General features: G+C 41.5%; 6 protein-coding genes across 10 annotated transcripts in view; 3 read left to right on the forward strand and 3 right to left on the reverse strand.

Moving 5' to 3' along the window:
* The window catches only part of plekhg7 (pleckstrin homology domain containing, family G (with RhoGef domain) member 7), a 20,010-nt gene extending 3,938 nt beyond the window's left edge, over positions 1 to 16,072 (reverse strand). The window contains exons 1-11 of the mRNA XM_036151109.1: positions 15,756 to 16,072; positions 14,187 to 14,960; positions 13,499 to 13,521; positions 7,422 to 7,540; positions 5,120 to 5,160; positions 4,710 to 4,811; positions 4,161 to 4,310; positions 3,828 to 3,923; positions 3,389 to 3,487; positions 1,769 to 1,882; positions 1,266 to 1,440 (exon numbers count right to left, since the gene is read on the reverse strand). Of these exons, the coding sequence (XP_036007002.1) occupies positions 1,266 to 1,440; positions 1,769 to 1,882; positions 3,389 to 3,487; positions 3,828 to 3,923; positions 4,161 to 4,310; positions 4,710 to 4,811; positions 5,120 to 5,160; positions 7,422 to 7,540; positions 13,499 to 13,521; positions 14,187 to 14,819 (1,552 nt within the window). The 5' untranslated portion in view covers positions 14,820 to 14,960; positions 15,756 to 16,072. The remainder of the gene's footprint in view (positions 1 to 1,265; positions 1,441 to 1,768; positions 1,883 to 3,388; positions 3,488 to 3,827; positions 3,924 to 4,160; positions 4,311 to 4,709; positions 4,812 to 5,119; positions 5,161 to 7,421; positions 7,541 to 13,498; positions 13,522 to 14,186; positions 14,961 to 15,755) is intronic.
* Positions 16,073 to 22,880: 6,808 nt separating this feature from the next.
* itpr2 (inositol 1,4,5-trisphosphate receptor, type 2) lies at positions 22,881 to 119,097 on the forward strand. Of its 3 annotated transcripts, XM_012876033.3 has the most exons (57): positions 22,882 to 23,329; positions 31,719 to 31,789; positions 31,977 to 32,095; positions 32,516 to 32,602; positions 35,207 to 35,365; positions 36,065 to 36,163; positions 36,249 to 36,332; positions 36,441 to 36,587; positions 39,774 to 39,869; positions 41,724 to 41,768; positions 45,105 to 45,256; positions 46,246 to 46,345; positions 46,824 to 46,984; positions 47,070 to 47,211; positions 47,359 to 47,517; positions 48,752 to 48,924; positions 49,087 to 49,206; positions 49,452 to 49,634; positions 52,263 to 52,514; positions 52,587 to 52,734; positions 54,260 to 54,407; positions 54,895 to 55,082; positions 55,179 to 55,302; positions 55,396 to 55,453; positions 55,541 to 55,706; positions 55,905 to 56,039; positions 58,697 to 58,783; positions 58,866 to 58,991; positions 59,080 to 59,202; positions 59,297 to 59,497; positions 60,716 to 60,967; positions 61,054 to 61,179; positions 62,690 to 62,812; positions 63,074 to 63,194; positions 64,167 to 64,348; positions 65,251 to 65,393; positions 67,303 to 67,411; positions 81,787 to 81,907; positions 84,507 to 84,691; positions 84,776 to 84,956; positions 86,141 to 86,394; positions 86,488 to 86,688; positions 89,240 to 89,350; positions 89,580 to 89,675; positions 89,761 to 89,880; positions 91,031 to 91,147; positions 91,225 to 91,417; positions 91,501 to 91,626; positions 93,943 to 94,118; positions 94,211 to 94,375; positions 94,447 to 94,624; positions 96,577 to 96,666; positions 100,034 to 100,155; positions 100,273 to 100,438; positions 100,520 to 100,680; positions 114,307 to 114,468; positions 117,837 to 119,097. In XM_012876033.3, exons 1-57 carry the CDS (start codon positions 23,238 to 23,240, stop codon positions 117,915 to 117,917), a joined length of 8,007 nt encoding a protein of 2,668 aa, XP_012731487.2. In that variant the 5' UTR covers positions 22,882 to 23,237; the 3' UTR covers positions 117,918 to 119,097. The 3 variants fall into 3 exon arrangements, with proteins under 3 accessions (XP_021179022.2, XP_012731487.2, XP_036007024.1); XM_021323347.2 differs by lacking the exon at positions 96,577 to 96,666 and having other exon boundaries at positions 22,881 to 23,329; XM_036151131.1 differs by lacking the exons at positions 22,882 to 23,329; positions 31,719 to 31,789; positions 31,977 to 32,095; positions 32,516 to 32,602; positions 35,207 to 35,365 and adding an exon at positions 35,539 to 35,554.
* A 7,467-nt stretch (positions 119,098 to 126,564) lies between these two features.
* On the reverse strand, positions 126,565 to 134,935 carry sspn (sarcospan (Kras oncogene-associated gene)). Its single transcript, XM_012876036.3, has 3 exons — positions 134,601 to 134,935; positions 132,045 to 132,131; positions 126,565 to 128,240 (listed from the first exon to the last, which is right to left on the reverse strand). Exons 1-3 carry the CDS (start codon positions 134,826 to 134,828, stop codon positions 127,881 to 127,883), a joined length of 675 nt encoding a protein of 224 aa, XP_012731490.2. The 5' UTR covers positions 134,829 to 134,935; the 3' UTR covers positions 126,565 to 127,880.
* A 3,436-nt stretch (positions 134,936 to 138,371) lies between these two features.
* On the forward strand, positions 138,372 to 143,402 carry bhlhe41 (basic helix-loop-helix family, member e41). The gene is made up of 5 exons (XM_012876085.3): positions 138,372 to 138,630; positions 138,717 to 138,783; positions 138,912 to 139,019; positions 139,105 to 139,216; positions 139,377 to 143,402. Exons 1-5 carry the CDS (start codon positions 138,569 to 138,571, stop codon positions 140,297 to 140,299), a joined length of 1,272 nt encoding a protein of 423 aa, XP_012731539.2. The 5' UTR covers positions 138,372 to 138,568; the 3' UTR covers positions 140,300 to 143,402.
* Positions 143,403 to 146,926: 3,524 nt separating this feature from the next.
* LOC105935581 (ras association domain-containing protein 8) lies at positions 146,927 to 170,558 on the reverse strand. Its single transcript, XM_012876078.3, has 6 exons — positions 170,150 to 170,558; positions 159,050 to 159,253; positions 154,407 to 155,206; positions 154,077 to 154,274; positions 151,209 to 151,353; positions 146,927 to 148,686 (listed from the first exon to the last, which is right to left on the reverse strand). Exons 2-6 carry the CDS (start codon positions 159,150 to 159,152, stop codon positions 148,565 to 148,567), a joined length of 1,368 nt encoding a protein of 455 aa, XP_012731532.2. The 5' UTR covers positions 159,153 to 159,253; positions 170,150 to 170,558; the 3' UTR covers positions 146,927 to 148,564.
* Positions 170,559 to 178,821: 8,263 nt separating this feature from the next.
* Positions 178,822 to 199,926, forward strand: kras (v-Ki-ras2 Kirsten rat sarcoma viral oncogene homolog). 3 transcript variants are annotated; one of them, XM_021323349.2, is made up of 6 exons: positions 178,822 to 178,910; positions 186,340 to 186,457; positions 187,183 to 187,361; positions 190,572 to 190,731; positions 194,275 to 194,399; positions 197,838 to 197,923. In XM_021323349.2, the coding sequence occupies exons 2-5, from the start codon at positions 186,347 to 186,349 to the stop codon at positions 194,392 to 194,394; spliced, it is 570 nt and encodes a 189-aa protein (XP_021179024.1). In that variant the 5' UTR covers positions 178,822 to 178,910; positions 186,340 to 186,346; the 3' UTR covers positions 194,395 to 194,399; positions 197,838 to 197,923. The 3 variants fall into 3 exon arrangements, with proteins under 3 accessions (XP_021179024.1, XP_012731523.1, XP_012731524.1); XM_012876069.3 differs by lacking the exon at positions 178,822 to 178,910 and adding an exon at positions 179,007 to 179,523; XM_012876070.3 differs by lacking the exons at positions 178,822 to 178,910; positions 194,275 to 194,399 and adding an exon at positions 179,017 to 179,523 and having other exon boundaries at positions 197,838 to 199,926.
* Positions 199,927 to 236,452: the final 36,526 nt, after the last annotated feature.

The following is a 236,452-nucleotide window of genomic DNA, read 5'->3' on the forward strand; positions in this document are numbered from 1 at the left end:
TCATGGGCCGGTCTCCTGCAGGTCTCAGACGTGTTCTTGTTCCAACACAGCTGATTCAAATGGCCCAACTACTTCCTCAACACGTCACTTAGCTCTGCAGCGGCCGGCTATTGCACCATTAATTTCATTACGGTGCGTTGAGTCAGAGCAACACATAAAACATGCAGGACAGCGGCCCTCCAGAGCCGACTTTGGACACCGTTGGTTGACGGTACAAAAGGCTTCGTTCGTTCACTCGACATCAAACGCGTTCACCCAGAGTGACTTTGGACCGCCAGCCAGCAGGAACCCATGAACACGGTTCTATCAGGGCTACAATAATCGGTCTAAATGTTTACGAGGTGTTATTAAAACATGGGCTGTTGCAAGAACTGTTATAAGCACACATTTTCAATTACAATATTTCATTAAAACAAAATCAACAGTCTAGATTAAAATAAAGGATTTTGGTTATTTGCAGAAAATAGATATTTATGTTCTCCTAAGACGGCATCAACACTTTTACCGATTTAAATACTAGCGTCTTATTATCGTCTTTTCTGTCTCGTAGAGTGACAGCACGGTTATTAAAGCTTATCGTATTGTGTTCATGAGCTGCGTGGCGATGCCAAACATGGGTGTGACCAGATTTCGTGAGAGATTACGGCTCTCTTGGCCTTAATGGTAAATATTCCCCACGCCCAGACAGGACATTGGCCTACACGTTTCCTCCCATGACTGCAAAACTCCAATCAACCGCTCTTTTATTTTAGAACCGCAGCCATTAAAAAGGTGTGCTGCTGGAGCAAACATCACGCCGCAGTAAAAAAAAAAAAAAAAAGTGAATATTTAGTCCGTTCACTTTTTCAGTCCAAAAGGACAAAATGACACCAAAGAGCGAGGCTGCGGCACATTTTCCACAGCCCGTCCTTCTAGTTACAGAGAGAACTGCCACAACAGGTCGGCTGGCTGCCGTCCAACACCGCTGAGCCACCTGCTCTTAAAGACGCAGACTGGTCCGTTTCTGCTCAGACATAACCAAACTCACATTTGCTTCACCTGCAACGTGGGTCCTAACGTGACTCCAAACACACGCAGAGGTGTGCTGATGAAATACCCGCGTAAACGACAACACTGGGACCTCTAAAGCTAAATATCTGATAAGCTCTATCTGTAAGATCTGTAATACAAATCCTCCAAACCATGCAAAACTATTCAGCCAGTGAGAAGTGTTGATGCACATCAAAGATGAAAGCATTCAAGGAGAAAGTGTGCATGCTGCTCACATATAGACGTCTCCACTTTCTCAGCTATATCCTGCAGCCCCGCGCTTTCCTCCGGCTCCTGACATCGCTTTGCGATGTTCCTCAGCAAGAGCGGGTATCGGGTCAGCCGCTGCAGCGGCGCCACCAGCAGGTCGCGTAGCTGCAGCCTCCGGCACTGCTCGTTCCTCTCACACCACTGGGGAGAAGGCAGGGGACAAAAGAGAGGATTCATAAGAGGAAGGCGGCGGTGGCGTGGATAAATGCTTTTCTCGTCGTATCCGAACCCGCGGTGGGAACGAGCGTGCGCAGGAATATAATCTTAAGGAAGAAGCACGTGTCAAAAACACAGTAGAGGGCTGACATTCCTGGTTGGCAGGACGGTGTGACACTGAACTAATTGTTAGAAGAGGAACGTTGCTGGGTGTCCTCGCTCATGCCTGCGCCAAATGTACACTGCGTTCTGGCATTTGCTGACTAATGCATAAACAAATCAGCTGCTGCCTGAACTCTGCTGTCTCCCGTACCTTAACGTATGATCCAAAGTCCTCCCTGAGCATCAGCTTGTGCAAATAAAGCAGCGCGGTGGAGTAGTTGAGGCAATACTTCTCCAGGCAGTGGCATATGCTCTCCTGGAAAACCTGTAAGCAGATAGAGAAGTTATAAGGACGGATGGGTGATTAGACTGCAGGTAAATGATAACAGCGGCCGAATATGCCATCCTGGCAAGCAGATAAATAGGATATCTGCTTCTTTCTGTGATGCACTATGTAGCAGCCAGTCCCTTGTGTTGACTTAAAAGAAAGGTAATTGCTAAAAAAAAAGATGGTTGTTCATAGAGTGCTGTATCAAACCATATTAATGGAAAGTTGAGTGGAAGGAAAAAGGTGCACAAGCAACAGGGATAACTGTAGCCTTGAAAAGATGGGGAAGCAAAGCCCATCCAGGGAGTTGGAATACACTGCAAAAAGGCAATTAAAAGGAAGTCACATTTTCTTGAAATTAGTGTATTTGTCCTTGATTTGATCAGGTAAATCAGATTATCTGCCAATGGAATGAGTATTTTTCTCCCTAAAATAAGATCATTAGATATATTCACTTGAAATAAGGTGATGGAGTTGAGTGGCTCCTATTTTAAGAGCAAAAATCTGATTCCATTGGCAGATCATCTTATTAACAGGCTTAAATCAAGGGCAAATACACTACTTTGGAGAAGAATTCACTTCCTTTTAGTTCCCTTTTTGCAGTGTAGGCTTTGTAGCTAGGGTCAGCGCTTGAAGAGCCGCAACACAGAGGTGTTTCCAGGCCACAGTCTAAAAGCGTCACGGTCCTGATGTTAAGCCTGTCCAGAACAAGACACGCTGGACACATCTTACCTGAGGTGGTTTTTCCTTTGACAGCTATCCAGAGATTCTCTCAGTCTCAGATTGAGCAAGTTTGCTCGCCAACCGAGCTTTGGGAGACCATGGTCACTAAACTGGTTAGTAACACTTCCAGCAGTGTGGGCAGGTGCTGAGTCCTGCTGAAAAAATGCAATCAGCTTCTCCGTAACGGCTGTTAGTAGCGAGATGCGTGAAGTCCTTTCTGGTAGTCAGCTGCACCAACTTTGCATCCATTTTGCACGTTTTCCTTCCACATAACTTTCCATTGATGATTGCATACAGCACTGTGACGAGCTAACTTATTTGGCAAGGGCTTTTCTGCGGATTGCCCTTCTTGTGGAGTCAGTATTCGTCCCAGTTACTGTGTATGTAATACTAGAACATTTATGTATTAAAACTCATTCTCCTGTGTGGTTTTATGTTGTATTCTTTTTTCATGATCATCACAATTAACACAAACACTTGGAATATATCAAACTGTGTGTAATGAATCCATATAATGCACAAGTTTCTCTTTGTAATTGGACATACTGAAATATATTAAACTTTTGACAATATCCAGATGCTCCTGTAGTTCATATCCTTCAATAAACAATAAAAACAGTAAAAACAGGTATTGGTTTTAGTACTGCATGTAGGAGTTCTGCAAAGTAGCTTCACCAAAAAAAGCAGTGAGACATGCAGAGCCATCGGTTACTTTAAGAGAAACAGTTTGTGTGTAAAGACGGCTGTCACAGTGTACCTTCACACACGAGTCACACTTGCCTTGCTCAGCAGCTCCAGCAGGGTGGGCCCGCCCCCCTGGGTAATACTCAACGTGTTCTTGATGACACACAAGAAGTGGTTCAGGAAACTAAAGCTGACCTGCATTGGGGGGGCGGGAAAGTGAGTCAGGTGTCAGCAAAGGGCCAAGAGGTTCCTATTAAACTTTCGGTTTAATATCACGCATCCACTTAAGAGTTCAAACTGGTATTTCTTGTAACACTTTTCAATATAACAATCGACCATATTTCCTCATTTAAAGCAATTCAAGTACAGGACTGAACAGATTAAATATTACATGACATTAGCATATTTTCTAACATGAAAACATGCATTTTAATATTAGAGAACACACCAAAGACTTTCCTTCTTTAAAAAATAACAGTATAAGTAATTTATAGTGATTATAGCCCAACCACCATCACACAGCTTAGCGTCTCACCAGGCAGAGCTCGTTCAGGTTTGCAAACAGGCTCCATGAGTCAACATCGCTCAGGCAGTTGTTCTGCTGCAGGTTCGTGAGTGTGGCTGAAAACACCTGAAAGGGACAAAGCGGTCACACACAGAAAGAGCTAATTGTCGAAAATCTGGCATTAGATTTCAAATCCACCGCTCCTTGGGAAGGAGAACCCAAAGACAATAATTAAGGGGGGGGATGATGGAAAAAGACAAAACCAGCAGGAGTCGGGTTTCCTTTGGGTTTGGTCCGTTTGTTTGTGGCCCTGTTGTGTATTTTTGCGTGGGGCATTGTGAGCCTTTGAATGGGCGAAGTCACCTCTTTGAGAACAATGAGCCGATCCAGGAAGTAAACGCACTCGCTGGTGAAGAGTTCCCAGATGGCCTCGTGTCTCTTTCGACCCTGAGGGTCACAGGTGACGTCCACCTGCGAGGGCTGATCCTGGAGGAACTCGTCCAGCGAAAAGTCCTGGACGGACAAAACAAACACAGCTGTTGCTAACGGAGAAGCTGTATCCTCTACAGAGTCTGTTTGGAGATGGAAATGCTTCATTTTCTATGACTAACTTTCCCACCACCATGGTGAATCAGTGTTTGTTTATAAACGTGTGCAGGTAAGATCTGTCAGGTTGACACCTAGAAATTCTGGTTCTTGCGCAACCCGTGTTATTTAGGCTCTGGAGGACATTCCCGCTAACTGTGTTTTTTCAATTCTTAGTCATTTAGCAAACATGAAGTGGTATTTAAATTAGAAATCCCAATGTCTTTGTAGTTCAAATCTTTCCTGGATTAGTGCACAGACTAAACCAACATGACGATTTATTTAGAAGGAAAGGCGACTCTGCTGCTGACGCTGTTCACCGCTCACCTTATATTTCTGAAACTCTGCGTTTCTCCAGTCTTGAATCTGCACGGCCGAAAGGTGTTTTTCAATATCCGACGCCGTGCCTGCCTGTGACTTCCCTTTAGTCTGGAAAAAAGGAAGGCAAAACTCAGAGATATGAGGCAGATTTTATTGGAACACAAGAGATTAGTTGCTTATTTTCTGTTTAGCTCGGCCTTCATAAGTGAATTAAAAAATCTGGCTCGAGTTGCGCATTTCAACCACCTACAAAAACTGTGGCCCAGAGGGGATAAGAGGAAACACACTAATCTGCTTTGAGAAGTGGGTCAGAGAACAATGTCCAAATCAACTGACCAGTTCTGTAACAAAGTACATCAAAACAAACCACAGACCACATCACTGGCACCAGACAGGGCAACCAGCAGCACACCTACCGTACTCCGCCTCGAAAACGGCCACTTGGATTTCTTTGTATCTACAGAGATCGAACAGAGGAACAAAGAGCGATTGGGTTGTGTGGTAACAGCCTGGGCATAAAACACTTTTTTTTTTGTAACAAAGGTTGCTTTGATTTGAAGACAAAGGTTTAAACAAAATTAAAAAAAATGTCATGTTGTATCTGAACCATGCAGAATGAGTAATTTTTTTGATTGTAGTTACGTATATCAAAAAGTATAAAGATTTATGGTCATAAACATGATCACAGATGTAAATTAAACCATTTGTCAATAAAAAACTGTAACATACTATATTTATATTTTGTTTGGTTCTGATCCCCATTTGGGCCAGTTAACCATTATAAAATATGAGTTAACTTACCTTTTTATTAACTTATACTTTGGTTACAAGGTTTGTTAAATAAGACCCTGAACACACCTTGTATAATGTAATTATAGCCTAAGGTTGCTGTCCCATCTGGCCACACGTGGAAAATGGATTCTACTTGAGTTTGAATGTGAAGATATCAGATGTATTTTACGAAACACAAACTACTGACACATATGCCTATAAGGTGAGGCAAGTTTATTATATAACCTGTGTGTGTGTGTGTGTGTGTATATATATATATATATATATATATATATATATATATATATATATATATATATATATATATATATATAATATATATATATATATATATATATATATATACATATACATACATATATATATATATATATATATATATATATATATATATATATATACATATACATACATATATATATACATACATACATACATAAGTATATACTTTTCAAATGCATCAGGATAAAATAAGTTGCATTAAACCATTACATTACTGTTATTCATTTTTTATCCTCCCCAAAATAACTTAGCATCAGGCATTGAACCTTTATCCTTAGATGGCTAAGTACACAGTCTTAGTGCCTGCAAGAGCTCAAATTATGGGCTGAATCAAATCAGAAAATATGCCAGACTGCATTATTTGATTAGCACTTGCATACATCATATGTGTGTGTGGTATATATGGATTCACCAGCATGTAATGCTTATTATTTGACAGGAGGTTTTGTGATATGTAAAAAAAAAAAAAAAAAAAAAAAAAAAAAAAAAAAAAAAAAGCAAAGCTGCCTTAGCTGAAGGATCAAACTGGGTAAGCATACAGTATGCATAGAAAATTAATTTATGTGGACCAACTATGAGCAGAAGGTCGCTCATTGTTCTTTTAGTTTGACTGGAGTTGACTGGCCCAAATAGGAAATAGACTCAATAGAACAGGAATAATCCCAACATCAGTGAAAATTCTACAATATAATCAGTCATATATATACACACACACACAAATTTTTTTTTATAAACATTTGTTTCCACACTTTATCCAAATAAATATAGAATGGTTAGTTGACTTACAGCAAATATATAAGGTGGCACCAAAACGGAAAGGTCCTTTTGCTCCTTAACCTCAACATTATTTTTAATAGTTTCAGCTAAAGCAGAAAATCAACAAACTGTTAATTTAAGTTTAGTTTATACAGTAATAATTAAAGTTTTCCTCTTAGTAAAAATTGCTACTGAAAGTAGTGTCACTCATGTTTTCTCAGCTAATCTAAGTTACTCATCTGACTGTTAGAGTGTACATAATATTCAACCTTTATAAATACTTATCCACTAACTTGGTGTTTGTATGTATATAAACAGAAATGTCAGGCTTTTATTAATTTTATGGAATATTCTAACTTTCTGTGACATTGAATTGTGTATTTTCGCTATCCATAATCATCAAAATTGCATTAAATAAAGGCTTGAAATATTTCACTATGTTTAATTAATCTATACAAGAGTTTCACTTTCTGAAATGGGTTGAACGTTTTCACTATATTCACATTTTTTGACATGTACTTGAATAGAAACTCTTGCATCGGTTCATGGTGGCCTGGTGATCTGCTTCAAAGTTCATCATACAGTAAAGGTATGTAGCAAAGTTAGCTTTTTTAGGAGCTCTTTATAACCGTATTTCCCCATCAAGGAAACTAAAATGCCAGCCAAACCCAAACTTTAGTGCTGCCTGGCTCAACACTGGCGGTAAACATGGGTGGGTTATGGTCAAACCTTTTGGCATCAAGAGGCAAACTGTTAAAACACTGACTCACAACAAGACAAATTTAGTCAGAGGGCAGATCTTCTGGGTTTCATGAGCTGGGATCATAATGTGATCAATCAGAAAAACATGCAAGCCTGACTCATTAATGAGAGAACGTGGAATTTTACCCGTGAGGTTTGACCCGTTGATCATGTCCGCCGCGCCGTTGGACACAAACAGGTCTCCAGGTGAGACATCGAGTCCAGGTAAGCTGACCACCACTGAGCTCCGCCTCCTCTCATGAACCCTGAAGCAGAAACAAGAAGCTCTTTAGCTGTTGAACAGTTTTATCCAACACCTTAGGGTTAAAATGAACATTCTCGGTTCATGCCAAACAGCTCAGTCCAAAGCTGAGGGGGGAATACAATTCCTTTTCTCATTTTGTGAGGCAAAAATGCCACTGAAATACCATTTGCTTTGTGCAGCGAACCAGCGATTAATGTGAGTAGCAGATATTATGACGGATAAGCGTTATGTGTCAGGCTCATGCATGGACAGCTGCCGATTAATGGATCACCCTGTTTGCGTGGAAGGAGACAAGCTGTCAATGTGTGCCAGTTCTAATCCTCTCGGTCTTCTTTTCATAGTCAGTAACCGAGGCATGGCTTTGGTTGGAAAAACACAGGCCTGCCTTTTAGCCTGGGGGGGGCAAAGCTCACACAGCCGCTGTTCTCAAACGTTGTGACTTATCCTCTGTCGGCGTACATTTGGGATTACTGTTCCGGGCGAAAATGAACCCTTGCGAGCTAAAATTAGCAGCTGACAAATGTGATCGTGTGACGCGTTCGCAACATTAAATGTGCCAAAGGAAATAACTGTGGAGGGCAAGGCGGTAGAGAGTTTCATTTGTTAGAAAAGCTTAAATGAGTCCACACCTTGAAAAACTTGATCGCTGACAAACGGCAACCAACAATCGCAATCATGTTAACAAGAGATAAGCGGCTGTTAAATATGACTGATCTCAGTGAATGGGCTGTTTTTCCTCCTTAAAGTAAGACTAAATTTCTCTTGGGAATGCGCTCCTTATAGATATCTAGATATACCAAGATATCCCACGACGTTACCGTTTCAAAAGTGATAACCTTTCCAGATACTTTTAGTTCCTTCTAATGAGATGCCAGAACTTCTAGTTTTCTCTGCCTGAATAGAGCACAGACTGATGTAGCAGTACCATGCCCCACCTGTCAGCTGGTTAAAAATCAAAACATACTACATAATTTTCTAACAAACGCTAAAGACAAATTTGGCTATACTACCAGCCAAAAAAACAACTAAGTGAAGGTTAGATACTATTAGCTTGACCGGTTAAAGAGGACATATCATGCTTTTAAGTTCCTCCTTTTCAGATTTCACTCACTCAGTTGTGGTCTATATAAAGTGGAACTGCAATGCCTTGGTCTGAATTCCTCGTCATCGTAGCCCCACCTTTTGCTTCTGTTCTGACGTTTGTCTGAGAGCAACTCGTTTTGGTGTGGTTATCTTTAAATATAAAGTTGTTTTTCTTTTCTTTTCATAGAATCACCGACTGCCACGTTGCAAATGCGTATTCACACGCTCTCTGTGTACCAGTGGTACCAAAGTACACAACATAAATGTTGACTTTAGTGCAAAAACCAAGGTTATCCAAACAGAACACTCGGGGGTGATCCAAAAATGACATAATATTCACTACATAACTACATTAGGCCTGTGGTGTGTCACATATAGAACCCATTTTTTCCCCAGTGTGAATCAAACAAATCCAATTTGTAGTTTACGATAGCTGAAATCCTCTCCATTCTGGAAATGTTCATTGTCACCTCTGTCCAAGCAGTCATGGCTGGCTTCTCTTGTGTTATTCCATTTCTTAGTCTTTTTGCTCCATACTAAAACAATATTCACCAAATGTTTGTCTTTTTTTCCTCCAGTCCTGTGGTATATATCCAAAGAAAGTAAAAAACAAAGCGACTGGACTTATATTCCGTAGCTGAAGTTGAAGTTCCAGTTGCTTTGTTTTTTACTTTTTTGGAATGACCATGACCTGGATGACTGAGAATCTTCACCAGCATATATATCCAAAGTATACAGACTTTATTGGAAATGGGAAGGAAACTTTAGAGATGTCCTGTAGAGCAGCATGCATTTCTTGCCAGTAATGCTTTATACGCATCAGTCCCACAGAATATAAAAGTGATTTGCACGTTGGTTTCCACGTTTTCTCCAACAGGTAGGAGGGGCCTGATCATAGTGTGATATTTGGCAGGGGGGTAATGAAGTATCTAATTACCGTTTTCCAAGTAACTTAATATATACTTTAGTTTTGATAATTACATGACTACAAAAGCCTGATGCGTCCATAATGATACAAAGTACAAACTGAGAAAACTAGTCAATGTTTTGAGAGAAACAGCATTCTCTATTTCATTTTAGTGTCTTCTTCCTATTATTTCTGGGGGAGTGGCGGCATAGTGGTTAGAGCAGCACGCTTGAATTCTGAGAAGGCTGCAAGTACTTGGTTCAATCCCCACAGACTGCTACCATGGGTCCCTGAGCAAGACCCTTAGCCCCAGATTGCTCCCAGGCGCTACTCAGTGTAGACAGCGAACTGCTCCCTAAGGGATGGGTTAAACACAGAGACATAATTTCCCGTCTGCGAGACTGTAAAGGGAAATCTTTCTTTCTCGTAAAAGACTTTAGGGTCAAATATCCATAGATGTTAACAGAATAGCTCAGAAGTAGAACAAAAGTCTCATTCAAATGGAAAAAAATGTCAGAGCAGGAGTTGACAGGGCATCGTTCACTGAAAGCACATCCTCAGTTATGATTGTGTTTACAATCCGTACACCTTTGTTCTCAGTCCACCAGGCTTTGTTCCACTTTTTGGCTAACAAAGTGAGGGAAGTGGCTTCTGCAGATCTGCCTCCCTCTGTTTCACCGAAAGTCTGGCTCAGTGAGAACATCCCATACACCAGGCTTCTAGCTGTTTCCAGTGGACTGCAGCACGGATCTCTCGTGGAAAAACAGAGGATGTGTAATCTGCTCTTATATAAGGGGAGGTTGGAGTAACATATCACGGTATTACAAAAGACATGTAGTCCTCAACTAGATAGATTTTTTTTTATTTTTTTTTACCGTAACTCTTCTAGTTTGTTTTGGCCAATGTTTACATCCCACCACAAGCATGCACATCAGAAGGTGAAAATCTGCTCCCTCGGAAAAACGAATGTGGAGAAAAACATCTAGACTTGTTCTTGGGGATTTTAACAGCGCAAACCTCTCCAATGAACTCCTAAGATACAGACTGCATATTAAGTGCCCCATTAGGGATAACAACACACTCCATAACTGTTACGCAGCTTAAAAAGATGCAAACGATGCTGTCACCAGGTTCATTTAGGGACATGGTCTGCTTCATGTCATTGCAACCTATAGACAGAAATGAAAAACTTTGAAGCCTGCGGTTTGGACCGTTAGGAAGTGGACAGAGCAGTCAAAGCACGTTACAGCCCCGCTTTGACTGCACAAAACTGCAGTATTTTTGAAACTTCAGCCACTGACCTGAACACCCCTGCTCAAACTGTCACTTCCTACATCTGTTTTTGTGAAGACATGTGTAGACCCAGACCTTTTACTCAAGTAACAGCAGTAAACCATGGTTCACTTCACATCCGGGTAAGCTGCGTAGGAACACATAAGCGACTTACAGCAGTGAGGATCGGGCCCTGTATAAGCAGGCCAGGAAAACTGATGAGAAGATCAGGGCAGCAGAGAGAATCTACAGCGAGAAGCTAAAAACAGCCTATAAGCTAACCACCGAGCTGGAATGGTTTGAAAAGCATCTCTACCTACAGGAGACACTTCCCTACACCTGGAGCAGAATCTTCATCTGGCAGACAACCTTAGCAGCGTCTGCTGCATGTTTGAAAAGCAAACATTCAACAAACATTCAACCAACCCATCTACATCTCACTCTGACACAAGTTACCCATTCACCCCCCCCCCATACCCCCTACCTTGATTTAACGTCTCAGATGAAGATGTAAATAGGCCATTTCAGTCTCAGAAAACCAGAAAAGTCCCAAGACCTGACAATGTCTCCCCCTTATGCCTGACAACATGGTCTCTGGAGCTGTGTGAGGTTCTCTCCTGCTTCAAACGCTCCACCACAATCCCGGCCCCCACAAAATGCATCATCACAGGCTTATGAATGACTGCGGGCCTGTAGCCCTGACATCTGTGATCACGAACTCCTTTGAGCAACTGGTGTTAAAGCATCTGAACGAGATTACAGGCCTCCTGCCGGACCCCCTGCAGTTTGCTTACCGGGCAAACAGGTTGACGGATGATGGTTTCAATCAGGGACTAGACTTCCTGCACCACAATGACCACCCAGTGACATACACCCGGATCCTTTGTGGACTTCAGCTTGGCCTTTCAAACAGACACCCAGCTCACACTGCTGACCTCCACCTGACAGCAACTTCCTGATCAACCAGCAGCAGCAGGTGAGACTAGGGAGCATCCTTTGACCTCTGACCTTCATTCCATCCAGGACTTTTACAAGGGTAGGGTCAGAAAAAGAGCAGCTAACATCTATGCAGACCTCACACATCCTGTGCACAAACTTTAGACTTTTACCTTCAGGTCGGTGCTACAAAGCGCTATCTGCTGAATCCAGCTGCCACAGGGAGGGTTTTCTTCCTCCAGACTGTCACTTCACAGCCATAGTCATCTTTGCACTAATTCTATCATGTTTTCAAATATATCAGTGTATATTTACAACAAAAAAAAACATTACTTTTTTTAATTTCCCTTCTTATGCAGTATATTTATATTTAAAACTGAGAGCAAAGTGGAACCAAAGTCAAATTCCCTGTTTTTTGTGTGCAAGAACTTAACTGAATAAAACTGAGTCTGACTAATCGCATTTACAGACTAAAACCGTCCTCAAACAATAGGTTGGAGCAGAAGTAGAAGCACTAACGACAGATTTAGTTCAGCTTAGTAAATGTCAGCGATTGTATGCAAAAAAAAGCGAAGCGCTGACTTCTTTCCTCTTACGGTCCACAGCCCCAGCATTCAGTTGGCCACACTTTTGTAACTGCTCCTGTATAGTTGCACAAGTGGCACATGACGCTGTTTGAGAGCAGCTGTAATCTGCGTGGCCAACACGTACACTTTGGAGGACAAATTAGTGTGCGGCTCTACTGAAAACAGAAGTAACCTGGTAGGTTATCCCCTCGGCGTGCTTTAGTTAAAGGGTGAAAGCTCCAACCGTTATTTCTCCTCACTTCTCCTCCTGCTCGACTGATAAACACCCCCCCCATCTACCCATAACTCCAACTCAATGCATGTACATCAGAGCAGATGGTAGCTGACATCAGCACCGGAGCACTGCATGGGCCGACGGGGCGCTAGGAACTGCTCCTCTAAACCAGGTCAGTGCTTCCTCGTGGCTCGTTCGACGGCATCCTCACAAAGAGGTCCTGTTACCTTGTGTTCATGCAGAAAGCGTCCCCCCCTGTACCCAGCCTCTCCTGCCAACAGAGACCACTTGCCTGTTTTGTCTCCGAACATTAACGAGAGAAAATAATGATGTTCCAAAACAAAACTGCCCCAACCGACGGCTCGCAGGGCCCGGACATTGTCCCAGGCACCGTGCCAGGGCGCAATTAATGGGACAAAAGCTACCTAATTATCCAGTGCGGGGAAGAGCCTCGCCGGCCATTAGGAGGGGCGTGGGTGTCGTTGAGGGAAAACAGCTTTAATGAGGGTTTGTCTAGCACGAATATAACCATGGGACTCTCAAAACTTCACCCACCGTGCTTATGAAGCATTAACAAAGACGCGAAGGACAATGAATGCACAAAGGGGCTCCTGAACCTGAAGGTCCAATCAGCATCCAGGGATCAGGTCAAAAGCACTTTGATGTGATGGAGCTCCGCTTTCTTTTTTGCAGTTCAGTTGTTTTTTTTTTTTGGTTTTGTTTTTTTTGCCAGCGCCGCTTCGTCATGGAATCAGGCAAAGGCTGATAGGGACAACTAAAAAAAAAAAAAAAGTGTGTGCTTTGTGCCGGCATCAGGACATTTTACTACACCGCTGATAAGCAAATACATTCCCACACATTCATTAGAGGTTGAAGTTCTCGGCTGATGCGCCGACAGGCCAAACAGACGACATGCAAAGGAGGATATTCACAACGTCAAAACCTGGGGAGCCACCTTACCTTCGCTGGCTTCGTTCCCTCTCCTGTGGGGAAAAAAGAGAGAAACTTCATTTTAGAGCTTTTAAAAAACAGCAAAAGCACAATTTCCCGTGCCGCACGGACACCGACCGGCCCTCGCTGTAAAAACCGAGCGTGCAAAGGACCTCCTACTGCTATCAGCGCAAACAGATCGCTTTCAAAGACGCTGGAATCTGAATCTGTGTTTTAAGTGGTCGCTTGGATTCAAAAGCCCTCCATATTGTGGGAGAATGTCGACACTCCATTGAGAACGCGCCCGCCTGGAAACCGCGAGCTGATGAATAGATCGGCCCATTATCTTTTGCCAATCGCTCACTGACCCCTCCATTATTGGGTGACTGCTGACTGTGGTGAGTGGGGGCCCCGAGGAGAGCACTTCCCAGGGCTCTCCAGGCAGTGGGTTTGGTCCGAGCTGTCAGTGCATGTAACTGCTGATTCATTTGCTGTCAAAAGCTTGCATTGTGCGTGACCGCTGCAGGAGGCAAGGCAGAATGAGGCAGAGAGGGCTTCTTGCAAGTGAGGAATGTCTACCTATTTAATTTATTAAAGGCCGTGCATGAAAATCCACAGGGGTGGGTGGGGGGAAGGCTTTGGCTTCCAGATAAGTGCAAGAAATATATATTTTTTTATGATTTAATTAAGATTTAATGGGAATCAACAAAACACTCACCTGCAATTCTATGTCGGAAAGCCCAGGCGCTTTCATTAGAGCGGGATGAGCACTGAGGCAATCCTGTTTTGTGGAAGCAATACCATTTTCAAAAGTCTTTGATCTACAAGATATGGTTCTCTGTCGGCCAGAGGACGAAACTGACTGAGGTTCTGGGCAGTTCTCGCCGTCAGCTGTGGGGTTCGTCGCTAAAGGAGATTTGACTCTCTGCACCGGGGACAGGGGGCTCAGAGGGGACGGCTCCTCCTGGGTGCTCTCCATCCTGCCTGGCTCTAGAGGATCGAGCATGGGACGCCGGGTGCTCCTCATCCTCCTCAAGGTGGGAGATGTCGAGATGCGCCCAGGAGCCTGCCGGTCAAACTGGAACAAGGGAGCCACCAGGCCCTCGGCGTCCATCAGAGACAGGTGTCTCAGCTTGGAGTGCGTCCGGGACAGATCTATGTGCATTATGACGGGGCTGCTGGTCTGACACTCCTTGTGCTCGAAAGGCGGCGAGTCCGTCTGGGTCTCCGCGTCCACGGCCCCCGCCGGGACGGCTTCGTCGTCAGCCCATTCGCTGATGTAACTCCAGTCCAGCTTCTTCTCGTTGTCCTGGTCCTTGTCCTGCAGAATAACGTGCTTCAGCGTAGACATCGTACCCTAAAAGGCATTATAACAGTGCCGCGGGCATCGGAGAACGTGTCACCCTATACAGCCGGGTCGCTTTGGGTTCCTTTAAAGGTGACGTCAGATGATAATCCCGTTGCGCTTTCACTCTGTTCACTTCTCAGCTTTCTGGAGGAAAAGCAGAAGATTTCTGATTACTTTCCGAACAGCCAAGAGGTTTGTTGCAGACGGGAAATGAGATGTAAAAAGAGGTATTGAATTTTTTTTTTTTGTTGTTGCGCAGCTTTTTGCATGTTTCCACTGTTATTTGCGGCAGTTTATCGGTGTCGTTGGAAGGCCTCCTTCGCCATCACCCTAATGTTTAGCTCTCTCCCGCAGATTCCCCATCAGATTCAAGTCGGAGCCCTGGCTGGACCACTTCAAAACCTGAATAATACTCCAAGTCTCAGGAAACATGCTGGTGAAAGATTACCTTACATCTAAAAATCTGCCAGAAGACATTTTGGGTTTAACTTTCCATCCAATTAAAAATTAAGTTTGTAGAGAATTGGTTGGAAGAAGGCCCTACATTGTTAATATCTTCATACATTAGAAACAATAAACGTGGTATCTGCGTAAGAAAAACAGATTTAGAGATGCCACAGCAGTACACCTGTTAAATTAATAGTATTGTTTACATTCAGTACTTTAAAAAAGAGACCATAGTGTCTAGTTGATCACATACATATAGCCTTTTCTTTTTAAGACTAAAGCGTTGGTGCTGCAGGTCAGGTGCATTTCACTGACAAGTCTAACTCATTAGGAAACAAAGGACAATGTGTGGCGAGCAGGGACAATAAGGCAATAAGGCTTTATCAAAATGCAGACGGCCGCTCTTTCTCAATATTAACTTCTGTGAAAGCCAAACCCGTCGCCGCTTCGGAAAGACGGTGAAAAATTAATCAACAAGCGCAGTTTACTTACATCCACCACCGCGGTTCCCGGGGCGGCGGTGAAGTGCGGCCCCTAGAGAGAGCGGCGAATAATAATAATAATTAAAAAAAGCGTCAGCTGGAGCGGAGCGAAAGTCTGGAGAGAAGTCTCCAAAGTTGTCTCGTTTTCCAGGGAGAGAGATCCGACGGAGGATGGAGCGCGGCTCTCCTTAATTCGCCTCCGAACAGGTGGGAGAGGTGCGACCGCTGCGCGCTGCTGCCTGCCTGGGAACGTCCAACTCCCTGCAAGCCCGGCGTCCCTCCCTCCCTGCGTCCGCCTGACACGAAGCGACGTCACCGGCTGCCTGGAACAATGAGGCTGGCCTGAATTACACGCAGCAGTCAGCCACTGCCACGCCGGTGTCATGTGAGAGGGACATTAAACACCACATGCCTCCGCGTCCCGGATAATAACGCGCTGCACACAGACATCACTGGCATTTTCAGACGCCTTCCTGTAATATGAGGGCAACAAAAACAGTGATTCCTTCACAAGCACGTCTCACTGCTTTTTTTTAATTTATTTTTTTTATTTTTTAGATTCACATTTCGATTGTCAGAGGGACTGGAATGGACTCGTCAACAGAACGTTCCCAATTTTCTTTACGTTTTTTGTTTACATTAAAGTTTATTAAAACTTACATTTTTGTTTTTACAAAGAGTAAAAAAAAACCGTCACAGTTCAGTGTTTATTGGCATTTTAATTATATCCCATTTTTATGTTTGTTTTTCTTATTATAGTATATTTTTTTAACGTTTTTATGTTATTTTGTACGGCACTTTGGTCCGTTTGGTAAAGTGCTTTATAAATAATGTCGGATTGGATTAAAGTAGGTCTGCCCATGTGTGTCAGTTTGTTGTATTCTGTTGTAAAACCTAACAAAAATTATTAAAACTTTTGTGAGCTTATAGGCAAATTTGCTATGTTTTGCGGCTTCAAGAATTTTTTTCTTTGGTGGAAGAGAGGGAAAATGCTCTTCTTTATCTATCCATCCATCCCTCCATCCCTGGATACAAGAGGCCACACACCCCAGTTACAACACCAAATTTTTACAATGGAAAGAAAAACTGGGAACAAGATAAATAACTTCAAAATCATTTCTACATTTAAAGTAGTTTCTTGTACCTGTCAACAGTTTATTTTTATTTACTTATTTATTTATTATTATTTTGAAAGGGATGAAAAAATAACCCTGCAATAATCTGGTTGTATATATGTGCACACCATCAAACTAATACTAGTTTGATGGTGTGCACATCAAATCGTCTTGTTACTGAAAAGTGCTTAAATAAATAAACTCGCCTTGCCTTGCCTAGGTTAAAGCACTTTCAGATTCATGTCCAGCATTCAGTCTTCTTGGTTTCAAACCTGCCATCACAACGAAATTTCGTTCTGTATGCACTCTATACAAAATGACAATAAAGAAAGTCTAAGTCTAAGTCTAAGTCTAACTTATGGAGAACCTGCTTATTGATACATTCAGGATTTTCTTGACATGTGAAGGGAGGTTGCAAAGGATCAAAAGGCTGTCATTCTCCAAAGTTCAGAACAAGAATAAAAAGCATTAAACACACCATTAAGTACAAACAGTGACGTAGTGAAGGCTGTCATCGATCATTTGGGAAACTGTGGAACAATACCGACATGACTAAACCTGAACGTTCCTCTGTAATTGATTAAAAAGACAGGATGGAAACTGGTCAGGGAGGCTGCCGAGAGATTGAGTAATGCTGAAGGAGAACGTGACAGAACCAAACTGGAAGTTTTGGGCCTCAACTCAAAAATATAGATTTGGCACAAAAACAACCCAGCACATCACTAAAAGAACACTGCGCTGACAGTGGAATGTGGTGGTAGCCTCATCATCCCACTGGGATAACTGGAGCAAGATCTTTTCTCAAGATGAATAAGCATGAAAGCAGTTTTTCCGACGTCTGCAGAAAATCTGAAGATGAAGAGAGATTTTCTTTTTCAGCGTTTCAGTGAGTCCAAGCATCTGCCATAATCAACAAAAGACTGGCTGTATGAGGACAAAATTAGGGGTTTGGAGTGCAGTTCTAATCTGACAGAAAAAAACTATAGGGTCACCTGAAGTCCTCAGAGTCTAATTGATTTGGAGACATTTTTCCTAGCTGAAGTTGGCTAATGTTACCAACCCAAGATGTGGGACATTGACTCCAACCAAATAAGACTGAATGCAGAAATTGAATAAACGTTAAATTGAGGGAGTTCACACTGATGCAACTATTATTTTCAGCTTTATTTATTTTTTACATTTCCCTCTATGATTTTCAGTTGAATTGGATGGGACCACATAATTGTCCCATTATTTATGAAAGAGGTTTTAAAACGATCAAGGCATATCTTAAATAAATATATCTTGGAATCATAACAGGGGTGTGTTCACTTTGGCAGTCTCTCTATCTGTTCATCCACCCATCCCTTTGGATAAGTGGCTATCTATTTTGCAAGCTATAGATGTTGCATCACAATTACATAAATGAATCTTATTAAGCTTTTATGTGTTTCAGATTTTTTGAAATTATGCCAGAACAAGCTTGTGGGTGCATTTGAACAGGTGAGTGTTCACATTTGCTCCGGTTTTTACTCAATGTCTAACTTAATTACTTTAGTGTTGAATGGATGTAATGATAGATATCCAATTTGATTTGAGAAATGGAGCAGTTAAACGCCAATAAAGTGAAAGAGCGATAGTGAAGCACTGTACTTTGTACTTTAACTTCATATTGAACATGAGGATGTGTAAAGATGGCTCTTGCAGGAAGATAGAATCTGATCTGTGTGCCAACGATAAATCAGCTTATCTCAGATGTATGTTGTAAAAATTGCTCCACCAGGGCAAAATAACAGTGAGTTGTGTTTGTATTCAACACAGAGAAGCTGAATCACCTGTTGGTGCATCAATGACCACTAAGGGGCGACACAGATCAGACAAAAACAATTGCACGTCTATTTAAAATTATTCTAGAGCGCCCCCTGCTGGTTTTAAACACGTGTTACATTGGGAATAACAGCGACGTGATCCATCTCTTCGTGTATAGCTTGTTATTCTAAAGCAGCAGGTCTCCATTATAATAAACTAGGTCTATGAGGTTAATGTTTATTTATTTATGTTTTTTTTTTACTTCTACCAGGATATTGGCTCCTTAGGTTTGTATCAAATGCAAATCTAATAACTTCCAGTTTTCAAATTTGCATCAGGATCTGCTCTCAAACACTGAAATCTTCATCAGTGCAACATCCTAGCAGCAGCTTAGCATTTTACCTGCTTGTGAGAGAAAGATGTGTAGTAGCCAGGTTTTTCTACTTGTCATGCTTCAGTATGGTTTTCCAAAAGCACCACTTGTAAAATGTATAAATAAGCTGTGAGAAGTTTCACTTCAGTTTATTTATTTCAGTTTATTTACTTAGTGCCAATTCACAACACATGTCATCTCTTTACACTTTACAAAGTCAGTTCCATCAAATCATACAGCCAGATTGGTTAAAAAGTTTTCTGTCTTAGGAAACCCAGCTGGTTGCATTGTGTTGTTGACTTTTCAGTGTTCACTCTTCCTGGGTGAGCATGTAGCGACAGTGGACAGTCGGTTGCATTGTATCGTTTCACTTTGCAGCAACCGTATGGAGCGTGCATGTAGCGACAGTGGAGAGGAAAACTCCGGCAGAACCAGGCTCTGTGTGAACGACCATCTGGCACAACTGCCTAGGGGTTTGAGAAGACAGAGCATACACACAAAAAGAGCACAGAAATGCTGATCTATGAGTACTTTCTATATGATAAAAAAATATAAGACGTTACAGTTTTTAAAAATCATAGAAGCTAAATTATGCAGGGCCTAAAAAAAAAGATTTGTTTATTTATTTAAGTCATTTTTTTAACAGTGTGCATGCATACTGAGAATTTGCCTCTGGACAAAACAACATTAAAAATAAAACTCCAAAAACGTTGTCATGGCTTTTGGTTTCGATTTGCCAATTTAAGATTATGTGGATGTCACACTGGTGGCACCCTTGCAATTTTTCCTGGAGGCGGGTTTAGTTCTAACATATCGAATCAGCTAACTTTGGATGTAGAGTAACTTGAGAACAAGAAAGATCATAAGGTTATTTAAAAATATAATAAAGTTTGAAAATCTCAATTCAAAAATCCTATAATGTTCGTGGCCATATTGTGATTATTTTAATTTTTACTTTCTTAGAAAATTTTAATAATGCATAGAACAAATTAGACTACTGAAAGGTATGTCCCTGAAGTCTACTGTATAAGCTCCTAATTCTCTGTTTCAGTTCAATTAAATTTTATTTATATAGCGCCAATTCACAACATATGTCCTCTCAAGTCACTTTACAGAGTCAAATTCAATCAAATCTTACAGATGGGTCAAAAGGTTTCTAAGGAAACGCAGAAGATTGCATCAAGTCTTGACAAGCAGCATTCACTCCTCATAAAAGAGTGTAACCCCACAGGGACAGTCGTCTGCATTGTCCACGGCTTTGCAGCAATCCCTCATGGGCTCCTTTTGCACAAATTTGTCCATCAATGCACTTTGGCATGGAGGTGATCATTATGTGGCTCTGCCATTAAAGTAGAACCTTTCCTGATAGATGTGCAAAGTGACTCTGGACTTGAGAAAACAGTGAGCAACACCAGCAGATGGCGTGGCTCCCCAAATCATCACCGACTGTGCAAATGCCATCAAGCTACACTTGGATTCTGCGCCTCTCCATTTGTCCCCCAGACATTTCCTCCTTAGCTCAGGATAGACAAGAGTGGATTTATTAAATGACTGTAACAGGCGTAGCCCAGTTCCTGTATAACATCTGTGTGAAGTGAATTTCCCCAAAAATCTTGAATTAGCTTTGCTTCACGATCCTCTCAAAGGCTTGAGTTGTCCCCATTGTGTGTGTATCTTTTTCTGACACACTTTTTCTTTCCACTTAACTTTCCTTTATTTTACTAACAGCAGCCTGTTCTTTAGCTTCTTTAGCAATGATCTTTTATGATTTAAACTTCTTGTGGAGGGTATCAATGATATTCAAGTACTGTGAAGTAAGTCTGCAATTACCAAGGTTTGCTGAAGTCAAACCTGGGTAGAAGTATTTTAAAGTCTATTCTCTGCGATACAGGGAGCCAGTGTAAGGACTTTAGAACTGGGGTGATGTGCTCTACTTTCTTAGTCTTAGTGAGGACGCGGGGAGCAGCGTTCTGGATCAGTTGCAGCTGTCTGACCCACTTTTTAGGCAGACCTGTGAAGACACCGTTACAGTAATTAATTTTACTGAAAATAAACGCATGGATTAGTTTTTTCCAGATCCTGCTGAGACATTAGTCCTTTAATCCTAGAAATGTTCTTCAGGTGATAGAAAGCCAACCTTGTAATTGTCTTTAGATGCCCAGATTTCGGGCCTGATCAGTGGTTTCTAGCTGAAGCAGCTGAAGCTGTGTGCTAACTTTTGATCTCTCCTCTATTGGTCCAACAAACATTACTTCAGTTTTGTTTTTATTCAATTAAAGAAAATGTTTACACATCCATGCATTGATTTCTTCTAGGCATTTACTCCAGTGCTTGAACTGATTCATAGTCACTTGGTGACATGGTGATGTAGAGCTGTGTGTCGTCTGCATAGTTATGGTAGCTGATGTTGTTGTTTTTTATTATCTGAGCAAGATGGAGCATGTAGATGTTGAAAAGGAGGGGACCTAGAATGGACCCTTGGGGAACCCCACATGTGATTTTTGTCATCTGGGATGTAAAGTTACCTACTGACACAAAATAGTCCCTGTCCTTTAAGTAGGATTTAAACCAACAGAATGGAGTGATCAACAGGTTGTTGACTCCCACAGAAAGAGGTTGTATCAAGTTGTATCTTAGTGCAGCGTTTGACAGTATCAAATGCTGCACTAAGGTCCAATAGAACCAGCACGGTGGTTCTTCCACAGTCTGTATTTATATGGATGTCATTAAAAACCTTAATAAGGGCGGTCTCTGTACTGTGGTGAGCACGGAAACCTGACTGGAAAACGTCAAAGCGGCTGGTCGTTGTTAAGAAGGTGTTTAATTGTTGAAACACAGCTTTTTCAATAATCTTACTGATAAAGGGGAGGTTTGAGATGAGTCAAATCAGACGCTATGACAGGCAAAACTTTCTTAAAGAAAGCTGTGGGTAGAACATCAAGGCAGCAGGAGGAGGAACTTAGCTGCTGAATGATCTCCTCTAAGTAGTTTATTTGGCTGAATTGGGACATTTTGTCAAGATAAGTTTCATTTGGATACAGCTTTGGTTCTGGAGTAGATGTGGATGTACAAACTGATCCTCTAATCTTTAGGATTTTCTCAGTAAAGAAGTTAGCAAATTCATTGCAGGCCCTGGTGGAGTGGAGTTCAGAAGCCACGGACACAGGAGGATTTGTTAACCTGTTGACTGTGGCAAATAAGGCGCGAGCATTATTAATGTTTTTGTTGATGATCTCAGGAAAAAAAAGATTCCCATGCATTTTTCAGTTGTAAGTTATATCTGTAATGTCTCTCTTTATAGTAGCGAACCTGGAGTCTAGTCTTTGTCCACTTGTGATCAGCTTTTCGACACTCCCTTTTTTCACTTCTAACTGCTGGAGCATTTCTCCACAGAGATTTTTTTTTCCTACCGGAAAAAAACTTTCATAAATAAACCTGCCCTGCCTTAGGTAACTGCTGCACACTCTCAAAGCAGATTAATTGCATGACATCATTCATGTCATGCAATTAATTATCCAGTCAAAGGTAATGGTAAAAAATTAGTCTAGGGCTTAACCTGATTTACCTGCTCTGTCCATTTGTTCTGCATGTGGTCACATGTTTACAACCCCCCCCAACACACACACAATTAGGATAAAACTAATCCTTTAGCCTACATTTTTACTCAAGAATCTTGCAGTAGCCCTACTCGCATTTTGTGTTCTCTAAAATGAAAAGCTGTTGCATCTGTGGGCCTGCCGTACAACTGCACATTCATCCGGCTTCCTGCTCTGACTGAAAGCCAAACGAAAAGGAGGTGAAAGCGAAGGGAATGGGCCCCACCACCGCCACAGCTCTGACAGCAGCAGTCTCCTCCCACCCTGAAGTAGATGTGAAGAAGAGCGTCCTGCTGCGTTGTGAAATATACAGGAAGAAGTGGAGCAAGTCTTCTTTTTTTTTTGTTTGTTTGTTACATTTACGCAAGAACCGCAAACCTTTTCACTCTGCGGACGTTAATTATTTATTAATTTTTTTTTGTGGGGAGGGGGACACTTTTCGCACTTTCTAAATCTTCGCAGAGGAAACAACTGGAGTTATGATGTTGAAAGTGGATGAAGGGGAGCGCTGTTAAACTGACGGCGGTGTAGCGTTGCGCGTTTCCTCCGCCGAGGAGCGCGGAGGAGTGCCGTCCGTCCGCTCGGGTCATACATGGAAGAGCAGTAACAGAGCAGCCAGCATGTCGGAGCAAAGGTCCAGCTTTCTTCACATCGGAGACATTGTGTCTCTTTACGCGGAAGGCTCAGTGAATGGCTTCATCAGCACTCTGGGGTAAGCATGCCTCCCTCACACACCCGTCTCTCCCCCCCGTCTCTCTGCCTCTGACGCGGTCTTCGTCCGCGTTTTTGTCCCCCTTCTTCACCTCTGACACGAGCTGCCTATTTCCTCACCTCCCTCCGCCAAAAGTTTCGTGCGCGACTTGCGGCGGCGGCTCGGGCCTGGCAACGCGCAGACTGCTGAATACTTCACGCAAAAATGCAGGAGGATTGCAAAACGGCAGGATCCCCAGGTGCACCGCATACGCGTGGAGGGGAGTGGGGGGAGTGGGCCAGAGAGCTGCTGGGAAACACAGGTTGTCCGCCTGGCCTTCTCCGAAGGGAGGCAGCAGCGTGAACCACTTGTTTTCGTCGATGACAGAAGAGTCGACTACCTTGATGACCTGTCTTTACGGATCTCCATGCAGTCACGTCTCACACATACTGGAGATTCAACTCAACTCCATTTTATTTATGTAGCTCCAGTTCACAACGCGTGTCATCTCAAGGCACTTTACAAAGTCAAATTCAATCAAGTCCCAACTCCTGAAAGAGAGTAGAGCTACAGGGGACAGTCGTCTGCGTTGTCTGTTTGCAGCAATCCCTCATACTGAGCATGCATGAGGCGACAGTGGAGAGGAAAACCCCTCTTTAACAGGAAGAAACCTCCAACAGAACTAGACTCAATCTGAATGGTCATCTGTCACAACTGACTGGGGGTTAGAGACAGAGCAGGGGCACTAAAAAAAGCACAGGAGCACACATTGATCCAGGAATGTTTTCTATGTTAGAAGGTATTGGCAGATGATCATGGTGTAATTTAGGCATGATTTGGACAACTTTCAGGGCTGTAATGCTGAAATTCGCTGGATAAAACCTTGCCGGTTGGAGTTGCTAATTTACCCCTGTGATGGCGTCATAGCTAACGGCACACCAGGCCAGATGTACTGCTATGAAAAAAAGACAGAGAACATAAGGTTGAAAAAAGACCCAAACAAACCAATAATGCATAATTGGAGAACAGTAGGAAAACTACTGTTCTCCAGCAGCCTATACCTATTTACCTGACTCCGCCAGATAGATTTGCTCCGCATATCCATCTGGAAACCTTCCGTTGAAGTAATTTTGGGAAGGGGCGAAAATACTGGTTAGCTGATTGGCCTATGTTGGTGATAGACGGGCCAAATAAACCAATCAGATTCGTTGTCGCTCGTAACAGAGCGACGACGAAAACACAACCACAAGCCAAGCTACTCTTGCTGCTGCAGGTAAAGGCTCGTTAGCTCAGCAAAGAAATATTCTGTAATTCCGATAAAACTTGCTCGATAGCCACGCTAATGCTAGTTTCATCGGCTGAAGCCGCCATGTTCTTTAGACTGAACTGTCGCACTTCCCGTTGCGTCACACCTCAACCCGCCTCAAAGCCAACGCTGATTGGACGTTCGTTTGGTGAACAGCTCCAAATTTTCTTCAACGGAGGGTAGCCAGACTGATCTGCGAGTGAAACCTTGAAAGCTCGCGAGATCAGGATGGTCTCACGAGGCTATAAACCTATAGCAGCATAACTAGAGATAGCTCAGGATAACTTCGGCCACTCTAATAAGCTTTGGCTAAAAGGAAAGTTTTAAGATTAGTCTTAAAAGTAGACAGGGTGTCTGCCTCACAAACTAAAACTGGGAGTTGCTTCCACAGGAGAGGAGCCTGATAGCTAAAGGATCTGCCTCCCATTCTACTTTCAGAGACTCTGGGAACCACCAGCAGACCTGCAGTCTGAGAGCGAAGTGCTCTGTTAGGAACTTATGGAGCACTCAAGTCTGTGATGTATGATGGAGCTTGATTATTGAGGGCTCTATATGCGAGAAGGAGAATTTTAAATTCTAAACTTGATTTAACAGAATGCCAATGCAGGCAAGCTAAAGCAGGAGAAACACTTATGCCTCACTTTAGTTTAATAGCAAACTGATAGCAACAGAAGGCTAGCAACAGATGCTGGACAAATAATGTAGTTTCTTAATTTTCTGTGGGAGTCAACAACCTCTAACAAGTCCCATTTTTTGCCACAGACTTTTTTTTTTGTCTGTTTTTTGTAAAAGACTAATGATTATCTACAGTTTCGCCCACCTGACAAGTTGAAATCAATTAAATTAAAGTCGACATTTGGTTAGTTCCTCTTTTTTTAATATTTAAAGTATAACTGGTAACTTATTGAACATCTTAGGTTTTAGAAACTGACATTATTTGTCTAAATGTTCCTTTGGTTTGTCAGACCTCCCTATGAGCCGAATGGCTTAGTGTAAGGTAAAAAAAAAAAAAAAAGCTGCAGTGGTTTTGGGTGAATTCGGATTCCCTCCACCCATGTCCCCTGTTGGTAAATCTTTCTTTTTGAGTTTCTTTCTAAGAATCTACCAAGCCGTAATATAACCCCTGAGCCCGTTTTTTTTTTCCATGTTTTTGCTCATATGACAAACGGATAAGCTGAGCGTGGTCACAGGAAAACCTATTGCTGAAAAGCTCCCTCATTTGCAAAAGGCCTGTGATAATGCAAATTTAAGCCAGTGCAGCGTTCACTGGTACTGTAAAACTCCACAGCTGTGATTTTTCACGTCTTGTTGTTGTGGTAAGGGGGAGAAGGTTGGGGATTTCTCATCAGAATTCCAGTAATTCTGCAGAGTTTGGCAGTAGTCCTGGGTACTTCATTAAGAATGGAAGTGTGTCATGCATGGAGCCTGCAGGAACCTGACTGAACTGCAGCCCTCAAGAACATAACACAACCTTCATCTGCACAAGGCTACCCATGCCCTTGTTTGCTCAGGATCCCATTAAACCTCTGGGCTCCTCACACGTATGTACAACTTTCATGACAAAACCATTAAAAAAAAAATTGGACTAAACCTTGAGTCCGTAAGTGCTCTAACATGCACAGCTCTTCCATTTAGTTTTACTAGTCATTGGAAGTAAAAGTGAAATAGTCCTAAAACTGTTTGATGTGTAGTTAGCTGAGTGTGACTTGATTACATTGCTGGCTTTATCAGCATGTTCAAACATGATGTGCCAGTTACTGAAAACTGTCTCACGTTTCTCCCAGTTCAGTCGTTTCTCAGTCGCTTCTGCAGAAAAACACCTTGGGTGAGAAACATCCTCAAACCTGCTCAGTTGGTGGATCCTGCTGGATGTTCTTTTCTCTTCTTCTTTTTGCTGTGTCAGTTTTTCTGAAATTAGCTATTATTAGCTTGTGTGTATCCAGCCTGGCACACTTATCAGTAGTTCATGTTTAACTTGATTACAGAGTGTTGCAGCCTGTCGAACCCCTTTCTGCAGACTTGCAGTCGCTTGTTTATGAACTCATTAGTCTTTTCCTGAACCCTTTCCTTTTTAGCCACTTAGCACTTGATAATGCGTCCCCTTAGTCCCTATTGTCTCTCATATAGATGTAATGTTGATACGTAGTGGAAGGAAATACATTAAAGTCTGAGGACTGACGCTGATCGAGTACTCTGGCACAGAAACGGAAATGGCTGAGCTCATTTAGAGAGGGCTGTCCACTTTGAATTAGAGGAATTGTGGACTGCATTGTGTTTCTCCTCTGTAGGCTGAATGCTGTGAATGAATTGTTGTGCTTGTTCAACTCAAGCTGCTTTGCAAAGACATGGAGATGAAGTCCGAGGATATGGAGACTTTTGTGTGGAAAATAATGTCGGAAATAAGTATTTTTAGAACATTTATATTTGGGCATGTTGTTGAAATTAGAATTATTTCCCTCCTGTTTTTTGCAGCTCCTCCATACTAAAATATATATCGTATTTTTTTTGGACTATAAATCGCTCCAGAATATTATAAATAGTCGCATCATAAATAGTCGAACTGGACTAGACGCATTTATTTAGACATTCATTTCACACAATCTAAGACTAAAAACTGACATTTTATCTGATAACCCAATTTATTAAATTACACAGCTGCATCCACAACCGGCTGAATAACATGGAACATAGCTGTGAGGATGAATGGGCTAAATTAGCAACTCAACCAGCAAGGTTTTATTCAGCGCATTTCAGCGCAACGGCCCTGAAAGTTGTCAAAATGATGCCTAAATTAGACGGTGAGCGTAACGGTGCTACGTGCTAAGCTAACAGTACGACATGGCAGTAAGACAACATAAAGCTCACGTACATCAGTGTAGTTGTAACCCGCCTGGACAACAGACCTGTAAGCTAGCGCTAGCTGTTATTAGCTTCATAAAAAGCTCAATAACAGGGTTCTGTCGCTGTCTGGCCTCTTTCGAGCTGCACCACGCAACGCTCCCCTGCGTGAATCCATACTGAAACACAGAAACAACACATAAACATGTGTTACTTAACTCATTTTTAAGTGGTACAGGAGAAGGGTAGTTTTCACAGGCCTAGTGAGCTCTCTTGCGGCTTGAGACGGTAATGTTTACTCCTTGGTTCATACCGGTCAATATGAATTACCGTTAAAATTTGCTATATAAGTCGCACATAAATATAAGCCGCAGGATGGGTCAAACTATGAAAAAAAAAAGTGTGACTTATAGTCCGGAAAATACGGTAGGTCTTCTGAAAAGCTGTCAAAACATTTGGGATGTTCAACTTTTATGTTTATCTATATTATTCCTTAAAGAAACATGCGGTGCCTCTACCCTGTGTATGGCCTTGTAACGTTTATCCATGATGTCTGTGTCAGTGGATGCTTATCAGAACAGGAGGATCCTATAAATTCAACTTGGTGTATCTCGTGATAAACGGTAAAAGATAACAGAAAATGTGGGCAAAAACAGTTATAAAGGATCTGAAACAATAATCAGTGTAAACATATGAGGACCAGACTACAATGTGAAGGACTTGTTTTAAGTTAGCGGTTGAAAGAAATGCTGGTTAGCGAGCACGACCCATGTACGGAGGCCTTAGTCCTCGACCTAGCCGACCCAGGTTTGACTCCGTCCTGTGGTCCTTTGCCGCATGTCTCTCCCCCTCTCTTCTATCCCCTTTCCTGTCAGCCCACTGTAATAAAAAAACGAGCCATTAGTGCCGTTAAAAACCTAAAAAAAAAGTCTTACTTAATTACTAAAGTAGGGGAGACTTGGGACGGTTGCAACACTTTTTTTCTTGTCTTTCAACTTCTCCGAGCTGATTGGGGCTAGACCAACCATTCATTTCTATATTAAACTTACATGCTTTGGCTAATTGCCCATGCAATTTAAATATGATAATATGGGACAGAACTTTTACAATATTCATTAAAAACAAAACAAAAAAGTCCACCGTTGAAACCGACCCCGGCCCTGGGACAGTTGCAACAAGTCATAAATCCATAAAATTTCACAAATCAGCTTTTGGTTTTTGTCTCAATGAGCATATCACTATGATAATTTGTATTGTTTATGAAACCCGACTAAACTTGTGAGAGCAGTGATGAGACAATGCCTTGGCTGCAGCAGAGATTATGCCAGGTGTGAAGCATGGTTGTTAAATATAAGAACAACTTTGGAATTCAAGGAGCTCTTTGTGTGAAATGCTTAAAAAAACAAATAAATAAAGCAACCCAGAAAATCAGCTTCTTTGATGAAATGTGATTTAGAGTCCACTCGTGGGGAGAACAAACATTGGTTAGCTGGTGCATAAAGTGCATTGCTGCGACGGTTGCAACAAATGTTGCAAAGATGGAGGCCATTTTAAATGCTGAAGCGGCGGCAGTAGAGCCGGTCGAGAAGAGGGGCAGCTGTTAAGTACGTTGCACGATGGACCCGTGCGGTAGTCTGACTGTACACAACATTAATGACAAAATGACAAACCGCGCACCAGAGTGCTCGAGATGGCATATTTTCCAGCCGATACTGGGAACATGGTCAGACAAGGTTTAAGTGGGACACTTTTTACATGGGACATATTTTATTGTTTTATTTTTTATCTATATGCACTGTTACAGAAATTTGTGCAGTTGGGAGGTTCATCTATTGAGATAAATTAGCTGTGAAACCTGCCGTCAAGGGTGGGTGTTAGTTTTATCGTTATCAAGGTGAACTGCTCAATATTATTGTGATATTGATTTTAAGCCACATCGCCCAGCCTTAGCTGATATGACATCATCTCCTGAGTTATTTAGCTAATAATTACTTGACTACTTGAGATCCCACATTGACTGTATAGAGCATTGAAACTTTAGCCTGAAAGTATCAGCCAAAGGAAAAAAAAAAGACAAATTTTAAAAGGTAACTTAGTCAGTCCTTAGCGAGAAGCACAAGAAACATATAAAATGGAGACACATCATGAATGACTTGCACTTTAGATCTGGGTGTTTCACAAAATGCATTTTCTTTACATTTTAACCCTTGTAAAAAGCGTTTGTAGATAGATGCTAACATGTGCCGAAAGTTAAATGTTAAACTAGATTAAAGTGCTTTAAATTCACAATGGGAACACTTCTTTCAGGCATGTTTTCAAAATACTAAAACCGACTGAATGACTTACAATGATAGTGAGCCAGCTTTAAGGATGAATAAAAGAACATAATGCAAGTTTAGCAAGAAAAAAAACTGCTTGTATCGTCTGCAAGTTTAAATTTCTCTGCTGCAGTGTATCCATCTTCTACGGAGCCCTAGAGGGTCATTGCAAAATGTTTTGCATTTTGAGAGAATGTGCGCTCGTTTTACTACATTGTGCGCTCGTTTTACTAAATCGTGTGCACAATTTACTATATTGTGCTCTCGTTTTACTATAGTGTGAGCTTATTTTACTAAATTGAGCTCTCATTTTAAGTATAGTAAAAGGAGGGCACAATTTATTAAACGAGTGCACTATTTAGTGAACATGGTTATAGAACGTTGTGTGCACGATCTACTTAAACGTGGCCACAATATGTAAAACGTGCACTCAATATTGTCTTGACACATGTAAACATGAGCACGTTATAGTATATTCGAGATCTCGATCTACCAAAACGCACCCAAGAATAATTAAAACGTGTGCTCGAATAAGTTTTATTAATTCGAGGGCTCAATTAAATGAAACGTGCTCACAAATGATCACGACCTGAAAAAAAATATCACTTAAAGTGAGCTCTCCCGGGCTCCGTAATCTTCCTTCTTGATAATTTTTTTTTTTTTTAAAAAGGGCAAAAAACAAATATTTTTTAAACTGTTCTCTAGCTGCGTTTTAACTTGGAGTTTTGAGTTCTTTAACACTTTAAGACAAAACCAAAAAATAAAACACACCTGGAAGAGAGTTTTGGTGGAAGAGTGTGGTCCAGTTTTTTTATTTTTTTTATTTTATATAATCAGCATTTTCCTTAGAAATATTAAACAGAATTCCCTGCAGGAGCCCATGTAGAACTTTGTGAAAGCCTTCAGCTTTAGCTCTCAGTTGCCTAAGAACGAGTAAAAGGAGTGAATAGGAGGGAGTAGTGGCTAGCCACCACCGCTGACCGGCCATCAGGACAGCGTTATGGTCAAGGGTCGAAACCGTCGATGATGGTTGGTAACCAACCATCTGATGACACGCCTCCTGGCTGATGGCTCCAGTCATGGGAGATGACCAAAGGAGAGGCATCATTTTGATGTAAATACTTACACTGCAGAGCGTTGCAGTTTTAACATTAAAATCATGAAAGCAGTACTCCGTATGTACAAGCGCAATTTGCTTTGCTCTTCGTCTGATAAAGGCACACCTTAGAGCAGTAAAATGGTCATTATTAAACAAATAAGAGGCCATCGCATGAGGAAACGAGGGAAAGAGCTACTGGATCACATGTTTGGAGGGCTCTTTTTTTTTTTTTTAGCCAACTTCCTAGATGGTCTTTTTTTTTTTTTTTAACCTGGTGGCATTTTTAAATCAGTTTAAATCTGCTGCCGTCGAGGTTCAGCGACTGCTCAGTCACCTGTGACTCTTTAAGCTTATATTACATACAGCATGCCGACATCTGACTTTTGTCATGCACTGGTTTATTGTTTTGTTTGGCTCCTGCCTACAGTATTTCAAAGTCGAAAGCCCTTCTCCTTTCAATCATGGGTCCTAAAACAAACGTGCTGTGAGAGCGTACAGTTTGCCGACTCAGGCTACAGAGCACACATCAAAGATAAAACGCTTTGAGCTCCACCCCAGAGATGTTCGAAATCACTTCAGGTATTGGGAAAGCGGCGAACAGAGCCATTCAGGCTCTTGTGCGGTTCCTGCGTTGCTTTTCAGCCTGCAGGTGGCCGGTTTAGACGCCGGTGAACGTCCTATTCAAACGAGCAGTGTTCAGGTAGCTACTACAGGCATTTGCATTTAACTGTGACGCCTCGCTGCAGTTTGTAGAGTGCAAATTTTGTGAACAGTCTACTGCTGGCAAGCGGGACGACGTAGAAGTGGTCACGTTTAGGAATAATCGTTGTGTTTTGCTGTAATCCGCAGGCTTGTCGATGACAGGTGCGTGGTGCAGCCCGAGGCTGGAAACCTCAGAAATCCACCTAAGAAATTCAGAGGTAAGTTTATCCACTGCACGCAGGTGAAGCTTCATGTTATGTCAGTATAAGATGCAAGCATGTAAAGGATCTTTTCAGGCAACTGTTGTGCCAGCATGCAGTTTGACCGCATTACTATCTTCGTGTGGAACTTAACTCGAATCTAACCAAGCAAGTGTGACGACTGAATTCATCTCCTCCTCTGCAGATTGCCTCTTTAAGGTGTGTCCCATGAACAGATACTCGGCCCAGAAGCAGTTCTGGAAGGCAAAACAAGGAAAACAAGGGAACAGCAACCCTCAAGGGGAGCTTTTTAAAAAGTTAAAGGTATGAACTTCTTTTGTTTTAAGACACAAGGCCCTTTACAGATCGTACTTTCAAGGCACGCGCTGCTACCACGGTAATGTTAGTAAGGGCAGAGGGGAGTAGAGTTGCTGTTACTTCAAAATATTTCTAAAATAGGAGTAAAATGTAGTCATCAAAAAAACTGACCCAAATAAGAGTAACGTGTTTGGTGGGAGTAACTCTGTCCTGATTTGCATAAATACAGTACACTTTACATTTTAAAGCATTCCTCTTAGTACAGGTGAACCATACCAAGCATGAACTCATCAGTTCATAGACATGGCAAAACCTAGACGTTTCACAAAATGCGGCTCCTCTCTACACGTTTAGAAATGCGGCGGAATATGAGAAATTGGGGCAGCGGCCTTCTGTAGCTTTAAACGTTTGATTTTTATCTTTCAGCATGCTGCAGAACTGGAGCAGAAGCAGAACGAGACGGAGAGCAAGAAGGTGCTCGGAGTCGTCGTCGAGTACAGTAGTGTCATCCAGGTAGAGCCCATCTCTTCAGCCAACACCTGTGGTTTCTAATTTTCTGCTTCACATAGCAAGAAGTCCTCGGCAAATAAAAGATGACAAACAAAGCTGACATTCAGCCGCTGAAACCTCAGACACGTTGTGAATACAAGTGCCATTGTTTTCTTTGACCGATGGTTAAACTCTTTAACTGTTGAAGTGTAAATCCCCAAAAGGTTCAGGAAATATTCAAACAGATTTTTTAAATATTTAAAAACCATTTTTCCATTAATCAAAATACTACAGTGAAACGTCACTGTCAGCGGACACACTCTCCGTTGTCCAAAATAAGGAACAAACCCTATTTTCTGTTCGGTTCCGGTCCATCTGACTCCAGCCGGGTCATGCTCCACAATCGGAATCGTAGCAAACAGGAAAAAGATCGTCAACAACCTCCGGTTTGTCAAATTTAATAGAGATCGTTAACCACAAAATATATTTTTTAAAATATTCACAATAAAATTAACAATTTTATTTAAATATCATATCCAAACCACACTTTTTGTACCATATAAGGAAGCAGATTTGCCATTTCATGAGAAAGATGATAATCCTAGCCAAACAGATTTGCATTCTGCTTGTAATGACGATGATCGCACGTGTTCTCCTCGGGCTCCAATAAACTTTGGAGCGGAGCTAGACAGAGTAACCACGGCTGTAGTAGGTTTTGCTTTTCACGGACTTTATATCAGTCAGGCTTCAGGCAGGTATAGATGCAAAAAGAATCTGCAATGTAGTTTATGAAATCTACAGAAAAAAAAAACTTTAATTTTTGCACTGGAAAAATATCCATATATTAATGTTTCTGTGATAAATTATGTTAAACTGTATTAATAGGCTATATAAAAGTAAATTAGTCCTACATTGTTAAGAATCACTGTGAAGAATGAAATTTTTCCTTCTCGATAATTAATTTCTTATTTAACGTTCAAGAATTAAGAGGTTTTTGCGTCATTCCCAGGATTAGGATTAATTTAGGATCAACAAGAGATACCATAGACTTCTATTATTATTGGAAAATTGCACATTTACGTGTCCTGTGTGGCAGTGTAGCATTAAGAACTGCTGTCTTAATGCCAAAGAAAGTCCAATAGATTTACTTTCACAAGTCGAGCGTTTCTGCTTTTGCCATAGTGATCCACTTGATATATGTGCAAAAACCTTTATTAGATTATTTCAAGTTCAATGGACTCATAAAAGAAAAGGTAAAAAGCGAAAAAGAAGAAAAAAGATGAGACAAAATGTTGAAGGGAAGAAAAGGTGACACAAATAGAGCAGAGGAAAAAGAGTACAAGATAACATCCTTGGAGTCTGCTTCTATACCTGCAGAGAGATATAAAAAGAACAGCAAAACCAACCAATAAAGTGTCACAGATACAAACAACCAATGCCTTGATACCATAACTAAAAGATGCATAGTATTATTTAATACAAGATGTAAACAATGACAGCCATAGCAAAATAATTTTGCATGAAAACTGCTAGGCGTGAGTAAGGCAAGGCAAGTTTATTTGTATAGCACATTTCAGTAACAAGACAATGTACATGATCCGAACATAAAAGAAAACATTGCAGTTGAATAGTAGTATTAAGCAGGGGTGCTGCCAGGATTTTTGGGCCCTACGACAAAAAAACAACAAAAAAATCCTCTCAAAAGCTTATTTATATAGGCTATATATAATTTTCATTTAAGGGGCCACTGTCAGTCAGAATTGTTTTTAAATGAAATAGGCTAGCTGTTTGTCATGTTGAATAAATATATATAAGATCATTGACATTTTCTACTCTAATGGATCTAGTTAAAAAAAAGTGACAAAATTAATTTTCACTTGACTGTATATTGATACATAGTCCACACTTTATACAAAGTCTGCTTGTCATTGGCTGGCTAGGCACTCTTAACGTCTCCTCTCCATAAAGCACAGGCTCTGGAGTGGGCGGTTGAATCAGGGGAGGTTTAGTAATGCAGATCAAGTTAACCCATCAAGAAGTTAGGCCAAACTTGGTTGCAGACATGTTAGGAAAATTAGGTAACCCCCTGCGGCCCCCTACCAGTAAGGGGTCCTGCTGGTTGCCCACCCCCTAACAGTGTCCCTACGTTATTTATGTATGTTTGAAATAAAATGATTAATACGCGTCAATCAAAACGTAGCAGAATAAAACAAACAAAAACAATATATGTACTTAAATTGTCTGCAGCCTCACGTGTTTTCTGAGCAGTCCCGGAAAGACGACATTGAGTTGTCAGTTAATAGATGCATCGAGCATCAAAATGACATTAGATTTAGCTTGCATTGGACCGCATACACAACGCCGCTCAGCTGCGGTGTTGGTGTTCTGTCTTTGGGACAGAACTACCGGTTGCTCAAGTGCAAACCACGAGAATTGACAAAGACTCCTGGGTAGGTGTCAGAACCTTTTTTCAGAAAAATGGAGCCAAAGTCCGGTTGCCTCTGATTTAAGCCTGTTTGCTGTCGCCATGACCTGGATAAATTTGTTATAATTTGCTAAAGTTTACCTTAAATAGCTCTTGCAAAGCTTTCCTGGAAGTCTCTAACCCGTCTAATTGTTTTGTTTTAGCTCCTCCACATTAAGAGTAATAAGTACCTGACGGTGAACAAACGTCTGCCTGCACTGCTTGAGAAAAATGCCATGAGGGTTTCTTTGGACCCCGCTGGAAACGAGGGATCCTGGTTCTGCATCCAGCCCTTCTGGAAGCTCCGGAGCGAAGGAGACAATGTAGGTTTTTTTTCTGATTTTGTTCGTCTCAGGGAGGCTATGTAACCAAAGTAAAAAAAAACAACAAAAAAAAACAACTTGGCATTTCTTTCTGTCTTCAGTTGACCGTCGGTTCGTTGTGCTCCTCCAGTAACATTTCTGATTTTTTTTTGTCCTTCCCTTCTGGCCTTTAGCATCCTATGATTGAAGGTATTGCCCCTGCTTTTGCATGGTGTTTGTGCGTTAGGTCAGTCACAGAATACGAGTGGAAAGCATGGACTGTAACACCTATTCTCAAAAGCACGGAAACCGTCTCCCGCGTGGCACAGAGAAAAAAACCTCCGGCTCCTCCTGCTGCAGCCGCAGTGTGCCTGCGTGTGGCTGCAGAAACGACGGACCTTAGGGATGCAACTGTTATCGGGCTGAGTCAGAGAGCATGTTATCTGTAAACAGTAAAACAGTTACATACAGGTTTCCTCTTTAGTCACCTCTGGGTTAGATAGATGCATATCTTGACCATTGTGTGAGAGCGGTTTTTACGATGAGCATTTCATCCACTCGTCTGTGTGAAGCCCAGCATGTTGTGTTAGCATTCCTGCAGAAAACAACAAATGTTTGCATGGGGTGCACTCTTGCTTTCCGTTTTATTTTAGCAAAAGCTCAGTGCAGACCTGTGTCTCTCGCCTGTTTTTTTTTGACTGTCCCCAATTTGCATCGAAGGTGGTTGTTGGCGACAAGGTGGTGCTGATGCCAGTGAGCGCCGGGCAGCCCCTTCATGCCAGCAACATCGAGCTTTTAGACAATCTCGGCTGCAAAGAGGTGGGACCGCTTCATCTGCTTTAATTCAGCCAGCGCGTAGCAGCATTTTTAATGTTTCGTTTTTCACGCTTTTTCGCCTCCGCAGGTGAACGCCCTCAACTGTAACACCAGCTGGAAAGTGAACTTGTTCATGAAGTTCAGCGAGTACAAGGAAGACATTTTAAAGGGGGTGCGTTGTCTCGTTGGCCGTTTGAATTTCGCCCGCGACTTGACCAAAACGCGACGCAGCTTTATTTTTTGTGCGCAGCGATCCTAGCTTTTCCTCTCGTGCAAACAGGGCGATGTGGTGAGGCTGTTCCATGCCGAACAGGAGAAGTTTCTGACGGGTGACGAGTACAACAAGCGGCAGCACGTCTTTCTCAGGACCACCCTGCGGCAGTCGGCCACCTCGGCCACCAGCTCCAAGGCCCTCTGGGAGATCGAGGTAACGCACACGATGGCGCAGACGCTCTCTGTTTTTTAGTTCCTGGGTCATGAGAATTGTGATGTTTGCCAAAAATATCGAAATCAAATAATTTTCATTGAGAGACAAATGAGTACAGTTGCATTTCTCCAACCTTGAGGTTGGTGACTCAAAAGCATCTTTGGTGGTTTATGGGTTACTCAAACATTTTCTTAAGACAAAGTGACTAAGTCCAATCATTTATTTTTGTTCTTTTTTTTTTTTGTTCCTTTATTTAACCAGGGGGAAAAAAAACACCCTCAAAGATTAAAAAACTCCTTTTTCCTGGCCACAAGGCAGGACTCCTTTGATACATTAGAGATACATTAGATTAAATAGAATAGAATGGAATTCAACTTTATTGTCATTGCACTGTCACAAATACAAAGCAACGAAATGTGGTTTGCATCTTTCCAGAAGTGCTATACAGGATATAAATATTATTTATAAGTATATGTATAAGTAAAAAGTAGAAGTAGGTGACTGTAAAAAGTTGTGTATAAATATAAATATGGGAGCTATATGCACAGATTATACAGAATATAATAAATATGGGAGCTATATGCACAGATTATACAGAATATAATAAATATGGGAGCTATATGCACAGATTATACAGAATATAATAAATATGGGAGCTATATGCACAGATTATACAGAATATACAGGAATGTTAGAAAAAGGATTATATATGTATTAGTGGGTTTATAATACAAGATAGATAATGGCAGATAAGATTTACAGAATCTATACAGATTGTATACAAATTGTGTGTGTGTGTGTGAGGACAGTCCATATGTTATTATTGTAAATGACAGGTACATAATAAAAATATATAAAGTAAAACAATTACACATGACTGAGGCCGTCTCAAATTCACTAATTTTCAACTTAAAAGCATTTAAGGATAAAAACTCAGTCAACTTCCCGTGTCTTTGTAGAAATTTCCACGCACAGGGAGCTGCGTAAATAAAGGCTTTCTTCCGTAGCTCTCTGCGGGGAAAAGGAACAGGGAATAAAGGTTAGAAGCAAAATGTTCAGGATGAGCTGTGGCAGTCAAGATTGTGCAGATGGAGGTCGACGGATTGTGTGATTGTTATTTATGTGGGCAGTGAAGGAGAGATTGTTATCAAGGACGATGCCCAGCTCTTAAGTTGGCTGGAGGGATGGACAGCAGAGTTGATGACGGCTAAAAAAAAAACAAACATCCATTTTGGGAGAGTGTAGATTTTAGGCAAACAAGAACAGCTTGCATTACATTTTCATTGTGTTTGAGAAAACTGCGAAAGCAAAGTTTAATGTCCTGTAAATGTTTTAAGGAAGGAAGGAAGGAGGGAGGAACTGTCATGGTGGCCTTGGAGCAGTTTTATGCTCCTTGGGCCAAAATTAACAAGATAAAAGCACTCTCATCAAAAATATAGATAAAATCAAAATGAAAGCCAAAAATAAAAAATATTTTTTACTGCTGCATACAAACAAAAGTTTGTATGCAGCTATTAAAAAAAAAACGTTGCATCTGTAAAAATCTTGCACATTTTTTTTAATTGACTATGCTGTTGAGTCACCTTTGTACTTGATGTCATGCATCATTCTTTATTTCTATCTTTCACATTTATGTTTTAGAGTTTAAAAGCAATTTTTCAGCTGCATTTACCCACCGTAGTTGTATTCAGCTCAACCAGAGTCTGCCTGGCCTCATCATGTTTTGAAAAACGGTGACTAAAGACTTTAGTTGACTTTATTTTGCATTAAATATTAAACAGATAGTAAATATAGCATCCACATCATGGCATGACTTTGTCAGGGACTTTCACTGATGTGTATATAGGCATTTTTGAGTAACAATGATGCAAAAATTACTGATATTGAAATTTGTATTGAAGCTGTTAAACTTGGGTATTTGATGTTTATAAAGAACCTGAAATGCTGTTTCACTTAATTAGAGCGATGTTTTTTATTTTGATGCCTGTTACTTTTTGCATTATATATTATTATTGCTTTTTTTATTGTTCTTTCATTTCTTTTTTAGATGCAAAATACCCTCCCCATGTGTACAGCCTTCAAATAAAATGCTCTTTTACTTTAGTAGCTTTATCTCACACTCCAACCTTTTTGTTGAACATTTATTCAGTATCAAAAATAGATCAACCTTAACAAATAATTTTCAACAAATTCACCAGTGTTACACTTAGAACACATAATGAGTCTAACTGAGGTCTATTGGTAATTTATACTTTGTCTTTAAGTTGGTCAGGAATATTTTTTCCCATTTTCATAGAATATTAACATGAAATGATGCCAAGATCACTCGTTAAAACGGAAAAGACCAGAGAACATGCCACTCATGTCGGGGAAGAGTGTGCAAGTGTGATCTTACTAAATTAGGAAATAGCTCCTGTACTAATTCTGTCCAGGTCTACAGTCAGAGCAGTAATTAAAAAGTGGAACAAAACTAGAACTATGACAAACAAGACGAGAAGAGGACCCAAATTATACTATTAGTTTAGTCAAACTAACACTGACCTTTTTTTTTGTCTGAGATTATTCTACATCAACAAGGATGCATCACATGCATTTTTCACATCCAGTGGCAATTATTATGTTAATGTTGCTGCCTGTATGTTTTTTATTACTGTAGGACAGGATCTCAGTAGCTTTCAGAGAAACTGAAAATATATGTTTTGTTACTGTGCACCAGCTGAATGACCGTGCTTAGGGAAGTTTGAATTTGAGCTGTAATTGGTGTCCCTCTCATGCTTTGACTCTGGAGCTGTGGGGCTCGATGTTTCACCTTATCAGCAGGCACATATTTGAAGTTCCTGTTATTGCACCACTGTTTGTGCCAGGATGCACTAAAAGTTACCATATCAGTGGCCTAAATGCCATTATGCAGAACAATGACAAAGCCACTTTTCCGCCCCACAGTGAAATTATGTTTACCGAGGGCTTAAGCATTAAAACGGGCACGTCTGGCTTTTCTCTTTTTTATGGTTTATTGTAGTTAACATGAAACATTTTATCCAACATAGTTCATTCTCGTAAAACGTACTGTTTTTGCTGAAGGAGACGGGCACCTTCTTGCAGGAGACGTGTGCACAACCCTGAAGAGTTTATGAGAAGTCATCATTCCACACATGTAATTCTCCCCGTTTGGTGTTTTTGTGGCAGGTTGTGCACCACGACCCCTGCAGGAGTGGAGCAGGTCAGTGGAACAGTCTCTTCCGCTTCAAACACCTGGCCACTGGGAATTACCTGGCTGCGGAGGTGAGTCTGTCTGCTTAACTTTCTCCTTTTTTTTCTTTTCCCTGTGGCTTTTTATCTGATCACATCAGCTCCCTTAAACACTGCAAAAACGGATCTAAAAATAAGTAAAATGTTCTTCAAATGTGTGTTTTTTATCAATGGAATGAGTATGTTGACCCCTAAAATAGGATAATTAGATATACTGCACTTAAAATAGGAACAATTCATCTCCTTCATCTTATTTCAAGTGCAAAAATCTTATTCTATTGGCAGATCATCTTATTTACCTGCTCAAATCAAGGATAAAAACACAAATTTAAATAACAATTAACTTTTTTAGTTCCGTTTTTGCAGTGAACCAGTGTGTTTGTGCAGGCGGGATATTGAATCTATAAGAATATCGAAGAAATGCTAATTTTCTTCATGGATTGAGTTTAAAATTGTGAATCTTGTCGTATTTATTTATTTATTCTTGTCTTATTGATTTATTTCACTGGGTTATTTTTTCCAAGTTCTTATTTTTTGTTAGTTTTGATGGTTATGGCTTAAAGCTGATGAAAATAATATATATTCATATCTCACAAAATCATCACATGACAGAAATAACCTGATTTTGCATTACATTCTGAACCACAGGGTCAAAACTTCTGACTTGACAGTTATCCAGCAAACCTTTCGGCGCCCTCCAAAAATAAAAAAAAGGAAGAACAAGCCATAAAAGGGCCTTGTTAAAAAAGCTGGCTGGCCAGAGTGCTGTATTCAAGCATATTAATGAAAAGTTGAGTGAAAGGAAAAAATGTGTTTAAACACAAAGGTTCACAAGCAACAGGAATAACCTCAGTCTTGAAAGAATTGTGAAGCAAAGCCCAATCTGTATTGTCAACGCCTTGTGTCAAGCCTCTGCTGAACCAGAGATACTGTCGCCTCATCTCATCTGGGCTAAAGAGGAAAAAGGACTGGGCTGTTGCTCTGTGGTCCAGTGTTTACAAATGTATTCAGATTCTTCATATTATTTAGAAACCCAGCATACTTGCTTGATCTAAACGCTGTAAAGGCCCTATATTCCCTCACCAAGATGAAAAGGAGATGGACACCAGGCCTGAGGGTGTAGATGGGCTGAAGGCCACAATTAAAGCGACCCAGGCTTCCTTAGCACCTCAACAGACCCCACACTGCAAAAACAGAACTGAAAATAAGTAAAATTTTCTTGAAATGAGCGCATTTGTCCTTGGTTTGAGCAGCTAAATAAGATTATCTGCGAATGGAAAGAGTATTTTTCCCCCTAAAATAAGATAATTAGATATAATGCACTGGAAATAAGTTGATGGAGACGAGTTCTTCCTATTTTAAGTGCAAATTTCTTATTCCATTGGCAGATAATCTTATTTAGCTGCTCTAATAAAGTACAAATACACTAATTTCAAGAAAATTTTACTTATTTTTAGTTTAGTCTGTTTTTGCATTGCAGGCGGATTGCCTACTTGCCACGCTGCATTGTTGCAGTACTTCATGCAAATGGTCTTAGGTGATGCGCTCAATTTTCTGAGAAACTAAAGGTAGGCTTTTCTTTAGCTGTAAGCCATAATCATAAAACTTATTGTTAAATAAATCTATATAATATGGATTTCACTTTTTGCTTTGAATAACTGCAATACAAGAGCTTCTTATGTTATTCTAAATGACTGAGATTCACCTTTTATTGCTAGGATTTTACACTTCACTTTTGTAGCGGCTGAAAAGGATTTTGGATAACATGCTGTAGGTGGCAGCATTCCCATTGTTTTCCCTGGCATCTCTTATTCCTTGGTGTTGCATTGTATGATAGAATGGCTGTTGTCAGATCTCTGTGATTCTGATTGCTTAATTTCTCTATAGAAAAACCATGAATACACAAACGGTTCTGGGGTGCCCAAAGGAGAGGTGAGTCAGAAACGAAACACGTTTTTCAAAGCATCTGATCTTACAGGCATCACACTGCCAATTACTGGCAGATTATCCAAACTTGTGTGTGTATTTCTATGGTTGTTATTGACATTAATGGTCCCTTATTTTCCCGTCTGATGTAGAGGAAAATGGGCCGAGCGCAGATGCAATTATCAAGAGTTTTAGCGGCGTTAACAATTACTGCAGTGGTTTCAGAATTCAAGGCAGCTCTCTGTCTCCTGTGATTATGCAATATCACTTGTTAAGTTCTCACTCAGCTCCCTCTGCAGACTTCTCAACACCCCCCCACACACACACACACACACACACACACACACACACACACACACACACACACACACACACACACACACACACACACACGCACATACACACAGGCACAAACTCTGCCAAACTCCGCATCCAGACGTTTCTCTCAGCTCCTAGCTAGCTGCCTGCCACATTTGTATTCTGCTGATGTATAATAGACACACACACATACACAAACCCACAGCCCTCGCACACTTTCTTATGCACATGCTGAATTTCAGACTCACTGGGGGCTCCTTACATAACGTCTGGGTGTGGGGGTGCCCAGCGAGAGCGAGAGAAAGAGGATGGAGGGGGAAGGCAGACGTGCTGTCTGCTCCGCTTCACTCGCCTGTGCTAAACTGGCTGGGTGAGTCACCAGCAGAGGGAGGGAGGAGGGAGGAGGGGGGGTGGAAGGACAGAGAAGCGGAGGCGCTGGAGCCAGCTCTGGGGAGCTTCCCATTGACATGCAGAGAACAGCCGGGGAAGTTAACCCTTACCGGCACACTGAGGCGGCCCCGGACGACCGTGGCCGTCTTGTCTGTGTGATTTGATGCCACATTAGTGGGAGATTCAGTCAGCTGCACTTTGGCTCATAGCCATCTGTTTTCAGTCAGTCGGCAGTGATTATCAGCATTTATCAGCACTTGAGCCCGTTTGTCAAAAATTGAAGTATGGAGAGGTAAGGCACGTAAATCTGTGCTTTGCATGTGGTTTAAACAAATTTATGCAGAACATTTGTGATGAGTAACATCGATTAAAAACTGTTCCTTGAACGTTTTTTTTAAATGCACACACAGAGAGTAGAATCTACTTTCAGCTTTCATCTCCATCCATCCATCCATCCATCCATCCATCCATCCATCCATACATCCATCCATCCATCCATCCATCCATTTTTTTGTTCAGTTTTCCCTTCACTATGAACACTCCTGAACCCCCTGAACCTCTGATGGGGCCCCAGGCAGTGTATCCTCCTCCTGGTCCATCCTACTATCACATCTAGAGGTTTGAACTTCTCTAGAACTCCGTCAGGCAGAGACTGACACCGGACCAGCAGAATCCATCTTCCTTCTACCGTCTGCTAAAAGGAAACCCAAATGAGCTCAGGAATCCGTATATTGATCTATGATTTATTTTTTTTTTAGCTTGAAAGAAATGACTCATTTTATGTTTGTGTTTATTAAACTAACATAATATATTAATTCCTTTTTAAAAACAAAATGATATTTAGTGCATTTGTCTCAAACTCCGGGTCCTCAGGGGCCGGTGCCCTGCAACTTTAGACGTGTCTCTGCTTCAACACACCTGATTGCAATGCGAGCTCATTAGCAGAGCTCTGCAGAGCCTGACTGCATGCTGGAGAGGTAGTTTAGCCATTTAGTCTTGGAGGAGTAGAGTTGGAGACCACAGCTTTAGAGTCTGACAGGAGCTCAGTGAATTACACGGTGGTGCTGGGATAGGGTGCCTCGTGAGCAATAAGTCCGGTCGTTAAATTACTTCAGTACTCAATGCTTTAACAGTAACTATTGGTGTTCTTATAACATTGTGGAAGGTATTGGTAACAGCTAGTCAGTCACAAAGTGGTTGCATTTATAAAATCACAGAGCGATGGCAACGTTAGCTGCTGTCCTCCAAGCTTTATGTGACCTTCAGATTGACTCAAGGGCAATGTGTTGAAAGCTTTATAGAATGGCGTTCCATGGTTTAGCAGCTGCATGCAAGCCTTACATCACCAGGTCTACTGCGAAGCACTGGACGCCCTGGTATGAAATGGCAACATGGCGACTTCACTGTGGAGATGTGTTCCCTGGAGTGACGCCTCTGTATGTTGTAATCCTGCGGATGAGTCTGGGCAGAGGGGGATCATTGGGTGGGCCTGGTACACTGCAAAAACGGAACTATAAGTAAAATTTTCTTGAAATTAGTATCTTTTTCCTTGATTTGAGTAGGTAAATAGGGCTATTTTTGAGCATTTTTGTTTTTTTCTCTCGATCCACTGTATATATGTGGACGCACTGTATATACCTCATGCACCTTTTCCTCCTTTTGGCACCTTCTTTTGATTATTGAGCCGATGTGACACGTGAATTTCTCCACTGTGAGATCCATAAAATCTATCTTATCTTATCTTATTTTACCCCTAAAATAAGATAATTAGATATCCTGCTCTTGAAATAAGATGGAGATTAACTGTTCTTATTTTTAAGTGCAAAAATCTTATTTCATTGGCAATTAGTCTTATTTACCTCCTCAAATCAAGGAAAAATACACTCATGCCATGAAAATGTTACACACCTTTAGTTCCCTTTTTGCAGTTTATTCAGGAGCTGGACACGTGTCCTTAGATCCAGCGAGTAGACCTCTTAATGCTTCAGCGCACCAAGAAATATTGGAGAACTCCACGCTCCCCACATTTTAGGAACAAATTGCGGACTGCCCCTTCCTGCTCCAGCATGACTGCACTCCAGTGCACAAAGCATCGTCCTGTATAGAGTTCTGACCTCTGCCTCACAGAGCACTGCTGGGAAATAAAGTCCGGCCATGTCGTCTGACATCAGCATCTGACCTCCCAAACGCCCCTTTCACAAAATGCCTGAAACATTTCATAAACGCACTCGTAAAGCTTGCAGAAACTTTAGAATTGGATCTGTTATAGCGGCGAAGGGCGTGAAGACACCATATTAAAGCCTATGGGTTATGAACGGGATGTCACTCAAGTTCCCGTGTGTGAAGACACGAGCAAAGACTTTTTGTATTGCAGCTTAAATTTGCATGTATTTTATTTCAAGCTTTGTTTTTCCTGTAAGGCAAGGCAAATTTATCCGTATTGCACATTTCAGTACAAGGACAACGCAAAGTGCTTTAAGATAGTTCAGTTGTATTTCAGAATATTTTTTTTTATCAATGACTGTAGGTAGGGACCCGAAACACCAGTAGTTTAATTTAATGTGTTTTGAGTTCAGGATAAACAGGGGTAGCAGTGATCACTCGCATCATTTGAACTTTTTGTGTTTAATGCAGAATGAGACGGATGATACGTACGACAAGAGGAAAAACCAAGCTGCAGAGAAGATTGCCTACACTCTGGTCTCTATTCCCGATGGGGACGACATCTCCTCTCTGTTTGAGCTGGACGCCACCACCCTGCAGCGGGCCGACTGCCTTGTGCCCAGGTCAGTCTCTCACCTGGTGGCTTACCGCTTATACTCCTTTCCCTTTGTAACGTTAAATATTAATTTATACTCGATGTCTGAACGCTGTGAGCATTTGAAACCAAACTTAGATTCCTTGTTTGTGCTTACTGTCTTCACCAATAAAGCTGATTCTTTATCATTTCCCAAACAAGGTAGTTTAAGGGTTATCCACCATTAATGTGGCTTGATTCAGCAACACCAGTTGAGTTTACCCTGAAAAGACAGAAATATAATCTATTGGACCTTGCAGTTGTTTATTTCATTTTGTCATTATTAATTAAAATGTTCCCGTTTTTATTTGTAACTATTTTAATAAGGAATTTCAACCCAAAGGACTTGAAAAGTCAGGAAATTAATTTGATAATGTTCCAGGTCTGGATAAATTCAGAGAAAAATAAAATGGATTATCAACTTTTCAGAAATTCTTCCTCATTCTGTCATCTAAAAGGCAGAATTTTAATTTATTTTATAGGTTTTACCCACTGATAGACCCTTTTATTGAAAATGTTTTAAAAATACAATTTTGCTGCTTTTAGGCATCTAGAAATAAGTTTTAGAATGGAGCTGTCATTTTAAACGGTCTTGTTCAGTATTTAGACGAATCACTTAAAGGCCAGATTTTTTCCTTTTCAGTTTTATAAACAGTTCTTTAAAGAGTGTTACAGGTTTTAATGTAGAAGATGATTTAACATAATAGTAATAATAATAGTAATAATAATAATAATAATAATAATAATAATAATAATAATAATAATGCTCAAGGAATGTATTTCACTACTCATGTTTTATCATTTATAAAACCTGAAGATGATTAAAAACCCAACTGGGTAATTTTTCTTTGTATTGAGCTGTCCAGAAACATTATTGAAGTTTGAGTCTTGAATAGTTTAGGAACCATGTAACTTGTTTGGATGGGCAGTTTTGGATGTAGTAACAGTGACGTCAGATTTATGTCAACCATTCCTCAGAAACTCCTATGTGAGACTTCGCAACGTGTGCACAAACACCTGGGTGACGAGCACCAACATCGCTATCGATACTGAAGAGGAGCGTCCAGTTATGCTTAAGGTGCACGTGGACTGCCACACACACACACACACACACACACACACACACACACACACACACACACACACACACACACACACACACACACACACACACACACACACACACACACACACACACACACACTCATCCTTGTTTAAAGGGCCTTGATTTCCATAGACTTCCATTCATTTTCAAGGCTTTGCACATTCTCAATTTGCTATATGTAGTGAGGACCATTGTTGACTCTGTCAACAGTCATTTTCAACCCTTTCTATGGCCTAAACCTGACAATAATCATAAATCTAACCTAGCTAGTGTATAACCCTTACCTCAATCTAAATGCAATTCACACCCAAGTCCTAAAAAACAAAGTGAAGACTAGCAAAATGTTGTTACTTTGATGATGTCAGAAAAATGGTCTTCATGTCTAAACAGGAGCACACACACAGGTTAAATACACACAATGCTTTATCCCCACCCCCTTTTTTTGTTTTAGATTGGCACCTGTGCCACAAAGGAGGACAAAGAGGCGTTTGCCATTGTGTCCGTTCCTCTATCGGAGGTCAGAGATTTGGACTTTGCCAATGATGCCAACCAGGTCTTGGAGTCCACTGTGAAGAAACTTAAGCATGCCAACATTACTCAGAATGAGAGGAGGTAGGGACAGCTAAAAGAAATAAGGTGGGTAACAGCTGAAGGTGTCTGTACGTTTAGTTTTTCTGAAGCTTCATTTGGCCTCCAGGTTTGTGACGTCGCTGCTGGAGGACCTGATCTTCTTTGTGTGCATGGTGCCAAACAACGGACAGGACGTTCTCTCTGTGGTCATCAACACGCCCAACCGTGAGAGGCAGAAACTCATGAGGGAGCAGAAAATCCTCTACCAGGTTAGCAAAAACCTGCTCGTTCTTAAATGTTGGCTATATATGCATCAGTAAATTATTAGCCCCAAGAAATCTTATTATTTTAGTGTTCTCCAGCTGTAGCTGTTAAAATGAGACTTTATTTTATCCTTCACATTTTTATTCCTACAGATATTTGGCATTCTGAAGGAACCGTTTGAAGGTGGCAAGGATGGTCCAATGCTAAGATTGGAGGAACTGGGAGATCAGCGCTACTGTCACTTTAAATACATGTTTAAACTCTGTTACAGAGTGCTGCGCCACTCCCAACAGGACTATCGCAAGAACCAGGTATAAATGAGCCTCTAGACATATAGTTATAGTAAGAGCTCGTCTAGGTATTGACTAAATATGAGGTATAGGTCTGTACAGAACCAGTAGTGCATGTGCAGAGACTGCCCCATAAACACTGTGCTGTGGTTGCTTTTCAGAAATTGAATCTGTGTTTTGGTGGCTGTTGTTTTTTTTTTTTTACATAAGCTTTTAATGGATGGATAAACTGTGGATGGATAAACTTGTTTCAACTTCGTTGAAACAAGTTGCAAGTTCTTTTTGGATTATAATTTGACCAGCTTTGCCCACCTAGACGTGTAATCCTTTACCCACACATCTTTGCAAAATACCCCAAGCTTAGTTAGATTGGATGGAGAGCATCTGCAAAAAAATTCAAGTCATTTCTGATTCTGAATTTGATTTGAGTCTAGATTGGGCTGTTCTTGCACATAAATATAATTTTAACTGAACTCTTTGTAGCTCTTGCTGTATGTTTGATGCAGCATTTAATTTAGTTTCCTTTTTAGAACTGCATTATATTTAAAATCATCCAATCTCTCCCATCAAATTGGATCAGATTCCCTGTCTGAGCTGGAGAATGCCCACAGCATGATTATGCCACCACCGTGTATGACCGTTTCATGATGCTGCTTGTTCTCTAATTTCCTGTAGATTTCCAAGGCCTTTACAGATCAGCTAATGTTATGCTTTCAACCACACACAAGTTAACTATTTAGGTGACTTCCAAAGAGAATTGGTTGCATTGGATTTTATCTCCATGTCGTAGAAATTGGGCTCAACACCACACTTTTCAGATTTGTATTTATTTACTAAACAAAATGGAAAACCATGTATGCTTTTCCTTCCCCTTCATACTTTTTGCTGATTTGGGTTGGTTTAAAACATGAAGTCAAAATTAAACCCTTTAAATTTTGTGGACACAATGCGACTAAATGTGATCGGTGTTCTCATTTGCCGTACCTATGAATCATTTCAGTGGTGCTTGTCGTAATTTTTGACATTTTACAAGGTACATTATTAATCAGTTGTTCTCAGAAATGTCCCTTTAATTGACTTTTAATCTTGATAAAATTAACCTCCAGCTGTGACTTTCATATTTGTCCAAAGGGCTTTTAGATTCCGGTGGCTAAAGCTATTTTTAGTAATGCTGTATTGCTTATTTGCTCCTTTTTAAAGCTATATTCTACACATTATAAGTGATTTTTTTCCCCCCCCCCCCACTGCTTCACAGGAATATATAGCCAAAAAGTTCCCCATCATGCAGTCTCAGATGGGCTATGAGATTCTGGCTGAGGACACAATCACTGCCCTGCTGCACAACAACCGCAAGCTGTTGGAAAAACACATCACATCCAGAGAGATTGAGACCTTTGTCAACCTGCTCAGGCGTAATCGAGAGCCCAGGTGAGACACAAAAATCTCTTACAAAGCAAGTTGTCCATTTTCAATACAAATAAGATAAATAGTTTAAAAATGTGTAGGTTTAGTCAACTTTTTATCATTTAGTCAGTCTGTATCTGTGTTTGTGTTTAACATTATCCATTCACGTCTTGTCCTCTCTGTCAGATTCCTGGATTACCTGTCTGATCTCTGTGCATCCAATAAGACTGCTATACCCGTCACACAGGAGCTTATCATAAAATTTGTTCTGAATGCCGCCAATGCAGACATCCTTATTAAGACCAAGTGAGTTGTGCCCTGAGATCTCTATATTTCAACCATGTTGACATGTTTCACATATTCAATGTTCAAAACATGTTTAAACATGCGCACAGTCTCCTCAGTGTGTGACTGCCTTCTCCTCCAGTGCTATGCCTGTTTTGAAATGGATATTTTCTGCTGCAGAAACTCTAAATCATTTATGTGTATCCTGTTTTGTTTAGTGCTTTATTATATATGTGATCTCTCCTTGTATCCCCATTCTCCACTAGGCTAGTCTCAAACTCAGACCACTCCCTGGATTCCTCTTTGTCCCCAGATGACGGGGATGAAGAGGAGGTTTGGCTCTACTGGATTGACAGCCACAAGGAGCCTCACGGCAAATCCATCCGCCACCTGGCCCAGGATGCTAAGAACAACCATAAAAACGATTTAGAGCTCCTTACTTACTACAGGTAACAATGCCTCATATGTATTTAGCCTGTCCAATGAGGGCAATCCAGTTATTCTCAAAAAGTTGGCCACCTCCAAACATGGAGGGGGCACATTTGCGGGCACAACAATTGCATGACATCACAAATAGCGAATCAGACAATCACCAGGTGACAAAATACATCTATTTAGGCTTCTAGACATGGTGATAAAAACTTGCTGAGCTTCAAACAGAGCACCAGAGTGTGGAAAAAAGGGGATATAAGTGAGTTTGAGCTTGTCATGGTTGTTTATGACAGACAGGTTTGTATAAATGCTCCAGAAACTGCTGCACCACTACATATTTTCTGTAAACCCAAAATATGATTATGCATGAAAACTCCAGAGAACCCTGTTTATGTAAGAGGAAATTGTTTAGAGATGATAAAATACAGTATTAGTCAGGTTGTAACCACTTTTCACTACCAAGGTACGCAGAATCCCACCTCTAAATGAATAACACGTTGGATGTTGAAACGGATGGGCTGTAGCAGAAGAGGACCACACCAACTGCCCTTCCTGTCAGCTGAGAATCGGAAATGATGTACAACCTTATGGATTGTAATAGATCAGAAATACTTTGCCTGGTCTGATTAGTTTCAGCTGCAGCATATGGTCAGACTTTGGCATAAACAACATGAAAGCTGTCACCCATCCTGCCTTTTATCAAGGGTTCTGGCTGCTGCTGGTGTTAGAACACTGAAGGACACTGTACGGAACAAGCAGAACAATTGAGATAAAACAATAAGCAGTTAAAGTTACAGTGAACCGGCAATCGAAGAGAGTATGCACGTTTGAAAAGGCTGGTTTTGAGTCTAGACTTGAACTGGTAGAGTGTGTCGGGGTAGCAGATGTCTGAAGGGAGATAATTCGAAGGGAGAAGGGTGGGAGCAGAGTGGGAGAGAGCTCTGCTCCCCATGATGTTGAGGTGAGAAGGAGGAACAATGAAGTGAACAGAAGAGGAGGAGTTAATGGTGCAGGAATGAGTAGCGATGGGAAGAATATCTGAAAAGGCGATGGGCTCGAATGTGCACAGAAGGATTTTGAATATTGAATTATATTCTGGATCTAACCGTGAGCCATTGGAGCTGCTGTAGGACTGAAGTGATGTGATGAAATGACGTGGTTTTGGTCATAATGCGAACAACTGAGTTCTGAACCACTTGTAGGAATTTTTGATGAAGGCTGTAGAGAAGAGAGGTATGGCCTTCTTATAAGACAATTTCTTGACACACTGTGTGACGCTGATTTAATCACCTTTGGTACAACGTAAAGCCTGATGTGAGCACATTGTGCGATCACCGTTTGCTACTAAACTGCTTATAACGTACGACAAAAGGCAACTTCATCAGTGTCTGACATCCATTTACAGCACCGACTGGATTTAACTTTTTTTTTTTTTAAGTCAGCTGTTTGGCTGCATGCTTTATTCTTCAGTCCCAAATCCACCTGAAATAAAACCACAATCAAATACATTTACCAAAAAAATAGTCCACTAATATATTAAAGAGTTCTCTTTCGATGAATCAGTTTAATACAATGTCAATTTTATAATAAGTTTTTATAATAATATAATACGTTTGGCAAAATGTTCTAGTTGAGTGCATTAAAGTCCGCTGCAGGTGCAAGAAGGTAACAACCCAACAAGAAGAAAATGTGCTCGGGTCACAATTATCTTTCAGTCTTGGTCTAGGCTACCACAAGAGAACAATAATGAAGGTCGTCAGCAGTTTGTGACTGGCATCCAATCCGACCTGCACATAGCTGATGAAGACGCACCTGTTCACAACCCGCGATGCTTCTCGTGTCTGATTGGAGCAAACAGGACAGGTTATCCCTGACCGAAATTGATGCAGAAATCCAAAACTTATTCAGTTTTTTTTCATATTGTCTTACAGTGTCTGATTAGATGCTTGTCATAGCAGCTGTCACACCTTAAGATATTCTTTCTAAATATGTGACACGGCCAGATAGTGATCGCAGGTTATCCTTGGTTACAAGATGCTAAAAATTGTGATCCTCGAACCTGTCTCACTGTGGGTCATAGGACCGCAGGTTTAAAGCCATTACAAGAGATTTCTCCACGTTTTTTTCCACATTCCTCGTCTTTTATCTGCAAAAGCAGAAAATCGTAGTATAGTGGGCATCGCAATAATCTGTGCGGTAGGTGACAAGGCTGTGGACAAGAATTGATGCACAGTGAAGGGAAAGGGAGGGACGAAGACGATTAATGTTGTGTGAATGAAAGTAGGCAGAAAGGGTGATGTTAATAATGCGAGAGGTAAAGGATAGAGTGCTATAAAGGAAGACACCCATACTCTTAACCTGAGGTAAGGGGGAAACTATACGACAATCTAGTGAAAGGGAGAAACTGTCAGCTTTGGATAATTTAGATTTGGTTTCTACTAGGAAGCTCTTTTCAGTTTACTAGGATTTTATTTCAGATAGGCAGGTGGTAAGGGAAGAGGGTTGGAGTGTAGAATGTGGATTACATGAAAGATATAGCTGGGTGTCATCTGCATAACAGGGAACAAACGCATGTCGACAAACGCATGCTAAAATGCTTCCTGTGTCTTCTTTCCTCTTGCCCCCCCCCCCCAACTCCTCTGCAGGTGTCAGCTGAACCTGTTTGCCAAAATGTGTCTGGATCGTCAGTATTTAGCCATCAACCAGATCTCCACCCAGCTGCCCGTGGATCTGATCCTGCGCTGCATGTTTGACGACTGCCTGCCCTACAACCTCAGAGCGTCCTTCTGTCGCCTCATGCTTCACATGCATGTGGACTGCGAACCGCAGGAGGCCGTGGTCCCGGTGCGCTACGCACGTCTCTGGACCGAAATCCCTTCCAAGATCTCCATCAGAGAGTGAGCATCTGCATGTGAAATGACTGGTCTTGTTTTTAACTGCATTCTCACTTATTCTGGTTTGTTGCGCAGGTTCGAGTATGATTCAAAGGAAAACTCAAGAGAGGACATGAAGAGGACATTCAAAAGCACCATGGAATTTGTAGATGACTATCTGAAAGATGTGGTCAGCCAGCTTTATCCGTTTGGGGACGAAGAAAAGAATGAACTCACGCTAGAGGTAAATGTATTTTTTGTAGGCCCTTTAGCCTGTCTTGTTTGACTTTATAATTTGCACTGGCTAAATAGCTTACAGATTTTAAACTTAATCATTAGAAGTGTTTATCACTCTGTCAGAATACAGCCGGATGAAAATAAATTCCTGGCATTGATGAGTTTTCTTGTTTTTCTCCGTTTGAGTTGATTCTTGAAAGAAGAGCTGTAATTAATTAACTCTTGAATTCAACCCCCTGCATTTTAATCAGCACTGCTAAGTACAGTTTATGTAATTGCAGGTATTTTCGTTCACCCCCGTACAGATAGAATTTCAAAAAGGCATCTCAACAGGACCTTTGCATAATGATATATAAAAAAAAAAGCTTAAAAGTATGTCATTTTTATCTGCTGGCACAGCATCTTTTTAGTTATTCCGGTTCGACAAAATCAGCAGAAAGATTCCCAAAAATTCCAGGTCGGAAAGTACATAACCTCAACATCTGATAGGACCACCACATGTTGAAAACATAGTGAAACCTGCAGTAATACACATTTAATTTTCCTGATTGGATATACTTTATTAAATATTTCACCAAAATACATCTACACCTTTTTTTACTGAGAAATTCATAGATTATTTTTCTTCCCCAAATCCAATATGGTGACCATATGTTTAGCCCATAGTTAGAGCTATTAATAAAGTATTTATTTGCATTCTATTATATTAAATCCCTTGAAACGTTTACTGTATTTTAAGGAAAATGTTGGTCTAGTGCTTGAATACACTATATAGCTCTGGCTTATCAAAACACAACTGTAAGGGTTTTTATATATATATATATATATATATATATATATATATATATATATATATATATATATATATATATATATATATATATATATATATATATATATATATATATATATATATATTACAAAAAATGAATACAACTAAAAGCTCAGTGCATTAAGAAAGTTAGTTGCACCGCCATTTAAAGTATTTATCTATGTAATTTGCACTTTTGTTATTTGAATTTGGTACTGATTGTTGTGCATTCTCACGCTGTGAACACATAGGATAAGACAAAAATGTGATTTCATTCTATGCTCCCACTGTCTGTTAAAATAGTTGCACATTAGGGCATGTAAACTTTCAATTAATTCTGATATGCTGCCTACTTGGTCAGTGGAAGCTGGTATGCTAGCTGATACAAGACAAGCTGACATGTAATCCAAGTATAAATCAACTTAAAAGGAAAATTACAAGCATAATATTAAACAGAATAATAGATAATTGCAACTCCTTCTGCAGCCTTTTAGCTTAGCACGCTTTAAGATTTGTGTGATTTAAAAAAAGATAACTCCACTAGAGGACATTTTGCTTTATTTGTTGCTTTCAATCCATTAATGAGAAGGGATGTTGATACTTGTAGTATCCTTTCCATCACCAAAAAAGGGCAGGTTATGTAATTGTAATATTTGTGTAATTTCTTTGGCTTTCTTCAACATCTTGAATCGTACGATATTTATTTTTCACCCCCTGTCAGGTGGTGAATCTGGCCCGACACCTGGTTTACTTTGGTTTCTACAACTTCAGTGAGCTGCTGCGCCTCACACGCACCCTGCTGGCCATCCTCGACATTGTCCAGCAACCTTCTGGCTTACAGAGCAAGCTCAACAAGAGCCCCGAGGCCGGTCAGTGCGCGCAGTGAAACTCTTCTTATCAAGCCATTCTGTGTGTTTAATAGGTGTACATGTGTGCTTTGAAGCCAAGGGTACTTAAAAACCGACGCCGGTATGAATGATGTAATAACATAATGGCAGGTGAGGGCTAATTGTCTGTTTTTTATCTGAGAAATTTAGGGAGAACAGCAGTTTTTAAAAGCATCAGGGCTGAAATCATCTCTACATTTTATATTTATTAGTGTTCTTTTAACTTGCATACACATTGAGGCCTAATGAGGATGTCTAGGACAAATTTGAGTGGGAAATTATATTTTTCTTCTTTATGTATTATATGTGGATCCTTAAAAGATAATGTTGTTGTTGTTGCTCATTCATGAAAAGTGTAAAGCATAATATATTTATATTTTCTTTGCTATACCTTGAATGTTTCAAACTGTTTTTTTTAATGTTTCACCAGCTGTAAGCTATTAAAAATGATGAAAGCTGTCCTGTTTAGGAAACAACGTTATGCGCACAATCCACGGCGTCGGCGAAATGATGACTCAGATGGTGATGAGCCGGGGCGTGATGCACGGCTTGTCGGAGACGTCCCCCTCCCCGCTTAACGGGAAGGGGGCCATCGCCCCGGACAACGAGGACGTGGTGGTGATGGACACCAAGCTGAAGATCATTGAGATCCTGCAAGTACGAACTGCTGGCGAAAGTTTTATTAGCCGTCTCTGTTTGTTTTCCGCCTGTTTGATTTGAGCTCTTCTCTAATCTTTGTTTACTTTTTTTCAGTTCATCCTAAGTGTGAGGCTGGACTACAGGATCACTTATTTGTTGTCCATCTACAAGAAAGAGTTTGGAGAAAATGCATTTCCTGACAGCTCCTGCTCGTTCGCTGACTTCCTTCCAATAGCATGTGAGATTTGTCCCTGATTGCTCACATCCTGCAGGTTTATATCAATGTTACTAGATGTTAACGCCTGCCGTATTTTAATCATCGGTTCTTTAGCTTCTGAGCCGGACATGGATGAGATCGCAGCGAAAGCAGAGAGCATGTTTATAGGAAGGTTGGTGAAAATGTGCTTGGCCGTTGTTTTCCCCACACACTCTCTCAAACATTCATGAAAAGTCTACTTTTGTGTTTTTTTTTTTAGCTCCGAATTAAGTGTTTTGGAGCTTGACGATGAAGGTGGACGCACGTTTCTGAGGGTTCTTATTCATCTCATCATGCAAGATTATCCGCCTCTGGTGTCTGGGTCGCTGCAGCTCATCTTCAAACACTTCAGTCAAAGGGCTGAGATGTTGCAGGCCTTTAAGCAGGTACACAATAGATGCATCATTTCAAATAGTGCGACATTACCAATTATATTTTCTGTGAAAGAGTTATTGTTGGATTAGGGAAGGGACCTCTCGACTCAAATAAAAAACTGGTATTGCTTGAATGGATGCAGTTAAACGTTTTGCCATGCAGTCGTTCCCTGAAGCTTTATTTTTTACATCCTTTTTTCTGTATTTTAGGTCCAGCTCCTTGTGTCAGAGCAGGATGTACACAACTATACTCAGATCAAGGAAGACCTTGACAAGCTGCGTCTGATTGTGGAGAAGTCGGAGCTGTGGGTGGAGAAAAGTGGGATTTACAATGACGAGCTGGCGGTAATGCAGGGCGAAGAGCCCAACATACAGATGTTTTCCTGATGTTTAACCATGCATGTACCGTGCTATGAAGGAGTATATGCCACCGTAGATTTCTTTTTGCTTTTTTTTTCCTCCACGGCAAATTTAACATCAAGCATCACAGTATCATAGAGAACTAGAATAAATACAAAAGGCATTTCTAAAATGTTTGTTTTTAAAAAGATAAACAAGTGTTATGGATGTGTATACATCCATAACTCTTGTTTTTGCTAAATTAGATAGAAAGTCACATGTTAGAAAAGAAATATAATCATTTTAGTATTTATTTTATGGCTCCATTGTTGCGGTGCAGCATAAAATAACTAACTTTTTGAAACATTCACTGTAGCTCAGATAAATAGAAATGATCAGGGACCACTAAACTTTAGACAATGATAATTGCACCATTACAAAATATATATTCGTACTGACATTCTGCAGCATACTTTTAAATTAACTTGTCTATAGACATTTGAAAAATTCACAAGGTTCCTGGTTTATTTGAAAAGTCATTTTATTACTACTTTGTTTTAATACTGGCACCTTTGGTCCCCCATACAATGTGACAACTTGGGCTGCACGATATTAGAAAAACATTTAGGAAATCGTTGTTGAATATTGGGATGGGAATGTTTGTTACGGTTATCCCACACATTAAATTTGCAAGGAAGTCCAACTGCTCTAACGTGTTGTTGGCATCCAGAGTGTATTCTACAAAAGATTAGAGCCTACCAGACATTGCATCCCAACAGTACTTTGGGTAGCGTAGCACAAATTACTGCTGCAGTGACAATTGCTTGCTCTTGCATGCATTGTCCAGTCATTTAAGTCTAAAGATGTCAGGTTTTGCTTTTTTTTCTGCAAAATAAGAAGATCATAAGAAACACAGACGCAGAGGGAACTGGTGGGAGGGACTAATGTTCTGCTCTCACATCACACGTTTGCCTCGCTTACTTTCATTAACACAGTTGCCAACTATTTAGCAACTTTTCAGACCGCTCTTGTGACTTTTTTCATTCAAAAGCGACAAGCAATCAATCTAGTGATATTTTTTTAATGTTGTATTTATTTATTTATTTTTGCTTGAGACTTTTGCAACTAATAAAAGCACTGATCGTTCTGAGTTTGTCTGCAGCGACTGCAGCTGTGAGCCCCACCCACTTCGAAAGCTCTGACAGGCAGTCAGTCAGACGAGACCGACTCGTCTGTTTCCCACTGAAAATGAGTCACGCATGAGTAAAACTTCCTCTAGATTACAAAGCGGGATATAAATATACTATAAACATAACATTTAATGGGCAATGATTTTTTTTTTTTTCTCTTGAGACTGCTACAGTTAAATCCTGCCCTGTAACTGATTCACACGCAGCCTCTTTCATTTATTCACCTGTGGGTGTCTCTGCTATCTCTTGGTTAAAATTGATAATATAGAAACATGTATAAATGTACATGTCTGGATTCAGGTAAAATACTATTTAAGACTTGAAATTATTTTATAGACTTCTTTTTTTTTAGCATATTTAGTGTTTTTAATCATTTTCTGTCTTGTCAGTGTTGATATTCCTCTCTCCTACAGCATACGTTTTACTCAAGATGGTGCTTTAGCCTTTTGTTTATACATAGTTACTTATATGTTTTTATTGCGCTATTTCTATAAAAAAATAATTGTACTTTTATTTTGTTTACTTTTGTTCCAAATGTTTTAAAAAAATAAACCAGTCAGTGATCATTGTTTTTGTGTGATTAAAAAAATAAGTACTGATAATGTTACTGATAAAATAGCGATCGATAAGGAGTATCGCTAAGAGTAGTAGCCTAGTATTGATAAATCCTTAATGATACCCATCCCTAGTATCAACCCTCCAGACCACTAAGGTCTTCTGGGTCAAATCTTCTCTGCATACCCAGAAGAAGAACCAAAAACGGAGAAGCAGCATTTAGTTCCTATGCTCCACTTATCTGGAACAAACTTCCAGAAAACTATAAAAGTGCTGAAACCCTGAGTTCTTTTAAATCAAGATTAAAACATGTTTAACTAGAACAGCCAAAAGCAATCCTAAACAAACTGTTTTACTGAAACATCATTAGGTTAAGTTTGTAGTTTTAGTTTCCATTTTCCCATGTTTTATTTTGTTTGAATCTTTCTACATTTTATTCCAGCTTGCTTTCCTTCTGTTTTTATTTTCCTACATTTTAATCGTGTAGAGCACTTTGCCTTTGTCTTTGTACTGAAATGTGCTGTACAAACAAATGTGCCTTTCCTTGCCTAAAAATACCTTGATCAGGACCCAATGCTGGTCCTTTGGATTGGACTGTCCCTAATACTAAGCAAAATATGACAAAATGAAAGCAAAATGTACAGAAATAATAGCAGACTCAATATTTTAGTTGCACCGTACTGCATATGTTCTTGATGAATTCATATTGATTCAATGCTTCAGGATAATGAATGTCTAAACGGGAATCTGCTGTGTGCTGTTTTTCTCATTTAGAAAGCACACCTACTAGGTTTTTATATCAACCTTTTTTGTGACCTTTCTCCACATGTTTTTACTGGTAATTACAGACAGCATGCTGTTGTAATATCTGTATTGATCTTTGGAAAGCTGTCAAACTTTCCTACCTTTCTCTGTCAGGACGCTGTCCTGAGTCCGGTGCAAGATTTGGAAAACAAACTTCAGATGGACAGTACCCAGGAAAACAACTATGACCTACTGACAAAGGTGAGCTTCACATCTTCATTTCGTTGTTCAGACTCCGTGTTTCAGTACTTTTCTGGAAAAGACTCCCGTGTCTTTGTCTTAGATCCTGGAGCGCTTCAGTAAGATGTGTGCTGTGAATAAGAAGAACCGCTTGCAGCTGCAGAGGCTGCTAAAGAACATGGGAGCCCACACCGTGGTGCTGGACCTCCTGCAGATCCCCTATGAAAAGGTGAGGACCATCATTTAAATCTTCATCATCACCGAAATTGTTGGTCCTTCTGCATCAAAGCGTCTCTGCTTTTATTTGCTTCTTTCAGAGCGACGAGAAGATGATTGGGATTATGAAGATGGCTCATACGTTTTTGCAAAACTTCTGCAAAGGAAACCCTGAAAATCAAGTTCTGCTCCACAAACACCTGAACCTCTTTCTCACTCCTGGGGTTTGTTAACGTCAACGTCCTGAGTTAATACTTGGTATAAACTGTTTGAAACGCGCTCTTTTTTTAAACCCCTTTTGTCCGTTTTTTCAACCAGTTACTGGAAGCCGAGACGATGCGTCACATCTTCATGAACAACAACCAGCTGTGCAATGAGGTCAGCGACCGCGTGGTCCAGCATTTCGTCCACTGCATTGAGACGCACGGGCGGCGCGTTCAGTACCTCAGGTTCTTGCAAACCATCGTGAAGTGTGACCGGATGTACATGAAGAAATGTCAGGACAAAGTCATGACTGAGGTGAGAAGTTAGACCTTGTGTATATATGTGCTTTTTGTAGTGCGAGGTCCTTCACATCGCCGAAGAATTTGTAAATGGATTGCGTTTAACTAAGATCTTATCAGGATTAAAAATGAGCATAGTTTGTATTTTCAGACTTTTATTCCTCGTTGCAAAGCATATATGAGACATATGTGAAGATGCGAATATATGACTTTTGAAGTCGGAGATATCCATTAATCCAGTGGTTCTCAAATGTTTTTCCGTTGCGCCCACCCCCCCATTGAAGAAGGAAACATTCCCCCCCCCTTCCTGACATATCTATCTATCTATCTATCTATCTATCTATCTATCTATCTATCTATCTATCTATCTATCTATCTATCTATCTATCTATCTATCTATCTATCTATCTATCTATCTATCTATCTATCTATCTATCTATCTATCTATCTATCTATCTATAACACTGGTTTCTATCAATGACAATGTTTCAACATTTCCACACTTTGCTTATATTGGTAATATATAGTTAGTTTTTAGCCTGACTTATAACTGCATGTAACTTTTAACTAGCTATTAACCTCTTGTGGGAAAAAATAATGTCAAGACGTTTATATGAAAGACAACTTCAAGTAGCATAAAATGTTTTAATTTTTTGGGAGTTTATTAGGATTCAACATACTAGTGCGGTCACTAGTATGTTGACGGGATGCTGTTGTCACATTTAGAATGATTTAGAAGGCCTGTATTATGGACAAGGCAAGGCTGTTATTACTCTGCCCCTGATTACTTGTCTGTTTGTCTATTGATCCATCTGTTCATTAATTTGTCAGTCCATTTATCAATAATTATCCCTCTGTCAGATCATCCATCCATCTGTCCTTTAATCTCTCTGATAATTTGTCTATTTATCTGGTCATCCACTCATCACTCCATCATCTATCCATTAATTTTGTAATTTTATTCATATGTCTAATTATCCCTCTGATCATCCATCCATCCATCCATCCATCCATCCATCCATCCATCCATCCATCCATCCATCCATCCATCTCAAAGCCTTTATTTTCCATCGCTTAACTAATGATAGCCTGACCACTGAACAATTCACAAAAAAAAATGACAACTTCTCGAACAGATTGAAGTTGTTTTAAGTGGACCTTGACTCTGGAAAGTGTAGAAATATGAAATGAAAAACTCCTTTTTTTTATTTTCGCCGTCTGTCTCTTCATCCAGCTGGTGAACGCTGGCGAGGACGTGCTGGTCTTCTACAACGACCGGTCGTCGTTCTTGGTGCTGCTGCAGATGATGGCCTCTGAGGAGGAGCGGGCAGACGAGAACGGATCCCTGGCGTACCACAACACGCTGGTGGATCTGCTGGCTGCCTGCACCGAGGGCAAGAACGTCTACACTGAGCTGAAGTGCAACTCTCTGCTGCCGCTTGATGACATTGTTAAAGTGGTTACTGATGTGAACTGTATACCAGAGGTAATGGTTCAATATTAGGATTTTTTTTTTTTTTTTGTATGTTAGGTTTTCCCCGGAAACATTTCTTAAGTCTTTGTCCTCCGCAGGTTAAAACATCTTATGTGAATTTTGTGAATCACTGCTATGTGGACACTGAAGTGGAGATGAAGGAGATCTACACGTCCTCTCATATCTGGAGGCTATTTGAAAACTTCCTGGTCGACATGGACACTGTAAGCAATGTTATACTGAAAGGTCACACTTTTCTTTTTTCTCTAATGGTGGTTACATTTTTAGCATCCAGCAACATTTAACCTGCTGACCTACATAGCCTATTCTTTGAATGTGTTCACATTTTCTTTTACATTACATCCCCAAACTTCATTGTTGGTTTAATTGGGACTTGAAATAGACAAACACAAAGTCGTGCACAATCTCTTAAAAGTGTGGTTGGAATTAAGACTGTACAATATTAGGAAAATATATGATTATATTGAAAAATGTTGGGATAATAATATGACTTAAGTATTGACAAATTAAGGTATTAGTAAACAGTGTTAATGTGTTTCTTTTGAATTTATTACAAATGCAGACCCCAGATAATGAGTAGTCTATCCAGCTGCTGGGAGAGAAAAAAAACAGTAATTCAACATTTCCTTTTCAGCTGCAACTTTTTATGGATGGTACTTAAAGAAATAGCAGCTGGCAGTTCTTTCCAAAATGTATGTTGCTTACAGTGATATTGCAATAATGATACATTTGTTCCATAACTGTTTAGCCCTAGTGGGCCTTGGTATTTACCTCCCTTTACTCTGACATCCCATGATAACATTTGGATCAACCAGTGGCCTTCACAGGTCGCCTAATAAGTAACGTAGTCTCAGCCTAAATGCAGCTGTTCTCTGAAGGCCACGTTAGAACTTTACTTATGCAGAAGCAGTGATTGAGATGGAGAACACACTAAACTGGTCAGGGATAAAGTTTTTTGAGAAGTTTAAAGCAGATTCAGTTTATACACTGCAAAAACGGATCTAAAAATAAGTTAAATGTTCGTAAAATTAGTGTATTTGTCCTTGATTTGAGCAGGTAAATAAGATTATCTGCCAATGGAATGAGTCTTTTGACCCCTAAAATAAGATAATTAGACATCCTGCACTTGGAATAAGATGATTGAGATGAATTGTTCCTATTTTAAGTGGAAAATTCTTATTCCATTGGCAAATCATCTTATTTACCTGCTCAAATCAAGGACAAATACACCGATTTTAAGAACATTTTGCCTATTTCTAGTTCTGTTTTTGTAGTGTAAAACAATTTCCCAAGGTCGGAACATCTCACATCTGAAAATGGGAAGAATATGGCACAGCTACAAACGGAGATAGACATGGCTACCTAAGCAGCAGGGCTGGGCAAAGAGCATAGGTCAGAGAAGCAGTCAGGGAGGAGTTGCAAAGATCCTTAGCTCATGTGAAAGACATTTTTGACAGGACAGGTATTATTGTGCATCCAACAACCCTGGTCTTCATGGCAAAAGAAATTCTCCTAAAACTTTTCAGATTTTTACTTGTAAAAGTATTTTTTTTTTGTTTTGACATAATATTTGCTACCAATTCAAAATTATGCACAACGGGTAAGATGATGATGATTAGAAAGCTCTTGCAATGCACCGTTCAAGAAGTGAACCTCAGCAAAGTGAAGAGGGGACTGACTAAGTTCGTTTTTTTTTTTTTTTTTATATTACAGATGTGTAAGACTGGGGAACGCAGCCGCCTAGATCCTCTAGCCAAGTACGTGACAGAAACAGTGATGGCCATCATCAAGAGTTTCTTCGAATCCCCTTTCTCTCTGAACCACTCCATGCTGCAGGTACTTTTTTCTTGTCCAACTAGGGGCAGCTTCTCGCTTCTCCATGGCAGCGGTATTTCACCACAGGCTGCTTTTCTCTTTGGGATTTTCCCAACAGATATTTTACACCCAGAGCGGTTGCTGCAGGTGTTCTTGTATAGTCTGCACAGATTGGTACAATCAGTGCCGCTGTTTGTGTGTTCTCCAGACTTTTTTTTTATATTTTACTGTTTTATAAAAAAAGAACATCTTGTGGGTTTTTTCCCCCCCATCTTTTTACAGAATAACCAGTCTACTTTCATCAAGCTGCTGCAGTCAGCTTTCAGAATCTACAGCCTTAAGGGTATCAATACGTCTCAGAAGAACAACATTGAGACTTGTATCAAGGCGCTGGCTGATGTGGGTGAGTCCTGTTACGCTTGATGGGAGAAAAAGTTTAATACGCTTTAATATATTTAGAGTTTTTTTGTAATAGCCATGGCAAGGTTATTTATATAGCATTATTCATACACAAGAAAAAGCAAAGTGCTTTACAGGACATCAAAGGAAAGATAAAAAAAGATAACAGACTTTTATAAAGTTTTGCTTTAAAAGAGACTATAATACGTCAAAAAAGCATTAGATAATGGTAAATGGTAAGATTCTATCCAAATCCAATTTTCACTCACTCACCAGAGAACAGACAGCAGCTTATTTGTCAGATCGATCAAAAGGCGTTGACAAAAGTGGTTTCAGTTCTGATTTAAAGGTACCAGCTGGTTCTGCACACGTGTCCTAAGTTTTCAGTGAGCTGCTGTGGAGCACTGAAACTTAACCCTGCATCACATTGCTTAGTTTTTGCCCGGGAAACACTTAATAAGCCGTCTCTGATGACCTGACGGTGGCCCACATGGTTCATACATATGTCAGGTCAGGGTTTGTCTTGTTAAAGGACATTTATCCTTTAACAAGACCCACCTGTTGAAGCCATAGCGATCATTTGTTTTACAAGCATTATGCTCATCATTAAAAGGCCTAAATTAATATGACAGGCTTGCCCATGGTCTCTGTGTATAAACGTCTGAAGGTAAATGCATACATCATAATAATACATTTTATTTGTATAATGCTTTTCTAAAAACTCAAGAATCAAGTTAAATTACAAAAAGGCCAGTTAAGTACATCAAACAATATAAAGTAGGAAGACAAAAAAAAAAAACTAAAATATACTTCACATACACAGAACTGGACAGCATAAAAACAGGACATTAATCATACATTAAAAGCTGTTCTAAAAAGGTCAGTTGTGAGATATGCAGATATGTGCATGACCATCTACGTCGTTTTTGCTGTTCACTACTTGAAGCCTTTATCTCCGTTTGGTTTCTTTTCTCAGCTAAGGCCCGTTCCATACCCATCCCGGTCGATCTGGACAGTCAGGTCAACACTCTGTCTCTTAACGTCCACACCAACGCGGTACAGCGAGCAGCGAAAGACTGGAGGACCTCTGCCCGTTCACGGCCTCGCAGAGAGCCTCTGGGAAGCCCGGACTACAAGAACATCATTGAGAAACTGCAGGTGCGATTAGTTCATTATTCGGAGTACAAGTCTTAATGCTGCAGAGTATGAACCCGCTTAGTGTGGCGTTGGTATGCTTTTGGCCTCCATTTGAAATAAACATTCTTACATGTACATAACATTTAAAACATATTTTCTAGTTGTTTACATGTTTGTCAGGACCACAGTGGCAGGTTCTAAAAAAAGGACTTTAGCATCTTTTTAAATTGTATGAAATACAGGTTGGATGATAGTAGGCCTGGACGATAGGGCTGGGCGATAAATCGATATAATCGAATAATTCGAATTTCGAATTCTTTAAGATTTCATTATTGGAAAATCTGGATTTTATTTTGCCAATACACTCATTGGGTTTCCATGAAGAGAACAGCATGTGGTGCTGAATATATGTTTAGGCAAATGTATTGTCAAAATATTGTTAAGTGGAAACTTTTTTTAAAATAATTTCTTTCCTTTTTTTTATGAAACAAAAAGGAGGAAAAAAATCAATTAATCAGATTTGGTAGATTAATATTAGTCATTTCATCCTCCCGACCAATCACAAACGCAGACCCAGGAACCAAGCTCCACCACCTTCATAGAGAGCACACATTCTTTTTTATTTTTTAAACTTGCACTTTTGGTAAAAAGTTGGTTGAATAAAGGGTTTAGTTTGATTTCAGTGTTTGTGTGTTCTGTATTTAAAAATGGGTTGCTAAGTATAAGCATAAAATGGCCACGGCTGCACTTAAAATATGTTATGAATTTGTCGATAATTATCGATATCGATCAATATGATTTCTATTTTATCATTCAGCTTTTTTCTACATTGTCCAGAGCCAGATGATAGATTACAACTTTATAAGGACTTTATACCTTCTCATCAGCACTGTTGACTTTTCTATGTCTTCCTCTGATCTTAGGGGGTCGTGTCGGGTTTGGAGGAGCACTTCTGTCCGAAGGTCCAGGCAGAATTTTCTGTTCTGGTGGATGTTCTGCGTAGCCCTGAGCTGCTGTTTCCAGAGGGTACGCAGATACGCTGCAAGAGTGGAGCCTTCATGTCCAAGTACGTAGCTGTGCCTTGAAATCCAGTCTCTCTTAGGAGTTGGCTAATTATTAAATAGACTCAACCTGTCCGTAATTTAATCTCAAAAGGGCAGCTGTTCTGTGAGGCCCTCAGAGGTTTAATAGAGAACATTAGTGAGGAAACAGCATGTTGAAGACCAATGAACCTAGCCGACTGGTCAGTGGGAAGTTTGTGGGGAAAGTTAAAGCAGGTTTAGGCTATAAAACAATATTTCAAGCTTTGAGCATCTCTCAAATCACAGTTTAAATATTATTCTAAAATGGTGAGACTATGGCACAGCTGCCAACCTACCAAGAAATGGCCACCTACCTAAACTGTCAGGTAACCAGAGAAGCAGCCAAGAGGTCCATGGGAACTCTGGAGGTGCTGCAGAGAGCCTCAGCCCAGGTGGGCGATTGTGTTGACAGGGCCACTATTGGTTGTGCATCCATAAACCCGGCCTTCATAAAAGAGAGACAGGAAGCAAACAACTAAAATTCCTGTTTTCAGTTTTCCAAAAACCACGTAGGGGTGACGGCAAACATTTACAGTAGGCACTCATGTTAGAAAAGATGTGCCTGTGCAAATTCTCAGTTATCCTGGTAAACAGGTTTAAATCGGAGGCAACTGATCTTTTGCTCAGTTTTACTGAAAACTTGAGCACAAGTGTGAGCCGCCAGAATTGACAAAGTTTCCTGGATAGGTGTCTTCCACATGAGCGAACGTCCGGTTGCCTCTGATTTAAGCCTGTTGGCTGTAAAGTAGGATGTAAACCTCACTGTGTGGCCCACTTGGAAAGATTGTGTGGTGAAAGCTTGAATATACCTAACCTGGCCAGCCAGATCGATAATGTGTAGCACTCTAGTGCTGCATATTATCAATTTGGGACTGCTCTATTTGAATCCGTTTTTGAAAAGGAGGGAATTTCAGCACAACTCTCTGAGCTGATTGGGTGAAGCGACACCTAGTGCCCGCCGACCAAAGGTTCGCTTTAGCCAATCACGGTATCAAATTAAAATGTAAGCAGCAGGTGCCATGAAAAACCACAACAAGGTAAACTAGTCAAGGCACTTCTTGCTGTTGTACTGTCAAAGAAGAAATCGTGGATTCTTACAAAATAGAATCCAAGATTGGGCTCAACCGCTCTTGCTTTCGCCACTGCTGGTATGTCCCGCCTCAAAGTACAATATTGCAACGTGATTGGCCCGAACCATTTTTGGTTTGGACACAAACAGCTGAAGCCGGAGCGGAGCAAGATGGATTCTCGTGTGTTTGTGAACGCACAAATACAGAGAAGCTTATCAAAGCTTATATGAACACGGATGGAGCGAAATAAAGGGCAACCTTTGGTTCCAGTTAGAGGAGGGAAAAGGCTCTGCTACTGGCAGGGAAACGACCAGAAACAGTCACAGTGGAGCAGGTTAGAGCAACGGATACACATGGCCTCGTCTGCAAAAAGTCTTAAGATGTCCAATGTTTATAGAGGCATTTTCCAAATCTGCAGTTGTAGCAAAACTGGGTTCTTCAAAGTATTGACATGTAAGGTCTGAATCGTATTGGAGCCCACATTATACAAATTTTTATTTGTAAAAAACATTCAAAACCTTGTATGTGTTTTACCTTTCTACCTTACCATAAACACTACTTTTTCTGGTCTGTTAAACTAAATCTCAGTTTAATAAATAAGAGATACATTTCTTTTTTAAAGTGAAAATATGTTTTTTGGCTTTGTTTCATCATTATTCTTTTATCATGCTATCAAACGGTTTAAAACCCTTTTTTTTTTTTTTTAAAACATACTAACTTTGGCGGACGGGGATGCATTGGTTTGTTTTGTGAGATTTTTGCTGCTCTCGTTGGAAACGATTATTAAAAGAAACCGCACTTCCCTGATCTCTCTCTCTGCCAGACTAATCACACACACCAAGAAGCTTATGGACCAAGAGGAAAAACTGTGCATAAAGATCTTGGAGACCATCAGAGAGATGATGGAGAAGAAGGAAAGTTTCCAGGAATCTGTAAGTCCTTCACCCCAGTTGTTCGTTTTACACAACCTAAATTAGCTTTTTGCATCCTTTTCAAAACGCATTAATTTAGATGAAAGCGTTTTAAAGGTTTGCAGTAGGTGGGACTTCATGTGCCGGCATTACTTTCAGTGGAGTGCAGTGGAGTCCTTGTCTTCTCCCCTGTTGTTTCCGCCCGGAGCCCAGATTCCCCTCATCAGTATGCGGCGGGTTCGCCGGCGTTACGTAAGCCAGAGAGGCACTTGAGGACACACTCACACTGAGAAGGAGAAAAAGGAAAGGAGGGAAGTGAGGGGAGGTGGACAAGGTGGTAGGGGGGTGGGGGGGCAAGCACTGAACAAACGAATCAATACTGCAGCGAGAGGGGGGAGGACAGGACCCTGTGTCCTGCTGAACCTCCTGTCAGCCAGAGGCTTGAGGAGTGAATAGCAGGAGTTGGTAAACAGAGCTTAAAGCAGTGGCTGTGGATGTTTCTGTGCACTAAGGTTATCTGGGAAAGATTTTGTAGTAATCTGGGTTTCTGCAGAGTCTGGAAAAAGTATGGGGGTCAAGTATTTCTCACATTTGCATAAGAATAAAGAAATACAGCGTGAAAATCTCTTTCCTTTCCTTGAAGGTTTTGTATTTAAAGTCTAACCCCAGTAGGGATGTCTGGACTAAATGTTTATATTTATACTTTTAAATTTGAGTCAGAATTGGACTTGAATACTGCTCATTTAGGCTGGGAAATCCATGGGAAGGCAATGAAAGCTGGCACTCTTGGAAGACTCTTGAGTTTGTAGTTTGCAAGTCAGATTATTGTCTCAAAAACTTGGGTTATTAAATCATCTGTCATACGAATGCATTGCTGCAAGTATTGCCTTTCCTTTCCCCGTTGGTGTTTTTCTTTTTTTTTTTTATTATCATTCAGTGAAGTTTTTCCTCCAGACTAAACAGTTGTGCAAAAGATAAGATGAGATGAGACGGAAAAAAAAAAGAGTCTCTTTTTTTTTTTAAAAGCAGCCCAGCTTATCCTAGACGCCAGACGGTGCAGTAACAATATGTGAAATGTCACTTTGTGTAGGTGTTCACGAGTGCGTTTGTAGCCTCTCTTTGCCGTTTCCACTCAGCCCTGAGTGTGGAGCTGCTGCTTCGTAGCACGGGAGGCTGAGAGGGAGGGAGGGAGAGGACAGACACTGGGAGGGGAGAGAGAGGCAGACAGACAAAAAAAAACAGAAGGAGAGAGACAGAGTGACAGCTTAGGCAGCTGAGGCTGGTGGCTCCCCTGGGGTACAATGAGTGGGTGGAGAAAAGAGAGAGAGAGAGAAAGAGAGAGAAAGGAAAGCAGCCATGTGAGGAGGCATGTGAGAGGAAGGTGGGGGGGGAGAAAGCGGGCAATGTCTGCTGAGTGAGGGATTGGAGAGAGTCTGCTCAGTCCATGAGGAGACAGGGCAGGGGGTGCGGTTACGTAACAGCCTGCAGTGGCTGAGCCAGAATCACGTGGAGCCTCACGTTCTCCCTCTCTCTACTCTCTCCTGTTTTTGTGCCATCTCTCTCTCTTTCTCTCTCTCTCTTTCTCTCTCCCCCCCTCCCTGCTCGTTTGATGCTTAGTCTCAGTCAGTCGCATTCTGTCCTTGCGCCCAGTTTCCCCTTTCTATCTCGCTGCCGTCTCGTCCCACCCAGACCCTGACCTGCGTTTGCCCAGACCGCGGCAGGCTGGGCAACGTGTGCCGTCGCCCTGCGCCGCGCTTGTTTGCGTTGTCAGATAAGGGCTGCTGTGTAAATGTTTTTTTTTTTTTTTTTTGCTCCGACGTGCCCCGAAGATATCCAAGGTGTGAGGAGGTTTTATTTTGAAGAAAATTGTTTTGGACGAATGTTTGACGTATGCGGCGACACGCTGCCCCCAAAAATGCAACACGGATAAGGTTGCGTTAAAATAGCCCTTGTTTAGATTTCTTGCAACTCGAAGCACTTGATGCAGATATTGGAAACAAATGCAGATATTGGAAAACAAAAAAAAACAATTTTTCCCTGAATGGCTGTGGTTGGTAATCAGCAGTTCCAATGCAGAAAAATAGGAAAAGTTTTGTGTTTATTAAATGCACCATAGGCTCTCTTACCATTTTTGGTCTATGAACACAATAAGCATCAGTGTGTGCATTATTTGAATGTACCTTTTTTTTTTTTTAGAGTTTATTAAATGACCAGGTAATGGTTAGTGGCCTATGCTTTGTAGCATAAATGGGGCAAATCCAGCAGTTTCTTAATTTTCCGTTGGATTTAAGCCACTTCTCCTACCCAAGAGTGCATTGTGTGTGTGTGTATGAACATGAATGAGTTATGCGTTACTGTTCTCAAACAAAACCAGAAATCGGTATCAAGCAGGGAAAGCCTAATATGTTCATCTTTACTGTCATCAATTAATACAGCTAAGGCCCTGTTTACATGACAGCGGTCCACTGAAAACAACTTTTTCCCGTTTCTGTTAACGTGTTTACGCAACAACGTTCTTATTGCAATCTCCGTTTACACGGCGGCAGTAGAAACCTGAGAACGGTGTAATTCGCATGCCGTGCCACTACTGTTGCTATGCTCTTTGAAACTCAGCATACGCAGAACTCTGAAGTGGTGTGATGAGCTCAGAGTGAGATGGTTAAGGTTCCCACAGCAGCTGGAGTGGGGATGGGATGGTTGTGATTGGCTTTTCTACTACTCTGCTGACGCTAACAGCGGCGAGAACTACAGATGCCCACCAGGCTGTGAAAAAGGCCGAAACCGGGACGTTTTCTAACCATTACACACTGGAACCTGTTTTCAAACTGTGCCGTCGTAAGAAGAAACATTCAGCGTTGCCGTGTAAATGAAGAGTACAAAGAAACGCAACCAAACTGTTCAGCTTTCACCAGAAATCATTGTCTTGTAAACAGGGGCTAAAATTCTACATAGAGATGGACCGATTAAAACTTTGTTAGTGACTTCTGATCCTCACTTTCTGAGAGGTTTTGGCCAGAAGGTTCCAACTGCACCAAATTCCGATTTCTCTGCAGGAGCTTTATATTATTTATAAATTAAACAATTTGAAAAATTGTAGCCTTCCAGCGGTGAGCAGTCAATCATTTCAATTGGCGGCAGAGGGACACCACACAGTGGCATGAGCGAGTAGTGACTGTAAAACAGGATTTTAGCTATAACTTAAAACAATTACAAAATGATTAGTTTACTTGATAAAACTAGCATTATCATCGTACATTAGCGATAAGTATGATTAGCTTGTTTAACGTTACAAAAACAGCAGTTTCTATATAGATTCCCTACACAGTAGACCCTTACCTTAACTATTTAATTCCAGCCTGTTATGTTAGAGACAGAGATCGAAAGATCAAAAGAATGAAAGTGAGCAACTTTGCTGCACTCCATTCAGCCTTCCTGTTATCCGCTGAAAGTCTTGCTCTCTTGCCATCTGAACCGTAGAAACGTCCCGACATCTTCCAGAGAGTCCTGTTTCCTGTTAAAAAGCTTCTGCTCTGTACTTTTTCCGCCTTCATTTTAAACAGCTTACTGATAGTGAAAATAACTAAGTTTAACTCATCTTCTCTCACGAACAACCATCAAAACGTGTTGACTTTGTAGCGATTAGAACGCTGTTTTTTCAAAAATATAGGGTTGGAGTTAGATTTACCCAGACAGTCACCGGTCTGGGTAGATAAAACTGAGACAATTTCTTGGTGCATCTCCAAAACAAACCCAAAAAATGAAGTTGTTGTTACTACTGATGACATAAATCAGACAAGAAAAAGTTAGTTTGCTTGTACAGTAAGATGTTTTCTTCACAGGTAAAATTAGTAAGAGCGGGAGGCTTTAGCTTTGCTACAACCTTTTAGCAAACCAGCTTCACAACAGCAGAATGCATTAGGGACTGACATAATAATAAAAAAAAAACTTGGACTGTGTTTACTGTTTTAAAAAGGAGAGAAAATAATTCTCATTTTGAATTAGCTCCACTCATCTTTTTGCAGAAAGACCATTATGTACCAGTAGGCTTGGGCTGGTAAAGGTTTATCAAGCTACAATATCTCTGAGTTTAATGCTATCTAAAACAACATCAACACTATATCTTTGTTTTATTTTCATGGTAAATACTACTATTATAATAATACTATATTATTATAATTTGCTATAAAAGCAGCTATATTTGAAGGAACTTGTTTCAGTGAGTAGAAACAGATTTTAAAAATTTTAACTTCTGTTTCACATGTAATAAGACTTTGTTAAATATTAAGTCAATAAACTACAAGAGAATTTAAAACGTGTCACGTTTGTTATTCCTGTGTTGTATGTTAGTGCCGTCTTAAGCTACTGTCCTTTGTAAATGAGATTTTAACGTTTAAAGGGTGTTTCCTGTTTAAAGAAGTGATTGTTAAAATAAATGATAATGATAACTTCGATACATAACGAAAGAAATACTAACCGCACCAAATTTAGTAATCACTTTCAAGTGCGCATTGTGCTGTATATTATCCCTGTTTGACGTTCTGTTCTTTTTAGAGTAATATTTGTTAGTCGGCCCCCCTGCTCTGGTTGCTAGCCTGCAGAGGGCTGTTTAACATGCATGCTGCTCATGGTTTGCTATCTGGGATTTTAAACAGCTTTACCCTGATAAGAATTATTTCTTTAGAGATTAATATTTCATCCCAACAACCACATGCTTTGGTTCCTGCACTTCTAAAATGCTTTATTTCTGCTCAAGGGAACTTTGCAAAGTTTCAGCGTAGCAGTTGGCCCAAGCTTTCAGTAGTGGTCGGTTATATGTAAAAATAATGTTTTAAATTAAAATGTGTATTTTAGATGTTCAGCTTCACATACTGCCTTGCCATGTGCTGCTTTATGTACAGTGCACACCTTCTTGTTTACAGTAGACTGAGAGAGCTGCTTATGTAACACCGATCACTCTCAGAGGATTTCTTGTCCCTCCCTCCAATTTCTCACTCGCCTCTGTTATTCACACACCGTCCATCTCTTTGTCTGTGCTTCTGTCCCACCGCTGCGCTTGCCAGGTTTCACACCACCTTACCCAAAGGCAAAGCAGATTTACAGATTACCACCGTCTTGATGCTAAATGCATCTCCTGCATGCACGTCGAGGTAAAGCCTCGCTCAGGCACATGCGATCCCTGCCAGGCAGGCAAGGCGATGCTGGCTGTCTCTGTGGGAAATCATCCTGTGGGGTTTCCCCCTTTTTGCCCGTTTAATAACAAGAAGGGATGGGAGCCTCTGTGGACTATAGCTTATTTTTCTAGATGTAGCAGGCCAGACGGGTGTAGTAACCGTCTGTGACTGTTATATAGTTTGACCTTTATTGGTATTTAGGCTGCCACAGCATGCTGATTTTACCTAAAGTTGAAAGTGGGACATGGCCGGGCTAAATCTGGAGCTGTAATATTGTTGAAGCCTCTGAACCAGAAAGCTCTCATACGTTGTTTGAAAATCTATTTGGTGCTTGATGGTGAGATTTACCGTCTCAGTTTAATCTGAAGAGATGGTCTCTCCTTTCTGTCTTTTATATCCCTCGATTTATCAGTCAGGTGTCTGTGAGGGGAGGTGTGTGTGCATTGGTCTCCATGGCGATAAGGGATTAGCACATGTCGCTTGTCTGGTAGGGACGCGACTTTACAAAAGAGGTCTACATACTGAATGTGGAAATGCTCGCTGAGCATGGGTCTGCTTTAAGGTCCACCCAGAACATCTTCACAAAAATGTGTTATCTGTTTAAATGAGCTGATAATGAGTGCAAAATGTGTCCACTATGAAGAGCTCATAACTTTGAAAACAATTAAATCTGAAACTTCTTTCAAATACAAAATGTGCAACATCCACCCTTGTTGTTTCAATGTATCTTTTTTCTTCCTAATTGATGGCTAAACAATTGTGATACCTCTGGTAGACTAATTTATCAGAGCTATACTGAAACAAGCTCACCAGCTGACGTGTGTTTACACTTTGTCCAGACAGCTTTGGCATCTTTTCTAGATTTAACTAGATCTTTGGAAGAAAAGATGATTGAAAACCATTTTATTAGTTTGTTAAGATCTCTGGCTTTCGTGTGAGAACATCATGCATCTTAGGGCACCTGGCTATGAACGAGATTAGTTGTGACTGTGAGCAGTGTTTGGGACACAGGTCATAGTGTGTTATTTGAATCTGATTGCATGTGAGTTAGGCCCCTTGTGCTTAAGGAGACACGTGACCAGAAGGGGATGGATGATATGCGGTTTCGGTTCATGTTTTGACCGATTGCTTCTGTCTTTTCATGTCTACCAGCTGTGTTTTTTAGACACCCAGAACTCTGTAGGTGCTCTTCTGGAAGATCTTCCTTTCTTATGTATTAGAGAGGAAGATATTCGTAAAATTTAGTAAAAACAAAAAAAGACCAACACTCCCATTGTGCAAGTCTTTCTGAAGTCACTGCTAATGCTATAAGTACGCCTTTGGACTTTGTCTGCTTTTTTCCCCAGACCAGTCTTTGGCAAGGCAAGTTTATTTAAATAGCACTTTTTTAACAAGATGATTCAAGGTGCTGTACAAAAAACCCCAGAAAAAACATTAGACATAGGAAGATAACATTAACAAACTTCAACACTAGACTTCTTTAGTTTCATTATAAGTAATGACTCTAAAGAAATATATTATGCCGTGTGCACTTACAAAAAAAAAAGAAGAAAGTGAAAATATATTAAGAAGAAAGTGGACAAGTGGAAGAAAGGACTACTTTTTAAACAAATAAAATCCATCCATTCATGAACCCACCAATCCACCCAACCATTAACCAACCCAATCCAACCATTTACCCATTCATCCACCCGTATACCTGCTAATGAAACGCTCCATCGCTCCCACCCATTCAATCACCCACTCATCCATTTATCCCCCCCGCTGACCTGCCCATTCAAAATACCCAGTAATTTACCCTTCTGTTTGCACGTCCATTTGCCCATTAAGCCACCAATTAAAACAACCTACCAACCTATCCCTCTGCTCATTGACCCACTAATCCATCTGTCATTGACCCTCTGATTCAATTACCCACCCATCCATTTTTTGCCCGTTCAATTCAAAAGACCATTCAAAGACCCACCCATTAACGTGTCCTTCCATTAGTGCATCCGTTTGCCAATCAACCCACCATCCTATATGTCCGTTCAAAGCCCCTCTCACCCATTCATCCGCCCAAATGCCCATCCATATACCAAAGCACCTAAGTTAAAATCATACCAGTTCTTTTAAATCAAAACTAATAGCCCATTTGTTTAGGATTGCCTTTAACTGTTCTAGTTAAACTGTTTTACTGAAACATCCTTAGTTCAAGTTTGTAGTCCAACTGTGTTTAACATTTGCTTTTAGTTTCCATTTTCCCGTGTTTTATTTTTTTCTACATTTTATTCCAACTTGCTTTTATCCTGTTTTTATTTTCCTATATTTTAATCATGTATAGCACTTTGTGTTGTCCTTGTGCTGAAATGTGCTATACAAATACATTTGCCTTGCCTTGCCAATGTCATAAGTAAAAATGGAGCTTTACTTTACTGTCTAAATGCTTAACTTCAACCAAAGGACAAAAAGTCCAACCCTGCCTTTTAAAACAAATTATCTTCAACATTTTTATCTACCAAATAAACACAATCAGAACCTAACTTTATTAGGGAATTTGTTAACCAGCAGTTAACCTTGTACTAAATGTTCGTGCTGCTGGCCCTGTATTTCTTTGAATCACCAATTGCTTTCACATGTGGGCCTAATTTGTTTTGCTGATGTGCTTGTTTGTTGGGTGAAATCATTTCATGCGCTGCGGGGACTGCAGCTTTTAAAATGTTGTGAAACTGCAGCTCGTGATGTTTGTTTCTGTTGCAGGGTTTTATCAGATACACATACTATTTGTCCTTTTTGGCCTTAGGCACAGGCCAGCGAGAGCATTATGACGTGTCTGCAAAAATAAAAAAAGGAAAAGGAGATCTTAATGAATATATAAGACGCAGTTCAAATTGCGTCAGGAAAATCCACCCTGTAATTAGCAGATTAGCGTATCAAGCAGACAAAATTTTAATTGTTGTTCCTCCACACAGGGTAATCAGTACTTTTAGAAGGTCATAGAGCAGCCAATTGGAAAGATTACTATTGCTTTACTGATCTTTTAAGATCTTAGTCCCATCAGTTGTAAGCCTCTTTCTTAAAGGTTTCACGCTATAATTCTCCTCTTGTTATGCTTAATCTGCTCATTACCGCTGAACTAAACATGACTGACTTTGCTCTCTACAGTGTGAAGCTTCATAAAGCATGCCTGTACTGCTGAATCAGAGGCTTGACATATTTATAGCCAAATCATATTACACAATTTTAGCTTTAACATCAAACATTGAGGTGAAGTAAAGTTGCAACAGTCCCTCCTGGAACAAGAGAGACTATGAAGTTACTTTCTTCTTAGGAGTTTGCCTGTAGTTGCCAGATGTTTGACAGAAAAAAAAACACACCAAGAGACAAGAGATGACATGCGATAAAATCTAACTTTTAAGTTGGTATTTTGTTGTCCTTAATGTCTCACTTGAGGTACAGAAAGGAACCTTGCAGAGGTATTCCCTTTTTTACAAAAGTTTTTCTTTGTTTCTGATAGACCAACAAAAAGCAGCACATAGTTGTGGGGTGATTAGAAAACGGACACATCTTTAGTATTTGAAAACCCTCAGTAAACACAAATCCAAACCACAAATTTAGACCTCCACAGTAAATCGTATGAACACGTAACCAAAGTTGTACTGGATTTAGGTCAAATTTTAACCGCAAATGGTTTATTTCTTGGATACTAGACCCTTAGCAAAAAGTAGTTTATTTAACTGTACTAGAAGTATACTTATTTCATACTTAGTGAGTGAAGTATACTTGACGTTTACTGAAAAGTATAAGCAGAAGTCTAAAACTAAGTGCATTAATACAAAGACTCAACCTTATATGTAAGTATACTTAATAAAATTAACTTCAAGCATACTACTTTTTGCAAAGTGTAGCATATAACACGTCCATTTCAAACCATACTACTAACTAGGTTCTAATGTACAGAATAACCATGAAACCACAGAATGTTATGCAAAAGCAACATGTTTCCAAGCTGTTTACAATGTTCAAAATCAACTCACCATGTTGGGCAGTGTGTCGAAATGTAAGTGAAAAGTAATCTGATGGATTTAGTTAGATTTTAGTGGCTTTTAATAGCGGAAAGGTCATGCCCGGTGTCGGCCGAACCACTTCTGGTTTCCGCCGAGACGCCTGAATAAATATAATTTAACGAATCATAAAGCTCCCTAGTGAAGTGAAAGGAGAGCATCCTACACGTTGCTCTGAGGATTACTGAGAATCCCTTGTTATTCATACCGAACAGTCTGTAAAAAAAAAAAAAAAAGGAAAATGGCAAGGCTATACCTGGGGCCCCTGTCATGACTTTGCACCTCACTCTTTGAGAACTACTGCATACCAGTAGTTCAGAGTTGTTGTGGCGTTTGAAACTTCATCTTGCAAAAAAAAGTATGGGATGTTGTTTACTGATGCTGAAGTTGTTGGACTCTTGTGATTTGTTGGAAAAAATATGCTGTTAAAATCAACTTTATTCCCAAGACAAGCACAGAGATCTGTCTCAGACTGAAAGTATCACAGAAAAAAAAAGCAATCTCTCTTGCCCTTCTCAAAAACCCCTGACTCGCTCTGCATTTTTTCCTGTCTACCTTAACTCTGTAGCCTCATTTGAACTGCACAACTCTGGTGTGCTGCCCTCTGCTACCTGCGTGAGTTTCAGACCACCGAAAGAAGCACTTTTTAAATCCAATCTTCTCTCCAGTGTAGAGAAGATTCTCAGACAGCAGAGCTCTGCAAGAGGTTTGGAAGAAGGAGGGAGGGGGGGAGGGAGGGAGGGGGGGAAACGGGCTGCTGAGACGCCGACTGAAGGGAATCGGCAACTCATCCCCAGCCTGGACAGCAGAGCCGCAGTGTGGCGTGCCAGTGCACATTTTAAAACATCACAACAGTATGCTTCCTTGCTCTGCTGTTCGCCCTCCCTCCCGTCTCTCTAACTTCTGTCGGCACTTTTACCTCCAACTCCCGTCTTTCGTTTCTCGTGGCTCTTACATCATCTTTCTGGAGTTTTTCCTCGTCAATGCAGCAGCAAGCAGATGAGTCAGGCTGGACTGACTCTCCTCTGTTCTCTCTATATCCTGCCTTCCCTCTTCTCCTCTTCTCCTCTTTCCTCTCTCCTCCTGCGATTGTAGCCAGCACACTGCATCGCCCTTTCAGCTATCTCCTGTTGGACCTTCACTGCTGAGTGCCAACATGCACTCAGCTAGAACGGGGAGGGAAATCAAGTCCAAACGTTGCTTAATTTGAAATCGATCATGTGCTATATTATGATGCTTTAAATAGTGTTTGTAGTGCAGTGTGGAAATGAGAGAGGCTCCCTCCATGGATCATCCTCAGCTGTGCTTTGCGGATGTGTGCGCGGTTGTGAAGCTGCTCAGCCAGACAGTGCAGGCAGACAAGTGTCTGTGCTGACTGCAGATGAGATTGAGTGTTTACTGACACGGAGCATCCGCCACACATGCTCTTCCTTATGCCTGTTCTCAGTTAGTGGAGTTTTAGCTGATCTGCCTTTTTTGGTGCGACTTGATTTGTGCCTGAAACTGTCAAAAATGCCGATGCAGAATCTGTCTTGTTTTGGCTTTTTTTTTGTCGCACTCAACACAGGAGTTCTTGAAAAATTTCCGCTGAGGCTTGACACTTTAGATGAGGTACTCGCAAGTTTCTGTACAATGAGCAGTTGTCGGTATGTGAAATAAAATGACCCCTCAAAAGAGTCATCCATCTACCCATTCATTATCTACATCCGTCAGGGTGGCTGGTTCTATCTCTCACGGTTATCGGACGAGAAGCAGGAAGGGACAGTCCACCAGTTCATCACATGGCAACGCAGAGACACACAGGATGAACAGCCATGTACACACACAGTCACACGTAGGGGCACTCAGCCCAATTAACCTTAATTAGCCTTAATTGGTCATTGTTTTTGGACTGTGGTAGGAAGCCGGAGTACTTGGAGAGAACCCATGCATTCACAGGGAGAACATGTAAAGCTGAATATCAATTAGCGTTATATGTTGGCCTTAATTAGGTTAAGAAAAATCAACAAGAAATTGATGTGCAATGAGAGACTCAGACTTAGTTTTTTAGTGTTAGTTCTTAAGTTTGGTTATTCAGACGTGCAATTCACTGGTCTAACAGTTCAGGTCATTCAGTTATCCCATCATTGTCTTGTGCTTTTATAGAATTAGGAGGGCAACCCCAAACCCCTCTCGTCAAAAGCACTATCCTTCTCATTCTGGGGTCCACAAAGGGTTTTTAGGGTGGAACGTATATTAACTGTGTCTTGCAAAATAATTCATCTTAATATTCACTTTTTTCACATTACAGCAACAAACCTCAGAGCATTTTGTTTGTATGATTTTATTTCATCAAAGAGGCCCATGAAGGGGCAAAGCAAGCATGCAGAACAAGGGCTAGTCAGACGAGACCATCGTTTAACCTACATGCATTTTGCTCCATGTGGTGCAAAAATAACATTGCACATAAAACACACCATCTTCAAAGGTGAAACACTGAGGCAGCATCATGCTGTAGGATTTTTTTTTAGGCGAGACAGGGAAGATGGAGCTACACTTCAAAAAGGAAACTAAAACTAAGTGAAGTTTTCTTGAAATCAGTGTATTTTTCCTTGATTAGAGCAGGTAAATAAGACTATTTGCCAGTGGAATAAGATTTAAAACAGGAACAATTCATCTCCATCTTATTTCAAGTGCAGGATATCTAATTATCGTATTTTAGGGGTAAAAATACTCATTCCATTGGCGAATGATCTTATTTAGCTCCTCAAACCAAGGAAAAATACACAAATTTCAATAAATTCTTACTTACTTTTAGTTCCCTTTTTGCAGTGTAGAGAGCAATCTGCAAGAACACCTAAAAGACTTTCAATGGGAGTGGAGGTCCACCCTGCAGCAGGAAAATAACAGCACTAGCATGAGTGGTTTAGATCAAAGCATATTTATGCATCTGAATGGCCTAGTCAAAGTCCAGAACTAAATCTAATTCAGAATCTGAATCCACTATTGACATAAACATCATGACTTTGTGTTGTTTCATACAATAAAAGTGCTATATAATACATTGATGTTTGTGTTTGCAATATGACAGAGGAGTAGACGATACTGGAGCTCCTCTAGTGAGGCCTGGGTCTGCCCAGAAGTCTCCTCCAAAAAAGGACATCCGTGTAAAAGCTTTGATAGGAAGGGAATCTCAGTCAGATGCCTGATTTACCTCAATTGACTCCTTTCAATGCACCGGAGCAGTGACTTTACTCCAAGTTCCCGCAGGTGGTGGGGGTCAGTCTCTGCCTCAAATAAGAGCTTTGCCTGTTTTCTCAACATCTCCCAACCACCATCTCCTTCTAATATGTTTGGGTAGAAACCATGAGAGGCTGTATCTTGCTGTTCCACTCCTTCTCCCTCTCTTTTATACATCCATCATCTGTGCTGATCGGCCTGTGTCAATTCCCGTTTCCACAGAATCCAATATTAATCCCCCTCCTATAGTTTATCCTGGACAATAATGATAGATGATTCCTAATTGTTTTCACATGAGTCAGTCACTCACCCTCCTATCACACACCTGCCACTGAAAGATTACTTTAATGCGAAGTTTCCATCATTTTTCTGCTCATCAGCCCTAAATGTCACACGAGACAGACCGAAGATTATTATAGATAGTAGGAAAATAAATGCCATTTGAAATACAAACCTGCTGCTACTGTAGACACACAGCTAATAATGAGCAGAGGAATGTTTCCTGCACAGCAAATTATTCAGACAGATCCCATCCAGACCCCAAATGGGTGGATTTAGTGTAGTTGGGTTTTTCCAAATGTTAAAAATGAGGTCAAAATTTCATCTTTTAACACCAAGTCTAAACAAATAATCAGGAAACAAATATGGCAGAAAATATCCCAGTTGTTGTTGTGATTCTGTTTTTCTAAGGTATTTGTCCCTTACAGATTTCTTATGTTTTTGCTTTTTGTGTCAAACACTAGTGTTTTCAGATCATAAAATACATTTCAATATCAGACAGACAACCCAACAAAGTACAAAAAGAAGTTTTCAAACAATGAATCAAGAGAAATATTTTTTTTCAAAACCACCTGGTTCTATGTGAAAAAAGTAACATCTCTTAAATATAATTAACCAAATTCTTAAATATTTTTTTCCACCCATAACTAAGCCAGATTACTGTCTAACTAGTAGAATCCAGTAACTATTTAAACAGAGTCCATCTGACCACACAAAGGCAGGATCTCAAAAAGCATCACATTATGCCCCAATATAAAGAAATGTTAGAAAAAATGAGGGACAAAGTCATTGCAGCCATCAGTCTGGAAAGCCTTTCTGCTGGACTGTAGAGAACTACAGTTACTTTAATTGATGTAAGTTACTACAGTAACTTACATCAATTAAAGTAACTCAATTAAAAAGAAAAATCTCGTTTCATCACCAGTCAGACATGGCGGTGGCATTGTGATGGTCTGGGCCTATTTTCCTGCTTCAGGGTCTATTAATTAACTCTTAATTGATGGAAGCATGCGTTCTGCTCAGGGCCAGAAACGCCAGAGGGAGAATGTCCGGCCACCAGTTGCACACTTGGGTTCATGCAGAGCGACGACGATCCAAAACCCTTTTTAACAAGTCCACCTCTGAAAACAAAAGAGAGGTTTCTCAGTGATCCACTCAGAGACTGGCCTTATATCCAAAAATTCAACATTTGTTTATTCTCAAACATTTGTGTTTGGGGTGGGGCAGCAACAGAAGAAATCTGGAAGTGGGCTAGCATCTTTTTTTCTACAGCACCGTATCTATTACTGTGCCAGCATTTCAGATTGTTTTATAAATGTGCCGGCATTAATGCGTACACTTACTGCTGCGCTCTCTCAATCTTTAGATTTATTTGTTGATAACGGCGTTGCCACGCAGCGAGACGGCATTCGCATCACAAGAGAAATGTATCGTGGAATAATTGTGATGATTCCCATTAGGTGGATCGGGATAAAATGTGCTCAGCAGTCTCAGAAGATGATTGACCAGATTTCCACAATCGCTCTTGCTTGTTACTTTAAGATTTGTCATCCTTTTATCTTTGATGTGTTATTGTGTAATATCTAGGGGGGAGGAAAAAAAAAAACCTGCTTCACCATTTAGAGATGTGTGAAAATTCCAGTTTGAACATACAAATTTAATCTGATTGTTTCTGTCTCCGCAGGGAAACGAGCTAAGGAAGATTCTTCTCGCTCGCTACATTGGAAATCAAAAGCTTCCCTCCAAGTCGGAGGGTGGGAGTGGAAGCGGTTCTTCAGGAGGCTTTGTCAAGCAGTCGTCAGGAGGTACTAAGAGACCCCAAATAAACTCTGCCGACACTGAAATAACTGCTTCTCTGCAGGGGGAGCAGAAGCAGCTTACATGACAGTCTGCTTCCAGGGAGATGTGCTGTTTAGGAAATGTTGGCAGGTTTTTTTTTTTTTGAAGCACTTTGTGAATTACTACAGACAGTAAATTAGCATACTATGTGTAAATGTTGGAGGAATGCTATTCTTACCCTGTGAATCGCTGAACAAGCCAGTAAAATCTAACTTCATCTCTAAAAGAGGTGAGGTTCAACAGGCACAATCGGTTTAATTTTCCAAAAAGGATCATTACTTTATTATGTACGTTTTTGTGTCAAAAGAGAAGGACTTAGTTGAAGTGAGGTCAGTACTTTATATAACCATCTGAAAAAGAGTCAGAGCTTGTAAATGGAAGTCAAATCAAAGTTTTTGCCAATGTGAATGCATTTTTTTTTCTTCGACCGTGTAAAAGGCTTCAGCTATGACGCCGTCTGATTTAATTTTGCGATGATGAAACTTCAGGTTATCCGTGGCAAAGTGTTTATAAAGAAATGTTTTACAGATGGTGTTATTTATGCTGCAGAGTCTGCAAAATGTCCCTTCCTCCCAGTTTTTGTTGATTTTTGCATTAAGGATTTTGGGTTTTCATTCTTCTGTCATTGCTGGAAATCCAGTGCAGAATGAAAACTTTGGCATTAGTTGATGTTGCATTGTGCTGTTGGTGTTGTCCCTGTCAAGGACCCTTGAATTGGACTAGTAAAACGTTTAGCCACAGTCCATTTAGTATGATTGACGTACCGCTATGTTTACAAGTTGTTGTTCTTCACCTGACGGATCTGCACTTTTAGTCTAAGTTCCTACAGCAGCCCTGCTTGTTTTTATTTTGACTTCATCAATCCACAAATTTGTCTTGCAGTTGTCTTTGTTAGTTTGCAGAACTTTCAAGCCTGCGTTAGGCAGCAGGAAGGGTTTCCTCTGAAATGCATCTATGCAGCCCTGAGAACGGTCTTGTTTAAAATCCTAGCCAAAGTCTTGATTTTAAATGTTGGGTTTATTTGATTCTATTACAGTCTCGTTTGCAAAGCTTTTATTTATACACACTGTATATTACCATGACTTTCCTATTTTTGATGATAGGTTAGTAAATGGGTGGTATAAAAAGTAGATTAAAAGGCAGATCAACAACCAAGGGTGGGTGGACGGATGTATGCGTAGGCTAAGCTAAAGAAGTACAAACCTAATGGACAAATGACAAAATAAATAAATTGATGAATAAGTGAATAAATAGACAGATGAATACAAATATAGATTAATAAATATGGAAGGACAAAGTTGATAAAGTGGACTAATGCTTGGATATATTAGAAAATAAATAGATAATTAGGAACTATAAAGCTATTGACAAAAAGGTAAATAAATGTTGATATATTGATTATTAGGTAGTTGGATAAATGGAAAAATAAATGGATACATTAAATGGTAAAAATGGTAAATGGCTTGTACTTGTATAGCGCTTTAACTAGTCTGACGACCCCAAAGCGCTTTATACTGCTGTCATTTAGCCAATCACACGCTAACGGTGGTGAGCTATGCTAGTAGCCACAGCTGCCCTGGGTCAGACTAACAGAGGCCAGGCTGCCATACATCCACCAGGCCCTCTTGTTCATGGACACCATGACTGAGATGGTTAGAATGGGGATCAGACCGGCAACCCGCCAATTGGAGGACAAACTCCCTCGCTCCTGCGCCGCCGATGCCCCATAAGTGATAGAATTGCCTATAAATTAACCAAAAAATAGATTTATAAAAGATTTTCCCAAATCAATAATAATAGATAAACAATGAGATAAACTGCTCCAGTACAGCTACTTCAGAACTGAGAAAACTGTTGACCAGGACCAGAAAGGCAGCTCACGTCTCACCGAGTGTCCAGCTGTCCATCTTAAAGTGGATTTTAAGGTTGTCTTAGTGGCATTTAATACTCTTAACGATGTTAGACCACCCTGTTTGTCAGACTTGCTTCAGCCCTACAGCCCCTCCAGGACCCTCAGGTCTGCTACCTAGACTGAACTATAACATATAATAATAATAATAATAATAATAATAATAATAATAATAATAATAATAATAATAATAATAATAATAATAATAATAATAATAATAGATTTTTAGTATTGCACCTTACATTTCCAACAAACATCAAAGTGCTGCAGTCAATAGAAAACAGGTATCTATATCTTACTATTCTATTGCTATTTAAGTTGTTAATAGTCATGGCAAGTACTGACGTGTTTTAAGAACATTGTTCCTCACTATTCTATTATTTGCTTTCTATGTATGATCTTAACCTAAGTCAGTACAGGCGAAAGCAGCTACTTAAGTCAGTCCATGTATTCTTCTGTAGCCATTTTCTGTTGGTTGCAGAAACTTTTGAGTAAAGGGTCTCATTCATCCAGATAAGTCAGACCTAGTTTCGCTTTATTAACTAATCAAAGGTTGTTTCTCTAAAATTAAATTTAACATAATTTTGGAAGGTTTTAAACGTGTATCTGTTCAATTCCCTAAATGTTTTAAATAGTTTAATTATTCTCTTTTGCAGGTTCTTCCTCGCTGGACTCTGACAAGCCGGGCAGCAGCATGGTGGAGATTCAGTGCCTCCTGGATAAGGTCGGGGCAACGGAGCTGGTGATCGACCTCATAGTCAACACCAAGAACGACCGAGTGTTTGAGGAGAGCATTTTACTGGGCATCGCTCTTTTGAAGGGCGGAAACACGCAGATACAGGTGGGCTCCGCTGATACCCGTGCCCAGAGTTCTCCGTTTCGGTGTGGGACACGTGTCTTTATCATCACTCTGTCTCCCGTCCAGAACTCCTTCTACAACCAGCTGTACAAACAGAAGAACTCTGAGAAGTTCTTCAAGGTCTTGTACGATCGCATGAACACGGCCCAGCAGGACATCCGCTCCACCGTGTCGGTGAACATGTTTGATTTCAGCTGCAGGAAAAGGGAAGATGACAGCAGCCTCTGCAGCAACAGGTTTAGGAAAGGTAAAAAGCGAGTAACGATGCACTGAACTGGTGGTGGCAGCGTCGTGCTGTGGGAATGCTGTTCTCCAAAGAGGGACGGCGAAGCTGCTTTAGAGCTGCGGGGAAGATGAGTGGAGCTGAATACAAGACAGAACTGACAGAAAACCCTGAAGTTCTAGCCAGAGCTAAAGCAAAGCTGGATCAAAACATGATTCTTTGTTAGAGTGGTGTAGTCAAAAGCACAAATGCATGTCGAAATAAGAATCTGTGACAACATTTGTGTTCACAGACAGCATCCCTCCAGTGTGATCTATTTAGCAAAGAAACATGGGCACATTTTTAGTCTTTAGATGTCCAAAGCCTGTGGAGACACAGTTTTAACGGCAGCAGAGAGACGGTTGCTAGTATTGACTCAGGAGGCAGGCAACACTTTTCAGATTTTCTTTGTTTAAAAGAATCACCACGCACAATCATGCGCTATTGCACTGCGTTGCTGTATAACGTTTGAGGTTGCAGCTGTGCAAAATATGAAAAAGTACGAGGGGTGTGAATACTTTTGCTGGACACTATACGTAATCTCATGTCCCTGTCAAGATGGGACAAAAAGAGCTGCAACTTTCCAACCGGCTTATTCACTTTGGCCCAAAGAATTGCTAAAAAACCACTTGCTGTCTTGAATAAAACAATTTCGGCAGCAACAATTGTACCCAAATGATTAAAAGGACTGTTAAACATGCATGTTTAAGTGAAAAAAAGTGAGTCATTTAAGGTTGTGTCCTGAAATCAGACAGGCATTGCCATAGAAACAATCGTCCTTTTACACTGTGTGAGGTCTTGAGGGTTCAGCTAAGCCTTGGTTGTGTGTGTGTGTGTGTAATTTTTTTTTTTTTTTTTTTAATAAAGCAGTGGTGGATAAATCCAGAATGATTTTGGTCGCTCTGGTGACTGTTATTCCCAGTTCATGCAGTCACATGTCAAAAGGCCGTGTGACACCACCCCATGCCACAAGATTTTACAAAAGCTCATTGTGTCTAGATTTGGTGGTTTCATGCCACCGAACCCCACTTAATTATGCCTCACTTGTCAAAAGGCTGCTTCTATACTTCTTTTATTATTGCCGTTTTGTCGTTGTTCACCTAAATCACGCCACATAAAGTCTTCTGCTGCCAAAAGTGCTTCTCTGCAATCTTGTCATTGCTTTGCAGAGAAAGACTCGACCCTTTACATTAAGGATGACATGCGAGGGCAGCTGAAGGAGGCCTCGTCAGCCACGTCAAAGGCCATCTCCTCCTACAGGAACGAACTGGATCCTGACCCTGAGTATTTTGGCCAGACCAGTGAGGCAGCCAGCGCTGAAGAGCCTGAGGAGGAACCTGCGATGAGCTGGTCGATCACCATCATGAATCCCGTCCTGCGATACCTCCAGCTGCTCTGTGAAAACCACAATTCAGACCTGCAGGTGCCGAACGCAGTCGGGGAACAAACCGTCCGTACCTTTTTTTAAGAAAACAGCTGAGGTTCTAAACTTAGAGCTTTGTGTCTCCGTCTCCAGAACTTCCTCCGCCATCAGCACAATAAGACCAACTACAATCTGGTGTGCGAGACCCTTCAGTTTTTGGACTGCATTTGTGGGAGCACCACCGGAGGTCTGGGGCTGCTGGGACTTTACATCAACGAGAACAACGTGGACCTGGTGCGCCAAACCCTAGAGACCATCACGGAGTACTGCCAAGGGCCCTGCCATGAAAATCAGGTGCGACCTCAGCGCGTTGGTGACCGAAAAAGCAAAACCTCTATGTTATGTAGTTGTGTAGCACAGAAGGATATTTTCAGGCATTTATTTATTTATTTAATTTCTGCAGAAAATTAGGAGTTAGTTAAAAAAATTTATGTCGGCCTACTAAAAAGTATGCCTATGTCTTCTGCAGTATGTGCACTCTATAGTTGGTTGGGGCTCTTTTTGCACAAGTTGCTGCGTCAAAGTGGAGGCGATCAGCGTGCGCCGCTGCCTAAGTGTTAAGAGAGGCCGGGTTACTTTGACAGCAGCCTTCGGCTCATCTGCCTCGTTGGCTCTGGTGCCTCTGACAATCCTCTCGACAATCCTCCATTGATACTCTTCAGGGTTTAGTTTGGGCCAGTCTGCTGTCCGATCAAGCGTGGCCATTAAAGGTATACTATGCAACCGGGGTTGATTTTCCAGCGAGGCTCCCCCCAGAGGGCGAAAGTAAAAGTGCACTGTCGTAAAGATGCTCAGCTGTTCTGGTTTCTCCGTCAAGACAGGCGAACGCAATGAAAAGTCGAAAGAACGGCAGTACAAACTGACTAACATGAACATCAGGGTTTCCTGCTATCTTGGCGGCCGCTGCGGCCGCCTCGCCAAACTCACGCTACCGCCTCGACAACATTAAAAAAAATAAAATAAAAATAATAATAATAAAAAAACTTGCATATTTATTTGACGTTAACACGCGGTTCTTTGTTGTTGCTTTTGCGCGTGCATATAGTGAATGGCAGGGCAAAAACACATGGAGTTCTCGCCGTAAAGCAAGACGGACTCTCGTGGTCTTACACGAGACTTCTGAGCCTGTGGGTGCGGGCCGAGGGCTCCTGCAATTGCAAGTGAGTTATTTCCCCCACAGACCACCAGGGCGGCCGAGAAAACCTTTGTTCGACCTGAAATGACTCATTTAATCATCCAAAACGGTATGGAGCACATTAATTAACTGAAAAATGTTGCATAGTATGCCTTTAAAGCTTGTATTGGTACCTTTAGCTGTGTGGGCAGAATCCTGCCGGAAAATTAAATCGGCACTTCCATAAAGCTTGTCAGCAGAGAGAATCATGAAGTGCTCGAAGATTTCCTGCTAGACAGGCGTGCTGACTTTGGACTTAACAAAACACACTAGACTGACACCAGCAGATCACACGGCTCAAACTATGGAGACTTCACACAGGACCTCAAGCAGTACCTCTCCAGTTTTGCCCTAGACAGACGGGCCATTTCCACAATTGAACTCAGCCTGTGAGATATTTTCACCTATTTCTTATTTGTTTCCCGTCAGTAATTGCGCTCTGCAGCGATTGCTCAGGACAGAGGTGCACAAGTTATGCTCGCCCCTCGTGGACGATTCAGATCCAGCAAGGAAACTTTCTACGTTGCCGAGTAGTGACAACAAAGACCACGCAGCCCGTCGCTCACTTTGATGTGTAAAAAATAAGAATCTGGAACTATTTTAAAAGCCGTTTGGTTTTGATGAGAGCAGAGCGAACGTCGCTCATAGCACTGCGGTGTTTACAGCACGCTGAAGGCAAAGAATGACTGTGGGTCCTGCGTAGTTTTTCCCTCTTCGCCCCCTAAATAATGCCTAACTGTGCCTCCGAGCTCAGATGCTCTGCGTTTGGTGGCGCATACTTGTGTGAAAATGAAAACGAGCAAGACGGTGCGCATACGCTTTCTTAATGAGCCGCATCTCCAAAGTGTTCCGACAGTTTCCACAGCTTGTAATCTCTGCCGAACAGCAATGAATTTGCTGCAAAGACACGAGGCAAAGCATGCTCTTCTGACAAAAGGAGCTGAAGAGCGCAGAAAAGCTCCTTTGAAGGGGTTTTATTCATGCGTATGAACATTTATACCATTTGAACATAGTCCATGTTGGGGTTTTGGCCCCTTCTGTGATTGAACTCAACACCTCCAGACTCGGGGACCTAGGCTTCAAAAGACACCTGAAGAGAAAACTTTGGAGCTCTGAACAGCAGTCCTGTCCTTTTTCTCCCCAGTCCAGGCGACGCATTTCAGACGTTGCTCCTGAATGAGCAAAGGCGTAACTGAAGGAATACGGCGGCTGGAGCTCACGTCCTGGGATAATCCTCAGTGTTGTGGCTCTTGAACCGCCGACGCCAGCTGCAGTTCACACTTTGTGATTCTGCTGCAAACCCTTTGCTGCACTTTGCACGACAGCGGCTCTGAGCATTTTTTTCCTACCTCATGTTTTCCTTACACTTAACTTTCTATTAATACGCTTGGGAACGGCACTCTGTGAGGAGCCAGCTTCTTGAACAATGATCTTCTGCGGCTTCCCCATCTGAGTGGAGGTCGTCGATGACTTTTTTTGCTGGACACCTGTCAACTCATCCATCTTCCCCATTAATGTGTAGGCTATGAAATGAAATACTTTTTCAAGGATAAGCCAAAATGTATTGAGATTCATCTTTATACTCCTTGTAAGTGCTAAGTGCAATTGCCTTTTCAATAGTAAATTCAGGTTTTAGGCTCATCTTTAACTGCTCGTGTTCCTCTCCTGCAGACGTGCATAGCAAAGCACGAGTCCAATGGCATCGACATTATCATAGCGCTGATTGTGAACTCCATCAACCCCCTGGGGGAGAATCACCTGGACCTGGTGCTGGACCTCAAGGTGAGAAGCTGGTCTCAGCCCCTGAGGATGACTCTTATATTATGAGCCGCAGTTGTTGGTGTTTAAATGGGTTTGTTCTGTTCCTTAGCAGAGCTATTATTAATGAGATGGAAATGGTTTTGACTTGGGTGAAAGTAGGACAAAGATTGAGCCGTTTGTGCCTGCTTCTCAAATGAAAAAATTAAAAGCTGTGCTTCTGGGACACTTTTTTTTTTTTTTTTTTACGCAGAACGCCGCTTCCAAGCTCCTGCTGGCCATCATGGAGAGCCGCCATGACAGCGAGAACGCAGAGAAGATTCTCTACAAGATGAGGCCCACTGAGCTGGTGGGTGTTTGTGTTCGTCAACACAGATTAAAGATCGTCTCTCCCGCATGACGACCAACAAACTCTTCCAAACTTTGCTTTCTAGGTGGACGTGATGAAGGAAGCCTACGCTCAGGGCTTGGGGGCTGAGGAGGGCATGGAAAGCGCCGGGGATCGGATCAAAGCCAGAGACGTCGGGCACAACATTTACATCCTGGCCCTTCAGGTTATCAATAAAGCCAGAGATTGTTTGTCTGTGACTTTTCCTGTCTCTGTCTGACCCTCCGCTGACCTGGGGGCCGTTTGCTCCAGTGCAATATTAACGATGGAGGACCTTTCCACTAAACCCCTTTGACTCTAAAAATAGGCCTCATGATGTGACGGTGCTGCACGTTAGTGAGAAGCAGTAGGCCAAGTCTAGCAGGTCCTCTATTCTGCCGCGGTTCATCCGAGCTCCAGACAGAGGATTTAATTTTATTAAAGAAACAGGAAGCCATTTACTTTAAATATTCACGCAACTTTTACTTCTGAGGGTTTTTATTCTATTGAAGAAGTGGCACACAGGGTCATTCTACAGAGAATTCATCTTTGCTACACTAATCTGCCAAAAGTTGTTTCCCTAAAAACACCAAGGGTTAAATTATTTAAATTATGTTAGCTTATTGTTATTGTTACCTTTTGTTAAATCCACACAACGTTTGAATATGTTTTATTGTATAATTTACAAACTATCTATTTGTTGTCAATGTTACTATGGGTCTAATCAACTGTATGTAATAATTATGGGAACATATTTATTCTTCTCATTAAGTTAGAATGTGAAAATCAGTAAAAGTATTAGTTGCCACTTTCTCTGTCAAAGTCTCGATTTTTATTTACCGTAATGTAAAGGACGATTTAAACCCAAGTAGCCAAATTATTTCAATAAACGGCACTGCTATTTATTAGGTTTAGTGGAGAAATTAGCCTTTTTTTTAATAGGGTGGGGTTGGTTTGGATAGTTTTTTTTTTTTCTCATACAGAAACCATCTTTTTAAAATGCTAATGTATTAATGTTTTAATCACTCACTTTGCAAAACAGTTTTTTTGTTAAGTGGTTGACCTCTGAATCTAAGGTAAAATAACCCAGTTATGCGTCTGTACCAAGTCTAGTTATGCTTTTAAAAAAAAATCTGTTTTAAAATAATTGAAAACGATTTTTTGCAATAATTAAAAATGTCCAGTTTTTGTGTCTTTATGAAATTCTATTGCAGAGTTTTTTTCAATGCTTCACATATCACCCCAATCTTTTTAGAAAAGAGAATTAAAATATTCCATACGTTATACATGCGTTTCCTTGTATAATGCTGTTTTTTTTTTATTATTATTATTCTTAGCTGGCCAGACACAACAAGATCTTGCAGCAGTGCCTCCGACCGAGTTTGGCACCCGCCCTGGATGAGGTGAAGGACGCCGCGCTGTCGTACTACGCCAAGCACACGGCGCAGATAGAGGTAGACCCCGACTTCATCCCGATCCGACCACAAAGCACTTGAACTCTTTTGAAGCAAATCAGCCTCTCTCTCCTCAGATTGTACGCCATGATCGCAGCATGGAGAAGATCGTGTTTCCGGTGCCGAACATCTGCGAGTACCTCACCGAGGAGGCAAAGACCTGCGTGTTCACCACCACCGAGAGGGACGACCAGGGCAGCAAGGTGAACGACTTCTTCCAGCAGTTCGACAACCTCTACAACGGCATGAGGTGGCAGAAGAAGATCCGCGGTAAGAGCTTTTAAATAGTGACCGTCGCATCCATCATGTCTGAAGGAGCAACCTAAGCTTTGTTTCTGTTCTGCTTTGCACAGAGAATAAGCCTCTCTTCTGGTTCTCGCGACACATGTCTCTTTGGGGGAGCATCTCCTTCTACCTGGCCTGTGTGCTCAACCTCACTGTGGCTACTTTTTACCCATTCGGAGACGATGGAGATGAGGGTAAAACGTTGTTTATTCTTGAGTTGTCACCATAAATCAGTCTGTGATAAAGCCCAGCACACGGAGGTGCCGGTCAGTAGTTTTCCATCCATTAACGGTCGCCAGGAATGTCATAAAATATGTGCTTTTAATGAATCCGTTGACGTTTTAGTGTTTCCAGGGTGGAGTGGTCAGGCGACAAACATCTTCAGTGTTTTTTTTTTTTTTGAAAGGAAGAATTTGGTGCATCAGTTAGATTTATTTCAGATTTTCTGTAATGGAAAGGTCAAGGTTAATATTGTACATGCAGATTCAAACATATACATGCAAACCCCCCTGATATTTGATTAAATGTCAGCATGTTGCAGAGAAAAACCAGATAAAAAGCTCCTGACCTGGATATTTCACTTTTTTTTTTTTTTTAATCAGAAATGTTGAAGCTTGTTTAATTGTTTTGGTTTCATGACACAAAGCTGACTTTTGGGTATAGTGCGTACATTTTCAATCGATGGAGGTGGGTTTCCTCCCAATAGCTTTGGGTTTTCCTGCTTTATTTTTTTTTTTTTTTTTTTTTTTTTTTTTTTTTTTTTTTTTTGAGTGTTTGGGATCATTGCTCATTTAATTTCCCCCTTGGATAAATACAGTATTTTTGAACTTGAATTCTGCTTTCACATCCTATTTAACCAAATTTTAATTATCTGACCCAAACTATAGGGAATATACACCTATTTGAGCACTTATGTATAAACCTGAGATTTAGAGAAAATCCACAAAAACAGCACATTCTGCTTATAAAAGTCATTGAAGTTTTAATTTGTATTAGCACACCACCCTGAAGAAATGAAAAAATAATCAAAACCTTAGATGTGTTATGAGTCATGTTAATGATGAATGATGTGTGCTAACTTTTAGCCAAAACTACAAAGAGAATACCATCTTGTGCTGGCATAAGACATTTGAAATGTCACAGAAACAGCAGTTAGCATATTTAAAGTCAACATTTATTTCTTTTTATTCTTTTTTTTTTTTTGTTTTTCACGGCTGTTCAACAAACTTTATCTGAAGATTTTTTTGTATTCCGTGGAAAAACACCGTTCACACTTTTTACTGAGCAAATTTCTTATGTTAACACAATTTAACTTGGAGACGGTGGCTCAGCCCAGTGTATGGAGTAAAAACCCGCCAGAAATGAGACAATAAATAGCTCTGCATACTTTATGTGAATTACAGCACCAACTCCTTTAACTTCCTGCATTTAAATGCTTTGAGTCCAGTCATGCATCGTTATAAGCCAAAAGAGTTGGTTTCATTCAGCTCTGCATTGTTGGTGGAGAAAAAAAAAGTATTCCCTACTTTTGAGTTTTAACACCGAAATAAATAATAACCAGTAGTGGTTCTGGTGCTACCTTCTGATGCAGAACAATTTGGACTTTATTGGCCGAGGGCTTGGTGTTGCATTGTCTCTGCTCATCTTCATCCTGAAATGTAATTAATATTAAAATAATTCATTATGAATCATTGTTAATGAATTCATATTAGAGAAAACGGCCGTATGAAAGGCCATTGTTTGTAAATTTACAATAAATGTCTTTGCAGGATATAACCAGTTCACACCCAGTGTCTCTAAGCTTTGCTTCCAATGAGTCGCTTCCTTGTAATCTGGTCCTGATCAAAAACTTTCAAGATTTGCTTGAGATTTGCTTTTCTTTTAGTTATAGTTTGTGGTGCCGACGGTCCTTTTATTCTCATTGTTTAGACAACAAACCTGGAAGCAGGTCATGTCCATGGCTCTTGAAAATGAAGTGATCTCTTTTTACTAAGAGCTTTAGAAAGCCTAGAGAACGACGGATCTAGACTCCCTTAAAGGATTAGATTAAGGCCTGGCTCTTTGAACTATAATAAACCATGAGATGACTCAACACTTACACCTGATTACCTTTTCAAACAGCGGCCCCTGCCCCATTTCTGCAAACGTTCTCAGTGCATCGACAAAATATCCACATTTGCCTTAAACGGGTACTGTGTAGTTGATCAAACAAGGTTATTTCTTTAGAGTCGTTGTTCTCAGTTCCGCTTTGACGCTTTGCAGTTTCCTAGAGAACCCTGAGCCTCATTGGTTTGTTTACCCTGTAATCTGCTGAAGAGACGGTTGTTTTGAGCAGTAATTTCCCCCTGGACTGTTGTTTGACACGTTTAAGTGTTGCCTTCACCGCGGTGTGCCAAGTTAAGCTCTGAGCTCGGCTGAATAATTTATCTGCGAGCCGCCACGCCTCGGAGCACGTTGATCCTTTTGTTTTATTTATTTATTCATCAAATATTTTTTTTCTTTTTATCCAGGCACCTTGTCCCCGTTCTGGAATATCTTACTCTGGGTGGCACTGGGGGTCTCCACCTTCCTTCTTCCTGTCCTGCCCAAGCAGTGGGGCATCGTGTCCTTCCTCGTCTCTCTGATTCTCCGAGCCATTTACACTATGGGCCTCAAGCCAGCTCTGTTTTTGCTGGGCTCTTTCAATGTAAGTAGAGGATGCTATGACCCGGGCTTTGTTGGGGTGGGGATCCGCCATGTGCCCTCTTACGTTACATTTTTATTTTATTTTTTTTACAGCTTTTCAACAAGTTAGTGTTCCTTGTAAGTTTTGTGGGCAACCAGGGAACATTTGTTCGAGGCTACAAAGCAGTTGTGATGGACTTGGTCTTTGTCTGCCATTTGAGTTACGCCTTCATCTGTGTCCTGGGCCTCTTCGTTCACGAGTTCTTCTACAGCATTTTGGTAAGAACTTCACATTTGTCTAGATTTCAATGACCGTTAGGGTTCCTACTGATGTGGATTTTCTTTTTCAGCTGATCGACCTGGTGTTCAGAGAGGAGACGCTGCTGAACGTCATAAAAAGCGTGACGAGGAATGGCCGCTCCATTATCTTGACGGCGATTCTTGCCCTATTCCTCGTCTACTTTTTCTCCATCATCGGCTTCATGTTCTTCAAGAACGACTTCCGGATGGAGGTGGACCCCTTGCTCGGTGAGACTTTTTAGGGGCACGCCCTAATAGTTTAAAAGCTGAAAATAGATGAAATGGCCCTTCTTTATCTTATGTCTGCCATTAATTAAAGTGAATCTGCTAGACCTAAAATAAAGCTTATCTGTCTTAGTTAAATTTTGCTGACATTGGCATCATTTGTATATTTTTCTAAAAAAACATTTGCAAACAGGTTGCATAAGAAGAATACTATTGTGCAAAGATTTATTTTTTATTTTTTTATTTACTCTGAGTATTTCTATGGAGTAGGACTGCAAAACATTTTCCTCCAATAAAAAAACACCAGAGCCTGGCCAAAATTCTTCTAAAACCTTGTTCTTGGATGAGTTATGGTCTAATAAAACCAAACCCAAATATGTTGACCAAGAGACTAAAAGGTGTTTTTATTTTTTGTGTGCACATAATCCCCTCTCTATTCTGAAACATGGTGGCAGCAGATTGATGCTGCAGGGTTACTACCAGTGTTTTATAAAAGGGGATGACATTGGGGATCGTTTGAAATTTGGCCCCAAATCTTTAAATGTCAGCTTGGAAGTTTTAAATAAAGGATTTTATATTTCAGTTTGATAATGACCCAATGCATACATCCAAATTAGCTAACAAGTGGCTTCGCCAGCACGAGAACTAAAGCTTTAGGGTGGCGTGGCGAGAGTCCAGAATTAAACCAATCAGAAATACTTTGCTCTCGCCTAACGAGGGCTCGGTAAAAGAGAAATTCTCCGAATCTCGTAGGTTTGGAGAATCTTTGCCAGCTGGAGTTGGTAAATTACCCAAGTCAAGATATAACATGCTAATGGATTCTACCAAATAAGACTTGATGCCTTATCTAAATCAAAACTGGTTTTGACAAGGTGTTAATTTAATGATATACACACTTATGCAACCAGGTTATTGGTTCTACAACTTATTTTATGTTTTTTTTTTTCATATGATGGTTGAGAAATTAACAAAATCCCAACACCTTGTACCGTAATATTAATTTAGTTTTAATGTACTTTTAGCCTCAAACTGAATTATTTCCCCATGCATTTTTTTTCTAATTCCAGTGGTAATTTTTCTACGCGTGGTTCTGTTTAGAGCCATCATCTTTTCTCATGTACAATTCCTCAAACCAGCGCTGCACGTTTGTGCTTTCATAAACACATAAACTGCACAGAATGCGTACAGTAGGCTGTATATAGATCCAGCGCCGCATGTTGTGATAAAAGCGGGGAGATTGTGTGGGTGTGTTAACGAGCTGACGAACGAACAGGAAGACAGCCTGCGCGCACATGTGCACCTGTTGCATAACCTGGTGGCCGTGCCATCCTGTGTTTAGCTGAACAGAGGAGAGCAGACACAGCAGAGCGGGGCTGGCTTATGTAACTCGCTGGGCTCACGTCTGTCTGTCTGTCTGTCTGTCTGTCTGTCTGTCTGTCTGTTAGTTAGCTGAGGGCTGAGTTGAGGAACAGCCAGAGCTTCAGGAAAGCTGAGGAGCACTCCATCCACACTGCAGCTGTGAAGCTCTGCCTCTTAAACTTACTGTCCAACTTTCTCTTCTTCCTCCCCTGACTCTTATCTCTTGTTTTTTCTGTCGAGGAAAAATAGCGAAAGGTTCACAGAGCAGACGCCCTGGCTGGGGTCGATGGTTCTCTGTCAGTCAGTCCGCCTGACCTGACTGCCTCTCAGCGGCACTCCTCTCTGGATTCCTGATCAGGGCTTTGCGCACGTAAAAAAAAAAAAAAAAAAAAGATTTGTTCAGGTTTTGTTTTTGTAGCAGCTCTTCGCTCGCCCACCTAACAGCTGCTGCCTCAGTTTACATAATGTCTCGCTACATCTCTTCTTCCTGCTTTTAATGACTAGAATAAACTGTGCGGTGTTTTGAGGAAACTTCTCCAGACAGTTTTTTTTAATTGAACAGCAGAGTGTAACACTAGTTCACGTTTTGTTTTCAGGGAGACCAGAACTGCTGTGCGACGACGAGTCCGCAGGTTCGTCTGCGAAAGACAGCTGCCCTGCGTCGTCGGCTTCCAAATCCCTTCCCGGTAAAGATTTACTGTCAGATCACTGCTTTTTACTTTTTTTAGTATGTTTTTCATCGCGCCCATTAGGAGAGTCACAGTCGAGCCGTTTTAGTGGCTCGTAGGTTGACATTTCCAGCCGTAGAAAGGTTATTCGCACAAGCGCGCAGTGGCACGCTCACAGACCCCGCACCAAAGCGTGCACACAGAGAAACCTGATGAGGCAGCGGGGGTGACTCACACTTCTTGGATCCGCGGATCACCTGCGCTGCGGGGGCACGCACGTGATCGCATCCACATCCTTCCCCATGCTGTGCGCGGCTTCACCCATTTCCAGCGTCTTTGTGCGTTTCACACCTCGTAAAAATAGCTCGCTTCGTTTCCTCGTCACTCATTAGTGACAGCTGGGCGGAAGGGGTTTTAGATAAGGTCATGGTGAGTGAATAGTGGCCTTGTTTTAAACTCTAGCAGTTAATAAAGTAAGGTATAGAATTTTTTTTATCGATAATTTGCAGAATTAATTATGAGGAGAAGTGGCTACAGGGCTGTGCTAAAATATTTATACCTCCTTTAACCTTCTCAAATTTTTTCACTTTACGGCCATGAAATGTCAGCGTGTTTCACTGGGATTTAACGTAACAGACCAGAGCAATGTTGTGCGTAGTTGTGAGATGGCAGAAAGTAATTCACAGTTTAAAAGATAATTTACCAAAAACGTATCTAAACCATTCCATTGTAGCTCTGTGCAGACCTTTAGAGTTGTTGGCCGGCTGGAAGTGGCTTTTTGGCAGCTTTTAACTGTTTTCTTTCTGGATCGCCCTGTGTTCCATCCATCCATCCATCCATCCATCCATCCATCCATCCATCCATCCATCCATCCATCCATCCATCCATCCATCCATCCAACCATCCAACCATCCAACCAACCAACCAACCAACCAACCAACCAAAGATTTTGTGCCACTGTTGGCTCCACTTCAGAAAGGAGGGAGTCATACAGCAGCAAAGGACTCAACATCAGGACTCAAACTCCAGACGGCTCCATTCAGCACCAGTGTTGTCTGCATGTAGAGCTCCTGCTCCAGTCCAAACGGCATGTGTCGTCCCAGCTCCATCCTTCTTTTAATCAACTCTTACTAACTTTTCTGTCCCTTAAGGAAAAAGTATCCCTGGGGTTCCCCCAGAAAATGTTGTTGTCCTGGCGTCGAGCTAATAACAGCTAGCGCATTAGCTAGCTGTTATTAGCTCCCAGGCGGGAACTTTAACGTCGCTCTTAGACATCGAGGCATTTCAAATAGACAAACGACGCTTGGCCTGGCAGCCCGCCAGGCTTATAATACGCTGGGGGGAAACCCTGGTGTCCCCATAGCATGATGCTGCCACCACCATGTTTCTCTCTGGGGATTGTGTGTTCAGTGAGATGTGCAATGTTACCTTCCTGCCTCAAAAAATTCTGTGTGTTGAACGGTTCAACTACTCCTGTCCTCTACATTACTGTGCTCGTATTGACAAAGACTTCCAAGACTAAAAGTAATCCCTAGTGACGTCGTTTTAGGAAAAATCTCAGAACTTCCTGAATTCTAAGATTTTTCTTAGAATTTTATGTCGGTAGGATAAAAGTTATTCACAAAGCATCTTAGGCATTAAGAGAGCTCCTACAGTGAAAAAATGTCAGGATAAGTGAGGAGGACTTTTAGCAAGCCTAAGAGTCTTTAGCAGGGAAGATGGTGGAAACAGAGAGAGCTGTCTGGCTGATCCACCACCTAAACAGTGGAGGAAATGAGCACATAAACTTTATCAATTATACAATTATTAATATGTAGATAAGATCAACTTTATCATACAAAGAGGGAGAAATTAATTAGTTCCACCGCTCTGAAGGGTTAAAGGAGCTGCTAACGTAATTTTACTGAGGATAAATAAATAATAGGAAAATTTTGAATAATCATGAATACTGGAGAAATGTGTAAAAAATATAGTACAGGGGAATTTTTTTATAATCTACAGAAATGCTCTCAATAAACATTTTAGAAGAAATGGAAAAATAAAATTGTATTCATAAAAACACTTTCTAGACCAGATAAGAGGTGAGAAAGTATCTTCTGTATTACATGATGATGTCAGTAGCTTAAATGGTCCAGAGGTTTGCTTGAGTGATGTCATCTCCTCTCTGGCTTTTGATTGGTGCACAGAGTGCTTCTCACTTTTCAGGCTGCTGCGTAAAAGCACCAAGACGCGCAGAGAAAAAGACGCATTGATCTGCTGCTTTGTGCTTCAAAGTCGGCCTATTTGCGCCGTGATCCAGGGACGGATTTACCTTTCAGCGCTCCTCTATTCTCCTCCCAGAGCTGTGTGGACAGAGGAACTGCTCCTCTCGTTTTTTTTCACCTTTTTTTTTTACATTTTATGTTGATTGTTTTGCCAAATACAACAACTTTATACAAACATGCAATCATAGTAAAATACTGGCAGCTGAATACACATTAATAACAAACGAAGTAGTAAAATTATTGCTGAGTAAACATAAGTAAATCAAAATGATGAGGAGGATGTAAGTAAGGTACATTGAAACATTGTGATGCTGTGTGACGATTATTTAACTTTGCTAATGTTTCATCATCATGTCAGACATTTCTTAATCAAGTCTAATGGGTTAATTTCTCTCCATTTATTCGTAGGAGCGCATTTGGGTTGTTTTTTTGTTTGTTTCTTGTATCAACCAATCACAGCTCTTAAAAGACAGCGTCCCAACTAGCAACGGGGCCAATCTTTCGTCTCGTTACTCAGTCGGTTTCAGCAGCTGAATCACTCTTAAGCTAAGACTCTTAGGTAGGAAGATAGGAGCGCTCTGAGAGGACTCTGAGACTCTTTTTACATTTGGGCCCAGGTTTTTGGAGTGCACAACTACTAAAGTCAATATGTCAACAGATTCTCCCAACTTATTTGTGGATCTCTGCAGCTCCTCCAGAGTTACCATTGGCCACCTGGCTCCTCCTCTGGTTAATGACCTTCTCACCAGGCCATGATGCTCTTTGTTATTTAACGTTCTCCAACTACCTCAGAGGCCTCCACAGGCTAAATGTATTTATATCAGAAGTGAATTACACATAGATTGAGTAGTAATGTATTGGGTAAGTTGTGAAAAAAGTCGTTTTCACTCAGAAGAATCGAAGTTTAAGGGCCTATATACAAATGCATGCTACACTCTTCAGATTTTTACTTTTTTTGTATTTAAACCATGTATCTTATAAAATTCCAGTAAAATACGATGAATCTGACGGTTGTTGAAAACTGTGAAAAAATAAATTGAGGCGAAGATGGTTTATGTCCTGCTTTATTCCTCTATAAGTTTTATTTCTCACTGTTTGTATTGGCTGTGTTTTTGTTCTAGATAACGACGATGGAGTGGAGCGTGTGTGTGATACTCTGCGCATGTGCATAATCACGGTGTTGAACCAAGGGTTACGCAACGGCGGCGGTGTGGGAGACATCCTGAGGAGACCATCCAAAGAGGTCAGACCATCTTTTAAAAAAAAAAAATTGTTGTTATGTAAAAAAAAATTCTAAAGTTGAGTGTTTCTGTTTGGTAAACTGATGAATTGCCTCCATATTTTATACCCAACCCTCCAGGAGCCTCTCTTTGCGGCCCGAGTCATTTATGACCTTCTCTTCTTCTTCATCGTCATCATTATCGTCCTTAATCTGATCTTCGGTGTGATCATCGACACGTTTGCCGACCTGAGGAGTGAGAAGCAGAGGAAGGAGGAGATTCTGAAAACCTCCTGCTTCATCTGCGGTGAGTGCTGCAAAGTCTGCCGTGTAGAAAATGGGATATCTCAGGAGAACGCTTCCTGATGTGCTGGTGATGCCTCTGCAGGGTTGGAAAGGGACAAATTTGACAACAAGACCGTGTCGTTTGAGGAGCACATCAAATCCGAGCACAACATGTGGCACTACCTCTACTTCCTGGTGCTGGTGAGGGTGAAGGACCCGACAGAGTACACCGGCCCCGAGAGCTACGTGGCCCAGATGATTGCAGTGAGTCTATCTATGCGCACACTGTTTATAACTCTGGTTCTTTTAATGCTGCCTCGTTCGCTGTGAAAGCTCCATCTTAGACACATGAAGCAATAAACAGTAATTATTCAGCGGTTAGACACTGCTGCTTGTCTGCAAACAAGTCCATTGCTGTCTTTATCGTTCCGGAGAAAAATCCTTTCAGTCTCTGATCTCCATTTTGCCGCTGAGCTGTACCAGATTTAGGAGCATATGAGAATACAGATTTCTGACTTTTACAGTCGGAAAGTTGCACCACTTTTCCTGAGTCGGACCGTTTGCAGATTCTGCTACACAACCCAGCTGATGAGTATTGGGAAAACAAGTCTGAGCCCCCAGGCCAGTGCCAGGCATCCCAATTTATTTTCCTTCACTCTTACTGCTGGAGGGAGACGGATCTCTGTGCCCAGGTACTCTTCACTGAGCCGAGCTCCTAACCTGCTGGGACACGGTGCAGTTAAATGGTAATTAAACCTGCTCCAGCGCTATTATCATCAGCGCAATAAGTAACTGCACTGACACGCGGACAACAAGCTGAAGGTTGTAGGGGCAGCGAGCGAGTTTTCTCCTAATGGAGTCAAATAAAGCCTAGCTGCATAATGGAACGTTTTTGTGATTTACCATTCGTCTGTGATTGGCATAAGAACAGTGGTATTATAAGGAACAATTAGCTTTACAAACAAGTAACAGACATTGGATTAATATGCATCAGCGGGTCTCCCAACAGGTCTGTTCCTAGGGTATTTTAGTGGGGGAGGGGGCAATCATGAGTCAGGAATTTAAATTAACACCTTCTAACTGGATGCAAAGAGAAAAACACACATGGGAGAGTAAAATATGACACTTGTTATTTTTCCTTTTACTGTTCATATTTATCAAACATTATCCCTTACGTTAGATCTTCAGAAACACCTGAGGTTTTAAATTTACAGTTTGAAGTCTTTTTTTTTTCTATATCCTTTGTTAGGGACATGTACAACTAAAAAGGCCTATTATCTTGGTCGTAATATTCAGAAACAGACGAGACAGCCATCTGTTCTGGTCAGGGAATCTGTTTGGTTTACTAGATTGAATTTATTTTTTTTCATATCTTCTAAAAGAGGGATGCCGTTATATTTCATTATGCTACACTAGCTAGGTTTACATGCACACAACTTCACGATTGGATTCAAATGTATTCGGATTAAATAATCAGATTGTACCGTTTATATGGGCACACAAACAATGAATCCGATCATAATGTGCGTTTATATGCACCTGGCTTTACTCAGAATAAAACCACTGTGACATGCACAGTTATCAAATTCACCTAAAAATACACAAAACTACTTTCCTTTTTTGTTAAATAACAAAAATGGTAAACAAAGCAGTATTATATGTCTTTGATTGTCTTCCAAGCGCCCAGGCTGGACTTGCACGATGTTTTAATTATGGTTGAAACGTTACTGAGTAAGCAACAATTTTGAGCTCTTTTATTTTTTTTAACATAAAGGTTGTATCGGGAGCGCCGACAATTTTGATTCCCGACGTATTTCCGCCATTGGTCACATTTGCGCGTTTGGGTCAGTTTGCCGCGGTCCGAATAACTTGAGCCCGACAGGCGTTTATATGCACATTGATCCGATTAGCGATCGGCATAAACCGCTCATTCAGAAAACAATTTAATTTCAATTGGCTTAATCCAATCAAAATATTGCAATTGGCGTGTTTACATCCCGCATTTTTATTCCAATCGACTCTTTATTCCGATTACTTTTGTCCATGTAAACAGCTATTTACCATTTGTGACAAAAAAATAAAATAAAATGTAAAACAATGAACTTCAAAACACAAATATTTGGGCAACATTTAGGTTACGTTTCGTAGTTTCGTAATTTCTACTCTAGTTCTGACGGGATTGTTACTCTGATCTGCTCCGGCTCGTCTTCCTTTTTAAAACTTTCACAAGAATAGCCTGTTTTTAAAATAGTCCGACGTTACATGCACATAATTAGTCTGTTTTACCAACACCACGATAATGTTGCTGTCAAAAGATTATATGGAAAACAGTCTGTCAAACCACTTAAAAGAGCAATAATCAGAATTTCATTATTTTAGATAGAAAGAGCTAAAAAAAAATTGTTTTTGTTGGTGTTACGGTCTTGTGAGAGTTGTGTTGCTATGTTGATTTGGTTCAACGTAATGCTACAAATGTGACATGTAGGTTAATTGTTGGAGTTTGACCAGCAAAGGGCCAGGCGTTACGGTTTATGTGTAGCCCAGCTAACACAGTTAGCATTGTTCAGTGTAGCTCAGTGGGCTTGTGAGCTGCCCACCATGATCCTTGTTTATATTCAGAGCATAAATCTGTCTACAGTTAGTTTCCCCAAAGCAACATTTAATGTGGCCTTTAAAAGCCACTTCCCGCTAATGCTGCATGCTTTGTGGATTAAAGAAAACTAAAATACTAATACACAGTGAGACTGCAGCTGCAGTGATTTGGCTCAGACACTTGGATAAAAAAAACTCAGTCACGACTGAAGCTAATTACAGCAAGAGAACGCATAAAAAGGACATAATAAACACATAATTGGAGAGTGATCATTGATTTGAGATCTGAGGACATCAGCAAACCTTTTTTACTGATAGATGTGTGAAAAGTAAAATAAAACCACACAGTTAAAGAAAGCTTGTTATATGTATATAAACTTTGCTCTCAAATGACACTGCAGTCACCTTGACGTCAGCAGAAACTGTATTTTGTCCTCGTTCCTCAGTTTTGGGCTATCTCCTCCCCTTAAACCCAAAATCTCGGATTACTTTTTCCACTTTAAAAAACAAAAAGGCCCACCGTGATTTATGCTTGATAAATTTAAAGGTTTTGGGTTTTATGGCTCTAAAGTATATTTGGCCTTTAACTTTTTTTTTTTCTTCCAACTTGAGGTAAATCTAAATCAAGGCTTGGAGCCTGTCCCTTTCAGGAAAAAAAAAACCCTCCAAGCAAAACCACTAACAAAGCTATTGGGACCTGAAAGGAGAACAAAGACAACTGGAAAGCGCCACACAGATTAAAATCATGTGCTTCTGCTGGGTTGATCCTGTATTTGACTGACCTGTAATAACTTTTAATTAGCAGTTACTGAAATGTATTCCTTTTTTTTTTTTTTTTTTTTTTTTAGTGATCTGAGATTACTTGTGTTGCAATCTAGCACTCTACGTTGGGGGGGGGTTGTCAGGCGCTTTTGAGGACGACGGCTTGTGACCAAACATATGGTTGCAAACACGGGATTAGTTAAAGAAACTGATTTGATTTAAAAGAAAATGTGTGAAACAACAGCCCTCGTCTGCCTGTGATGTCCTGAAGTAGCTGCTGTTGTTGGCCGTCCCATTTGAAACAAAAACTAAACGAAGGGATAAGGTCATTTGAAGGCTCCACAAGAAATGAGAACTATCTGAAATGTGTGGTAAATCACATGACCAATAATCAAACCTTGTATTGAAATGCCATCAAACAAAACAAATTTCAGCTCAAAGCACTTTACTAATAGGTTTAATGCTTGTGCAGTATTGAATGGAATCCAATGAAGTCCAAATTCAATTCAAGTCATTCCAACGTCGTATTTAGATCCAATTACTTGTTGTGTAATTTGATCTTTATTATAGTACAAAAGTTGGTAAAAAAGTTTGTTAAGGCAGCCCAGTAGACTGCATCGAGCTGTTGACTGTGCCGCAGTCCTGAGCTGCCACCATCTAAAGACGTGTAAGCAACTACAGCACTGGCACAGGGAGTGAAAACAAACGCATCATCAGAGATCTGAAAAACAGTCGGTTTAAGCTGATTAGGTGCAAAAATAAATATTGCAATTATAAGAAATGAGCTAAGTTTGTAATTCAGAGTGATTACAGTCTCCAATTAAAAAAAAAGACTTGTGCCCCAAGACAAGGACGCAGGGAGCAGAATGAAATCACTAACAGTTCGATGACTGATTGGAGGGATGATCGCAGTGTGATGCAACAGTTGTTTTGTTTTTATGTCCACCAAGGAATTAAAGTCCTGTCACTTCATCCCTGCGCCAGTGAACTTTTCTATGAGCCTCTGTGCCCCCCCCACCCCCACCCAAGCCTGCAGCTGCTGAAGTTGCCCAACAGATCATGTAAAACATGTTGTTCTCCAATGATATCAGAAAAAAACAGTTAAAACTCAGGAATTTAGTTGCTAACAAAAGTAGTCATGCCCCCTTCAACTTTTTTAAAACTCGATTTTACTCTTCTTTTTTTGGGGGGGAGGGAGTATTTTAATTAATAGACCAGCACAAAATAGCACGTAATTGTTACAAGGAAGGATGCACCGTTTCTCAAATCTTTTACTAATAAAACTCAGAAGAGTGTTGTGTGCCTTTTGTGCTCTGCGCTTTGTACTTTGATACCCCTAATTAAAGTTTGGTGCAACCAGTTGCTTTCAGAACTCACTTAATTACTACCTCTGTGAAGGCCTTTGAGGTTAGCAGAGAACATTAGTGAACAAATGGCATGTGTAGTTTTCCTTCTACATAGCAATTAGGTAGTAGCTTGTCTGTCGCATTAAATACACAGGAGTTTGGAGTTTTAACGTGACACAATGTGATAAAGTTCCGGTTGCATGAAAACATTGGCAAGGAGTTGTAGTTGAACTCTTCTTGCAACAGAAAATATGCCATCTTGAAATAAAAAAGCTCATCCACTTTGGTGGAGGCTGTCCTCTTTTTTTGTCACGGCTTTTCTTTAATTCATTGCAATCCGACTTTGCATTAAAAGTGATAATGGAGAATTTCCCAGTAGCATGTCAGCACATGGTCAGCAGCACTCTCACTGAATTGCTGTTAGTCTACCTAGTGACAAGACGGTGACTGCTGATAGGACGAACTCTGGCTGCTTTCAAATGAAATTGGATTTTCCAAAACGTGGAGTGGTTGGATTCAGTCGGTTCATTTCAGTGTTAAATAACACAAATAAGGCATAAATATGTGCTTTTTTTTAGTTGGGGTGTAATTTTTTTTTAAAGCTTTTACCAAGGCAGAAGTGTCAGATATAAAAATGCTATAGGTTGCCTCTAGGTTGCGCCCCTAGATGAAAAGTCTTAAGTATCACTAAAAGCAGCAACTGGCATATATTGGAGAAAATATTTTCCTTATCCAACACCCATCAGGAAAACCTCTGACGTGTCCATGATGCTGGTCCCTGGAGCAGCCTCCATGGCTTCTTTCCTCTTTCTTTCCTCTTAGCTCAGTCTAGAAAAAGACTTGTAAGCTGGAAAACTTTGCAGCTTCATCCAAAACCTTGATCGCATTGCTGTGTGCTGCAGACTGAGAAGTTTCTCGTCTTTTGACTCGCACAAGTAGCTATGAGCACATTTTAGCATTTTATTCTGGCTGCACACTCCGTTTAAAATCAATTTATTGGTTTTCAAAGCCCTACTTGATATTGCTCCGTCCTAGCTGCTCCGAGCCACTTCACCCTTCCACACCCTCCCGTTCTCCTAGGTCAGCTGACCAGCGGCTCCTCAGTGCGCCAAGGACTAAGCGTAGGCTTGGGGGGGACCTTGCCTTTTTAGTTGCTGCTCCTAAGATGCGGCACGACTTACCACTCCAAATTACACAGGCCTCTTCTCTCTCTGTTCTTAAATCAAGTCTCGAAACTCATCCCTTTGCTGTTGCCTTTGGAACCACGTAGGATTTTGAGATGAAGCTGGAGAAAAAAAAAAAAGAGAAACTTTTCTGAGCTGAAACCCAATGACCTAAAACACACCCATACACACGCACGCACAGAGGAGCACACACTCCTGACTCAGGATGATCGCATCTGCTCGGCAGCATAAAGCGATGCGGTGCCAGAGCAGGAGAGCCGGCCCATGCTACTCCGAGTGTCTGCTCTGTCTGTGTGTTTAGGGTTTGAATCGGTGAGTCAGTGAGTGTGCGGGTGTTTGTGTAAAATCATGACAGCGGCTACAGGCCCTGCACGTACTGCAGCAGCAGTCACAACGCCGTTACATAACCCATCTCAAGTGGCCCGCTAATAGCTCAGCCCTGCAGAGCACGTGCTCTCCTGTCCCTTTCTCTTTCATCCTCAGTCTTTCCTCCTTTCTCACACACACCCATATATATATATATATATATATATATATATATATATATATATATATATATATATATATATATATATATATATATATATATATATATATATATATATATATATATGCACTCTTCATTAAATTCTCAGTTACTGTGCAATACACAGTAAACAACTTAGCTGAAGCAAAAGCAGTAACAGAAGCAGATGAGTGCCAAATATTTTTAAAGTTAAATTAAGGAGGAGGTGATATTTTTGCTAATGGGCTATGGTGCAGCGCTAACGTTGGTGTGCGTGTTAAACTTTTCTACATTTTCTGATGCACTTTAGGCAGCGTGTCATTTCACCTCCAAACACTGATCAGCATCTATGTTCCAGTGGATCCAACTGCCTGATTGTATTTATTTTTTTTAGACTAAATCCCCGACTAAATGTGGGCAGACAAGTGGAGTAAATGAAACATGAACCTCAGTCACTCTAAAAGTCAAGCCTTTAAAAGCCGTATAGTGTTAGCAGTAGTGATATGTGTTTTTGTGTTTTTTATCTCCTACTGCCAGCTGTAAAATTCCTTCTTGGCAATAATAGCTGAACCTTGAACTTTAAACCTTCTAATATTTGAAGACAGGGGGAAGCTAAGTTTAGTAATAATGCGCAAATAAAAAAGATGTTTCTGGAAAGGGTGTAAGTGAAATGTCATAATTTATTCATAAATGACTTGCTATATAGTATTGAAGACCAAATGAATGCATTTATGAGACAGCAACCCCAGTCTTGCATAAGTACACAAGAATCAAATTCAATAAGTGTGTTTCCTTTTTTATTATTCTTGTAAATAGTCTTTGCTTCCACTTGCATTTCACCTTGTTGCAGGGACACATGAATTTCCCCACTGTGGGACAATAAAAGATCATTTCTATTCTTTTATATTCTATTTAGGCATCTAAGTAAATCAATATTTTCTCTGTATTTTATCAGGTTATAAATATTCCTATGTTGAATAAAAGTATTCCAGCAGGTTGGCAACATTTACAAATCCTTTTTCTAGTAAGTCTTTATTTGCTGGAGCTCCTTCAGTATCATCGTGCAGAGATCTTTCCCCAGTTATTACCAAAATATTCAACATGACCTTCACCGCTGTTGTTTGCACAAAACACAGAAGTGCCTGTCTTGTAAGTTTTTCTTAGAAGTCTAAAATATCCCCAAAAAGGCTACTGCTGACCAGGCACAGCTGATATCTGTGAATCTTATTAACAGCCTCAGCTATTGAAGAACTGCTTTGTGTAGCAACACTGGATCTGTCCAAACTCTTGTAAAAAGTACCAGTTTAGGTAAAGCACCCTGCAGAACTCCATAGTTGACTCTGTTGTTATGCATTTATATAAAGAACAATGTGTAAAAGATTAGCCTACATCAACTGTTTCAGCTTGATTTATCCCCAGAACATGTTCAAGAATATCTAAAATAACATTGCCATTGATTCTATCAAGAGAAGCAATAACTGTAACGATCACTATCATCTTGTATCAAGATGAAGATTTATTAACAAAAGGTTTGTTTATGTCACCCTGAAGCCTGCAGTAAAGAACCTGTTTTTAAAGACAAACGCAGTGGTGTGAAAACATTTTCCTAATTTCACCTTTTTCAGGTTTGTCACACTTAAGTGCTTCAGAACATCAAACAAATCTAAATATTAGTCAGAAACACCACAAGGAAACACAAAATGCAATACATTTTATTATTGGGGGAAATAAAATCTAAACCTGCAGGCTCGTTAACCCCCCCCCCCACCCCCCCCATCCAACTACTCACCATCCCGTATTACAAAATGGAGTGATGTTAGAATGTAAAAAAATAACAGTTAATAGGACAGTACCATTTGCCAGTGATTTTCAAAAAAAAAATAAAGCAGAATGAGCAAAGTAATTGTTTGGAAAGTGATGCTCATGTGTGTGTTTAGTGTGCCGTCACTGATCGCTTTAAAGCCTGACTGTACAGCAATCTCTGAAAGACTGTAAAGTCCAGTGATGAGCAGCGAGACATCGGTTTAATAAGTCAGATTCTGCACAGTCACACTTTGACTGTATTTCCTGAATTAAGTGATGATTCCTGAACTAGTGGCAGAGAACTCGTACAAAAAGAATATTCTTCATCTTTGAAATTGAAATCCATCAGTAATGGGTAATTTTAAGTTGAGCATAAGATAGCCCTCGGCTCCGTGGATGTTTTCGACTTCACAGAGCCGCCATTGTCTTTTGGAAATTGTAAGAAATAAAACTGTTCTTGTTTTTTTTGTGGCCCTTGATGCCTGAGGCCCCAATTAGCCGAATCATTTTAGGACAAGCTCTTTTGGAAAGGCTCTGTTCATACTGTGCAGCCAAGAGTATAAACAACAGGCAAGAAGAAAGTTAATAAGATGAAGAACCTGTTGTTCCTCAGGAATCTGGCTGATTGTTGTGCTTCTCTTTATTGTAAACAAAAACTGTGGGGAAAAAAAAATCTAGGATTTAGAGGAAAGCATTGAGAGAAAAATTAATACAACTGGCCGTATGAAGAAATGTAAGAAGCAATACATACAACGCTGCGAAATTTCACCTAGCTAGCGACAGCGCGTCATCAAAAAGGAGGCACGGCTATTTCTTCCTCTTGTCTGGTCAGCTCACCTCAGCAGACCTCGGTTTTACCGATCGAGTCACGGTGCTTTATGTAATGTGGAAAGCCGAACAACGCCGCCAACCTCGCCGGGTTCAACAGATCCTTCAGAGATGCTCCCGGTTTTGGCGAGTACCACCACCTGCTCCAGGAGCTTCGTCTGGATGGCGGTCGCTTCCAGCGGTACCTCCGTCTGTTCAGGACCCATGAGGACCTGCTGCCTAGCATCAGGGGACGGACTCGAACTACAGGCACTCTATTCCCGCTGCAGATCGTCTGTTCATCTGTCTTCGGTTAGTAAATCAACCAGTGCTCAATAGAAATATACCCTACTGTCTAAATATTTAACATAAAAAATATTCCACCGCGCTGTTTGCAGTTTCGCTTCGTTCTATTCGCCCAATTTGCTCTTTTTACATCGCCGACCGTTAATTAGCTCCTGATCGTGCCTTTACTTAGGGGTAACATGTTAACCACTCACTCATTTCGCCTTGCCTTCCGCGTGAACGCACCTTAACACATTTCTTGTCTGTCTTGTCGCAAAATGCCGTTTTCAAGGAAATATTTTATCATGGGGAAAAAGCTATCATCCAAGAAAGCCTGAAACTATGTGAAAGTATAACAACCGGCATTTGTAAAACCACTAATTTTGGGAGGATGAGTTCAGTTTCACTGCCCACATCCAGCTCTGATTACTTCCTGACTTGTAAAAACGAGAAATCGTTTGAATTTAGCAGCATGGTCTGACAGCTTCAAAAAGGCTAATGGATTTTGAAAAAAAAAAAGCACCACACCACGCTTTCATCCAAATAACTTAAGAACAGGTTAGAAATATATATTAGTTGCCAGAGGGTTAGAAAGCCATTTCTGAGGCTCCAGAGAACCTCGAGGAGAATAATGGAACAATGGGTAACCAACATAACTCCAAGAACTCAACAGCAACTCAACTATGAGGTCACAGAGAAAAAACAGAACAGCCAAGAACCTGCAGGCCTCCCTCGCCTAAGTTAAGGTGAGTGGTGGTTCAGTGATTAGAAAGAGACTGAACAAAAGAGGTGTCTATGGAAAAATTCATGGGCAGCAACCTCTGCTGACCAAAAAGACACAAAGGTCCATCTCACAGCCACCAGTAAGCATTTTAAACATCCCGCGATGATCGGGACGAATTTATGTCGACCGACAAGACAAAAGTGGAACATTTTAGAATTTGTCAATCCTGGTGCATCTCCTGAAAGGGGATTTCAGAAAAACAACACCGTACTTACAATTAATCAAGATGTTAGTGGTGGTGGTGGTGTGACGGTCTGGAGCTGCTTTGCTGCTTCCAGATCTGCATTAATTGATGAAACCACAAATTCTGCTCTGCACCATCAAACCCTGAAGGAGAACATTTGACCATCAGTTTGAGATTTAAGGCGTGTTAATGTAGATGAACATTTAGAAAAACAAGAAGACGGTGCAAACAACTCATGTGAATTAAACACAGCATCATGGGATCAGACACAAACCTTAACACATGTTCAACGGGATCTTTATGTGGTTTGGAAGGGGGCGCGCCGTGTAGAGCAGCCTGGAGTCCGAGGAAGCAAACAAAGCCCTTATCTGCCTTAGTATGAATGCAACACTGAATGGCGCCATCTTTGTTCTATTTTGTGAGAGGCGGAGTTAGGACGTCATCAATTGAGAAAAGATGCGGCTCGCATGTACACACGGAAAAACTAAACCAGCGTTTAGACATTTCCCCCCTTTGGGACCTGGTTTACAGTCAAAATGCCCGATCAGTGTGGATGCACAGCCTGAACGACAAAATAGCTTTGTGGATGCGCCTGAACCTTATCATAATTTTTTTTTGTGTGGCTGAATAAGATACTTTGCCATGACCAGAAACTTGGTGCTCATGCACAAAACCCTCCAAAGGGGTTGAAATATATCGATTATATACATTTAAGTTCAACAAAAATTAAAAACAGATGGTGGGGGGTCCAAAAGTTAGAAAACAATTTAAGTAAGATTATATCATATAAATCTTCTAAATATGTACTTCTGTTGCCTGTGTCTAAATGCGTATTTTCCTACATACCTTCGTATCTCTGTACCTTTTGTGTGGTTTTTATGTTGGAATTTAACTTATTTGTTTATTTTTAGATCAGTTTTTGAATATTCCTGGAACTCAATGTTCTTGTGCACTTTATCACCCAGTAGGGGTTTTAAATGGTGGTTTTCCATTATTTGGCGTTCTGCGGCCCTTTTTATGAGCTCTATCTTGAATCTGAAAAGCCTCTCTCAAAGCTTGAGTGGACACACTTGAACTGAATCCCAGTATACACACATAGTAATGGACATGATTATGCCTCCTTTTTCAATGACATCAGTTTGTTACATATAAATAAATAAATGCCTGATGTTTGCAGATATTTAAGACATACGGTGCGGCTCTTGGGTGGGTATAGCATTGTGGTTGGATTAGAGGGTTGTTGTGTCAAGCAGTTGATAAGAGGATAATAAGGTAGAAAAAGCTGTAGTATCTAAAAAATAAACAATAGTTAGAAAGGATAAATGACGATTCTGAAATGGTTTTGTTTGTCCCTCTTTTTTTTCCCCCCTATTGCAGCGTTCTGTTAATGTTATGCAAAGTGACGCCCCGGTTGTAACCTTGTAGATAAACTGAACATCTGCTGTTTTAATACAATAGACCTGAAATATAAGTTATTAGGAGCATCTTTCTGGACTGATCGCTTTTAATGTGTCTGGGGCGTTTTCCAGGCTAATACTAACGATCTAAAAACAGAACCTTCAGTTCAGATACGTAGTTGAGCAGCTGCACATATTAGAGGAGTTTCACATTACAGTTTTGTTTCCCTAAAATTCAAAAGTGTAAAAAAATGTTTTCATAAATTGCTTCCATTTATAATATAGATTAGAACAAATTAACTTTATTTTATGCCATGTGTCCCACCGTAGTTGCACATCTTAGTCCCTTGAGATTTCCCTTTCGTTAGTATTTTATTTTGCAGAGCTTTCATTGTAAAAATAACCCATACTTGCACGGAGTCTGCAGACTGGAGACTGCTGAATCCTTTAGATCCAATCCTTAAAATCTCCCCTGCAGGCAAAAGCTTTCTTTCCATGCGTTTCTGGCATAATTAGTTGAAAATAGAGTTGGTCAGTGGAGACTATGTAGATTACTAATGATCTTCCTTTTAGGTATAATTTGCATTCACAATAAATGATCTTTATTATTTGCAGTTCTACACTGGATGATTTTATAGTAGTTTTACTAAACCTGGTAGTTTACCCTGGTGTTGCCTAAATCCTGCAGTAATGTATCTGTTGATTGTAGAATCAGCAAGAAAAATATATTTCATGAACTCTTCTGCCTTCCCTTGGCTTTGGGCATTTTGTTCAGTCAGAATCTTGACATACATTTCCAAATTTGTAGAAAATAGAGATGAAATATGTCGGTAGTGACAGTGTGTGGCTAAATGAATAAATATTTTTGAATTATCTTTATTTTCAAAAACTCCTCTGTATATAAAGTTTATTCTATTTACCCCAACACTACATATATTCATACACACTGGACCCAGGACTTCCAGCATGGAAAAGTCTGTACTAGCTTGGTACTTTTGTAGTATTCCGGGGTTTCTATAAATCACATTTATTCAATGTTTTTAGACTCCACATTGGTACTAAACAACTTTCCTGAGCCTTGCGGAATGGAAATTTTTTTTATAGAATTTGAATTTAATCCCTGAAACTCTGGTTTCTAACGCCCAGCTATCGCACAATCTCCTAAAATGATCAGATTTTGGGGTTTAATCAGATGAAGCACTGTATTAGCAGTTGTTCTTTTTTGAAGAATGAGCAACGGCGTGGCCACAACAGGTCACAGCCAACATTGCATCTCCCACCTAGGTGGGCTAAAGTCATTAATCAAACAAAAATAAAAACCAGCACACTCCAGCTCTTCACCCGCCCTCTGACTAAACTGCCCTCATGTCCTCTCTCATCCTCTCCGCGGCTCACACCCTCATCTTTCCATCTCGCCCTGCAGTCTGTTCTTATATAAGAGTAGGTGGGAGCAAACCTCGCTCGCTGCTCCTAGTGGACTTATTGTGGTGCCAGTCAAATCCGGCTATCGGTGCCGTGTAAATGATTTTTTATCAGCCGAACCGACGGGGGAATATTACATAACTGTCAAGCGATGGCATCTGTATCTGTGGCACCCATCTCACTTTGCACAAGAGCACGCATGTCGTGAAACACATTCTCGCTCGCAGTCCGCCAGGTCCACTCCCAGCACGCCCCCCCCCCCCACCCACACAAACACACAGACACATTACATAAACCTATAGGTGTATTTTACCCTCAGCTGTCTTAAAGCTTTCGCTGCTGCTGATTCGCTCTGTCCAGAGTTTTGTGAACAGATATAAAAGACGTTGCATGTGAACACACACACACACACACACACACACACACACACACACACACACACACACACACCCTCCTATAAGTTACACCATACTTCAAGTCCTGCTGTTGATGAGCGGCTGTGACTCATCCCAACATAAGCGGTGTGTTTGTGCAGTGGGTGAGAATTGAAATGTCAGTAGCTGTTCGTTTAGCGTGTAACCGCTGTGCGCGGTAACCTGGAGACGGCAGAGCTGCTTTAAATATTCTACACGGAGCTTCTTCCATTCTGATGAGATGATTAATGCTAAACCCTCCAACCACTGCCTCTCCGTTTGCTTTGCTCCTGCAGGACGGCCGCGGCCCTCAGATGCTCCTAGTGTAAATGCAAATCTGTTGCTTCGATGCCCTTGTTGTCTAGTTCTGCGTTCACTTTTTTTCCCCGTGTTTGCTTCTCTGCAGGAGAAGAACTTGGATTGGTTCCCTCGCATGAGAGCCATGTCTCTGGTGAGCAACGAAGGCGACGGCGAGCAGAACGAGATCCGATCCCTGCAGGAGAAACTGGATCACACCTCCGCTCTGGTATCGCAGCTCTCCACCCAGCTGTCTGAGCTCAGAGAACAGGTAGAGTGTCGCTCTAGCTTGGTTTTAGAGGAAGAAGAAAGTAAAGTCACTGCTTAGGGCCCTCAGGCCAGCAGGGGCTCCGTTTTCACAAGGCAGGTGCTTTTATTAAATTAGAATACAGTTGAAAAGTTCAAATATTTCAGTAATTCAGTTACAACAAAAGTAACCTGGAAATCCAGATTCATAATGTGACTTATACGCCTCAAAAGATCATTATTAAAAAAAAAAAAGCGCTGCATCCTTACATTTTGTAGGCCACCACACTACAAGGTTAAAGTTTATTGAGGGCATATAAAGTGCTGTTTCTGTGTTTATCATCCTTTTATTAGTATTAGTCTTAACCCCTAACCTCCTAACCCAAATAAATATTTTTAAGGAACTGAATCTTGATTTTCATTAGCTCTAAGTAAAGCTAATTTGTTAAGCACCTTTCACAGAGAAAACTGTCACAAACTGCCGTACAGAAAACCAGTAAAATAACTTTTAAAATCGAGTGCCGATAATCCACAACTTTAAACTATATGTATCAAAATTAACACTAAAAACACCTGAACTATATCACTGTCTGCAATGAAGTTATATAATAAATGAGAATCACTTTTTGAGTTGAATTACTATAGAAATTAAGCCACCAAGTGGAACCTAATGAAGACCAAACACACACGCTGGCGTTACGTGAGCGCGTCAGAATGATCTGCATGTGGGACAACCAATAGATGGTGAGGGCAGGACCAAAGCTCTGACCAATCATTGCCCTTCGGTCCGAACGGCAGGGATTGGTCAGAGTTTTTACAGGCCTGTAGCGTTCACAGAAATCACATTTTTTAACCTCCTTTTTCTGAACCTATAATATATTAACTACTATCAGGATGGAAGGACCATTTCACCCAGCATAACAAAAAGTGTTTCTGAACAGGATTACCAACTACAGCTTTAAATAAACTGCAGCATTAAATGAAGAATTCACAAACAAATACGCAAGTGGTTCAGTGGAGGGTAACGACAAACGAAGCTCTGCTTGGAGCACCATAGGAACTCGTGCTGGCCCTGCTTGGTTTTAATGTTACAACCTGACCTGGTGAACACATAGAATACCCCCCCCCCCTCCCTGGGATAATTCGTGCAGCAGCCGGTTTTCCTTGTTGAACTCTGAGTGCTCCCTGACCACGAGGCTTTTTTCACCTCAGAACAGCGGCGGAGGAAGAGGTCGACGTCATGTCCTCATGGACCTGCTCGACGGCTCCGGCGCAGCCCGGCAGGTGACTGTCGTGTCGGCTGCAAACACATCCGCCAGCGAGCCTCTGGCTGTTTGGATGACTAAGTGCGTTGCTGCAGTGTGACCGATCACTCCCATCACCTGCCTACCCTGCATGTGATCCCAGGCACAGGCCCGTCCTTGTTCCCCCTTCTGCCAGATGTGCAAAAAAAAACAGCTCCTGCTGTGGGAAGATCACACTCCGATTTAACAAAACAACAAACTCGGCTGACCTCGGCGGAGCTGGCAACAGCTTCCTGCCGCCTGCAGGTCCCTCCTCTGACAACAAAATCCGCGTGCTGCCAGAGCCCTCTTGGAATGATACACAAATGATATATCTTTAAACCTGCTTTCAGACCGGCGCAGACCGTCTAGTTCAAATCTAGCTGTCATGCATCTACTCGCTGATTGTTATGCTGCCAACATGCATTTCTCACACTGCCTATGCAGAAACGGGTGAGACCTGACTAAAAAAAAAACGCTTGTCTCCTTTGAGAATGTTTGGTTGCACCTTCAAGTCTCACCAACCCATCTGCTGACCTCCAAACATCCCAAACTCACGGCTGAGGCGTGTTTGCAGCTCAACTTATTTCCTTTACTCTTGTCAGATTTTTAAATAATGCATAAAGGGAATTAGGATTTGTGGAAGCGGAGCCATATGATTTATTCATAACGCGTTACTCTTTTCTTTTATTTGGATGTTTTGGTGCTGAATTTAAACCATTTCTTCCATGGTGGGAGGATCATGCAACATACAGCTGTAGTGTTTTTTGTTTTTTTGTTGCCCACACAAGACTTGGATTGAAAAGTTTGAATGTGTTATGGATTTCCTCCAGTTGGTTAAATGTCCCTCAGCAAGTCGCAGAGAGCTGCACACCTTTTGTAGGCTTCAACAAGGCCTGGGCATAATTGTGACTGCTTATGGGACCGCTCATCTTGACAGAAGTGGATGAACTTATTCAACTCCGTAGGTTTCCTGGCACAGACCTGGCTTTTATGCGCAGGCCATCGATTTTCAACAGAGTCGGGCTTGATGACGCTCAAGAGGCTCACATTAACCTGCTCTATTAACTTCACAAGCAGGTTTGGTTGTTTGGATCTTTGTTCTGTTGATAAATCCCAGATGTGTCTAAATTTCAACCATCTGACTCAAACGGTCATCCTGAAATGAGAGGAATATAGCAGCGCTATCTGTTGTCACTGCAATATTAATGCCATTATTCTACAATCACAAAGGACTCCTTCAATGCAGTATTTGGTAAGTTGATTTCTTTCCCCTGCCATGCATTCATGGTCTGCATGCCAGGAATATATTTGAAAAGAATAAAGTCATAAAGGAATATACAACGCAGTGAGCCAGATCCTCAGAACATCAGAAAGTTCAACATTCAAACAAGTTAAACATCAACATGAACCAAGAGAGACGCTACAGCTCCAAAAATGACTGAAATTTCCAGTTTCCTACCAGGACAACTGGACAAGCTTTTTGCTTTCTGGAGAAAGGGTTTTATGGCTATATGGGACAAAGATTAAATGTTTTTTTCCCTTAAAGATAAATTAAAAAGAAAATAAAGTGGGGGTTTTCATGCCAAATCATGTCAGCAGGTTTTTAAAGGCAATGTAAAAAGTCAGCAGATTCCCAACAACGTGCTAAGGGACATTTAACCAGATATCAGTGGGAGTGTTTGTTTATAGAGTATCAGAGATTATCTTTAGCGTTTCGATCCTGTGTGGATTAGAAATTCAAACATGTACAGCCAGTATTCGTTTTTCTAAAATTCTTTGAAGTTAGTTGGATCGCCGTTCCAACCCAGAAGGAAACACGGTTCAGAAAGTCCTTAAACGCCCAGATTCTCTGACTCTCTTGCTGAGGCTCAGTGAGCGTAAACTTCTCTTTAACTTTCTGATCATAGCGCCGATAAATGACCAAGCATCCCTCTGGAAGGCGCTAATTACACTTGAGCCAATGGGACTAGCTTGTTTTGCACGTTCAAGTGGCCACTAGACCAGCGACAGCGCAAACACGGGTTTGCATGTAATGCGCGTTTGCTCCACGCAGAATTAAAAGCCACTCCAGCCTGATTGTGTTCTCCTCTCTCTCTCTGCTCCGCAGATGACGGAGCAGCGGAAGAACAAGCAAAGGCTTGGGTTCCTGAGTCCTCCGCAGCCCAACCAACACTTCCCAACACACTGAGGGGGCGACAGCCGCTCAGCTGCTGCACATGAAAGCGGATGAAGCGACACCAACTTTAGCCTCAAGAACAACGTGCCTCCTCAGATGCGCTCCTGCAAACACTGGAGCCGAACTGCAAGCAGCCAGTTCTGACGCGACGCCCTGGCTGTGATACAAACACTGCCTTTTTGGGATACTAAACGTGCCTAATGCGCTGTAAGACGCAGTCCACATCTGCCCCTGTAGTATTAGTGCACCAGGTAAGGGGTCTAAGGAAATGTCAGAATCGGGTAAATGGGTCGGTGAGTCGATCGGCGGTGCAGAGGTCACTGATTGGCCTCCGGGGGAAAAAGGGCGCACACTCAAAGTATTCTCCTCTCTACCCTTTAAGTTTCTTTTGGTATTTATGAGGACATTTTCCATTCATAACTGGAGTATTATTTTTCTGTTCTGAGAAGAAATCACGCTGCCTTACTGTTTTTTTACAAACAGCACACTGCAATGGCTGTAAGTGCACTTTTTAAAAAAATAAATAAATAAATAAATAAAGGGAAAATCTTATGGTTGTAACTGGATGTACTGGTTTGCTTGGGATATCACGTCGTCGATCGTTATCTTTAGTGTTGTGTTCAGATGTGCATTCGCTTTACCTCTTCAGTTGCCTTTCACAGATTTCTATGGTATGTGAATGTGAATAAAAATACAGAAAACCTTTGGAAAACTTACTTGAATTTTCCTAATGATCTTTGTTGTAGTGAATAATGTAGTGAGGGTGGGTGATAACGTTGCTTTTTTTCTGTTAGGTCTCTATAAATATGTCATCTTGTAGTATAATATTTACATGATTTGCTCATTTCTGTTGGAGGGGGTTTAATATCTTTGTCACTATTTTTTTTTTTTGGACTGCAGCTGTTTCTAAGTCAGAACTTGCTTTAATCTCACACAAACTAACAGCTCAACTGGAGAAATTTGATTGTGACTGTCCTGTGACACTTTTTGCTCAAACCCAGCGTACAGAGAATCTATTTTATTTGCTCAGATGTTCTAATAAATTTGTAACAACAGTTGTCTGCTGGGATGAGTTTGCCCTTTTTATTCTAGCAGGTTTGGATGTTTACTTAGACCACCTCTGAGTTCATTTACTCACACCTGAAAACACAAAATAAAAGGGAAGAAATGTGTCCTTGTTTACAAAAAAAAAGTGTATTTTGGCTCATGCACTGTGTGTTCTTATAATAAAAGCAAACAAGTTGCTTTTATCCTGTTCTTACATTGCAACAGCAATTTTACCTCCATTCACATCACATTTCATTTTTAAAGTATACAGCCAATTCGCTGCAAACATTGGCGCTCCTGGTTGAAATAAATTTAAAGGAATATTTTATTTCTGAAACATAATCTCACCTGATTTTAATTTTTTTAAATCCATTATTTATCTTTGAGAACATTGATGGAGTAAAGCGAAAAAAGGCCCATGTTAGGAGATACATTTGTAAAAATCCCTTCTGCCACAGTTATTGGCGCGCCTTTCCATGACTCCCTGTCTCCCTGATATGAATAGGTCAGATCAATGATTTAGAATATAATAAAAGATACGTTTATTTTTTAGATTCAGTTCAAAAAAGTAAAGCAAAAACAGATGCATTACATACAGTAACAGATACGAAGCATGCCATTTCTTTTAATTTTAAAGCTGGGTTTTAATCAAAACCCAGAATTATGTGTCTGTGAAAATAAATAAATGGGGGGGGGGGGGGGGAAGAATTACTACAGAAAGGCTAAATTATGACCATGTTGCATCTCGGATGGAAGGTAATAAACAGCCTACAGTAAATCTAAAGGTCATTAAGAAATAGGACAATTTTTAGAGCAAGGTTCTCATTCAGGACCCGAGGGAGGCATCTTACATCTGCTGACTTTCAGTCTGGAGAGGTTTTCCTCCATAAGCTCTTTCAGATCCTCTTCTTTGGCTCTAAATTACAGATTTATGTGTAAAACCATATAGTGTGTGGTCTTTTACATTCATTTGATAGCCTATTGCAAATAAATTGCTTTATCATGATGCGATGTTATATCGATTTGTTTGAATTAAAATATTATGTTTGCCCATGTCACAAAGTCTGTTATGATGCGATTTCCATTAAATTCAATTAACACGACTGCGATCAATTTGGTGCGTTATATACCCATCTAACACAATTTGTTTTACACTATCAGCTCACAAAAAGAGGATTTGACCATTTCTAAGCTCTTAAAGACATCACAAATTTTATAAAAAATTCTTTTATATATATATATATATATATATATATATATATATATATATATATATATATATATATATATATATATATATATATATATATTTGCTTGTCATTTGATGAGAGTAAAAATTGTCTTTAGTGTTTCTCATATGTTCCACTGATAGAGTGAAAACAAATTATGTCTATTAGCAGAACGCCTAAATATCTCATTACCTTTTGTGCCAAGGTGCCTTTAGACATTTTGCTGGAGTTTATTGGCTTTTTTATGACTGAATAAGTTGGAGTTAAACTGTGTAACAAGCAGTAATGTGCTTCTGGAAGGTGTTAGGTGCTGGACAGGAACATTTGGTCAAAATGCAGCCAAGCTCTAAATAAAAACTTGGAAAGACCATCAGAAAGTACGAAGAAATAAGAACCGCTCAGGATGTTTTGAGTTATCTGTGCAAAGTTACAAAAACTTACTTCTCTGCTATAAAAAAAAAGAAGTATTTTCAAAATCCCATTTTAAAACTAATACCACTGTGTAAACTGAAGGTTTTGCATCAGAAAGAACTGAATTGATTTGCAAGCGGGCAAAACTGGAGTGTTTACTGAAGAGCCGTCGTCCACGGTGGAAAGCCAGCGCTCGTGATTGTGGCTGGCTGATCATCTGTACGCCTGTTTGAGGTGATAAACGAATCACAGGGAGCAAACTAGAGTTTCATCCCGTCCCCGTCGTTTGCCCTCCGCTGAGAGGACCATCCGTCTTTGGCTCCGGGTTTGTTGTTTACGCTGGCAGGCCTGCGTTCGCTCCTGCTGCCGGTGACAGCCATTAAAATTAGTTCATGCAGTGCCGTAATGGTGAGCAGCTGTCACTGTGTAGACATGAGGGGTAAAGTGCAGCATTACTGGAATGTGTTGCAGTTATGGAGAGAGAGAGGGAGGGAGGGAGCTGGTAATATCGGGACCATCATTACCGTCTGGCAGAGCTATCATATTTGCCATATTGAGACACTCCTGTCAGTCTGAGTGGCTTCCCAAACTACCCGGCTCAGTTTTACTGATTTTTCCTTCTTTAAAGGACATTTTACCTTCTCGGTGTGGACCTAGTTTACGAAGCAAACCTTTTGGGAGTGTTTTTGAGCGTCTTTGCAGTCAGAGCGCGGTGAGGAGTCACATGCCCGCCCTTTGTGTATTCAGTGGCGAGAGGGAGAGAGAGGGAAAACAGCCAGAGAGGGCGAACAAACACAAGATAACACAAACACCTCTGTGGCTGCGGGCGGTTTGACCGAGTCAAGTCTTTCACCGACAACACGCAGGCCAGACCTCTGCACATTCTGAGGGAATATTTCTGTCAAGTAAAAATTAAAAGCTATAAACAAATTTGTTAAGATTTGAGCAAATGTGAGGCCTTTGTGTCCTTTCGGTTGATCAGCACGGGGTGTTGGCCTAGAAACTGCATGGGTGTCATCTTTTTCCAGTCTCTTTCTTATTGTTGAGGAACACCAGACTGCCACTGAGGCCAGAGATGTTTCTGGATCTTTATCGATCTCATGATGCGTTCTTGAGATAGTATTGGCAGGCCAGCAAGTCCTGGGAAGGTTCACCACTGTCCCAGGCTTTCTCTGTTTGTAGATGGTGGTTCTCACCGTGGTTTACTGGAGTCCCAAAGCCCCAGAAATGACTTTATAAACGGCTCCAGACTGATGTCTGATTGCCAATGATTGTTTTTTTTCTCTCATCTAGTTTTAAATTTCTTTAGATTAGGATTAGATCAAGTTAAAATGCATTAAACCTACTTCATGTTGTCAGCCAGGTGCTATTTAAGTGATTTCTTGATGCTGCGTGTCTGGCAGTTTTCATTCTTCCATCCTCTTCCACTTATCCGGGGTCGGGTCGTGGGGGTAGCAGCTTCAGTAGGGAGGCCCGGACTTCACTCTCCCCAGCCACTTGAGGCCAGCTCCTCTGGAGGAATCCCAAGGCGTTCCCAGGCCAGCCGAGAAACATAGTCCCTCCAGCGTGTCCTGGGTCTTCCCTCTGGGTCTCCTCCCGGTGGGACGTGCCCGGAACACCTCACACTGCAAAAAGGGAACTAAAAATAAGTACAAATTTCTTGAAATGAGTGTATTTTACCTTGATTTGAGCAGGTAGATAAGACTATTTTCCAATAGAATGAGATTTTTGCACTTAAAACAGGAACAATTCATCTCTAAAATAACATAATTAGACATCCTGCACTTAAAATAAGACGATGGAGATGAATTGTTCCTATTTTAAGTGCAAAAATCTTATTCCATTGGCAAATAGTCTTATTTACCTGCTCTAATAAAGGAAAATTACAATGATTTCAGCAAGATTTCACTTACTTTTAGTTCTGTTTTTGCAGTGCACCAGGGAGGCAAAATTATTGCCACCTTATCGTGGTGGAGGGTTTGAGTGTCCCAATGACCCTAGGAGCTATGCGGTCAGGGGCTTCATGCCCCTAGTAGGGTCACCTAAGGTAGACAGGGGAGGCACCAGACAAAGAGTAGCCCAAAACCCCCTTATGGTGAATAAGACAAATGGACGTGGTGTCCCCCCCGCCCAGACACGGGTCACCGTGGCCCAACTCTGGAGCCAGGCCTGGAGGTGGAGCCCGGCCAGGCATAGCCCCAAGAGGAGACATGGGTCCCCCCTCCAATGGGCTCACCACCTGTCAGAGGGGCCAAAGGGGTCGGATGCGTTGTGTAATGGATGGCAGTCGAGGGAGGGGACCTTAGCAGTTTTCAGCTGCAAGTAAAAATGTAACCAGGAAAAATACAGTAAATATCAATTGCATCTGCTCAAGTTATTGTTGTATAAAATTAATGTGATGATCTAAAACATGTCACAGGAGTGACAAAAAAAAGCAAAAACAAAAAGGGAAAACAATTTTTTTGGGTGGTGGGGGAGGGGTGGGGGTTACTATTTAACACCACTGTAAATATTTACCACCTTATCATGTGACGTTTGTTTTTTTGTTCTTTTCCCTGTGCCTTAAAAGATCAACTGACCACACCTAAAGCTCTTACTCACAGAGGGATGGCCGCCAGTCCCTCCTCAGCTGTCAGGTTTATAAATAAACTTGCCCCCATGATGACTGGCATGTGACTTCCAGCATCTGGCTGCAAACTTTGAGCCTCAGTGGTCACATGACGCGCTGACATCATTGCACAAAACGAGCACGTGAAACAAAGTCTCTGCCTCCGGTCAGGCTCTTAGCTGCGGTGCAGCGCGAGCTCATACTGTCAGACACAGCTCAGTTAAAGATAATTAGCTAATTGCCGGTTTCTGTTTCGTCATTACAGACGCTTTAAATTCTGCCGTACAGTATTAGCTCGTGGGTTGGTCCTATTTTACGTGTTCATTATCACAGTTCAGCACGTTCCTAGAAAGCCAAACATTGTAATTTTGTTTTATTTTAGATTAAGAACAGCACTGTTGCTCCGAACTCAGGAAACTCTAGCAACATTCCCTCCATGCGTTTAGGTACGCCGCCCATTCAGCCACTGTTTGAAATTGATGTAGCTATAAAATGCCCATTTAGTCTTTTCTCATATTAGGTCTGAACTTTGACTAGGCCAGTAAAACATGAATTTGCCTCAATCTAAACAGCTGTCAGGCTCCAGTTCTCGAGGACCGGTCTTTTAGATGAGTCTCTGCTTCAACCCGCCTGCATCAAATAATTGGGTCGTTATTACGACTCTTGAGAACATACTTACATGCTTAAGGTATTAAACAGGCCTTGCTTGTTAATGAAATCTTGGTTCTCAATGAGACAACCTGTATCAACAAAAGTTCAATAGAAAAATAAATACTGGGGGGGGGTGATTCAGCAGTTTGATTCAGCTGTGTTTGACCAGGAGGCAGGGACACATTTTAAAGTCACAGGACACCATCCCTCGAGGACTGGAGTTTGACACCCCGAACCAATCCACCACAACTGTGGGTGCATTTTTACTGTCAACATCCTGCTAGCAAGTGAACCTCTGCCCCAGTCTCCAGTCTTCTCCATCCTGTCTTTCAAGATTGCTCTGTAGCTCCATCCATCTTCTCGGCTCTGAAAGGTTTCTCTTTCCCTGCTAAAGAAGAATACTCCAACGTCACGATGCTGCCACTACCATGTTTTACCACGGCAAGAGGGTTTTCAATGTGTTTGGCAGTGCTGTCTTTCTCTCACATATTGCTCAGTTTTGATCTCTGACCCGAGTGCACCTTCTTCCACACCGTTGCTGCGTCCCCCTTCATGGCTCAATTGCACATTTTAAATAGGACTTCTGTTTGCTTACTTTGAACAATGTATTCTTGTCACTCTTCCATTAAGGCCAGATTTGTGGAGCCCACAGCTAATGGTTGTCCTGTCGACAGGCTCTCCCAGTCAGCAAGTCCTTTTCTTTCTCCCTAGAAGCAGATGTAACATCCTACGGGTTACACTGCTGCGCACTTCATCAGATTAGCTACGGAGACAGCGTGAAGTTTACCGTTCAAAGCACTGCATTTACAGGCCCTCGCTGTTGCTGAGAGCCCGTAAGCTGAGAGATACAATAAATTGAAGTTTGATAAATATTTTCCTGTCCTCCGTGTTTCCTCCTTTTGGCTTCACACTGTGTAAATGAACATAGGTGATAAGATAAGAGAGGAAACTTGTGAAGTTACGTCACTCCAGCTGCCTGTCTGAGTCCCCCTTTCCTCCCCCCAAGCCTGTACTCCCCCCGCCCTCTCGCTTTGTGGCTGCAGCAGTTTGCCTCCTACAGGCGGACTGAGTCATGCTGGCTACTGAGTTGGCCTCCACCTTCTCAAGTTAGAGCCGTTTGGCTCTCCCTCCAGTCTCATGAAGTGTTGTCTGCCCAGACTGTGTCACCAGAGTCAAGATACGCTTTTGAAAAATGCCGTTCAGAGGTGAAAAAAGCAGACACAGTGCTGCTTAAAGTTTTTGCCCCTCTTTGTTGCTCTTATGTGTTTTGAAATCATATTTTTTTTATTAGAGAATATATAAAAAAGGCAGTTTTCAAAGGATGGTTTCATTATTAGTGTAAAAAAAGCTGTCCAAGCCAACCCGGCCCAGTGTGAATAAGTAATTGCCTAAATTTTAAAATTATTTAAGTACTTATTTAACTGTGATTTACCTCATTTAAAAACAAAGGTTTATTCAATTTGATCTCCAACACCTAGACCTGATTACTGCCAGACCTGTTCTCATGATTTGTGATGTTGTGACTGGACTCAAGAGTGAGCAGGAGCCTGAAGCCATCATTAAGATCATTATGATTTAAAAAAGACCAGAGGCGTAGAAAAAGTGAGGAGCAGGGAACCGTACAGGTGGTAGAAAACGGGAGGATTAGACTAATGAGGATCATGACCAGGTGGTATATGTACAGGGGAGGAGATGAGAGAACGCACGTATTTGTCTTAGTTAAGGTTAATATACATGAGTCAACATAATGAAAGAGAATGGGATCCATGGGAGAGTACCAAGGGCAAAACCACGGCTGACAAACAAGATCACAAAGGCTTACATCACATTTACAAAAACAAAACAACACTGATGAGCCCTAAAACATTTGTGAAAATGTTCTGGGAACTTGTTGTGGACAAAAGTGGTACTTTCCAGAAGATGTGCATCCTGCTGCATCGGATGTAAAGCTAACGGCGTCTCAGTGAAAGAAACTCATACTTCAACTCAAACATGGTGATGTTGGTATGATAGTTTGGGGCTGGATTTCTAATCCTGAACCTGGACTATTTTCTCTAATTGATGGAACCAGGAATTGTGCCGTCTAGCAGAAGATCCTGAAGGAAAACAGGTGGCCATCGTCTGGGTTATAGACGATGACAAGGATCCAAGTCCACCTTTGCGTTTCATACAAAAAAATAAATGAAAAGGAATGTTACAACTGGCCTTGTCAAAGTCCAAACTTAGTATAACTCTGTAGCAAGTTATTGCAATTACTGTTTGATGGCAGTCACTGCCACCAAGTGGGACCTAAACACTTCTTCAGTTTAGGAGACACACAACAGTAGCTTAATTTGGAGAACTTCTTTAATTTTTTTGGAACCATCACTTAAAAGTGTTTTCTTTTTCTATTAAATCAGGTAATCTTTGTCTGATAATAGGATTTTAATGATCTGAAACCTTTAAGTATGGCAAATAGATAAAAGCAGAAGAAGCCTATAAAGGGGCAAATACTTTTTCACAGCACTGTTTTTTTTTGTTTTTGTTTTTTTTGTTTTTTTACCACTGAGGACTTTACTCCGCCACTGCAGAAGGACTCAGTCATGAAAGTTTATATGACTCTAATTTTTAAATTACAACTATAAAGAGCACAGAGCTAAAAAATGTATGCAATATTGTTATCAACTAACGAAACAAGGATTTAAGTTAGCAATAACAGAAATCTGAGCAAGCATTTCATTAATATTTGACCATTTTATTCTGTGAAAACAGTTCTTTTAAGCTTAAATCTTACACTGATAACACAACTGAACAAAGTTGCTGACACAGAATCATAACCAATCAAATAATTTGCATCAGTTATGGATGTGAAAACTTGAGCACAGAGCAAAAGGCTCTTTGAAACGCTTAATCCTGATCAGTAAACCCCAGCCACAAAAAAAAAAAAAAAAAAAGCAAAAGAAGTGCAGTTTCGGTGTTTTCAGCTACATCACGGGTGTCAGTGACGTGTCTGGGATTGCAGGTGGCATACACAGGAGAGAACATCAACATATTTAGAAACAAAGCAAAACTCGTGGAAAAGACAAATAGATAAATGATGATTCTGTTCTTTTTGGGTTCTAAAATCATCATTTGGCAACACTGGAAACTCCAAGAAAAAACGTTTTGTGCAAAACGCTCCGACATTATAAAAGCACCACATATTATGTTCAGCTGCAGAAGGACGACAGATCAAAGATTGGAGCTGCCTCTCATTCATCTGGTGAACATGATGTGAATCATATCTGTTAAGGTTTTATTGATTAATGATCTCTGTCACAATTATTAAGTAAGCGAAGCAATAAAAGAAACAATCTGCTTCGTGGAGAACTGATCTTCCCATCTGGGCAGAGACGTTGGGCAGGAATCAGAAAAAGGAAAACCCAGCCCAGAAAACATCCCTGTTGGGAGGAGGTCGTTGCTACTGAGGACTACCCTGACCTTTTGGATTGGTACTTTCTGACTGGTTGAATATTCCACGTGATTTATTACGGCCGTTTGTCATCTCGTTTTGTTTTCCATCGCAAATTCTGCTAACGTTGGGTTGTGCCGGGGGAAGTACTGATTTGTGATCGCAAACGACGCTGAAAGTCAGCGATTCACGCAGCTGCAATCAGCTGAGATCACATCGAACCAACCCCCCATTTTCCTGGGAATATGAAGAAAACATCTGGACGGTAGCAGATTTTATAGCTGCATTGCCCAGTGGTCGTATAAAACCTCCCCGGGTTGTTACTTTTTAAACTGCTGCCGAACAGCAGCACGCTGTTGAAGGGGAGCAGCACATCTCAGCAGACTTGTTTTTTTCTTATCCGCCCTGTGCCTCAGTGAAAATGACGCAGAACAGTAGCATTAAAAATTCCTGAAAAGATTATCAAAAGCAGTACTTTTTGTCACCTGTCTGCAGCTGACAGACAGGATAAACACACTAAGGCACACACCCAAAAGGCCCCTGTCCTTGAGAGCTTGATCGCACCGGAGAGATTATGACCTTGGTTCTACGCGGACATCTTAAACTTTCTGCCACTGCTGGGTGGAGGGAGAGCTGATCTGGATCCCGGCGAAGAAGACCTGATAGCGATGCTTCCACATGATGAAGGCCCCGACGGCGCAGACCAGCGCCTGGGCAAGGTTCAGCAGCACCTGGAGCAGGAAGTAAAAGGTGAGGGTGCCGGTGATGGCCTCGCAGTCGGCGACCCCCACGTAGTCAAAGGTGCGGGCTATCGGGTCGCTCCGGTCCAGCACACACACGCAGTCCTCTCCCGCCGGCTGGCAGATGAAGCTGCTGGCCTGGGAGTGGTGGTGTCCAGCAAAGGCCACGACCAGCACCGAAACGACCAGGCCGATGGTGCACAGGACAAAATACAGGAGCTGGAGAGGGGGCAGAGAAGTGCTGTGAGAAAACCAAATATCTCGCCCGGGGAAGTGACTGTGTTCAGCTGTGCGGACAGTATCAGACTAAAATAAGTGATTAAATAAACTTCGCAGCCAGTTGTGACACAGTACGCGCAAAGGGTCATAACATTACAGGAACCGTTTCTACTTTTAAATTGACCAAACCTTAATGTCTGTGTTTTATCACATTTTTGTCGAGTCAGTTTTGTCCTCTCCTGTAGTTGGATGGGTCGGTCCTTTTTCTCCAAAAGAAAGAGAGTGCTTAAACCGCAGAGCTACACAGTCCTCTTACTGCAGAGCCTCAGCTGCCTCCAGCATCCCTGGACTGTACACTCAAAGGCTAATATCGGATTTTTGAGTCAGAAACAAAGCAATGAAAGCATTAAACATGAGTAAATTGTGTTTTTACTTTTTTTTCTTCAAAGTCCATCAACTAATTTCAAAGTAATTTTTGAAACGTAAAGAGAAAACAGGAAATCTCCACCATAACTAGTTTTCCCCGTGTACGTTAGAGTAGCAACTGCTGTCATATTCCTTTTTATTATTATTAAAATTTTTGACATTTTGCTTTAAATCCCTGCACAGGGTGCTGGTTTGTTAAGTCTCCTAACTATCAACCCTTAGGAAACATTTCTTCTGACTTCTTCCTTCCCTCTGGAGAAATGTAATATTTGAACTGAAATTAATTTTTGGGACTTTGGCATCGCAGCTTTTGCCTTGGGTGAACATCATCTTACACAATGAACCTTAATTTTGGATTTCCAGATGTAAGGCCGTTGCTGGTAGTTTCAGCTGCTTTTTTTTTTTTGTTTTTAACGTTTATGCTCTTTTAAAGCATTTCTCTTTTTTCATTTCAGACACAGACTGAATACAACCAGTGTTAGCTGCAACCGGGAACACAGCTTAAAAGAAGATGCTTAGAAAATGATGTATGCACATTGGGTGAATATAATTAAAAGCTGGATGCATTTTGAAAAATGGCTCCCACCTTTTGCAGACCCTCTGATGTCCGTCTCTTCACTCCAAAGAGACATTTTAGTCCCCAAGTTGAGAACTTAACGGTGCAACAAACAAGCTTTCTGAACTGTAAATGAGTTCAGATTCAGCAGTTTTCACTACCGTAATGCCTAAATTCAGGTTCATATGTTTTAATAGCTCTATTTTCTTTTATCACATGTCCATTATGTTTAGTTTTGTTAGTTTTTTACGTTTGATTGCTTTATCATTTACTTACGCTCTATACAGTGCGGTTCTGCAGAAGGATTTTTACCGTAGAAATAAAAATACCGCCTCAGTGCCTGCTGAAAAATTCAGCTCAAAGAGATTACCCACAAAACAGCAGGGCGAGGTCTGACCCTCAGAGCAGGAGCCCAGCTTTTAGCACAAAGGAGACGCGACACACAGCCAGCCACCGTTAATGCAGGTCCTGTGTCGGTATTCTGACCGGCAGAGATCGTCTAAAAATACATCTGTAAAATGTGACAGAGGCTTTGTGTCCTTTATGCAATTGCTCCATCTCAACAACACTAGACCTTCCGTCTTAATCCACCCGTTATGTAACGGGAGCTCTCATTCAGCAACACGTTTTAGCCTTCGTTGGGGAATTATGCAAGTGATGAGTAAAGCCTGATTTGGAAGGGTGTTTATGTTAATTGTTCTATAGCACAAAAAAAAAGGTTTGAGTGGACAGGCTGCATGAAAATGTAAGGTAAGATGCTGGATTGACTAACGCTGCGTGAAACATCGTCAAATAAATCCTTTTATACCATGAAGCGGGTTAAAACTGAATCTTTTTTTCTTCTTCTGACTTTTTAGGGTGCCCCCCCCCCAAAAAAAAAAAGTGTTCACACCCCTATAACTTTATTCCATTGTTTTAAATTGACAGGAAGTAGCACATGACTATAAAGTGGAGAGAAAATAAAGGATGGATTTCCAACATTTCTGAAAACAATGCAATGCTTCTTTCAAAATACTCAAAAGGTGTAGCGTGCTCGGTTCATTCTGACCTCACTGATATGATACCTACAAATGAAATTAAGGGGCCAAAATACCTTCATAAGCCACCTTGTTAATAAAAAGAGGTCGTATGCATATCATTTTATCTTAGGATGTACCCAGAGGTTTGTTAGATAACATTAGTGAACAAACAGCCTCAGAAAGAGGATCACAGCAGACAGGTCAGAGGAGACATTTAAAGTCGGGTTAGTTGATATTAGAAACAGATCGGCAAGGAGCACAAGGTTATTTGTCTAAACTGATGAGTTGGTGGAGGGGAGCGTTAATCAGAGAAGCTGAAAAGAGACCCAAGGTACTGCTCTAAGAGCTGCTGATATCCAAAGATCAGGATGGAGAATCTGTTAGTTGCGCATCCTACAAATCTGGTCTTCATAGAAAAGTTGCAGGAAGAAAGTAATTTTTTTTTAAGCCACAAGGAGTCAAATCATCAGTTTGCAATGTAGAGGACATATGAAACATACGGAGGAGGGTGCTCTGGTCAGATGAGACCAGATTTCAGCATTTATCAGCTGCAACACTACCCCCACAGTTAAACACGGCGGTGACGGCATCATGCTGCGGGGACGCTTCTCTACTCCTGGGACAGGGAAAGCCGACCTTATCAGCTTCTTATTTATTAAAACTTACACCGCTTCCCTTCACTTCATAATAATGGACCGCTTTACGTTTTCCTAGCACAATAAACCTTAGTATGATACAACGTTGTAGTTTCTACTTGCGATGCGAGAAGAATGTAATGTTGACGCCCGCAACAGTGCATCCGCGAGCGCTGTGTGAAACATGAATAAACAAACACGACCTGAAACAACGGCGCAGGCAGAGCCCACACTGCGGATTTGACTCACCGCTGCACGTCTGACCTCTGCTAAGAACAAACTGAGATAAATAAGCTGGCTGTCTGGAAAGCCATAAATTCTTAAGCCTGAACTAAAACGATGACACTGTTGGCGCGGAAACGGCATCAATAAATTACAGGCACATTTGTTTCGAAAAGGCCAGAGAAAGCTATTCTGATGTTCAAACAATTAGCAACGGAGCGCTTTGTTTGTGACACGACACCAGCTCTGAACGGCGAATGCTGGCAAAGGGAGCCACGTGCACGGGCCTGGAGAAGCATCCTGTTCGTCTGGATGCTAAAGCAGAACACAGGCGCGTTTCTCGTTGTGGGAACCCTTCTGTGTACCGACTCCGCTTTACAAGATCTACCCCTAAGAACGCGGATAGAGTCCAGCCCTCATAATGTCAGTGATTCAGAACAAATGCATGAATTTGTGCTAAAGAGCTTGGAGTCATCTTTGCATCCTGCAGTATTTACATATTTAAACATACACATTTTTGTACACAAGGGAGAGCGATGAACAGGGGGTAAAAAAAATAAATAAAGCGATCCCTCTTCTTTGGAAAAACAACAGCGATTTTAATTGCTTTGAAATTCCAGCTGCATGCATTGTGTGGCTAATTAAGCTGTACAATCAAGTCGCATTAACGAAAGTGCTCCTCTACTCATAGGAATCCCTGTGGAGCACTTTCATACAGGAATGCAGTTACATTTTCTCTCTCTCTCTCTCTCCCCAGCAGCCTGTGTGAGTGGGTAAAACAATGTTCTCTGCACAGATCAGCTTCCAGGGGGATAAAAAAGACAACACCTGATCAGACCCATTTCATGCCTGCAACCTGACGTGCTCCAGTCCTGGTCGTGTTAAGAGAGACGCACGCACGCAGTGTGTCTTTACTTTAAATCCAACAAGTGGCCCGCAAACTCACCTTGACAATGAACTGCGCAGACGTTCTTTCATCTGGCTGGTAGGTGATGCAGTAGAGGAAGAACCCAACGATAGAAACTAAACAAAGCTGCAACGACAAGGAAACTATTTGAAATGATTTAATCAGATTTAAAAAAAAAACACAGAGAAAACAGCACTAAAAAAAAGGGTGTGTTTAACAATTTCAGCTAATTGAAAGTCTTTAACACACTCATTACTTGCTGTTGTTTATTGCATTATAGGCGCAACATAAGGAAAAACAAGAATCGTCTAATTTGCCTCTTAATATTTTATGATTCAGCAGTAACCAGCTCTCTGATTTCATTACTTAGCTTTTCTCCACTCCTCTCTCTGAGACACACACACACACACGCACACACACACACACGCACACACACACAGACCCACACGCTCCTCGGCGCAATTGGAGTCTTGTGACCAACGTGCAGCATCTTATTTGAATGTTTTTTTCCAGGTTCTTAAGCACCCAGGATTCTCTGGAAATTTCTTGATGACCTCGATGTTTTTCACTCGGCTGAATCTCGTGAGGATCTAACTCGGGATGTTGGTGTCGAGGGATGTTTTCCAGAGCCGATGGCATCGGCGATTGGCCGAAATTACAGCGCCGAGCGGGAAAAACATGTTTGTGTGACCCGAGGCCTTATGTAAACCGTGACCTATAACGCTTTGATTTTTTTTCTTTTTCTTTAACATTTTGTCATGTCACAGCCACAGACTTCCGTGTGTTTTCATCACATCTTGTGTTTTCAAAACAAAGCATCTCATAACATAGAAAATGCTAATGCAGACCACGCCTAAAAGTAAAGGTGAGATGGAAAAGGAGAAAAGGAGGAACTTTGATGATATTTGATTGGAGTTGACGTCTCTTTCAAAGACAAGTCTGAAGTATGCGGGAATATCTGCTGACTGAAAGTTTATTTCTGATTTCTGCACGGGGGGGGGGGGGGGGGGGGGGAGTGGGGTCTGTGAACAAACATTTTCCTCTCACAGATTCTCAACTGGATTTAAAGCTGGACATTAGACCTTGACTGGGCCACTGTAGCTCTGGCTGTATGCTCGGTGCTGGAAGGTGAATCTCTCCAGTCTTTTGCAGCCTTCTTCCAGGAATGTTCTGCGCTGAGATCCATCAGTCTCCCCATCAACTCCGAGAAGCTTCCCTGTCCCGGCTACAGAAAGCACCGTCACGTGCCTTGGTGGTGCTTTCGTGCATGATACCACCACCACGTGTCACTGCGGAAATGGTTTGTTCAGGGAGAGGTCCGGTTTGGTTTACCTCAATCTCCTTCTCTTGCCTCTCTTCTGTGAAGGCCACATTTGTGACGTGCAGAACTAATGGTTGTCCTGATAACAGATTCTCCCACCTGAGATGTGGATATCTGCAGCTCCTTCAGAGTTACAACTGGCCTCCTGGGCTCTTCTCTGATTAATGCTCCTCTTACTCAACCTATCAGTTTACACTGCAAAAATAGACTAAAAATAAGAATTTTTTCCCTGAAATTAAAGTATTTTTCCTTGATTTGAGCAGATAAATAGGACTATTTGCCAATGGAATAAGATCTTTGCACTTAAAATAGGAACAATGCATCTCCATCACCTTTATTTCAAGTGCAGTATATCTAATTATCTTATTTTAGGGGTAAAAACACTCATACCATTGGCAAATAATCTTATTTACCTGCTCAAATCAAGGGCAAATACATTCATTTCAAGAAAATTTTACTTATTTTTAGTTCTCTTTTTGCAGTGTATAGGTGGACAGATGTGTCTTTTTAATGAACTTATGATGGACAGAACAGAGCTCTGTGAGAAGTTCAAAGGTTGAGCGGTTGTTTTATGACCTAACCCAGATTCACGCTTCTCCACGTTATCCCTGATGGGGTTTGTTAAACCGATACATGGAACAATTTTTCAGATTCCTAATTTTGACGTATAAACGATTTTTTGAAAACACCTTTGTGTTTTTGAAAACACCTTTTGAAAACACCAGTGCTGTCGATAGTAATGCTCTTACAGTAACTGTTAACGAAATGTATTTAAATCCAAAAAAAAAAAAAACATTCTCAAAGTGTTTTGCATGGGATAAAAGGAAATGCATGATATGTATTCATGTTTGAATTTGTGACAACCTCCAACATGAATAAATATCACGCGTATGTATTCGCCGTGAAGGGATGGAGATGTACGCACACCAAATAACCGCAGGCTTCCTGGGGCTGCTAATGGGTTCACGAGGTGAGGGGGCAGACGGCATGCTGGGATTGGGCGTTTTGCTTCGCCCGCCAAGACTCTTAAAGCTTCTTGAACGTCCAACGCAAACAGCGGAACATGCAGAATCATGCAACTGAGAGGGATCACAGGCTCATGTGTATTCATCCAGGCGGAGGTTTATCTGAATGCGTGAATATATATATATATATATGATCAACCTGCCGAAGGCGTTGGCAGACGCCGTTGCCGTCCGCCGTGGGTCATGCAGCAAAATAAGTTATGGGAGAGTCACGTTCCATGCAAAGAAGCAGCTTATGGAAGAGCTTACAATGATCCCAGCCCAGTGTGGAGTCTCCCGGGCCGTGAGTGAGGAGCTGATGGCCAACATGAGGAAGGCCACGGCTGTGACAGCCACCCCTAGCAGTAGCTGCAGCAGGGCGACGAGCAGAGGGAAACGGCAGACTCTGCACTTATTCCCATCCTCTGGTGCCGGGCTGTCATCTCTGTTCTTCTGCCTCTGCTTCTTGTCTGAAGAACCTTTCCGGCCCTGTCCCATTTTTTCCTCCTGCCTTCGCAACTCTTTCTCTGTTTGTCTCCCAGACTTTTTTTTTCTTTGCACAGTGTTTGGGGCGGATGTGCCTCTCCTTTGCCTCCCCCTCCCCGCCCCTCCCTCACTGCCTGCCTGCCTGTGCCGAGCCCAGCTAGGCTGCTATTTGAAAACAGAGACGGCTCTGAACTAATATGGAAAACATTTGGACTGGATTCCTACAGCAGCTCCAATGCCACATATAGAGCAAGCAACACGCTGAGGAGAAAAGGAAGAGGAGGAAAAAGGGGGGAGGCGGTGTGAGACACAAAGGGGGGGTTCCAACACACGACAGGGAAAGGGGGTTTCTCAGGGTAACACGGGGAAGGTACGGAGGGAAATCAGCAGGTATGAGTTAATAAGAAGCCAACAGAGAGGGAGAGAGAGGAGGTCACACTTGGTCAGGGAGCAGGAGTGACTGTATCACTCTTTGTGTCAGCCCTGTTACACAAGAGCCATATGCTGCCAGCCACAAAACAGTCACATGACTAACGAGAAGCAGTAATGTGATCGGCAGGCATGTGAGGGCATTACAAGGGCTCAGAAATGAGCACCTAGGCGGGCAAAAAGCGGCGGCAAGTGTCACCGATGAAAGAGCTCCACGGGTCCAGCATTTGAATTACTGCCATTTCCTGTGAAATGTTCCTATTTTTTTTTTTTTGAATGGTGTGAAAAAAAAACAGTGTCTGCAAGATTATTAAAGAAGCACAAAAGCAACGCACGTGTTTGTGCACACAGCTGGGTTGCTGCCATGGTTACTGACAACGCAGCTCAGGAGGACAGCCGTGCCGCCGCACACGGTCACAGGCGGCACACACGCCACCCTCCGTACGCAGATCCCCGCACAGGCACAGAGCAGGCATAACATTATGACCACTGACAGGTGAAGTGCACAAACTTGATATTTTTTCGTCATCACGTCACCTGTTAGCGGGCGGGACACGTTAGAATAGGAAAGTGTACGGATTTGAGCCAGTTTGACGAGGGATCTTCTCTTGTGGGGAGTTCCCAAGTCTGCTGTGTCTATCAAAAGGGGTCCAAGTAGGGAACACTGGCAAACTGGCCTGCAGAGTGATGGGCGGTCTTGGTGCATATGGGAAGGGATGTCTAGCCTTTGCAGTCCAATCCAACAGACGAACCCCTGTACCAGCAGGCGCTAACTGAATAAGTTAATGCCGGTTCTCATTGAAATATATCATAATACACAGCAAACCAAAGCTTAAATAACAGAGTTGTACCTTATAGATTAAAGGGAGATATTCAAAAGTGTCTCACCATGAACCAAAATATATATATATATATATATATATAATCATAAAAAATAAATGAATGTTGCAACTTATTGAAACTTGTCTTCTCTCTTAAATTTGCAGCCAGAAAAAAAAAAAAAACATTATGTGTATGCAGACACATCTCAATAACTTAGAATAGCATTGGGACAATAATTTAGTTCAATAACGGAACTCGGAACGGACATATTTCAAACTTTTACTTCAGATTTTTTTGACTACGACTTACTGCGAATGAAAAGACAAAATTCGCTTTCTCAGAAATTTGAACATTACATAAGACAGATTGGCATGACCAGTCTAACTCCACATAGCTACACAGAACAAAACAGCACCAAAAGATTATAGCTTCACAGAAAACCCAAAATAACCTTTAACCATCCTGGCAGTGCAGCCGGCTGATCACGTCCACGCCGCGCCGCACCGATGCAGTCATTCATGTAAAGAGGAGCCTTGACTGAGTATTGAGTACAACTGCTAGACACAGTATTTTAATCGGTTAGCATTTCTTCTGAGAAACAAAATTTGAGGTTTTAATTAGTTGGAGGCTCCAGGCGTCAAAATTACACACTTTAAAATACCATGTTTAATAAATCTCTGTGATACGTTTGTAACTTTTCCCATTGGATTACTGAAATTAGTTAAATTTTCAACAATAATTTATTAAGATGCACCGATAAAAACATTCAGCTAGTCCAGGTCATTGGAAATGCCCAGAAGACAATCGAAGGGATCAGTTCCACATTGTAGACACAGACCATCTGCCCTGGCTGGTATAATGTCCCGAGTGATTCTGTTTCTGGACATTGTTGTCCTCAAGCAACTTTGTTGCTTTTCTCAAATATTAAGGTGTTTGTTTTTGTCTGCAATTGCAGACTTTAACCTGTCCTCATATGTGGCTTTTAGAGTAGTGGCTTCTTCTATGCTGAGTGGCATTTTAAGCCTATGTTGGTGCGGGAACTGTTTTACTATAATCTTGACACTATATTAGCAACTTCAGCCAGCATCTTTACAAAGTCTGGTTTTGTTGTGGGGTTTTTGTACCAAAAGATGTTCATGTCTTGGACACGGAAGCTGTCTCCTGCCCGAAGAGTATGGAAGCAGGACATTTGCACGCTGTACTTGTAATTGTTTAAACAGATACTTGGGGCATCTCCAAGAGTCTGAAAATTGTCACCAAGGATGAACCAGATTTCTTGAGGACCGTGGTTGTCTTCCTGATGAATAGCCAAATTTAATTGGATTTTTCCTGAATCTTTTCCTGAAAGAATAAGCATTGTGTTTGAGGTGTTGCCTCAAAATACATCCACAGCTGTGCCTCCATTTAACTCAGAAATTCAAAAGCTTACAAAGCCATGACATTACCAGCTGGGCTTTCCAACTGTTTAAAGGGAAAGTAATCTTAATTGTTGTAAACTTCTGAATGCGAACAAAGTTAAAAACAGATCTCATTATTCTGACATTAGGAAAATAGAAATAAATGTGATCATTCTAACTACCCTAAAACAGAAATTGCCTGATGTATTTCAGCCAGTGAGAATTTTTATTTATTTTATACAGTGTAAATATATGGTTAAATTGTAGGCCAATATTTGAATAAGAAATTGACATGTGAATTACAAATACATGTATCAATGTAACTAAATCAAGATTTAGGTTAATAGACTTTGCCAAACGCATCTAAGTTTAGTTTAGAAAATGTAGAATTTTCTAGGCATCATTTGGGCTATAAAACGGGTTTTCAAATCAAAACGTCCAAATTATCAATTCATAAATCAATACAGTGAACCATGAAGTAAACGGTACGCTGTAAAGTTGTAGGAGACTATAGTGCTGAGTGCAAGAAAATGAAGGGGGGTAGGGGGATCATTTGATCCGCGTCCAGAAGCTCCAGCTCTCACCTGCATTCATGCATTTTGCGCATGAATCACTTTTCAGCAGCGACCCAGGTCGTAACGGCGGTTCGCTGCAGGAAGAGCGACACGGTTAGCTGCCAGCCACACACACACACACACACACACACACACACACACACACACACACACACACACACACACACACACACACACACACACACACACACACACACACACACACACACACACAAGGCGTAGTAATTACTGGACTTTGCGCTGGTGCAGCCTACACGTGAGACGGAAGCTGTTCCCAGCCAGCGGCGCGCGTGCGCTCTGACAGCAGAGCCGAGCTCTTTTTTTTTTTTTTTTTTTTTTTGCAAAGTGGCAGCTCCGGCTTCTCTCTCCAGACATCAGTCTGAACCGCAGCTCCACCGGAGGACACGCTCTGCGCACCGTCTCCCGCAGCCGCCCGAGTTTGAGCCGCAGAGCAACAAAACATTTTTCTCCCCGATCCAAAAATAGAAGAGAAGAAGCTCATAGCCAGTTCAGCGGCTGCAGAGAAGTGATGGATGAAAGAATACCGCACTTACAGGACAGGCAGTTCATGGAGCACGCAGATTTCTTGGGGTAAGAATCGCTTTTGGCAAACTGTTTCAAACTAACCCTAAATCGGCACAACCCGTTTAATCGCCGCACTTTTCTTCATACTTTAGGATGGATTTCCCTCCGCTCTACATGTGCAAATCTAAACGAGGCATAAAGCGTGAGGACGGTGGGAAGGTGCGAGCTGTCTTATTATACCAATCATGATTTCGAAGTTATATTTAACCCCTGTCTGCTAATTGAACTCATTTGAGCCTATGGAAGGCTGTGGCATTTTAACCCCATGGCTATATGTCTGTGAGCAGGACGCATACAAGTTACCGCACCGGCTCATAGAGAAGAAGAGGAGAGACCGAATTAACGAATGTATTGGCCAGCTGAAGGACCTGCTGCCCGAACATCTGAAGCTGTCGGTGAGAGCAGGAGCCTCCATTAAAAAAAAAGTTTTGACGCGCTCTGGAAATTGCGGACGCCACTAAAATGTTTTATTCCCAACAGACGCTCGGGCATTTGGAGAAGGCGGTCGTGTTGGAGTTGACGCTGAAGCATCTGAACGCGCTGACTGCCGTCACCGAGCAGCAGCACCAGAAGATCATCGCCTTGCAGAATGGTAAGAAACGCATGCCACGCTTCGAAACTTTCCAAACATGTGCGCAACCGGCTCCTTTACATACCTTGCCGAGCATAAAAAACCCAGAGCGAAACTTGAAAAACTTTTTTTTATGTGGCGCATCCTAAACGAGCTCCTTTCAACGTTCTTTCCCCCGCAGGAGACCGATCAATGAAACCCCCCATCCACGCTGATCTGGATGCGTTTCACTCAGGGTTCCAGACCTGCGCCAAAGAGGTCCTGCAGTACCTGAGCCAAGCCGAGAACTGGAGCGCCAGAGAACAGAGATGCGCACAGCTGATCAACCACCTACACAAGGTGCTGGCGCAGTTTCAGCCTGATCCGCCGCCGCTCCAGCATCAGCTGCCCGCCGGAGACGCGCAGGACGCGCAGAAGTCCGACGGTCAAGCCAACTGCGTCCCGGTCATTCAGAGGACCCAGGGCGGGGAGCTTAACGAGAACGACACAGACACGGACAGTGGATATGGTGGGGAGGCGGAAAAGAGCGACGGCAAGGACAAAGAGTGCGAACGCAACAAAGCGGTGAAGATCAAACAAGAGTTTGGCGACGACAGGGTGGCCAAAAAATCTAAGATGTGCTGGTCTGGGAACGGGGACCCGTCCAGACCAGATGTGGCGTTCGTGAACTCTCTGATGGGAATAAGCGGTGTGGGACAGCAGACACCGATTTGCATGCCTTTCTACTTCATCAACCCGTCAGCCGCGGCGTCCTATATGCCTTTTTTCGACAAAAGCAACATTGAAAAGTACATGTACCCCGCAGCTGCCGCCATTGCGTCCCCGTTCCCCTGGCTGTACCCTGCACACGCGTCAGCCGCGGCGGCCGCGGCGGCAGCAGCTGCCGCTGCGTTCCCCGGCCTGTCTGCGCACTTTGGAGCCGCGACTCAGCCCAAAGACTCCCAGCTTCAAGACGACAGCGGATCACGCGAGGCCGAGGCGAGCTCACCTGAGGAGCGCGAGGAAACTCCCGTGAGTGACGACGGAGAGGGTGACGTGGACGACGCGTCCCCAGACAGCAGGAATAGCCCACAGGAGCAGTTTTCCGCCTGTCAGACGAGCTAATAAGTCTGCGTACCTCTCTGAGTTTCTGTATTTACATTTTGTATTATTAAGGCGAGTTTTAAAATGGGGAGTTTCTCATGTATATCTTTGGGCAGCAGGGGACGGTAATATGGAAGCCCATATCTGCCATGAAAGTATAAAATGAAACATGGTATACCATGGATATGAGTTCAATGGTCATAGTAATGAGATACAAAATCATAATTCGGCTGCTTGTTGCCGCAGTTTGTAGCACTGTTGCCTTGCAGCGACATGGTCTGGGTTTGAACCCTGGTCTGGAGTCTGCAGGGAGTATGCATGTTCTCCATGTGGATGCTTGCATTCTCTCTGGGTACCCCAGCTTCCTCCCACTGTCCAAAAACATGATTGTTAGGGTAACTGATTACTCTAAATTCCTCTCAGGTGTGAGTGTGTGGATGCATGGCAATTTGTCAAGTGTGTCCCTTTGTTGGCCTGTAATGGACTGGCGACATGTCCGGGACGTACCCTGCCTCCCATGTAATGACCGCTGGAGCTAGGCACCAGGCCCCCACCCCACCCTCATGACCCTGGAAGAACAAAAGGGTACATACGATGGGAATATGGAAACTAATAATGTGGACTGTAAAAAATATGATTTAGAGATTTAAAGTCACATACATCACATTATAATTGTAATTATATGTGATGTAAAGATACATAGTTTATTATTACATTCAAAGTTTTGACTTTTAGTCCACTTTCAGGCAAAATTGCGAAACTTTCTGTGTTAGAATTTTTGCTTTGTTTATTCAGTTTGCCTTTTGAATTTGGAAATCATAGTTATGAGACACAACGTCATAATTTGGACTTTCAATATTATAGATATGAAAGAAATATATACTTTTGTCTTTCAAATATGGAATTATGAGATGCCAAGTTAAATCTTTCACCTGAGAAGTACTTATTATGAAATAAATTCATAGTTTTGAGTTTCAAAGTCATAGTTAAGACCTTCAAATGTATAATTTTATCGAAAACTCTGAATTCTGAAATTCACAAAGTCTGAATTTTCACTTAGGTGTGCAAATTATAGCTGTGAAATGTACTCAGCGTTTTGACTTTGAGATATAAAATAATTTATTTCAGAGTGATGCGTTTCTTATCTCAAAATCATAACTATTGATTGAGATTTTACATCATAATTTTAAATCCAGACTTCTATATTTGGTTCTAGGACTTTTTGTCTTACAATTATCACCTTAAAAAGTAAAACTGTAATGTTGCCAGTAAAATAATGATGACTTACAAAGGAAAACAAATAAATAAAAACTGACTGAAACTTATAACCATGTCCAAAACTCACAATTATGATATGCCATATCCCATTTTTCTTAAAGTTGGCAAGATTGGGCTTCCATATTTTTGTAATTTTGTGTGCCTTCTGCACTTCTGCTTGTTTTAAACAATCTGAATGACTATCGACAATGATTGACACTTCACGGCTGTGTTGTGTTGCAGTTATTATTATTATTATTATTTTTATTAAATCCTCTTTCATAAAATATTTTGACATGGCAGCATTGGTGCCAAAACTCTTAAGTAACCAACACAGCAGTGCGCAATGTCCCAACCAATGATTTTCCTTATATGTGCATGGGTGCCTCCAGAAAGTTTTGAGGGGGGGGATGACGACCAATAATCTTGGGGTAAACCCTACACACACAAAAAAAAAAGAGAGAAGACGGAAGAGTTTTCAGAAATACACATAATACCAAAAATCAGCTGACAACTGTAAGCTTGCCTTCTCCTCTCTTAAATGAATTTGAAACAGTAGGCAAATAAGAGTTTCTGGCTAGCAAACGTGTAGCAGTGGGCATCCCCCCCCCAGGCCCCCCTTTGGTGGCACCCCTGCAAATGTGGGATCTGAAACCGACCTCTGCTTATAAATAACAACCAGGCGGACTCTGGCTGTAAATATTAGCCTGAAGTGTAAATGTGAGCTACAGGGGCCTGAAGAAGACGTGTAGTCCTCATTACCTCACTAACAGTGTAAGGGGCTGGTTGGGAGGAGCATTAACTGGCTCCTCCTGAAAGGAAGCTCCCCGACATGCACACCATGCGACCACGAACAAAAGGCGCAGATCCGTTTTATTAATCAGACTTTCGTTATGGGAAAAGGCTAACATGTTGAGCCCGATTTCCTTGATTTCATCTTTTATGTTTCGTTTGAATGCCAGTGCTGTTGAGAAAAGACAACGAATCTGTCAGAATAACTGGAAGACGAGACTCTCGGGTTTTCTTGACCAGAATATTGTAGTAACCACCTGTACCTCCAGGAAACATTGTAGGATAGCACCTTATAGATCTTTGATATTGAATGTACCTGTATTTTTCCCAAGTTTCCATGTAGGATGAGATGCTAAGTGCACTTTTTTCTGGTTTGAATCCCTCCTAAGCAGTCACCTTATCATTCAGAAAGTCAATCACTGTACTTCACCGTTGTGTTTTGGTTTCTCCTTAAAAAAAAAAAGATCCCAGTTGGTTTGTATTTTGTGTTTTGTATGCTGTATGGCGCTGGCTGATTATGTTTTTTTCTCAGTGTTTATTTAAAGGTATTTCATTGTAAGATGAAATTTGAAAACTTTGCTCCCTGCTACGCATCAGGCAATCATTCCGTAAAAACTGACATAGGCGGGAGAAAAACTGCGGTCATTGCCATGTTAAGAACTTTTTCTGCTCCTCTTTTCTATTCTTACCAATTCCTGCAACTGTAATATTGTTTTGTTTTTCTAAAAAAAAAAAAAAACTTTCACGTGACTAAAGAGGCACAAACGTCATTGTGCTTTGCAAACCGTTTCAATGCTTTTTTTGTAGTTTTTGTTCAGTTGGTTTTGCCTCGAAGCTCTTATCAACTCTACACAGTGGTATGTGTATTTGTTTGTACATAGTTTTTTTTGTTGTTTTTTTTGCAAATATACCATTAAGTATACATGTTTCGTCAATGTTGTAGAGGTCTCTAGATTTCCTCTTTTTTTAAAGATTTACCTGAGCAACTGGTGCACATTTCGCTGGCGCTTTACACGTGAGCTGTTCTAAATTATTGCTGATGAGTTGTAAAATAAATATCAAAAATGAAACTTTGGCGGGGTCGTCTTCTTCTCATCTTTGATCTCTTTGTAGTCTTACAGGTGAAACAGCTTTATACTAATGAACGCTAGGGAGTTTTTTTTGTGTTTGGAGGTGTTAATCTGCCCTAAATTAACAATAATGCTGGAAGTTCAGCAGACGAAATGCGTTTGAACAATCAGCTCCCGGCAGAAGAATGTACAGTGAGCCAAAGCTTTAAACAAATGTCATGTGATAAAAGGCTGAAGAAGAAAGGTTACAGTCAGTCTGTGCAGTCTGATGGAAAAACAAGAGGCCTCCTTCCAGCTTGTCAGAAGCTTTAAGTAAGATGGAGACCGGGCTTTTGTTCTGATCTTCAACCAGGTCACTGTAACGCTGAGTTACTCTTTAAAAAGAAATCAACTGTGCTTGCTTGAACCCATTTCTCCTGTCTGTTTCTTCCCCAAATAAGTCAACTAATTAATATATTTTAATATCTCAAGCTCATATCCTAACGTCTTATTTGAGTAAAACCACCAACGCTGCCTAAAATCTACTTTACATTCGCATCCTACAGTTCTCGCTCTGTGAAAATCCCACAAAGATCAGGTCGGCGGATTTTAGTTTGGTCTGACCTTTAACGATTTTTTTTTCCTACATATTTCTTGATAAATACAACAACATCCCTGTTTTTTTTTTCTGAACTTAAAGAAAACACAACAACGTAGAATATCACTAAAGTGAACCCGTTACAGGCAAAAAGACATTAATAAAGATATTAATAGTTTTTTATCAAAGTTAAATTTGATGTTGGTGATTTTTTATGTGTCTGTGTAAAGATCCGGTGCAAACTTTATTCCTCCGTCAGGGATGCCTGAAGAAGGCGTTAAGAAGGCTTAAACTTTTTGGCCACACTACAGTCACAAACTTCATTGTATTTTGTAAGGCTTTTATGCGACAGATCAGCACAAAGTAGTGCATGAAATAGAAATAAAAAGAGCAATTTTTTTACAAGTGAAAATATGAAAAGTGTGAGAAATGCATTTCATTGTTCCCCACTGACTGAGGTCTTTCTTCTTTAGAAGATACTTCAGGCTCAGTCAGATTAGATTAATCTGGCTGAGCATCTGTGAATGTCAATTTTGAAGTCTTGCCACAGGTCCTCAATTGGATTTAGGTCTGGACTTTGACTGGGCCAGTCATACACATGGGTGTGCATTGATCCACACACCAACCCATTGTAGCTCAGGCTTTAGTATATCTAGGCTTATCGACCCATAGAACGGTGATCCTCTGCTTCACTCTCAAGCCTCCAACAAGTTTTCTTCCAGGGCTGTCCTGTATTTACCTCAAACCATGATCCAATTAATTCTGCACAGCTTTACTGTTCCGGTTGAAGAAAGTATTGCCACAGCATGACCTCCATGTTTCACGGTGAGGATTGCATGTTCAGGGTTATGTCAGTAAGTTTTCCTGCACACATTGTGTTTCATTACGGAGCCCGGGAGAGCTCACTTTAAGTGATATTTTTTTTCAGGTCGTGATAATTTGTGAGCACGTTTTCTTTTAATTGAGTCCTCGAATTAATAAAATTTATTCGAGCACACGTTTTAATTATTCGTGGGTGCGTTTTGGTAGATCGAGATCTCGAATATACTATAACGTGCTCATGTTTACATGTGTCAAGACAATATTGAGTGCACGTTTTACATATTGTGGCCACGTTTAAGTAGATCGTGCACACAATGCTCTATAACCATGTTCACTAAATTGTGCTCTCGTTTTAGTATGCTTAAAATGAGAGCTCAATTTAGTAAAATGAGCTCACACTATAGTAAAACGAGAGCACAATATAGTAAATTGTGCACACGATTTAGTAAAACGAGTGCACAATTTAGTTAAACGAGTGCACATTCTCTCAACATGCTAAACATTTTGCGATGACACCTCTAGGGCTCCGTATTCCAGTGTTCCAGATGTTGACCGAAAGTGTCAGAAGTGATCTCATCTGAGCAGAGCAGCTTCGTCCAAAGGTTTACTGTGTTCTCTGTTAAACTATACATTTGATTTCTTACAACTTCTTTTCAACAGTGGCTATTTTTTTGCCACTTTTAAGGGCTAAATTTGTGGAGCCAAAAAAGGCATATCATGTCATAGAGTCCTCTTAAAGTGTATAAAGTAGCTAAAACAGTGCCCCCTGTAGTGAATGTTGATTTATTTAACTGTGTAGGAACAGCTTCCTACCACAAGATGTCAGTCTTTCCACAACACATAAAAACAACCCAGAAATGTCCGAAAAGAGAAAAGCCATGCAGAATGATGAGAGTTTAAAGTGTAATTCATACCAATAACATTTAAAATAGATTTTTTTTTGCAGATAAGCTATAAACTGGGCCTCACGGTGCTACGTTTATGTTACTGTGCTTTTTTTTTCTACATTTTTCTGTGAACTGAAATGAAATTATAAAATCAAAAGTGTCATCTATACAGGTGCAATGGGTCCTTTTAATGACTTAATGATGCCCAAAGTGGCCCAATATAGAAATACCTACATTTTGTTAAACCTTAAGACAAATAACACACTGTTTATTAAATATGTAGACATTTCTTCTGGATATTCTCATTTTATATTATTAACTGCAATTTTATTCCTGTGGAAATACCTCCCTCTGCTGGTCTGGCTCTTAAACTCTTGCTGTCAGTCAGATGATAATTTTTTCAGTTCTAAGCATTTTGGTCTGGTCTTCGTCACTTTCAGTTTTCCCTCAAGCCTGCAAAACAAGACATCAGATCCCACGTTGTTTTTATTTATTAGAAAAGGCCTATAGAGCCTAAGATGAAGCTTTTCACTAATTTACAGTTTCTATGATCATTGCATCATTTGACCTTGGCGTGGGTTTGCTGGGATGTCACCTGTGGGAAAACAGGCAATGAGTATCAATCTTTTTCTCTTCTGTACAATGATGGACTTGAAATTGGGAATTGGGCAAAGTCCTTATAACCCTTTGTAGATTAATGCACAACAGCTACTTCGCTGAGGTCACCGCTGCCGTCTTCCCACACAGTTAGGTGCTCCAGAGCAGCAAACGGACAAGACATTTGAGCTGATGCTCAGACGTCCAAGTTAATAGGCCACCCCTAAATGCTACTTTCCCTCTTAAAATTGACAGAAGCAACATTGATGCACTAAGCATTACCAAACACTGCTTTCCCCTATTGGAATCCTAGTTCCAATAGGCGCTATATAAATAAATTGAATTGAATTGAATTGAAGTTTATTAAATAATGCGACTCCTTTCGGCTGCTCCCTTATCCAGAGGTCGTCACGAGTCAGCATGATTTACACGCAGATTTGGCTGTTTTCATGCAGGATGCCCTTCCTGAGTCAACCAGGATTCATACCCGGGTTCCCTGTAGCAAGGACACGGACTTAGCCCACTACACCACAGAGGCACTTAAGTTAATTAAATAATAACCGTGTGGAATCTGCGGCCAGATAAACGTTCATCATGTCCTCGGTCATTTTAGACAGTTCCAGCACACACCAGTCACAAAACAGGATTTTATTCCGATGGTTTATTGAACCATGCAATCCATGTCATATCTGCATTCTGTTACAGCCATACACAACTGGCCACAATTTGCAGTAGATTAAGGCAAGAAAAACAAAACAAGTTATTTAAAGTTGACATCTTATTGGAGCTCTAGAAGATATGAAGTTGTAAACAGTGACCACAACAACGTGAAAGTTCTGATCCAAAGTACAGTACATGTGTTGAATGTAAAAAAAAAAAAAAACGAAGAAAAAAACAACCAAAAAAAAAAAAAACACCTTAATTGTTGCTTGTGGTTTTATGATAACTATACAGCGGCAAAGGACAGAGGTTTCTTGTTTGCTTTGACATTCCTACAAAACATTTGTAAAAAATGGTGTAGTTTCCTTTCCTCATGTTGCATACCGGCACTGATTTCTACAGGTTTTTTTTTTTTTTTTCTCTTGACTATTCCTGATTTTTCCTTCAACGCCCTCCGTAAAAACCTCCTCTGTGCTGTATCTGGAAACACTGTTAATGGAATGAGGATAAGGCACTTGGATGTGTTTAGCAGCTTATCTACAACCTAAGTGAAGCTTCGCAACTTGGCTATTCTGCACGCGCACGCACACAAACACACACACACACACACACACAGGCAAATATCTTGAATCACTGTCATATATGCGACGATTTAAGAAGTGCTTCAAACCTTCAAAGTTCTGACTACGTGTGCGCGCATGCAGACGAACGCAGACGAGCTGCTGCAATGACAGGCTCGCGCTCTTACTTCACATTGCAGCCGTGACCGTCCGCTTTATGACTGCCGTTGCCACGTCGACCCCTACAGCTTTGAGTACTCTCTGCACATTCAAAGATGGCCGACACAATCATGCAACGAGCAACGATCTTTGGCCACACGCAATCCGTAAGATAAAACGAGCATAAAATACATTCGGAAAATATAGATATATTTACTTTGTTGCCATCGAGCAACAAAAATACAGCTAAAAAGGAGAGTTAACACTGCTTTAATATGCAGCCACGGCTGCAGGAATGCACACCTTTAGAATAAAATGCACTCACTGAATAAAGCTAAAGAGTACAAACATCTACAGTAAGCCTTCATTTTGGTAAGTACACACAGAAACATTCAGTAACAAAAAAAAAACATGAACCATTTGTGCATAGTTTTAACTTGAGCCAACTGAGCACAGGGAGAGATTGTTCACAGTTCTACTACAGAGACAAGTGGATCCTTCACTTCAATAAGAATAAGACGCTTTGCTGGAGAGAGAAACGCACATAATCGAAGAAGACTCTCATGGTCACTTTCTAAAAGGCAAAAAAGATGCATACAAATCATTCAGCAGGTAGTAAAGTGAAAGTACAATAAGTGGATATGTTGATGTCCACAACAGCCAGATGTTTGGGAGAGACATGAGAAGAGAGGGTGCACCATTCCAAAGGGTGCAGTGGTTTTTGTTGTCCATCACTACAAACTGGTGTTCCCTTCAGGGCCAGTGCTCAATCATTTCCAGTCCGAGACCGTATGCTCACCGTATCTTCACACTTCACACTAAAGTTTGCCACCGGGTTCAAAGGATGCATAGTCTGGAGCTGCAGGGATGTGCTGCGTAGGGTGAGTTCTGGGGGGGGGGGGGGGTCAAACGTAGATCCCCTCTGGGTTCAGGCCAGAGCTGAGAGGGTTGGCGAGGACACGAAGGTGGCTGGACACAGGCTGGGTCGACATGGGACGCTTCAGCGAGCCCGTCAGGGCCGCCAAATCTGATGAGGAAACGGACAAGGGGGGAGAATGAAACGGCACAACAGCTTTTTCTTGTTCAGCATCGATATGGTGCATTTGACAGTTTAGCAAACTTCAGCTCTACCACACAAAGTGATGCATTAAAAAAAAAACGCGTTAAAATGCACCAATATAATATTTACCAATCAAATTTTTAAGTTTCTCATCTTTTCAAATTACACATGTTACCCAGAAGCTCAATGATTGAGTAGTCCCTTTTTTAAAAGCATATTATTTTGAATATACTTTCCTGTAAAATAAATCAGAAAAGCAATTTTTGCGATTGCATAACATGCAATGTTGTGCAGCTCTTCTTAGGATCCACCAGGGGGCAAGGCTGAGCTTTGCAACAGGACTGCAGTGAATTTTATGATTCAAAGACCACAAGGTTACCAGATCATGCACTTATTAATTACTTATTAATTATCACTTCTGTTTCAGCCGACATGTCAGAATCCCAAAGCAACGTTTTCATGCCATCAGCACAAAATCTAGTTGCATTTAACAAGTCTGCTTTTCAGTTTCAGGGCCTGTAAGGAACACATTAAGGACCAGAGGTGTGTTTAGAAAGAAAAAGGCTTAATTCAGAGTGTGTTCTGATATATTTAGATTTTAATGCTCATGAGCGCTAGCCCAGGAGTTGATGAGGCCCCGAACAGATCTTCCTTCCCATCATCCACCTCAGCGCCGTCTACTTTCCTTTTACTTTGTCCATGCTTGGTCATATTTGCATTGTTTTGCTGTTAACTCGTGAGCAGACAATTAATTACACTGACTGTATGATAAATGTGACTAGAATTCAGTAATTTCATCCTATTTACTTAAAAAAAAATAGTACTTGAAATACAATTTTTGTATTTCAAGTACAAAATCATAGGTATCAGCCATGGCCATTTTTTTTGAGGCTAGTTTTAAACAATTGGGGGGCAACTTTTTTTTGCACGGCTTGCAAAACTATAGTACAATTTATGCACATAACTGTAAGTATAAGCCTTTTTACCCTTTAAAATGACTTTTACAGCGTCTGAGGCTGCTCCACCTCCCTGTCCGCCTGTGTCATGTGACCTGTCCAGCCAGTGTAAACCCAGACAGCTACCAGACAAGAGCACAGCTTAAAGACTTGTGATTACGTTTTGTGATGCTCAAAGCAAAGCTACAGGTGTTTCATACAGGTGAACCTATTCCCTGAGTTTCGTCTGATTAACGGGAACTGTCAGAAAATATGCTATGAGCTAAATAATCAAGAGTTAAGATATCGAAACAGACAGTAAACATGCCAACAGCTTAGCACTAAAGCAAACTGTGCTGCATGAAGCGAGTTACATGTGATACTGGGGAAATGTAGTGCTTTACTTTACTGCGCTTTCAATGTTCCAGATTTAAAAAGCATTGACATGACTTATTTTATTCTTTTTAGTAAGAGAGGATATTTCAGTTTCCAATTGTTAGGGATTTTTTTTATTCCTGATCTTGACATCCATGTTTTCAATATTTAATTCCAGTGGGGATTTTATAAATCCTTTTTAAGATCTAAAAATAAACAAATGTGCAACAATTTGCACGAGAATCTTAAGACAGTTTGTCTTACTTTTTTTTTAAGCCTTTAAAGTAAAAAGTTGCTTCATGTCACAGCCTTCTTTTCTGAGCTTAGAGAAGAGCAGTAAAAAATGTGAATTAGCTCTGAAAATTTAATGAATTATGCGTACAACTGGCGCATTGCTCAACCTGCCCTGAGCAGAGTGAGCAATGCGCCATGAGCACTGCTGTTCGGTCCCACAGACCAGCAGGGGGCCCTAAAAAGCCTCAAAGTCTGTTTTCATCAGGACTGGTCCTGCTTGCAACTTTGTTGTTTTTTTAAAGCATATTTTAGCTTTTCTGCCAAGAAATGTATTGTTATTCTACTCAGACATTGGAAAAAAAAAAGATTCAAAAATCACTAAATCATTGTAAAGTTTTTAGGAACCAGCTTGAATGCAGCCTTCACTTCCCCCATCAACGTGCATGGCTCTCATGAGGAGCATCTGCTCTCCGCGGGTAATTTACCAGACGGCAGAGCTGCTGCAGCTCTTTGCAGGGAGTTCAGAACCACCACTTAGGCAGGAGCAAAGATTCGTACTGCATGTACTTTACTGCTATTTTCCGCCCTTCACATACTGACGCACAGAGATGGAAGACACAGAACTCAGTCATTTTCTCTCAGCAGGCTGTCAAGAACCGAGGCTTCAGAACAAAGTGCGCCTTGACGGACAAAGTGATTTCTCTAACACTCAAACTGAACTTTGCTTTCATTCCCACACTTAACATGCACAAAGTGTTTTTGAAGTCAAAGAGCACCATTATTCTCCAACAGACTACAGTTAGAAGTGATCTAATCCCGGGTCAGATCTATCACAATGACACTTCACCGGCCTGTCAGAAGCTGTTCGTCTCATTTAGGGTTTGGACCTGAACAGAATTTCCCTACAAAAAGCTTTCATGTAATATTTAAGACAGCCTTCATTACCTGTACCAGAACTGCTGTTCGCACAGTCCTCCTCGGTTGGTTCAGCCGGCAGAACTGTGACCTTGGTTCCAGTCTGCTGGATGAACTGCTGCAGGTTCACCTGCCGCAGCTCCTTGGTCAGCTGCTCCAGCTCCTGCTGCATGTCCTTCGATGAAACGACAATACAGAGACACAAAGACAAGCCGCTTGAATCTGAGACCTCGACCCATAAATACATACTCCAATCTTTTGTTACTGACCTAAATGGATTTTCCAGGATGCTTATAGCGTGTACTCAGAGGATATGTTATCAGGTCAAGCACCAGAGATTTCAATTCAGTTAATCTAAACAGCACCAGTTCACAAAAAAAAACTGTTCTCATAGCACTTTACCAGACAAGCAGATCAAATTTATACAGAGATACGTAATAAAATGACATACATTTCAATTGGATCACAGTTATAATACATTGCTGTCAAATTCAGTTTACAATGGCAGTAGGTTTATCTAACATATCCCAGCTGATTGTATCCAGTCCCTGCCTTTCCAGCAATTTCCAAAGAAAGCTTGTATCAACAGTAGAAAAGAGGCCGGAAGGAAGAAACCCAGCTCCAGCAGAACCAGGCTAAGAGTGAGCAGTCACCAGGGTTGAAAGAAAGAAAGAAAGAAAGAAAGAGAGAAAGAAAGAAGTATTGTTCAAGCACTTCTGATCTTAAAAGAAAAATATTTCAAAGTGTTCTGCTTCAAGTTGCTCACATAGCCTTGAAGTGTTACTTGTAGACAAATGGTTTCTCTAAGTTTCAAAAGGTTAAATTATAAAAAAAGATGTTTAAATTTACCTAGTTTTTGAATCCTCAACTTGCTAAACTTAACAATTTACATAAGTAAATCTTTAACCTTTTCCACTCATCTTTGTGTTTGTTGGCTCTAGCATGTGATTAAATTGTTTTTTCATTTAACTTGCCCATGTTTAACACCTTGTAGTTGCCTAAACTGAAATCCTAAAATATTTTTTTTATAAATTATAATAAAACAAATTTTAAGAGTGTTATTTTGAAACAACTTTTTCAGTACTTAGTAAATTTAAGTAGAATTTTAATACAATTAAAATTCAATTCAAAGTATTGATTTACTTTTGTGTGCTGAACTATAAGTATAAGTGTACAACTTTATGTACACTTATACTTCAATTATATTTCAATTTCTGTGTTTATCTTATGCCAGAATAACACATTTAAATGTTATGCTGAGTGTATTTATAATGTTCTTGTTTAGTATTTTTATTGAAAATATAATATATTGTAAATATACTAAAATTCATTTCTTAATACCTTATAAAATGTATCAATAAGCAGTAATAGAAGAGGTTCGTACATTTAAACGATTTTATTATGCACTAACAGTTGCATTTTAGAAAATAAGTATATATTAGGCAAGCAGTTATTACTTATGTATTTACATTTAACTTTTTTTAGTTCTTTCTGTCTGAAATACTGAAATTTCACTTATTGCTCCTTTAAATATCCACTTTCCTGGATGGACTGATTGAATCGAAGTAAAATGAAAATAAGGAATCAATGAAAGTAGCAAAAGGGCGAACAACCCTAAAATGTTACTTTGCGTTCCGTTACAAAATCTTGACATTTTTAAGACATTAAAGACTAAAATTGAGATGATTAAATTAAAGACTCTTAAAAGATTACGTTACAGACGTCTTATTACGGTCCCGCTTATCCAAGCTGTGTGAGACTTCACAGCTGGGTCCGTCTCTCCTCCTCTTTCACTTTCTCTTTTCAGAGCCCAACTATGATAACGACAGCGTTAAGGCCAGTAACTTGGTTTCTATTCATTGTTGCGCCGAAATCTCTGTCTGACCTTTCTGAAAAGATTCTGCAGCCGGATCAGATCAAACAGTCGGGGATCTTCCGCCTCACGGGGGGACAGGAGCTTCTCTCCAGTTTTTATAATGTTGAGCCAAGGCAGTGCGACTTGTTGGAGTCCTACAGGGTTTCTGGGCTCATGCAGTCTGGGCTGGGCGTAAGGCAGGGGTGTCCAGACTTTTCGGCATGTGGGCCGAAATTGTCAAGTCAGAAGTACCAGAGGGTCGAAAAATGAATAAAAGAAGAAAATAGGCAAAAACAAAAGCAATTTTTTTTATTTGATCATTTTAACTAAACAAATTAGTCAGATTTTCTGTAGGAAACAGGTGTGTAAATGGTTGAAGATCCAGAAGTTAAAAATAGGTTTGCTCTTTTGTCATAGTAAAACATGATCGCCCAGTTTGCAAATTACTTTAAGCTTTAAAAAATGAAAAATTTAATATTTTAGTTCTAATTTAAGAATTGGTCAGTGGTTTTATTTGAAAACACTTGCTGCATTCAGCCAATTTTAATAAATGAATTCAAAGCAGATTTTAATGTACCAAAGTCTATGTTTGAGTAAAAGTCATCGGATCAATGGGGTCCTGTTTACAATGGAATTAAAAAGAATGTAAAAAGTGTGGTTATTAAAATCCGAATGCATTGTGTTGTACCTTCAATTGTAAGATTTTGTCTTGCCTGTAATTATTTTGCCCTTACTAAAAATAAATAAGAAAAAAGTTTCCATCTGTACCAGCCACCTCTGCTGGTTGGCCAAATCTGTCTGCATAGGCATCATAACAAATGGCCCCCTGGCCACACTTCAGAATCAGAATTCTGATTCTGATTCTGATGAATGATTGACGTAAGGCGAGACGGACAGAGTGAGGGAGAGACGGATGAACGGAGGGACAGAAGCAAGGAACGGCCGGAGGGAAGGATGAACCGATGGATGGAAGGAGATACAGATGAAGAAAAGGAAGGATGAATGAACTGGTCCAAACTGGTCATTGAATCAGAAAAGCTCACCTGCAGTTTCTTACTGCTTTGTCCGAGCGATCTGTCCACAGCCCTGCAGCTGCTCTCCAGCTGGATGGTCTGTCTCTCTTGGGCCTTCAACTCCGCCTTGACCCGGAGGGCCTGAGCCCGAGCCTCAGCCTCACTCACCCACTGGGTCTCCTGGCGCTCTCTCTGCAGCTTCTCCTCTTCGAGGCCTGCTTCTACCCCCTAGTAAGCAAAAGAAAAAAGGAAAATGCTGAGAAAATGAAAATAAACCTATCACTACATCTAACAGTATTGTACCGTGCACACCATTTTGATACGTCAGATCATTTTTGCCAATTTACAGAGACAATATACCTTTAACATTCCAAGCTTTTCTTCAATTTCCATCTCGCAGCCCTGCAGCCGCCCTCGCAGCTCCTGCAGTCGTTCCTCCAGCTGCCTCTCGCTCTCCATCTCAATCTGCAGCTCAGTGGCCCAAAACTCTTCCTCCTCCATTTCCACCTCATTCTTCCTGAGGTGCTTCTCCAGCCTCAGGATCTCCTCCAACAGCCCTCCTCCTCTACCCAGATCGGCAGCGCACCCGGCACCCCGTCGTCCTCGGCCCTCGGACCAGGCCTGGAGCTCGGCCTCATAGGCCTCCAGCTTTTTCTCCAGCACATTCAGAGTCTCCCTTTGCAGACTGACCAGTCTGACCAGATCTTCCATGCGACAGGTCCACAGGCCCGGGGAAGCCGTCCCAAAGGCCGGCCCCGCATGGTGGTGATTCCCGCCGTTACCAAGGAGAAGTCTTCGCTTACCTTCGGCCTCACTGATGCGGCCTCCGCTCAGGATCTCCCTCAGGCTCCTCGGTGCACCGGTGAAGGTCAGGGACTTGCGGCGCGGCTCGCGCCGGCGGAGAGAGCCATCGTTGGGATAGCGAAGTTTGGCAAGAGGAGGCAGACTCTGACGATAAAGCCCCCGTTCAGGACCCCTAAGAGGGGGGCCCTCTGAGGGAGGGCGTTCTGTCAGCGAGGGGCCCGTGCGATGAAGGATTAGCTGCACGTCACCAGCATACTGACCCCAAGTGTTTAGAGAGGCCACAGGGCTCTCGTGAGGGGCTAGGTGGCGCTCCGTGTCCCGCCATTTCTCTACTAAAGTGTACCTCCCCGTGCGACCTGTGAACGACAAACACGTTAAAACAACACATGGTTAGCGATGACATCATAGCGCTTTGAATATAAAGAAGAACAAGATGGAAAAAAGCAGTTCTGATCTAAAAGGGAGAAGAATAACTTCAAAACAAACCCAACAGTTCATTAAGCAGGAAGTTCCCCCCCGTATCCATTTGAACACAGGTATGTTTTTTAAAAGCACTTTTGTTTTGTAAAAATATAAAAAATGTGAAGGTTAAATTCACACCATTTTGTTTTGTAGTTTCTTTTTAATCTTTTTATATAATAAATGAAAACCAAGTTTCAAAGAAAGCTAAAGCAAAATGCAGAATATAAAGAATTGGGGGATTTTTTTTTATAACCAACATAAAATAGCACCGTAAACAAAATGTTTTAGAAACTAAAGTCTTAAAATGTTGACGTCCATTTGTATTCAGCCTGTAAATGAAATTGAGTGCAACCAATTGCATCCAAAAGGAAAAAATTAATGTTTTTAATTTAAAACCCAACACACACACACATACATTCTGTGAAGGCCTCAGAGGTTTGCTAGAGAACATTAGTGAAGAAGCAGCATCAGATCAAGAACATCGCAGACAGGTCAGAGATGAAGTTGTGGAGGTGGGAGAACCTGTTTACTGAAGCACTCCAAAAACCTGCCACTTCTTGAGTGGCAAGAAGAAAGCCACAATTAAAAGAAAGCTTTCGCCAGTCCTGTTTGCAGTTTGAAACATGGTGGTGGCTGCGTCATGATGTGGGCAGTGTTATAATGTGAGAATGCTTTTCTTCACCAGCCACAGAAGGGCAGATCAACGTTAACGGGTAGATGGATGGCACCAATTAAAGGACCATGCTGGAAGAAACCTAACAGAGAATACTAATCTAATCTAATACTGTAGATTAGATTAGATTCAATTTTATTGTCATTACAGAGGTACAGGTACAAGGCAACGAAATGCAGTTTAGGTCTAACCAGAAGTGCAATAGCAGCAAGTGCAGGATAAACAATGGTTCCATAAGTACAGGACGTGGGTTATTACTGAATAAATATAGAGGTGGATACTATTATAAAAATAATTTTACTGATAGATTTGCCCTATGAAAATAATATACAAATAACTAGTATTGTCAACTAAATTTACAGCTGGATATGTACCGAATATAATATACAAGTGGATATTACTATAAATAGAGTTTTACAAATATGTACAATAGCATAATATACAGATGATTGTTATTATAACAGAGTTTACATGTACTATGAATATATGGACAGATGGCTATTACTATAAGCAGAATTGTGAGCATGATATACAAATAATATAATTTGAGTTGGTTTGTCTGCATAAAGCAAGAGTATGAATACTTTTTAAAGGTGTGGCCTCTACAAAAAAGAAATAAAAAAAATAGTGAAACAAATACAGATCTGTAGATCAGCAGTTTCAGCACTTTGAACAGCTGCTTTTCCCATTTGGCTCATCGATTATAACATACATTCCTTTGAGCTCTGACAATAAAAAAAAACTCCAAAAGTGCACACACAGAAAATGCTCAATAAACGTCAAACACAAAATCAATATTTAGGTTTGATCCGTTAGAGTGCTGTGTATGTGGGGAGCATCGAAAGGAAGGGGCTCAGAGGAAGTACAGCTTTCAGAGTTTGGCAGGATACGAAGGGGATGAGTCAGACTTTCCTTCCTCCTCCCCTCGCTTAGTGGGAAGTGATGTCAATGCATTATGCTCAAGTGCCCCCATTTCTGCAACAGCTATAGGAGAGCGGGGTGCGTAAATCCAAGAAAGCACCAATATAGCCCCCTGATTATGGCCCGCCGTTTCTCAGCGGGAGCTGAAAATGAAGGCGGTAGAGATGACAGTTACTTACCTCACAGGTCCTCGTTTTTCTGTCTAAAAACAACAGCTTGGCATTTTAGGAAAACGTCCTCTATGATCGTGGGAGGATGTTTGTGAATGCAAAGGAGCACGCTCATACACAACTACAGCTGTTCACGTCTTCATAATAGGGTCATAAAACCATCTGGAGAACAAATATGGCACAGTGATTACGAACAATAGGAATGAAATCTAGCTATCATTGTTTTCCAACAATAGTTAGAGCCTGGCCCTTTTTTCCTCTTAAACAATAAGGCAGTGATAAAATGTGTTTATCAGAAACCTCAGCGAGGAAGGCCATGATTTAAGAATGGACTTCTAACAACATTATCTCGGGATAACATTATGTTTTGTCCCACCATTTCAAATCAACAAAGCTTTTAAGTTTATGATATTAGTTTTGTGCAATATCTAAAAATAATTATGAAGTCCCAATTAACACCAAACAGAACCAGAACATCTTCCCTATCAGAGATCAAGACAGTTATGGTGCTTTATAGATTCTGTAAAATGTCACACACACACATTATATATATATATATATATATATATATATATATATATATATATATATATATATATATATATATATATATATATATATATCTATATATATATATATATATATATATATATATATATATATATATATAAATAAAACTGAGAACAGATCTAAACTTTTCTAGATCAAGAAAACAGCACACCCCAAAAAAAACTAAGGAAGTCATACGTCTCCATTTTACCCGGCAAGCATGTTGGATACTTTCATGTACAAGATTTAGTTACTTTTTGGGAAAACTTTGCTCTGAGTTTATCTAAATATCACATATTCTGTTTATTGATAAGCAGGTAAGTTTTTGCAGTTTAAATACCCACAAAAAACAAAACTGGAATTTTTGTAGCCCATGGTTACTTTCAATCTAACAACTCTGGTTTATGTGGGGGGGAAAAAAGAAGTTTGGACACCGCTGATTTGAAAACACAGCCAACAAAGCCCAAACATTTGGAAGCAACTATTCTCCAATCTTTTCTGAAAAGCTGGTTTGAGTTTGGAGTATTTTGGGACGGATTTACAGCACAACCACACCTTACTTTCAGGTACACTGTGATGTTACCAGATCAGTGTTGAGGAAATGTTGGGAAGGGATAAAACGATTTGCAAGAGTCCCAACTTTCTCACAAAAGTGAAAACAATTCAGTTTGGCTACTGTATACATCCCAAGCTGTTGTAGAAGCCAGAGGAGGCTGACTTAAAAACACAAAGTTTAGGCATCAGGATTAATTATAGTTAAAATCTATTCCGATATGTGACTTTATATAGTAATCAAGCTTATTTTGTTGTAAAGAACAACAATTAAACTGACTGTAATGATCGTCTTTACTTCAGGACTTTTGGCTTGTAGTGTAATCCGAAGTCAGCCGGAGCAATAATTAATGAATTTTACAACGATTGTTTGAACAATTTAGGTGAAATGCTCGACAATCCTGGTACTCGTGTAAACTGTGTGGGACTCAGGAAATGTAGAGTTATATCACTGTACTTTAAAGCTACAGAGGTTTCAAGTGCAAACACAACATACCTTTCTTAATTTCAAAGTAGTAACGGACCGGTATCAAAGTTGGCCTAAATTAGCCTAATCCCATGTCCTTGGACGGACATTAGGAACAAAACTTCAGGATCAGGAGATAGTTTTTTTTAAAAAGCTGCAAGTTCAGACCTGAAAAAGGTTCTTTAAAAATCATGATTTTCTAAATCTTCAAACTAAACCACATTCCAGATCTTTCATAAGAGCCTGGAACATTTAAAGAGTTAATAAAAGCAAAACACACAAACATCCACATAAATAAGCAGGAAAAAAAAAAGAGAACACGTGCCTGCTTCGAAAGCTAGTGGACAGGTTGTACTGGCGGTCTGTAGCAGTAAAACAAAAAAAAAAAAACAACAGGAATATTTACCTATAGCCTGGGCCAAAGCAATCACCACTTCCTGGCAGGTGGTTGCCTCTGTGACCCCGCACACGACCCTCTGGACGCCGTCCACCCAGACCTTCAGCTCCATTTCTGGGTCAGAAGCGATCGGGGCCGTTATGGTGAGCGGGCCCCAACATTATTCGAGGCAGGAATGATGGCGGCTCGCAGGAAATCCCTCTGGCTAATGTACTGCGTAGGAAACACAGGGGAAAACAGGAAGCGTGAGTCACGACGCACTCGGACGGCCAACGTTACAGAGCTCGTGTGATTTGAGCCTCCAGTGGGCAATTTAGCAGCAAAAATATACATCAACGAAGAACACACCAGGAGAAAATGATTACATGTGAGACGGTCCAACTAGGGAATGGACTCCAGGCAGGCCCGGCCACCTGGCCTCAACAGCGTTGTTTTGTTCCCCTCTATGAATAGGTACATGACAGTTGGGGGTGCAGGAAGAATCTGCCAGCAGACATTCCCAAGGCCAGTTCCTGCTTTTGTACCGGGAATTAGATAGAGGCTGAGCCGACAGAAAAATTACCTCTGAAAGGACTAAAGAAGGAAATTCAAGATTTTTTTTGTAGCATATCGCTGCATTTTTTTAAATTGCTCTCCACACACTTTTCCTTTTTTTTCTGTTTTGCTTTACCAGAACAACAACAACAACAAAAATTCACTTCATCAGATCAAGAGATCTACAAGGCAGGTTTTTTTTAAAAAGCCGCGTAATTACTGACAGGAATCCTTCAGCGCGTTCTTCAGGACAGTAAATCCGGTCACAATGAACGGCCCATCTGTATCCCCCTCCATGAATCTAACCTTCACTGCACTGACACAGCTGTATGAAAAGGGGCCTTTGTCCTCCCCAGCAATTACACCTCCCCCAGCTCAGGTATTCCCTGTTCAGATTCCCAAAGTCATCCCCATCAGTTGGTTTGTCCTTACCTCAGCCAAATGTGTTTCTACGCGCAATCAAGTCACCATGCAGCCCTGCAAGGCGGCAGGAGCAGAGAAGGACAGACGACTAGATTTGGATTAAAATGAATCTTTAAAAAAATAATAATAAAAAGTCCATAGAAAGGGAAATTGTTTGCCTGGTCCTTTCACAAAGAAAAAAAAAAACGTGGCCTCAGTTCAGTGCATCTAATTTTTGTCCAACTCTATTAAACTCGGCTTCGCATTTGCAGGTACAACATTGTCGCGTCGCCCGCTCATGCTATTCTCGGCACACTGGCAGCTGGTCAGAAAGGGCTTTTGTCCTTCTTTTCAGACTGCCCTTAAATGGCAGCGAAGCACTGGAGGACAGGAAGAAAGGAGCTGGAAAACACTCGCAGTCAAGCGGTCGATGAGATCTTTATGATCCACGAACCCAAACTTTGTTTTCACAATTAATTTCAAAAGCAATAATGGTGCTGGTTCTGAGGCAAAGAGACCACTGTGGCTCAGCCGTGGAGGATGAAAACGGAAAAAATAAAGGGAAAAACACCAGCAAAGCTATGACTTTATGATAACTTTTTACATTTTGTTATGTTACCACCAAACATTTTTGATTTTGTGGTTATATTGTATTATATTGGCATTTTCTAAATACACATTAGATAATTAGTAGCTTTAAATAGCAATATTCATGCATTTCCACAGATTCTCAGTTGAATTCAGGTCAGGACTTGGACTAGGCCATTCTAATGCATGCATATGCTTGGACATTAACAATTCCTTTGTGGTTCTGGTTGTATTTGCTACCGTACTACTGAGGAAAAGAATCCCCACAGCAGAAAGTCGCCAACTCCATTTTTCACTGCGAGGATGGCGAATTTAGGGTGATAAGCACAGTTACTCTCCTCCCACAAACAGTGTTTCACATATAGGCCAAAAGTTCTGTTTTGGTCTTATGTGACCAGCGCGCCCTCCATGCACACGTTCTCTGTGATGTCCACATGCTTTAACTGGGAGTCCTTATGGCGTTCTTTCCAAAATAGCTTTCCTCTACCCAGAGAAAAGCCAGATTTTTGCAGAGCATGACTAATGGTTTACTTTTCAAAGGAACCTCCCACCTGAACTGTAAATCTCTGCAGCAGCTCCAGAGTTACCTTGTGCATCTTGGCTGCAGTTGTGTCTTAGTCTTTTTTCCATTTTAGGATGATGGATCGCACAGTGCTCAGTCAAAATGTCCACAGCATTGGAATCTTAAATGTTTTATAACCTAATCCTGCTTTAAACATTTTTACCTCATACTGCCTGGTCTGTGTCTTGGTCTTTATGATGCTCTTAGTTGACTAATGCACTCTAACAAACCACCGAGGCCTTTGCACAACAGCTGTATTTAATCTGTCGTGAAATGACACACAGATGGGAGTTTATTTGCTAGTTAGATGAATTCTGAACGAACTGGATTTTATTTTGAGGTACAGTGAAGTGGGCTGAAAAGAAATGTGTGTCACACTTTCAATTTTAACGTGTACATTTAAAGAAAAAAAAAAAAAAAGCCATGCATCATTATCCTTCACCTTCCCAATTATCTACTACTTTGGGTTGATCTATCGCACAAAATCTACATTGAATTTTCTAGTGACAAAATATGAAAAAAATTTCATATTCAGAGTCAAAGCTCCTTTCCTCTGTGTTGTATTTGTTGACATTAACCCAGAAAACCCAACTAATGATACAGACGCAGCGGTGCAGGGCAGAGTGCCATCCTGCAAGCTCTGCTCTGTTGGCCCGCCAAAGCCGCAGCTTGGGGAGGGGGGAGGGGGGGATGCCTGCCTCCTGATTTTTGCAGTGTGCATTTTGCCAGAAAAGCGTTCCACGAGGCAGATGAGCTCTTGGATTTCTATTAAAGCTCAGCTGAGATGATAAACTTCTGCAAAAGCTCAAATCCAGATGATCTGAGCGCCTGCTCTGATTTGTTACAGTCTGGTGTTGAGCAACAATGACTGGACCCGCATTCCTCTCAGAGCAGAGAAGTGTGTGAGGAGCACCGAACAGCCTGCCTCACCCGGCTGCTGATGACAACCCTCCAGACCTACAGGGGCATACCAAGCTGGCAGGGAAAAGGCTTCAGCTGGCTGCTGGTGTAAACATTCTACCATATGCTCCTGTGGGTGCTTCAACACAACCAGTATATCCTCAGTAGCACAGAAAAAACAAACAGGGGGGAAAAGGCACGGGCTATTTAGTGAATCTACAGAATTTATAAGCAGCCTCGCGTCGCAGGTTGTCAGCGGATTGTGCAGATTAGGACTTTGATCTGGGCTCTTTCAAACAAATCCCCAAATAATCTCCTTTTTACCCGTTTTTGTTGTACAAACACAAAACAATGTCAGGCTTTAAATATTGAATGCGGAAACCCCAGAGACTGTGCGGATGGCTAGATAGAGGTACATATAAACAGTCGTGCAGATAGATCGCTAGATGCTGAACAGGCAAACCGATGGATGGACGGATACGGTAATGGAATAATGGATGATCGATGGATATGTGCACGACCTAGCGGATGGACGGAGGGACAAACCGATACAAGGATGAACAGATGGGCTGATGGATGGGGCGGACGTGCTATCAATTGGGAGGACAGAGTTGCAAATGGCTGGATAAAAAGAGGAAGGGGGTAGCTGGATGGAACTTTTGGATACAAAGTTAAAGAATAAGGTCTAGAAATACAATGTTTGTCTAGACCTGGAAAATACCAAGGTTTTCTTCTAGAATGTGCATGAATCCCTTTTTCTTAACAGCGGCGAGTTTGAGCAAAACTAAACGAACATTTATAACGTGGCACAAAAGGGCCTGAGCAAAATGATCTCACAGGAAAAAACACCAAATGTTCTAACACTTGCTGCCGCACAAATACATGCCGTTCTGCTTCCTGTCCACATTCACTGACCATTGTTCACCCACAACAGAGGACAATTCATCCATACAGCCAAGGATCGAAAATTCTTCCCTGTAATTAACTGTAAAGCCAAGTAGTCGAGTCAAACTAATTCGGAACAAAAGGACCCTGATTCCTAAAAAGTCTCCAACACTGCCGGGTAATTAGAGACAGAAGGGCATTTCTCACAGACTTGAGCAACATCAGAATAACGTCTAAACCCCTCCTCTCTGTTGGTTCCCAAACTTTAAGTCAAACTGTGCACCCAGTAGAGCAGCATGTAATTACAAGCAATTTATACTGAGCTGTAATTGGCAGCAGCTCTGTTGTGAAATAGATCTCTGCGAGCAATCAGAGCCAGACGGCGGCTTTATTGTTGAGGCACCAGTGGCAGAAATCTCTTTCCGCTCCCCCAAAAAACCAATATGTGCAAGGACTGCACAAGCACGTCTAATTTAAAAAAAGGCCCCAAAGAGATTAGGTTATGATCTAATGTACAGTTAGCGTCCTGCAAAAGTCATCACGTCTCTTTAATTTTTTCTAAAAGGTTTTTTTTTTTTTTTTTAAATGCCAAAACCACAAATCTGGATTTTAAAAAAGCAAATGGGTAAGAGTCTCCCCCTGGATGATTACTGGCGGATGATTATGTTTCAGCTGGAAACAAGTTGTTTAACCCAAAATGATGCGGCAATTATCTTTTTATGGCTTAAACATGCGTCTAAGACACAAGCTGTGGTCGTGGAACAGAAGATGATCTGTTTCAGATGGGTCAAGTTGTTGGAAGATTGCTGAAACTAATAAGAACGACCCCATACCATTGTTCAAATCTGGAAGGATATCGAGGAAATGTGCGGAAGAAATGCGGTCGGAAAGGAAATCTTGAATGATTGTGATCGGCGGTCACTTAAACGTTTGGTGAAATTAAATCGTAAAAAAAAACAACAACAAGAACAACAACAGCAGAACTCGCAGTTCAACAGTGAAAGTGAGAGCATTGCGACACGCACAATGTGAAGTAAACAGCTGTGTGACCTTAAAGAGAACATATCAAACAAAATCCACTTTTTTTTTTTTTTTTTTTTTTTTTTAAAGATGTATACTTAGAGTATCTAGGAATGGGGAAAAAATTTTTTTGTAGTCTCCTCAGGTGCTGCATGGATATCTTTATATTTGGTTTCAGTCCAATTATTGAAGCCGTTCGGTTTTCCGTTCAGTTTTTTGAACAATTCCTACACAAGGATTGCTGCAGAACTGCTAAACAAGGTCATGGACTTATGGCTTACCGATTTTGCGAACCCGCCATTTTTATTTCTCCGAGATATTTTGTAGATGTTGGAGATTGTGCCTGTAATGACCTCCCAAACTGGGTAGGAGGAGGTGGGGGATGGGGTGCTTCAGCTCCTTTTAGTTTAATATCAACCAGGCAGACGCAGAGAGAGGGGCCGAAACTACAAGTGGATAAGTCTTAATGTTTGGATGTTCATTAAGACGTCAGTCTTGTGGAGGGCATAAAGACTGGACTCTGGTGCAAATGGGAGTTCATGGAGTTCATGTGGTCCAATGAGCCCGGATTCATCCTGCTTCAGAGGGATAAACGTAGCAGGGTAAGAAGAGAAGCACATGAATCTATGCACCCACCATGCGTAGCGCCTACTATACAAGCCTGTGGGGGGATTGCTATGATTTGTGGTTGCTCCAATTGGTCAGGTCAAGGTTCAGCAACATTATGTGCCCAAAGAAAGAGATCCGCACACTGCCCCAATGACCAGGTTACTCCATCAGTGTAGATCTTATTCCCCGTTGGCAAATTGTGCAAGACCAACAGTTATCGTTTTCACACATGGTGGGCACCAGAGTCCAGACCTTAATCCATTGAGTCTCTTTATGATGTGCTAGAAAGGACATTTGTGTGCTCCAATTCTCCAATTATCTCAGTGAGAAATAAATGCAACTCTGGATAGGAATACATGTCATGACAGTGCAAAGGCATATGGAAGTGATACCACAGCAAACGCGTGCCGTAATCAAAGCTACAGGCGGCCAAACGTAAGATTAAAATATGTGACTCATTTTGGATTAGTGGTGTATTTTGAAGCGATGTGGAAATCAACAGTGGAGAGAATAGCTCAAACAACAAAACTATCGCAGACAGTTTTTCAGGTTTGCAAACATCATCAATTAGATTTTTTTCTTAATTATGATGCTTATAAATCATATTTTCCCTCTAATAATGATAAATGATAGAATAAGTGCACATCTCTAATTCAAACGTCTTTAATCTGGCATCCCACAAAAAAAACAGAAAAACAAAAAAACCAATCCTTGTTCAACTTAAAGTGAAACCAACAAACCAGACTATGTATTAAACAGTTTGACTGGTACTTAGTGCTATGGTGCGATTCCCTAAAGATTCTGGTAAGAAGTATTAATTATAGAAACTCTTCAGGCAAACCCACTTTAAACATATTACCAACACTATGTAACAATTGTGACATAGCCAGGAATTGTAGACCTCTGCTATTTGGAAATTGCGTTTTTTGAAATTACGATTATATGGCAAATGTGATTAATTGTGAAGCCCTAATTGCATGCCTAAATCACTTAATTGGAAAACAAAGTCCACCTATGTGTAATTTAACTGCAGTCTAAATACAACTTATTTATGAAGAACTCGAAGGTTTGTTAAACCGTCAGCAAACAAACACAAACAGAATCAAGACCAAGGAAAACTGCAGACAGATCAGTCAGAATTTTAAAACAGGGTTGTGCTTTAAAGTCAAAGTCAAACTATCTTTATTGAAAGAGTAGCCCGAGGTTTGGACACCTCACAGAGTGCTGTTAAATCAATAGTCTGAAAATTGAAAGCCTATGGCTCTACTGAAAACCTCCCAATCCATGTCTGTTCGCCTAAACTTACAGACCAGACAAGGAGAGTACTGATCAGAGAAGCAGAGGAGCAGGAGAGATCCGTAGCTCAGGAACAAACATCCCTTGACAGGACAGCTATTAGATGTGGACTTCACAATCTGAAAAGTTGCTCGTCCGTCATTGAAAGAAAACTATGAGAAGTCCAGCGTAATGTCTGACATGTCATGAAGAAGACTGATCAGAGGAGATCAAAACTGAAGTTTTTCTCCTTGTTGCAAAACTCTATGTGAGGTTGAAAAACGCTGAACGTCTCCCTAAATATATCATCCCCACAGGGAAAGAAGGTGGTGGCAGCATCATGCTGTGTGGAGGCTTTGCTTTACTTTTTTACAGTGACAGGGAATTTGGTCAGCGCTCCAGGTGGATTTAGCTACACATGGGGCAGATCCTGAAAGAAAGCCTGTTGTGGAAAGTCTTAGATCAAAGCACATTTGCATAATACAATGGTCTAGTCAAAGTTCAGACCTCCAGACGTAAATCCAATCTGTGTTCAGAGACATTTTCCGTTCAACACAACTGAGTTTGACTTAATTTGCCAAGAAAAATTGGTGAAAAATGTTACCAATTTCTCCAAAGAGCGGGTTGAGAAGCATCAGAAAAGACTTGCAGCTGTAACTGCACAGAAAGGTAGTTTTACAAAGTATCAAATGGGTAGGAACATAAAGGCAAGCTTTACTGTTTAGATTTTTCCAGGATGTTTATTTTAGTTTTTTTGGCATCCTGACACCATGGAACCTTTGCTGTCCTCCCAGTATTTGTGACTGCATGAAGGAGTTTCTCATTGCAAACTATGCCCGCTTAATGTGTGTACCATGCGACAGACAGAGCCTTGAGAGACCAGGCCTTGATCCTGGAGGGTGGGAACTGATAGCAAACAGAGGATGCATTCCTGCACTGTGAGAAAGCGACCGGCCACGACAACAAGATAAGAAAGTTACGGGTTGCTCTCCAACAAAAGAGACTTAAGTTAGACGTTCACCAGCACGACAGCAGAGTGCATCCACTTTAACGTGCGTTTATTTGAAATATCTGCAGAGAATTCTCACCAGATTTTCCTGCAATGCTCATTGATATTAGTTGCTTAACTGCAAACTTAAAGTTGAATAAAAATATTGAGCGATTCCTGCCTAAAACTTTGAAAAGTAAGTTATCTGAGCAATCCATACCATCAAAGTGACACTGGAAAAAAAGAGAAGAAAATCTAAAAAAGGAATAAGTAATTCCCCGCACTAGCTTAGAACTATTTAACTCTACTTTAAAGACTGGGGAGTTTGGGATTAAACCCACATCCAGTCACGCTACGCACAACACCCACAGCTCCTCTGAGCGGTTCAACAGCCCCCGCTCTGGAAGTTACAGGCCCCTCTCTCTGCGTCTGCCTGGTTGATATTAAACTAATAGGAGCTGAGGCACCCCACCCCCCGCCTCCTCCTCCTACCCAGTTTGGGAGGTCAGTCCTGGCAGAATCTCCAACATCTGGACGGCACGTTCGGCCGGCTATAATGCCGCCTTTGTTCCCCTGCCATATTCACTGCTCGCTGGGCCGCTTTGAGGCAGCAGCAGGGGCGGGCAGGAGGCTCCCGCAGCGGGGGCAGAGGCGCAGCAGCAAAACAGCGGGGCTGTGGGAGGCATCTGGCCAACTTATACATGTTACTGAGGTTTGTAAAACATCATCTGGAGCCGACTCCTTCACGCTGCTCACACAGAGCTGAACTGCCGGAGAGGAGCAGCGGGGATGGTCACATTTATTTACTGTTCCAGCAAAAAAGGGGATCGTTTTCAGATGCCATCAAAATACACAAATCCCTGCAGTCTAATCTGTAAAGAAAATTCTGAAAAGTTTAGCCTGGGCCAAAGCAATCACCACAGTTACAATATTTTGTCAAGGAACAAGAATTAGCAACGCTTAAGATAAAGGTAGACTGTAAAACTCAATACGACATGTGACCTGTCAGGCTGCATGTGGGGTCACTATTATCTAAGCAGTTTGGCAAGAAGAAGCGATTCCGTCTAATAACGTTAACTTGAGTTATGTTATTTTATGCGTGCATTAAAACATGTTTGCACTCTTAAACTGTACTTCCAATTGGTTTTGTAGATGAAAAGATTGCTAGTGGAGAAAGTGTACTTTCCTGATTTACCACGACACTTAAGGTAGAGAGAACAATTTTTCCCATATGTAGGTGAGAAACGTTCATGTCACTTTTTGAACAACTGCAATACGGTCTTAGCTGCTCATTCGCTCCTCAAGGGGATCGCATGAAAGAATCTCCCAAACCCACTCTGGTCTCGTTTCTTTCCTCTGGAGCCTTCCTATTCTCATAAACTTGTAAGAGAGTTTGCTCCTTGCGACTTTCAGCCATTTTCAAAGCATACGGTGAGAGCAGCGGAGCTACAATGTACGGAGCAAACTGAAACCGAAGCTCGCTGGATACATAAACACTTGGAAGTGTGCATGCGCAGCAAAAGGAAACTAGCAAGAAACGAGTACAAACGTTGGCGTTACGTGAGCGCGTCACAATGACTGTCATGTGGGTCAACCAATAGATAAGATGACCCCCCCCAGAACTCAAAGGCACCAAAAGTTCATCCACTATGCCTTTACATGAGTGGTCACGTTAATAATGTTAATTTCAATTTGAAACTGTACCTTTACAATTATCAAAATGGGTTAGCACTGAAAAAAATATTTGTGATTTTCTACATATTTTACATTTGGCTCAGCTCTAGCTCTAAATATTATTACACTGCAACCAATTGCCTTTAGAATTACCTAACTAGAGTTGATCTCTGCATAATTGTATCAAACATTAGGGCGAAAGTTGTGAAGAAGTTTAAGGCAGGCCCCGTTTTATATAACAATATCCAAAACTTTGAATCTCACAAAACACCATTTAATCATGCTGTCGGAAATGTAAAGGAATATGGCACAACTGCAATCTACCAAAACATGGCTGACGGGGTGGGCAAGCAAAGCACTGATTGATCAGAGAAGCAAGAAGAAATTCATTGTTGAACTAAAGCTATAAGAAGTTATATTTAAAGGTATGGCACAAGTCGTGCTGATCAGCTCAGGAGTGAGCTGAAGGCAAACACCTTGATCACCTTGAATTCACAAAGATCTCAGTGAAACTTGGTGGTGGCAGCAGCATGCTGTGGGGTGGCTTTCCTTCTGCAGGTTTGGGAAAGGGCAATAGTGTTGATGGAAGAAGGATGAATTTAAAAATTATTTTTTGAAGGAACCTGTTTGAGGCTGGAAACGACTTGAGACTGGGGTGGAATTCACCTTCCAGCCGGATAATAGAACCAAGCAACAGAAAGGGTTGAATCAAAGCATATTCATGAGTCTGAACGGTCCAGTCAAAGTTCAGACCTAAATCCAACCAATAATCCGGGGCAAGCATCAGAAATTGATGTTTACAGCCGCTCTCCCTCCAATCTCATTGAGCCTGCGTTATTTTTCCCAAACAAGTACGCCCAAACTTTTTCATTTTCAAGATGTGAAAAGCTGATAGCTACATTACATCTGCATCGGCAGCCAAAGGTCGCTCTACTGAATATCCACTCAGGAGACTGAATACAAATTCATGCCAAACTTTTTGGATGCTTGTTTGCAACATTTTTGTTTAAAATAACGATAATAAAAACCGTGTACAATTTTCCTCTCCAACTGTGCATCAACCTTGTATTGGTCTGACGCACAAAACCCCAAAGAAATACATCAAAGATTGAGATTGTAACGTGAATTTTTTTTTTTTTTTTGGAAAAGTAAAGAGGGGTGTGAACACTTTCGCTCTGCAGTGTATCATCCTCCTAACTCTTCAAGAGTCTGACTTAGTTACAATCAGAGACGGAAAAGAGGCTGAAAATGTAAAACATTTGCAGACGATGCTGAAAGAAACGATGGGAAGGCAGTAGTGAAAAAGAGAAAAACATTTTTTTTTTTTTTAGGAGAACCTTGTGCAAAACATTCGGCCTGTTGAGCAACAACCCAAGAGAACAAAAAAACAACAAGCCTCAGCTGGGATCACACCCAAACATGTTGAAGTTTACGCCAACAGCTGAGCGCTAAACCCCCCGGACGCGGAAAACGCAGGAGTCCTGGCCGTAGTTGCGCGTCTGCGTGGAGGCTGGAGGAGCCTCTAATGGCGTTAGGGGGGCTGTAGTTGGATCGGAGTGGCACAACTATCCCACTATGGAAATGTTTCCGCTATCCCAGCCCCACGCTACAACAAACTGGCTCGGCTGCAATGAGGCTCTGCAGCGGCGGCGGCTCCCTGGCGATGCCCTACCTTGGAGGCACGAAGCAGATCCAGCTCAGCTCTCTCTCTGCGGGGGGAAGTTTGTGGGGAAGACGCAGGTAAAAGCGCGGATTGCGCGAAATCTGTCCCGTTTCACCATTGCCTAATAAATCACTTCCAGGGATATTGCGTCAAAAATGGGAGATTTCAAAAAAACCAAAAACAACAACAGTCACGTTTGAGAAAGAGAGGGAGGCCGTGGTTGGTTCCTAGATGAAAGCGGGGATCCGACGCTTCAGACCGCTGTCTGAAAGTTTGTGTTTGTCCTCTGCGGTCTCGGCGCTGAGCTGCGGAAAATGCTCCTCTCCCTCCTGCCTCCCCTCTCTCCTCTCCTCTCCTCTCCTCTCCCAGTTTCATTACTCCTGCTGGTAGAGAGCTACATCGCCTTGGAAGAACTGGGACACCGCAAGGCATTGTGGACCCTTTAAAGCTGCAATAACACTGTGACGGGGGGGAGGGATGCCTCCAACTTTTACAGATACTAGACATCTGAACAGAACATTTTCTCCTGGTGAAACACGGAGGAATCCATATCTCGCATATTTAGATGAGGGATTCTTCGCCGTGCCTGTGTAGAAACAAAATGGCTCGGTGTTATCACAGTAACCCAGAATACAAATAAAAGAGTGCTTATTCAGGGCCAAAAAAAACCCCATAGAAACAGCAACATTTCAGGGAAGGGACATTGTCAAAAAAAATCCTCTCTCCCTCTCTTTCCTTCACCTTTGCAACTTTCCTTGTGAGGTTGAGCCCTGAGCATGTTAAATAATGTTATTAAAAGTAATACTAATAGGTACCATACCATACTTATTTATAAAGCACTTTACAAGACCAAAGGTCAACATTAAGCCATTAAGAGATGTAAAAGCAAGTAAAATAACTTTAAAATTGATCCTAAAACGTAGCGTTTTCAATTTTTTCCCCCCCTAACATAGCTGCTTAACAGGTGAAATGTTATGATTGGTCTTTATTTTCAATTAGGGTTCAGATGCAGATGTACTGCCGCTTTAAGATTAAGAAATGAAAATGGACAAAAAGATCCAAGTCAATCCTACGGAAGAGGATTAGGGCCATTCAAAAAATTCTGAGAATTAAGTCAGAATTGAATAGACTTTTTTTAATGGCCATAATCCTCTTCTGTACAATCCATATAAAAAAATTATGAATTTGCATAGAGGATAAGGATAAGTTTTTCATCACATTATGAAGATCTAGAAAACGATCACCTTTACCATATGTGGAGAATGACATCATGTAAGATTTATATGAATTGTTTTATTTTTATAAAAAAGCTCTTTATTTTTGCTACCGATGGGAGTAAGTTCTGGAATGATTCATATGTGCTTTTAAAAATCAGTTCTTTCAGTATGAATCAAGCTATCAACGTTTCTTGACCAAACACAATATTTTGCAGCAAGAGCTACATTGATCTTTGAATTAGGAATGGGTCATTTACGGAGTTGACATAAATGCATCCAAAAGTAAAAGAAAATGATGAAAAAAGAACTAATAAAAAAAACAGTACCATTAAAACCAAATGCTTCAGTAAGTAATGTGTTAGAAATAGAGGAGAAATGTGAAGGTCAATAAAATAAATGAGATGCCAGAGAAAGTCCTGGAGTAATTATTGAATAATTATAGCTATAATTATAATTATGAAAGTGGTGAAGTAAATAAATTGGATTTTTTTTTTTACAAAGACATTCATAATTATAAAATGATGTACCATTTTTTAATTGATTGGCACATTGTATTCATTGAGCTATTTATATAGTTCTGCTTTTATTTATAATTATGTCACTTTCAGTACTCCGTAAGATCCCCTCTTTCCAAGCATTGCCATTTCTTACCGGAAAGTAAAATCAAACTAAAGAACCACACGTTTGAATCCATGTGGGCTACTTAAAGCATTGTAAATCAGTTCATGACTAGTGTTGATGAAGGTTTAAAATTTCCAGATAATAATTTTTATCTCTAGATCAACTTTAAACCCTTTAAATGTTCTTCATCATTTATGAAGAATGTATTTTTTTCCACCAAAAATAAAAATAAAAAACAACAACTAGAAATTAACAAAAGCATGTAATAGTAAAAGGTATATACAAATCTTTCATGTCAATGACTTTGGATCAGGAAATGTAAAACAATTAAAATGCGCTTGTCTTGTACTGTGAGCATGTTTGCATTCTTACCATCTATAGAAAGTAACATAACATTATGGAGCCATTTCAAAAATCCTTTTACTATTTAGTTTCAAATGTAAATGTGGAATTAATAAATAATAAATTATTCACATATACCTTCAAAATCTAAAAAGACAATTGAGCTGTTTTACTACAACACCAATTCTCAACATCTGTTGATAAAATACATCCCCTAGTCACTTAATAGACTCACCAATGCACACAACAGCCTCTCAGTGATTCATTCTACTCTTCGGGTCATTCTCCGTAAACCGGAGTGATTGTTGAGCCTGAAATTCCCAGTTGATAACCAGTTTCTGAAACACTCAGACTTTACCTGCCTTGCTCCAACAGCTATGCACCGTTTAAAGTCACCTAAATTCTCTTCCTGTTCTAAGGTTTGGTTTGAACTTCAGCAAATCTTTTTCCCCGTGTCTAAATCTATAAATCTATTAAGTTACCGCCATAGGATTGGATGATTTGCAATTACTATGCAGAAAACGAAAACAAGTGTACCTAATGACGTGGCCGGGGAGAGTATTCCAATACACCATAATGAATGAACTCATGCAGGCTGTTAAACCCAATGTTTATCCGTTTATTTTTCATTTTCCGTAATTATGGGGATGAACTTTTCAGAATATTGCTTCAGCTAGTTTAACACGTTTTGACCAAAATGGTAACCTCTTATTGTTTCTCAATTAGTACTTCTTAACTGGTGTTGCTGCCACTTTTGGATCTAGCCTTTAAATATTCTCCATAATAAAAGCTGAGGTCTCACTTTTTTGGAGATGGCTGATGTTTCTCCAGGTATCTGTTGGAGCCACTTCTCAATGGATGGATGCGAGTGTTTTGGGCACAGTGGGAGTTACTGCTCTGGTGCTCCGATGACCACGGGCACTGCTGTTGTCTTCACTTTCCAGGCTCTTTCTAGTTCTTCCCTGAGCCATTGGTGCCTGTGCTGCCATGATCAGTGCTTCAGTGATGTCCTTCAGTCCAGCCCTCCCTAGCCATTGGTAGGATTTGGTATATATATATATATATATATATATATATATATATATATATATATAATCTATTATAATCTTTTTGAAATCTTTTTTACTATACACTTCTTTTAATGTTTATGAATTCATGATTCATCTTTTGTTTGGAGACAAATGTCAAAACCTCTATTCCTTGTTTGCCTTGAATGTAACTGTGAAGGAAATTCTGTTTCCTTCACATGCATTTATAAATGCATTTAAATCTAAAAATAACTCTGTTCTTTCAATATAAAACAAACTCTTTATTTCTGTGGACAAAACCCAGTTCAGTTTTAAGCTAACACCACATTTTGCAACCATCAAGTATTACAAAATGTTACAATTTCTAAGTGTGCTCGACATTGAGGCAATAAATACTTCCAACCTGTATAATTAGATAAAGATTTTAGTACGTGGCTCCTGAGAAGCAACGGTGGACATAATAGAAAAAGGTAAAAAAAAAAAAAAAGTTTCATAGAACGGGGAGAGTATTCCAATACACCATAATGAATGAACTCATGCAGGCTGTTAAACCCAATGTTTATCCGTTTATTTTTCATTTTCCGTAATTATGGGGATGAACTTTTCAGAATATTGCTTCAGCTAGTTTAACACGTTTTGACCAAAATGGTAACCTCTTATTGTTTCTCAATTAGTACTTCTTAACTGGTGTTGCTGCCACTTTTGGATCTAGCCTTTAAATATTCTCCATAATAAAAGCTGAGGTCTCACTTTTTTGGAGATGGCTGATGTTTCTCCAGGTATCTGTTGGAGCCACTTCTCAATGGATGGATGCGAGTGTTTTGGGCACAGTGGGAGTTACTGCTCTGGTGCTCCGATGACCACGGGCACTGCTGTTGTCTTCACTTTCCAGGCTCTTTCTAGTTCTTCCCTGAGCCATTGGTGCCTGTGCTGCCATGATCAGTGCTTCAGTGATGTCCTTCAGTCCAGCCCTCCCTAGCCATTGGTAGGATTTGGTATATATATATATATATATATATATATATATATATATATATATATATATATATATATATAGATATATATATATATATATATATATATATATACATATATATATATATATATATATATATATATATATATATATATATATATATATATATATATATATATATATATATAATCTATTATAATCTTTTTGAAATCTTTTTTACTATACACTTCTTTTAATGTTTATGAATTCATGATTCATCTTTTGTTTGGAGACAAATGTCAAAACCTCTATTCCTTGTTTGCCTTGAATGTAACTGTGAAGGAAATTCTGTTTCCTTCACATGCATTTATAAATGCATTTAAATCTAAAAATAACTCTGTTCTTTCAATATAAAACAAACTCTTTATTTCTGTGGACAAAACCCAGTTCAGTTTTAAGCTAACACCACATTTTGCAACCATCAAGTATTACAAAATGTTACAATTTCTAAGTGTGCTCGACATTGAGGCAATAAATACTTCCAACCTGTATAATTAGATAAAGATTTTAGTACGTGGCTCCTGAGAAGCAACGGTGGACATAATAGAAAAAGGTAAAAAAAAAAAAAAAGTTTCATAGAACGAAAATAATTTTTAAATGCAAATATTTTAAGCATTTTGAAAACTAATTTCACTTAAAAATCTTTGTATTATGTTTGCTTAATACCTTTTTTGACAACACAGGTTTAATGTCAAAATATGTCAAAATTTTAACATTTATAACAGAAAAAGAATCTGTTCAGAATAAGTGTTTCAAAACATTCAGTCATTTAACTAATGTTTTTACAATGGCACATCATTTCTTATGACAATTGAGCGTAAAGTACATCTGGAACAAATGGAGAAGAACAATTTTTTTTTTTTTTTTACCAGGGGTCCTGCACAGTCTTGAAAGGTTTGGGGAAGATTTTCTTTAACTGTTTTCCTAGTTCTGGAAAATATGAAAAAAAAAAGACAATAATCATGGAAAAAGTTTTAATTTCCAGACTTTTTTCTGGTCAGTCTAAAGGCAACAGGTCCAGTTCAGCCATTAAGTCTAATGTGGCAAAAGGCTTATTTTTGATTTTATTCAATGGAGTCAGTTCATACATCAAAAACCAAAATACTGATGGATAAATCAAAGCTAAAAATCAAAGCTGTGATGTTTTTAAAACATAAATCTATTCAAAAACCAAGGTGTTCAATAGGAACTATTAGTTTTAACTGAGGAGAGTTTTGTTAGGATGCAAAACATTGAACTAAAACTGCTATGTTTTTGTATCTTTACCATTGACATAAAGATATCAAAGCCCAAACAAATTGGGCTTTAAAGCATTTGTATTTATTATATCATGTTTGGAAAATACAAGATTTACAGTATTTAACAAAAAAATAAAGCCTATCTAAGTTAGCCTACATGGTAACAGAGCAGTGAAATGGAATTATCTCACATTGTGAAAATCGAGAATCAGTTTCAGCATCATGTTGTTTTTTATTTGAGGAACCTACTGATAAGACTACTGTGAAGCAGTTCATGGTAAATATTTTATACTCAAAATATACAGAACGTTATATAAATCGCAGCAAATGTATATAAAAAAAACTCCAGACATTGAAGTCTGCAAAAGTATGGCATTTTGACAATCAAAACGGTATAGGAGCCCACGGTTTACATCATGGATACTATAACTGGAAGATAGGCTTTAAGTTAAATACGGCTCCATAAATTATTTAAAATACGTTAAATATGTATATTAAAAAACATTCAGTTTAGCAGTGAGCTGTTGTATAAACAGCTGCGTGCTGCCATCTTGTGACAGAAAATATTTAAAGCATTTCTTAGATGTAAAAACTGGTACTGTTTCAGATGTACAAAATCCAACAAGTACTCTTAACCGTTAAGCCTCACATTATTGGAAACGCTTTATTAGATGTCACTTACACATTAAAGCCTCAAGGTTCCCCTTTTATATTATCACCTTGCATAAAGTGAGACAATTACTATAATAACCACAATTTTTCATGACTCAGAAAACCTCCACGAAAGAAAAGATTTCAGTTTTTCCATAGCTGCCGAGCACAATGGCAAATAATAATGTTAATGATGGCTTTTTGTGTTACAGCCTCAGTGGTGAGTCACTCTGGATAAGTGAAGTATGCAGCCATTGTTAATGTTAGCAGGTTCACTGTAGTTTTCCCACCATGAGGTGTACAGATACTGAGCTTAAAAAGGGTCAGCTTTTTAAAAGTCAATTCATCAACATTTTCTTGCCAAGTTGGGAATTTGTCAATAAAATTATGTCAATTCAGTTGCTGGGGGCTTAGAGTTTGGTACCGGATGTTTTTATTTTTTACTGGTGTGGACTTTAAATGTCTCTGGTTCATCTTTTTTTTGGGCTCCTATTTAATGGGTTTCACCCCAACATTATTCAATCAGAAATGTACAAACAAATATGGCAAATAACAATTGTGCAAATCCACAATGGATAAAACTGAGACATACTGAGGCATTTAAAGACCAAACTTAAACACAATGAAATTAAGATAACAAAAGTATAAATAAAGGACCCAAAATGAACTTAATTATAAGCAAAAATTACAGAACAATTGTGAAAACTTATAATTACAAGGGGGAGGACGTCAGAACACATCAGTAGGATAGGACTCTTTGTTTATGAATAATAAAAAAAAAATTGCCAAACAAAAAATTATATTACAACGTAGTTCAGTTTTTTTTCTTCGATAATATTTCAAATGCGCTCTGATTTAAGACCATATCATGAAAAAAAAAATGTCGGAGCACGATAACCAATAAACGAAACTGTGAGCAAAACACCAATATCACATTTAAAAATGTTATGAGAAAGTCACATAAAGACTTTATATAATCTTCCATCTTGTTATTAATATAACAATATTTCTCACTGAGTCAGCCCTTAATAACTGAATATGCCACTTTCACTGTGAAACATAGTGGAAGCCACATTATGCTGTGGGGGATGATTTTCTTCAGCAAGTACAGGTGAGATAGAGTTGACGTAGAACATATGAAGAAAATGCATGACAATCCTGAAAGGAAGCCTTAAGCTGCTTAAGATGTGAGACTGCGGTGGTTGTTCTGGGTCCAGTCAGGGGCGGATTTAGGAAATTTGGGGCCCTAGGCAAAGAAAGGCATGGGGCCCTCTGAATTGTGAAGACAACACATAAAACAGACCCATTGTACAGATACAGGAATTTTAATATACTAGACATACATTATTTGTTCTACCTTTTGTCCCTCTCTTATACTTTTTCGTGTTGTTTTTCACTCATTTTCATTTGTCCCTTTTTCTAGTAGACAACACATGATCTGCTTATCTGTTCTCTATTTTTCATTTGAATGAAATAGTAGTTGGAAGTAAATCTGCGCCCGTCTGATCCTGTCCTTCACCTGGAGCGGTCCTCTCCATACTATTGAGCAGCGTGGATGGTCAGACAGCTGATTGGTCAGAGCTGGGTCATCTTCAGGAAGTCTACTGTGCTGACTGCTTACCAGCAGAGTGGATGATGCTATACCCTCTCACTCTGGTGGAACATCATCATTATCAAAGCCTGGCTGGATCATTTTGGAACTCTCTCTGTCACAGCCCATCTCTGTCTCATTCTGAAAACAAACACAGAAAACACAGTATAAGGCTTTTACTCAGTGGTTAAATGTATATTTACTCAAATGCTAAAGTACAAATTTGAGGATTTCATGCAACTTCAATCAGAAATCCTCTGACAGAAATGCAGAAAATAGCTGAGATTGTGAAATACCGCCAACTAGTGGTCAAAGGTGGTAGCGTAAGACACACCGGGGGAAGCATACTAATAAGTATTTATTATTTATTTATTAATTTGCTTTCTGTACACAAGTCTTATACACTGTGTGTGGTTAGGAAGTAAAGGGTGTATTAATAATTTTATCATTTTATGCATGCCATACTTCTATATATGAATCAACATTTTAGATTTTGTGTTTGCTTTATATATATATATATATATATATATATATATATATATATATATATATATATATATATATATATATATATATTGCAATGAATGTACATATGTTTAAGCTTGATCGGTTTGTCTAGATGCGAGAAAAAAATCATAAAAAACATCACGAGATACAAGTTACTATTCTTATTTATCAGAACATTTATTTTTTTATTTTTTTGCGTGGTGTCATTCCTGTGTTTTTTTTTTTTTTTTTTAAACATTTGTAAGCGTCATTTAAACGTAGATCAGTAGCCTTTCAACGAGCCTTACATTCCAGTCATGCACATGTGTTGCGCAGCAGCAGCCCCAATGAGCACGTAAGGAAACTGACAAGGGATTGGCAAATCACTTCCTGGCTTTGGGAATGACGTTCCTCCAGCACATTCCAGTTATATTTAGAAGCTATATATACTGGAGTCGCCCTCTAGGCTTTGTTGACTGCAGCAGCCAGCCAGGCAGTAGCGCGGTGGCAGCGGTGACATCGCCGCGGGGCATGATACTAAAGCAGACTGCATTATTGTATGCGTGCATTGCAACACAAAGGTGGAAAACCTGCATTTGATTTTTGTTTTTGTTTCATTGTGATAAAATGAAATTGTGACGTTGGACGTAATTGGCCCGCATAAAAAACAAAAAAAAAAATTAAAAAAAATAACAACACAGTAGCGCCTTGGCTGCGTCCTGTAAAGGCAGGGTACACGCAGAGGCGACAAAGCGGAGCGCCTTGTTGGGGTCGCATGTCGCCACTGACACGGTTGACCGATTTGCCCCAGATCGGTTAGAAATCTCCCTGCTATGATTTCTGGGTAAAGTGCGCCCTGCTTTGGTATCCGCCCATATTCTCGTAAAGCAGGCCAGCCCGAACAGCAGCAAGAGCAGCTAGGCCAAAAAAAGGGACGCTGGATCAGATGGAAAGTTCAATCGATTGATTCCTCCACCCTTTTTCTTTTTTTTTTTTTAAATATATATATATATTTTTTGGTTTAGTCTGCATGTCCCCGCTTGCTTCCGAAACGACGTCGAGCCGACCGGAATGCGGGCGTTTTGGTGAGAAGCAGAAGTAGGAAATGCGGAGATCGAGTGAAACAGGAGGATTATCTGCCTGACTTCTTCGGTCGCTGCTTCAGACGCGGAACTCCACTGGCTAAAAAAAACGGTAACGAACGGAGGAGACGGTGTCGTGTCGTAGGCATTTGTGTGGCTCATTTCACCGGTTTTTGTTCGCCTCCCCCCGCTGACACACACACACACGCGCAGGGCGGCGGACATGTAATAAAAAAACGGCGAGCTGCAGCGCCGTAACAAAAAAAAAAAAACGCTTTTAATGTTTTAGTCCAAACTACGCCCAGTGTTAGTTAGACCTGCCGCTTGGCCCTGCACTGCGGGGCTAGCTAGCCTCTCAATGGCGGCCCCCCTTCCCCTCCCTTTTTGAATGAATGATACGGACCGGGGAACGTTAGGCAGACATGTAGCCGTTTCCTGACCCTAAAACCAGCCGTGGCTGGCGTTACGTAGACCGGGGCCAGCTAGCTTCCAGGGGCGGAATCTGGCTGCTCCGGTGCTAGGCTAACTAGCAGGCTGACAGTGGCTGCAGGATTTAAATCAAGTTCCCATTCGACTTTAAACCTTACGAAAGGGCTCTGCCTGAACACCAGGCAGGGCTGCCCAGGTTCATTTAGCCCATATAGCAGCTCGGTTTCAAAGCCACATCATGTTTGTTCGGCTGCTAATCAATAAAGCCTCTGATCAGCTTGTGTGGCTGTGGGCGACCACTGTAGGCAAGGGTCTGTGTGTGAGTTTCCCACAATGTAACCTTGAGTAAAGTATACTTAAAAAAACAAAAAACTACCACATGATCCAGTTGCTGAAACAAAACCACAATTATTCATATTATAGTAATTGTTATATTATATTATATACAGTGAAGACTCACTGTATATAACTGAATGCACCTTCCCTACTCTGCACCTTCTTGTATGAGCCGATGTGACGAGTGAATTTCTCCATTGTGATATCAATAAAGACTATCTTATCTTATAATGCAGCTAAAATAACATTAGTACTGTCATAGTTATCCATGACCTTTTTTAGTGTTATTTAATAGCTAAATGTACTTAAACAAAAGTTCAATCAGCAGCTTCCAAGAAAAGGCTCCCGTTGTGTAGTATATTTAGGGCTGGACGATAATTCAATAACGATATATATATCGATCAATAGACGCGTGGTTCGATATAAAAAAAAAAAAACAGGGTTCAATAATAAGTTCAATAAAAGAACGGTGCATTCTAGCCTATCATGTAGGTTAATACTACAGTCATTGCATCCTCCCAACCAATCACAAACCCAGGAAAAAAGCTCCATCAGCCTTCATAGAGCGCGTGTTCTTTTTTTCTTTTTTAACAGTTTTCGTAAAAGGTTGGTTCAATAAAGAGTTGTTTGAATCCATCTATTTAAAAATAGCTCATTAAGCAACAGCATAAAATGGCCAGGACTGCACTTAAAATGTATATTTTGAATTAATTTGATAATTATCGATATCAATCAATGATTTCTATTTTATCAATATGCTTTTATTCTATATCGTCCAGCCCTAAGTATATTATACCTTTTTACTATTGTGTTTTACACCATTACACGTGATATTAGCCGATTATTATATCAGCTCAGGTAGCCAGTCTGCAGTCAGCTGCTTAACAGCCATGTTGCTCATAGCTTGATAACTGCAGTTTTAAAACAGCATAAGCTTAAAAATCTGGAGCTCCTTTAGTGTCCAGACTAGGGCTGGGCAATAGGGCCTAAAATCAATATCGTGAAATATTGTGTAATCACCTCGATAACGATAAAAGGACAAAAACCCGACAAGAGCCTCTTCCTTGATGTCCTATTCAGAGAGCTCAAACCGGGTCACACCAGCTCCCCGGTACCGACCGGTAAGTATGGCGTCTGGAGCATTCTGGTGTGCAGTCCCATTCGTCATTGATATAACGCACACATCAGACTAACTTACAGCTCCATTGTGCGACTGGACCAGAGGTCAGATGTGGCCGCAACATATTTAACAGCTGCTCCTCATCCTTCTGGAGCAGCTCTACCGCCGCTTCAACATTTGAAATTTCCTCCATTTTTCTCTACCTCTCCGTCTTCTTTTGCTTCTTGTTTCTAACTGGACGGGGTGGAGTCATGTGACCATAGACTGTACGCGTGGGGTCTTAAAGGGACAGGAGCATAGTCTTTCTTTACCTATTTAAAAATACCGACATGGGCAGAATTACGTCGGTTATTGTCGAAAATTTTGGTGTTGGTAAATTTTTGATTTTTATCGCCCAGACCATGTCTGTCCATGTTTTGAATGAACAGTACAATTTTTTTTTTCACAAAACAGCAATCAGTGTGGTAGTATGGGTTGGCGATATGGACTTTAAATTTTATCGCGATAAATTGTGGTACTATTGTGATAACGATAATTGATGATAAAAGACCATTACCAATTAGTTGTCTTTTTTTTTTTTTGTTAACTTTGTGGCTGTGACTTCATGTTTATTATAGCCCCATAAATACAAATACTGTCCTTTTTAAAAAAACAAACAAACAAAAAAAAAAACACAATTTAATAATGTAACATGTATTCAATTCAGTTTTATTTAGATGGCAGCAATTCACAACACATAATTTCAAGGCACTTTACATATATTAAAACAAAATTATGAAATATATTTTACAAGGACAGGTTACATAAAGTGTGGTTTTTATCACTTACGGTAATTGCATTTTTGCAATAACGATAAAATGATACGTTAAAAGGTCAGCCCTATGTGGTAGCGGCATGCGTGTTGTTTACCCCATGCACCACAGAGCCAGAGAAAACTGGTTACTCTGGCACTTTTTCTGGCATTCCAATAGAAGGACTTAAAATCCTAGGACTGGCATTAAATAAAAAAAAAAAAAAAAAAAAAAAAAAAAAGAGCCACCCAACAAAATGCCTTTACACTTTCACTAACACCACTGTCTGCTAACTTAAATGTAAAACAGTTTATCAGATTTTCTAATCCCTGATGCGATTACTTAAAAATAAAAGCAGCCGAAGCCACAAAATGTCCTTGTGATTACATAGGCCCAAGCCATGCCCCCTTGCTGCTGGCGGTCAATCTGAATACTTGTTCGTACACGTATTAAAAGATTATGATTTATAACACACCAGCCATATCGGGACCTTAATTATGACTCAATCTGGCTAAATTAGTTTTAAAATGCCTGGGTAGGTCTCAGTAGATGAGTAGCTGATGCTTTTTTTTCATGGGTTTGTGTAATGAAGTGACGGAACTTCCTCGTTTAACTGTGCGCCCCCTAGTGGAACATTGAAGTAACTGCAGTGAAGGTGGGTTAGTGAAAGATGTGTATAAAGCGCCCTAACTGGGTAAAGTAGTCAAGCAGAAGTGTTATATTTTTTCTAAGTAAAATACCTCCACAAACGTCACGGTAGACTAACTAAAATGAGAACCTCTGCACGTTCAATACCCCTGGCCTAAGGCCACCACCTCTGATTGACACCGTCTTCAGGAAATTGATTTCCATCGTAACTTCACTCCTGTGCAAACATTTTAATGTTGCGGAGGAAGAAAAATGTAATACAGAAGATTATCGGACACAAAAATCACTTTACTTACTGGCTGTGAGTCAGTTCGTCTTAATCCATTTTTTTACCGTTACCTCTCTTCATACATTTTGTACCCATGTCCTTAAACGTTTGTTTAGCAGTTTGTTTTGTTTTAGTCAAGTACTTTTATGATTTGTATTTTTGTAGTGTAACTTCAGCTGTTTTCTAATGCATCTAGGCTAAAATTGTAAGTTTTCATTAATGTTTTATGATTGTGCTTGTTTCATTTAATAATCTTTAGCTCCAGATCCCCAGCCGCTTCAAGATGTAATGTAATATTGAAATGATTTTCATAATTACAAAAAAATAATAATCATACACTAAAAACAGTTCACATCTAAAATTTGACAAGGGATTTTGGGCTATTAAGTATTCTAAAAAGCAAACCTGGGTTGTGGCTGTATGAGGCCCTCCAATTCAATGCCCTATAATAAATGCAAAATGTAATATTAGGGCCTTGTTAAAAACGGTTCTGGTTTTGCTTCCAATGTTAAATAAAATAACAATTAATTAAATGTTCTTTCTATAGAAAGCTAAAATAAACCAGGATCATCTTTTATGATCAAGTGATCTCCCAATTGGCTCTGGGTTAATTCTCCACTCTGCCATTTGAAACACGTTATATATAATAATCATCTTTTATTGTCATTGCAACATACATTGCAATGAAATTTGTTCTCTACATTTAACCCATCCCCTTGGGGAGCAGTGGGCTGCCACTCTGCAGCGCCCAGGGAGCAATCTGGAGTTAAGGGTCTTTCTCGGGGACCCAGAGTGGCAGTCTGTGGGAGTTGAACCCAGAACCTCCAGGACACAAGCACAATGCTCTAACTACTAGGTCACCACTCCCCAAAGACAAAGAACATAGGCTCCTTAGACGGTTGCAAATTAGTGTTTGTTTTAGTTGTAGTTGAGTATTTTGATGAATTGTGGAGAAAGAAAGTAGTAAAAGATTTCATTTGCATTTAAGTTTGTATTACACCCTTTTTTTACCCATTTTATTCTGGTTATGATGCCTGTTTGGGCCTGACGACTAATATAGAAGTTTCTATATTATTAAGTTCACAGTGACGCTTGGCCAGTACCAAATACTCCACGGCAGACGACTCCTTTTTGCACCATAACTACTCTGCTATAAAACAGTAAAATATTACACATGTATGAAGGGGTGGGGGAATTACCCTTGTTGGCCTTTTAAATCTCTGTTGTTGATTTGGTGCCTTTGCCGTCTGTCCTTTTTACTCAACTTTCACCAAGTGCAAAGATGAAAGGCGATGGCGTTCATATTAGCATACCAAGCAGGTGGCAGATAGGGTTGGGCGATAAATCGATTTTGCAATCCTAAAAATGTAATTTTCGCAAAATTTAGATATTTTTTTTTTTGGCCCTTGCGCTCTGTTGGGCTTCCATGAAACTTTGCATTATATCAGTCTTGAAAGAGGGAGATTGTTTTGCTAATAACATGCAATGTTGAATATATGTTTAGGAAAATGTATTGTCAAAGAATACCATTTTACCCCCAGACGAGGCACTTTAATTTATTAATTTACTAATTTTAAGTTAATTTGAAGCTAAACAAGTGAAGTGAGGCCTGCTTTTAGATGTGCAATACCACTAGCAGCAAATATCTTGTTATATTTTTATTGTCTACTTATGCTTATAATTAGTTGCGCTTTGAATTTAGGTCAACTTCAAGATGAGATGTTATTAAAAATAATTTCAGTAATTTTTCAGCAAATAAAAGCTAACAAAACAAACAAAAAAAGAAATCGGATTTGGTTAAATTAATTCTGAGATTTTATTTTTAAGCCATGTAGCCCAGCCCTAGTGGCAGATATTCTCTAGACGGCAGAATAAATGTCTAACATGCTACCGATAGTTTTAGGGAGAAGCCATGAATTGTGTGTTTTTCTTAATATTTGCCTGTTAAGTCGTGACTAAAATTTAGTCGAGTCCAGCGCTGACTGCTTGCTGTGTCGGCTTTCTGCCGTTTCCGCTGTAACGTCTGTAAAGGCCAGCTGCCTCTATTGACGGATGCTCCACAAAGCAGCCAGACAGCGGAGAGTTTCCCAGTCGCTTGTCAATTTTAGAGCTTTAATGTAATGCCATCGATTTGTGCCTGGGGTTGGTTTCTGCCATTGGTCCGTTGCCATCTTAACAACTGGACTGAACTGGGTGCTGGATTGATATTTCAATGCTCATGCAAAAGATTTGTGTCAACTGTATGTTGGACTCCGATGTGTAGTCTGTTAAGTGCATGCTTCACATTGTTTGATGACTCAGATGTTGAAAATGGTATTGTTTTTGTAATCGATTGACACACGTTCCTGCAGACTCGAAACATGGAATTTTATTTCATCGTTTTCTGAGTCGGGATAAATCTGGGATAAAAAGTTGAAGTCTTCAGACTCTATTGCTTTTAAAAAAATATATATATATATATATAATCTTTGGTTTGCTGCAACTTGACCTTTTTATCATTCATTATCTTTTTTTGTTGTTACAAGCAAGTAATACAAATTAAATTTACTTCTTTTAGCCCTTTCATCTTTTCGGTTCTTTATTTTAAAACTAGGCCCAAGTTTCCTCAGCTGGATTTCATTAAACATTTTAAATTGCAATTTTTTGGGGATTTTTTTTTCTTTGTAAAAGAGAGAAGTGTTTCCAAAAAGAAAGGGCTCTGTATAAATTAAACAATATTCCAGCTTATATTATTCACCTATTTTACGTTTCTCCTGATGAGCCTTTTATCGCACTACTGATCCAGAAGCATACACCAGCGTTTTGTGAAAATGTCTTTAATTTTGTTGAAGAAAATCATATAAAACTCAGGAATATCTGGAGAACCGAGTGGTAAATTATACCAATTTTGAATTGTTAGAACTGTTTACATGTTCCTAAATTGGCAGAATTTTGTCAACACTTATTCCTTTTCATATGTAGTTATTCCCATTTAGAATAACCATTTTACTGTGCAATTTATTAGGGGGTGATTTGCATTCATTTTTTTCCTCCCAAAGCTGCTTGTTAAATACTAAAATGGGCATTAGAAACTGAGTGAAGTGGAATCTAATTTTCCAATGATTCAGCAATGCTTTTCCTTTTTTTTTTTTTTTTGTTCCCCCTCATGCTGCAATCTTGACGTCACAGACAAAAACAACAAATGGCAACGGGACAGACAGACAGAAAGTAAAATAGTTTTAAGACCAGAATAAAACTTTATCCATTTTCGCCTCAGATGAATTAATAAATACCTCCCTGTCTGTTTTTGGTGTAAATATAATGAAATAAATGTTTTTTTTTTTTTCTCTCCTCCAGGTAAATCATGACAGAATATAAGCTGGTTGTGGTGGGAGCTGGTGGCGTCGGCAAGAGCGCGCTTACGATCCAGCTCATCCAGAATCATTTTGTGGATGAATATGACCCGACCATTGAGGTACAGTTTTAAAAAAACAAAAAAGCAAAGTTGTATCTTTACATTTGTTTTTGCAATGTTTAGTCAAGTTCCCAACTATGCAGGTAGTTTTGCATATATATCTGGATACATGGGGACAAAACAAGAAGCAAAAAAAAAAAAAGAAAAAAAAAGGGAATCTGCAACAGGCTCAACTGGTTTAAAGCTTTCAAAGGACACTAAACAGGTTTATAATGACTTTTCATGTCTGGCTCGCTGCCCAGTTTTTTCCCAGTGCCAACCTTTGCTGTGTGAACGCTCTCATCATGCTTTCAATCAATTATTGAGGTGCCTTGGCAGGTTTGAGCACGCCTATAGATTACTTAGAGGCAAGATGGCATCTGAGACTATCGCTTCTCACGGGAGCAGCTGGTAATTGTTTCTGGTGCCGCCGACTGAATGTGGCCATCGGTGCGATGAACAACGGGAGTACTGTGGCGCTGACTGGAGTGCTGTTGTAATTCGAGCTCTTCCAGAGAAGACGGCGCAGTAATCCAGCCAGAGATGGGCCGTAATTAAGTCGCGTTCTGTTGAGGGGCAGATCTTAGATTAGAACCTGTCATCATTCATTAAAATAACCGCTGTCTTTGTTTATTTAACCATGAAAGCCGTCGTCGGTCGTGAATCAAACATGCGTAATGCTGCCCTCTCATGATTCCAGACTTTGGATCAGTTTTCTGGACTTTTTGCGCTTCTTGGTCTTGCAGGACTCCTACAGAAAGCAAGTGGTAATCGATGGAGAGACGTGTCTGCTGGACATCCTGGACACTGCAGGTCAGGAGGAGTACAGCGCCATGAGGGATCAGTACATGAGGACAGGGGAGGGATTCCTCTGTGTCTTTGCCATCAACAACACCAAGTCCTTTGAAGACATCCACCATTATAGGTGAGTTAGGAGACCAAAAGGACTGCAGTCTCCAGGCCTGGTGCTGGCTAACTGCTGGGTGATGAAACCTAGGCAAAGTAGGCAAAGTATAAGAAATGAAAAGCAAATCCTTTTGTTGTGTTGTAATTATTTTTGAATAAAATTAATTATTCTGTAGTTAATGGTGCTGGAAATAAAAAATGTAGTTTCACCAAGTGTCTTTAACCATCCTAAGTGGTTTCTGGTTCCTGCGAGAAAATCAAAAACGGTTGTCTCTGTCTAATTAAAGCTGCTTTAGGGAACTACCAGAAAAGGCCAACAGTGTGCCGTCAGGAATGGCTACAAGAGTCCATCTCTCTTGTTTTTTCAGTGTCTAATTAACAGTCAGGCTCATTCAGTGCTGCTTCTGCTAAGTGACAAAAATGGTTTCTGACTTACAATTTTCAGTCAAATGGAAGATGTCATTGGCGTAGTCCAGTGCTTCTCAATAATTTTTTTTGTCCCACCCTCTAGGAAGAAGAAAACATTTCACGCCCCCCCCCCCCTCCCCTGAAAAAAACCCTGATTTAAAAAAAAAAAAAAAAAAAAAAAACTCTGTCTACCGTGACTGTAAATAGTATGATTTGTCCACAAAATTCTTGCGAGACTTATAAAAATTGTGTTGGATGTACTTATAATGCAAGTAGGCCACACCTCTGCATAACATTGTATCCTTATTACCATTGAAGAAAACAAAATAATAAAAAGAAACAAAGATATACTTACAACAAAGAATAACTTCATTAACATTGTTTTTTTTGGTATCTAAAAGAAAAAAATCAAGAGTATTAAAGTGCTTGCAAAACATAAACTAAATTTCACTGCGACTTCATACTTGCTGTAAATATGTTCATACTGACATATTTACCAAAAAGTACATCCTCACACAGAAATCTTTCCATATCACAACATACATAAGCAATAAAGGCTTTGTTGTTGCTTTATCAAATTCTAAGGCAAAATATTTCTTTGAGATTCTCAACCAGCTTTTCTTAAAGATCGTTAGCAATGTCATTTACACGTTGGGCGGCGGTATCATTGGACAGAGGGATAGTTTTTATTTTTGCACCAGTTGCATCATCCAGCAAGACAGAAACCATGTCTAATGCTGCAGTCAGTATCAGCTCCTCTACTATTGTGTTTTTAAATTTTTTCCCAGAGCAATTTGGTACGCCACCTTTTTATATAAAAGCAACAAAGCTCGCTGGTTTACTGAAGTAGTATACACAAAGTGGGATGAATGTTGGCTATATTCAGCACATTGTCGCTGAAAAACCCAAGCGGCTCATCAGCGTTATTGGGGTGTAATATCTTTAAGTGACGCCTTTAATTTGTTTGGCTTCCAGCTGTCCGCTACCAACATTTTTAGACACGGTAAACAAACCATTCTTTCCATGTTTCCCACTGTACTCGCAGTGAAGCCAAGCTTCATTATTTGAGAAGTACTGGTGTAGTCAGTGTTTTACCGCGCTATGACTTATGGTTCAGTTTAATGCTTTATACATTCATACATGTATCTTATAATCCATGTGACGGCTTAGGTTGAATTTCCTCTCAACTTTTTGAATCCAAACCTACTGAAACACGCTTGACTGCACTATAATTGTCAAAGACCCAGAGTGGTAAAAAAAAAAAACCCACATAGTTCATTTTCTTATAAAATGGTGCGATGGTCATGGATCTAGAAAAAAAACTGTTCTAGACTAATGATGCTCAGTTTACTCTCATGCACTTTACAGGAAGGGTCAAAGCAAACTCTACCTGCTAAGGAGACAAAGATCTTCTGGGGTGCAGAAGGTGTCCCTGAAGACCTTTTTGTTTGACTCTGATGGAACATCAGCCATCTTCTGTGGTGTAGTTTGTTGGAGCAGTAGCTTATCTACAGATGAGAGGAAGTGATTAGATAAATTCATCAGGAAGGTCAACTCTGTCTTCAACTCGGTGGAAAAGTGAAGGACTGTGACAAAAATAACATCACTGTTGGACAACGTCTGCCACTCCATGCATGAAGCTGTAGCAGAGCTGGAGTTCTTCTTCAGCGGCAGACTGATGCATCCTAAATGCACAAAGGAGCGTTATCACAGATCCTTCCTCCCAGCAGCTGTTAGACTTTATAACTTTTGCTGCTCCCTGGAAACCCAATAGGTGTTTTTTATAGTCTCCACTCTTTTTGCATTTCTTTCATTCTTGTCACTTGTCTGTTGGTGTTTTTTTCCCCCATCTTTTTTTATCAACCCTACTCAGTTGCTCACTTCCTTAATATTTGAGTTTTAGATTTTTAACTGTACAGTATTTTTTCTTATGTCGGATATTTGTTCTCACAGTACATGGTTATTGTATTATAAATATACATAGTTGTATAAAGTTTTACAAGCATAAATTTTGCATCATTGAAGTGAGATGCTGTCTTTTTAATGTTTTTTTTTTCAGTCTTGTTTAGTTTTTATCTAAGATGCTTCCGATGTAATTTCTTCATAACTCAACCACTAGTAATGAGTCCAACCCCTCTTTAACGTACCATATTTTTCGGACTATAAGGTGGATTACTAGGTTTATTGTTGCTAGCACATACTCTATTTTAGACATTAGTCAGGCAGTTTTGCAGACTACTCAAGGGTCCTGTTATAGTGGCAATCAGGTAGTGATGCAGTGTACCGTAATGCCCCGAATATCCATTGAGCGGCTTTGTCGTTTACCAAAGTCGTATTTACACATTTTAACAGATTTTTCAGCACATTGTACCACATAAAATCGGCCAGTAAGCACAACCAGTACGATAATAAGGCACACTATCAATTTTTGAGAAAAATGTAATAATTTTAAATGCGGCTTATAGTTCAAAAAATACAGTAGAAAAAGTAAAATGTATTAGATTGCAATTACCATTGTAGTGTCAACGAGAGCAATATTGAAATTGCAAGATATTTGATGAAATATAGTCTAGACGCTCTTATTTTAGGTGTCATGCGTTCAAACCCTTACCTGGAACATATTTGTCTATTAGTGGGGACTTTAAAATGCCCCAGATCCGCATGACGTAGATGCTAACACTTGGAAGTAGTGGTGGTGACTTTGTACAATAGAAGGGAAATTGATATATAAGAAATGCCTTAATGTCATATTTTCCAGTTATTTTTCAGTCCTAAAACTAAATATTAGCCATATGTTTTTTTTTTTTTTCTTTTCTTCCAGAGAACAAATCAAGCGGGTGAAGGACTCAGAGGACGTCCCCATGGTGTTGGTTGGCAACAAGTGCGACCTCCCGTCCCGAACGGTGGATACAAAGCAGGCTCAGGACTTAGCGCGCACCTACGGCATTCCCTTTATTGAGACCTCAGCCAAAACAAGACAGGTAAGTGTCCGCCCAGGGCTGCCGTAGGATTCCACCGCAACTCAAATTTATTACATTCACATGAATCATCACAATCCAGTTGTATCAGATGTTCAAACATTTGACAAATTTGGTAACGAAATGTGACTTTATCATGTGGTGGTGTTGGTTTGTGTCCCTTTCTCTGTCTCTAATGGTCTTTTCATAATGATGTTGCTGGGAAATTTACCAGCTAATGTTTCAAGCCTCATTAAATCCTTTTTTGGTTAATTGAATTTTTTATTTATGGGAGATAATGGGATCATTGCATGCCACTTGGTCATGGATATGTGAAATTATATCGTCATTAGGACCACCTGCAACGGCCCCCCCCGTAATAATAATCAGCAAATCAGTTAATTTGTGTCAAGGTGTCTGCATGAAAGGACAAACTGTCAGTAATCACTCGGAGGGTTAATGATTCTGCTTACTGGTCACTGCGACTGGGTGTTGGAAGATTCGCTGTCCAGGTGGTGTGTGTGTTGTGAGCATGGCCTTAGGAAACCGGCTGGCTGATGGAGTGATCTAGAAACACATTTTTCCTGGTCTCTGACCTGGGCTGAATCACGGTTCCTTGTGGTGGGGGGGAAATTAATGTCGACTTGAATAATTTCTGCGTGCCTTGGTCACCCATCTCTACCTGTATGTGTCGGTAATTTCTGTCCCCACGGTGTTGTTTCCAACAGGCTTCTGTCTCTTTCTCCAGAAGTTTGGGAGGTTACAGATACTTTCATTTGACTTTTCTGGAAAACGATGTTATGATTTGCACAACACACCAAATAATAAAAGCTAATGCATGCACTCATTTTTTATTTTATTTTTATAAAACTCAAATTGGTTTTCCACTAGAGATTCCAGTGCAAAGCTAGAACTGATGCTAGAGCCAGCTCTTAATTGTTTTTATGAAGAAAAAAAAAACTGTTTGGGATTTTTGCAGCCACATTTAGGCTACGTTCACACTGCGGGGAAACAAGACCCAAAACCGATCTTTTTGCCCATATCCTTCTTTTTTACGGCAATGTGAACGGTCCAATTCCAATCCCCCCTCCCCCCCATCATGTCGCGTTTTATTCGTCTTTTAGGCCACTCTCCTGTCTCGCATTACACACCCACACCCAGCAGTAGCAGTCAGCGCTCCATAAGCTACCATATTTAATGGCTGTGCTGCTTTCTTCTTACCTTCATCTTGCTATGATGTGGTGTCAGGTTTAAACACCTAAAACATTCATTAAACAGCACAAAAAGGAAAGGCAACATGTGGTGTTAATATTGTCGGCTGCTATTGCTCAACAGCTTTCTAATAATAGCAAGGAGAGACAAAAGCCGGTAGCCCTGTTTTTTTTTAATTTTGAGGGTTTTTCTTTCTTAAAGAAAACTTTATTGAAGACTTTTAAAAACAATTCATTGTTACTTCCGTAAACAGTGCGCTGCTCTTTGACGCTCCTTCTGTTACCTGCGCATGCGGGTCGCTTTGCGGTCTCGGACCTCTCGGACAGAAGTATGATGGCGGTCACATTTAATAGTAGTCTGAACAGCCACCTAGAAAAAATAAATAAATCTGATTTTCAGCAAAAAATCGTAATCGAGCATCAAGACCTGCAGTGTGAACGTAACCTTAGAGCCTCTCTTCCTTTAAAGGCTTTTTCCTCCTGCTGTGTCCTGGATTTCTGGAAATTATGGCAGTGGACTTTATTTTAGAGTTTTTCTGTAAGGTCTTAAAACATCCTAAATATAATTATCTTAAGTTTAGTCTTTAAAACTCCATACTAAATTACAATTATGTCTTAAAAATGACACAATTTTCTGTCACAGCTTTTTGCAGGACTGCTTTGGAGAAATGTGTTGCGTGAGTGTGGTTATGGCTGAGAAATTCAGAGCTCATTGAATTCAGATTAAAGTACAAAATGAAAAATCATCAAAAGTCTCTTTGGGAAGAACATTTAGTAACTTTCAAAAATCAATTAAATCTGCCACTGAAGATGATTTGTTGTAGTTTCACCCAAATACATTAAAAACAAGCTTGTATTATTTATTGGCTGACAAAGGTACATTTGTCTTGCTGAAATTAGTACGTTATGTATCCAAGTTAGTTAATAGGTTAAAACACATTTATTAACTCTGTCTTGGGTCTGATATTTAAATCATAATCGTTTTTAAAAATAGTTGGTTATAAAATCTTTCTTTTCGTCCATGCAAACAAACTAATGTCATCTGTTGCATTAATAAAGGACTCTTAAAGCACAGTTGGTGTTTTTAAAAGCTCTTTGCTGATAAAAGCTGGTTTATAGCCTTAGTGCCAAAGATGAACAGCTTCTTCAGTGTCAGAGCTGTTCATTTCCAGTGGAAATTCTCTAAAAAGCACTAGTTCTGGTTGAGCACTGGAATCATTAATTCAGCTTCTACAGGCTTGGAAAGTGGATTTTTAATATTTCTGACTTGTTTCCATTTAAAGAGACAGACAAACCTGAGAACAAGGGCAAAAGAGGAGCTGCAGGGCAACAATAATGAGGAATTCAGACCAAAGCATTTCACTTTATATAGAGCACAACCGGATGATTGAAATGTGAAAAGGAAGGGAAATGTACCCGTTAAAAAAAATATATTGAACAATGTTACATGATGTTTTTAACATGACTTAAACTAGTGGTGCATTTCAGACGTGTTGAAAAAAATTCAAGGAAGATTCAATGTGAGTTTTAATGGAAATATCCTGCAATTTTATTTTTTTTGGCTTTACTCATAAAAATACTTCTGCTCAACATCTAGGAGATGCTTTTTGTAGACATTCAGTGGGAAATAATTTTAATCATTTGTTGGCATGTCAGTGTTTGTTTCTGTTCGATATGAGAAAATCTTGTGATGGCAATTATATTGGCAAATATTGCGATGACCGTATCAGAGATGTTCTTATTCTCGCTTTCTCCTCTGTGCTTCCATCACTATGACATATTTAGCATTTTGGGCGGCGTTGGTTTTTTTTTTTGTTCCCAGAGTGTAAACATCTGTTCAACATCAGCGGTAAAAAACATGCACATTCATAACCCTTAGAATACACTAACTTACAAGTACCAACCAGTGCTGTTGTGATATGCGTATTGCACTGATATTATGTTATAGTATGCTGCCTATAGTTTAATGCTCACATTTTCAAGCATGATATTTGGTCTAGAAAACTGCAACCAGTGCATCCATTCTTCAAAAAAAGGCAAAATTATAAACCTGACACAATGTAGTTATTTGATAATCAGAATATGACCATTTTGAACAAGTTGAGTTTTCTTTTTTTTTTTTTCCATCTCTGCTGATATTTGAATTAATCGCTGCTTTCCAAGCCTGCAGAAGGTGACTTATTCATAATCAAAGAATGATTTGCAAGACAAACAATACAACACGCTGCACCCTACACGAAACGGACAAAGTTGTTGGTTTCTCTCCTTTGTGTCTGTAGTTTGTAACACATGCTTCCATACAGTGTTGTTGCCCTGCCTTCCTCTGCATTGAGGAAAGTTGTGTCTCGTTATGCAGAGAGTGGAAGATGCCTTTTACACTCTGGTACGGGAGATCAGGCTGTACCGGGTCAAAAAGATCTGCAAGGAAGAAAAGACTCCGAAGTGTATCCCGCTTAAAAAGTGTGTTGTGATGTGAGAGGGGTAAGTGTAAGCCGCGCGCCCACCAGCTCTGTTTGTGTCAGTGGGAGAAATCGTGGAGGAGCTGGTGACCGGTGACGCTTCGTGTGTTCTCAAAGCTTTAACTGCTGGTTTCTATGAGGGCTGTGGTGACACTCTAACAAGAGGCTGATTTTTCTTTTCTTTCAGTGTCTGTTTGCATCGTATGTGATTATTATCAAAGGCCATTTTCACACTGAGTTCAACCCGATTCCCTCCAGCTGCAGTCCTTTAAATCCAGGGATGCACAAATATGAACGTTTGGCCTGATATTTGATATTAATATTGCTGGTTTGGGCAATATTTACTGAAATTATATATATATTTCCTTACCCTTCCAACACTGAAAAAACTCTGACATTGCTTCTCTGCTTCAGTTAAACATCCCACAATCCTTTGCTGCATCACTATTATTGGCACATGGCCACCCCCCTCCCCCTCCTGAAACACTAACATGAACACGTAAATAAACTGTAGTTGATATCGGCCCGGTTTTACTTACCGGGCTGTTTTTTTAAAAAATTGAATATCGGCCGATACAGATGTTAACGCAGCTCTGTCGTGCATCCCTGTTTCAAACCCATCTAGCAATTTACTCTTGCATTTTCACGAGGAAAGGAAAATGCTTCAGTAAAATCCTGTTTCCATAAATCAGAGACAAATGACGGCATTTGGATTGGATGAGGAAGCTGTGCTCGGTGCTCATGTGAAGGTAAAACTCATTCATAAGATGAGACTGAACATCCAGTGTGAAAGTGTCCAAATGGGCTCAGAGGGAGACGAGCGCGGCGGTTTGGGCTGGTTAATGAGGACGTTACGGTGGATGCGGGACTAAATCATGCTGAAATGCTTGACGTGATTTAATAAACTGTCATATTTGTTATTGCCAAAGAATGTGTGGTCTCTCACAGATAGGAGGGAGTGCCTCCATTTTTGTTTTTAGGTTTGTTATTGTCTGGCTCCTTTTTTTTGTAACAACCTGAGCTGCTAAGCTTCTCTCAATCAACAGGCTTTTTTTTTTTTTTTCTCTTTTCTCGGAGATGGTCACATTTTGTACAGCATCTGTTCTGTGCTCACACTTCTGACAATGTGGGATCAGCAGAGAGAAGCTGCATTTAAAGAAAACAAGAACTAAAAACTCTCTTTTCACCTCCGTAATGATCGAGAAGGAAAGCTGAGAATGGAACTCCTGGGGTTTAATAACATCTTTCAGTTCACACATGATGGTTCAACGCTAATGAGCTGTTTAAATTGTTAAAGTAAATATCAGCTGGTTGAATGATATGCGGGGAAAGTATTGCTAATATCAAATTTGTAAGCCTTAAATCTGAACAGCTTGCCCAACTGCAGCTACTGCTGACAGTGGCAACTGAGGTGGCTTTTACTTTACAATACACTTTAAATCTGCATTCCAGCTCTTTTTTTTTTCTTTCCCTTAAACGTTGACCTTACCTGGCACAAGTATTCACATCCCCTAAACCTTTTCACATGCGTTTAGATTACAACAACAGACTTTATGTTACGGGGCAAAACAAATCGACCCACAATTGTTAAACCAAAGGAAAATGAACAATGGTTTGCAAATATAACTATGAAGAGTGGCTTGCATTTTATTCACCCCCTGTTACTCTTGATACCCCCTAAACGAAATCCAGTGCAACCGGCTGCCCTCACAGTAGGAAATAAAAATCCTTTTATTGTCCCACAGTGGGGAAATTCAGGAGTACCAGCAGCAAAGAGCAAGTTTACAGCATAAAAAAAAATACCGTACAGTTGGGCAACTGCTTTTACTTTATGTAATTTCATCCCAGTACAAATCCGGTCGTTCTGTCGAGGCATCTGGTTTGTTAGAGAATGTTAGTGCACTAATGGTACCATGAAGACCAGGGATAAAGTTGTGGAGCAGTAGAGTTGGATTACTTAACAACATCCGCAGCTTTGGGCATCTCCCTGAGGAGCAGCATTAATCAGAGAGGGGAATGAAAATGACACGACCTCTAACCTACCAGGACCTGGCCATCATAAGCTGATGGGCAATGTTGGAGCATCGGGCAGAGAAGAAGCAGGAGGAGCAGTAGAGACCCATCGCTCAGGAGTGAGAATCTGCTGATGGGACAACTATTACTCGTGAACTCCACAAATCCATCCATCCTTATCCCTCATGGGGTCGCAAAGGTTCTGGTGCCTATCTCCAGCGTTCACTGGGCGAGAGGCGGGGTTCACCCTGGACAGGTCGCCAGTCTGTCGCAGGGCAACACAGAGACAAACAGGACAACCATTCACACACACACTCACACCTAAAGAGAATTTAGAGAGACCAATTAACCCAACAGTCATGTGGGAGAAAGACTCCACACATGCACAGGGAGAACATGCAAACTCCATGCAGAAAGACCCACGGTAGACTCGAACCAAGGACCTACTTGCTGCAAGGCAGCAGTGCTACCCTGCGACACTGTGCAGCCCCCTCCACAAATCCATCATCTGAAAATGGAAAGATGAAACGGTCACAAGATCCACTGCCCAGGTGGGGGAATCCATCCGCATCATGGCTACTGCAGTCCACAAACTGGGCTTTATGGAAGAGTGATGAGACAAAAGCCAAAAGAAGTCTTTATTCCAGTTGTCTCCATCAAATAGACCCTGACTGTAAACATGTGGAAGGAGGTGTTCTGGTCCGATCAAACCTAAAAGACTTTCTGTGAGCCTACGCTCCACGACACCCTAAACACACCACCCTAACGTGAGACTTGGTGGTGGCAGCATCATGCTGTGGGGTTGCTCTTCGGGAAACTGCCACAAAATCCAGGAGAAAAAATAGAAATAAACCTGATGGAGGTTTGCAGAGGACATGAAACTAGGGCGGAGGTTCACCGTCCAGCAGGACGACTGCTCTGAACAAACAGCAAGAGCTACTAGGGGATGGTCTAGATCAGAGAGATTTTGGTGCCCAGTCAAAGTCCAGACGTAAATCAAATTGAGAATCTATGACGACAGTCTATATGTTCTCAGTGTTCTCCGTCTGATTTGACTGAGCTTGACCTATTTTGTAAAGAAGACAAGACAATAACATTCAGTCTCTAGATGTGCAAAGTTCCAGGAAAAAAAAAAGAGCTGTAAATGCAGCTAAAGGTCATTCTACAAAGCATTGGTTCAATGGAGCTGAATAGAAATACAAGCTACACTTTCAAGGTTTTTATTTGTGAAAACCATTTATATTCCACTTGAATCAAATGTTATAATGCTACATTGTTGTTCTGTCCCAATAAGTGCACTTACGTCTGTGGTTGTAATCTGGATAAAATATAAAAGTTTAAGGGAAACACATACATTTGCAAGATTCATCATCATCATCGTCGGACTCTGCACTTTAAACTTTCTAAATATGACCCAATTGTTGTTGTTTTTTCCCTCTCTTTCCAGGGCGTCGATGATGCCTTTTACACGTTAGTCCGAGAAATCCGAAAGCATAAGGAGAAGATGAGCAAGGAGGGCAAAAAGAAGAAAAAGAAGTCCAAGACAAAGTGTATACTCATGTGAATAATCACCCCCCCTTTTTCAAGACAGACTAAAACAAAAAAAAAATGTTGAACAGTTCAAAGTAATAACATTTTGTACATTACACTAAATTATTAGCCTTTTTTTTTTTTTCCATTAGAGCTTTCCTTAATAAATACTAAACCCATCTTGATTCTTTCATTCGGACATCAATAAGCTTCATTTTCAGTGTAGTGCCAGATGCTGACTTTTAAGAACCAGATTAGCCAGATTTAATTTTTTTTTCTTTTTTTACAAAAATATAACAATTATGTAGATGTCTCACATTGCTGCCCAACCAGGAGGAAACTGTGTTACCAATTATATTTGACAAAAAAAAAAAATCTATTATGATTCAAATGTTTTTTTGCCGAAATGCCACCACCTGGGGTTGTATGGGATGCCAAAGAATGAGAATTCATCCCGGTTGTGTAGATAAAGCAGATGAGGAAGGATCAACACGGCCCAGTGAGGTCCAAATGTCCCTGCCACTGTGGAATTTCCCCATCGCTGACCTTTTGCTAACAATTAGTTTTGTCACTGATAAGTATGCATTAAGACTCGTAATCCTTTTTTTTTTGTTCCAAGTGTTTAATACCCTAGTTAGCCATTAATGAATTAATTTGAAAGTTGTCATTGTTTTGTGTTGTGTGGGGAGTGATTTCATGCCTAAATGAGAAAAGATGGGTTTTTTTTCCCCCCTTTGTTTTATGTTTTTCCCTTGCATGCATTGTGTCCTTAATGACATGGGGATTACAAACCGCCTCTGGTTGATGCATTTAGGAGCCAGCAACGAGGAACTCAGACTCTAATGTTCAGGTTTTTAATAAAAAATGCGTTTTAAGAATTTCTTTTTGTCAAAATTAATTCTTTTTCTAATGAAATGTTAAAAGATCCACTATGATTTTTAACAAATGTTGACTGTTTTTATGCTTTGTTCAATAAGATCCTTACAAAAAAAAAAGAAGCAAATCATTTCGGTTCTAATTGTAAACCGTCTCAATGCCCCAAGCAGAAGATTTTACATTTTCACTGTTTGCTTAGATGTAAAAAGTTTTTTTGTTTTGGTAGCAGAGTAGAAACTTTTTTTTTTTTTTTTTTTTTGAAAGCTATAAGGACTATTTGACTGCGGTCCCAGAGGTTGTTAACAACAGGTTTAGGAGACGTGTTTGAAATTGGCCGCCTCTTAATAATTGGAACGGATGTTTTTAAAATGAGGCACAAATTGCCATGAAATAGGTTTTTTAGACATAAATGTCTTGAGTTAACCCAAACAATTAATCCTAGTTTCTCTCAGGTCAGCCCGCATCATCTTCGTCGTATTTACAGACTGAGCGTTTTATTTGCCTTTTATTGTTACTTTAGGTGCTATGTTTAGACATTTATTTTGTCCTGAGTTGTACCTAAGAAATGCACAAATTATAGTTTTAAGGGTGAGAGGATTTTCGTCACAGAAAAATGGGATTTTGCTTTTGGGATTCATTTTGACCCTACTATTATTACTTATTTTCCCATGAAGTAGATACATGCCTGATGCAATTTTAATAACAAGGTCCACTTCATAAGGACCATTTTAAATTTAGTTTTACTGTAATGTTTATGATGTTCCTCCTTTTATTGCGTGCCAACAGCTGATTTCTGAACTGTATCATTTATACCTGGATCGTATTTTAACAACCTTTGTATAGTTGTGATACCGAAAGGTTTCATGTTTTGTAAATTGTGCTTCGTTTCGTTTGGTGTGTCTTTAATGAATGTTGCTTTAATGGAGTTCCACTCCGCTATGTGTTTGTGACTGGAGAGTGTGTCTGGGTCCAGGTCTGCAGAGGGGAGTGAATGACCACTTTACAGCGTACCTGTTGTGGGGGGCTACGTAAAGTGGTGATCTGATCTCAAAAAGGTCTCTTTTTTTTTTGCCATGAATCTTACCACTCCTATTTAATGTGTAATAAAGAACAAAGTAAACAGAAACCAAGTTTCTTCTGTCTCAATCCTGTCATTTTGTTCAACATTATCATGCTTTCAGCTTGTTCAGAAGCAAAGATGGCTGCATATCCTTGTGCCCTCCTTACTTCCTTGTCTTTGTTTCCTCATCTCCTTCTTGTCCTTCCTTTGTTTTTTGTCAGACTCCATATTTATAGCCTGCCCACTGTAGAAAATTCTGTTGTAAATTATTTTTTCCCCCATTTTTTCATGAACATAAAGGACTGACAACTGTAGAAAGGTGATGCTGGAAAGTTTGGGAGTTTTTACATGACATGTTGGAACCCTCTGCATTCCCAAAATGCAATTAAATTATTATAGATTAAAATATTTATTTACATAAGCAGATCAGTTCCTCGGTTTTCTCGCAAAACCCAAAATTTCATTCAGTTAGAATTTTAACATTACAAATGAGTTGGGTTGTTTTTTTAAATACCAGAACCCTTCCAATCTAATTTTTTTTCAACATAATCAACTATATGTCAATATTTACTAAGATTTCTATTTTTTAATACATCTTTATGAGCAGAGAGAAAACAAACCTCCCACTGGCCAAAAATCGCCACACTTTAAACTTTTTTTGTTTTGGTTTTGATTAATAATTTAAATCTAGAATGTCAACACTAAGGGCCTGCTACATGAAATCATTCTGAAGCTTTATAGAGTGGAAACTCTGTATGTATGTATGTATGTATGAATGACTGAGGAACAAATCCAAGCTTGGGAAATTACATTCCACATTCAATATAACCACTAGAATTGTTTCAAAAACACAGATGGCTAGCAGAGGCTAGAGGCTTAATGGCTTATTCATTGCTGCCTTATCAAAAAGATAAGTGTATCAAACAGCTGCAGATGCCTTTTTTTTATCAAAACCAAACAGCAAATAAGTAATAAATAAATAAAATTATGAAACAAACTTCAACAGAGAGGCATGTGCTTGTTTCTCCCTAAGCTCATATCTATTTTGCCCAGCAGGCGGTGCTCTTTATCTACTGCTGAAATGAGACCATTCACAGCATGGTCATGGTTTTTCATTTTCCTAAAACAAGCCTGTCCTAAACATGGTTGATCGGTTTGTCAGGTGAAAGGCTTGTGAACCCCCAGATCAATGCAGAGGAAGTATGGTGAAGGATTAGTTTTGAGTTTTTATTGTAAAGTGGCACAGTAGTTGTAGCACTGTTTCGTTGATGAGGTACCGGGTTAAAATCCCTGCCTTTCTGTGTACATTCTGTATACTTTTATCTTTCTGTGCACACTGCACCACACAGTCTAAAACCTACGTCCATTTTTTAGGTTTGGCCCCTTTGAATCTAACCTTAGCTGTCAGTGTGTTCATGCGTGAGTGTGATGGTCTCTGTTACCCTGTGATAGATTGGTGACCTGTCCAGCAACCTCGACAATTGACCCCACCCACAACCCTTTGCCCTGCAGACCTGCAAGATTGCGGCGTGTTTAGAAAGTGGATCAGTCGGTTTTGGTTGCAACGATTTACAGTTCTAATAAAGTTTAAACATCTCTATGAAGTTTATCTTGTTTTAGAATATGGTGAATTAAAAACACTAACAAAAACATTTTTATAGAATTATTGTTCTAATAGATGACGTAATTAGAGACCAATAACTTTCCCTAAAGCGAGTTCTTCAGTGTCAGCCTGGAGCAGGGGTCATGACCCTTTGCAATCCATACAACCATCTTTACTCTCATTCTTGCTGAACTTGTCTATGGCAAATAAAAAAAAAAGCTTCTCAACCTTTAGGAAACAAAAAAAAAAAAAAAAAAAAACAACAACAATTGAATCTTTAAGATAATCAGTGACTTTCACGAATATGGACTTTAGAGAGCTTAACTGGAAAAAGAATAAGGCGAGTTTAGTTTTTAGAGGTTCTCTACACATTTTAGGTCAAATTTTTATATTTTACCAAATATAGAGTATAAACAGAAGATTTATAGATTACACAGATGTAAGATTGAAAGCTGTAGGGAAGTAGAAGGAATCAAAGGAAGAACTGATATGGATAGATGGGTAAAACATAGGAACCTATAACATTTTTTTATCAAAAATGGAAAAAAAAGAATTGAAAGGTCTAAAGAAATAAAATCAATCAAGACACACATAACACACAGACACAAATCAAAAACACCCATAGGAAAAGAATGAACATTCCTAGAGAAGACACTTGGAAATGCAAAAACACTATAAAAGTTCAAATTAAGGCTGTCCAAGAGATGAGAAAGACTTATTTGAAGGGAAACATACTGTGCAAGCAGAGTTTTGAGCCAGATGTTATAAAATGACAAAGGAACTGCTCCTTTTCCCCATTGGTGTTCTTCTGCTGCTGAGATTTCAGTCCAAATGTTCAATAAGAAGGATATCATTTTTGGTCCAACCTGTTAAGAGTCATCACAGGGTGGCTGCAGAGCCACAGGTTGCAGACCCATGGTCTGAACTCGTCAGAGCAGCACGGTGCTTATAGTTCTTGCTCTGACCTCTGATGAGATAAAAGAAGAAAAACAAAATCCCCCGATTAGGGGGACATGTTTAATTGCCAAATGTTTTCCTTATTAAAAGCAAAGTGGGATTTTATAATATGCAGAAACTAGTATTTTTCATACACTGATGGCCAAGAAATCCTCAAAGACAGCAGCCATTGTGATTGAAGGACATTTGAAAGTGATTATTCCTTTGCAAAATCTCTGTGATTCTTTTATCAGGGACATCAAAGGGCGACTCAGGACCATCATTAACGTGTCTGATTTGGACCGGCTTTAAATCAAGTACGCAGAACTTCCCAAGCTCATTTATTCCTGTTCAGATTTCAACAACGCAATAAACAACTCCGAAGATGTTTAATGCAGCTGCTAGGGTTAATTCATGACTCTGAAGGAGAAGCTATGGATTTTTTTGTTTCCTTCCCGGTTGGATCAGAATGTTAATACAAGGCTGTGAACTTGAAAGAAATTTAGTTGGCTCTCACATGAATGTGTAGATCCTGGCTTCTACTTTTTCCATATCTGTACGCCTTCCCTAAGGCCTGTTTGGTTCAGTTCGCCTGTCCTCCCTCACAAAGATGATCACGTTTTAGGTAATACTTAAAGCGCTTTTGCAAATATTCATTCAGCAGTGCAAAAAAGATAACATACATGTTGGTGCTGATGCATGAATAAAACCTTTTTTTCTTCTCCCTTTTTGCCCTTTCCAGTCATCGGGTTTGTGTCTGATATTGAAAATCCAACCAACAAAGAGACAAAACGTCTAAGAAAAACATCCCAACTTGACAGCATGCTTCCAGGGTTTTGGACATACCAAAGCCTTTCAATGCGGGGTGTAACCCGAGGTCAACATGACACCGTGCAGGCATATTTTCCTAAAAAGTTTCATGCTTATTTACTGCCCCAGTGACAGAATTTGCCCTCCGGCTTCAATCCTGCCGGATTGTGTGCAGAGGGATGTGCTTGTTTAGTCATATTTTGTAAAGGGGGATGTCATGCGGCGTCAATGTTGAGATGTTTTTCCACGGCAGATTCCCTAGAAGTAAAATGCCAGCCAGATCATGACAATAGACAGTATACAAGCTTCAAAAGGACAGCAGGCACTGCTGCGGTAATTAGCTGCAAAGCAGTGTTTTGTGGAGGCAGCCTCTGTTGCCACAGTACTTCTGAAAAGTTACATAAACTCATCTTGTTCATGAATCTCAAATTAAATCTGGGCATTTTTTGACACATTTGCGAGGGCAGAATGAGCAGACAACAAGATCCTGGTGAACCAGTTTGATATTTATCTCAGCAGAAAAGCTAGTGCTGTTTTGAATTTGTTGGTTTCCTGTTATAAACCCTGCTTTTAAGTATAGTCCACTAATTTATTCATGGTTGAGGTCAGAGCCCTTCCAGAAGCTTAAAGGTCTTCTGCTTTATCCTTTCAAGTTTTACCTGTGTTTGGGGTCATTCTTCTGTTAGAGCCTCCAACTGCAATCCAGCCATCTTGCCATTGATTTGAGGCAAGATCAAAGAATTATAAGGTGGTCCTCCTCCTTCATTGCCAAACGGCTCCCACCATGACATTACCACCGCCATGCGTGACAGTTACACGCGGCTGAAAGCCTCACCGTGACTCCCCTACAGACATGTTTGTTGACGTTGTGGCCAAGTCCCATTTTCTAGGTTTATCATCATTGTAAACTTCAATAATTTCCAACAATCATTTCATTACTATTAAGGGTGCGTATCTTCAAATATACTTGGAGGATGCCGATGATTAGTCTGTCTGCAAACACACTTAGGTACTTAAAGGTAGATTTCTTTTCTCAGAGGAATACCTTGGAAAGCATCAAATTATGTTCCATTTTTGTTCTGGTGACGTCTTTCAAACTAAGAAATGAAAGCAAAGAAAATGTCAGCATCTGTTAAACAACACATTCTAATAGTTGTTTGCATGGTCGAATGTTTAGATAAAAAAAATAAGTGACGTGATATTTTTCAAATAAAAATTAACATTAAATAAGAGTAATGTCAAACAAAGATTATATAATTAGACATTTCAGAAGTTATTGTGCCATAAATATGTGTGGTGTCCCTGCGGTTGGCTGCCTGGCCTCTGTGCTCCATGGGGCTGCTGGTTTCCTGGGCCTGGGGCTTCTGTCGGCTCACTTCTGATCCCTGAAGGGGCTACAGCGGCATCCCACTGCACAATTCATGTAACATTTTACATGTCCATACACACTTATAATACAGTACCTGTGTTGCCCTGTAGTTCTCTCCATCCATTTCTGCTAGTTTGTCTCTTTGCAGGTGTTTGTGGCTGGCTTTCCCCATGGTAGCTGTATAGGAAGATGTTTTACAGCCGCCGGTTGTTGGCTTGTGTAATTCTTGTGTACCTGTTTTCTTTGTGTCTCTGTCCTATTTTTCTCTTACTCTGTCCTTGTTATCCTGCTTCCCCTGTGAGGATTGGCATCAGTTTCTACATAATACCTTAAGCGCAATAAAATAAATCAAGGGTTGGGCATCAAGGAAGGATTTCCAAGTACAAAGCCTCCCTTGATAAAGCAAATGTGTTTGCCGTGACTACAGCAGCCAGAGTGCTATTCTTCTTGCTTGCCATATAGCTGGACATGAAAAAGGGCTAAACAAAAAAGACAGATCAGAAAATATTCCCATTATCAGGGAATATGCATGCGCTGCTCCTAGTCTTTGTGCCCATTTCTAAAGGCTCTGAGGGCATTCCTTGACTAATCACAGAGTGGTGATCCCCTTTTGGCAGGTGGGGATTTTTTCTTCTTTTTGGTAAATTGTGAGAATAAAGTTGTAAAATTCCAAGAATAAACTAATATTTTTACAAGAACTCTTACAAAAAGGTGCAGCCTTCCCCTTGCTTTAAAATGAGGAATATTGAGCGACTTGTGTAGTTTTACTTTGGTATCAGAATCAGAATCACAAATACTTTAATAATCCCAGAGGGAAATTACTGTTTCAGTACAACCGCCATCACATACATCACAAACATTTCAGGGGGAGACAATTTACTAAGGCCATGCTGCCAAGGACTCCGCCTTACACGGTGCCCACAGGGCGCTGCCATTGACTCTGTGGAAAGATAGGGGCCACAATAGGGGGAGGAAAAAACACATATTTCACACTTTATCCTAATAACAGGATACCGTTTGAGATATCACAAACCTCGGCACGAGAAGCACAAATAAGACGAGACACATAAAAGCAGAAAGGTTAACATTGGAGACTAGTCGCGTTAAGTTCATATGTTGTTGTGAGCATCGGTTATGTGTGTCTGTTTGGGTGTTTATATTTCCATGAGGCCATTGTCCTTGATGTTATCAGCCGGCCAACAGTTCAGAAAGCATCCGCAGATGTCAGTGGGGGAGGAGGGAGTGGGGGAGGTAGTTCTGAGCTCTCTCGCCATAACAACCAGGGTGTGTTATTGATAGGGGAGGCATAATCCAAATACTTTATTTGTTATGAGGACAAGCTGCACTGACTTTCCCGTCAGCTTTAAGTCATTGCTGGCTCCAAATGGCGAAATCCAATATTCCAAATTAGTTGGGCTTTTCCGCGTTTCACTTCCAGATTTTATCCCATCTCCCCTTGAGTTCAACCACTGAAGCCAGTCTGCATTCCAGCACATCCAGCTTTTCGGCACTCCTAGAACATCCGGGTCTGTTTGTTCACCGCCTTAGTGATCGCGTCATATGCAGCCGGTAGACTGATCAAGGCCAAATGGCTACCGACATCCGCTGTATTTGCTGATACATCAAAAATGCACCAAATCCAATAAATAGAAATCCAAGTATCATGAATCCAAACATGTATACGTCTCCACGTCCAGGACTGACAAAGTCGAAAGAAACACCGTTTTTCATCCAAGAATATAGGGTGTATCCCACGAGATGAGTCAAATCGGGACTGGACGGGTCCCCCTTACGCTGCCTACCCGTATAAAAAAATTTGATCAATAGCATCGAGAGACCAGCTTACCAGATCTATGCTTTTTAGAGTTCGGGTGATATGAAGAAAGTGCTCAGAAAGACAAGACATAGCAGCAGAAGCAGGAGAGGTGGAGGGCGAGTGAAGAGCTGGAGAGGAGAGAAAAAACACGAACCGACCTCGAAAAAAGACAGAACAGAAACTTTATTCGTTTTCACAAATAAAGACATTCTAAATCTTTTGAGCACATCAGCAAACAATGTGACGGCCCCCAAAAGGTGTCCCGCGACCCCTACTTTGGGAACCCCTGCATTAGCTGAGAAAATATTTCTCCAGAAGGCATTTGGTGTTGTGTTTGGTTGAAACTTTCTGACCCACTTGCGGAATACACCTTGAACACGGTGAGAAGAACAACATGGTTTATTACAGAACGTTCAATAAGGGTTGGTGAGCTCAACAGGGGAGGGAGTCCAGGTCCAGAGCTTCGGCAAGTCCTGTTGTCTGGAGGAAAGTGTTGAGGAGAGGGTTGAGAATCCAGCGAGTGGTGTGTCTTGAGCGGTGTGAGTCCCAATAAGAGGTCCAGCAATTTCTAGCTGGGTCAACTTGGGTTCACCAGGACCCCAGAGTCTGACACGGAGGAGAGCAGGCAGGCGGGTGGAGACTGCAGAGGGTGGAGACTGCAGAGGGTGAAGCTGCTGCAGATGAATGGGTGAGGACTGAGATCCAGAAGTGGCTGCCACAGAGGAGACTTGTTTTGGACTCTGGAGCTGAACTGGTAGCAGTAACCTGGAGGCACAGAGAACTTGAAGGTGAGTTGAGCAGTGAAAGGAAGACGTCCGTTGTACTAAGATACTTACTTGTAGAGTTCTAAGAGGCTGACCATAAGGCAATAAGAGATCAGCCTGCAGCTCTTTATGTTCCCCAGCAACTTGATGAGATAATTACTGACAGTCAGAAGTAGCCAGCCACGTCCACTAGCAGGAAAGAGAACTCGCACCAACACAAAAGCCCGCATCAGGATCCTGACATCTGGAGCCACGTGGGTAGCCTTAAATGTTTAGTTGAGCTTGAAAGAGTCCATTTTGGAGCAGATCCATTTTGGATCTTCTTTCATGGTGGGAACTAACTCAGTCCATGCTGAACTGTTCCTCATTTTGGACAGGGTCACTGGCATTCCTGCCTTGGTGGTTCCTGGCGCATTCTTGACCAGCTGTTGTCCAACTGAGAGTGACATTAAACAATGGTCCCATATACACGTCAAAACTGGTTTTGGAAAGAATAAAGCAGAGTGAGATTAAGCTTCTGGAATGACTTCAGTCTCAAGTGGATAAGAAATGTATGGACCAAACAGTTTAAATAAACTCTGCCATTTCTGATAGTAGTGACCAAACCTCCGGCCTTGATTGGTTTCTATACAACTTGTAACTAATAAATGTGAACGAATGTTAGTGGAGGATCATGTATATATTTAAGCCTGCCTTTACAGTGTTACAGTGTTACATGTGTGGATTCAAACTTGTGTACCTAATCCTTGGTTTTGAAATTCATTACTGTTGATCATTGCCTGAACCTTCTACCCGGGGAAAAGAACAATATAAATGCATTATTAAAGGCCCAACATTAACATGGCATTCATGCTCATGGTGAGCTAAGCTTCAGCTAGCTATAAACCAGGATGGTCGGCTTCGCAGCTGAAATCATCCTTAATGAATCCTTTTCCTGAAAATAAATAAATAAAAGCCCAAGTGTTTTAAGCTGCTTCGTTCCAATGGAGCATTTGTATAGCTTGTTTCACTGGCAGTTAATTTGTTTCCAAACTGTTGCTGTGAACAATAAACTACGTTAACGTATTGTGACAAGCTCCATTACTCTGTCTTCCAAAACAATGGAGCTCCGGTGCCTGCCACACAGCAGCCACGAGTGAAAAAGAGAGGAGATCTAATGAATTATGCAGAGAGAGCTTTCTCTCAGCCTGACAGTCTGAAACCAGCCTGGAGAAAATTGCAAGAGAAGTACGAGTCAGTGCAGCCATCCCAAATCCCCCTCCCCTTCCCCCAAGGGACCATCAAGGCCAAGGCCTGTCAGTCAAACACCCTCTTCCTAAACTGCAATCTGGGGACAGCACTTGGAAGCCTGCATGTTGGATAAAGCAGCCGAAAAGATGCTCAAGAAACCGCTGGAACTTTGGGCTGCTGATTGGGGGGGGAGGGAAGGGAGTTGGTGGAGGGAAAACACGCAGCAAGGCTTCCCAAAACCCGCAGACATCAGATCTGATCGGTAAAAACCCTGTCCAAAGCTGTGTGAAGATCATCGTCGCTAATTCTGAGCATGCGCAGTGGAGCCACTTCACAATTACCAGGCTGCCTCCTTGTTAGTGTACCGAACAAGAGAATTTCCTTTTTTACTTTAATGAAGTGTGGCTTCCCTCCCTGGCAGGCAGCTGAGCGCAGGGTGGCAAGAGCGCTGTCTGGTAATGAGAGGCCAGAAGGTTTAGGTGTCTTCAGAACCACAACACATTGAAGGGACTTAATACAGTCTTGTTTTCGCTGGCCCCCGGAGGAAAACGGAGAGCCAGATGAATATTCATGGGGCGGTGATGAATTGTGTTGCCTACAGCATCGCGGCACTCTGAAAGCCCTCATGCTGCTTCTTTTATCACAGGAGGTCCTCTGAGCTGAACCTCGCAGGCCGCAGCGCTGCGCCTCAGCATCCAGCTACCAATTATCATCCGAGATCATTAACTTGTTATGTTGACACAAACACTGCAATTTCAGATGCCCCTCTTTATTCAAATGACCCTGTTCTTGAGGAGTGGCTGGTTGAGTTGATTGGAATTTTTTCCCCCCCCTCATCTTTTTTTCATCTGCGTGGCTCACAATCACTCAACAAGTTATGTTTGGACACAAAATTAATGAACCGTGTGCAATACTTTGAACTGCAAGCATTCGGTGTTTGAGGACGGTTAAACGGGCCTTATTATGTCTTTCAAAGGAAGCATCAGCATAAATTGAAGCCGTCATGATGGTCACAGTCACTGTGTTGCATACCACTTCTCTAAGGCTTCATGCTAGTTTTTCACGTTTCGTCCCGTTCAGCGCTTTATCATGGAATAAATGATGTACTGATGTAAAATAGTGTGGGATTGTGAAGTGGAAGGAAATTGAAACCTGCTTTTAGAAATATTTTCCAAATAAACATTTGAAAAGCGCCTATAAATCAATACTTTGTGGAACTGCCCGGTGGCGGTATCAGTGGCACCTTGGGTCCATTGACCGGTTAAAATGCAGGATATTATCTAAGAGTCTGAGGAAGGATAAAGTTCACTGCAGTCGCACACACAGAGCCAAAGCTACCATCCCTATTTTGAGCAAAAAACAGGAGGTGCCTGGTCATCACACGGGGTCACCAACTCCCTATTAAATGTGAGTGCAAAAAAAAAATAGCAATAGAAAACCTTTTCAGAGCACAAATGATAGATAAGTTATATCCTCTCTCTACTGCTGTTCTGGGCAAGTGCCCACGTGTTCTGGAACCAGTTTACATTGCAGTTACAACAAAATGTTTTTATTTGTCTTATTATCAAAAGACCAAAAATGATGCCTTGGGATTTGTAGCTTAAGCTCAGTCAGAATGGATGAGGAGCAATGTATGTAGATCTGTACTTTGACTGGACCGTTATAACACATTAACATTGTTTGATCTGAATGCATTGAAGCGCTTGCTGTTTGTTTGTGGTCTTGTCTGCTGACGAGCTTCCGTGCCCCTGCTACAGCAAAGCATCCCCAGACCATGATGATACCACCACCATCTGTTACTGTAGGGATGGTGTGCTCAGAGTGGCATGACTGGACCATAAATGGAAACAGTCTTATTTTTGCCAGAGCAACCTGGTCCATATGTTTCCTGTGCCTCCTGCATGGCTCGTGGGAAACTTCAAACGGGACTCTTTTTGACTTTCTTCTTGCCATTCTTCACTCAAAACCAGTGCACAAGTAATAGTTGTCCTGTTAGTATGTGGATAAAGGGGGCTGGACACTCTATAGATTTCTTTGAGAAAACCACATGTCCTCTGTTATATCAGAATAAATCCTATTAAAACACATAAACATTGGTTGCAACGTGTGCAAAATGTGCAAAAGTTAAACCCGTTTGCGAGACACTGTGCAATCAGACAGAATTTTCTTCACATTGATGGCATGTGAGAGGGCATGGGGGATAAAAGGAACCAGGGATGGAGGATGAGTTGGGTGGCTGGGTGGATGACCTGGGGATTGAGCTGCGTCACGTTCCCCCGGCCCCAGACGGGTGATTCATACTAGCTTCATCACTGGCAACAGACAGGACATCCAGGCCTTTATTACCTCCATCCATCACCATCACTTCATCAATCTGAGCTGCTGTGAGCTTGCTCCTCAAGCAGTCCCCAAACACCCATCGAAACATGCTGCTGGACAGAGATTTACACCCGCCCACTAACATCTTCTGCCTCGTGCTTTGGCTCACACAAAACAAGAGAGATGAGCTTATGTGTCAACTTTGGACACGCACACACTCGCACAGAGTGAGACAGAAAGGAAAAGAGCGTGTGTGTGTGTGTGTGTGTGTGTGTGTGTAAAGGCCATTCTGCATGGTGTGAAGCTGCTCCCCTAAGGGCGTCTGGTTGACAGGCTATCCTGCATTGTGAAAGCCACTTACACTCCAGCCACATCACACCACCTGCTGCTGCTGACCACTGTGTCAGAGAGGCGTATCGTGATGGATACACTAAACTGTGGGAGAATTCATTAAATCACTCCCACTGCTCGCACCATTAAAAAAAAAAAAAAAAAAACTGCAACGCACACGCATAACACAAGACTTAATTTTCTTTTAGCCGGACACTTTTACTGTCTAATGCGATCAATACTGCAGTCCTGCAATAAATGCTTCCCTGACGGTGTCAGGAAGGCATTGTGGGGCAAACTCTGTGCTTTATGAGCTATCAGACAAAGCTGGCCTCGATCTGCATTTATTGTTTCCAAACAGCAACACGTTAATGCCCACATAGTAATGACATTTTAAAGGCTCAATAGTCTAAATGGTTTTAAGGATTAAAAAAATGCAATGAGTGGCCTTAAAAATTCACGGTAACGCAAGCTCAAACGCTAATTCAGTCAAATAAAATGCATTGCATAAGCATTGATTGTTTACACTGTATCACCTTTATACCACAAACTTTAATACGTTTGTGGGGATTCTCTGTGACAGTACACAACAAAGTATGCAACTGTGATGTAAAAAATGTGGTGAGCATCAGTCTGTCTGGCCAATTACAGCTGCAAGTCTTATGGTGGATGTCTCTACCAGCTTTGCATTGGTGCTGACTGAATCTTTTACCCATTTTTCCTTTGCATAATAATTCAAGTTCAGTCAGATTGGATAGAGAGTATCTGTGAACACCAATTTTCAAGTCTTGTCACACATTCTGATTGGCTTTAGTTCTGGATTTTGAATGGAGCACATGAATATGCTCGGACCCTAATCCATCCATTGTCGCTCTGGCTGCATGTTTACGTTCACTGTGGCGTTGGAAGGAGGACTTCTGCTACAGTATCACGTTTTTTTGCAGCTTTGGACACATTTTATTGCAGGTCTGCCCTATCCTTCATCCTTTTTCTTATCCGCTGTGACCAGGTTCTTTGATTCTGCTATAAAAATGCATCCCCACTAAACGATGTATCATTAGCATATTTCAACACGGGGATGGTGTGTTCAGCATTATGTGCATTAGGCCATAAAGTTCATGTTTGGACTCATCACCAGGTGTTATGAGCTGACTCACTGACCCTGACAAAAGGTGTACACATGTATGTATTAGAGTTCTGAAATAGGAATTTGTACAACACAAACTAAGGTTAAAATCAAAGTTTCCAACATGAAGTGTGAAAGCCAGTGAAACTGGTTGGTTATGCTGCAATAGGCATAGGCTGGTGGAGGACATCAAGATTTAGTCCTCTCACTCTGCTGAGTTCTCCTACTGTTCTCCAATTTGGTTTGTTGGTTGTTGCTTCAACTTTTAACTTTATTTTCTCTCTGATTTTTTTCTATTCATAGTAAGTACACCTGGTCTGGCATTCTGTTAGCTGTGACATCATCCCAGGGAGGCAGATCATCTGCCATTACCTTCTAAGATAGAAAGGATTCCTGGATCAATGTGTGCTGCTGTGCTTTTGTGTTTCTGCTTTGTCTTCTCTAACCCCCAGTTGGTTGAGGCAGATGACTGTTCACACTGAGCCTGGTTCTGGTTCTGCTGGAGGTTTCTTCCTGTTAAAGGGGGGTTTTCCTCTCCACTGTCGCTTCATGCATGCTTGATATGAGGGATTGCTGCAAAGCCATCGGTAACGCAGACGCCTGTCCACTGTGGCTCTATGATCCTTAGGAAACGTTTTTATTCCATCCGTCTGGATGATATGATTGAATTTGACTTTGTAAAGTGCCTTGAGATGACATGTGTGATGAATTGGCGCTATATAAATAAGATTGAATTGAATTGTATGGCTAGAGGATGTATGTGAAAATGTAATGTGCAAGCAAGATAATCCACAAAGCGAAAAGCAACAGCATGCCTGTGGAAGAGAGCAGAGACAAGTTAGTTGGCAGTAATGGTTTAAAATCCAACGGCCTTATCATGTGCTCAGGGTTCTATATTAGTAAACAGTGTTGTATGTGAAAAGTCAGGTGTGTGGAAGCAAAGCGACACCTAAAACATGCAGGACAGGTCCTGCGAACCACTGCCCTAGACAGGAAGGCGTGCGGCTTTTCTTCTGTAATGGCACTCTTCCATAACATACATGGGTGACCTCTAATGGCAGCTGGTTGCACTGGATTTTGTTTAGAGGCACATGAGTAAAGTGAGCAGAATATAAAAGCACCTCATGCATTTCAGGCTTCTATTTGTGAAGCAAGGGTGTGAAAAGAATGTTTCTTTTTCCTTTGACTTCACAGTGAATTCCCAATGAGTTCACTGAGGTCTGAGATTGTACTTTGACAAAAAATGTGAAAAATGCTCAAGTACTGTTAATACAGTTGTATGGGACTGTTGTATTAATTGGTTATTTCCAAAAAGTTCTTGAATTTGGTCAAGTGCAGTTTTTGTTTCTGTGCTAAGGAAATTATTGGTTGATTTTTGTATAATTTGTGATTTGTTTTTGGGAGAAAGGTTTCAGAGTAATTCAATTCAATTTGATTTTATTTAGATAGCGCCAATTCACCACAAATGTCATGACATGCAATGTCATTTCCTCGTGTAGAAACAAACCTTTAGGGTGTCATTAGAGAAATGTATAAAATGTTAACTTCCTTTTTCTGTACTTATTTAAAGTATAAGAAAGAACTTCAACACTGAAGGCAAACTTGGAAATCATGATTTCTTCACAAAATACCAAAATAAATAAATAAATAAATAAAAATTAAGCCAGTCTTGTAGTAATGTTTACACAACCAAGCAGGTGCAAGATCAGTCAGCAAAATGTTCACTATACTTGATCTGTTGTTATTGTTTGGTGGAAAAAAAGTGGCAAAAACTGGCCAATATTTGTGAGAACTTAAAATGAAGTAAATTAAGAGATATATTTGAGCCTTGATTCATGGACAATTGTTTGGTTTCTGCTAGGAAAGATTGCCATACAAATAATTGAAGAGATTTAACCCAACTACACAGAGTCTCCAAAAATGGAAGATTTGTTTATTTTTGCCTAATCAGATCTCTTTAACGTCTAAGGATGGGAACGAAAACATTTTAGTTCTCCTGGAGCACACCACTAGATAACACATATGTTATCAACAACTACTTTGGACAGTTCCAACCTTATCTTTGCCTCATCATAAAGAAAGTGAGTCAAGCCTATGTGTATGTACTATTAAACTCAAAAAGAAGAAAATAAGAGACAAAAGCTTTGTTTCTAATATAAAACATGGCAGCCATCTCTCAAAAGATGGTAAAACATTGGTAAATGACTACCAATTAAAACTATTTATCTGCTTGTATTTAAACAGAAGTGTCTGGTCAATGAGACAATACAAGTCTCTCTTAAACTCCTCCACTGCCCCAAATGGAGGAGTTTAAATATTTCAGAGTCTTGTTCACAAATAAGGGAAAAATGGAGCAAGAGATCAATAGGTGGATTGGTGCTGCATCTCCCATGAAGTGCTCTGTCGTGGTGAAGAAAGAGTTGAGTGAAAAAGCAAAGCTCTCGATTTACCAGTCAATCTACCTTCCTACCCTCATCTATGGCCATGAGCTTTGGGTCGTGACCGAAAGAACAAGATTGTGGATAAAGCGGAGGAAATTAGTTTGGTGTCTGGGCTCACCCAACCAAGCTTCTCACCTTACCGCTGTAAGGTGAGAAGCTTGGTCAACCGGGAGGGGACTCAGAGTAGAGCCGCTGCTTCTCCAAGTCCAGACGAGCCAGCTGAGGTGGCTCGGGCATCTGGTCAGGATGCCTCCTGGACGCCTCCCTGGTGAGGTGTTCCGGGCACGTCCCACCGGGAGGAGGCCCAGGGGAAGATCCAGGACACGCTGGAGGGACTATGTCTCCCGGCTGGCCTGGGAACGCCTTGGGGTTCCTCCTGAGGAGCTGGCCCAAGTAGCTGGGGAGAGGAAGTCTGGGCCTCCCTACTTAGGCTGCTGCCCCTGCGACCCACTCCCGGATAAGCTGAAGAAAAGGAGTAGAAGTGTCTTGACAAAAGCTATTAATATAACAAAAGTCTTAATTTTCTTTTAGCTGGAAATTTTTACTGTCTAATGCGATGAATAATAAATGCTTCCCTGACACTGTCAGAAAGGCAATGTGGGACAAACTCTGTGCTTCATTCATTAACAGACAAAGCTACCCTCGATCTGCATTAATATTAATATTTTTCTCAATAATCAACAGAAAGATCTTGATTGGTTCTATAGCAACGAAACCCTTCTTATAACTGCTGAGAATCTTTTTGCACGTTTCTACACACAGGACAGACTGAAGCTATCCAGAGGTCCACCGTCATCTGCCACAGATGGTTAAGCAGGTTAAGCTGATCCACTTCCGGCTTGTATGCAGACTTGTCACCTTCCTGGATCAGCCCAGTGACAGTGGTGTCATCCACAAACTGTTATCCGCTGACATGCAGTCATTTTTGTACCGGAAAAAGAGGAGTTGGGGGAGAACATATCCTTTGGGAATGCCAGTGCTGTGTGCAGCATCTCAGGAGGCTGGAGCTGATGTCATACAGACTCGGAGCCTTTCACACACTGATCTTTCGCAGTTCGTCCCTTGCTGGAAGGGAAAGGAACAGGATGGTGGTGTGAAGAAAAGGAGGCAGCCAACAAAGATAAAGGCCAGAAGGGGAAGCTTCAGATTGTTTACCTACAGTCTGGGAGTTTGGTTTATGATCACAAATTGTTTTCAAGTTCTTCCAAAAATCACGGTTGTTGTTCTGCTGCAGTAAGTCCTCTATTTTCTTCCTATACACGTTTTTTTTTTTGCCCATTCCCGATCTTCCCTCTCAATTCCTTCTTCACAGCTCCCAGTTCCTCTTTGTTTGCTGATCTAAAGGCTTCTTTCATCTCCTTGAGACGTTATGTCTCATGTCTAAGTCAGGATAATTAAGCCGCTTTCTCTCCAGTCTGCCGGGTTAGCGCTGTCACTTTAGCCATTTTGTCGGGAAAGATACCTCAGATTTTCCCGATGATGGGCGGGATGACTGGTCTTCACCTTCTCCTCCGTTTGTCTGAAGTTTTGCGCGGGTCCTGTCTCGTTTCTCTCTCAGTTTGCAGGTATTATCAGGTTGTTGGGTGAGAGGCGACGCAGCAGTGCCACCGAGAGCTAACAGCTGATCTCTGACATGAACAACGGGAGCGTGGCCGCTCACACGGCCCCTAAACACAAAAACGGTAAAAGATGAAAATAAAAAGAAAGGGAGCACCAAAACTGTCAGCTCCATAATGTTTACAAGCAAGGCGGAAAAAACAGGACTACACAACATGTCTGAAAAATAGATACAAAAAGAATAAACTCGGTGCTGAGTGGGAGCTGCTGAAATAGGCTGCCTGCTCATGCGGCTCTGGAAGTGGCTACCGCTAAAAATGCTGCAGTCACTCCCAACTAAAGCTAACAACTTTCTTTTTAACGTCGTTAATTATTAAAGAAAACAGTCTTGCTGATATTTTTTGCAAAGGTTCCGTTCAGTTAAAGCTATAGTTGGTAATCCTGTTCAGAAACACTTTTTGTTGTACTGGGTAAAATCATCCTTCCAACCTGAAAGTAGTTAATACATTATGTATTCAGAAAATGAAAAATCTTTCTGTGTGGGAGCTGCACACATGTAAAAATTCTAACCAATCTCTGCCGTTCGATCCGAAGGCGCTCTCACTGCATACTTTGAACATGGCTGAGAGTCGCAAGAAGCCAACTGCGTTACTGTTAATGAGAAGAAGAGGAAGGCATCAGTAGAAAGAAATAAAACCAGGGTGGATTTGGAAGATTTTTTTCATGCGATCCCCCTGAAGAGCGAAAGAGCAGGTAAGATTGTCTTGCGCATGCGCAGTTACTCAAAAAGGGAATTGCCAGAAAAATCGCAGACTCTACCTTTAAGCTGCTATAACCGCCCTGGCAGCCTCTCCCTTCCAGCTATAACCATTCTTTCCAAAAGACACCCCAAATAATTAAGACAATTTGATTAAAAAAAAATGTTTTTATGTCTGTTAACACACTATATATGTTGCTGGGCAACTTATAAGTCAGAGATCTATGTTGGAACCAAACTCCTCAAAAAAAATAGAAACCTTTAAAAAGAGACCGATGCTGTACTCCTCCAGTGAAGTTCTGTCTGGTAATGTAGTTGAACAGAGGCTTAAAATGAACTTCTATGAGTCTGGGATTTAACAAAAGGCATGAATTTAGAAAACTCCTTTGATCATAAGAAAGAGACCACATCAGACCCTTTCGTTTCTGACTACTGAAATGTACAAAGGAACATAATGCTAAAAATTATAGAAAGATCATGCTCCATGGTTTGGGATTGTTGGCATTATTTGCCTTTTAGCTCGAAGGTCATAAGTTTTAATTTTGGCCATGCAGTGGTCTCTCTGCTAGAAATGTTGACATTCTCTCTCTGCATAAATGGATTCTCACCAGGTACTCCAGTTTCCTCCCACAGTCCTGAAACACACATTTTAGGTTAATTTGTCTCTCTAAGTGCATTTAAAAGTGAGCGTGTGTGCATGGGTGTCTGTCCTGCGTGTCTCTGACCGCCTGGCGACCTATCCAGGATGTTCCCCACCTTTCACCCAATTACTACTAGAGAAAGGCAACTGGTCTCCCCCAGAAGGATCAGTGAGTAGACAATGGAGATGGATACAGACCTAAGGCTGCTCTTGCTACCATCTATTCTGAATATCTAAATCAAATTGCCAACATTTTATCTATAGTACTGTAGATGTCTGAAAACCATTGCCCTATTTAGAGAGCAACAAAGATATGAAACCATTTAAATTAAAAATGAATTGAAATTACAAAGGAAGAGAGAGCCCCCTATTACAACAATGAAGGCAGACTTAATTGCACACATAGGAATTCAAAAAGCAAAGATCAGTTGGTTTAAAACAGGAAAATGAAAACAATCAGCGCCGAGGAAAACTTAAAAGCTGAAGACACAGCAGCAGGGTCAGGTTTTTCAGATCTCTGGAACATCATTAGGAAACGTGCACGTACGAGCACGCGCACGCAAACAACACATTTCCCAACTGTGCAGAAAACATGAATTATGTTTTATTTTACAAAATAACCCATGAATAATAATTTAGTTTCTTCTTGTGTTTAGAGGCATTGGCCGAACACTCTTCTGCTTATTTTATAAAATGATTTTGCACATATATATATATATATATATATATATATATATATATATATATATATATATATATATATATATATATATATATATGTATATATATATCTTGTCATATATATCTATCTCTCATCTATTTATATTTATATATGTATATATTCTCCTCTCTAGTCTCTCCCTATCTCTCTCTCTCTATCTCTCTATCATCTACTCTCCTCTATCTCTTCTCTCTCTCTCTCTCTCTACTCTCTCTCTCTCTCTCTATCTCTCTCTCATATGAGCTATGTTAGTAGCTACAGCTGCCCTGGGGCAGACTGACAGATGCGAGGCTACCATACACCAGCACCACCGAGCTCTCTGACCACCGCCAGCAGGCAATGCAGGTGAAGTGTCTTGCCCAAGTACACAATGACAGAGACAGTCAGAATGGGGAATTGAACCAGCAACCCGCCAATTGCAAACTCCCTAACCTCTGCGCCACCGTCACAGAGGTTAGGGAGTTTGTAAAAGGACATTCACTTCTGGATGTTGCGTCATATTGATTTATGGTTGCTATTATAGCCTCCTATACCTGCGCCATACACTTCCATGCACAGAGCTTTGTCAAACTGTATGATGTGACACACGAGGGCATTATTGGAATGCATGAATATGGCTGTCTTGGGAGAGATAAATAAATGTTTGTAACAAAACATTTTACTCTCAACCTTGTTGAGCAATTGATTTATGCTGCACATTGTGTTCAACCGGTAGCTTTTCTTCATCTGAAACAGGCGTGCCTTATTCCCTTTCGCAAGATGCAATTGTAGTTTATGGAACACTTCAGAATTGACTTTATTACCTACAATAACTGCATTTCCACAAATCAGTTCAAGATGCCCTTGCCGTGCCTTTTAGATCTAGTCACGACAACGTCTCACCCATTGCAGTTCCAATTCTCAGAGACCACAACTGAATTACTCAAATTCAAAATGGAAGGATTTAAAATCATGATATGTCCCAGTTAAATCCTCAGTAAGCCAACTTTGGTATGCTCCATACATAGATCATTTCTGATAGTGTTGAAAGTCAGTTACAGGGGATCGTTCCTGCAATCTTTGCATTTTAATTAAAAAATAATAATTTATCTGTTGAGCCTAAAAACATCTTGATTAAGAGAAAAATTGAGAAACCGCCTTACATCTTTAAATTTTTTGCTCTCTCTCTTTTTCTTCATAGTAGGTACACCTGGTCTGGCGTTCTGTTAACTGTGACATCATCCAGAGAAGACGGCTCACCCGCTACTACCATCTAATGTAGAACAGATTACTAGATCAATGTGTGCTTCTGTGCTTTGTTGTTTCTCTTGTTGTGTCTCTGTTCTGTCTTCTGTAACCCCCAGTCGGTCGAGGCAGATGACCGTTCATACTGAGCCCGGTTCTGCCGGAGGAGTGACTGCTGCTTGTCGGGACTTTGATGCAATCAACTGGTTTCCTTATATAGGACATTTTTGACCAATCTGTATAATCTGACCCAATCTGTATAATATGATTGAACTTGACTTTGTAAAGTGCCTTGAGATGACATGTTTCATGATTTGGCGCTATATAAATAAAATTGAATTGAATTGAATTGAATTAAATTAGTGATTCATTCTGCAATGATTGTGGACCTGTTAGCTATGGCCTGTAGGTAATAAGTGTCTGATTGTGTGTAGGCACATGTGAATGTGTATATTTATGGTTATAATGTACAGCATATTGATTTATTGTCATGATTTTAGGTTCTGTCTTAAGTTTGAATTATGGAATAGTTTGAGTTTTGTTGTGGTTTGATTTTGTTCTTTGTTTTATACTATCTGTTGGGGTTCTGTAAGCTTTTAGCTCAGTTCTGTTCACCTGCCAGCTCACCTCCAGTCACTAGCCAATCAGTTCAGTTCAGTTTCCACCTGTCACTTGTAATTAGTCTTCACTCCCGTTCACCTGCTCACTCCACTTGCTCACTCCACTATATAGTTCTGCCTCGGTCTTCAGTTATCTGCCAGATCATTAACGAGCCACGGTGAGTTTTGTTCCAGCGTTCTTTTCTTGATTGACCTGTTGATGATAACCCGAGAGCCTTTTTGATTCTGAGCCAGCCTGTTCCCTGATCTGTTTTTCCTGCCCTGTCTGACTGATTATCCGGTTTACCGACTAGTTTCTGTCCCATGGTTATCCGAGCTTGCTTTGCCCTGCCTGTACCTCTGCCTATTTTGGACTGCTTTTTGTGTACCGGATTTTGGACTGCCCTTTTGACTATTGAGCCCGCCTGTCCCTGTTTTCATTATTAAAATCCTGTTTTTTGCCTTAACCTCACTTGTTTGGCTTGAATACTGGGTTTGCCTGATTCACGTTCGTAACATTTATTTGTTTACTTAATGGACTTTGAGTAGTATGGACTTATAAGTGAAGACGAAATCAGGAAAATTGTTGGTGTTAAGGACTATAGGAAGGAGAAGGGGTATGATTAAATAAGTTTCACCTCTTCATACTCCTTTTCAGACATAATCACTAAATTATATATTATTAATATCACTATTATTTATACACAATGTTTGCATGTGTTAAATGTATAATTACCCTGGATTGTTTGGAATAAACCATTCATTCAATGAATAATGAGACTGATTACGACTGATTTTATCGATTGATATAATTCAGCACAGCTGCACAAGCTTTGGTGGAAAAAAAAAAAACAACTGTGGGAGAAACAGACCTTCTCAAACAGGTTTACCTGCTTGGCCACAAGATGATAAGTGATGACAGGGAAGGGAGATGAAAGCGACGGGGAAAGTGGGGGGGCTTAACCGAGGGAGAGAAGGGAAGACACTTAATGTAAGTGTCCATCAGCGTGAGGATGTTTGGGCAATGGTGGTTTCCTTGGTGACAAAGCGAACGGCAAATACAGCAAGAGACAGAGGCGTTTTATGCTTTTTGGGGCACAAGTTGGGAATCTGACTCGACAAACATTACTTTGAACATTTTATAGAGAAACATCCACAGTGTTTTGTACACTGATTTTAGCGAGTGTGTGTGCGTGTCTGAAAATGTGCATTAGACCCCCCCCCCCCCCTCCCGTGTGACTGTGTGTGGGTTTATGTGCACCAGGATGTAGGATATTAAATTCACACCCTCACAGGCGGATATAAATAGGCACGCCGGAATAACGGGGGAAACTGGAAAATAATTTGTTTCGCTGGCAGCTATTCAAACTTACAGTCTGTCAAACTAGTGTTATGCAGAGCAAGCAGAACACACAATCTTGGGGCAAATGAGTGGTTTGCGGTGCAATAAATCACATCTTCAGCGCACCGTTTGCCCGCGCGGAGGAGATTTATTGTGGAACTGATTGGAGATCATGACGCAGATCATCAAATTTTATCTAGCATCTGTTTTGTCTTTGAGATCAGTACCTGTTCTAGGGATTGCGTTTACTCACTCATTTGTCACAGAAAATGAGTGAGTGTGCATAATCCTGCTGCTGCCTTTCTTATCTGTGTCACTCTTACAGTGTGTGTGTGTGTGTGTGTGTGTGTGTCTGTGTGTGTGGAGGGGGGGGGGGTGCTATCTTCTTCTTCATTCAAGTCATGTCACAGGCCAGACACTTCATTGTCAGGAGAGGCTTTCATCGGCTGACTTCAGATGTGCCCGTCATCCAGTCCAATTATACAGAGAGAAATAGGTATTGTTACACTCTGGGGATTGATTCAAGACAAAATAGAAAAGTGGGGAGAGGACTACAGAGCCGTCTGCAGTTATGCACCACTCGTTCCAAGTCACACACATACACACGCGGCTTCAGAAATCACATGGACGAGCAACTTCAATATCTCAGAGATAACAAATCCTTACAAGGTAACGTGGCCCCACTTGTGCCTGCTGAGGAAGGTGTCTGGCAGGTGGGTTACAGTAATTTGAAATGGTGAAGGATGGAGCGCGGCACCTCCGCCTCAGCCTCCCCGTCGGGGTGATAGAACTTCTTTTTATGGAGATAACTGTGGGTTGATGGAGCAGCTGAGCAATACCGGGCTTAACGATGACTTCAAGCTGCTGTCGAGAGCGGCTCAGAGCCACTCGAGAATCAGTCAACGCCGCTGCAGCCAACAGTCTTTCTTCTTCGACACTTGCAGGCTTCTCTTTTCTGCTTGTTTGAGTCTCCACACCAAATCCAGAGCGGGTGACGAGGACCGCCACTTACCTCCAGCCGCTCATGGGGAACAGTTCGAGTTTATCCAATACCCTTCCTGGCTTTACACTCGCAGGATGCTGTGCTGCCCTGTTAATCATCATTAAAGATTCAGAAAGTGTAGGAATAAGATAAGTAGCTGTGTGAGTGCTGATTCTTACCCTTTTTTGGGGGGTACTCTTTTTTGCCTTTCTTTTGCTACACCAGCAGAATAGTTTTACTGCAAATTTGTTCACACTCCTTAAACTTTTTCAGTTTGTTTTCATGTTACAACCACACACTGTAATGTATTTTATTGGGATTTTATGTGCTAGCAAGGACGGTTAACTGCCCAATGGTGTGGTAGAAGAAAAACGTTATACTATTGTCTCATTTTACCAATGATTTTTTTCAAAAGTATGCCATGCATTTGTATTCAGTCCTGCTGAGTCTTCACTTTGCTGAACATCTTTTGTCACAGTTACAGCTGCAAATCTTTCCGGGTGTTTATACCGGCTTTGCACATCTGAAGACAGACGTTCACCCTTTCGATTCTGCAAAACAGCTAGAGCTCAGTTGGATGGAGTGCATCTGTGACAATCAGATTTCAATTCCTGTCCCAGATTCTCCTTTCAATTTAGGTCTGGAACGGGGCATTCTCACACATGGCTATGCTTTGATCTAAACCATTCATCGTAGTTCAATTAAATTAAATTAAATATATTTATTACGCACCAATTCACAACATAAAGCACTTGACAAAAAAATTCAATACAATCGAATAATGCAGACAGATGCCAAGTCAAGAAAATACATCCCAAATTATCCTAGCTATTAGACATGTTCTTAAGTTCTGTTTATTATTCAAATTAGTTGACACCGTTTTCCATCTAAGAAATCAGATTGTGCAGAGTCATTGACTTGCAGCATTCACTCCTCTTTAAAGACTGTGTAGCTTCAAGAGGTTAGCTTCACATACAGTTAGCTCAGCCAACAGTTATGTCTCGGGTAGAAACAGGGTTAAACACAGAAAGGCCAACAGTATCATCTATAGAAGGAGAACGTGAAGTTGTTGGCAGCAGTAGTTTAGCTGATTTGCCCTCCAGCATGCTGTCGCAGCTAAACAGAACACCAGGCCAAATGTACCGTGAAGAGAAAAAACAGAAAGAGAGCATAAAGATAAAAATTTGAATAACAACAAATGCAAAATCGTAGAGTAGTAGGAGAATTCATCAGCATGGGGGAAAGTGGTCTTCTCCAGTAGTATGTTCTTCAGCAGCCTTAAGGCTGAAACACACCAAACCATCCGAGCCGATGGACAGTTCCTTACAGATTTTTCTCCTCACCTACTGGCCTCATAGAGGCTCCCTTTACGGACATTTGAACTCATAATATTGAGTAATTACGCGGGATTATGTACCACAAATTCCAGCAGCAAAAACAAGCAAGCTAGGCAGTAAATGTGAAGCTGCAGTTCCTGCTCGAACAAGCTCAAAGAAGATGGTTGTTTCTGTTTTCCATCTGTTTTTAGTACTTCTGGGCTCCAACAATGGGTAGGTACACTGTTTATTGAAATGTTTTATTGATTATTGAGCAGTTTGTTTTCTGAGACTAACCTATATGGGGACAAACCTGGTCAGAAATAACAAGATTCTATTTCGTATTTTCCAGAAAGCAGACGTGTTTTACTTTGTCAAAGTGTCTCTCTTCCTGTCTGACTTATGGATTGCCCTTCAAATTGCTGTGGAGCTTCAACCAAAATAGAGCAGGGGTCTACTTTGTTCAGAGCTACGCAGTCCAGCTGCAGAAAACTGCAAGCCAGTCTGCCCAGCCCCATTCACTTCAACGAGAATTCATTTCTTATTATGCTACTTTCTGTCGGATCAGATGGTTTGATGTGTTTTGGTCAGTCTATAGCAGCATAACTACAGAGATTGCTAAGGAAAACCTAAGCCACTCTAACTGTAAGCTTTATCAAAAAGGAAAGTTTTATGCAAGTAGACAGGGTGTCTGCCTCGTGGACCCAAACTGGGAGTTGGTTCCACAGGAGAGGAGCCTGATAGCTAAAATATTTGCCTATTTCCTATTTTACTTTTAGAACTTCAAGGACCCACTAGTAGACCTGCAGTCTGAGAGTAAATGGCTCTGTTAGGAATATAAGGAGCAATCCGATCTCTGATGTAGCTTGATTGTTAAATATGTGAAAAGGAGAATGATCTATTCTGGATTTAACAGGGAGACAAAATTTCATGCTGGAAGGTGAACCTCCACCCCGGTTGCAAGTCTTTTGTAGCTTCTCAAGGGTTTTCTTTAAAGATTGGCATGTATTTACCTCCATCTGCCTTCTCATCAATTCTGAACAGCTCCCATGTCTCTGCTAAAGCAAATTATCTCCCAGCATGATGCCACTACCATGTGTTGTGATGTGCAGTTTGTAAGTGGTGGGTAAGTTTGCCTTCGGTGGTATGTTTAACGTTTTATTCAAAGTCCAGAAGGTCTGATTTTATTGTCTGACCAGATCACTCTCTTTAACCTGCTATGTCACCTCCATGGCTTGTGGCAAACAACAGTTGGGACTTTTAAGGCATACTTTCTCTTTCAGAAAGATCAAATTTGTAGAGTGCAGTTGACAATAGAATAGCTCCCCTGCCATCAGAGTTTTCCACCTGACCTGTGGATCTCTAACCTGACCCTAGCCAGATGTATTTCGCTCCGCCTTGCTCCTCTCATCCATCTGGGACAGATCCATAGGAATGGCGTTTCAGAAGGCTGGGCCTTATCAAAAATCCTTGCATATGATTGGATAAGCCATTTCAACTACTCACACCGAAGCCACACCGTGCGCTGATGAGAGCGACGCAGGAAAAAACAAAACTTTTTTTTTTTTTTTTTAAATGTGTTTGCGGCTCTAGTGGCACGCGTTTTATTGACAGTGAGCTGACAGGAAGAGGGTGGAAGACAGGCGGCAAAGCGCCACTGGTTGGAGTCGTTAGGAGGACTAAAGGCCTCCTAACATGGTTCGCGATAACCGCTCCCACTGTGATGGCAACACAGCATCAGAATCAATATTCCAACATGTTACTGATTTCTAATTCAGATGATTTTTTTAACACATTCTTTTTCATCACCCCAGAATCAACTTTTTTTTTGCAGATAAACTGTAGAAATTGGGGGCGCTACCTTTATGTTACTGTGCATTGTTTTTTTTTTACATATCATGTGAACTTGTTTAGTTCTGCAATATTTGTCTTAAAATCCGTCTCAGTCCTGTCCTCTTAGGGTTGAACTGTGACTATGACAGTTGGATTTTTCTATTCGTTCAAACGATACATGCCTTTGTCACCCTAGGCCCAGTTTGGGTATAAAAACATCTCAGTCAGAAACACGTCCCGTGGCGAGTCAGACTCAGGAGTTTGTATAAAGAGCACTGAGAGCGTTGATTGACAGTGTTTAGCATCTGTTGCTGCTTTTGAAGAGTAGCCCACTTAATAATGCTGCTAACATCACTTTACTGCTCAGAAACTGGACTCATTCTGTCTTCCACTGCCTCGGCAACGCTGGCTTTTGGCATTGATGAGTCAGCATCTCCACAAACCTTCTCAACGTTTGGTGATGAGGGGGGGTGAAAACTTCACCCCCTCAAAAGACCAATCTGTGGTGAAAGCACTAGTCTCGCCCGGGTCATTTCATGTTTCCAGATGCCACTTTCCCTCATGCTGACCACAGCCCCGCTTAACTCCATAAGTTTATTCCTGATCCCTAGTGTGGTCCTTACTCTTCATGATTTGATCTACATCGACTACCTCTATTTATACTGAGCTCAAACAACACGCTAGTGTAAAGCATTTATTTATTATATGAGGTCTGTAGGAAGTCAGTTGCAGTGGATTGACTCAAGGGTATTAGATCACAGAGAATTGAATGCATATGCAGGTCAAACATTTAAGGTATTTATTCGTAAAAGATTCTTGAAAATTATCAGTTTTTCTTCCATTTTACAGATATGACTACTTTGTGTTGGTATGTTAAACACAATCTAAAAAAAACAACCCACACCAAATCTCCTCTTCCATTATTTAATTAAGGTTTGTCAGACATATCTTTGTTTATACGCAAGAATTGTGACAGCTCAAGATGGCAGACGTCTCAGTTTAGACAATCCCCTTATGTGTAGTCAACCCTGCGTCTCAGCAGAGCCTCCAGTGTCCTCGCTCGTGAATCAGATTCGCTGATGTGGAACTCAGCTGGCTGAGATGCTGGGGGGCATGGGGAGAAGGGATTTGCTCCTCGGCTTAGACGCTTCTCTGTGCAGATTCCTACTGGGCTGAGAGAGGAGATTTAAACTTATATACACTTTCAAACGGGTGCATGTGCACTCAGTCTCACACACAGTTCTTTTTCTTTTTGGGCGATTTATTATTCTTTCTCCAGCTCCGAGTATTCCTCTCTTACCTGCCATCAAAGTAAGTCAAAATAAATGTGTAGCATTAGCATAGCAAGGATTTAAAGTATTATTTCTCTCTCTACTACTCTATCAAAAAAAACAACAACAACAACAGAAATATCATTCCATAATTACCTTTTACACAGAAATGGGATCATAAATTCAATGTACCTCAATATTTTTAATATTTGGGAAAGAATATCAATAATATTCTGTTCCTATCTTAGTTTCTGTCTGTGGATTGGTTGACAGAAATTAACTGAACTGAATATAAAAACGGGGTGAAAAATCCATAAGAAAGAAAATTGGATTTTCATACTTTAAATTGCCTTTTAAAATATATACTTTTTCTTATTTGTTACAATACTACCACATACTTCAAGGTACATTATTGGAGTTTTGTGTGATAGACCAAGCAAACAAACTGTGGAATGGAGAGGAAAAAAGCTCCAAGGCTTTAAATAATTTTTAATATGTGGCATTCATTGGTATTTAGCCTCCTAAGTCACTATTTTGTAGAACCACTGTAATAACAGCCGCAAGCCTTTTGGATTATGTCTTTGGCAGCTTCTCCTAGCTGCCAAAGACATAACTGCCAGACATTGTGTCTCAAGAGACACAATGTTTTGTCAGACAGTTGAACATCTGTTTTGAACTCTTGGATTTAGATCTGGACTTTGAATGGGCCATTTTTCTACACAGGTATAATCTGATCCTAATCTTTCTATTGCTGTGCTGGCTGCATAGGGTTACAGGTACAGTCCAGATCTCAGATTACTTACAATGTTTTGCTGGTTTTCTTCCAGGATTTCCCTCTATTTAGTTCCACCCAAGCACCAACAATCTTAGTCAAAATATTAAATTAAATATTAGATTGAGTTGGAAAAGGGTAGAGTGCCGTCTCCAGGTCGGAGAGGATGCCGTGTCCCAAGTGGATCAGTTTAAGTATCTCGGTGTCAGGGATCAGTTCCTCCGGCTTCACCATGGACAGTTCCGGATCATTCCACTCTGCTCAGTCCCACTCCAAGCCTGATCTGTTTCACCTGCTGCTCTAGTTATCCTGGACTCAATACACCTGCCAGCTCCCCTATATAAACTCCCTCAGTCTGTTCCCCGCTGCTGGTCCGTCTTCAACCTTCAGATGCCCTCAGTCGATGTGTGTTCCTCGTCCGCCGTCTGCCTAGCATCTGCTCCCTCATCAGCTCAGCCGTCCAGCTCCAGCCATCTTCACACTTCAGCCCCAGCATGGTATAGTTTCCTGGTTTTTTCATCCACTGCTCAAACCCTGCAATAAAGACTCCTTAATTGTGGCTCTGTGTGTGGCTGAATTCGGGTTCAATCCACAAAACCCTGACAGTACGGACCAGCCAAATGAACCTGTCACCCACACAGAGCCCGGAGCTCACCTCTTTCCTGAGCTCCACAGCGGAGCTCTTCTGTATCCAGCTCCGAGAAAGCCTGGATGCCATCGCCGCAGCCAGCCCGCCTTGGAAACGGCTGAATGCCGTCAACTACGCACGGAACATTCTCAAGGACCAGATCCAGCTCCTCTCAACCCTCGGAATCTCTGGGCTGTTTGAGGAGTTGGAGTGGAACTATCAGGCTGCGCATTCCCAGCTCCTCAACGAGCCACCTCCACCCAGACCACAGCTCACCTGCCTGTCCACCGTTGCTCCTCCCGTCTCTGCTGTCTCCGCCGCTGCTGCAGCTCCAGTCTCTGCTGTCTCCGCCGCTGCTGCAGCTCCAGTCTCTGCTGTCTCCGCCGCTGCTGCAGCTCCAGTCTCTGCTGTCCCCGCCGCTGCTGTAACTTCCGCCGCTGCTGTCTTTGCTGCAGCTCCTGATGCCTCACCGTCAGCAGCAGTTTCTACATCGCCGCCCGGCTCCTCCCGGCGCAGACGCCGGACTGGGCGGCACAGAAAATCTCCTGAGGCCAAGCCTGACATCCCCGCTGAAGCCGCACCAACTGCAGCCGACGTCACCTCCCTTTCTCCGGTGAGTCGGCCGAGCGCAGATGCTGCCGCTCAGGATAGTCTGGCTAGAGCACCCCGCCTTCATGAAGATCAGCTGTGGGACTTTTTCTACGGGGACAGGGACGACCTTCTCCCATGTTGGTCCGCCCCTGATGAAACTCCCACAGCTTACGAGGCCGGGGTGCACACCGCCTCTCCAACCACCGCAGAGGTTCCCACCGCACACGCCACGGCCCAAGCCTGCGTGGGTGTGCGTGCATCCGCCGAAAGCTTCGCTCTGCCAGCCGCCGAAAGCTCCGCTCTGCCAGCCGCCGAAAGCTCCGCTCTGCCAGCCGCCGAAAGCTCCGCTCTGCCAGCCGCCGAAAGCTCCGCTCTGCCAGCCGCCGAAAGCTCCGCTCTGCCGGCCGCCGAAAGCTCCGCTCTGCCAGCCGCCGAAAGCTCCGCTCTGCCAGCCGCCGAAAGCTCCGCTCTGCCAGCCGCCGAAAGCTCCGCTCTGCCAGCCGCCGAAAGCTCCGCTCTGCCAGCCGCCGAAAGCTCCGCTCTGCCAGCCGCCGAAAGCTCCGCTCTGCCAGCCGCCGAAAGCTCCGCTCTGCCAGCCGCCGAAAGCTCCGCTCTGCCAGCCGCCGAAAGCTCCGCTCTGCCAGCCGCCGAAAGCTCCGCTCTGCCAGCCGCCGAAAGCTCCGCTCTGCTGGCTATAGTTAAGGTTCCTGCTGCGCACACCACGGCCAAAGCCCGCGTGGGTGCGCACATCTTGCCGACGCCGGCCGACGAGAAAAAAGCCCCGCCGGCCGACGAGAAAAAAGCCCCGCCGGCCGACGAGAAAAAAGCCCCGCCGGCCGACGAGAAAAAAGCCCCGCCGGCCGACGAGAAAAAAGCCCCGCCGGCCGACGAGAAAGAAGCCCCGCCGGCCGACGAGAAAGAAGCCCCGCCGGCCGACGAGAAAAAAGCCCCGCCGGCCGACGAGAAAGAAGCCCCGCCGGCCGACGAGAAAAAAGCCCCGCCGGCCGACGAGAAAAAAGCCCCGCCGGCCGACGAGAAAGAAGCCCCGCCGGCCGACGAGAAGAAAGCCCCGCCGGCCGACGAGAGAAAAGCCCCGCCGGCCGAAAGAAGCCCTCAACCTATGCAGCTGGCTGTCTCAAGGGTCCCTGTGGCTCACGCCACGGCCCAAGCCTGCGTGGTGCACGTTCCTATACCGCCGCCAGCGACTAAAGGTCCTGCTGAGCCGCCGCCAGCCTGTGAAGGTCCTGCTGAGCCGCCGCCAGCCTGTGAAGGTCCTGCTGAGCCGCCGCCAGCCTGTGAAGGTCCTGCTGAGCCGCCGCCAGCCTGTGAAGGTCCTGCTGAGCCGCCGCCAGCCTGTGAAGGTCCTGCTGAGCCGCCGCCAGCCTGTGAAGGTCCTGCTGAGCCGCCGCCAGCCTGTGAAGGTCCTGCTGAGCCGCCGCCAGCCTGTGAAGGTCCTGCTGAGCCGCCGCCAGCCTGTGAAGGTCCTGCTGAGCCGCCGCCAGCCTGTGAAGGTCCTGCTGAGCCGCCGCCAGCCTGTGAAGGTCCTGCTGAGCCGCCGCCAGCCTGTGAAGGTCCTGCTGAGCCGCCGCCAGCCTGTGAAGGTCCTGCTGAGCCGCCGCCAGCCTCTGAAGGTCCTGCTGAGTCGCCGCCAGCCTCTGAAGGTCCTGCTGAGCCACCTCCAGCCGAAGTCCCGCAGTCCAGCGAGGGGGTCCAGGGGGACCCGCCTCCAGCCCACGCTTCCGAGTCCAGCGAGGGGGTCCAGGGGGACCCGCCTCCAGCCCACGCTTCCGAGTCCTGCGAGGGGGTCCAGGGGGGCCCGCCTCCAGCCCACGCTTCCGAGTCCAGCGAGGGGGTCCAGGGGGACCCGCCTCCAGCCCACGCTTCCGAGTCCAGCGAGGGGGTCCAGGGGGGCCCGCCTCCAGCCCACGCTTCCGAGTCCAGCGAGGGGGTCCAGGGGGGCCCGCCTCCAGCCCACGCTTCCGAGTCCAGCGAGGGGGTCCAGGGGGGCCCGCCTCCAGCCCACGCTTCCGAGTCCAGCGAGGGGGTCCAGGGGGACCCGCCTCCAGTCCACGCTTCCGAGTCCAGCGAGGGGGTCCAGGGGGACCCGCCTCTGGTCAAAGCTCCAAAGCCCCCAGGGGGTCGACCTGTTCCGCCGGCCGACGAAAGACCTGTTCCGCCGGCCGACGAAAGACCTGTTCCGCCGGCCGACGAAAGACCTGTTCCGCCGGCCGACGAAAGACCTGTTCCGCCGGCCGACGAAAGACCTGTTCCGCCGGCCGACGAAAGACCTGTTCCGCCGGCCGACGAAAGACCTGTTCCGCCGGCCGACGAAAGACCTGTTCCGCCGGCCGACGAAAGACCTGTTCCGCCGGCCGACGAAAGACCTGTTCCGCCGGCCGACGAAAGACCTGTACAACCGGCCGAAGAAAGCTCTGTCCCGCCGGCCTTCGCTGACGTCCCGCCGCCGCCGGCCTTCGCTGACGTCCCGCCGGCCTTCGCTGACGTCCCGCCGCCGCCGGCCTTCGCTGACGTCCCGCCGGCCTTCGCTGACGTCCCGCCGGCCTTCGCTGACGTCCCGCCGCCGCCGGCCTTCGCTGACGTCCCGCCGCCGCCGGCCTTCGCTGACGTCCCGCCGCCGCCGGCCTTCGCTGACGTCCCGCCGCCGCCGGCCTTCGCTGACGTCCCGCCGCCGCCGGCCTTCGCTGACGTCCCGCCGCCGCCGGCCTTCGCTGACGTCCCGCCGCCGGCCTTCGCTGACGTCCCGCCGCCGCCGGCCTTCGCTGACGTCCCGCCACAGTCCGAGGCCGCCGACGCTCTCAAGTCCCGGGAGGGGTTCCAGGGGGACCCGCCTCCAGTCATCGCTCCCCAGTCCTGCGAGGCGGTCCAGGGGGACCCGCCTCCAGTCATCGCTCCCCAGTCCTGCGAGGCGGTCCAGGGGGACCCGCCTCCAGTCATCGCTCCCCAGTCCTGCGAGGCGGTCCAGGGGGACCCGCCTCCAGTCATCGCTCCCCAGTCCTGCGAGGCGGTCCAGGGGGACCCGCCTCCAGTCATCGCTCCCCAGTCCTGCGAGGCGGTCCAGGGGGACCCGCCTCCAGTCATCGCTCCCCAGTCCTGCGAGGCGGTCCAGGGGGACCCGCCTCCAGTCATCGCTCCCCAGTCCTGCGAGGCGGTCCAGGGGGACCCGCCTCCAGTCATCGCTCCCCAGTCCTGCGAGGCGGTCCAGGGGGACCCGCCTCCAGTCATCGCTCCCCAGTCCTGCGAGGCGGTCCAGGGGGACCCGCCTCCAGTCATCGCTCCCCAGTCCTGCGAGGCGGTCCAGGGGGACCCGCCTCCAGTCATCGCTCCCCAGTCCTGCGAGGCGGTCCAGGGGGACCCGCCTCCAGTCATCGCTCCCCAGTCCTGCGAGGCGGTCCAGGGGGACCCGCCTCCAGTCATCGCTCCCCAGTCCTGCGAGGCGGTCCAGGGGGACCCGCCTCCAGTCATCGCTCCCCAGTCCTGCGAGGCGGTCCAGGGGGACCCGCCTCCAGTCATCGCTCCCCAGTCCTGCGAGGCGGTCCAGGGGGACCCGCCTCCAGTCATCGCTCCCCAGTCCTGCGAGGCGGTCCAGGGGGACCCGCCTCCAGTCATCGCTCCCCAGTCCTGCGAGGCGGTCCAGGGGGACCCGCCTCCAGTCATCGCTCCCCAGTCCTGCGAGGCGGTCCAGGGGGACCCGCCTCCAGTCATCGCTCCCCAGTCCTGCGAGGCGGTCCAGGGGGACCCGCCTCCAGTCATCGCTCCCCAGTCCTGCGAGGCGGTCCAGGGGGACCCGCCTCCAGTCATCGCTCCCCAGTCCTGCGAGGCGGTCCAGGGGGACCCGCCTCCAGTCATCGCTCCCCAGTCCTGCGAGGCGGTCCAGGGGGACCCGCCTCCAGTCATCGCTCCCCAGTCCTGCGAGGCGGTCCAGGGGGACCCGCCTCCAGTCATCGCTCCCCAGTCCTGCGAGGCGGTCCAGGGGGACCCGCCTCCAGTCTCCGCTCCCCAGTCCGGCGAGGCGGTCCAGGGGGACCCGCCTCCAGTCTCCGCTCCCCAGTCCGGCGAGGCGGTCCAGGGGGACCCGCCTCCAGTCTCCGCTCCCCAGTCCGGCGAGGGTCCTGCTCTGGAATTCCACGTCTGGCAGACCGGGATGAAGCTTCGACGCCCGCTGTGGACCCTGCTGCCTCGCCGGGGTCGCCCACCGCGACGCCCGCACCTGGCCCTGCCTCGCCGGGGTCGCCCACCGCGACGCCCGCACCTGGCCCTGCCTCGCCGGGGTCGCCCACCGCGACGCCCGCACCTGGCCCTGCCTCGCCGGGGTCGCCCACCGCGACGCCCGCACCTGGCCCTGCCTCGCCGGGGTCGCCCACCGCGACGCCCGCACCTGGCCCTGCCTCGCCGGGGTCGCCCACCGCGACGCTCAGAGCCGGAGATCCTGCCGTTCTGCTGCCAGATGGCTGCGCCTCGCCGGGGTCGTCCTCCGCGACGACCGCCTCCAGAGACCTTGCTGCTTCGCCGCCTGCCACGTCCGGGCCGTCCTCCGCCGACCCACCTGGCCACCAGTCATCAGCCAAGCATCCTCCCGGCGCACCGAAGCAAGCCACCGCTCAAGTTCCCCAGCGCTCTCAAGTTCCCCAGCGCTCTCAAGTTCCCCAGCGCTCTCAAGTTCCCCAGCGCTCTCAAGTTCCCCAGCGCTCTCAAGTTCCCCAGCGCTCTCAAGTTCCCCAGCGCTCTCAAGTTCCCCAGCGCTCTCAAGTTCCCCAGCGCTCTCAAGTTCCCCAGCGCTCTCAAGTTCCCCAGCGCTCTCAAGTTCCCCAGCGCTCTCAAGTTCCCCAGCGCTCTCAAGTTCCCCAGCGCTCTCAAGTTCCCCAGCGCTCTCAAGTTCCCCAGCGCTCTCAAGTTCCCCAGCGCTCTCAAGTTCCCCAGCGCTCTCAGTTCTCCAAAGCCGCAGCTTGTGGTCTCCAGCTCTCCGCAGTGGCTTCCAGAGCTTTTTCGTGGCCGTCAACCCCCTGGTCGACCACCTGAACTTCCTCTTGTTTCGCCTTTGGCCTGCCAATCAAAGCCTCTCGCTGTTCGCCCTGGTTGGGTAGTTTTTTGTTGGACTCTCTCCCTCCGTCCTGTGCCTCCCTCCACCCACCCTCAGTGGGTTATCTTGATGTTTGGACTATTTTTCTTTGGTCGTCTGGGATCCGACCTTGAGGGGGGGGTAATGTCAGGGATCAGTTCCTCCGGCTTCACCATGGACAGTTCCGGATCATTCCACTCTGCTCAGTCCCACTCCAAGCCTGATCTGTTTCACCTGCTGCTCTAGTTATCCTGGACTCAATACACCTGCCAGCTCCCCTATATAAACTCCCTCAGTCTGTTCCCCGCTGCTGGTCCGTCTTCAACCTTCAGATGCCCTCAGTCGATGTGTGTTCCTCGTCCGCCGTCTGCCTAGCATCTGCTCCCTCATCAGCTCAGCCGTCCAGCTCCAGCCATCTTCACACTTCAGCCCCAGCATGGTATAGTTTCCTGGTTTTTTCATCCACTGCTCAAACCCTGCAATAAAGACTCCTTAATTGTGGCTCTGTGTGTGGCTGAATTCGGGTTCAATCCACAAAACCCTGACACTCGGGGTCTTGTTGACAAATGAGGGAAAGATGGAAGGGGAGGCAGATTGGTGCAGCGTCTGGCATAAAGCAGGTGCTGTAAAGATCCGTTGGTGAAGAGAGAGCTGAGTCAAAAAGGTGATGGACAGAAATTAAAGTATTTTCACAAATCACATGCTCACAGCAGCTGGATAGTGCTTCATGTGAGAAACTTTCGTTTGACGAATAATATAGTGAAGTTATATCCTCTGGTCAGAATATCAACAACGGCTCAAATCAAGTGACCAGAAACAAAAACATTGGCACATCCAGCCTTAATGCAAATCTGAATTTATTCATGCCTTACAGACCCTATCAGGGATCAGTATCAAAGGTTTCTCAAACCACGAGAACAACTGTTTCCCACAAAGTTGTTTTCTAAAGCAGAAAAGGTCCCAATAACACAACACAAAAGTGTAGAAGCACACACCACACACATCTGTTTCCCTGCCATCAATCTCCCAACTCCACCTAGCCTGTTTTGAAAGTGATAAATTCAGCCATTTAATGTCCATAATTAATAATTTATTAGACGCAGTGCACAGCAGATTAGGTAGTATTTTATCTAGTTGATAGTTGAACCCTCCAAGGTCATTCTGAATGTTTTTCATGATCAAATCTCTATGCAGCTGCTCACTGACTAACCTCTCATTAGATTGAATGACGGCGTCAGGCAGAGAATAAGATATAGCCTCCTGAGCAGAGGTCTGTGATGCTTGTTTACTATGTTGTCTAATTATGTCATGTGTGAGGACTGCCATATGGTTTCAGAGGCAGTATGTTCCCACGGTTGGTGAAAATCCAAATCACAGAGGAGCGAAAATCTATTTGAAAGGTGTTAAAAGGTGCAGTCCTCCATCACGAAGAGAACAGACATAAATGAGCTCCAGCTGAATCTTTGTTCTAAAAAAACAAAAAGCAGAAAGAAAACTGCTCGCCCCCACAGTTGACACATAACTGAATCTATAAAAGATTAAGAATACATATTTGGAGAAATTAGCACCAGCTATTTTTAGTAATGCGAGCTGCTGCAAAGCCACCCAGCAAAAGTTAAGCAACTTCATGTTGATTTCCACTGAAACACAGACAGAAAAGACTTTCTCCTATGTAAAAAAATGGCTAATGTGGACTTAATTTCCCCTTTTTCTCATTTTTAGTGAATAAATGTAAGTGAACCAAGTTATCTTGCTGTCATCCCCCCCTTCTCCTTTCCTCCCCACGCCTGTCTTCCCCCCCTCTCTCTGTGTCTCTGAAATACACACAGACTCTCTCGCACAAAGGAGGAAAAGTGTCACTATGGAAACAAGGAGGCGAGAATCTAAAAGCTACCTCTTGAGACGAGAGTTAAGACAACAAAAGGAGTCCACTTTGTGAGTGGCAGAAAAGCGGCAATACACACAGCATCTATACTTCTCCCTCCTGTTCTGACGCCGGGTGTGCCATCGTCAGGCTGCCTCGTTGGCCATTTTACCTCCAATCCAGCTGGTTTCAGCCTTTACCAGACTCAACGTATTCTCCTGCATTACATTAGAGTTTTATTTGCTGCCCCTGCAGCTGAGTGCATGTCGCTCTGTGGGGGACTCTGCGCGTGTGTGGCTTGTGTTGGGTTGAGTGTAATATGCACCACACATCTCTTTAATAGGGCTAATCCATTTTAATCCCACCTGCCACAGTTACCTTACAATGATGAATGTAAGCCTAAATGAGTTGAGACGCAGAGAAATGCCCGTGGGAGCCAGAGGAGGAGGCTGGGAGGTAGATCTGAGTGTCTTTACGTGTATGTGTAGTTTTTGTCTTCAGAACGTATGTGTGTGTGTGTGTGTGTGTAAAGTTGTGTTTTCTGCTCCTTCCTCGCCCCCCCCCCCCCAACCCACCCCCCACCCTCTACCCCCCACACTCTGTTGAAGGCTATTTTCTCCGGGTCTGCTGGGTCACCGTTGTCCTTAGTGATGTCTCCCTCAGCTGTAATCAGCACCA

Source organism: Fundulus heteroclitus, chromosome 2 (assembly GCF_011125445.2).
Source record: "Fundulus heteroclitus isolate FHET01 chromosome 2, MU-UCD_Fhet_4.1, whole genome shotgun sequence".
In the NCBI taxonomy this organism is placed as follows: Eukaryota; Metazoa; Chordata; class Actinopteri; order Cyprinodontiformes; family Fundulidae; genus Fundulus; species Fundulus heteroclitus.

Bases quoted from the DNA above. Each gene is read 5' to 3' on its own strand.
- sspn (XM_012876036.3), bottom strand. From the start codon at position 134,828: ATGGGACAGGGCCGGAAAGGTTCTTCAGACAAGAAGCAGAGGCAGAAG. The intron at 132,132-134,600 runs GTAAGCTCTTCC...TTGTCGTTGCAG, and splicing joins CACACTGGGCTGGGATCATT to CTTTGTTTAGTTTCTATCGT. The intron at 128,241-132,044 runs GTGAGTTTGCGG...CCCCCTCTCCAG, and splicing joins CTGCGCAGTTCATTGTCAAG to CTCCTGTATTTTGTCCTGTG.
- LOC105935581 (XM_012876078.3), bottom strand. From the start codon at position 159,152: ATGGAGCTGAAGGTCTGGGTGGACGGCGTCCAGAGGGTCGTGTGCGGG. The intron at 155,207-159,049 runs GTAAATATTCCT...TGTCGTTCACAG, and splicing joins TGCTTTGGCCCAGGCTATAG to GTCGCACGGGGAGGTACACT. The intron at 151,354-154,076 runs GTGAGCTTTTCT...GTTTCATCGAAG, and splicing joins AAAGCAGTAAGAAACTGCAG to GACATGCAGCAGGAGCTGGA.
- bhlhe41 (XM_012876085.3), top strand. From the start codon at position 138,569: ATGGATGAAAGAATACCGCACTTACAGGACAGGCAGTTCATGGAGCAC. The intron at 138,784-138,911 runs GTGCGAGCTGTC...GTCTGTGAGCAG, and splicing joins AGCGTGAGGACGGTGGGAAG to GACGCATACAAGTTACCGCA. The intron at 139,217-139,376 runs GTAAGAAACGCA...TTTCCCCCGCAG, and splicing joins GATCATCGCCTTGCAGAATG to GAGACCGATCAATGAAACCC.
- kras (XM_021323349.2), top strand. From the start codon at position 186,347: ATGACAGAATATAAGCTGGTTGTGGTGGGAGCTGGTGGCGTCGGCAAG. The intron at 187,362-190,571 runs GTGAGTTAGGAG...CTTTTCTTCCAG, and splicing joins GAAGACATCCACCATTATAG to AGAACAAATCAAGCGGGTGA. The intron at 190,732-194,274 runs GTAAGTGTCCGC...CTCGTTATGCAG, and splicing joins CCTCAGCCAAAACAAGACAG to AGAGTGGAAGATGCCTTTTA.
- itpr2 (XM_012876033.3), top strand. From the start codon at position 23,238: ATGTCGGAGCAAAGGTCCAGCTTTCTTCACATCGGAGACATTGTGTCT. The intron at 49,207-49,451 runs GTGAGTTGTGCC...ATTCTCCACTAG, and splicing joins GACATCCTTATTAAGACCAA to GCTAGTCTCAAACTCAGACC. The intron at 91,627-93,942 runs GTAAAACGTTGT...CTTTTTATCCAG, and splicing joins CGGAGACGATGGAGATGAGG to GCACCTTGTCCCCGTTCTGG.